The sequence below is a fragment of the Cuculus canorus genome, chromosome 5 (assembly GCF_017976375.1).
Source record: "Cuculus canorus isolate bCucCan1 chromosome 5, bCucCan1.pri, whole genome shotgun sequence".
Taxonomy (NCBI): Eukaryota; Metazoa; Chordata; class Aves; order Cuculiformes; family Cuculidae; genus Cuculus; species Cuculus canorus.
The window spans coordinates 19,305,710-19,558,500 of record NC_071405.1 but is presented as its reverse complement, the minus strand read 5'-3'; the positions used below and the strand labels follow the sequence as shown (position 1 = coordinate 19,558,500).

Here is a 252,791-nt window from a genome sequence, read left to right as displayed (position 1 = left end):
TCATTTCGATTCAATCTCTTCAATTTGTAAAAGCTCCTTTAAAAATAGTAAAGCCCCCAAAACTTCCCCCAAAGCAAAAGCTTCCTTAATAGAATGCAATAAGATGTCTGGGAAGTGAACAGTGGTTTTTAGGATAACGCACGCTGGATTGATACTGGGCTGCCTTACACAGCATCATGGGGTTTGTTGTGTCTCACCCCACCCGCACACCCCCAACTGAAATTAGATTTCTTTTCAGACTTCAAGACTAGTGACTATACGAGATGAAGAAACTTGCACATTGTTATGTATTGGTGCCTGGCATTTAAAGTCTCGTTTTCCATTACTGTGATTGGTTGGGAAATGTGTAAAAACCAATTCATCGGTTTCCCTGTTGTCTACTTTTTTCAGGCAGTTAATGCAGTGTGTCTTTTAATTATTATTTGGTGGATTAGACATTGTGGAACAAAAGGAGCTTTTTCAATGGGAAGAACGACCTTGGGTTAACTATATGTACAGTAATCCAATGAGATGTGTTCCAGAGTACATAGGGTACCAATAGATTATGGAGTGGGGGAATATCCTTTTTTGCTGTTCTGAGCTACTATTGTCAACTGCTGTTGTACATATACTGTTATGTGTAAGGGGGTAAATATATTTATTATGTTTGTAAAATTCATTCTGTACAATTGCAGATCAAGGTTGCTCCTCTGTGATATACAGGATATTATGTTTCAAAGGCCATGCTTGGAATACAATTAGAGAACTTAGTATTTTGATGTACTAAGACCTATTTTAAGTTTAATATTTTGCCTTTGCAAAAACTTTAATTAAAGATGTTATTTAAAAATGTTTGCCACTTCATTTACTATCTCGCATGTGCATTTGTTTAATGTAGAAGGGTTAATGACTTCCATAGTAACACTGAAGAATCTGAATTAATTTTCATCACATTCAGGTAACTTCAGTGTCACCTGCTTGTTGAGTTTGCCTTGCAGACTTTATCATCACAATGTTATGAAAAACAAAACAAAAAACCACATTTTTTTTTAATCTTGAGATTAGACTTTCATATATATTTAAGAATTTTTTCCGTAGGGTAACTTGAGACAAGATTGGTTGAATAACTTGGTGTGCCATCTGGATGTTAGTCCTATAATTGGAAACGCAAGATAATATCAAGAACTAAAACACAACAGTTCTTAGGTGGAGCTGGCTGATCATATTTTATCTTCATCAATGAAATGAATTTGGCAGAATTGCTTTCTGGTGTGAGCAGGTGACGTCTCTTTAGTTCCTGGCTAAAAGCAGTATTTGACATGACTTGTACTTTATTTTTAAACGTAAATTTTGAACTTGAAGTTCTACATATCATTAGAAAGAATGTAAGCTATATGCTATACTGCCTGTATGGGGGTTTGTCATCTTGAAGATGATTTGGAGATGATTCTGGATAAATAACTATCAGAAATTATTATCTTTTATTGTAAAAAATCATTACTGTTTGAGCTTGCATACTGTGTAAGAAAAAAGCAGCTTGGAAAAGTGGCCTGTTGTTCTGACCAAAATATTTTCAAAAGGACTCTGAAAAGATGAGGGAAATTGGAATGCTGACAAATTCAGTAGCGAATTTAGTAACAAGCTAAAGTTAAAACACAAAAAAGATGGATTTTATCCCTGTAAGGAAAGACGAGGACATTATAATTGTGAATGTTAATTGTGCTTTCCCGGCTGTGCATGAGCAAAGTATTCCAAGGATATTTTTGGGCAAAATCAAATATATTTTTAAAATACCTGATTTTTTTTTCTATCAGTTTGATTTCTTTATGGCTTTATTATTTTAATTGCAGAGATATGAGGATAAGAATCTTGGACTGTTAGCATAGCTTTCAGTATATCCCCATTTAGTTTACTCATCATTCCTTACAACTTGTCTTAAACTGTATCAGCTTTGGAGTTTGTGGGTTTGTGCTTTTGGGTTTTTTTCATCAAGAAATTTATTTTTTGTGAAAAATCTTTTAACACTGAAGGTCTTGCTGCTTGTCATCAGAGCAGACTCTGTCACTTTTTTTTTTCCCAAACTAGTTTTTTCACCATTAATGGGATTATGCCTAAACGACTCTAATCCTTTCAGATGAATGACATCTATAGTACAGTCAAATGAATTGCAGTTGAACTACTTTTGACCTTCAGTGTGGATAGAGAATATTCAGAAAAGTGGGATTATGTTTTTGTTTGGTTTATTTTTATTTAGAGTGAAAACATTTCTCGTTATTTTTGTGTGAAATACCTGTGTAATTACATATTTATGTGTAGTATAAATATACCTGCCCTTGTGGGACCTAAAAGAGGGTTGCCGGAAATAATAAGGCAATATATATAGAGAATAATAAATAACTGAAAATAATTCTTTATGTTACAAATAATACTGAGTTGCCTATTCGTGTCCATAGGTCAAAACCCCCTCTCTGAAGATGGAAACAGGTGAGCTGATATTTTAAAATGCTTTTTAGAGATAACTGTTTTTAAAAGTACATAGCTGGGTGTATTTGGTTTACACATGGTAGGCTTTGTTTTTATTTTTAGTTCAGTTTTGTAAACACAAAGTTATTGGATTTGAAAACAGCAAGTGTTCAATTTGGATAAGTATGTACCAGTAGCATCAAAAACACTGTCATTAAATTTAGAAATCAAAAAATCTTGTAACACATGTGGATGTGTCATTCTGTCAAGATAGGAAAGTTTTTCCTTTGGTAGAGGTGCCAAATGCAGCGTAACTGTACTGCAGTGAAGCCCTCTCTAGATGTCTTCTGCTCCAGACAGGTTTGAATTCCTAGAGGATTGGGATACTCCTTGAGCAGGTTCAGGAGCTGGTGGCATTTAATACCACAATAAATAAAAATCCTTCCTAGCTAGTGATGGAGAAAACAGTTTGACCTAGCAAAATTAGGAAGGCAATCTTTTCTGCCAAACTACAGTTTCCTGTTTTTTCCAAAGGCTCATGCCCATTTCTCCTAGGGTTCCTGCTGCAAGGTCCCCACAGATAGGGCTCCTTGTCTGTCCTGCTGTACCAATTTCTGAGGATTTTGTACAGACCTTTCCCCTCAGCGGAACAAAGCCAGATGAGCTGTTTGGATGGAACAGGTAATGTGTTCTGGGAAGTGGTGTTCTGGGGAGCACAGCATTTCTGAAATAGAAGTATCACAGAAATCACCTGGTGGAAATGGTGCTTGCACGTTTTTGTTTGTCTTGGGTTGCCTTTTAAGAAAATTCAGAATTTTCCAGGATGGAAGCTTTTTATTCTGAGCTTACCTTGTTGAAGCTTTTATCAATGACAAAGTGCTGGCACTTTCTGACGCTTCTTTTGTGGGCCCAATCTGTCTGGTTTTAATAGTGGTTTTAATCTTAAAACATTAAAGCAGCATCTAGTAAAATTCTGTGTGACTGCAGAGTTGACAAATTGCTGGATGAGTATGGCAATGACAGTGATGTTAAAACATGGTTAGCTAAAGAAGGAAGTTTTATGTTTCAGACACTTTTGCATGTATCACTGAAGTTGGTTTTAGAGGGTGCAGAAGGAAAGTGGAGCAGTTCTTAAGCAGTTCTTCATTCTTGATCAAGTTGCTGTTATAGTTTATTCAGAATAAATAGAAGAAAGTAGTCAGAATATTTGGAAAAATTCAAATATAGACTGTAATCATACACTTGTCTTTCAACACCCACGTCTATAATGAATACAAAAAAATTTGCTTGCCTGGGCTTTTCATGGGAAGGTGCATCTGACAGTGTGTCAGCCACCCTTCCTACATGCCTTTTATCAAAATATGCCTCTTGCTGCATTATTACCAACATATCAAAGAATCATAATTGTTTAGGTTGGAAAAGACCTTTAAGGTCAAGTCCAACTGTTAACCCAATGCTGCCAAGTCCCACTAAGCACCACATCTACACCTTAAACACCATTAGGTAAGGTGACTCAACCGCTTTCCTGGACAGCCTATTCCAATGCTTGACAATCCTTTTGGTGAAGAATTTTTTCCTAGTATCCAATCTAAAACTCCCCTGGTGGAACTTGAGGCCATTTCCTCTCACTGTATCTCTTAGCACTTGGGAGAAGAGACCAACACCCACCTCGCTACATACTCCTTTCAGGTAGTTTTAGAGAGTGATAAAGTCAGACGTCAGCCTCCTTTTCTCCAGACTAAACAGCTGCAATTCCTTCAGCTGCTTCTCATAAGACTGTGCTCCAGACCCTTCCTGAGCTTCATTGCACTCCCCTGGATGTGCTCCAGTAGCAAAATGTCTTGTACTGGGGGACCAAAAACTCAACACATCATTCAAGGTGTTGCTTCCCCAGTGTTGAGTGTGGGGGGATGGTCACTTCCCTAGCCCTGCTGGCCATGCTATTTCTGATACAAGCCAGGATGCTGTGGGCCTTCATTGCTGGGTTGAATTGGAAATCTGTAGCAGGCTAAAAAAGACTGGATCTGTTGTATCCACAGCTCCCTCTAGGCAGCAGCAGTAACCCACGTATGATTTCACTGCAGTCAAACAGCATTGTACACGCAGCACAAACACAGCCTTCACGCTGCTTGGTATTTCAGTGGTATTGTGCACATGCCAGTCAGCAACAACCATGGAGAAGACAGGCATTCAGATAGTGCCTCAGAGTTTGCACTGAGAGGTTTTTTGTTACAACGCGAGTTACCGCTTGGATTTGATTTGTTGCAGATATGCCTTCAGACAAGACAGGGAATGCTGTCATTTTTTTTTTACTTTTCAAAGAAAAGCTGCTGTCATTTCAGATGAAACTGTTCAGCTCTAAGCCAGCCAGCATGAGTTTGGCAGTTTAGCCAGTTACCCGTCTCCGTGTTTGTAACAGGGAGGGTCTTCTTGGCAGCAAAGTCAGCCTTATAAAAGGTATCATAGTATATATGCAAGTAACAAACCAACAATCCCCATTACTTTGTAATGACTGTTCAGTGAGCTTTTACATGTGTTGTGAACAAAGCTGAAATTCACAACAGATTTAATTCCTTAAAAGAGAGAAGAAAAATAGGCAGCCTAGAGGAGATTTCTCATCACAGCTGCTAAGTGAATAGCTGAAAACCAAAATGAGTGTGCTTCTTTTCCTCTAACTCATTAACAAAGCTTCATGACCCTCGATTGCACTGCACGAATGTGCAGCAGTAAGGATATGACTTCACGTGACCACACATACAAGGCTTAGCACTGCATATCATCAGGGCAGCTCAGAAACCTCCTACCCAAAAAGCAATGTAAAATTTAAGTTGATTTGTATTAATTCTGCAGAAGATAAGCTCTCGGAAGCAGCAAGTCCAGAGTAGTCCCAATGAGGTCCAAGTCCTGTGCTACAGTTGATGTGACTTTTCCATGTTTTGGAATAGTTACCCCATATTCACAGAGTGGGAAAATAAGGGCAGGTAGTCACAAAACCAATGAATTCTCGTGAGAGTGGTATCTTTCTAAACAGAGAACCTGACAATTTGAGGTACTGTGGCGATTTATACCTATATGTGTGCATTGGTGGCAGATGTAGGATGGAGATAGGAGGTTGGAACTGATGGGTTCTGCCGATTAAACACTGCATACTGGCCTCAAAGCCCCCATTACTTCACCTTCGCATTATGATTTCTAGTTGCACAAAAAAAAGTTTGGTCAGATGGAAATTACTAAACAAAACAAAAGTTTTTTGGCTTTATGCAGATGTATTATTGAACTAGTGTGAATTCTAGGTTGACGATGCTGTCAGAATCTCTTGGTGTGCGTCACTAAAACCTCTTAACCGTCTTCTGTTCCAGGGCATGATGATGACCCTTCAATGCTTTATGCCTTAGCCAATAAAGCCTGCATCAAAGTACAGTATAATTCCATATGTTTTCAGAACCCTTGTCAAGGAGAGAGGGAGTGCATAGTGGAAAGGCAAGGTATTCAACTAATTTGTGCCTCACCCTTGTTTAATTTTAACTGCAACTCAGAAAACATTTAATTAGAGTGGCTTTAGTGTGAGGGTGCCTGGTGTCTGTTAGGGTTTGGTTCATTTTAACACTTCACTTTTTAAGGAGTTTTTTGGTGCAGTTTTTCCAAAAACTGTACTGTGAGCATTAATATTAAAATTTTCCAGCAAGAAAGGAAACAGACCTGCATTTAATTTAATAAACCAAAATGCTATGGTAGTGATTTGAAATTTACATTTTATTGCTTATGCTGTTTCCATATTCCAGGATACCACAGCAAAGTGTGGTTTCCTTTGACTGTAGCAGGCCGGTTGCATATGGTGTCACCTAGAACAGATGCCTACTTAATCAAAAAAACAGATTGCTTTACAGTTGGAGTCTATACAGGAGATGAGCAGAGGTCAGCTATAGCCACTTTAAATTAAATTCCTCAGGGAAGTTTCCAAGTGCTCATAAACTAAAGCTCCAGCTCAACTTCACAGCTTTTTTTTCTACAGTGTCTGAGAATGAAGAAATCTTTTGTTGTCTATATAGTACCACCAAATTATATAAATGTAATCACAAAATTTTATGTAGAGAAAATCATGGCATTCTCTGCCACACCAGAACAGGAGCTTTCTGTTCTCCAGTCTGAAATCTCAGAGCCGGCAGAAGCCTTGAAGACTGGTAAAATTGATTCTTCCCATTTCTGTGCAGGATTTTGAGCGAGGGCAGCTAATGTCTGCCCTTTCACCTCAGCCATGAAGCCAAATACTTTGAGGCAGTGCTGGGGATATACTTTTCGTCACTTAGCTGGATTTTTTTTATCTACTTAGAGTCTGTAGTAAGGCCTACTGAAAGAACAGGCAGTTGAAGCTGTCTTTGCAGTCTGAATAGGGGAACTGTTTGAATACAAGAAAAGCAGTTGTCATGGAACAAACAAAAGTCCATCTATGACAGAATCCCAACTGTGATAGCTGCTAATGGTGTGTGGCAAGCAAGGCATGAAAGAATAGACGAGCACGTATATGCACTCCTTAAGTAATCCCTTTCATCTGCCACATATTCACAGTGCAGAAGCTTCCTGAGACAGACAGATTTTGTGGTTTCAGTGTCTTTCCACAGATTTCTCTTCTGTGAATTCTCAGTCTCTACATAAACCCATGTAAACTTTAGCACCCATAGCAGACTTTGGCAAAAAGTTCAGTAACTCCACTGCTCCTGCCTGGTCATGTCATCTACTGAGCTTTGTCATTTCCCTTCTAGTCCAAGAGGTCCTACTTAGTGATTCCTTAGCTACAAGCTCTAAGTCCTACACCTGGGTTGGGGCTATCCATGGTTTCAATACAGGATGGGGCATGATGTGATTGAGAGCAGCCCTGCAGAGAAGGACTTGGGGGTGCCGGTTGGTAAGAAGCTCAACATGAGCCGGCAATGTGCACTCACAGCCCAGAAGGCCAACTGTACAGTGGGCTGCATCAAAAGAAGCGTGGCCAGCAGGGCGAGGAAGGTGATTCTTACCCTCTACTCCGGTCTCATAAGACCTCACCGCGTGTACTGTGTCCAGTTCTGGAATCCTCGATGTAAGAAGGATATGGAACTGTTGGAACAGGTCCAGAGGAGGGCTACAAGGATGATCAGAGGGCTGGAGCACCTCCCATACGAGGACAGGCTGAGAGAGTTAGGGTTGTTCAGCCTGAAAAAGAGAATGCTCCGAGGAGATCTTATAGCAACCTTTCAGTACCTAAATGGGGCCTACAGGAAAGCAGACATGTTGTGATAGGACGTGAGGCAATGGGTATAAACTGGAGAGCGGCAGATTTATACTAGACGTAAGGAGGAAATTCTTTACAATGAGGGTGTTGAGGCACTGGCACAGGTTGCCCAGGGAAGTTGTGGCTGCCCCATCCCTGGACGTGTTCAAGGCCAGGTTGGATGGGGCCTTGGGCAGCCTGATCTGGTGGGAGGTGTCCCTGCCCATGGCAGGGGAGATGGAACTGGATGATCTTTAAGGTCTCTTCCAACTGAAACCATTCTATGATTCAACATGTAGGTTTATACAGTGATAAAATAATTACTGGTTTTATGTTCTGCTCCTTTCCCAATAATATAAATTTGATTTGCTTTTTTGATCTCCAGGAAGCATAACCCAGTATTCTTCATGGACTTATCTATCGTACTCCCAAGATCTCATTCCTGAATGGTAGTTGTCACCTAGAGCACATCATTTAAGCTGTCAATTTGACTATTTTTACCACATCTATGTTGAATTCCTCTTGCCAGTCATTCAGTCTTAAGAAGTCTTGCTACAGTTCTTCATAGCAATCTGTTTTTCTTATTGTTCTGAATATCTTAATATGAAAAACTTTGTTATCTTATTGTTCTCTCCTTTTTCCAGGTCTGTTATGCACATACTGAATGGCATAAGCTAGAAAGAGCTACTTATTCCTTGTCCTTTTTCCACCTGTTGGACTCTGTTCTTACCTATACGCTTAATTGTCCTTGCTCATTTGAGTTAGCATCTACGATTGGGACAAAGCTTTCCCCGCACCCTAACGCTTCACGTAGGAGGGAAGCACAGTTGCAGGCAGTGGCAAGGTGTGCAGATATTGAAGTCAGCTGCATATTTTGGGTCAGAGATGATAAATCAAGAGTTGACTGGTATTTGAGTACTTTGACAGTTTTCAGCAGTAGGAATTCTCTCATGTTTTTCTTCCAGATAATACAAGAATCCGCATAGCAAAGATAATCACTTTTTCCCCCCCACTGATGAGAATTACTGAACATAAAATTTGACAGCATAAATTTTGGCAAATATGGGACAAGGCATGTTTGCTCTGAAGTAAGACCTAGTGGGAAGGAGGGATCTCTCTAAGGTTACATACAGGTAGATTCATTTAGTTATTCTGAAAATTCTTGCAGTTGAGTCTTTTCACCACACAAACTTCTTACTATGCAAGTGTTTCCTCATGAAGTGCCCAATCCTTAGTCACTGTGGCAGTCACATACTATGGTTAGAAAGGAGAATGGGAAAGATTGGATTCCAGATTTAGAATCACAGAATCACTAGGTTGGAAAGGACCCACTGGATCATGGAGTCCAACCATTCCTAACAATCCCTAAACCATGCCCCTCAGCACCTCATCCACCTGCCCTTTAAACACTCCCAGGGAAGGTGACTCAACCACCTCCCTGGGCAGCCTGTTCCATGAACAGTGAATTGACTCTTTTAAAGAGCGCCTTGTGGCTGTTAGATGAGTCTTGGATTATTTAGGATGTAATTAATTGATGGGTTTGGAACCTCAGAGCTCAGCAGTACTTCTACTTTCCTTCCCTGCTGTACTGTCTGAAATGGCCATTTAAGACATCTATTTCTGAGCCAGCAGTGGGGACAAAACCTCTGTTAGTGTGTCATGTGGTCAGTCTTTTTGGCTGGAGGCCAATCAACGAGAAAAATCAAGTTGAGTGCAAGAGAATTAGCATTAACTTCTTTTATAAGAAAGATATTTTAAAACCTTCATAAAAGCTTACTGAGTCTCTTATAATTTCAATCAAAACATTTTATTCCAATGCTCTGCATTGCTTCTAAATTATTCTAGAGAAAATATGTACAAGTCTGACATCTTGCTGAGACAGACTTAAAATAGCAAGTATTACATATGGGTATACAGAAAACCAAAAATGGTTGAAGGGACTGAGCAGAGCAGAAATGGAAGAGAATATAGGATAAAAGCATTCACAAAAAAAAGTCTGGCAAATAAATTATTCAAAGTCTATTGTCTAGATCTTTCCAATAGCTTTTAAAATATTTTTACCAAGTTAAACACAAGAAGGAATACGCAAGACAAACCAGAAATATCAAACTTTGTTTATAAAGGAAATATCACAGAATTCTTTTAATAGACAAAAACACATGCAACGATGGGAGATAAAGAAGTTCAATAAAGTGTAAATACATCTGTCATTCATTAGTAACAGCAAACAGCTGTACTAATGCAAAAGCATACTGCAATCAGTGCAACATACCACATCTTTCCAATGTCTTACTAGTTTCCGAGGAAGAAATATTCTAGTTTGTTTTAAGCTTAAAAGAGGTTTGAAATAAGTGATCCATGCTACTTTTAAAAGCACTTTTAAAATAAATGTTGATTTAGTCTTTTCTCTCTTTCTGAATAATAATATGACCCAAGCTTGGGTTTTCTTTTCCATTGGTACGCTGGTATCTATGAAGTCTGTAGCATAAATGTACAGTTTGTGCACTAGAACTTGATTTTCTTAGCTGCTGACAAGGTACTAAATAAAGGCACTCAGGACTAACATTTTATTTCTTTAATGATTATTCCACTATCAGAAGGGTGACAGAACCCGGGGCAGGGGTTGCATCTGAAGATAACACATTTGTGTGGGACTCTCAGACACAGCTACAGCATTCCAAATTGCTGACCTGCACATTTAAGAAGCTACCTTTAGGTTTCTAATTAACACAGGTTGAGTCCACATCACAGAAGAGGTTATAAATGATTATTTGTATGGTTTTCAGCAGTTTTGATTTGAAAGTTTGCTGAGAATCAACCAAGACTGGAAGCATGCCCCTCCCCAAAATAATCAGCTAAATGAATCTAACATGCAATATTGTAGATTTTTAATGACGTTAACAATGACAGTTTTTTGGTTTTTTTTAATTGAGATGACATCACAGAGTTGGTAAATCTGGGCCGTTGTTTCTGCTCACTGAAGCAGCCTTCATTGATAATCGGGAATATGGAATCAAGTTGAGTTTCAAATATATCCACATTTGCAGTCATGCAATTTCCAACTGTAGTAGGGAACAGTTTGAAGGCCTCTACTATTACCTTTTTGTGGATACCACCAACCCACGTTATAAAAGATCTGGCTATTGTCTTTTCAGTTTAATTACGGTTCCTCAAATACTATCATTCCATTCAAAACAGTATAGATATTACAAAATTAACTTTAAAATACTTGCCTCAAGGCAAATATTCTCCCAATATTTTCTCTTCCCATGGTAAGCCTTCCAAATGGATGAGTGAAATCATCAATGGCAATCTTGGCAGCAGTCTTACAGAGCTAGTCTCTGCAGTTGGCTCAGAACAGGTCTGATCCTGCTGTCAAAACCAGGCACTCGGGCCACACAAGTGTCATCAAGCAAGCTGGGGCAGAGCAGCTGAATCCTGATGTCTACAGGAGATGTAGAAAGCCAGGCCCTGCTTCATTTGTTTGTGGTACATGTATGAACTGAGCACATCCAAGCTTGATCTTGGTCTGGCCCCACCTAGCAGTAAGTATGGCAGAAGAATACTTTAGTGCTTTGCTGGTGAAAAAGACCGTGGGTTGTTCCTTGTATTTGAGCTTGAATTTCTTTAAGCGCAGTATGGAGAGTATGTCTCTAAGCTACAGATGGTCTGTGACCACCCAGAAGCTCGTTTATGTAGTTGTACTGCAGACATTACAAAAGCAGGTAACAGATCTCACTAAAAGATGGTGAGATGCTCTTAAAACATGTTGGTTTAAGGAACAGGTGGTTAGCCTTCAATTCAGTAACCGAAGGGCTTGAAGTGACCTGAAAGCACAATCTGCTCCCTTTTTGTAAGTGTAGATTTGAGGCTAATCAACATAGCAAGTGCTAAAAGGAAAGTCATTCTAGACCTGTAAGGGAGGAGTAAGTAGGGATAGCAGTAGTGGTGAGAAAACAATAGGTATAGGGTGTTCAAAATGATAAACATGCCCAGGTTAAACAGTACTGGGATCAGGTAAGGAATGGATAATTATGAGAAAATTTAGTACAATCAAGTTGAAGTTTTCAACAAAATACAATCATTAACTTGTGTGGGTGGACTGGTCTTCAAAACAAGTTCAAACTAACCCATGTCCTAAATAGGTTTGTCAAAAAGTGAGAGTGGCCTTGGGATGAGGCCGTCAGCCTGACCTCAGTGATAAGGGAGCTTATGGAGCAGATCATCTTGAATGCCATCACATGGCATGTACAGGACAACCAGGTGATCATGCCCAGTCAACATGAGTTTAGGAAAGACAGGTCCTGCATGATAAATCTGATCTCCTATGACAAAGTGACCTGTTCAGTGGATAAGGGAAAGGCTGTGGATGTCCTTGCACTTCAGTAAAGCCTTTGACACAATTTTTCCAGGGCGTTCTACTGGATAAACCGGCAGTTTATGACTTGGATGGATGTGCTCTTTAGGGAAAAAGCTGTCTGGATGGCCAGGCCCAAAGAATTGTGGTGAATGGAGTTAAATGTAGTCAGTGGCTGGTCACAAGTGATCTCCAAGTCTTAGTATGGGGATGGTTCTGCTTAACATCTTTATCAACAATCTGAATGAGGGGATTGAGTGCAGCCTCCTTGAGTTTGCAGGTGACACAAAGTTGGATGGGAGTGTTGATCCACTTGAGGGAAGGAAAGCTCTACAGAGTCCAGAGATCTGGATACAGCCAATTGTATGAGGTTCAACAAGGCTAAGTGTTGGGTCCTGTGCTTGGGCCACAACTCTATGCAATGCTACAGGCTTGGGAAGAGTGACTGGAAAGCTACTTGGTGGAAAAGGACCTGGAGGTTAAAAGCTAACTGAATGTGAGCCAGCAGTGTGTCCAGGTGGCCAAGAAAGCCAACAGTATCTTCGATTGTATGAGAAATGGTGTAGCCAGCAAGGCTAGGGAAAGTATCATCACCCTGTACTCAGCACTTGTGAGGCCATACCGTGAATAACACATTTAATTTTGGGCCTCTCCCTCCAAGACACTGAGGTGCTGGAGTGTATGTAAACTGGTGAAGGTTCTGGAGCACAAGTCTTACAAGGAACCACTGAGGGAATACTGGCTGTTTAGTCTGGAGAAAAGGAGGCTGAGGGGAGATCTACAACTACCTGAAAGGAGGCTGGAGCGAAGTGGGTGTCTTTTCTCCCAAATAACTATTGACAGGACAAGACGAAATGGCCTCAAGTTGTGCCAGGAAAGTTTGGGATCAGATATTAAGAAAAACTTCACCAAAAGGGTTGTCAAGCATTGGAACAGGCTACCCAGAGAAGTGGCTGAGTCACTATCCTTGGAGGTATTTAAAAGTGGTGTAGATGTGGTGCTTAGGGACATGGTTTAGTGGTGGACTTGGCAGTGCTAGATTAACAATTGGACTTAATGATCTTAAAGATTTTTTCCAACCGAAATGATTCCATGATTCTATCATAGTAAGGGAATTTTTACAGCATATAAAGACAAATGCCTTAATATTTCTTACCTATTATTTTATGAACCATGTCAGAATCAATGACATTTGCCTTTTACTACTATAAAGGCAACATGAAGAGGGTTCTTTTCCCACTTAACACAACTAAACCAAGAACTGCAAACAAAACTAGCTTTGTTTTAGGTCAGGATGGCAGAAGCAGAAGGAATTTGTCCTATTTTAGGCCCTGGTGGAAGCTTTACAAATTTGCTATTAGAAAACAAATTGAACCTTTTGACAAATAGGCAGTCGGCATTTGACAACTTCAACCTTTTTTTTTTTTTAATCTCCTTTTAATTATAAAACTTTGCCTTTTTTTCAGTCATACGAGTACCCTCGAGTTTTATGCTTGCCCTCCTTCCTTGAATTTTTTAGGCGGGGGTATATTTACAATTGCTGAGTTTATATATAGATTGAGTTTCCTATTTAGCATCTACTTCCAGTATCATCATTAGAATAGTATCTTTTGACTTGCACTGATATCAGTGTGAGAAAAGAGGTTCAAATAAGTGACATCAGACCACTCTAAAGGTACTTTCAGACATGACAAAGGATAGGCTAGGGAAAAAGGAAATGGAGAATATATTATCTCTCAATTGATTCGCTGTATGCAAACCCACGTCCTTACCAGATTGTGTCTATGATGCTTTGAGATATTATAGCTCAGTTTGCTTGCATTCTTCTGCAAGAATTTGGTTCTGCGTTGTCATGGCAGGTACGTAATCATTAACTGGATCCTGAATGCTTGTAAGAATCTGACCCATCCCTCGGCTGATTCTCGGTCCATAATAGTCGCTGCTGTTTTTCACTGAGATTGTCTGACCTCTGTATACTTGAGCCTGATGCTCACATACACCAAACTTACTTAGCAAGATAAACACATCTCTTCGGAAAGCTTTGGTGAAAATAGCGTAAAGAAAGGGGTTGGCACAAGAATTGAGTGGGTAGAAGAGTACAAGCAAAATCTTGGAATTGGTGACAGTTATCAATGGTTTGTTCATAATGGCAGATAAAGCATGGAAAGAAATGGGAGCCATGCACAGAAAGTCAGTGAAAATCAACACAGCCATTCGCTTTGCAATTTTGGTGTCTTTGTCCCCTGACTTGTACTGAGGGTTTCGCACAGTTACATAGATTTTTATGTAGCAGGCACAAATGATGACAAAAGCAAGAATGTTACATATTAAAACGAAGACAACATAAGCTTCAGCCACTGGTGTTTCAGTGTCCATAGGCAAGCAGATGCTGACCTTGCTATAGCTACTGACTCCAACCAGTGGCAAAAGGGCAAGAAGAAAGCATGAGAGCCACCCTCCCAGCATGATAACCAAGGCATGTCGGAGGCGAATCTTTCGATCTGGGCGCATGGCGAAAGTAATGGCATACCAGCGCTCCAGGGTGATCACAGTCAGTGTGTATACGGAAAGCTCACTAGCAAATACCGTGAAAAAGCCAGCTGTGTTACAACCAGGCCCAGTCTGCCACTCTATAGCATGGTTATAATATTCTGACCTGGTGTGGAGATCCACTGAAGCAATCAGAAGGAGGTATAATCCCATGCAAAAATCGGCGAAAGCCAAGTTACACATCAGAAAACGTGGTACAGTCAATTTATAATGGCTGGTGAGAAGGATGAAAAGGACAAAAACGTTACCTAAGATGGCCAGCAGATTCACAAACCACACCACAATCCTCAGAAATTGATATCCCATTATATCCTCACAGGGATTAAACTCATCAGGCTCTGGTGTGCATATTACATCTTCATTGGCTCCACAGACAGGATAGTCATAATGACTGTCAAAGGTCTGGGTGTCTTGCATTTGAGGGTTCTTGAGCTCTTGGCCAAACCCAAGATTTCCTTCTCCGTGCTCTTCAAAAAAAAAGGAATAATGGGAATTTTCATGAAAATTTGTGAACTTGGTGTTTTTGTCATACACAGTATCGGTGTGGTCTGTGTATTCTTCTGCATAATCTTTATAAAATGGACCTTCAAGAGCTCCGACTGATCTTCTCTTACGAAAGATGTGACTGCCACTCTGGTTACATATCAGGTACTCCAGGATTCTGAAAGAGTAGAGGGGGAAATGACTGCTGGCATTTGCAGTCTGACAGGAGTACAGTGAGTAAACAAAGAGAACACTTCAAAAGCAAATCACCATGAATGAAAACGTAGCTATGAAAATGTAATCAGATATATTTTGTTAACAGAATGTGTAGTGAACAATAAGCTTGAATATTTCCAGGTTTTTAAACTATATTTTTCCTTTCTCTATTGCAGTTGGCTATCCCCAGTAGTAATTTGGATAGTTCAGCATCTATAAGCCCTCTTCCTTCTTGGGATCTCAGTAGGTAACAAGGCTTTTATCTACTGTTTATACCTTCTTAAATAATACACACAGTATTACTTTCCTTTTTTTTTCATTTTTGCTCACAAATCAATTTCTCCCAGAAGTTCTATAATTTTAACTTCTGCACTGTGTGTTTTCTGTAGGTGCTTTACAGCTAATTAGCAGTGTAGTAGTTGGGACTCCTGCCATCTGTATTTGTAGTCAAAAATTGTTCATACTTTTTACTAGAAAAAAAATTACAATTTGGCATCAAAATTTTTATCACTGTCATCCACTGTCACAACCTTCAGCATTTCTTAATTCTAGGTGTGTAGAATTTGAGATTACTTACAGTTTGATGTTGCATACAATTCAGTGAGAAATTTTTCACCTTGAGACATGCAAATATGTGTTTCTTTCAGTCATTAGAATGTGCTGAGTTCTTTCTGCGCATTCTTCCTGTCCAGGTTTCGAACCTCTTCACTGCTGCTTTATTTCAGTCCTCACTTACCCAGTCCATTGTAATTGTGAATATTATTGTTTTGTGAGTTTGATATTGAATATAACTTATATACTTATCTCTGCATATTTTTAACATAATATGCAAACCAGCCACAAATGCTGCAGTACTGAAGACTGGGGCTGTCTTCCTACATCAGGCGCTAGCGTGGATAAGAATCCTCTAAATCTTATAAAACTTTGGTGACATTTACAATGGATTTGCATTCTGCAGTGAAATTCTGCTGCTAATCACAGTAAGTCATCCCCCTTCCCTCCCTTCTCCCAGCAGATGAGTTGTTGTGTTGTATTAGTACATACATATTTTTTTTCTTTCCAAAAGCTCTCCACACCTGTTCTGATGAAAGGCTATAAATCCTGCCAAAATGGAATTTGAAATAATCTGTCTACAAGGTTATTACAGAATAATTTGTTATAAGCTCTTCAGTCAGAAAATATGAGACATGAGGCTATAACCCTTCCAAAGCGTCTTTTTCCATGCCTTCCTACAGCACGTTCAGTGTTAAAGCATGTTACTGTTTTAATTTTTTTCCCCTTTATTTCTGAGCTCAATAGAAGAAGGAGCTGTTGGAAAAAGTTCTACAAATTGTTATATTAGAATTTTTTCTTCTGTCAGTTTGAAATTGTAATCTGTTTCAAATAACGTTCTCTGTACCTAGAAAAAATGGTCACAAAAGTGCCAATAGATGTAATTTTATATTAACACTAAAACATTGTCTTCACTTACATACTTTAAAATTGAATGTAAATTGGTGAAACTCACCCTCTGGATTTTTTCCAGCTCTTGAAAGCACAGCAATGACTTGGATAAGATAGGTCAGCTCGCATTAGCTGAAGAAATATCTTTACAGATGGTAATTTCTTCAAAGTCCATGTATGTTTGGCCATTAGTTCTTTAAGATTTTCCAGTCCCTTGGCTGGGAGGTTAACAATGGCTGTTCTGGAGACATCCCTAGGTAAAGGAAGACAAAGACAAACGTCAGAATATCCAGCGACTGGATGAGATTTTTTTCCAGATTCTCACAGGAACTTAAGAGTTTCATAGAATTCTACAGCAAAAATCAAATCCAAAGGAGGTGGGGACTTCAAATCACTTTGCGAGGTTCTGATACCATTCAAATTGAAGCAGGATATGAATTCCTCCTGTGATTTTTCTGTGCTTTAAAACTCTTGTCTTTAATGTCTTATAGTACAGAATATGGATGATAAAGAAATACCAGGACTTCTGAAATTACACCTTTTAAAGACAAACAGATACAAATGCATCCGCAAAAAGAAAGTTTTTAAAGTTCCTTAAAGAAATCACATCTTCCATTGGAAGAGCTGTATTCCTTTAGCCCTCTTTAGACTAATTTTAAAATACTGGGGTACTTTAATAGAAAGCATTGTGATTACTAAAACAATGGTCTTTGTAAGTTGAAATTAAAATCTTCTGTCTCAGCCCATAGTGAAACTCTGAGAAAATTAGTATTGTTTGCTGCTTTCTGTTTCTCTGGCACTGAGTCCATCTCAGTAGATCACGGAGGGGGTAGATTTTCTTTAGAACTACCAAGTGAACGTCTTCTGGTCCTGCTAGTGTTTTCTACACATTTTTTTCCTTTGTCTCAAAACCTCTTATGCTGACACCTGACATCACATATTTTCTCGGAGTTATACTCTTTAAAGAAGTAAACTTGTAAAAAAGGCTCTAGCGTAGGAACATTGTTTGAGCATTTTCATCACAAACACTAATAATAAATAATTCACCTTTTTTCTATGCATTATTCCCCAGGAGTACAGTTCTTATACCTCTAGAAGTCTTCCCCCTGGCTGGTTTCTTGCACACAAGAAAATGATTACTAATTTTATGCTTTAAACAAATTGCTTTTAAAACACTTGGGTTTGGTCTGCTTTATTTTTTTTCTTTTGATTTGCTTGTATTTGTGTTTAAATTGAGTTAGAAATTGCTTACCCTTTGTGTAGGAGGTTTAGGGTTTTTTTACTTCTAATAACTTCTTTATTATACATATTTGAATATGTCACAACTAGTGATTTGAATCACAGACTTTTTTATTCTTCTGAAGTCCTTTTTGATACCAACTATGTGTTTCTACTGAGCCCCTGAATTGGGTCTTAGGAGATTCCGGATGCTGCCTGCTATAATTTTATCTTTTAAAGAATCACAGCTTAGTCCAGCTTCCAGATCATTAAGTTTGACCTTCCTGCTTAAAGCAAGGTCACCTACAGCAGGTTGCTCAGAGCTGTGTCCTGTTGACTTCTTAATATCTCCAGGACTGGAGAGTTCAAAGCCCCTGCAGACGTGTTCCAGCATTTGACCACCCTCACAGCAAAGGAGCTTTTTCATACGTTCAAATGAACTTTCATTTCAGTTTGTGACTGTGGCCTCTTGTCACGTCAGTAGACACTTCTGAGCAGACCCTGGATTTGTTTTGCGGAATCAAACCCTATAACCCAAAATGAGTTATAAAGCAGGTATGTTTATTGCCAGTGCTTGGGTGGAAGGAGGTTCTCCTCCTAGCTTGCACACCGTATAATTTAACAAGCAGCTACTTATGGTGTAAAGACATGCATAGTTATAAGTGCCTACTACATATTCATAACCTTTCTCTGCTTCGTATTATAATTAGTGCTGGAAAGTTCGCTCCAGTCTTGTGCCTGCATAGTGCCTCCTGGTGGTCGTGGGCCGGGGTCTTAAGGATGAAGTAAGAAGTCTCCCTCAGGATGAGGAGAAGTTTTTCCCTTAAATTGTGTACAAGCACAGTCTCTTCTGGTTGTTTTCCAGCTTTCTGCATTCCAACGCCCACTTATCAGTAAACTTCTGCTAGCTGGCTCCTTTATTATCAATTTCCAAGGTCTTCAAGGCGCCAAGCTCTAATGAATACTCCCAGCCCCCCTTGTCTGCTTTCGCTCATCAGATTCCCTTGACTCTTCTGCAGACTAACCGATTTCCACCTATCTCAGCCTATTATTGTATCACAGAAGCTCCTGTCCCTTAATTAACTCAGTGGCCAGCTCCTAATTGTTTTTCACAAATTTCCTCATTTTACAGAGCTGTCCTTCTGAAGCAAAACATCTTGGTAATCTAGATCTTGGACTAGATCTTACCAAGACAAGGCTGGCCTTTCAGCAACCCCCATTGGTCTCCATCAGGTCCTCATGGTGGTGGCAGCTGCCTACAGGAAGGGAACATGGTTAAATGCTGTGTGAAGGGAGGTGTTATGGTTTTTTTGGAAGGGAAGTGACACTTCTCAAACTCCTGTGAGTTCTTTGAAGATGTTCTGGCACAAGGATGATCCTGTTTGTACAGAGAATTAGGATTTCTGAAAAGCCATAACAAAATCAGATACCAAAGGCTGTTGAGGTAACTCGGCTGTTATGTCACAAAGGGAATGGCTTTTCTAGATTAATTAAAAAAAAAAAAAGAGTGAGGGAAATGCGGGAGAACAGATGCCCGGGAAAAGCTTTCCTACATCAATTTAAAAAAAAATAAGAGGGTGAGGGGAAAGTCTGAAAGAAAGATATTTTCACCATCAGAGTGGTGAGGCACTGGCACAGGTTGCCCAGGGAGGTTGTGGATGCCCCATCCCTGGAGGTGTTCAAGGCCAGGTTGGATGGGGCCTTGGGCAGCCTGATCTAGTGGGATGTCCCTGCCCATGGCAGGGGGGTTGGAACTGGATGATCTTTAAAGTCCCTTCCAACCCAAACTATACTATGATACTATGATATCTTCAGTGAGAAGGAAGAGCTTGGAAGAATTAGTTATAAGACTATGTAATTTCTGTTCTATCTTACTCAATCCTTTGAAGTCTCTTATGTATGTGTATTTGGGATGTATTTAGGCAGTTAGGTGCCGCAGTTTTTATTTTCGGAACCTCTGTTCATCCATGGGCCATATTAAGCAACACAGCTTTGAAGTTTGAAAGTTCCCGAAATCTGCAGTTTCTGAAGTCCCTAAACTGATGGTATGGTGTCTGCCACCGAGAGGTCTTGTGACCTCTCTGTACCACTGCTACTGCAAATGGAAAAGCCTCCTGGGGGTCTGATGGTGATTTGTTTTCCCATAGAAGATAACTTCTTAGTTACCCTATCTAGGCCCACACATTGTTGGCAGCAAAATGTGTGTCAACCAACCAGAGGAAAGTGTGGGATTGATAGGGATTTGTTTTTACTTGACATATCCAGTTTTGACAATTATTTATTCAGATTCACAATCTACTTCAAGCAGCACAGCAGCTGTCTTCAAACTAGAATGCATGGGATTGAAAAGGTTTTAAATAATAATTACTGGTCTTCAGAGCAACATGAATCCCCAGGCAGCTGGAGTTTGCCAGCCTATAGTATCTGTATCTGCTCATACAGAAGATACATTTTCCTAAATTTCTGTTCTGTATCATTGTGTGATCAGTCTTGATTTTGGGCTGCTCAGAAAAATGGGAACTGAGTGCACTTAAATCACTCTCATTAATATCCAATAATATTGATAACATAAGATGTTATTTAAACACAGTGATGTTTACATTGCACAGAAGAGTGTGTTGCTACTACTGCTAAGCTATAGCTGGCTCACTTAGACAAACACCAGAGGATGGGTAAGGGGTCTGATAGATTTGTCAAGAGGATCTGTCTCAAATTGAACTGACTATAAAAAAGGTTCCTCAAAGACTTCCTTGTGCCTACTGAGCCTGGCAGGAACAGAACTGAACCTTTTAAGGTAGAACCCCTTCTTAGATCAGGAAATGATGCTGTAGAGAGCACTTCTGCTTTCTGAAGATATTTAATTACATATATCTTGTGCAACCGTTAGTAATGTTTTGAATTTGGATTGTATGTTTTGCAAAACTAACTGAACAACAAACCTGATTATATTTTTGTTGAACTGCAATGAACATGTGTTCTAGATGGCAGCTCTTGATGCAGTTGGTAAATTGGGTCCACTGAATTCTACTCAAGATTTCATTTTCAGGTGTAGAGCAGTGTACTGTCATTGTACCATTAAAATAGTTTTCTAACGGGAGCGATCTAGATATACATCCACAAACAAGTCAGTATAAAGCAGTGACAAAGGAATTAGAATTACTGGCACCACTTCGCCTCTATTCAGTGATCACCCTCCCTGCTCCCTCCGCTATTGTAAACTGCAATTTTTTTTAAAAAAAATGCCTAACCTTTTAACACCTACTTAAATATACCATCTAATTAGATTGTCTGAGAGCATGGCCAAACTCTCACAACATACATATAGCCAGGCACAATTCTTTATAGTTAAATTTTCCTCACTGATTTTGTTTAAAGCCAAAATGGAAGGAAATTAACCCTATAGGGTAGATTCAAGGTCAATGTTTCAACCTTTACGTTGCTGATGAAAATCCTGATCAGAAAATAAAACCATAAATGCAAAAAAACCTGTAAATGCTAGAACTGTGAGGCAGACATTCCATCAACTATAAATTCTTATCTCACTTCAAGAGTGCATAAAGTGTTCTCCAGAGACTGTTAGTTCTGCCAGCTTGGTGGGGAGGCAAGACACAGTCACTTTGAGCTCTGTAAATGTTGTTCTTTTTTTTTTTTTTCTCTCCGTACTGCTCCCAAGGTAAGCAATGCCATTTATCATCTAGCAATCATTTTTCATAGAGTTAATTTTCAGTATTTTAAGTGGAACTTTCTTTTTGAGGAAGAGCCAATATCCACAAATTCCCATGCCAGCTAACAACAACTTGATGCCTGAAACAAAAATGACTTCACAAATTATTTATTAAGATAAGCCAAGTAATTTACACTGCCCAGGAGGAATATAAAAAGGCCGTATTGGTCAGACTTCTCAAGCTTTTATGCAAGTTAACAAGTCTCTAGTCCCTATGTAATGACCTCATTAATACTAGTCTTGATGGTATAGTGGGAGGTATGTGACAAAGCACCAATTGCAAGCACATTTCTGTTTCCTGTGGGAGATGTTATTGGCCACTGAGATGACACAACAATAAATAGTAGGGTTCTACTCAATTTTCATTCATTTTGACTTCAGCCTTCTTAAGGCAGTGCATATGTACAATTTTCAGAAACTGTTTTGTTCCTTTTAAAATAGAGCTGCCAGACTTGAAGCAAGAAGGCTGTGAAGCCAAATTTACATGAGAAAGAAGAAAAGACAGCACCAGAAGTAACTTTATTCTATATAAAATTATGCTTTCATCTCTGTTTCAATTTCTATTTTCTTTTCAGGTGTGCTACTAGAGTCCTTAATTTGTATTACAATTGTACTACAATTGCACAGTCATATGACAGATTGTAGCACAGAGTCTTTCAGAAGAAAAATTAATAGGAACAGTATTTCTGATGTAAGATACAAGCATTTCTTATATCAGCACAGTTTTTGTTGCTGATATTCTTTTTGTAAACATGCCATTCCCATCCCTGCTGCTAATAATGGTTGGGAAAAAAGTGCAACCTAAAATAGTATTATTTTCAAAGCTTTCTCTGCTTCATTTTCTCCTACTCACAATAGAGTTGGTCCACTGTGTACTCCAAGAAACGCATCGTCACTGATAACTTCCAGGTATTTGTTCTTGTGCAGATAGCTGCAGAAACAAACAAAACACAGTGATTCAGAAATAGTTATCCCTAGGTTAAAGATCTTCCGTTTACTTGCCTAAACACATTTACAGAAAAAATACATATAAGGGCCACCCTATCCCAACAACATATAGAAGCATAATGTTACTTCATTTTCTATGTACCCAAGGAACAAAATACAAGTTTGCCATTTTTAAAATAAATTAAATTCCTTACCAAATAATGAATAAATTAGTAAAATAAATTAACTTGTCTCCAAATTATTTTTCTCTCTCTGTCATACACACACTGACACATGCAAATGCATGTAAATGTAAATAGATTGTTTTGCTTTCATCAGAATGAGGGAAGGAGAATTACATGGCACTTACTGGAACACATCATAAACAAACATGAAAATAATTCCCTCCTTACTTTGAGTTTGATAATAAAAGTTTTAAATGGATTAAAATCTCTATAGCCTAGTAGAGGCTCCCATATGCAGGTCAACAGTTAAGAATTAAGTTTTATTATAAGAAGAGCAAGAGAGGGAGTGAGGAGGAAGATAAATTTGAAGAAAAAAATATAAAACTTACATTAAAAAAAAAATCTAAAGTCTTGGGAAATGTGAATGTTTTCCTGAGTAGCCAACACTTTCCTGAAATATGGAACGCTGCAAATTTCTCCTATCACTACATGATTGATGTAATCAAGGATAAATATTAATTACCATCCCTCTGGAAACTGGCATGTAAGAATCTGTGCATTCAGGAAGAAGAAGATTTTCAGAGTTGAGTTAAAGGTGCATATTAAAGACAGGCACCACAAGGCAACTGAACACTCAAAAAAATGAACATAACCCAAGTAACCAATGTTAAATTCAGTTCTGTATTTTTAGATTTAAGAGTGACTGATCTAGAATGAATCTTGATTATTTTTTTTAGTTGGATTCCAGTTTACAGTGGTCTGAAACAGCGGTTTTAGAAACTTATAAATGCATAGATTATAATTGCAGGTAATTCAGTGAAGTTCCAAATTGCTTTAGAGAGGCTATGCGTTTCTGTCTAAGACTTTTGTTCTCAATGTCCCAATGGAATTTATGGGTTTTGTGGAAAGATTTGGGAGAAATAATGGGCTTCCATAGTTCCACAGTTGCAGGTGTACAAAGAGAAAGTATAAATTGAAAAACCTGCAGGAACAGCAGAAGCACAGGCATCCTGCTTTTTGGCCAGAGTCACAGTGGACGTTTGTCACTGAGCACATTTTATGACATTCTGTGAAGAGCTGATATATACAGAACATGATGAAATACAAAAATAAGTGTTATTTTTATACATTCAGCACAAGATTGTGTGTATTAATTAGGTATATTTAACACAGAGTTAGATTTAAAATGTGGGTTTGGAACAATTATCCAGCTAAAAAGCAATTCACGCAATGAGAACGTTCATTTCCTTGATGAGATGGTTCCTCCCGGTTAGCCAGGAGGGAGCAGGACTGCAGTTGCAAGAAGCTAGAGCTCCTGAACACACAGACAGGAATATGCTGAACTATCTGAGCAATGAAAAGAGACTGAAGATTAGATTGTGATATAGATATACGCATATGTACATGTGTGTGTGCGTACATGTCAATGTTATTATGATAATTCTTTCCCTAAGACACCAATTAAAACCTAGGTGATGTTTTTACTCAGTTCAATCAACATCTGTCACAATGTTTACAAAAAAAGAGCTTGCAGGCATTGAACCTAATCATGCTTTTTAATTTAATTTAGATGGAAATTAAAATCTTGTGATGAGATTTATCAAATATTGTAGTCCCTGGAGGAGGATGGTGGAGCATCTAACTGTCTTGACTGAGGGGCACTACATAAGAAAGGAGATAAAACAGTTCAAGCATTTTGTTTTTGTAGTCTGATGAGAAAGGACCTGTAGGAGACATTTGAACAAAGGCAGCAAAGGGAATGGTACAGCTGCAGGGCTGTGCTTTGGGGAAGAAAAGCAATGAATCCATTAAGAAGGAGAACACAGAAAAATGCCAAGGAAAGCTGTCAGTGGGAACGTATGTTCTCCTTGACAAAATGATAGCAAAACTATCAATGGAATAAAGGCCCTGAAGGATCATTGTGCCTAGGCAGAAGATACTATAGGACCTGTGACTACTCCATTTATAAATTTTATCAGTTTTCTGTTTAGTGGGAAAGGTAAAGTCTAATGGCTCCAGTAGCAAACCACAGATTAAAGCATGAGGCTGCAGTCCAGGAACAACCAAGGGTCCACAGACTGCAATATTATAGGTAGCTCAGGTCAGGCAGAAGCAGGAAGAAGAACTCAAAGTTATATGACAGCAGTGGGTTACCCAGGCCCAACAACTCCAAGTGTCAGGACTGCTTGACGTTTCACCAACAAGAGCACAAGGCTAGCAGAAGTATTGTAATGCAAGAACAAAGAAAAAGAACGAAGAAAAATGACTGCAGATGATGACCATAAAGTGTTGCTCAAGAGAAGATGATGTGGTCCTCAGTCCAACTAAAGGACAGAAATTTTGCAAGGATTGCAGACACACACTGCCCTGTGGAGATCATGTTTCACAGGGTCAATAAAAGCAGAGAAAATTCCCAATGATGAGATCAGCAGCAAAAGAGAAACAGGAGAAAACCAATGATATTGCCCAAGTGAAGCCACGTGACATTGCTCAGAATTTAGCCATAATTATCTTAAAAAGAGGAATTTCACAAAATGTCAGTAATGGTAAGATGCCAAGACCAGATACATTAAAGAAATTAAATTAAATTAAAGCAGAAAGAATTTGATACTACTGATGCGGGCAGTAATACCTTAAGCAGGGAAGGACATTTGATACTGTAACTATTACAAACATTTTAAAGGTAGCTTCTGATGTAGCTAGGAGGCAAAAATACAACAGAAAGGCTGTCACAAAAGATTTCAGAATGTCCACGAAGCTGCTGCAAGCTGTGCCCATTGTGCCAATTAGTGGCAAGGATACAAACATCAAACCTTTCCTAACTCTAAGTTGTGTAACAAAACCACCAGATGGTGGCTGTGAGATAACTGAATTGACTCAGAAAAGTGCAGATGACCACTATTTTATCTTTATGCTGGAAGAGCATTGCAGATAGCTGAACTAGGGTTTAGCTGTAAAAGTAATAAAACCAGAGCAATTGTTTCTTGGTGTGGAAAAAATTCAAGTAAAGATTTTAATCCTGTCCTGGTTGAAGTCATGGTCAAATTTTCCAACATTCACTGGATATAAGCTTATATTAATCATCATAGTGAGAAATGAGAAGTAAAGGCACATCGGCTGGGTTACACAACACAAAGTTTTAGGGAGCCAAGCCAGAGTAACGCTTCTGGCATGTTATTCATTGGACATTACCAATGCCTTAAGCCTTTTTTCTTACAGTGGAAAATGGCTTACTTCATCTTCTCGGTTATTGTTGTTTGAAATAAGCTTTCATTCTTTATACATATATATGGTATTGCCTGATCTGAGAACTGACTTTCATATTCTGTAAATGACAACTTTTGTTGTGAGTTTTTGCTTCAGTTTGCAAATTCCCTCATGGTTTTGTCTGCAAATCTAATACTAAAATTAAAACCAGAGCAAGACCTAAAAATTAATCCAAGATTTCAACATCTAAGTTGGAGTTGTGAAGGACACAAAAACCTGCTGACATAATAAAACCTGTCTGCTTTAGTAACTGGACATTATTATACAATCACATAACTCCTTGTCCAATTTTAAATATTTTCCCCCAATATTTGAATACCATAGTGAGTGATAAACCTGAAATATAATAGTTTACATAGATGTTAAAAATCTTCAAACTTCAAATACAAATGTTCATATCTTCAAATAGAAACAGCCAGATGGAGACTTTAGGAAGTTCATAAACATGTGTTACCAAGGAGGGGCTGCAGCATTAGTTGCCAGTTTTCACAGAGATGAGTCAGGAGCATCAGAATGTACAATTTCCTGATGCTAATTGGTTTCAGTTGTTAAGCCCTTTTATTTTGGTAGATAACTCTTTTAAATGGAAAGAATAAGACTTTGGCAAATATTAATTTGACAAAGAAAGTATGGCCAGCATAACTTCCCCTGAGAGTGCCTTTAATCCTGCATTACTGACAGCTAAATGGTATAGAATGTCATTTTGGTACACTGCAGAAAAGAAAACATTGGTACGTATGTGTCTAAACAAACGTTGGAAGTCCTAGAAATCACACGGGTGAAATGGAATATTTGTCCTCAGTGGGGACACTATAATAATAATAATTTTGGAAAGTCGGTGGAAAGCAATCAGATAGACATGAATGCCAGTGTGCCAAGTACGCAGGAGATCTGGAGTAGTAAAAGCTGAAAGTGGAGTGGGATATGCTGATGGTTTCACAGTGCTATAAGTAAAAGAAGGGGCTTTGTGTGGTTTTTTTAATTTTTTTTTTTAATCAAATCAGATCAGTGAGCTAATTATGCCAATGACTGAGTCTCTATGGACTCAAGATCCAGGGGTAAATGGGGAAAATACTGCATTAAGACTCAGCCCCATCAGAAAACAACAGGACTGCAGTGTGCTGAGCAGGATCTTCTGAGAATATAAAAGAGCAATAGGGTATTTCAGCTGCTATGTAAGACAGGGCAATGCCATGTCAGGGTATGACAGAGATACTGAGCATTCAGACATTATTAATATTGCTTCATAAAGCAACAGGTTAGAGAGTCGGCAGGAGGTAAAGCAGCTTTTAATTTCAGCTTCAGCAGCATGCATTCTCTGTTTCAAAATGTTACAGTCTGATCTCTGTTTTATAAGAGCTACCACCAAGTATTGATATTCAGTAAACCTGTGGGACCAAAAAGGTTGAAGTTACCTTAGCTTACCATAGCTGTAGTTTCCAAAAAGGAGAAAAAAAAAATATATATGAGAAAAAATCATTACAAAATAAAACCATGAAAGTTAAATTATTGAGGGCATTCTGTTATTTCTTTAGGGATACCATTTTGGAGATACAGAGGAAATGTGAAAAGCATGAGATCATAAAAAAAAGAACCCTGAACATTCAAAATATTAAAAAATCTTCAACTGAAATGAAAAACTGAAAAATGCTGAAAGGTCTGAAGATATTTTTATAAAGTATCTTCTTTTTAACAAAAGCGTATTTCCTTCTGCGGGTAAAGGATATGAATGAAAAATGCTGACAATCTACTTCAGCTAACTAACATACAGTTCTAACTACCTTTCTTTTTTCAGTGCAAAAGATTTCTATTTCTCCTCTTCTACAGCCCAAGGTCATTCATGCCATCACCCATAGTGTAGCTGGAGATGCCTTTCTTAGTGTTTTTTTTTTTTAAGCTGGATTATTTCACTGATTAGGTTTTATTGCAGTTCCACAATCTTAGCAGCACAAGGAGTGAGGGAATAAGATAGGAGGAAAAGGAAGGTTTTGCAAATTTTCGTCCAAAGGATCACTTGGATAAAAAACAAGTAAAGTTATCAAAGTTCTTAGTTGGCTTATGGAATTATGTACTATTTGGTAGTATCTGCTTTCTTTCAGCTTCTCATTTTAAAATAAGGCAGCAGAGCTTAACAAACAGGGAGGAAAAAATATTGCTGCTATAGTATTAAATGGTGTCTGGACATGGAACATGTTAACATATATGTCAGTGTGTTCCAAAGTATATTTATCCTTTCAGAGTTTATTTTTGTACTTAGATTTTGAGATTGCACACTTCCATTTCAGTAATTTAAACAGCTCTGTATAATCTCATTACAAATATATTTTGCCACTCACTGGAAATATGTTTTTTAAAAAAACTTCTTTCCTCATCATTTTCCTTACAGAAATAAACACTGGTGCAGAAGTACCAATTTGCAGAAGTCTGCAGTAGTGACGCAGTTCATGGACCTTAATGATGTATTAGAATGAGGGATTCAAGTTTCAGATGAATGCTGTTCAGTAAAAGTGCCATTTGGCCCTTCATTCCTGATTTGTTACTTCCCTACCTTTATAAAACATATTCAGCAATACTTTGCTATAAAACACAGATTCTTCTTGGAGAAGATTTTTTAGGTAGGGCCATCATTCAGTATGATAATGGAAACCATTGATGCACAGTTCCACACCTAAATATGCATCAGTTGTTTTGACCTCCTTGAATTACATCAGTCTTTCAGTACTGTAGGAATGGTAGAAAGGCACACTGCATGGTAGAAAATAGCCTCCGAGACTCCCAAAATGTCTTCTGGCTTATGGACGAACATGGAGTCTTTGATTGATTTGTCAAAAATGAGATAGTTTTTGATTGTTTTCCCTTTTTTATTTGCTTTCCTCCTTGCGGTCATCATTCAAAACCCATTAAAATTTCTTTCTCTCACTCTTTTTCTTAGTTTCTTTTCACTTCTAGTTTCCTCAAGTCTAAAAGGTCTCAGATCAGACCCAGAGGAAAGCAGATACTTTCTGCAGTGTACAGTGGTAGATAAGCAGGAGTTTCCTCATATCCTATTGGTAGCCACTAAAGAGAGAAGAGCAGCACCTCCCACGCCGCTGGCCCCCCCCGGAGGAATTTGTAGACTGCGGTGAGGTCAACCCTCAGTATTTTCTTCTCTAAACTGAACAAACCAAGTGATGTCAGCTACTCCTTATAAGTTAAGGCATTTCACCATCTTGATTGCCCTCCTCCGGACACACTCTTGATAGTTCGATGTCCTCTTGATATTGATGCATCCAAAATGGCACACAGTACTTAGGGTGGGTCCATACCAGCGCAGTGTTGACAGGGACAAGCACCTCCCTCAGCAGGCTAGCTATGCTGTGCTTGATGCACCCCAGGACACGGCTGACCCTTTTGTCTGCCAGGGCATGCTGTTGACTCATACTCAACTTGCCATCAACCGAAATCCCCAGGTCCCTTTCCACAGGATTGCTCTCCAGACCCTTATCTCCCAGTTTGTATGTATAACCAGGATTACCCTCTTCCAGGTGTAGAATATAGCACTTGCTCTTGCTAAATGTCTTACAGTTGGTGATTTCCCAGTTTTTTAGTCTATCCAGATCTCTCTGTAAAGGACGCTACCCTCAAGGCCTTAAAGAATACTGAAATACCCTTAAAGAACAACAATGACAAACTTTTTCTGTAGGTAAGCAAGCAATATCTGCAGAACCTTGTGTGTCTTTCTGTTTCTCTACTTTCACCCAGTCCAATAAAGCAGATGTTTAAGACTCCTGATCTTCTAAAACTCCCGATCTTCTAAAACTATCTTATTCACTTAATTTTTAATTATAAGGAAAATTTCAAAGAGGCCAGAAACAATAGTACGTGCACACTATCAGAGAAGCAAAAATAAAAATTCCTACAAAATCATCTCCAAACTGTGTTTCATCAAAATGTAAGGAATGGAAGAGCCAAGCAGTTCATATATTGGCTAAGGCTTAGAAAGGTTTTAAGTACTGCATATAGCTTAGAGGGATTCAGTTAAGACACCGGATTAATTCTGCCATATTTTACATCTTGTAGTTTCTTTGAGCACTAGTACAAACATGATGTCATCATGAAAAATTTCCTTTCTCATATGAAAGTTCAAAGTAACTGATGTAATAGTAATATGAGCAAAGTAAGACCTATTCCAGATCTTAAGTTTAACTCAAACATTTTCAAAATATAAGAAGTCTAGCTAGCTGTTAAGCAATGAAAGGCAGTTTGGAAAGATTAAGATGATGTGAAGGGTGCCTTTATAGAATTCTTATAGAATTCTTATAGAATTCTGTAAGAATTTAAAATACTGAAAATAATCATATCTATCCCTCTACCTTCTGATTAGTTTAAGAACTCACCATGAAGACATCTCTTTACTCATAAGATTGTAGCTAGACTCTTCAGTCAAGCTTCTACAGGACTAGAGTAAGCTCTACCAAAGGGAATGGAGCCTCTGGAATTGAGATTTGTTATGTGTTAATGATTGCAACAGAAGATTTTGGGTATGGTGTAAAAAGGATATTCACTCACGAAGTATTAGTCTTCCAGAAACTAGAGTAAGAAGGGAAAGCTGAAATGGTTGCTTCATGCTTTTGAGATGTCCATCTCTCATTTCTAGTGCAACTGACTGGTTCCTCTGAATTGTTTCTGACACCTTACACAACTCTTTTTTTTGGCAGAGAAGAGATCTCTGTGAAAGGTGTGCTACCATTACCAGTACTACACTTACTTACTCAACTAAACTGTCTTGTAAGCAAAACAGCATACTTATCTTCCAAATTGTCTTAGACATTTACTGATCAAAAGAAATTTTATGTAGCTTCAAACCAGAACAAAATTCACATTGGAATTATCTCACACCAATATCTTTATTGCTGGCTGAAATTAATATACTTTATTTTTTTTATCCTCTAATAATTAGAATAAGATATGTATTTGAGACTCTCTAACACGAAGAGAATTGTTATGTAATCTTTTTTCCGAAATAAGAGAATGATCTGCTACTTACATAGCATCCAGATTTGTCCCATTGAAAGCATGGCCTTGGATGCTGGTAAAACCATTATTGTAGAGCTTGCTGCAAGAAAAAAAAAAAAAAAAGAGTGTATTTTGGATTGCTTCAATACCTGAATACCTAACATCTTAGGTATATTTTTTCTTGGCAACAGCACATTGATGGATGGGTTATTTTCAATCTCTTGAAGAGGCAGCAATTACAGTGCAAGGTCAAACAAATGCCCATCAGCATTCTTGAATGTAGCTAAATCAAGAATACTACATGGCAGGTTTTCCATCTTTTACTTCTTTTTGTACTAGAGTTAGAACCAGACTAAAACACTTTACAATAACTTTTGAAACCCTCAAACTAAAAACAAGGGAACAAAATTCCTCTAATACTTATCAAGGAAGGCTAAAGTAAAAATACCTAGCAAAATAGGTATGATTTTATTATCAATAGAATTAATTCTTTTGATCCCTTAGAGCAAAAGGATTTTTTTTAGAATGTGTTTAGAACTCCTTCTTTTGCATTCTAGGGCTCTTCCCCCTAGTTCAGGTCATAACTCATTACCCCTTGTATTTTCTATATTATTTTTTCCATTAGGATCATATAAAAGCAAAATCCCTTTGGCCAAGCCAGTTAAAAGAAAAGCGACCGGCCTGATTCAAATTCCTGTCAAAGTAAAGGATTTATGCAAACTAGATTATGGATACTACCTGTCTATACTGTTGCAAACAACTACAGAGTAGGACAGGGATTTTTTTTAAACGTTATACCATATGCCTGAGAGAGTTAATAGCCTTGTGACATAAACTGGAAGAACTTACAGAGTTAGAGATTCATTACAAAGCCCATGGAAAGCATTTGCAGGCACTGAAGTCATTAAAGGATTATCTGCAATTTCACTGAAAAAGGAGACAAAACATCACAATCAAAATTTGCCCAACAGAGCTTCTCCAGAGTAGTTTTATGATTAATAATTCTCTGCCTTGATAATAAATAAAAGTGTAGAATAACTTGTTTAGTTGCATCTAAGGCCAGAAGATACATGTGGGATGTTTAAAAATAGTGCATGTTCCATCATCCAGTAAGTGAGCTTGTGAGGTAGATGGGCTTTATAGTTCTGGTGAAGTGTGCCAATCTGTGTTATTACAGTAATTAACAGCACAGACAGGTCTCTTGTCTCATAATCCAGAGGATTAGCGAAGTAAATAATATTGCAATGTAACTTCAGCCAGTCCAAGTGATTTTAGTGATCTAACCTACTGATCTAACCTTCTTCTCAATTCTTGTCCAAATGAGTGTTTCATTGTCTGTCATTTCCTTTCGTTGCTTCCACTCTGTAGTCTTGAAAAATATTATGTATTTTCAGTCACTCTGCTGTGACTAAAAGGGCAAAGAAAAACTAAGGAGATTTACTAAACTGGAAAAAGGAGAGAAGGAAAAAACTGCTAGGAACAAATGGCAGAACAAAGTGTCTGATCATCTTCTTCCAGCTTTTTCCTGAACTCTGTCAGGGTCTGGAAACCAAAATATTCTGTAAATTTTTATTTTCTTCAGTCTGTGGATTCGCTGTGGTCTAATAAGGTCAGATCCTAATGTCCATGGGTCTAGAAGTCCTAACAATTGCCTACGTGACAGGAACAATTTCATTGATTTTCTGTGTTATATCTGTGCATATATATATATGCTAACACTGAATGGTACTACAACCATTTTAATTCCAAGTGATTTTCACCAATAGGTCGTTTCCACCGTGTTATTTTTGTTTGACGTTTTTCAAATTGGTTCACTTTTGTAAACAAAAGTTTACTTGTAAGTTGTTTGACTTCAAAGGCCAACAGAGATATAATGAATGTTTTTTTCTCCAGCTATACCTTAGTCATCTTCTAGAAAGCAGTTATTCTTCAAGAGCAGGTATTTATCATGATGAAAGAAACATAAAGGCTACGTTTCATTCAAAAACAATGTTTAGAAATACCTTTCTTGAAAGTGCAGGTCATCTCTTTAAAAAAAATGTTTAGTCTATAAGACCCAAATTTATTTTTTGTTAGTCATCTTTATAAAAATTTTCAAGGTATAAGTAAAATAGTATTTTGCTATCTGTCACTTGGAATGTCATTGAGTTGGTTAGAAGCAAGGACATAGATTGGTGTATAAACTGCCTTTGTTTCATTTTTGGTTCTTTCTACTCAGTAAGTACAGTGTTTAATTGGCAATCTAGCAGAGCTTAATCTAAGCTGAAATCCTGAAAGTTCCTGAAATCCTTTAAAGATAATAGTGGGAGATGTCCCTGCCCTCATTTATATTTATATTCTTTTTCTCCAAGAAATTATTCTGTGTGGGGTCCACAGCGGGCTGAGGACCCCTGATTAATGCACCCGGAAGGAGATCATGGGACGGGAAGTGGGCAGACAATATAGGACCATGCATGAAAGTAGCACTATCCATTCACAGATTGTTTATGTATAAGCTAATCCAATCATGCGGAGACGCGTGTGTTAATCAAGGGTATAAGAGGCGCGCGTAAGATCAAGCACCGGCCGGTCAGCCCTGTAACATCAATAAAGAAACTTGCTTCCACATCACCGTGTCGTGTCTCAACAGTGACAATTCTGTAGTTTGCTTCAAGCCATATTAAAATTAGAGGGGGAAGAGGGTGTCTTTAAATCAGTCAAAGTAAATGGGTTCTAAGGTGTGAGAAAGGAAGAGGGTCTTAGTGTTATCTAGGAACGTCTAATGTGAACAACCTCAACTAAACTAGTAAAGCTTGCTAGTAGGAAAAGTCTTTCCAGCTGAGCACTTTAGTTAAGGAGAGATGGCTCCATGTAGGAAGTATAGCTTAGAAGTAGGCAATTGTCAGTCCTGGTGCTTTGGTCTTTCAGTGGAACTATATACTTAATGTGACCCTACAAGTAAGGCAGGGGAAGGGCATTCAGGCAAAGTGTGTGTTCATAGAAGCTTCTGTTGTCAATCTAAGAAAGCATACATTTTGTTCAGTTACTGCAAAAAAAGGCTGAGTGAGAGAAGGGAGATCAGCTGTCCTCTCTCTTCAAGACACGTTGTCCCAACCTGAGCTGACCTCACTTCTAAATCTGTCACGAAACCAAGACGCTCCTGGTCTAGTGACTTAAAAGATCTACTTTATTTCTCAGCTTTGGTGATTTGCTTTTAAGCTCATTCTCTATTTTCTTTCTTTCTATTAAAATATTAATTGTGTGAAGCAACATAACTTGGATAAAATCAGTCTTCAACAAAATTTTCCTGAAAATGTGAGCCCAGCCAACACTGAGCTTTTTAAATGTGTAATGATAAAAAACTGCTCTCAAGACTGTTCAGTTCTCCTGCTCTTGAGTGTTCTTCACTCAGTGTGGGGGGTCAGAAGAAAGAAGGCAGATGGCCAGTGAAGGTTTCAACAACACAGGAACTTAATGAAGAGCAGTATCAGAAAATGTGCTCACCATGCCAGTACAAATTTGTGAGAAGAATGTTGACAGGATGAAGTCATGTTAGCAGGTTTATGTTAGATCATGCCCTGTGTGTCACGCTATTCTGACTTCAGATTAATTCAGGTATTGCATAGCCATTACAAACACAAAACCGAAATAAAATTAAAAGGCTTATATAAGTTGTGTATCATGTGCTTTATCTAATTCAAGAGAAATGTGCTGGTCTTTCATACCTCTCATCCAGGTCACATATATAGTGCTAGGTGACCTGGCATTTTCCAGATTTGGGACTAATGATCATTGAAATATAGATTGAGAAAAAAATGCCTTGTCTGACTTGTTTGGTATTTTTCTCCAAAACATAAAAATTCACTGTATGATTTCTTGGCATCTGAGGATGTCAGTATTCCAACCAGCTGTGAAGACAGGTACTTACAGTAAAAAGTTCACATCAGATGAGTAAATTTTGGTGAGGTCTGGAAATGTTTTGAGTCCAGTATTAAAAATACCACTGAAAGAGAGAAGAAACAGAAAGGATTACATGTATGGGATCACTGAAAAACAACAAACAATGAATTTAAAGCATTCAACAGTGCAGGACAGTTATTTCATCCTCTCTATAGTCAATCAATTAACTTATAATCAACTGTCCAAAACATAAGGATGCAAGAACAATTTAAATAAAAACAAAATACTACATATATGATAAATTATAGAATCTAAAAAATGGGAACATAGAAAAATAAGACAGCTAAGCAGATCTGCAGAGGGAAGTAGCCTATGAGGTGGATGGTTAGAAAAGAAATTATAACTCTGGATTCACTTGAGAGATTAAGGCTGCTTCAAACAATAGTCTGGACCTCCAAACCCTCTGTCTCTCATTGAGACTAAGAGCTGTTGAAATAGCTCTAAAAATGGAAACTGTGAATATAGTTAATGTCCCTTATTTATGATATCCCATAGATTGGAAATAACTCAAGGAAACAGATTTATCAGTTTTTAATACTATTCTTCTGAAACAAAATTATTTTGACTATTTCCTTTTAATTGCTTTCAGATCTATAGGAAATATGTGGAAACATCTTTGCTCCTCGCTGCTACCCCCATCACGCATGCCCCTCCTCCTCTTAAAGTCTTCCAATGGCAAAATTACTGATGAATTTGTGAACACATTTTCCTTCCTCACAAAACCAGCCAAAGTTCCAACTCCTGCCCTAGCTGGCTTTCTGTCATTAAAATAAAACAACAGCGAAAGCATTGTGATCATTTCCAAAATTAAAAAGAAAAAAAAACTGCTATAGTATAAAAAGTCATCTGTGACGCTTAAGTGCCAGCTTGCTACAGGTGCTAAATACTTACAGGTATTTCAGTAGTGGGAGGTTCTTAAAGGCATCTGGATCTATGTAATCCAAGTTTCTAAGATTTCGAATTTCACTGTAAAAACATTGATCATTAATATTTAATTAGTTATGATAACAGAAATCAGCAATGTTAAAATGACATTTCAGGGACCTCATTCCTGCAATGAGCTTTTGTATTGGCCAGCACTGGCTCAAGAACACTATGCATTCTGAGCAATCTTACAATGATGAATTATCAACCGGAGAATGAATGAATTATCAACCGGAGAATGAAGTCCTAGAGACTGGCTAGTTTACACAAGGAGGGAAGAAATGCCTGAGATTTGATTATGGTTCTTCAGTCTGCATTGTCTTACAGTCAAAGCAATTACCTGTGGTAATGGCTATTACTTTGAACAAGGTGGCAATTTTGTCTCTGTAATGTTAAGTAAAAAGAAGAAAAGTTAAGCAAAACTTTCGGTATTGATGTTTAACAATAATCCTATCAACTTGCAGCTATCTGTTTAGCTTATAATTTTATGTCCTATTTTTCTGATTACTTCCTTCACAGCCCCAACAGTGTTTTGTATCATTTTTTCTGTCTCTTTTACAGAACTCATCAGTGGATCCAAAAGATGGCTCAGGTCACATAAATTAATTCTTAAATTAATTCTGAGACTTGAAATGGACACACCATTCATATATAGTCATGTACAGCAGCAGGAGGATAGTGTCCCTTTTTGCTTTATACAGATGCAAAATGTGATATAGACTTCATTCCTTACACCTTCTGCAGTTATGTCTTTAAATATTTCTACACAGGTGACAGCCTGGTCTGCAGATGGGTTTTCAGGCTACACGTGTTAAAGAACTACACTTGAAATTCAGTCTGACACTGATCATGCCTATGGCCACGCTCAGTGTTTTCAGTAGGTGTATGTGGTGCAGCTGCTGCCCCTCCAGCTATCGTAATCATTACCCGGCATCAGGACTCCTCCTCATTTTTCTGAAATATTTGTCTCTGACCTTAATGCAAATTTCCTCAATCTTTCTCATTCCTCTCTCTTTCAGCAGATTTCTTCCTTTTCTATCTATGATGACAGTCAGCAGTTTGGCTGCACCACCTGTGCCCACCCCTATCACATGCACCCCTTTCCTCTCCTGGCCCCTTTACTGTCTCCAGAAGGGGACAGCTCTCTTTTTGGTACGTTTGCTTCAATTTCTATACCTTAAACCAGCTCTGGACACTGGTCTTACAACTTTACCGGAACAAGCCCCAGCCTTTCTTAACAGAGAAACCATATAGAAAGAACAGTGCTAGCCTTCCTCCTGAGACTAGCTGGGGACTAGGCGGGTGACAGAGGCACTTCTTGCTACTTCTATAGAGAAATTTGATGAAGACAAGTATAGCCAGCATGGTGTTGCAGGTTGTGTATGTAACGTGCCAAGCCCTAAGAGTGCCAAGCGACTATATAGTCACTATAGGTATCAGGAAGTTAAGTTGAAAGGATACCTCTGCCAATGGAATTATTTTTAAAGGATAAATATAATCCAGACAAGTTGTCTAAGAAATAAAAGTGGGAGAAAAGACGTGACAGTAGATGAATCAGTAAGTAGATACAGGTAACAAGGCTTCAGCCTCTCTATATACCCTCGTGCTGAGAACACAATTCTGTTAAACCTCTCAGATATTCTACTTTTATTCTGTTTACTCCAGCATTGCAGGGACACAAGGATTTACCTTTTACTTGCATGTCAAACTGATGTAATTCGTAGCTATACTATTGCTGTTACAGTGCTGTATTCAAATATACTTCATCTCTCTTAGCTACTTTGAACAATATTGTTTACTTAAAAGAAATCTTCTCAGTGTCAGTCTCTTGCTTCTCTCAACTTATTTTATTAGTTACATAGCAGTCACTCTCCCAACAGTGGAATTTGCTCCATAAACCTTAACTGACATGTTTTTTCCATCACTGACTACATTTAAAATGCAGGAGTCATGAGCATCCTGGCCAGATATTCTTTTGTTGTGGACCAAACGTACTCCAGGGAAAGACAGTCTTCAGAAAAACCTTCAGCCTGGAAATGGATAATGGATTGGAGTACCATAGAGCACCATGGCTTCTTGCTATTCATATTATTCTGTGTAAATGATTTGGATCAGGGTACTGAAAGTAAGAATTTCAAATCTGCAGATGGTACTAAAATTGGAAGCACAAAATAATGCAATCAGATTCCATCTAATCTTGATTTTTTTAGTAACTGGGCCATGAGATAGCATGTGCTGTTTAATAAAGGCAAATGAAAAACTAATTAATCTGGGAATAAAAGATTTAAAGCTGCCAGATGAGACCATTGGCACACTAATCAAGGAAAAACTTAAATAATGTGAGTAAGGAAATCAATATGATTCAACGGAAAGTTGGGGAAAGGTTTATGTCCCTGCTGTTTTATTTCCTTGAATTAGTAATGCTGGGATTAGGAAGGAAGTATGCTTTAATATATAATATATTTATATTTGCATTTCATCCTACACTTTGTATTACAGATGTTTCGTAAAGCCCAAAAGAAGAAAATGGCCCTGTGTGGTAGGCACCTCATAATTCAACAGCAGACAGCCAGTTGCTTAGAAGTCTCTAGTCAAAGTAGATCAGAAAGGGAACGAGAAGATTATGAAGATGTAAAAGGTGATCTGATCAAAGTGAATGTTATGCTTAGGAAAATAGCAGAAGAAAAATCCAATTTTCCCTATTTGTATCACAGTCAAACGTGTCTGTTGCACTTTATGGGCTGAATATGTGGCCTCTCATCTCATATGCATGAAAAAGAGAAGGATCTTCAAATTCAGTTCCATTCATGAAATGTGCTGCTCTTCTTTTTTTGCACACTAAATATCTTTAATCTCAGAGTACTAGAAGGAATCCTCCCCTAAAATCACAGTTTTAAAGGATATCTATAGCTCCATCAATATGGGAACCTATGAAGTTAAGTCCATAAGGAGAAAAGATATTTGAATAATTCTGATCTCATCAGTTAACAGGATAGTGAGACACAAAGTGGATTTCACAATTTCCGTTACATTAATCAGTCATAAGAAATATACTCAAAGGTGCATAAATGTTATATAATAGCAGTTTTCAAATTCTAATCAAAAGACTGCTATGGTGTAAGGATTATTTCCAAAGGAGTCAAAAAACTATGAAAAGCAAGTTCGTTATCAGTAGATACTTTAGGCAGAGTTTGCACTTTTATCAGCAAGCTTTTCCCAATTGGTGAATTGAAAAGTTTGAAACACTCTGATTTAGAAATTTAAAGTTCCTTTGAAAAGCAGCTCTAGGAAAGCTATTAGCAGTTTTAGCTGCCTAAAATGCAGATAAAGCCAAAGAGTACACTTGAAAATGTCTAGTAGGCTAGCTCCCAGGTATCTAAGTGTCTATGAGAGCTGATTTTAAGTGACTTCTGAAATGGAACTTTGACACACTCAATAAATATAACTTAATAGCATACAGTGCTTAAATTCTGCATCCAACAGCAATGTAACAATTCTGAGTCCTTCTGGGAATGACATGTTTTGAAGATATAATAAAACCTAAGATTGCTAATAGGCATCTTTGTTGACCATTGATGCAGAGAGGCAAAAGGTGCCCTGAACAAAAACTTCACTTTGTAGTGCTAACTAAATTTTATTAGAGATGTTCATAGGAAAGAAGGACGCTTGGCCACCTTTGTGCCCAGGTGGCCAAGAAGGCCAATGGCATCTTGCCTTGTATCAGAAATGGCATGGCCAGCAGGTCCAGGGAGATTATTCTGTCCCTGTACTTGACACTGTTGAGACCACACCTTGAATTCTGTGTTCAGTTCTGGGCCCCTCGCTACAAGAAGGATGTTGAGGCTCTGGAGCGTGTCCAGAGAAGAGAAACAAAGCTGCTGAAGGGGTTGGAGAACAAGTCTTACGAGGAGAGGCTGAGGGAACTGGGGTTGTTTACCTTGAGAGGAGGAGGCTGAGGGGAGACCTTATTGCTCTCTACAACTACCTGAAAAGAGGTTGTAGAGAGGAGGGAGCTGGCCTCTTCTCCCAAGTGACAGGGGACAGGACAAGGGAGAATGGCCTCAAGCTCCACCAGGAGAGGTTCAGACTGGACATCAGAAAAAAAAATTTCACAGAAAGGGTCATCAGGCACTGGCAGAGGCTGCCCAGGGTGGTGGTGGAGTCACCATCCCTGGAAGTATTTAAAAGACAGGTAGATGAGGGGCTCAGGGACATGGTTTAGTGGCAGATAGCAACGGTTGGACTCGATGACCCAAGAGGTCTTTTCCAACCTGGTGATTCTATGATTCTGTGCTGCTACATACCTACAAGACAGCAGAATAATTTGTGGTATATTTACTTTACGAACTATTTAGCTTCTGCTTTATTTTTGAAAGTATATAAAACAATTAAGAATTGGCTTATTTGTGCTTTAAGGACAATTGTTTTAAATTTTGTTTCTGGCCCTCAGACTACTAATTAGAAATGTACTAGGTTCCCAACAAAACCACCACCTGACTGTCCATGAACAGCAACTCAGTTTTGCTTTTTGAAGAAAATATTTTTTAAAAAATAACACCTCAAGTTCAGTTGTGCAGAGAGAGTCAATTGATGATATAGGGTCCTGTGTCAAGACCTACAAATAACTATGAACTTATGTCTGGTTACAAAGATATCCAGGTCAGCAACTTGAGTCTTTGAGTTTTAAATCAGCCTTTTTTTTTTTTTTTTCTTGTAATGACTTGGGACTCCTCTCTATCTTCTTAGACTTTACTTGCCTATAGTTTCCTTGTCTTCGCTCATTTTTATATATACTACCATATTTTATTCTCTCCCTGCAGCCAAACTATCCACGCTATTTCATCTGCATGTACCTGTCAAGCCTTGCATTGTTAGCACTATAAAACTATCTTGAACTCCCAACAGCCTACTCCCTACCTACAGACTGTAGCTTTTAACAAGATTTTTCTACACTGCACTTGTCTCAGTGTCCTGGAATACCCAACAGGTATACAGCAGTCCCCCCAAATCTCTTCAGCCTCCCTCTTCAGTTGCTTCTCAGACATTTCCATTAAATCCCCTTTCCTTTCTGCAGCACCATATCCCACGACCTGGCTCCACGAGCTGTCCGAGAAGAGAAGCGCAGACCTGGCCCAGAGGCTGGTGGAGCTGCCCTACTCCTTGGGAGGCCACCTCTCCAGCTCACTGCAGAGATGAGGAGCAGTAACCAACCAGTTATCCAAATGATGTTCCATACTTGAGAGAAAGCCACTTGAACCTCTGGCTCTATTCCCAAATGCTGAGAGGGCTTTTCATGTGGTTGTATAAGAGGAAGAGCTTTTGGAGTGAGGTGAAAGGGAGAAGGAAGAGATCAGAGGAGAGTGAGCAGAGACACAGAGAAGGGCAAAAAAAAAAGAGTGATTTTTTTTCTGGGGTTCCTTCCACAGGAATGTGTCCTGAGAAACAATGACCTAATTATAAAAGCTCTGCATTTAGTGTAAGGCTATGAAGTCACAGCTCTACAGGTAAGACAGTTGTAACACAGGGACACTGACTACTAATTGGATGCTTTCACAGTTATATCTAGAAAAGATACATACTTACCACATTGCATGGGAGAGACGGTTCTGAATTTGGAAACATGTTAAGTTTGTCTCGCAGACATACATTAAAAAGGTGAAGACAAAAAGAAGGAACAAGAAATGATTGTGACACAAATTTAACTCAAGTGGAGGAAAAACATCATACAAAGTCTTAGCCCCTGATTTTTATCTTCATAGAGAGGGAATTTTGCCACTAATTGCAACCTAAGTGAGATCTAACCCATTAAGATACAGTAGGTGATCAGTATCCTTAGTTTGCAGGAGCAACTCAGCAACTTAAAGCCACATAGGCTCATAAAAATATGACCCGCACTTAAAGAGAGATGAGGTCTGGAAGGAACATAAAGCCAGCACAGAGGAACAAGAACTGAATAAGAAGCAAAAAACCGGAGCATTGAAGATCAAAGACGAAACACACTAATAGCTTTGGCAGACAGGGATGATGACAAATGTAGGATCCCTATTCACATGACACTTGACTCAAGCCCAAGTAATTCCTCCCTTTCACAAACATTAAATTTCCTCCTAAAAAGTGCTTATGTTTAAAACCAAATGTTTATGAAATGAAACTGTGTGTATAAACTTAAACTAGAGTTAAAATATTATTTACATAAAACTACACTTAGTGAAAATTCCATGAAAAAACACCTGTGAAGATGAAACCCTGTGAAATTACTTATTTTTGAAACTCCTAAAGTAACCTCCACCTCCTCTGAAATACTCAGTGTATTTACCCATTTGTATTTTAGCAATAATACTTTGAAAATACTGTGCAAGATGTTCTTCAGAAAGTCAATCAAACCCAACAATGAGAAGTGTTAACAAATCAAGGAATTATGGAAGCAACTGAGAAAAAAAGGTCATATTTATAAATTGCTTTTTTTTACAGCTTACAAGCAACTGCCTGATTTGCCAGATACCTGGATATTCCCTGATTAAATAATTCATGTTCCAAATCCAAACGATTTTTTAAAATCTTGTAAGCTATTTTGAGTGGTAGAGGTAGCCCTTCCTTGTGGGCTATCTGCAAAGGTTTGAAGTTGGCCTATAGCTTTTGCAAGGACCATTCTGGTGCCTTGTCCTGAATAGTACTTTTGGGTCTTGCACAGAGGAAAAAAAAAAGTATATCTTGTATGCTTGCATACAGTTTCTTTTTAGGCCACGCTTTGTGAGAAACAGAAGGGGTCTCACATTACCATAAGCCTCATATACACAAATCAGGAAACCTCCTCTCCACCTTGTCCTCCCCGCAGCCTCTGCCATAGGTGATGTGAATGTAGGTGCCCATGAGCTGAGATGCCCTGACTCTTGCCTGGGCCTGCAGTTTCCCTGTCATGGACAGTTCATCCAGACCTGGGATCTGGCAGGGTGTGATAATGCGACTATTTTGGACCTTGCTGCTGTGCTCTTTCCTGACTTTATGGGAGCTGTGACAGAGGCATGCTTATGTCCAGGGATGCTGCCTGTCCTCCCAGGCAAGAATATAAACGTCCTTTGGGGGTGGTTAGAGATTGGAACAGGACAAGAGAAAAGCCACCTTATTATATTCCTTAATAACCCTAAATGTAGTATTAAGTAATGCAAATTAGAGAGTGCTACAGAGCACATCACAAGAATGAAGTACACATTTATAAGTGTACACTTTGTGAGTTCTTTATATTCAAAGGCTTACATTACCTTACCCTTTGAAGGATAGCAGTTTTGTGTTATTAATTACTATCCTGAGGGAGATGTTTATAGTCCATTTTCCACTTTGAATCCAATATAGAAACAATACAAACCAGCTATTTAGCAAACTGGATCCTTTTCCTCAAGCTGTCCTCAAGAAGACTTTATATCCATATAAAATAGACAATGCTAAAATGTATATTGCATAGAAGAATCTTGCAATGAATTGCAATGAATTGCAATGGCCCAGGAATATTTTTTCTTTAACTTATAATAGCACAAACCACAAAAGAAGTACCAAATGCATAGTGACAAATGCTTTATTCATTGCTTATAAAATGTGCTGCCAGAAAATGCTTCATTAAATGTTCCTTTGTGTTAAATAAGAGATCCTAAAGACACAACAACTGTGAAATATAAAGGAAGAATATGAAGATGACAACTCTGGAAAAAAACATCAATAAAATACAGAACAGTGTTATAACCCTAGATAAATGCTGTTATCACACCAAAACCTTCCTGTAAAACATTTTGAGAAATATTACAGGAGCAAGTTATTGGACTAAACTAGGTCTCAGGATCCTGGGCTCTACTTCTAGCTCTACCTAGGTACCCTTAGGGGAAGCACACTCTGTAAAGGGAAAATCATTACAGAAAACAGAGCAGTGTTAAGAGATCTAGCTCAATCTCTTTCTCTGAGTGAAGATTAAACAGACCTAAGGAGTTTTTGATTACACAGGCCTTCAGTGACAAGGACAATCTCCCCAGGAAAATAATTCTAGAGTTTAATTGTTCCAGACATATTTCCTGGAGTCTAACATGAATCATGCCTAATCCAATTCAATGTTATTATGTGTGGAAATTTGGTTTTAGCTTTCACCCCTTGCAACATCCTTAAAAGAAATATCCACCTCTGGCATGTTTTCTTTCTGGACACTGAAGTCTTTCCTCTCTGACAATATTTTCTGGATCCATGAAGACAGATGGTGCTCTCCCATGGAACACCGGCAAACACAAATCTTCTCTGAAATATGCCAAAATGAAACTCATCTGAGCTTTATAACACTGACACGCTTTCCACTCCCTCATTTGAATCAGTAATGGGAACATGGAAGAATACCAAATGCAGGATGGATCCTATGAAGCTCTGTTCAACACATTACCTTCTCATTTTGACAGGGTACTGCAAAATGACAGGAACTCCATGGATGCAGATGTCCTACCACTTCTGTAACTGCCTTAGACGATCATTTGGTGAGGACTGATCAGAACAAAAAGGTATAGAAACACTTCCCAGAAGGCTTTGTCCATAGTATTCCCATATCACTTAATGACCAGATAAACACTGTTCATTTTACTAGTGGACTCCCAGAATGATTACTTATCATTCTTCGTATTGCCAGCTAATGCCATTTTGCTCTGTGCTTTGGCCCTTCTGATTTTAGTGCTGTTGCTTATATCACTGTTTTACACACGCCCTCAGAAATTTGACAGAAGTAATTCTTAGTTGTCAGTTTATTTCAACTTGCCATCAAGCTCATAATGTAGTCCCACATATTTCTCACTATGCTTTCTTACACTTCCATGGGAGGATACAGAAAAATAAGGGAACCAAAAAGATATAGGGAAAGAAAGCAAAAATCAAAAAACAGACTGACGTGACATTACAGAGAAAGAAAAACTTAGTTACAAAGGAAACAAGAATAACAACTCAAACATCAACATGTATGTTATTTCCACATATCCTCAAATTTATTTTATCACTGTATTCATTTATTTAAATACAGTACTTACATATGAGTGACTTTACTTAAACTGTTGAAGGAATAGGCCTCCAGACTCTGAAGTGTTTCATCTATGGAGATGTAACTAAACACCAGCAAACAGAAAAAGAAACAAGTCAGACCTTGGAAAGCCATGCCTAGTGCCCATCATGCCACTTTATTTTTCCTGTCATTCTTTTTCACATCCAACAGCCATGACACTGCCAGACACATAGAGAGTGTCTGAAGGAAAAACTTTTAAAAAGATTTTGATTTTGACTTGATGCCTTAGATGTACACTATACTGCAGAACACAATTAAATAAAAAAAAAACCCAACACAGCAGTGCTACCAAGCAAAAGCGAACACCCAGATCTAAGGGGATCTAATCCCAATTTGGCATATTTCTCTATATCAAAGAATTAAAAAGGAAAGAAAGAAACAAATATGGTCTTTGGGCCATAACTGCAACAACTGTCACAATTTCTCTAGAAAGGAACAGACCATCAGGGCAATCAATGCTTTGATATTGCTGAGGAAAAAATGTACTCTAGCATGAATTTGGACAGAAACTCCAGCTGCACAGCGAATGTCATAAAAGATGTAAGGACTAATGTGGCTCATAAGCAAAGACAGACAGCAAGCTTAAGAAATATGCATTTGCATACAGTTTAAACTGAGTAGCATTTGTACTGCTGGTATCTACTGAATATAATAAGAAAATAGCTCTGCAGTCTCTCCACCATCACTAAGAGCACGGCAATACTGGAACTACTGTTAAAGGCTTTGAAATGTGACTGAAGTTGCAATACAACTAATTAGTGTTGATTTAAAAAAATATTAATGCTGAAATAGCATTTTAAAAATGTATTCCTATATTTTATTTACTTTTTAAATCATATTTTATATCATATTTCTAATCTATAGAACTTTTTAAATAATTGAGATGCCTTGTATATTGTATTTCTTATTACTATTAAAATATTTAAGTACTGTGTTTTGATATCTTGATTGAAGTTACTCACTCAGTTTTTAATATTTTGCATGGTTACACATACCCTGAACAACTCAATCATTACTTTAAATGCACAAAATTAAATTGACTAGAGGAGTCTTAGATGTCAATTTTAGATGTCAAAATCAAATAAAATGTAATAATAAAGAGACTGCAAAAACATTTACTTCCAAGTGTTCAGAGTTCCTCCAGAAACCTTTGGGCTCTGGTTAATGGACACGTACTACAACACATCATTAAATCCAAGAAATAAAAATCATAGCAATGACAACCGGGAGTTACACTAGAAAAAGTGGGAAAACATACTTAAATTCCCATGTTGAAGGCACATTGCAATTTAGCACCTCCTCTACCTACCAGCTGTGTTTAATTTGTAGGATTTCAAAATGCTTTTAACTCCCATTTGTTGTATAACATGTTTATTAGGCCCTGTGAATGGCAACATAAGCTTGTTTTTTACAGAAGAGAGCTGTTGGCAAAAGGGGCTGCATCTGGACAACTGCATCTGGTAAAACAGATAGACTGGGTGGTAGTCTTACATTCATAGCAACTAAGTGACACCTGGGCTGAGCCGGGAGACCTCACAGCCTAGTGTTACTTCAGATAAAAAAACAAAGACACCCCCAAAAGCAGGTACTGAGCTCCCCGCCTCAAAGACATGGTGAACAGCCAGTCCCTGCTTCTGAGGACACAAGCAGCCCTGCCAAGGGCCAATCAATGCATTCTCATTGACTTAGTCTCAACTCGCCAAGAGGTGCCAAAGTTTTGAAAAGGTGTAAAACTGATACCTAAAACCCCTTTTCTTTGGGGAAGATAAAAAATTACCACCTCACCGGACAGGACAGGCGGGCCTGGACCTCTCTTCCTCCAGCAAGAAGAAATGTCTTGGTAAGAACTGCATGCCCCTGACTCTGTCAGATGTTTTCCCAGGAAAATCACTACTAACTTGAGCTTTTATTGTTACTTGCTTTATATCTAAGTGTTAACTGGTTACAAATGTTTAAGCGCTAATGCAGCAGTGAATTTATCAAGGCAATCCCGAAACTGTTTTAATCTGTCATTTGAATTAAACTGCTTACTGCTTCCAGCACTGCAAAATGGTCTCTCTGATGAGCTTTGCTGCAAGCGTCTGCTGGCCATACCATTTGGGCCATAAACCACACATATTAACCCGGCGTGCACCAGTCTCTAAGGAGACCCTCACAGGCAACCGGATTCTGCCTTGTGGCAAAAACATGTATAAGTGCACACACATAACCCTTTAATCATAAACCGTTGACCGAGTCCAGGATTTTCAATCTTGTGACTTGATGGAAGGGCACCCTTAGCCACCTGTCAGAATCTGACCTGTTTAAATGTGACACCGTCACAAATGCAGTCATAGCTTAAACACCAAATGCACAGTTTCAAAGAACGTCTGTTTGTAGATAACACTTTAATCACCCTTGCCCATTCAGAAAAAGCCTGAGAACACAGGATTTAAAGCAGATTAGCACGTGGCAGTAGCTAAAAGGCTCTTTGTCTACCCTTATTTTCTTCCATCTCCTTCCCTTCACCTTTCTTTGCTTTTTTTCCAGCCTCAGCATCCCCTGCGTTGCTCCCACCAGCTGTCCCTGTTCTCCTTGGCTGTTGATGGAGGGTGCCTTGGTGGAGTATGTCACAAGTGGACAACCAGGAGCAACTAAGGGAATCGAAGCCCTGAGATGGGGCTGTTTTTCATGGGCCAGCACTGGGGAGCAGGGGAGGTGTGGGAGCCCTGCGGTACAGATGCATGCTAGGTGTGGAGAACTGTGTGGTGGCACTAGCTGTGAGACAGCAGTGTGCATGGGACATGAAAAGGCACTGTATTGCACAGAGGAAAACAGTGCAAAAGAGAAAAGTTTTGCTTTGTATGGGGCTGCTGGCAGAGAGCTCTGTGCAACGTCGGGGTGCTACTTTGCATGGAGAAGCTGTGGAGAAAACTGCTCAGGTCAGGTGTCTTTGAGGTACTCCTGAATGTGACCCCAAAGCATCATCCTAAGCCCAGAAAAATAGTTCTTTATCATTGACCTTAAAAATAATGAATGTTCAACCTGGCCTAAGTCAGTAGAAAATACCAGAAGAAACCCTTCTATCAAGATTTAATTTGCAGCATTAAGGATGTAAACCAGAAATTTCTCTAGCATCTCAATACCTTCTAAAAACTTCTTTGTTTTTCAGTGCACTGATGCATTTCTGACAGGAAATGGCTTTACCTTTCAGCATTTCATTGAAATACTTTTTTGTGTTTCATTCTTGTGGCAAAGCAGTACAAAGAAACAATCTCTACTTCTGGCTAACAAGAGTACATAGATATGCATGCATTTAAGATAAATGGTAGCTCTAAAATTTTTTCATTAAACAAGGTTCATAAAGAGGACAACTGAATTTTCTATTCAGTACAGAGAAAAAAGAGGTTTATTTGTGGAAGTTATATAGTAGAAAACATATAGCAAAACACAATGTTACATTGGGAACAGTAAACACAGCCTCTATCACCCTAGTGAAACTTCAGAACATTTTCTACATGAGTTTACAAAATAAAGCATGACCTGGTAATTTTTATTACTGCCGGAAATTACAGGCTGGGAGAGGCAAATGAGATATGTAGTACATTAGAGGCCCAGACATGCAGATAAAGCTAGGTGCTAGTGCCTTAACCCAAAGTTTACATCAAGAAGGTTCATGATTTGTAGTAGTAGTAATGCTACAAGAAAAATCCAGAAGGGCATTGACACCATATAAATTTAAAACTCTGTTTATTCTTCATAAGCTTTTTAAAATTAACAAGAGAAATAGAAATGCAGGAATCCAGAAGGCATTGCTCGGCAAGAGGGAACGTAACACTGCCACAACAGAAATGTGGAGTAGCAGGACAGTAAAACTCCATATTCAGATACTCCCTTTAGAGAATAATTTGGGGAAGTTGTTGACATTTGTTTTCCCAGGTAGCCTTGAAATCACAAACCAAATAAACTGGCATGGATGCAAACACATTATTTTAAGATGTGCAAAAACACCTATTTAGTCTCCTTCAAGGCCATAAGGTCTTTGTAATTTTGACTTTCTTGTTCCACACAAATGTGATCAAAGCATGCAACAGAGTGGTTATCTGTTACCACATTACTATCAAACAGCCCATGGAGAGAGATTAGGTGGCTAAGTGTCCTTAGCCTACAAGGATGCTAAGTGATCTAGAGAGAGGCAGTGTGAATACCCCTTCCCCAGCTTTGGTGCCATGAAGGTTAGGAAGATTTGGTGCAATAGCTTTTTGCCACTGGATTTTTTTGGTCAGAGAAGGGTTTACAGAATTCTTCAGATGAACACCTGTGCATTTACACATTCATAAATATTACAATTTGAGATTTTTAAAATCTGAAAAATGTCTAAGCAATGGGTTATGTGTCACTGAAACCCAAAGAAGAGTTGACATTCTTTTATATTTGATAAGACTCTGTTTTGAATAAAGTTTATCAGATTTATAAATGATACTATATGCCATATGAGGGACATTCCCAACTCCCCAAAATTCTGAAACGATGCAACATCTATCTGATTAAACTGAAATGGTAAATGAGACTGCAGATATCCACAAACAATTACTCACAAGGATTTTAGAAGGTCATTACTTCAATGCACCTGGATGAAACTATAAAATATAATTAGGTAGACCTACATGTCCCCCTAAGTCCTGTTTCATGAATTCTTAAATAGTAGCCCATCTCAGTCATTCAGCCAAAGCTCAGCTGGAGTTGAGACTTGTAAGGAATGTCTTATTGCTACATTAGTAACAAAAGGCCGAACAATAAAAATGCGAGGCTCTTGCTGAATGAGGTGATTTATCCAGTAAACGCTGGACACAGACAAAGCTGAGAAAACCTTGAACAATTTGATTGCACCTTATAGTTGGCCCAACTTTCAGCAGGTTGTCCCTTCTAAATTACAAGACTAGGGAGTGAATTGGGAGATGGCAGAGAAATTTCTTTCATCAGCCAGCCATGCATAGGATGATAAGTTACGGCCACCAAGCAGAAGAAACAAAAGTTGGACAACTGCTGACAGCAATGAGCACTGCAGGTCAAGGGTAGCCACTTTCAATAGGACAAACGTTGACATGAGGCAAATAGGTAGAGGCTGTTGGCTGTGCATTTATGGATCGTATCCTTGTGCGTGTTTACATACGAAACAAGTGACACAATGGAAGTTCCTCCCACAACACACAAATACTAGTGTTTTGGTGAAAGTCCATCCCTATTCTAGAAATGTCACAGGGTCTTCAATGAAATGAGTTACAAATCATACTGGGAGCTGGAAACAAACTTTTAGCCAAGACAAGCAACAGAATATGTTAATTTGTTACGAATTAAATAATTTCTCATATTTTGCAAACTGAAAAAAAAAATTAACACCCTCATTTGTCAGATCTACTTCAAGAAAGGTGTGCTCTTATCCAAAAATGCCTAGTATGCCTCACTATTGTTGGTTCATGTTATAGGCAATAGGATAATGACCTGCAATTGTGCAATCCAAGCGGAGAGACAGCAAAGGTGCAAGAATATTTTCATTTCAGATTTTATACACAAAACCAGAATTTTGGAGAAGTAAAGTGATTTTTAATAAAAAAGCTAAAAGAATAATATTAGAAACAGAACTTACATCCTAGAGATGTTGGGGAGATTGGAAAAAGCGTCACCTGGAATTGTTCTTAGATGAGTCTCCATAAACCTCCTATAGAAATAAAAGTTTGGCAGTTATTATAATATCCTTTGGTAGGTACAACTTAACATTAAAAAAAGTCCTACACAACTCCAGCTCTGCTTCAAGTATTTCTATTCTTATTTTCACTTTTCCCAGTTTCCATCTTTGCCCGATTTCTGTTCCTGTTTGATTATGTGGATAGATTTGCGTGGTGTGCTTTCTCAATCTCAATTACAACTTTCAGCATTGTCTCTCCTAGGAACTCAGCATTCAGTGGTAATCACAGACCTTCCAAAACTCCAGAGCATGACCAGCAAACATATTTTCCCATTGAAGTAAATGAAGTAATAACAGCATAAGCATTCTTTTAATCATTTCAGGCTTCACCAAGATATCCCATTCCTCATTCTGAGCATGAAATTCAGGTATAGCAAACAAAATTGAATTAGAGCAATTGCATATTACCTCCACAGAATACTCCATATATTTCTTAATAAATATAACATTCTTTCTCTCTAAACCTCTAATGTGGGGATGGCATGTTATATTTCAGGTTAAGCCCAGTTAAAGATGTACTTCAGGAGAGAACAGAATTAAGTCTCTTACTCATCTGCAGGAGGTTTCAGAAAACCAGACAATATATAAGGGAGATATTTATTATACTTATCAACAGCAAAGTTCTTAACAGAATGAATTGCTATCAGACTGACTTATCCAACAAAATGTCTATTAAACTTACAGTTACAACATATCATTGCTGGATGAGGTAATCTTTGGTTTTCCAGTACATTTGGGAATATACTTACATAATCGATAGTCAATGAACAGTTTGAACAATAATCAAGAACAAATGCTAATTTTTTCCAGTAGCTGCTGTTGAAGAATAGTTCAGAAGAAAAATATTAAACAAACTAGGATGATTTCCTAATTCTATTTTCTCTTTCATAATGTGAGGCATCTGATTATATTGATTATATTTTATTTACACAGACAAAACTGTTATTATTGTAAGATTTATCAAGCTCCTGAAACTTGTATATAAGAAATAAAAATGTGTGTAGAAATTCTTAAAACTTCCATTTTGAGTAAAAATATAAATTAAGATAATATACACTCCTACCATTCTAAGGAAAGGCTCTGTCTACTTCCGAAGCATACCTCCCTTACTCCATATCCTTGTTACAAGAATGAGCAAGGAGAACCTAAAGAGTTCTATTTTTCCAACTCTAGGCTGATGTTTCTCTCAGCATCAACCCATCCCTGCCTGGGGCCAGGGACAAACTTTTAAGCCAGCTGTTCTGTACAACCACCTGCAAAGCTCCACTTTTCTCTGAGTTTCAAAAACCTGTCTGCTGATACATTACTTATAATTTTAAGATACCTGCTAAAGTAATTTAAAACTTTGCAGGAACATTAGGAAAAAATTCTTCACCAAAAGGGTTATCAAGCACTGGAACAGGCTGCCCAAGGAGGTGGTTGACACACCATCCCTGGAAGTGCTTAAAAGGCAGGTAGATGAGGTGCTTAAGGATATGATTTAGTAGTGGACAGATATGGTTGGAGTTGATGATCTCAAAGGTCTTTTCCAACTTAAAGATTAATTATTAGCTGGGGACCACCAGGCATCAGTGGTGTGTAGAAAGCTGTAGGATGGACAGAAATTCTTAGGAGTGGTAAGAAGATAGGCTGAGAAAATTCTCAAATAGGACAGTCCATGATGGATTAAAAAATTAGAATAATTTAAATAGACTAGCTTTAGTTAGCTCACTTTAACTGCATACAAATATCACAAGCTTACCAACTGTGTTAATATCCTCTTCAGGTTGGGAAAGGAAGTTTGGGAACTCAAAGCCCAAAGACAGAAACAAGAAAGTCAAAACAGATCAGGACTTCCAGCCTGCCAATCATAACAAACAGTGTGAAATTATGAATAATTGAGAATTCATTATATTAATGGACTGTGATTCTTTGTGTCTTGCATGCATTAGAAATTTTCTTTAAACCTACATGTTCCAATTTGAAATTTTGCAAGTGAGTTCACTGTCCAGCCAGCCACAGTATCTTCATGAAGAAAGTAAGCTTTTTCAGAATAAAGGAAAAAATGCATTGGTTTTCTAAGTGATAAAAACTGTAGTTAAAATTTCCTTTCTGTACTAAGGCAAAGACAACATACACCATGATGTCCAACACCATTTTATGAAGAAAATTGCTAACTTGATCACTACTACTGTTTATTTCTACCTTTATTTTCTCATTCAGATTAAAAGCCTTGATAAATAATTAAAAAAAAAGCCTTTAATCTTTATTCCATAAAATCATTCAAAAGGAAGAACCCAAAGGCTGAGGTAATTTTCATTACAAATATACTATCAATATTCGAAAAGATACAAAAGCACACAAATCACATTTTTGCTAAATGACTTGTTTTAAAAATGGCAAGAAAATGTTTCAGAAAAACATTTTAAGTTTTACAGAACATTTGCACTTCTTAGTTTCATAAGCCAGAAAGTCAGTCCGAAGCTTTTACAATTTTCTTTCTCCTTTGATATTAACACCAAAACTTTAGCCTGTTTGTTCCTGAAAGTCTTTACAGTACATATATAAAGAAAATGAAACCTGAACAACTGATAAGAAATATATTAGGCTACTTGTGTAGAACTTTGCATTTCCACTTTTCTGTGCCCCAAACATTTGTCAACCTGGAATGTAAAGAATTTCTTTGTCAAAAATTAAGTACCATAGATATTCAGCTAACAAATTAAATACTCCCACTTTGACTCCCTTCTGATATTCCCAAACAATCTATAGCAAAGACTGATTTTCAAAATTAGCATAGCTAGTTTAATAAATATTTGATATAGAAACAACATAGAAATAACCCTGGTTTGAGTAACTTAGAAATACAGGTATACATAAGTGGAGATTGTCAAGTATTCAAACTTAAACCTATTTGCTTTCTTTTAATGATTATACAGTATCACTACACAGAACATCACTTAGCCTTGAGAAGAGGAGGCTCATTGCTCTCTACAACTACCTGAAAGATGGTTGTAGGGAGGAGGGAGATGGCCTCTTCTCCCAAGCGACAGGGGACAGGACAAGGCGGAATGTCCTCAGGCTACACAAAGGGAGGTTCAGGCTGGACATCAGAAAAAAATTTTTCACAGCAAGGGTCATTGGGCACTGGAAGAGGCTGCCCAGGGAGGTGGTTGAGTCACCATCCCTGGAGGTATTTAAAAGACAGGTGGATGAGATACTCAGGGGCATGGTTTAGTGGTTAATAGGAATGGTTGGACTCAATGATCCAGGAGGTCTTTTCCAACCTAGTGATTCTGTGATCACCCAAGCATCTAGAAGATAATTATCTTGCCTCTCCCTTAAGTACTGTATTTCTAGCACTGCTAAGCGCCGATTCATTATGTATGCTTTGCCGTTCTATCACAGTTCATCTGTTGTCCTATTTCACAAAGCACGAAGGAACTCAGTCCTCAGGGTAGCTGCTGCCTACACTTTCATTAGTTAGGAGTTACCTAACTATGAACGAACATTTTGTTGTTTTCAGTACTAAGTAGTCCTGTCACTTAAAAGCTATTAGAGTAGGCAGCTTAATCTAATCATAAGAAAATTTAACTAAACTCATCTCTGTGAACTAAGCGAATGGCATTAATTGCAATGTAATTGATGATATTAATTGCCTTCAGTATATGCTGTTGTGTCACAGTATTTTTTTTTTTTATTTTAGACTGCACTTTAAAAAAATCACTAAATAGTAATCCATTTCAGAAAACGCATGAACCACGAACCACAGACTGGAAGAGTATTCCAGGACAGTGTCACTGCACGTTTGTCTTATTCATCTACTGCTCACGGGGCATATTTCAACGGTCACAGCTGCAGGCAGGAGGCAAGGAGAGACGGAGCTTCAGCATGATCCTACACAGCCCCTCCTCTGTACTTACTGGCCAAACAATGGAGCACAGGGAGCCCTGTCAGCCTTGCAGGGTTCAGTATTAAAGAACCCTTATTCCAGCATATTCTTAATTAATCCTGTGAAATGTACAGGTGTTAGGTATCAAACATTTCAAAACAGACACACTGTAATGATTACTTGTGAGAGTTTTCCTATTCTTCCCTTTTTGGTTTTTCACCTTCTTAACAGCAGCAGTTTTACACAGTTTTGATTCAAGTACACATTGATTCCAGTAAAGTAAACCTTTCATTTGCTATCTTCCTTCTCCCCCTTTGATTTGATCTATACTTTATTTTCATTAAGGTTGAGACCATATATAAATATGACCTTCATATTATGCAAATGTTATGATTCGGCAAAATCTCATATGTCAACTGTGACTACACATAATAGATAATGTTATGAGGATTTAGTAAGAAGATATGACTGACTGCAGTGATCAGGCACAGTGCCTGACCAACCTTATTTCATGTGTAACTGACCCCTTTTATATTCTTTTCTGTTTATTCTTCCTTTGTTCCCCATGATTCCCTTCACCTGCACAATGCCTCATTAGTTTGTGCAACAAACACCCAGGACCCCCAGGTTTGCATCCTTATCAGTTGTGAAGTCCAGATTGGCCCCACGCTGAAGTGATACCTACAGTTTCCTGATGGCCCATCAATTAGTGAGACTGACCAGACTGGTTTCTTATCCTTATTTTGTCATTCTTCTTGTTATTGTTTCTCTGTGAGGTCTGTGTCTCAATACCTTTTGTTTATTGCCTCCCTTTTCCTTAGCACCCCATTTGACAAAGTCCTTGATCAGATAATCCTTGGGGGAGGAGAGACACTCTTTTTTTCCCCACATACTCTGACAGGTAACTTGTGTGATGCTCTGCATAATGTAACAACACAGAATTATTTTTCAGTACTTTTAAACTTTACATGTCTGAATCCCTCAAACAAAAGCAACCTCTGGTTTTCAACCTCCTTCATTTAATGAAGGAATTAACCCCTACCCATGAGAAAACACATACTGCAATGCAACTAGAAACATTTGCCTAACTATAAATATCAAACTGTTCATGTAAATTATTTATTCCAATGTCTATTAGATTAATCTAACACTCATGCTGCATTAGATTTCCCAAATCTGCTCTGGGAAGAAAGCTGTACGATGTAGTACTTAGTTTAAAGTACTATTCATTATATAGACTAGAAACAAGTGTCCTCTTAGATGACTTCAAGACTTGATGGCTCATTCTTCGCTTTTATTATCTCCTGGACTTTGAACGTACTCCCTGGGTCTCGATAGTTGCTCTCAGGGACCACTGCTGCACCCAGACTTACAGAAATTGTCTGTAAGGAGGGATCTCGCCTCATGCTCCAGTAAACAGCAGAGGAGAAAACCCTTTTCCCTCAGTTGCAGCCTGCCTGAAGCTACTTCAAAGCCCTAAATAATGAAGAAAAAACATCTAGTTGGCCACGCCAGAGGATGTTATCTTTTAGCAGGAGTTGAAGACAAATAGTGACAATCCAATTCAAACCAGCATTCTCCTTAAATATAAATGGTTTCCTATTTTCTGTATTAAGAAATATATAAGCATATGCCTAACCATCTATACGTGATTTTAACAGTATCGGTGATATTACTTCAGAAAGGTTTATCAGGGAAGTAAATATACATTTTACATACTTAGCCTCTTCATTTTAAAACATTTTTTTAAATGCTTGTCCACAAAACATAATAAATAAGTAGGGACCATGCAAAGAATTTCAGATAAGAATTACATGACTTACAATTTATATCATGGCAACAACAGCTACAAGTATTTTAATGAAATATTCTCTACAAAGACAGGAAAAAAAACCCCTGATCATATATGAAACAAAGTAAGAAATTTAATGTTCGAATCTCATACTTCTGAGAAAATTGCAACAAACAATAATTTCCCAACTTTTATATAGTAGAAATAACTATGACAGCTAAGATAATGGCTAGATAAACAATTACTGGCATATTAATTTCTAGGTTTTTATATTCAGCTAAACCCAACACAAACCAAACAAACTTAAAAATATTATTTTTTAAAATTATTATTCTGAAATAAATGCACCATGTCTTTCAGTGGTGCAGAAACAGCTATAAAAAGGCATTTCACAGAGTGAAATGCATGCTGTGCTAACCAGAAGATGATTACCCCCTAGTGCCTAATGCTAGTACGAGCAACGTGATAGGAATGAGCAAATCACTTGCACAGCAAAGTAATTCTAAAGTGGAAAACTACTTCTGAATTTGCTAGAAGACTACATACGTACTTCCCCACAATCAACTAGCAATCCAAAAGAATAACATAAACTATATGTCAAAACTGGCCCAGCCCTAAGAAATTAAACAAATACTGGAGCCTTTCAGAATGAATGTGTGCAGATCAGCATTTGGGACAATTCTGTATTGAAAGTAACTTCTTGGCACTAACATATCACCTCTTAACTGCACACTGAACTGCATATGGACAATGTCAGACTGACAAGCAAGGATTCAGGTTGGTTACATGTTAATATATAGCAAACAGAAAACACCAATCCATAATGTCAGACCTTCTACTTGCTCCATTCGTGATTGCCCATAGCTTCTTACTAATTTCCAGTAAAAAATTAAAACTTTAGAGGAGACCTTACTCTACTGAATGTTACCTTCCACTTACCAGCTAAACTGTATGTTGCTAATGTCATTTAATAGATATCAGAACTGTTAGTGCTGAACAAAGTATGCTATTTAAATCCCTACAAAGCAGAGATCATTAATCCAAAACAGCTGAGATACTGTGAACTGAAAAAAATGTGGTAAGGAATCCTATAAGGAACTGCACTAACACAGAGAACTGCTGAAAGACGCTGGCTGAGCAGGTAAAAACATAATCAGTACCACTAAAAGCTGAAGAAAAACCAAATAGGAAACTACACAGTCACTTAATGTTATGCTTAGTACAACAAAATGCCATTCAAAATGCAAACAACAGAAGTTGTTCTAGGATGTCATAGTCAGATGCTTACAGTGTAGATAACATTTCAATATGAATTTGTAAATTGCTGTGGAAGATTTAATTAAAGTAACATACTTGCAGTGATACAATTTTATATCCTAAGAAATGGCAACTGATAACTGCTAATTTTAAAATTGTAGCTTAAGTATGTGACTCAGTAAAATAGTGAAAGGGATGTATGATTAAGTCACTTGCCCTCTTTTCCCAGATTTGTTTTTCAAATACAAATACAAAATCCTCTCTCAGAAAAAGGTGCAAAGGCCAATACAATTTAAAGACTCTAAAGAAAAATACTGGGATTTAAAATGACAAGTCACACTTGAACTGCCAAATTAAGACTGTTTTTTTAAAAAAATCATACACAAATGCCCTGCATAGTGGTAAGGTCTTTGCAAGGCCTTTGTGTTTAACATTTGAAGGGATACAAATTATTTTCTCCATTAATGTTTGCCTTTATTTATAAACACTAAGACTATTGGTCAACTGTTTCAAATATTTCCTCCTTACTCAAGGCATAATTGAGTAACATAAACAATAAAGTTGAAAAGAGAATAAATTTCTAAGTGAAATATTGAACTAAAGAAAAACACCTCTAAAAATACATAACTGCTTTGTTTTGAGAAATATGTTTCCAAGCCTTACAAAATACCCATAAAATGAGTTTTGAACAAAATTTGGAGCTACCTTTGAAATTTTCCAATCATATCAATTTAAGATATTGCTCACATTCTTCAAAAGAAATTGTTAATACACTTCATGGTTCACAGGGTACCTGTAAACTGTTGTTTCTACATCAAATGAATAAAGTAGAAGCCAAGTTAAGTACATGGCAAGACATCACATGTAAATATCAAATACAGACATGCAGCCTATTCATTGGCCACACTCTGCATAACCTGACATTTGGTAGTATCTGGATGTTCTGTAGGTTATCAAAAGAAACATACACTTTTTTTAAAAAAAAAAAGTTTAGTTGCAATTAGTTCATTTTCTAAACACTGAGTTGGTTTTATTTGTAAAAATATTTAAATATTTCTGAAGCCAAAACCAGATTTGAGCTTTTTTAAAATAACTAATTACTTTTCTACCAAACACCATTATACTTACCAAATCATTAAAATATATTATCAATTGTCTTTCAGGTAATCTTCTAAATGTTATGCACATGCTGCAATATAAAATGCTTTATTATATTTACCTATATATTTTGCTTAAAAAGGCATGGTATTACTCTATGGAACTCCCGCTATTGACAAACAAAAATCCTGTAGGTTGACATACACTAGATCAAAAAAATAGGTATATATACTCTTCTCAGCTAAAATGAAATGTTCAAGTGAAATTATTTGTTCATAACCCCAATGATAAGTGACACAAAAAACATTTCTAGGGGTTCTTGAAGTTATTAATAAATTATGCATTGCTTTACTGTGTACACACACCCCCCAACCCCATTAAGTGACCAGATGAAGACTAGGAATGAGCGATAATAGGGGACCGGAGATATTACTGAAGATCAGAATAATATTTTTTGAACACTGAATACAATATTTTTCATTGCTTATCAGTCATTGTAGTGGTAGCATTTCTTGTACGTTTGTAACATTTAAACTTCCAGTGCTGGGAACTGTACAAGTGCAAAACAAATATCCATTCCCAGCAGAGGCATGCATTACTTCAATATGCTGTAACTACACACATAGCCCGCACAACCGAAAAGCAGAAGAACTGCAAATAGTTCTTTTGTAGATGATAAGAAGAGGTTCACTTTAAATGAGAATGCCACCCATTGTCACAAAAGACAAGGGTGATGACTAGTGTTGATCAACCTAATAGCAAAAAAGTAATTTACACTAGAGTTTTAAAAACTCTTTTAGGAGAGGATTTCAACAGTCCTTAATTAACAGACTGATTTTCTAAGTGTTACAGTCTATTGAATCTTGAATTGCTACTGCAGTCAGTTTTCATTACATTGTTATCTTTTGACAATAAATTTCCAACCCATTACACTTCAGAAGCACACAACAGCCCTCTCCTGAACTGAGACAGAACCTACTGATATACCTGCAAAACATGCTTAAATGTTACAAAATATTGTAACTACCATAACTATTAAGAAATTTTTACAGAATATTTTGCAAAAAGCTAATAATAGTATATTTTCTGTTAGTATCAGTTAGAAGGCAACTTCTCACAAATCTGATTCATATAGGCTTATTATATATTTGCAAAATCAGTAAATGTTTTATATTTTCCATAACATAGGTTTACAGAACCTCAACACAGTCTATAAAACATGACTATATTTTGAAAACTGGAACATTTCAGGAAGCGATTTGAAAAAAATCTCCATAATCTGCCTTCACCACCAATTGTGGTAATTTCCCATGTAGTATAAAATAGACTACAGTCAAATGCTGATCTGCCAAAACTGGGATGGGTAGTATACAGAATAATCTCAGTTTCTTGAAAACTTCTAATGTGCTTTTGTACTCTCCTGGGCTTAGCCCTTACACATCCTGATATTCACAGGAACACAAGCCCTCACATCAAAATGCCTCAAAAGACCTAACAAATTCAGTCGTGAAACTGTATAGCAGCTTGTTAGCCACACCTGGCTGTCTCTTAAACAGCAGCTAAAATTTTAGAGAGTAGAAAATGTATTTTGTTTTACTCAAGAATTAAAAATGGTCCCATGTGCAAAAAGCCCATTTTTAGTTCCTATTCTATTCAAGATTCTGCAACACAGACAATGCCCTAATACCCTACGGAAGTCTATGGGAAAGAATTATATTCAGCACTTTGGAAAATCCAATGCTATTGATGCTAGTAGCAATGGTAGCACCTCCATAAATTCATTACAATTTAAACCTCAACACAGATAATGAGCTGCTAACACATGCTAAAATAAGGCTAATTCTCTCTTGATGTCAAGAAAGTCAGTCTGATTTGTCTGGATCTAAAGAAAGAATAATACTGTAATTTTATAGAAATCTTTTCAAACTTGTTTTGAAACAAAAACAAAGGTACCGAAGTACAGAGCAATTACCTCTAATATAGCCCCATTTAATTAAAAAAAACACGTTTTAAGTGGCAGTCTTTTAAGAAGAGAGGTTGAGTCACACAACACAAAGTTTGAGCTGTGTTCTCTCACAGATAAAGACATAGTTAAATGTAGAGATTGAGATAAAAGAGATAGTTAAATGTAGAGATTGAAGAGCCAGTAAAAGTAACCGAAATGAAACTTAACACTATAACCTAGCATACTAAATGTATAATTAGGCAAAATCCAGGGAAAAGGTAATCTACCTCGGTTGCACAATATGAAAACTCTTTTAAGGCTATATTTCAGCCACAGGTAGTAAGATAGACCATAGAAAGACTGTCTCTTCTGACCTCAGAAGACCCACTATCTTGTTGCATCTATGTCGGAGAAATATGTACTCTGAATAAGATAGAGAAGAGCTGTATTTCTGAAGTATCAAGCTAAGAGTCTATGAAATTTCAGAAAACAACAGTTAGAATAAGTTCGCTTCCTACAGGGAAGAAGAGTAATTACAGCCTGTAATTTCCATCTTCCATTGTTTCTAAGCAGAAGACCACTAAGTGCCTATAATTGCTGCCAGATGCTCAGTAGAGGTCAAAAGGGCAAACTGAATGTTACAAATTACTAAAACAGACATATAGAAGAAAATAAACAAAACTGTTTGCCAGTGGTCATATATGTATAGCACTAGCAAAAGGATGTTGAAAGGTACAGAATAACTTGCATGTAAAAGATAATTACATAGCAACCAGTGTTTCCCTAGATCCTGCTTTTTGCCTTAATGGAAGATGTGGATGATGTGATGGTGTTTGCCTTTTTCAGACCTTATCAATCTTCTTCAATTACCACGACCCTTCAAAGATGATCGAATGGCCTCACAATGGCATCTACCATCTCTGCCATCGCCTTCAGGTGCATTCCATCTGGTCCCATAGATTTCTGTATGTCTACTACCCTTCAGTGCTCCTTTAGCCTTTTCTCTACTGCAGGTAATGCTTCATTTCCTTAGGCTGTCCTACTAGGCAAAGGGACCTGGGAGGCCTGGGAGCAGATTAAAAAAACCCAAAAATCAACAGCGCAAGGAAGGCATCGATGCTTTTTCTACATCCTTTATCACTAGGACTCTTGCCTGCTTGAGCAGTGGGCCCACAGTTTTCATGGTTCTTTTGCTGACCGTGCACTTACAGAAGTCCCTCTTGTTACCCTTCACATCCCTTTCTAGTTTCAGGTCCAGCAGAACTTTGGCTCTCCTAATTTGATCCCTGTATATAAGACTACTCACCCCCTGCACTCTGGATATATGGTTTTGGTCAATGTTCGGGGCAGGATCTTGAGTGAGATGGAGCTTTCTTTGTAACTCAGTACAGTAATTGGTGACTTCTTATGTTCCAGTACACTGCAAAGAGTTAGTACACACAGTTGTTCTCCAGGAACCAGTGAAGTAAACTGCTTTCAGCTCGAATCCATTAGTTAGAAAGGAAATGCCCATCAAAGTAGTTTAAAAGACTTGACGTTAAAATATGCATTTTTCTCCTTACACATTTAATTAGTGAGTTTTCAAAAATGGTAATATAATCTGGCACTATATGAGATATAATTTTCCTGCAGAACCTCTCTGAGTGGTGAAATCCCTCTCCTTTCCTCCACAAGAACTGATGTAAGCTGGGAAAAGGGGAAGTTTCTTTTACAGAAAGAGAGTGAACAAAGGTTAAAAAAATTAATGTCTAGGGCTTAACATAGCTATTACAAAAATAATTATATTTCTTCCTGGTGCATAAATTCAGTTACAAAGAAAAAAATTATCCAAGGACTTGTTCAGAAGCTATCTCCATTACAATGTTTTGTCATACCTGAACAAGAAACCATGCATTCAACTGAAGCCCAGTCCTGATAGCAATTTTGAAATTTGCATAGCCCAGCACAAAAGGTTTGCTTTTTATCTACACTGTGTACCTATACTGATTGCAAAATCACAATTCTGAGCAACAGCATTATCTTTTTTCTGGTGGTCAGGAAGAAAAATTGGTACCATAGATCCACGAGAGGAGAAACTTCACCCTTTCTTGAACCATGCACCTTTAAAGAAATCCTTTGATATTTATCTGGGAATAAGGAGGGAATTTGATTGGAATCTGACTATCTAAGCAGGGATTATAGATCAGGATGCTTTAGTTCATAATTTTCTTTACGTTTCAAATGTAAATTAAGAAATTTCCCGCTATTCCATTTCAACTAAAAAGCAACATCTGTTTTTGTGAGACAAAGAAAGTCCAAGATCATATGTGACAGAAATGAAACAGGCTTTAAAAACCTCAGATGCCTTTATAAATAATCAGAGATACTTTAAAATTCAGAAAGACCTCTGCACCCTAATTTTTTTCTACATATGACAAACATTAAAAGTACATTGGGAAATGTAAAGAAACATTCATCATAATACTGTTAAGGCTCACCAAAGGACTCTTACAAATAGAACTACACAGGCAGATACCTAAAAATTGCTTGAATTTCTACTGAAAACACAAACATTAATTTTGGTTTCATGTTCACATACTTTAAATATCTTTCAGATATAAAGTACAATAGTGGCAGAGCTTTCCCTTAGGGAAAAAACCACAATCTTAAATGTGCATATACTATATTTTTAAGTATACAGATTTCTACTGCTTTACAGATGCCCATGCTTGCCTATGCCTACCTGCAGTCTTACATTACTTTTGGAGGCAAGAACTGCCTCTGTCCTCTCCTTGTACAACACCCACAGGTACAGGGTTTTGGTACACAAATGACAGCAATATAGGCAACGTACGAAATTACGAATGTGATTTGTTTGATTTTTTTGGCTTGCAGTGATGGTAATGCATGTTAAATACAGATAAGTATGAGAAGAACAACAGGTATGCAAACAGATGTTCAAAATGTAACGTATTTTAAAAAGGGATCCAGACTAGTACTAAAAATCCAGTAGTAGCCTTTTGAAAACATTTTTGCCTGTCGGATTGTCTAAAATCCTCAGTGAAGGACAAAGGAAACTAACATATGCAGGCAAGGAAAACTGGTCAGCATTCACGACATTTTTATTAACAGTAAGAAAAGCAATGGTGCACCAGCTGGTATTTTAGACTACACAACACTCCAGGTTTAGAATCTTAGATAATCTGCCAAAGACATCAAACATGGCACTGCAATACTATGATAAGCGTGATAACATAAAAGTAAATAGATCTAAGTTTTGAGACTGATCAGAGACCACATTCAGTAGTGTCCAAGGTAATACACTATATTTTCCTTAAGAAATAGTTAACACTTTTATTTTCTAGGACATAGAAATGTTTATGTAAGGATTTTACATATTGAAAATAGTTTATTAAATTATCTCCTCCTGAGGGAGACACTTCAATATACAAGGAAAATGTAGTTCTTCCTTAGGGGAAAACAAACAAACAAAAAAGTCTAGTTAATTTCTGGCCATGGTTCATAGTCTGATCACAAGCGGTGTTCCCCAGTGCTCAGTGCTGGGTCCGGTTCTGTTCAATATCTTTATCAATGATCTGGACGATGGGATTGAATGCAGTAAATTAGTAAGTTCATGGATGACACTAAGCTGGGAGGAAGCGTCAACCTGCTTGAAGGTAGGAAGGCCCTACAGATGGATCTGAAGCTGGATCGATGGGCTGAGACCAGTGGAATGAGGTTCAACAAGACCAAGTGCCGAGTCCTGCACTTGGGACTCAACAACTCCATGCAACGCTACAGCTTGGGGAAGAGCAGCTAGAAAGCTGCCTGGTAGAGAAGGACCTGGTGTGTTTGTTGACAGCTGGCTGAGTATGAGTCAGCAGTGTGCCCAGGTGGCCAAGAAGGCCAACAGCATCCTGGCTTCTATCAGAAATGGTGTGGCCAGCAGGACCAAGAAAGTGAATGTGCCCCTGTACTCAGCACTGTTGAGGCCACATTTCAAAAGATGTATTCAGTTTTAGGCTCCTCACTACAAGAAAGACATTGAGGTCCTCAAGCATGTCCAGAGAACAGCAATGAAGCTGGTGAAGGGGCTGGAGAACAAGTCGTATGAGGAGGAGCTGAAGGAACTCTGGTTGTTTAGACTAGAGAAAAGGAGGGTGAGGGGAGACCTTATCACTGTCTACAACCACCCCAAAAGAGATTGTAGTGAGGTTGGTGTTGTTCTGTTACACCCCAACACAAGGGGATGCAGTACTGGACCTGACGGTCACTAATACAAGTGAACTCACCAGTGACATTATCATCAGAGGCAGCCTGGGCTGCAGTGATCATGTGCTGGTGGAGTTCAAGGTCCAGAGGAATATGAGACAGGTGAGGAGTATAGTCAGGACCCTGAATTTCAGGAAAGCAGACTTCCAGCTCTTCAGGAAGTTAGTTGGTAGGACCCCCTGGGACATGGTCCTTGGGAACAAGGGAGCAGAACAGAGCTGGCAAATATTTAAGGATGATTTCCATTAAGTGCAAGAGCCCTCAGTCCCTGTAAGTAGCAAATCAGGCAGGAAAGGGAAGAGAGCAGCGTGGCTGAGTTGACACCTGCTGGTCAAACTCAAGAACAAGAGGAAACTGCACAGGCAGTGCAAGCAAGGACAGGGAACCTGGGAAGCATATAGGGAAGCTGCCCAGCTGTGTAGGGATGGTGTCAGGAAGGCCAAGGCATAGCTGGAGCTGAACTTGAAAAGGGAAGTGAAGACCAACAAGAAGGGCTTCTACAGGTACGTCAATCAGAAGAGGAAGGTTAAAGAAAGTGTACCCCCACTGATGGTTGAAAATGGTGACCTCATATCAACAGACGAGGAGAGGGCTGAGGTACTTAAATTTTTTTGCCTCAATCTTCACCGATAACCGCTCTCCTCACCCCTCCTGGGTCATGGGACAGCAACATGGTGACCCGGGGGTATAGCCCCTCCCACAGTAGAGGAGGATCAGATTCGTGATCACCTGAGGAACATGAACATTTACAAGTCTATGGGACTTGATAAGATGCATGCCAGAGTCCTGAGGGAATTGGCAGATGTGTCTGCCAAGCCACTCTCCATGATATTTCAAAACTCATGTCAATCAGGAGAAGTCCCTGGCGACTGGAAGAAGAGCAACATTGTGCCCGTTTTTAAAAAGGGTAGAAAAGATGATCCTGGGAACTACCGACCTATCAGCCTCACCTCTGTGCCTGGGAAGATCATGGAACAGATCCTCCTAGAAGCTATGCTAAAGCCCATGAAGGATGGGGAGGTGATTAATGGCAGCCAGCATGGCTTCACCAGGGGCACATTCTGTATGACCAACTTAGTGGCTTTCTATGATGGGGTAACCACAGCAGTGTACATGGGTAAACCGACGGATGCGATCTATCTAGACTGCTGTAAAGCCTTTGACACAGTCCCCTACAACATCCTTCTCTCTGAACTGGAGAGATACGGATTTGATGGGTGGACAGTACGGTGGATAAGAATATGTTGGATGGTCATATTCAGAGAGTAGTGGTCAATAGCTTGAAGTCCAGATGGAAATCCGTGACGAGTGGTGTCACTCAGGGATCCATACAGGGACCAGTGCTGTTTTATATCTTCATCAATGGTACGGACAGTGAGATTGAGTGCACCCTCAGCAAGTTTGCAGATGACACCAAGCTGAGTGGTACGGTTGCCACAGTGGAAGGATGGGATGTCATCCAGAGGGACCTGGACAGGCTGGAGAAGTGGGGCTGTGAGAACCTCATGAAGTTCAACAAGGCCAAGTATAAGGTCCTACACCTGGGTTGTGGCAATCCTCAATTTCAGTACATGATGGGGGATGACATGGTTGAGAGCAGCCCTGCAGAGAAGGACTTGCGGGTACTGTTTGATGAGAAGCTCAACATGAGCTAGCAGTGTGCGCTCGCAGCCCAGAAGGCCAACTGTATCCTGGGCTGCATCAAAAGAAGCGTGGCCAGCAGGTCGAGGGAAGTGATTCTGCCCCTCTATTCCCCTCCTGTGAGACCTCATCTAGTGTATTGTGTCCAGTTCTGGAATCCTCAACATATGAAGGATATGGAACTGTTGGAACTTCTCTCAGCACCTGTTCATGGAATCTACCAAAAACAGGATAGTGGACTAGTGAACCTATGGTCTGACCAAGTACAACGGTTCCTCTGATCTTAACAGGATTTCTTTTTTAGATATTTTTTGATAATATTTTTCCAAGGATTAGTGATGTCATAGGCTACATTTAAAATAATTTAGTTAGGAGAGGAAGGTGGACCTGGAAATGAGAAAATGTGGGGAGAGAGAAAAAGGAAAATTGCTATACTGAATAAACTCTTACATGAAAATACCCTTCAGTGACAATGTAATTTTACTGATCTTCTATTTTTGCAATGATGAGAATAGTTACATTTGTAAGATGAAAAAATATTCCAAAGGTAGAAGGATTATAAAATTTCAGCAAATTTAGTCCTCCACTGATTATTAGACCTTTATGTGAAAGCTTCTGTTTTAAAAGGAATATTCAGATTCAGACTTTGTTGTTTAAGTCCAGAATTATTAACTTAATTCTATTCAATTTTTCAATTTGTTTCAGACAAGCTTTATACTGACACTTCAGTTTGACAGAAATTTTCCAGATTTACCCTCCTTTGTGTTTTAAAGCCTATACAGAGTTTTTATGATACAAGTTTCTCCCGAAAATAATTTTGTGCTGCATTACTTCATGTTTCCAAAGACTTCCTCATTTAGGCATGACTTCAATTTTCTGAAAGATGTCCTAATAGCTTCCTTCAGTTGTCTGTTTAACCATGTCATTTTTTTCCCTGTTCTTTAGACTCTTGGTACTTCAACATTAAAATAGGGATAGTAATTACGTGCTTATGTTGGAAGGTTATTTATGAAAATTTGTGAGGCCCCATACTTAATTCTGAAGTAATGAAGTCTATAAAAAGATCTCCATAGAATTACCTGAAGTCAGAATATCTCTGAATTTCAGACAACTCCTAAGACTAAGATTTAGGGGAAAATATTTTAAATATGTTTAATTTATTTTCAGTATTAAGTAGAAACATCATCTCCTTCAGTTTGACTTGTAGATTCTGTGAACTCAAAATGCTGTAAAATACTCATTAAGCTTATAAAAAATGTGGATGCCAGTGCTGCAATTATTACAGGTAAAACTGTTAAATCTCTTAAGTATTTTGTTTTTCAGTTCAAAAAAACATTTTTATCAATGTGTTGATCAATATTCAACATATCATTGCTAATTCTAAATATCACATTGTAATTGTGTAAAATATTCTTAAAGACAGGTTTATACATCTCCTGGAACAATATCTGTGCACTAAACCATTTTGGACAAGCAGCTGCACTAACTATATTTGGACAAATACATAAAAACCTGTTTCAAACAAACACACTTTCTTGGCTGAAGTTCATGACACTTTTCCACTTGAAAGAAACATTTTTTGCAATTTCTTATAAGCATGGCTTGTTAAGAAAAGGCTTACACCACTCTCTTAAAGTAGGGCAGAGAAATAAGAATGGTTTCAACAGAATAATCGGAATGAAACTTTAATTGGAGTTTCAAGATACTGTGCACTGAAAAGAGCTGATCTTTTCCAAAAGCTGCCAAATTGTACCTAGACTCACCAGTCTCTTTGCTTTACAAACCCCCAAACACTGTAAAGCCACATAAGAAAGTTTTAAAATCGGCAATTTTGAGGTTCACACAAAACCACCAAAAAGCAAAGTTACTTTATCTAAAGTAACAAAGTTGCTGGATCTAGGGGAAATTGTAGAAGGTTTCTGAATTTAATGTGCAGATATTCACATCTACATACTTCACTTCAAAAGAAGTGTTCATTTGTTCTTATGGGTAACAGAAAGTTTAATTATTTTTGAATCTTATGTCTTTAATGCAGAATTTTTGCCAGGTGTAAAGCAAAAGGATACAAAACATGACAGAAGCAGGGACATACAACCTTCAGTCTCTCAGGAAAACTCTGTGTTATTTTATCCTCCATCTGCAAGTTAAGTCTGAAGCATCTGAAAGCAGTCTGAATGAAAAACAGACACAAGTAACTGTTATGACTCCCCTTTTAACATATGGGAAGAAAGAAAGATTAAGTCATTTGCCTACAGCAAGGGACTACAGATTGAGACACAATCCACCAGACTTCAGCAATTCAATTAATAATACTGAAAGAAAATATACACACCTTCTCCAGAGAGAAAACTGCAAACTAAAGTAAGAAATGCTATTGTTTTTTCTTGTGAAAAGAGCTCTGTTTTCCTTATTTCCTTAGAGAATTTTTCCATTTATTTTCAAATCAAATAGACTATGCAGTGCATGCTCTTCCTTTTCTACCACTCATTATAAAATCACAATTATCATTACTTGGATTTTTTCTTGTCTTATAATATCTATGGAGGGAGTACACTTCTTCAGAAGTTTGCAAGAGTCATCTCAATTGGTACACACGGCTAAAATACACCTGAAATAAATATAAAAATATTTCTCAATTGTTTTTATTAATTACTTTTTCCATGGAAATAAGATTTTCACTGGGTGTTTTTGTCTTTTACAAACAGTGGCTTGTAATCGTAAAGCCATTACAACAGATGTGTAAAACACTGGAAATCCAGCAGCTGAAATGCTTTTTTTGTGAAGCTGTACATGGAGAGGTACTTCTGAGCCATCATACTAGCATTTTTCAAGGAAAATATCCAGTTCCGCTATGTGATTTCATTGTTTCTATTAACTACTTTAAATGCCTGTACAAAGGCATATTTCTCCTACAAACTAAAACTGCTTTATATTCTAGCTTGCCTTGGTAGATTTCAAAGAACATACTAAATGTCACTCACAGTAACATTACTGCAATTTGAAACTAAATTAACCACATATATAAAAGTATAACAACCAAACCAAATCCCTTAAATTTTAAAATCCTATCAACTGAAGTACTGCAGTCTAATCATTAAAAAAGCATGCATAAATAACAGAAATAACATAAACAACTTTGTCTATTCAGGCAAGTGATCAGACCTTTACTTTCAGGTGTTAAAAAAATCCTGAGAAGTATGTTCAGATAAGTTCATGGCTTATATTTTCAAATAAAGTCACAAGAATCAAGACATAAACCAATCAACCCGTTATCGTTTAATCTTTTAATTAAATCAACCGAGTTTTGTTTATTTTATCAGAAAGTAATTACTTACAAATGAGCCCTCCTTTGGAGACTAGAAACATTTTGTGCCTTATGAGACAAAGTAAAAGGAGTGATTCAGCTGCTTAGTTATATTTTACTGGTGTAATTTCTGTTTCCCTAGAGTATTTCTCTGATATGTCTCTATGGGGCTGACAAATATGGCACAGGACGCTCTTCTGTTCTGGCAGCAGGAAACCAGGCAAGCTGTTCTACGTTACTTATACTGGTACTAAACACTTAGGTTTAGACACTTGAATTGCTCCATCACTTTGGCAACCTCCAAATGTACTCCTCTATGCCATACTCCATGCTTTTGTTTCTCTGAAGAACTTCGTCTCCCAGGTGGTATATTGGGATTCTCAGTTCCCATGGATTCTTTTTGTTGGGCTTTGGCAAAGAAACTGAAAGTGCACAGAAGCTACTGTGGAACTATTTGCTATACCCAATTGCTATTCTTTTTTTTTTTTTAATTACAAAACTGTGTTTTATCTATGCTTCCTTCCCCTCACTGCCCCTGCCACACAGAAACCAGCCTTCCCCTGCTTGCCAACAAAAAGCCCAGGGACCGATTTTCCCACATGCTACCCAGAACTTTTAAGGCCCAAGGAACAACCACATTTTCACATCTCTATAGCATTTGAGCGTTGCTTTTTGCACGTCTGCCTCAACATAGACAGTCCATGCAGGGCTCTTCCTTTGCCCAAGGAAACCACAGCACCTGCCCCTTCCCCGCTTTCATTGAATCAGAGAATCACAGAATGACCAGGTTGGAAAAGACCTCTAGGATCGAGTCCAACCATCCCTATCAACCACTCAACCATGTCCCTGAGCACCGCGTCCCTTAAACACCTCCAGGGATGATGACTCAACCACCTCCCTGGGCAGCCTCTGCCAGTGCCCCATGACCACTTCTGGGAATTTTTTTTTTTCTGATATCCAGTCTGACCCCCCCCCCCCTCCCCCCGGCAGAGCTTGAGGCCATTCCCCATTATGCTGTCCCCTGTCACTTGGGAGAAGAGCCCAGCTCCCTCCTCTCTACAACCTCGTTTCAGGTAGTTGTAGAGAGCAATAAGGTCTCCCCTCAGCCTCTTCTTCTCCAGGCTAAACAACCCCAGTTCCCTCAGCTGCTCCTCCTAAGACTTGTTCTCCAGCCCCCTCACCAGGTTCGTTGCTCTTCTCTGGACACGCTCCAGAGCCTCAACATCCTTCTTGTAGCGAGGGGCCCAGAACTGAACACAGGATTCGAGGTGCGGTCTCACCAGTGCTTTCCTCCCTCATCTCGCAGATCATTGTTCAGAGCATCCCCCGCTCGCAAAATGTGAATACTCCCAACAAGCTAGCGTCCCCCCTAAACCATCCCAGCGTACTCACAGGGTTTGGGTGTCCTCTGGAAGGCTGGGAATGAAGTGGATGTTCCTGCAAGTGATTTTGTACTCATCCCAGTCGGAACACTCGCAGAGGGCTGAGGGGCACCTCTCTGTGCCCTGGCTGCACAGCACCAGCAGCAGCTGGAAGGCTACTGGGAAGCACAGCATCTTCAGTCGCCCTCCCTGCACCTCGCCGGGCGGGAGGAGGCGCCGCAGCCGCAGCCTCGCCGGGAGATGCCGCAGCCTTCGCTGGCCGGGAGATGCCTTCGCTGGCCGGGAGATGCCGCCTCCCCCCCCGAGCGGGGGCAGGAAAGGTCTCGACGAATCCTGCGCGCCCTCCCCATCGCTCCCTGCCTGCCCCCCTGCGCCTCGGTGGCCCCGGGTCTGACCCGGCGGGGCTCCCCGTGCCCGGCAGAGCTGCGAGCCCGGCTCGGGCTCCGCGCCGGCAGCGGGACGAGCCCGCAGAGCCGCTCCGAACCGCCGCGTCTCACCCCGAGCATCCCTTCCATGAGGAGGGAGAGGGCAGAGAAAGCCAACGCTGTGTAAGAGCGGAGAAGTTAAACCAAGCCTTTACACGGAGTGAAAAAGCACTAACCGAAAAGTAAATACACACTAAGTGTGAACCAGTTTAAAAAAAAGCACTGAAAATTCAAAGAGTGATTTTGAAAATCACATTATAAAAGAGAGCAAAACGAAGAATAGACAGGAACGTTTTCCACATTGTCAGAAAAGATAAAAGCCTTTCACCAAAGAAAACAAATGGAGAAAAAAAAAAATGTAACCTTGAGAGAAATCAGGTGGAATTACTGCCACTTGTAACCTACCGTTTGGGACACAGCTTTACAAGGAACATGGCACAGAGTCTTCCGTGCTGAAGCAGTCCTATCTGTTGCGGACAGAGACACCAAAAGATGAAAATAAATGGCTAATACTCATTTAATTCTGGGCTTCTTCATAAACAAGAGATATTGTTGTTAAAAACAAATATTTAAAAGTAGTGAGAGGAAAAAAGATACATTATTGTTTAATTCAATGAAGTAGCAGAGAAGTTTTTTAATATTTTGCCTTAAATTCTTTAACTTTTTTTTTCTGAAGTAAATGCAAGTGTTTTCTCCTTCATGTAGATTTTGTGTGTGTGCAAGTACACAACAAGAAAAATGTCAACAAACTGTCAACAAAAATGTTTGTAACCTTAGGAGGAGGAAACCTGAAAAAAGAACCTACTCATGGTAAAAAATCAGACCACAGTCTTCTTGGACAAATAGTTCCCCTCCAGCTAAATCAGAGTTATCCAAAAGTTAGAAGTACAGCAGATCAGATATTATTTTGATAAAACTATTTAAAAGTAACTTAAGTCAGTTCATTAGAATGGTTTTCTTAAATATAATTAATGCCCTCAAAGTATCTTTTTAGGATGAACAAATAGCAGTATGACCATTGAGAAACACAGTATATAAATCCAGACCTTGCAGATAAACGTTAGTGCTTAAATCTTGTGTAATTGAGGAATCCTGTAAGACACATTTATGCTGTTTAGGATAAGGGTATCCGTAGGGGTATCCCAGTGAGGAGACAAGCTGAAGTACTCACCATGCAGTGCCTTAGAAAAATTCTTATTGCACTGCATGGAATTCCTTTGGGAATGCTAGCTGTTGTATGACTCAGTCATGTCCCTCTGGCACACTGTTGGCATCTGCAACTCACCCTGCAGCTCTTACCATCACTTTTTGGTGTCCATACAAATCTGAGTAAATAAAAATAAAGCCAACAGGCACACTCCACTGGGGCACAGGCAACGGAAAAGGTATGACTCGGTGTTGTCAATTCAGACATGGAGGTCTGCAACTGTCCAGCACTTTGGCCAGTGCTAACAGACTCCAATACAGTGTAAGCTGGACCAAGTTCCTAGAGGACACTACCAAGGAGTTCAGGCTTGCCATCTCTTAGCAGTGGTGTCATGTTCTTTCTCAGTCAAAGGCTGATGACAAATTTAATGAAGAAAAAGCCACAACCCAGTACAGGTTCTGAAATAGGTGGAAGCACATCTATTTCTGGGCTGCTATCCCATCCCATCCATCCCATCCTGTCCAATCCATCCTGTGGAAGCGAGCCACACCATATCCTGTGTGGTATACTAATTCAGGGTCAAAAATTGCAACATTACCACAACTGCTACAATCTGCAAAACAACCTACTGATTAATTTACCCCTTCATTGTTGTCCAGTACATCCAGGGTGTTATTGCCTGGCATGCATGAGGCATGGCCTTTCTTTCCATTTTGGGGACCATAGACAAGACACACAACCTGCTCCAAAGTCTTACTACTCTCTGAGGGAGACCCATAAGAATGGGGGCCAAGGCTATGGTGTATGCTCAGGGTTCCTTATTGTGTGCCCTACACAATCCCACCGATCATTCCCAGATCTGAAAACAATCTCTTGGCGTCCACCCACCCTGTAGGGGAGGCACTTGCCAGGATCTTCAGAACTTGCCTCCTTAGTTCCTCTCATGCTGTTGTTGTTTTCATTATTTAAACTGCTGTAGCCACATGGCCATAACTCTTAAAAATGAAATGTAGATACAACAGAGACCAAACAAAATGAGAAGTTTAGTGGAGTTAGGCTTGCCTTGCGTCCTCTACCCAAAGGGAGTAATTAGCCTCTTAATGAACTTCACCTAGTGTGCTACGTGTTACAAAATTCAGACAGTGCTACAGCTGCCTACAGGGTTTTCCAAGGATATCAAAATTCTGTGCTGGCTTTCTTGTTGTTACTGCCAAAGTATCCTGCTTGTCCTGGAGAAACTGTATGCTGTATTAACAATAGGAAATCAAAATACCAGTTCCTTTTGGCTTTGGAAAGAAATATTTCGGTTGGCACAGGCTGACACAGAGGTGTGCAAAGCCATCTAGCAATAGAGACTGACACAGAAGTCTATAAAGACATCCAGCAAAAAAAAATGCATCACCAAAGGAATCTCTGCCTTCTTTTGGACTAAAACTCTTAGCTGTCATGAGTTTATTCTACATGTTTTCCAGGCGGTGGGTACAAGCCATAGTTTTTTCATCCAGAAAGAAACATTGCCTGACACTGTCCAGAGCAGCTTGTGAACCTTGAGCAGCAGCAGCACAAAAATCCTCTTCTAATTCCTGTTTTCTCACAATCAGTCATGATGACTTCATAGAACTTGGACCACAACACAGGAGTCCTTATTTTTCACAATATGGACTGGTTAGCAGAAAGAGGCTAGGGATATGTATCCCCTCTTTAATGACAGTACTGCTGAGGTGATTTGTTGCAACCTCTTGTGCGTACTCTGTACCATTATTTTATACGTCATTATGTGTGAATTAAGCAAAAGAATAATAGTTTCACTGTTGGTCAGTTAAGTAGTCCCAAGATTTGGACCATTTCAGTGGGTTTTCATAAACCAAATAATACTTATTCATTTGGTGTACTTGAGGTACCCTTATGCTGCTTACCTCTACTAACAGGCTACCCTGCATTAGCTACTCCATAATAATTGTGTTTCAGGCTTTTAAAGTAGAGAAAGGGTAATTTGTTTCACTGCTCTTTGACTGAGGGCAAAGTAATCTGAATTACCTTTTATTTAGTAGGAAAAAGAACATGCATGTAAATATTGGCATGAGAGGCTTTGGTGTGGCAGCATGAGAAGCAATGCTAGTCCAGAAATTGTTAATGGAAGGAATAAATATCTTCCAGCTATTCCTAAGGGATCAAAAATGGCAGCTATAACAGACTGCAAAACAAAGAAACTGCAAGGCTGACACTGAAGTTGTAGATATTCTAAGCAGATTTCAAAATAAATAAGAACTGCTTAATTTATGGGCTTTGGGCTTAAAACCTGAATGAGAGAAGCAAGACACTCCTCTCATTCAAGGCTGATAGCCTCGAAGAAAACAGAACACAACATACAACTTCAGCCTGTGAAGAGCGTCAGGTTTGGATGCACTGCCTCCTGGGCTTCGAGACTTGGCTTGCATGTTCTGAGCCAGGAACATCAACAGTAAGAGTTTGGGGATAAAAAAGACTGTTGATAATCACACGGTCCTTCTACAGGCACTGGCTTTACTCTGAAAAGTTACACTCCAGGCAAGATGACATTGTTTACATTGTAGTTTCCAGCATGTTTAAGGAATTGGATGACTAGAAGTCAGCAATCACAGTTTAGCTGTTTCACTGTGTCAAGGTTCTGCCCTGGCCAACCAGCCCACCCCAGCACCACACACCCTCTGTGACAACTCCAGGGTGTCGGGTCAGCTCAGGCCTGGACACTCAAACTTGTTCTGAGCTGCCTAAAAGTTGAACCTGTCCCCAGTCCAATTCCTTCAGCCCTGTCTTGCTGACTGGTTTTCCTGAGTAGACTGTGGACCTATGTGGAAGGTAGCACTGTCTCTGGTCTTCTCTCCTGTCCTGTCTCCTTGATAGACCTTGGACCTACATTCTAGTCTTGTCTCCAGGTGTTTCTTGCTTTTCCTGATTTGACCCTAAACCCGATTTGATTCCTTGGCTTGCTGGGAGTATCAATGCTACCAACCCAATCCTGCTGAGACGCTGCAGGACTGTGTCCTGTTGGTAAGGTCACTGTCTGGGCTGTGGCCACGCTTGGCTCCCAGCTTGCTGTTCCTCCTAGAATAGCCTGTTAGGGCTGAGGGTACTGATGGACCTGCCTGCCCCTGCCTGCCCTCCCCTATGACCTCCTTCCACCCTACCCACAGCCCAGGCCCCCATGTCAGCCCCCAGAGCCATGAGGCCTTGTCCTGACACCACCACACTAGGGCTGGTCTCCAGCTCCCCCCAGCCCTTCTCAGCCCCCAGGGGGGTGCCTAGCGTCTGGAGTCGGAGCTGCCTCAGAGCCCCCTGGCTTACCAGCTCCTGGCTTGGCTGGCAGGGTGGGATGGCCTGCAGGGCTTTGCCTGCTGCCCTGTGGGGGATCCCCTGTGGCTCCTGATGCCTGGCCCTGACGGAGCTGTTAGCCTTGTGATGCCACACTCGGGCTTCTCCTAGACAATTTCTGGTCCTTCTGTTCAACATTGTCCTGAACAAACAGGCAGATGGTGGAACAAAAAGTAATCTGTAAAAGCTACGGATAACCACAGGCTAGGGATGTTGGTGAACTCTAGATCAGAATTCAAATTCAGTAAACCACAAGTGGCTACATGCAATAAAACACACCACACATAGCAGAAAAGTGGGAACACTATGCAATTATTCCACTTTATGTTGCATTTACACAGTTGTCTGGAATACTTTATCTGTAAAGAAATACACAAACTAAGGATTATTGACAGGATAGTAAGGAAATCGGGAGGTTTACAAACATGATCTCTGCTGAAGGAATGATGGAACAGAGTTGCTCAGCTTAGTCAAGACAGCAAGTAGTTTAGGCTATAAAAAAGGACCACATCAGTTCTGAAAAGTGATGGCATCTAGCAGGTTAGAGTGATTGGCAACTTGCCACTTCCTGTAGAATATTAGTAAATGTTCCTTTTTTTATGTACTAAAAAATGTTAATGTATTGAAAGTATCACCTACAGGTGTACATCCACAATCATAAACATGCAGAACAGACATTCAAAATCCTGTATGACCTGAGGACAGAGAAATGAAGCAGTTTTAAACAATCCAAATAAACAAATAAGGAAGAAAAATAACTTGTAAATCTGAAATTATATAACAATTTTTTTCCATAATGCTTTTTCAAAGCTCTCTGCAGATTCTTATTAATTTAAACATGGCAAAAATTGACAAGCATATTTTCCCACTGTTATGGACACTCCCTCTAGTGACAGCCACAGTCTCTCATTTAGTACCTGTCATCTTAAGCACTGCAAGGCTCAGAATTCCATTGTTTTGGGGGGTGATTTAAAAAAAGTAACATTATTTTCATCTGCCAGATTTGATATATCACAGGTATCTTTGCACTGTTTATATGATTTACATACTAATCAGATAAACCACAACAGTTTCTAACAAAGAAGCAATTAGCTTTAATTGCTGTTCCACATAAATGCCTCAAGGGACTACTAGATATCAACAATTAAATCTTGTAATATCTCTATGAAAAAGTGTTCAACAGTAAAGAGTAGAATAAAGACTGGGGGTATTTTTTCTGATCAATCAACATGTTTAGTATTCTAGACACTTGTAAGATGTGCCAGTTCCTACCTCTTTCTGTTTCAGTATCTGAAATAATTCCTGGCCTGTCAGAAAAAATTACATTAGACACGCTGCTTCGACACAAGACCAGTAACTGGACCAAGTGTTTGAATAGGAACATTAAAAAATGGTGTTCAAGGTTGTTGAAGACTCATGTTTATATAACCAATTTATCTTTGACTTCAAGAACAAGTAGTTACAGAGTTTTAAAGTTATGGGATCTTAAGGAAATCTTGTACTTCTTTTTGCTTTATTTCACGAAAATGTCATGAAAAAGCTGTGAAAATGGAAATACTCAGCTGGCTGAATACTAAACAGGAGCTACTACTGTGTAAAACCTTGTAAAGCCTGAGGTTGTCAGTCCTAAACGTGTTCAGAGAGAAAAATAAGATGAAACTATCCCTTGGACTTAAGCAATCAGTTAAGGTAGGTGAGAACTATGAAAGCTGTTTTCAGGCAGGTATGTCTGCACGGAGAAAAGATTACAGATGTCATGCTTTGATATGGAGACCAGCATGTTTAATAGAGGAGCTTGACTGTTTCTTACAACAACCATAAATCACAACTGGCTTTTAAGCTTATTGACTTAGGTTACAATTCATCTAGCTCACAGTGCTTCTCTTCCTTGTGTGTCAGTGATAGCCGTTCATAGAATAACTTATTTTCTTAGCCTGGTAAATAATAAAACTTTAAACCAGTTATTTATTTGTTTAGGGTTGTCTTATCTTTTCTTTTTGACAGCCTACTGAAAGAGATATCTAAACAGTCTCCTGATAGCCACAGGAATGGATGTCATAGAATAACATGAAAGTGTTCTGTGCTTGTAAAGTTAAACAACTTCCTTAGAAGTATGTCTCGTACAGTAGTCTACTATGCACAGCTAAATCATTGATTTCTCATGCACACTCATTCCAAACTGAAGAAATGTTCTGTAGCAATCCCTATGCACTGTATTTAATATCCTTGTGACAAAAGTAAGCAAACAAAATTGCACTGTTCAGCTTCAAAGAAGAGAATTACAGAAATATGAAGATACTTATTAAAAATGTTAAAAGGGGCAGACAAGGGAATTATCTTGCATGCCTCATGTCTTTAAGGACACCAGACTGCAAGTGCATACCTATTAAATTAAAGCTTCACGGATGGCACAAGAAAGCCAGTGTTGTTAACACTAGGACAAGGACAGTTATTAAAAGCAAGAAATCATCCTTCAAACAGTAAAGTCAAATTGTAGGGTAGAACACAAAATTTTCTTTCAAATGCCAGCAGGCTAAATGTAAAATACAGCAAAAGGAGCTTAAAAGCAGCTGAGGAACAACCTGACAGCCTGTGAAAACCAGAAACTTTTATCCTTTTTCAAATAAAACAAAACAAGGAATGCTGCCAGAGTCTATAAGGCTGGTAGATTAATTATTATATAAAAAGAAGCATGTAGAAGAGATCAAGCCACAACTCAAAACTGAAAGATGTTTTGTTTCTATGCTCACCATAGAGGAGCTCAGAGAGATTCTCCGACTGATATTTCTTTGCGGACAGATAAATTCAACAAAGAAAAATAATGAGTCAAAATCTTATTTACTTGGAGATAGAAATAGCAGAACTACTGACTGTAGTGTACCTTCAATTAACATCCTCTTTGTCCCAGAGGACTAATTAATATTATGCTAAGAAAAATAAAGGAATTTTACATTCAGAGAATACAGGTTACAGAATCTAGAATACAGAATAACAGAATCAAAAAACCAGTTCCAGCTCTGGCAGCCGCAGTGGGAACATTAGTGGAAAGAATCATAAAGAATAAAATCAATGGATGCATGTATAAATAAGATCTTTGGAGGAAAAGTCAAAACAGCTTTTTTGAAGGACAGGTGTTTCTCATATATTTTTGAAGGCTTCTGAAGTTGTCAACGGAACTTTAGATACAGCTTACTTAGATTTTCAAACAGCCTTTAGCACAGCCTTCAGCAAAGGCCCTTAAATTATGCAGCCATAGAACAGAAAGAAAGCACATATCCAGAAGTAAACTTCTAGAAATAATTTCCAGGAGGCTGGGGATACAGACAAGATTATACAAATGATGTACAAATACCAAAGGAAATTATTCTCTTACAAATGTCCTTTGACATGACAAATGTGGATGCTGAAGGAAACTACAGAGAGGGTGAGATCACAGAAAGTAGCCAGGTTCACGTGGTCTCTCTAAATACCATCTCCTGCTGTCACTGTTGAACACAGTATGCTGGCCCAAATGGAGCAGCAGGGCATTTTTTATGTTCCCATCTGGACATGGTAACAAATACATGCACACAAATCTTAAATCTCTCCCTACTGTAAGGAAAGGTGCAGCAAAAAAACCCTAATGCATCCACCTGGTCTAGAAATCAACACGTACAGGTACCATGAAAAGACTTTACTGAGCCAACAGTTCATCACAATGGTAAATTAGCAAGCCTCATCAACAACCCTATCACACTTACCTGTTCCCTTTCTCATTCCTTGAATTTTGAAGGGAACAAAGGACTCTAGAAGTTTACGCTAAATATGCTGTGCAAAAACCACAGTGAGCTTCAAGCAGTTTGCTACCCTGCACTGGTGTTCACTGGATCATCTGAGTCTGAAAAACACCATTAGCCTGCTGCTTACTTCTCTGATGGTTTGGATCTTTTTCAGCCAAGATAAACATAGTTGAATAGTCTTGGCATACGTCTGCTTCCATGTTTTCTATAACAGTGTTCAGTATTTCACTTTTTATATCAAGCAAGCCTCAGCTTGATGAGGTTGGGAAAATTCTGTATTAGTCAGCGGCATAAGCCTTATTTCATACGCATATGCAGAGGAGTTACAATGTTTGTGATAATGCTTCAGCTGACAGTGTAGCTGTGTGCAAAAAACCAGCTGTCTGAGGCACTGGAAGCATCTGCTTCCTTCTGTTACAACATTAGACCAACATATGCATAGATAGCAAGTGCTGTTTGCTGACCAGTTATATTCACAACTGGTTAGTGTGGTCTTTAGGGACAGTGGCTGTGCCCACTTTGGCAGTCTCAGGCGTCACTGGATTGTATTGATGGCAAGTCAGATACATTCACAATCAGCATAGATGCAAATACACTTCTCATATATGCATCCTGCACATCCAGGACACACTTCTTACCACTTCATCCTCTCTATGAGGCCTGAGAGAGGCTATGAGGGCAGGAAAAGAAATCTGCTCATGGATCAGTTCCGGAAGTCTATAAAGGAACAAGCTCACTGTCAATTGCAAAACTAGGAGGAGAGGAAACCCTTCACTGAGTTCAGGAAGCATCAGGGTGTGCCTCCCAGAGACCACCATAATCACCCTTATGAGATGAGACTAAGCAGAAGCCCTGACTCTCATCCTGCATTTAGACCTGCCAGCACAATCCGACAGTGCTAGTTTGCAGAGGAAAGGCCAGGTCAATGGTCATGCATTGAAAACCAGGGAAGACTCAGTTCACTTATTATTCACTAATGCTTCAGCTCACAATGAAGTAAATTACATCATTACATTCCTGTTCTGTGTCTCACCTGACTTCAGGTCAGACGAGGCAGCGCTGCAGCCATTGCCTGGGCTGTTGGTAGATGCTGCCAGTGTTGGGTCCTGTCTTACTCCTGTAGTGTGTTGTAATCACACAGCATGCAAGTGTGCTTGCTACATGAGACACTTGTGGGTGAGTAAATTAAACAGTCCCGCAGGACAAGAATGAAGATAGGCACATAGATTGTCAGCCATGCTTTACTACTGTGCTCAAAGGCCAATGGTCACTCCTTGGAATAGATTCCAGAGGCAATACAGACATACCTATTTTAAAAATAATAATCCACTGCATTTAGCTGGGGCTTGAGTACTACCTGCAGGTGATTTTAGGACTATTGCAAGTTCTGTCCAAGTTTCAGAGGCCTAGGTGATGTTTCCTGTAATTACAGCACTCTTCAGCCTGTTCTTCTCTTCAGCCTGTTCTTCTCTTCACAGCTAGTCAGCATGGCTGTCTTAGTATTCAGTCATTTTTTCTGCACACAAGGGGGATGCAGGCAGCATCATGAATAGGAATGTGAGAATTACTTGATAAATTTTGCTGCAGCTGGTTTCTAATTATCTTGTCATATAAATCTGTCTTGTATCAAGAGCTAACATGCAGACAATCTCCAGGCATAGATGAATAACCTGAAAGAATAAACACTCTCTTGCAGTTGCAAGAATTTATTAATATGCTTAATTGTCTCGTAAGATGTAGTTGTCTTACGTCAGGAGATAAGCTGAAGGGAATCCCCAGAAATGGTTGGATAACCAAAGGAAATAAAACATTATTTGAGGACTTACATTATTCTTTGTCTAAAACTAGTATAGGTACCTACTGCTTTGTATGACGGTATGCCTTTTTTAGAATGACATCCGATTCAGTGCTGAATTGTAAAATAAATATCATAGAATCATAGAATCACCATGTTGGAAAGGACCCACTACTGGATCATCGAGTCTGTGAAATGTGTTCACCTGATTCGCGTCAGTGTGGAGCAACGCTGGGGCCACAGGGTGACATGTAATCTTTAGCCATTCTGTTTGTCCTTGTACAACCACAGGCTTAGGGGAAGCAGGATGGTATGTATATAGTTCCTATTTTGGGCAAAAAGGGTCTGCTGTGTTTTTCTGTTGAACCTGTTTGTGTTGCATAAAATTACTGTTACTGCGCATGGGTAGTAAGGGACTTAATCATTATATAGAAGATCTCTCAATCACTGGAGAAGTTTCTATAAGAACTACTAAACCTGCGCAACCCAGGGGTGGAAAGTTTGTAGAGGGAACACACCCATTTTGAATATGTAACTAAAGCTAAGTTGTAAAAGAAGTTGCCTTGTTTTGCACGGGATGCATCTTGGTGGAGCAGACTCCTAGCGCACCCAGCGCTGTTTGCTTGCCTCTACTTATTTAATAAATTGTGGACTTTGATTGGAATCCTGTTTAGGTCTAAATTATTTATCACAAGTCCAACCATCCCTAACACTCCCTTAAACCATGTCCCTAAGCACTTCATCTACCCGTTCCTTAAACACTTCCAGGGAAGGCGACTCAACCACCCCCCTGGGCAGCCTGTTCCAATGCCCAATGACTCTTTCCATGAAAAATTTTTTTCTGATATCCAGTCTGAACCTCCCCTGGCAGAGCTTGAGGCCATTCCCCCTTGTCCTGTCCTCTGTCACTTGGGAGAAGAGGCCAGCTCCCTCCTCTCCACAACCTCCTTTCAAGTAATTGTAGAGAGTAATAAGGTCTCCCCTCAGCCTCCTCTTCTCCAGGCTAAACAACCCCAGCTCTCTCAGCTGCTCCTCGTTAGACTTGTTCTCCAGCCTCGTTGCTCTTCTTTGGACACGCTTTGCTTCAAAGACTTTGTCCTTTGCAATGTTTTATCAGTGAATAAGTGTTTCTCCCAGGGAGATGCCTGCAAAAGGCCCGAGGCAACGGAGAGGTCTCCGCTCTGCGAAACAAGCGTTCCAAGCAGCAAAGTCCGTCCTTTTCTTCCACGGATCAGCCACGTGCCCGGGCTCCTCACAGGCGGAATACATACATACACCTGCCGCGCCAAGACAACAGCTTTTGTTTCAGCTCCTCGTGTTTATTTAGCTGTACCGTTTGTAAACGCCGATATCTACTTTGTCAAGGTTCACCTCCCTAAACACACGAGCCCCCACCCCCTCCCCCCGCAGGGCCGGCCTGGCCTGCCCTTCCCGCTCCCGCGGGCGCAGGGCGTCGCAAAGTCTCATGGGAGCTGAAGTCCGCCATGGCCTCTGGGACGCGGGCGAATTGTTCCGCAAAGCCTCCTGGGAGTTGAAGTTCATTGCGGCCTGTGCGCTGTGGTTGCCGGTGGCTCCCGGACTACTCGTCCCACAAGGCCGTGCGGGAGCGGCGGTCCCGGAAGGCGGCTCCGGCAGCAGGCGGCAGGGCGGCCAGTTCAAGTTGCCATAGCGGCGGCGTGGGGAGGTGTGTGAGGCTGCGGGGCGCGCCCGGCGGAGGGAGGCGGCCCCTTCCCGCTGCGGTGAGGGCGGGGGGCGCCGGCGAGTCGTTATTTCGCGGTCCTATCCCGGGCGGAGGGTCCAGGAAGCCCTCAGAGGCGAGGTCGGGCGTCAGTGAGGTTCTGTAGGTGTCGGCGGAGCTGCAGAGGGTGTTAGGTGAGGTTGTTTTTTTTGCGAGCAGATTGAAGGACCCTTGTTCCGTGTGGAGATGCTGAAGAGTGCTGAGCACGCGGTGTCACAAGTTAGCGACGCGATGTAATACCGGTGGCTGGAAGCACGGTGGTGGAATGTCACCGTGTTGGATTCATGCGATACGTGGAGTATTTCCAAGTGGAATGTTTCGATTTAAGCTAAAGTACAGTTACGTTTTGTCTAAGCGGTTGTGGTTTTTGAAAGTTAGACAGAATGTCCCTCTGGTAGCAGGTTTTCTTTACGACGGTGTTTTCTAGACGTTGTTCCTTGAAAATGATAACGTATTGTATGAGGAACAATTTGGGCTAAATGGATGTCTCTTCTTCTTAATCACTTCTGTTTGGAATCCTAACTAATCTGAAAGGCAAGGTCAGGCAGAGAGCCAGAGCCAGCTTCAGATTGAGTTTTGACTGTTGCAAAGTTTCATAACATTGAAATTAGACCTTGGAAAGTAATAGAATATGCATAAAATTTCTGGGAAAATTTATACATGTGCATGTAAGTGGGAAATATATTCTGTAACTAGCCTTTGTCTCATTGCACGTGATTGATGGCAATCACTCCTGCGTGTTCCCCAGGTCTGATAAAGGATGCTTGCTTTCTAAAACTCCAAAATCAGTTTTAGAGAGTTTTATTTGCCAACGTTTTCGGTATCAGGATCACCTTCCTGGCTCAGTTAGAAGCACTCAAGGAAAGGGCCTTTCAGGTGTCATGTTCCCCTATTCTGGAAGGTCTATTGATTATTTTTTTTTTTTACTTTTTTTTTTTTTTTTTAATGGTACTCAGCCTTAACTATAAGGCTTGAAATATGCCTTTAACCTAAAGATAGTTACCTGGTGATAGAGGAGTCTGCATGGAGCTAAACAAATAAAAACGCTTGAGAAGTAATCAAATTGCATGTACCAAGTTCACCTTTTGCTTACTTGAGCTGGAGAACTTGCTGTTGAGACTGTCAGCTGTATTTCACGTATGCTTTTCCCTGCAGATCTCTTCAGAAGAGAGTCACCAGTAAAACTGAAGCTTGCTGTTTTCTGCAGAGCAGCAAAAAAACACTGAGTATTGATGTTTTTACTTAGGGCAGGAAAGGTTATAATATGTTTGGGTAGACTGAAAGCCAGTAAAAGACAAATGATTCTCACTTTCAAGTAGGTTGTATCATCATGATAATAAGGCTTTGGTTTAAATTAATAGGCAAATATGCATGCAGCGTATTTGTACATATTTGTAATTTTTTAAAAATCTAGAATGAAACTTCTGTCATTTCTTTAAAAATGAGATTGTTGCTTTATATGAAACAAAACTTCTTCAACTTAAAAGTACTTGCAGTTCCTCTTAGGTTGCTCATGAGGGCAAAGAGGAATGCTACTTAACTATAAATAGAAACTTTTCTTCAGACAAAATGTTCTTCTGTGCCTAGCATTTTCTTTTATGTTTACCTTGTTTACTTGCTTTTCTTCAGTGCTTTAGCCAGTAAGTATCTCAATGACCCTATTTTTGGACAGCTGGAAACAAACCAATTAATCTTTTCCTGCTGTAAATCTTAGTTTCCCTTTTGATTTCTCTAGTGTCATAGCTTTTCAGTAGTTGGGGCACTTATGGTTGAGACAGTTCTCCGACTGATGTTTTCAGCAAATAAGTCAACTGTTGTTTTTCGTTAGTTTCTATCGGTGCCTATCTCTTTTCTGACAAGTTGCCATACTTGTCTGACTGGAGGTACATGTAGGACCATGTTCAGAGGCCTGCTATCAAAAGAGTTAGAAATTTTTAAGAATTTAGTTCCCGCCAGCGGGGAAGCAATAACTAACCTTTGGAATTCTGCTGATTTATGCTATTTCATCTGGAAATGAGTTAAAACGTATTCTAACATTTGAGTGTTCTTGCATATGTCAGTGTTCTTAATATCTCTGTCTACTCAGTTATCCTTAAAAAGCCCTCTTTCATTAATGTGAATGTGATAGTGTCGTAAGTGATTATTTTAGGGATTTTAGCTCCTAGAAAGAAATGTGACATGGTGGAATTAAACATTAAGCCTAATCTTTCACTTGGAGCTGTTTGACTCACAGGCAAGCTATGTGAATTAAATAATGTAAGGTTAGTTTCTCTAGCTGTCTTCTGTGCAATACTCATTACATACAGAATAAATCCAACATGCTTTTCTGCCCCATTTGGGAGAAAAAAAAAGAATTTTCTTCCTGTGATACTGTGAAGGGAGTACTGAAGCATGTAAGTTGCCAAAACAACATTTACTATGACTTTGTTGTTGAGATAATCTATGACAGATTCAGAACATCAATCATTTGCAATGCCCATTAAAATTAAATTTGTTGTGACTAAAAATGATAACATTCAGGCAAAATATGCTGGTATGTAGGTCCTCGAGTAGATGAAGACTAGATCTCTGTGGATTAATATCTCGGGGTTGAGTTTCTGATCCCTAATAAGGCTAATCTTATTCTTTATTCTTACTGTGACCATTAATAGAGTCTTCCCTTTACTTGCTTTCTTAAAGGTATTTTCACAAAATGCTTCGAAACTGAAAACTTTTGTTAAGCTTGGTGGAAATTGATCACTGAGTCAGTTGCTTATTGGGTTTTGAGTGATTGTGCCACTTATCATGATTGGTATGATCAGAAAGAGATGTGTTTGGCCCAAAGAACTGACACTGCAGTCATAGGAGGTATTAAAAACTAATCTTGAACAGATGATGCCAAACTTGTTTGAGAGAAGTCTCATTTCATGCTTATTCGTGATACCTGTGGTCTGTGTGCTGCAATATGGATCTTACTGATGCCCATATGAGGTTCTAGTAAAGATTGAGGGGGAAATACAGCTTGATGTAGTAATGTGTAGGACAGAGTAAGTTGTTTGGGTTTGTGGTTTTTGTTTTTTTTTTTTTTTTTACTGAATTATGGTAAAAATGAATAGTATACCATGTTATTTCTGCCAGTGCTTTAATTTTTTTATTTTTCTCTGTCTTTGAAAATATTCTGTATTTTCTCTTTCCCAGTGCACTCACTGTTTATGCTTTCTCAGCTTCATTTAATCTTCATTTCAGCTGACTAGAGTGAGAGTACTGGAATGGTGAATTCTGATACTGGCAGTGAAAATGTGCTTTAGTGAGATAAGGGGAGGGAAGATGAGATAAAACCATCACTTCAGAAAATGTAAGGAGTATTAATGTACTTGAGCACAGACTGATCATGTTGATTTACTCTCCTTACATATTTGAAAAGTTTCTATCCAAGTCTGGAGGACACAAATGTACAATCTTTTAAAAATTATATGTAAGGCTTTGGAAAAACATCAAGTTACATCTAAATAAAAGACAAGAATTGGATCTCATTCATTTTTTTTTTTGAGGAACTTTGGCTCCAGTGGCGGGAAGAATGACACCTTTGCTGTGGCTTTTTTTTTGTGTTGACTACAGGTTCAAGAGTTTACCAGTTTATTTATTTTTCCCCAAAGTACAGTCATACAGCCTCTCTCAACAACTGATGTTAGTGCAGGTCTTATGATAGTGTTTCTGTGATCCTTAGGCAAACTGCTGTGCTGTGAAAGAATATTTTTGCTAAGCAAAAAAATTCTATTTAACTTACCTTTTGAGGGCTGTAATTTTAATCAGTCACAATGTGACTTTTATGTGACACAACGGTCATAGCTGTTGGTAGCTTTTAATAATGTCTTTTACTTTGTCTGCTGATTGTTGTCCTATTTTCCCTCCTCTGCCTTGCCATTAAGATTTAGCAATCCCCGTTTTATCCTCACAAGCCGTATTTCCTCTGCCTCAAGTAATTTTTGAGTTTTAGTCAACTGAATTGCCCCAGCATCAACATAATGATCTAGATTATGTCAAATTAATGTTGGATAAAAGAAGTATTTCACAAATTAAAAAATTACTTGTATGGTGTTAGCGTTTTCTTTCTCGAACGTGACATTGTGGATACATATACAACTTGAAGTACTAAAGCTCTTGAATAGTTATTCTTTTTACCTGTCTTTCTCCTACCAACTTCTGTTTTCCTTGCTGTATTTGTCTAGCTGTGCAAATAGTGCCAGCTACAAACTTAACGTACTGTATTACTTCATTAGGTCATTTAGTGAAACTGTATAATGAATTCACTCTAGGTTCTTACTTGATACCTCTCTCCAATTTGACCGTTTCTGTAAACTGACCTGTGAGTTCTGATACTCACCCAATTTCCCTTACATTTTAGGAAAGCTTAATTTAGTTTGTTTCTCTATCTTACTTCAGTGAATGTTGTGTGTCCAAGATTTAAATAAAAAAAAAAGTGACCTCTACTGCTTCTTTCCTGTTTAATAAATTTAATTATGCATTATTTAATTTTGCATTGCCAGTTCAATTAATTTGATATAAATGGATACATTGCATTTTTGGTTTTTTTTTTTTTTGGTGTTTTTTTTTGTTTTTAGAATAGATGTTTTGTTGGGAACTTAAAATAGTCTGGTTTAATTTTTCCCACGTATTTTAATGGCGTTGATCAATCTATATATTCTTGGCCACAGTTCTCTTCTTTCCCTTGTTCTTTAAGACATTTCCCTTCTTCCATAGTATCTCTAATTCTCCTTAAGTAATTGAGATACCAGTTCTTAGACTTGCTTCAGATAGTTATTTATTTGGAGTTATTTGTCTTAATTAGCACTGGCCAAGATGAATAAAGCTTAGCAAGTAGTGTAATGCAAAGGGGAATGGTTCTGCAGGCCAGACCAGTGGGGGAATAATTTGCTTTGGTCTATGGTCTTACACTGGGTACTGAACACTCAGAAGTAGTGAGAATACATATTTTGATTTTTCTCTTTGATTGAACCCTGCCTGTTGGGCACTGCTTCATGGTGTGAACAAACGTAATGACTGAGTAGCAGTTGGAACATCTGCTTCAAAAGTACATCTTGCTTACCTGAACTAAGAAAGCTAATGTAAATGTAATCTGAATCTATGAAGTTGCTTTGGGAACGTTGTGCAAGTCAGAGACTGTTCAGTTACAATCAGGATTTAACATTAATTACTTTTTCTGGTCTTTCTGTCTAGGTTTCAAGATACTAATGGCAGATTCATCCAGTGATTCAGACAGCTTTCTTAGGGGTCGAATAGGAAGGCGGCCACCTTTGAGAGCATCCCACAACAGAGCTTGGAACTATGGTGCTGAAGAAGTTACAGAGAAAATCCATACTTTAGCAAGCACTTTACAGGTTGTTTACAAAATACGATTTTAAAGTGATTTAGAGTCTGCATTTGTGTAAAAAATATTAATTTCTGAAGTTGTGGAAAATATTGTATTGATGGGAAACATTGCTTTCTGTGCGATCCAGAAAGGTTTTGGGAAATTGATTGTATTGCCTTTGGACTGAAAGTATGTGGCTTGTTACCTTTTTATGCAGTTATTTCAGACAGTAATAGAATGTTATTAAAAACAGTTACATATCTGGTAATACTGTTTATAAAGCTAGAAAACTGAGTAATGCCAAATAAACTTTGTCATATTATCATAAGAGGCATTACATTTTGTTGCAGAAAGGTCCAGACCCATCTTTGTTCCCTGGTACTATGTAAAATTTCCTTATTTCTGATAAAGTAAATATGTAGGCAGTCAATTCCCTCATGATACAGCTTATAATTCAAATACAATATTTTCTAGACGTGGAACAGCTTAGTGAGAAGCAGTACTTCTAAACTTGTAATAGATCCATACCCAAGAAGGAAAAAGTGTTCATCTAATTCCTGCTGCTTCAGTGGAGGCAGCAAAGGAAATCTCTGAATCTATTTTGCAGGTGGGAGGAGATATTGAGCTATCTTGACACCTTTATTGCTTGAGAAGTCATTCCCATTCTTATCTAGCTGACAGTTCGGAAGACCTAGTTGGGGGGTTTTATGTATAATCACTTGTGCTGAAGCATTGTTTGACTGGCAGTGTATTTTTTTTCTTTTTAATATTTGAGAAGAGAAAAACTGTATAGAAAACCTTGGAATATCTATCTTAGCTGGAAAATAATCATCAAGCTAGAAAAGAGATGAGTCACCAATGTCATCTGACTATTTTTTAAAAGGGACTCATTGGTCTTATGCTGTTTCTAATTTCTTTCTAGCTGTTCTTCTGAAATTCTGATTTTAATCTAATTGCTTTTTGTGGACTGCTCTTCATCTGGTCAGAGAATGCTCATGCAGAGACCTCACTTGATGTGCTGATCTTCAAAAAGTTGTTATTTCTCAGATAGCGTTACCTGCCTGTAAAACAGAATTGCATTAAGATCTTTGGATTAAAACATTTTTCTACAGAGTGCCTGAAAATTATAAACTTTTTATTTGAAGCAGAGGCCTAACTGTTGTACTGTAAATGATGGTCTATTTTCTTGGTTTCTGTTTTTGTTGGGTTTTTTTTGTGTTTTTCTTTTTTTTGCTTTTAGATGTGCTTTACGTCCTCAGATTCTGGTTACCTGAATAGGATTTTGAATGCTTAAACCCTTTAAAAACACTTGTGTCATCAATTTACTCCGCTAAACCAAGAAGGTTAAAGATAACAGTAATGTCTGATCAGAGGAGATTTCTGTTTTGACTTTTCTTCTTCAACATTGTTTTTAAGGATACGAATAGAAATCTAAGACATGTTGACCATTTACTAGGACAATATAGAGAATACAGCAAGGAACAAACTGAAGCAATAGCAACTGTGAGTAACTTTCAATTTATTTTAACTAATTAAATCTTTTCTCTTAATAGCATTTATAGCTGAAATCTTGGTAGTAATGGACAGAATGCAAGTATATAAAAAGTTAGGTAGATGTAAACAGAAACTTTTCCTGTTTATTTGGGCAATCTAAATCAAACTATAGTGATACATTATAGAATGGAACTCTGGCAGGTTTATTTGCTTCGTTACTTTTCTGATTTTTAAGCACCAAATAGATTGTTATGTTATGATACCATGCCAAGTACAAGGTGCATAGCTGAAATGGAGTATTAGGGAACACATTTCTTTTGCCTGAATAAGTGATAAGATAAAAGATGAATTACAAGAGGGAATGAGATTGTGATCATACTGGTGTAGGTTTTTTCCTGTTGTTCTGCAGCAGCTTCTGAATCTCTTGACCAGCTTTCTCTAAATTGCAGTAGAGGTGAGATTCTCATAAATAACAAACTTCTATAAGTTTTCAAAAACAGGTGTCTGGACAGAAAGTAAAACAACTTAGTGCTAGTAGGGCAGGAGAAGTTTATAACTTTGTTACAAACAAACTACAGCAGATAGTGCCTTAAAACAGATTTGTAGGATCTGTAGGAATATTTTGAATGCGAGGATAGAGAGAAAGAAGAAGCAAATTTTTCTCCAAATGGGATATGTGTTTAGGTTCTGTCATTTATGCTAAATATTCTAATGTCTGACTCTTGAATTCTTTGTGATCTTTTCCTTAAAAAAGACTTTCTTCACAGCATTGTATAGCATATTTGCATTTATGAGTTGGTGACTATTGGGCTGCTGAGGAACTATTTTCCATTCTAATTTATAAATTAGTCTCACTTACTCACTTTGAGGGGCCCAGTGTCTGCTGGTTAATCAATGCAGAATGTGCAATTTAAGTTAGAGGATTAGGAAGTTTTGCTGCTTAGGACTTTATTTCATTGTTGCTGATGTTGATTCTCTAGTGGGGGGAACATTGTACTCTACCTATGTGCTCTGTTCCACAGCAGTGTTAGTGTCCTGCTGATGTCACTGTTCAGCTGTGATTTTGCTATATCCCCAGAGATCAATAATAGTAGACAAAAAGTTCTGTTCCCCTCTTTGGAGAGGGAAGGAGGAAGAGAAAGAGGGAGAAGAGAATGTTTTAGGGTGGGTCTTTTTGCTCATGTGATGCTTTGTAGAGATTTAAAAGTAATTAACCTTTGAAGGAGATCTGTTTTTGTGGTGATTTTTTTTTTTCTTTTAGGTTTTAGTATTTTACTGATGGCAGTGATATTTGCCTCTTTCAATCAATGAAAAAAAAAAAGAAAAGAAATGGGAAAGGTCTAAAATGTTACGCACTGTTCATGGGATTTCAGCAGCTTATAAATGAGATACTGAGGAATGCAATTCAGATTGGTGAATATTAAGGATATTCTATTCAAATTTGTGGGTTTTATTATCTCTGTTCTACTGTCACTATCCTCTCTTTGTTCTTTTAAAACTGAAGTTATTTTTTAAAAACACAAATAACTTAAACCGTAACTATGTTGATAATGTAAATTATCACTCAATTTTTCAACAATTTTTTTGCCATTGTTCTGTTCTAAAGAAACAGACTGAAGAATAAAGTTTGTTAATTCTGGACACCGTAATATTTCTTTGTTTTAAAAAAATAAAAATAACTTAAAAATCCAACTGTCTGGTTTCGTGTAGAAAGGATTAAAATGGGTGCTATTAAGCTAAAGCATGTTAGCTGAGCACCTGTAACTTAATTCAGAGTTTTTACTGCCCTGTTAAAGATGTGAGGTAAGTCTTTGACAGAGTCTAGTTAGATTTGCAGACTGGTTTATTGCTATGCCTCTGGCCTTTTCGTAATTTTTTTTTTTTAATGTTTAGCTTTTTGAATACAGAAATTATCTTTTGTTACATATGTGCACTGTTGTATCATTTTCCCTTAAGCAGTCTCCTTTTTGAGAAAGCATTGGAATATACTTAAGTTTTTTTTTAATTTTCTTATGTGGTATTGTTATAACAACTTCAATATCACTAATGAAAACGTAATACTTGAAAAAGAGTGTAAACAAACTTTGAAAGATTCAGAAAAGATTTGAAGTAGTATTTTAGACTTTGGGAAAAAAGTGTTGCCCAGAGAGGGATCCAATGCGGTGTCTGTAATTCTGCAAGAATAAAGCAGCAATTTAACCATTGTGTGCAAGCACCTGTTATGGAGAAGAAAGGTGAACCTTTAGAAATCGATGTGTTATGGATTATCAAATAAAGGTATGACAAAAGCAAGTAGCTGAGAACCACAGTTAGCCAATGCAGAAAATAAGATGCAAGTTTGAAAAATGAGGAACTTATTTGGGAATGTAGTTAGTTTTGAACTCAAGCAGGGAATGGCTAACTTTTTTTCTGGAAGTGTAACTGCTAAAAGTTAGGGCTTGATATAAAGCTGCACAGGGCAATTTTATAGCCATATGTTAAATTGCTTCCAAGTAGAGCTGGTAGAAAAAATCCAATTAAAAAAAATTGTTTGAAGTTGTTTTCTGGATTTTGCAGGACTGCTGTTGAGTATCGCTGGCAAACAGGTCATATTTTGGTTGTAGGAGACATAATTTTCTTTTGAGTTTTCCTGGTGTGTTGCACCACTGTTTTAAGGAACTTGATGTTTGAAGCTGCCAGTTTTGGAAACATGTTTTGCTGTAGTTACGGGAATATGAAATATGAGATATTGAAGAAAAGCTGTTATTAATTAATAGCTATACTTGGCTTAAAAGTAGTTTTGATTCCCTTAATAACTTCTTTGAAAAATAATATTTTACATACATGCTTTTTTTTTTTTAATCAGTCTGTGTTTGTGTTTCAGTAAACTGTAATTTCTCTGCAGTTAAAAGACACAATGGAAGAGTCTATAGGTCTGTTAAGGAGACAACGATTAACCCGAAACTCTGGAATGAGAAGTGCTTCTCTCTCAAGCTTATACCCTAGTGATCTGGATGGAGAAGGAGTGTCAGGTAAAATACTTAAGGTACTTGATTATACTTAAATAATGTCACATAGCTGCTGTATGGAAAGAAAAAATAAAGAAGAAAGCTGTGTAAAGATAGTGATGTCAAAAATTGTCATTGATTACTTAAAACAAAGTCAGTTTAAAAATTTGGGAGACCTGCATTAAGTTGTGCAGTTGTTATTAACTTCTTATAGCTTTCTGCTGCAGTCTTTTCTGTTGATACCCTTAGAGATCTAAACAAAACTTTGATTCTTTCAGTACAGAAAATTCTTTGTCCGCTGTGTGAGCTGTAGGTAGATACAAGTTAAAAGTAGTTGGAAAGGATATTGCAGCTTCTGAAGCTTCCTTCACAGCAAAAAAGAAAGTTACATTTTGAAAGTATAGGATTACAAATGTGTGAAACAATAGGTAAGGCTTAGTGGAAAAGGAAAAACTAAAGCTACAGAAAAGTATTGGTTTTGTTGTACATCTCTCTGAAAATTCATTATATTTTAGGAAAAGGTGTATTTGGGAGGTGTATTCCTTCCAGAAGTAGCATTTAATGTATTTTAGTAGGAGACTATAGAACTTTGATTTTTATAATGTAAAAGCTGTATATTACTGTAGGTTGAAGTGAAAATAGATCGAGATGGAGGAAAAGCTGTTGCTTGGGCAAGTAAAATTTGAGGAAAAAGCTGCTTATTCTTTGGAGGAACAAAGGAAATGTCTTTCTCATCCATCACACATATGCATTTCATAAATACTTAAATTGAAGAATCCTGGGAAGAAGTATGTCTGTGCACATTATTTAACTTTAGTAGTTGTGTTGTCTGTAATGTGGCCTATAAGGATATTGGCAAGATTAAATGCACATTTTTTGTGAAACAAAACTAAAAATTTCCCGGATGAAGTTTTGTCTTCCTATTTATTTTTTTTATCTCTTATCTCATAAAGGGAACCGCCACTTCTTGCCTACTTCTCCTCTCAGGGATTATGGAGACTCGCAGGGCAATAAACATCGAAGGCCTAGATCTGCAAGTGTTCGATTTGTCAATGAGGCGGATAATTTGGACCAGGTACAGATCACTAATGGGAGTTGCTTCCCAAATAGGCAATATGTAGTTGCCAGGCTTTTTGCTTTTACGTCAAATGAGGTGGTTCTAATGGTGCAGCTAAGACTGTTTCAGCTATGAGGTGTGCTTTCCACGTTACATGCCATTTTCTGTTAGTCAGTCACCTCTTGTGTCTGTCAATGTCGTGAAACTTCATAAGAGAGAAAATAATGCAGATAGTTAGTTGTAATGTATGAAAATAATCTCTGTACTTTTTACACCATGTAGGATAAAGAAGAGTAATCTCTGAATATGTGATTAATGTTCACCTACATGCTAAAATCCAGTGTGGCTATAAAAGGAGTTTTTCTACTTTGGTGAATGCCCCAGGATCTTAGGGCCTTTGCTGTTTACTTCAGTGTAGCCTGGATTGATTTTGAGTCAGCTAGTTCTCCATCTTAATTCTAGGTCTGACCTGTGAGTGGGATAATTTGACCCTGTACTTCAGGCAGATGATGTGAGGAGGAGAGGATATGTATGGCACTGGTAATTTTCATACCCCTCAACTTGTGTCCACCTGCAGATTCTTAAGAAAAAATAATTACTTTAATGGATAAGATTATAGGCTTGCTGTATCGTATAGATAGACAGATTTCAGTACCTGTTCTTGCTCTTTCAGACAGAGTGGCTAGACCTGCTTGAGAGCATCCCTCTGTGTGGACTAATTTGCTATGTATACATAATTTGTGTGGACTAATTTGCTAATGTATACAGGAGAAATGTATTATGACTAACATTAAAGCAGTTGATTGTGAGTGTTTGCAACGACTTTGTTACATCCATCTCAACTTCCAAGTAATTAATTTTAAACTTAACCACAATACACTCTCTCAGTTGACTTTTGGGGAAGTCTTGAGTGTTACAGAAATTTCTAGACTTCTCTTTAACCCCTTTTCATTGTCGTTTCAGTCTACTTCTCCCTCCATTCCCTCCTCTCCCAGGGTTAGTGTGGAACATAATCTTTGGAAGGAAATACTGTAATATGGAAATATTTCCTCCTAAGCTTCCAGAAAGCTTAGTACTATTTTAGACTACTTCTGAATTTTCTGTAGATATCTTAGAAGTTTTATTCAAGGGAATTTCTGCAATATGGACACAAAATTCCTAGTTTATCTCAAAAAACTATGTAAGCAAATAGCTTTTTTTCTGTTTTGATGATAACTGCTGGATTATTTCTTACTTTTTAGTGAGTAAATAGGAGTTTGCTTAATCAATAACTATTTTGTTAGAAGAGTATAGTACTTTGACAAATAATGAACTAGAAGTAGTTATTGCTCATGACAGGTAGAAATTGGGACAGAGATAAAGCAGTACTGCTTAAATAAAGCTCTGCCTTTTTCTTCTTTCTGTAATGGCAATCCCTTTATTCCCATTCTGACTGCGTCTAGTTAAGGTAATTTTCCAGCTCAATGGGCTTTTAACACATTTGAGCCTCTCCCATAGATTGATACATTCTGAAAATAGGCTGCTTTTTCAAAGTCTCTTGGGTCAGGTTGAAATTTTGGTTAGTCACACAGTGGAGATGGTAGTGCCTGTGTTTGAATGTTGAGGGCAGTCAGCTGGGCTGTGGAAGATCCGAGTTTATGTCCTGGGTGTAGAAAAAGGGGGTATTGTAAACCGGGCTTTTAATAATGATTGTTCTGGCCACTGATCTGTTGATAGCAGTACATTGGACTATGATGGATTAACTGTCACTTTTTATCCCACGAAGGCTAGATGACCTATTACAGTTTTTTATTTGCTCCCTTAACTTTGATTATAAATTAGTGACCCTGCTGAAACAGGGAAATGGGAGATTTTACAGATGAAAATAGATGTGTGGTTTTGTTTTTTTTCTTAAGCTCTGAAAAAAAGCATTCTAGTAGATTATGTAAAGTCTTAGGCAAGGTAAAATACCGTTCCTCAGTGCTTTGGTGGTTCCTGAATACACCATAGTGTTCTTCTCTGTCACTTCCAATTTCATGTGCCATCTTTTTATAATAATATATATAGCTGGACAGAACTCTGTTTCAGTTATACTAGCACTTAGACTAGGAATTGTCTGTCCTGACTTTACCTGCTCAGATATTTAAACTTGCTTTGCATTAGGTCAGTAAAGTGGTGCAGTATTGGGTAAGTGAAATGAAAAACCTTTCAACCACCGGGGATAAAAAAAAATTGAACATAGTTGGGATACTTGGTTTAGCAAATAATGTACTGAAAATTGAACTTCAGCGAGCAAGTGTTACGAAGGGTTGATTGAAATAGAAGCATGCAAGCCTTATTCACTCATCTGGGCTCACCTGTAATTTGTGGAGTTTGTAGGTTATTTTTATCTGCTTTATTTTAAGTAGTGTGTGTATATATATATGTCTTAATATAAGAGTTCCTAGGCATTGGCTTAATTTTTGTCCTTCAATTTACAGCTGCATTCATTCCACCAGTCTCTTCGAGATCTTGGTAGTGAACAAATTCGCCTAGGAGATGACATCAGTCGGGAGCTTTCAAGAAGAAATCGGTATAAATAGAGTATAGCTCTGTAATATTTGTTATGCTTCTAAATAATAATTAAACTGCTTTGTTCTTTTGAATTAAAAGAAGTAATCTGGGGGGAGAGTGATGAGTTACATAACATGTAATCTAAGCAGTATTATGAAATGTTTGTTCTGTGTCATCATTTACAAATGTAAATAACACCCTCAAAAATTCTGATTCTTATAGTATATGTGGCTTTTCCCCCTTTTTTAGTATATTGACAAAACAACGAGGACTTGGGAATTTGTTATTACAACTGACTTGGGAATTTCTTTGCTCCTTATTCGTTCGTGGTACCGGAGTCTCCTGAGGGCAAGCTCTCATGTAGGCCATAATGTATTTTTAAAGTACACACAGTCTCAACATATGGTGCTTTGCTTAAGAGCAATAACAGGAGCTACTGCTGTTCAAAAGGACGGTCTAGATATGTTCATAATTGTGTACTTGTTGACCTAATACCTAGCCTTTCAAACTCCATGCTTAGTTTTCTTCCCTTGAGGAATGGAAATGCTTTTTGTGGTGAATTTCCCGCTTAAGACTGGTCTGTAGTGATGCTAGGAATTTAGAGGCTATAGAACAAATTGAAGTGACATAAATTTAAGCATCAATCTCCTGGAATTTTATCACAGTTGATATTTAATTTTTGCACTGTAGAATATTGTCTTACCTATATTTTTCTGTGAAGGACTGATGCTGAATTAAGAAAGACTCTAGAAGAACTGTCTGAAAAGCTCACTGGGTCCCAAAAACAAGAAACGGTGAGTGTGAGTAACATGAAAGAAGAGATTTAAATTTGTGTTTAGTATTCTAAGCAGGATGTGATCTTAGAGTTTAATTTGTGTGTGTTGTTAAAATGTTACCCTTCCATAATGAAATCAGCAAGACAAGCTTTATATTTCAGGTACTGTTTAAAGTAAAAGTGAGCATTTTACAAGTGTGTATGTAATGAATTTTACTGCTTCAAAATTATGCTCTCGGGGAAGGCTGCTTTTTAACTTTGAACATTGATTTGAATGTTATCCTTCTTGTTGAAAATAACTTTTGAAAGATAGAAGCTTTGCCGTGTTATGATGATGAATAGTCATGTTTTCTTGCCTGATTCCCTCCCCGTCCTTTTCAGTCCTGATTATCTGTCCAGAGTAATGTGAAGAATCTCTTTGGGCTACATTCTTCTCTGTAGACTTTGTGACAAATGTGACAAAAGAGGCAGGACAGCAATGATAGTCTCTTCTGCCTCCTGTATGTGCTGGAAGCATATGAACTGCAGTCCGTATCACTCAAATATGAAGGAGATCTACTGTTGAGATGGAAGTCGAACAACATACTGCTGTAGGAATCGGGGAAGTTTGGAATCTCCCCAGTAGATAAGGGGTGAAAATCCTGTAGGTAGTTCTCAATGACTTTAGTGTATGCCTTATGTAAGTATTAATGTGGTATCAGTAGCAATGAGGGCTTTTCAGAGCGTTTTGTCCTTATGTTCCCATAAGCGATTGTCTTGTCCTAAAATTGCATAAATTGGTACTAAATGCTCTATCAAGAACTTTAGAGATGTGTTTGTCACTTATAAGATGACTATAATAAATCAGTACCGGTTATATGGTTGGTATGATAGAATCCATCAGTGGAGGAAGACTTGCATTGTAAGCCTTCTTAAAAATATAGCAAGCTGTCTTTGTTATATTGTTAGCTCTGCTCTTTCCAAATAGCCTAATAGTATGAAATGAGTTTATCTTATAAAGTATTCTTAATGCTTACAAAACTTTTGGGTTTTTTTTTGCTGTGGCCTACTTCTCGATATACTTTTTTTTTTTCTCCCTCTCTGTGATGTACTAGGAAATTAGCAAACTCAGTAACTTTTAACTAACATGGTTCTTGAGAAAACAGCTGCTAGAGCTGGCTATGCTGCAGCTGGCTATGCTATAGCTGTTCAGTGCCTTCAAATGAGAGAAACAAACCTTCCTCCTCAATCTCTGGAATGCTGACAACCACTGTCTTTTCATTAATAAAAGAAATAATTAGCTCTTTGACCTCCAACAGTAGGATTTCAAGATTTGAAATTGAATGTTACAACTTCTGACCTGACAGAAACAAAAAATGAGAGATATGAAATATAACAAGAGAGCCTTCTCTATAGTTTGTTAGTAGTAAGGGAAATGCCAGAAGAGTAAGTCTCTTAGTTGGAAGGCAACATTATCATCCAATAAAGCTATGAAAGTTGGAGTGTTTAATGACATTCTTTCAGGGAAGAAATAAATGCTGGGGTTCAATTTGCAGAAGAAATAGGTAGTTAGGAAAGATCTATCCATGTGTGATGAATGCTAAAAAAGTGGACAATATTAGAATAAAAAGGCATGTAGTGATAATCCTGCACAGTAGTTGTCTAATTGCTTGGGAGCTTGTCAATCTGGAATTGATCTCTGTGATTTCTGTACCTCATAATCCCTCTGTGGATTTCTTTTTTTGGAATTTGTCCAGCTTCTGCTGTAACTTCTGTATCTTTACCATATTACTTGTCCTATAACAAGGAATTCTTCAGGTAGGTTACATATTGTTACATATTGTAACCTACCTGAAGAGCTGCGACTTTTGTGGTGGTTTGGGTTTCTTTGGTTGTTTTTTGATGCTGTGTTTGTTTTGGTTCCTTGTTTTTTGGCTTTTTTGGTGGGTTTTTTTTTTTTTTTTTTTTTTTTAATCTTAACTGCTTTTTCATTCCTAACTTTCATTGGAGGATGTTTTTCAGTATCTTCAGAGGCTATTCAGAAGATTCCCTTTCTTTTCAGGTTGAAGAATTCTGACATGCTTAATCACTCGCTGTAGGCGGGCAATTCCACACCACTGAGAGAGCCTGAAAACACTGCACTGCTTCTTTACCCATGCTCTCTGCTACTAGGTGTGGATACATTGCCCTTGTTCAAAGGTTACTGTTATACTGGTGAAGCTGGCAGATTGGGTGACATGAGGTAAATGCAGAAGAGGGGAATTTAGTCTGTATGGACTGCAAGAGTAAAAATAACTCTAATGGTGAGTACAGCAAAGCACAAGAATAAGATGGATGTAGAAACTGTGCTCTGCTATTGTAGATTTTTGAGATCCTTTAATACTCTTCTATGTTTAGGAGTTCCTCTAGTGAGATTATTTAATTCTGAATTAATTTCTCATTGGTGAAAGTGAGTTTGGTAGGAGGAAATAGTTTTTTCCTCATAAATTCCTTATGCAAAATTGTGCGGGAGGTTTTGTCTTTGGTGCCTTTATCACTTCACTTTGAAATGTTTATCGTGTCCAACGTTACCATCCCTGCATTTGTATTTTACTGTATGGTTCTTGGCAATTTTCAACTTGAAATCTTGATAATTTGACAGCATGAGATCACGGTAAAAACAGTCTTTTCAGTTAGTTGTCCTTAAGCCTTAATTTCTGTGGGGGCGTAGATCTAAATTCTTCCCACTGTACTGTTCAGAGTATTAAATGCTGTTTGAAAATTGCCTGTATATAGATGTATGGGTATGAAGGTCTAGTCACTACAGGTTTTTTTAGGCACAGAATTTAGGTTTTTTTTTAGTTCAGAATTTATTTTTATTAGAGGTTATGATTCTTAGCCTTCTTGATGCGCCAAAATGGAGAAAGTAAATTTACTGCATTCCGGGAAGTTGTACTGCTAAATACAGCTAGCACATGAATGTGACATAGCAGCTTTTCCAGGGAATGCGGAGGAAACCACAAGTGATGATCCTTGGTTCTCTGTACTGTTGCAAGTTGCAACATAATAAAGCCTATTTTACGATGAACTTGGGTGCTCTCTGCCTTCTTTTCCCAGTTTCCTGCCTTACCACTTGAACAATTTTTGGGTTTGTGTCACCCTACAAAAACTTACATTGTATCCCGGTTATCCAAGTCCTGATACAAAAACTTCCATGTTCTTCTCATATTATGCTTCCTTACCATGATACACCTCCAAAGCCCCATGACACTTTCTTTGCATCTTTCTGACTTTACTGCTGGCTTTATTTTCATATATGTACAACCTAATATTTTTTTTTTTAGAATGCTAAGTAGTCTAATACCTAATTTTGGACTAAATGCATGTACTTGGCTAACAACTAAAAGAAAGGAATAAAGGCTGAGTTCTCCCTGTTCCCCTAAATGCAGTAGTTATGAGATCTCCGCTATCAATGGTCTTATTTTCTTGAAACCTCTCACAAAATCTAAATATATTTGACAGCTTTGTACCACTGGTCATTTGAGTCTATTGGCCAATTTCAACTGCATTTTGGGTAGGCTAGGGAGTGAGGAACACAAATGAAAGACCATAGTCTCTGAAGTATTGTTCTTGATAAAGTAGGTCAAAAGTAGTGTTTATGAGGCTGCCTTCATTTAATCCTCTTTTTCAGGATGAATGATAATTTAATGTTCCATAGTAAGCATTTTGTCTACCAGAAAATACCTTTTCTTCTAAAGGAATGTTAACCAATGTGGTACCTATTCTTTTATCCTAAAACAATTTTCTTTGACTCTTCTGTATGCCAAGCTCTATCTTACCAAAAAACATTCAACAAATTTGATGAAAAAAATGATTGTTTTAACAAATCAATTTACTCATAGTCTAAGGCTTGTTTCTTGTTTACTATGTCTTTATTTCATTCACATTTGGAATAGTTTGAGGTTGCAAATCTTTTATTTATGAAATGACTGATTACATGCAGAGAAAACTTAAGTTTCTGGAGGAAATGAGAGTTGGGCAAATACTCAGACATGTTCTATGGAAATTCCCTTAAAAAAAGGAAAAGTTGACAAAAAAGTGTAGGAAATATAGCAATATATCTGTTTAGCAGAATTAGAAGCTTCAGACAGAAAGAGAAAAAAATGCAGAAAATAGCAACTAAATTAGATTAATAAGAACAGCCATAAAAAAATAGTGCAACTATATGGGAGTGGAAAGGCCATGGTGGTAGATAATAGGGTGCACCAACAAAGACATCAGGAGTGATGATGATTCTCGTTAAATACATCACCATTTCTCAGGAAGACCAAAGTTATTGGCCTGTTCTTTGCAGAAGAGGGGAAACTACTGACACAGTGTGCCAAGAAAGTCGTTTCCTGTTTAACATCTTTTTAACATTCGTACTTGCAAACAAATTAAGCTGCAACTTAGTGACCAGCAATGGAGATGTAAGACTTTAGCTTAAAATACTTGGGGAGGAAGGCAGGTGTGTAAAACATTTTTAAATAACCTGGTGCAGATTAGGTAAAAAATTCAAATAACTGTCTGAAGTAATCTTAAAACCACTGTTTTGGAGTATTCATGGACACTATGGGGGTGAGTTACCATAAAATGTATTTTTTGAATATTGAAAAAGGGCAGATCATGAAAAAGAGAAAATAGACTGATTGTTTTTCTAGGATTTGTAACCATCCAAGAGCAAATAAGAAACTTCATTAACAGACAAAACAGATTTGTCAAGAAAAATTATACCTTATAAATTCCTTTTATGATATAAAGGATGAAGCAGTAGTTTTCTATATCTTGATGCAATTTTTTAAAGTTTTTTGTTTAGGCAGAATTTCATATACTAATGAATATACTAATGTTCTAATAAGCTTTTTTTTTTTTTTTTTTTAATATGGTAAAACTGAATATAGTCTAGAATAAACACACAGTGTCCAGGTACCTGTGTAGCTAGTAAACTGTTCACTGTTAAAATTAGAGGAGTTAGTGAAGTGAATTTTATGAGTTGGTATTTTTGATCTTATTTTCTCTGAAGTTTTTATTAATAGTCTAGATGATGCAATGTAGAAAAGCTTGTTATATTTGCAGATGGACTTCAGATATGTTGGAAAACAACTCAAATCCAGTATTCAATCTTGGATGTGGCTTGGAGGATAGAACAAGGCTAATAGGTGTAAAATTCAGCAAGCAAGACTAAAATTGTACTTTAGGAAAACCAGATCATCTTAGAAGCCGTGGAATGAATTGTCTAGAGAGGCTGTAAAAATTGTCTGTGAAACTTTTTGAGCAGGTTAAATAGACTTGCAAAAAATGATATAGATATAAAAGGCTGTGTGTTTAGCCAAACTGTAAGTTTGCTAGCCTTTGAAGTCCTTTCCAGCCACCTCTTTCTCTGTTCTCTGCACAGAGAATATGATCTAATGATATGCTATGTGTCCTAACTATAGTTTCTTGATAGTATTTTTTTTCCAGTGAGTTATAAGTAGCATAAAAATGTTAAGTGATTTTATGCCTTTTTCTTTTTTTAAGAGGATTAAATGTAACTCTGAAATGCCTATATGCCTGACAAATATGATGAATGCATCTTTCTCAGTACCTTGTTAGAATTAAGATTAACAGTTGTACTCTGCAGGGAGTTGAAAGAAGTCAGAGGCAAGGCAAATCACTGGACATTGTATAGTTAGTAAAAAGTTACTTTCTTATATTTCATTAGTGATAATTTGCAGTGAAATCTGGAAGTTTACAGGAGTCTGAAGCTTGCATACTACTGCCTTGTGTTATGCCATCCGCTGTGCACGCTGTGAACTAGACCCCTGTCAGTGAGGAAGAGAGTGACCTCTCTTTTTGAAGTCTGGATCTTTTGTCAAGTCTAAATTAGACATTTTCTTTCTTATTAGCTTTAGTGTTCTCTTAAGTTTAACTTCACTTGATAAAGATCTGTGAGAGAGCTGAGAAATCATCTGCCTTCAGAAACATGTAGCCAAGATTTTTTTTAAAATGTAAAAAAAAATTATTTTGTTCCATTTGTTTACTTTAGATCTACTGTATGGAGAACAGATGATACGTTTCCCAGTTTCCAGCAAAAAATTACAAGTTTAATGGCAAGGTGTTATTTTCTGTTCCTGCTAGTATCATTGTTTCTGTTAGTTGGAGTATTTTGTGAATTATTAGATTTAAATGAATTAGTAGTTGTAAAAACAAATACATTGTGATGTGGTCCTTAGTTTTTATGCACTAGTTTTTACTGTTATGAGAGTTCTGCAGTCATAATCCAGAATTTATATGAAAGAGCGTGGTTGGATGTGTTATGTTTTTTGAGCATCTCCTGATGGCTTTAAGAGAAAATACATAATTCCAAATTGTAAGCAGACTGTACATCTGGCTCTGCAAATGTGAAATGGTTTCACATTGATGTGTTCTGTTGTAAAGAAAGACTTTCATTCTTTTAACCTGATGTACTTGTCAAGTCCAGAATGTTAGATGTAACCTTGATTATTTTACTGTTGCTACACAGCTGTGTTGCCCACGTTAAAATTTTTTGTCCGCACATAAGCCTAGGCCTAGTAGAAGCATGCTTAATGGCGAAAGTATGGATAAATGTTTGTTCCTCTCCACATACATCAGAAACTAGTAGTTGAATGATGTTTTAAGCCTTCCTGGTTTTATCTAAATACTATTCAGTAATATATGTATTACTTTCTAATGATTGTATAAAATTGTTAGTTTTAAGGTAAGCAGGAAACGATACATAAATATTTTTTCTTGCTGATCTTTAACTTTACAATATAAATTTAATTTGCTGCCCACAAGAGGGTGCTGTCTGCTAGCAGCTTGAAATAAAGTATTTCTGGTATTGTAGTTTAAGGTTGAATTACTATGTTTATAATCTAGATTGCTTGAACAAATAACTAGTGTTTTTTGTGTTAGTTTGTGTTTGATTTCACAAAATATTAGGGAAAGTCTTAAAGTGATGTAATTATTTTGTGCTGTTACAGTCATTCTTATGTACTTAGCTCTTGTTTACTACTTTTCACTCAGATTTCAGACTGTGAGTGGCAAACATTGGTCTGTCTTACAGGCTGGAGATGTGAAAGAAATGGCTATCTAAAGGTTAATCAGGCCTGTGATAAAGAAGCTAAGATATTCTGTATTGCAGTTTTGGCTTAGGCTGCACCAAACTTGATATTTAGCACTTGAGTAGAACCCCTACTGTAGAGAAAAATATGTCTGTGCCTAAAGGAGGGTATTACTAGCAAGATAGCATGTCAGTTTCCTGCTTGAGTACTTCTAGAGTATTCATCGTTACAATTCCAGTGATTTTCTATTCCATTGTAAATCTTACTAAAATAAAATAAAAGTTGTTTTCTTCTTTCTGTCCCGTACTGTTATTTACTTTTTTGCTATTATTATCTTAATAGATTGTAAATGATGCACTCATTTTTTCCTTTTGAAGGTATCAGAACGAGTAGAGAGAAGACTTCAGGAGATAGAACAAGAAATGCGTGCTGAAAGACAGCTTGTAGAAAGGCGCCAGGACCAACTGGGACAAATGTCTCTTCAATTACAAGAGGTATGCCAGTGCAAACTTGCTGTGTATTCAATATTAAGAACTTGTCGCTTTGGTGAGCCTGCACCTGTCAAACTGGCAAAAGAGCTCATATCTTTGATGCATTCTTTTAACTGTTTCAGTCCAACTCTCTTTTGGTGCAGCATGATGCTAACAAGTACAGTCTCTGCTCTTCATTATAATGTCTTGTCTATGTTTAGACCTTTTGGTAATTGGCACAAATATTCTTTAAAAGAACCCACCTCCTTCTCCCTTAAACTCCAGATAAAACCAGGCAAATCATTAGCTGAGTTTTCTCAATTAAAACATTTTGTTTCCTAAAATATAAACTTTGCTTGCAGTGAGCAGTTTATTTTTTATTTCTTTCAACAAGCAATCAAATAAAGTGTAGTGGCCAGACAGCTTTTCATTGCTTTTCAAATAGTTTCATTCAGCAGTATCTGATGAAATACAAAATGTTGTTTAGGAAACAAATACAAATGTTTGTATTATGAATTAAAATTGGAGACAGCTAGTAACTTTTTTTCTGCTTGTTTTAGGAAGTGGACAAAAAATACATCTTACGATTTTAATGCTGTTTGGAAAGTCTGTGTCTTTAGGGTAACTTTATTTCACTCCCCTTTAGGATATCATCTGCCATGTCATCTTCATGCAATGGAATACTGTAGTTAAGAAGAAATGTGCAATTCCTTGGTTTTCACTTTAAATATTAGTAGCAGTATGCGTGCTTCTTCAAAGGCAGTTGTTTTACACTGTGCAGTGATGTGGAGAAACCTTAATTTAGATTGACATTTCGTATTTCATGTAAGGCTAGGGACTCCTTAAAGAGGTGGTGTTTAAGAAGATAAGATGTTCTTTTGATATAAAGTAATGTTTGTCAGAATGTTTGTAGTGCTTCTGCTGGTATCTCAGAAAGCATTACTGTTTTATTTTTTCCCCCCGTTGATGTCCTACTGGGTGAAAAGAACTAGAGTGCTTTATTACAGTTTTCATTGCTGTTTAATATACCTACGTCCATTTCTGGATTCTTTGGTTGTGCCTTCAGTCCAGTAGGGGGATGCTTAATGAAATGAGCTGCCGTCATTTAATGGTGTTATCTGCAGGTTGGAACAACCATTTTTTTATCTTTTTAAAGGGATAATAACTTGTGTCTGTAAAGATTCATTGACACTGACATGGTTTTCTTATTAAAACTTGAATTCAAGTGAAAAAATTCAAATGTATTTCAAAGACTTACATATCATTGACTATGGGATCATGAGTCCTGAAGCTGGATACCTTGTTTCCTAGGAGCTTAGCTTTTGAATTTCATGCAAAATAAATACCAAATATTGAGTACATACTTGATCTTCCATTCCTCTAAGCTGTCCAGCTGTAGATGAAGATGTCTTAATCCTTTCTCCTTCAAATTCTATTTTGTTCTGTGTGTATTTTTGTAAATTTTTTTCCCAAGGGACCCTTTTCTATTTATAAGATTTTTTTTTTTTTTTACCACTGTTCAAGACGTTGATGTCTAGTCTTCATTCTCAGTTTACAGGAAAGGTCAACACCTGCTAGGCTGCTTGGTGAACATTTAATATTAGGAATTTCCCCGGCCCTAGATTCAGAGCCAATCCTGACTGGAAATAGGCTTATTCTGCACACCATATATTCATAGCTGCTACTTGCAGGAGAGTCACATTCTTGGCAATTGTCTTCACTCCCTCAGGCAGGTGTTTGTATCTCCAAATCATCCTTCTGGTCCTTCTGAGTGGCTGATCTTGGTCATGACTCTGGATTTCTTGGAATAGACATTGCTGCATTTGGGAATCCTAATAAAACATAGATTACCCCTGTTGCAATGAATTGTGGGTATTTCAGGAGCTTCTAACCCTTGTGCGAAATAGAACTTGGTGGTGTCAGGTAACAAGTGCAGAAGAGAGCTTCTTTCAATAGCTCTTAGGCAATCTTTTTTTGACAGATTACAGAGGAATACGGAGACAGTATCGTCCTTCAAACACTGACTTCCATTATACTGCCAGTAGCACTCATCTTCCTGCTGCTACTTCTCTCATAGCTGTCTTAGTAGCTTGGAGAACATCTTTGTGACAGAGTTACGACTTCCTACATGGCAGATGTCTTTATACTTGTAACATTGCTAAGCTACTTAGATATCGGACCCAGCTTACATCTAGCTGTCCCATCTTCCCCATTGAACATTCATGTTGATTTCTTGTTCTCCTAGTAGAAAATTGTTCATGCTCCTGGATGGTGTTTGTTTGATTTATCAGAAAAGGTTCAACATCTTTTTGAACATTTGGCTGAGCTCTTTTGGTCTTAAGAGTGGCAAACTGGGCCATCTTGTGCTTTACTTCTTGAAAAACACTTGGTTTTGAGAGCAAAATAGTCTGTGATCCTGTATGTGCTGCCTCTCATGTGTGCTATTGTCCCAAGAGGTTTCTGTGTGGGAAAGCTTTTTGAAGAAAATTACTTTGTTATGGAATATAAATTATAGAAGAAATAGGAATACGAGAATATCTAAAGAGGCAAAAGGTTTAGAACTGATCTAATATCAAATTAAAAAACAAACAGGACAAAATGCCAACACCAAAACAGCTTGAGAATTGGGTGTAGCGGTTGTTTAGTTTTGAGCCTCTGGTTTTAGATTTTTCAAAACTTTTTTCTTGGTATGTGGTATTACAGCATGAATAGACTCAGCATGCAAGCCAAGTAGAATATATAACATAATTCAATGAAGTGTTTAAATTTGCTGAATATGAATAATTTAAACAGGTGTATTCTAAGCTGAGGAGTAGTTGAGTTTCATGTTGATTTGTATGTTACTTGCATTAATGTAATTTGATGTATTTTGCTACAATTTTTTTTTTTTTTTTACTTTTTTCTGTCCTATAGACAAAATTAAATTTGGCTTTAAAGATCCTGGTCAAAGTTGTTAAAAAAAACCTCAATAGTTTATACCGTTTATTATTTTTTTTAGCATCCTAAATTTTAAGTAGACAATTTCAGCAAGCCTACAACATAATTATTTTTTTTTAAAAATATCCAGATAAGAATATTTGGATTTTGAGTAAATCTCTGCTGCTCATTTACCGTTTTTCTTACTGTTCATACATTACGTGGTGTTAGTGTTTGTCATAAAGATGGCTTAATAGGTGAAAGAATGTTTGAGAACAGGGATTGAGGGACACTCTAGTGTGGAAGCTTACTTATTTCGTTGGCTGCCTTACAATGTAAGTGTGACTACAGTGTGCCTTAGGAACAGCGCTTCTTAACACAGTAATATGACATTGATTGTTTTTCTTCCTTATTGTAAAATATATTTCTTTCATGCTGCTTTGATACTCGGCTATTGCAGATGTAATTCTTAAGTCTGCAACAGTCTTGTCGTTGTACTCCTCTGATCTCTCATGGGATATACAGAAAGATGCTGAGGACCAGCCCTTCATTAAGTACATCCATACAAGTCTGTTCTTACTCAAAGTTGTAGAAGGAAATGCTTTGTAATGAACACTGCACAGGGATGAGGCTAGTTGCTTTTTTCGCAGCTTGGGCTTTTTGATCAGCTGTTCCTTTTTGGTGGTGGCTTGTGTTTGGCCTGAAGTATCAGAAGAAGCAGCTAAGCTGCCTTCCAGTAAATGAGGTGTCCTCTGCTGGTAAAGCATGAACACGTACGGGGGTAAACCTGTGCTAGGAAACTCTAATAAATACCTGTGCTGGTTCTCTGCAAGAAAGCTTGGAGGTGACAGTATCAATTTAGGTTTCATTTTTCTAATTTTCTTTAATGACACTTGTCTGCAATAAAAATACTAACTTGGGTAGTGACGGTTTTGGAATTTTTTGGTCCCTACTCCATTTGGGGTTCATTCATGTAAATATGCTTATGGGCAGTCCCTTAAGAACAGAATGTTGCTTATCTCTAACCTGAGTTTCTTTGAGGAGTGACAGCCTTTTGCCCAGTTACCCTTTGTCTTCCATTGCCCATTATCTTCTGTTGCCCTCTTTTAATTACTCAGGTATGGAGGACTGTGAGGACTTTGTCTTCCATTTACACAAATACAATGTGTTGGAGGAGAGGGAAGGGAATAGACATGCCTCGTACAGATACTGATTAGGAGAGAAAGCTTTCCAACTGAGAGCTTGGAGTGCACATGCATTATGTAGTACAGACATTATGTACTGTGGAATGTATTAAGAAGTAGTCTTTATAACATAGAAATGTTCCTGTGGCATGGTGTGTTTTCTCTGTAGCTTAAATTGCTGTATCTCGGGAAGAATGCACTTGAGTTGCTTTGTGTACTTTTACATACCCTAGTAAGAATAAAGTAAATAACTAAATATTTTGTTGCAGTTGTTATTTGGATGAAACATGTTTCTACACAATTTTAAAGAACTTTTTATTTTGTTTTTCTATTTCTTGTATATTCAAATTTTTGTAATTTGAATTATGAGTTAGGTGGACTCTTAGCTCTGTCAGTGTCCTCAGTCTTGTAGTGATCATTATGTGGATGTAATGTTCTGTTGAAGTCTTTTTCTGTCCTCTTTTATTTCTCCAAGATGCTTGTCAAGTAATGGTACTGGAAGACAGGGTATAGTTTGGACGGAGTTCTGAAATACCATGTTAGCATGGCCTGAATGATTTATAAAGAAATGCTATTTAAAGCATTTGTAGCTATTTTAAGAAGTACTTTTTTTCATTAGTTTGCCTATAATACATTTTAAAATAAACAAAATCAAATTTGACTTTGGTATTTGAACAGTAGTTGCTTTAATAAGAAATCTTGATGCTTAAATGCTAGTAGTTATCATTTTTAAGGAAAGTGCACTGCCATAACTGACCATGTTTGTCACTATTTCACTGTCTTAAAAGAGTTATCTTCCTAAGTCTCAATTATTAATATAATATATTTTCAGTGTCTGAACTGAACATGGAAAGATATTTGTTTTGGTCTTTCTCTTGTGTGTCTTGTTTCCATCTGTCTTTTGTATGATGCACAAACTTTCTATTTGTATTGCACTATTATAATCATTGATTATTAATAGAGGTGATATGTCATTATATACTGAACATAAAGAAAGCTTGACCATAAAATTTTGCATCTTTAACATGTAAAGTGCATTATTACTTTGAATCTGTATGTGCTGCATTTAGATGGATAAAATTTTCTCTACATTTTTATGTATCTTTTAACTTGATGTGTATCAGTGTGTTTAAACACTGTTTAAACACCAATTACAGCAAATGAGAAAGTTGTAATTAGCAAACAAATTCATGCAAATCATACGTCTTCACTTTATTCTAAATTCCTGATACAAATATGTTTTTGATTAGGAAGAACAAATATGTCTATCTTGCCAGTGCTACTGACATGTATATATGGATTGCTTTAACAGAATACATTTCTTATGTAAACAAACTATTTTGAGATTCTTCAGTGCTTTATTTTGAACAGGAGGATACCTTCACCTTATACTCTGTTTGCATTTATGCATCTATTTTCTAAAACGAGATCAAGTATCATTCTTAAAAATGGGTGTTAAATAAATTTTATAGGCATTGGATGCACTGGATGGCTTACCAATTCCTGTGGCTTGGCTTCCGAATTCTGGTTGAAATGAGTCCGTGTTCCACATCCTTGCATGCTTTAGGTGAACAGAATCACCTTTATAATTAATTTTAAGCACACTGACTATGGTAAGCAATGACCAGAGTTGTCTTAAAGCTAATCATATTGGATAGGCCATGAAATAATTTTTTATTTTTGTTTTTCAATGCAACTGGATATCTATATTCGTTTTGCCTTCCACTACATATAAAGTGACGTACAAGAGGCTGGTGGACTTTCAGCAGAGTGGGGTAGACTGATGGTCAAAAGCATTATTGAAAATTATCTTTTTGCACGTCTTTATCTTGGATCCTTTTAGGCAACAAATTTGATCTGTGCTCTGAGCCATCTTGATGCTTTAATGCCTCATTGACATTTGCTCCTTGGCTCTATGCTATGCCACCTGTGGCTTATGTTTTCTGTTTTGATTGTAGTTTGAATGAGTCTGTCTTGGGAACATGAACAAGTCTCTCACGTATCTGTCTCTGAAATATCTGTCTTTAAGTACCTGTTTGGATATGTTTAGGTAAGTATACTGGGTAGTATATTAGTAGTTGCTAATATAGGAAGTAAGGGAAAGAATTCTCATCCAGATTAGGACATGGTACGTTTTTGCCCTTATTTTAAAATACAGCATGAGGCTGGTCTATTTCTGCTAATATGAATGTAATTCTGTGATCAATCTCACTTTAAAAAAGCAAGTTAAGTTTGTTGTCGCTGTATTACTTCCAAATATTATTTTAGAAAGCCAAAACCAAATAAAACTGAAAAGCCAACTCTTAAGACAAGTCAGTAGGCTTAAATTGCAGTTAAGGTTATGATTTTCTACTGGAAGATTTTCATAAGTTGGAAAGACTGAGAACTGTTGTTAGAGAGACCTCCATGTAGTTTTCCCCATGCATTAGAAAAATCTGTCTAGCAAGGTATAAATTATTTTTTTCTGTTTGTAGTTTTGGAGTTCAGTATGCTGTATATAGATGAGGTGTGTTGGCTGGTGTGTTGTATATAGATCAGGTATGTCAGTATTCTAATACAGTTGTATACTAGTGAACTTTTTAAAAAGATTTGAAAGAATTGCTCTGCTGGGTCAAATCAAAAATTCATCTAGCCTGTCAGGAACAAGACTCTGTTTCTGACCAGCTAGGTAGGCAGTGTGACATTGAGCTGTTCCCATCCCAAAACCATGCTGTTGAAGAGTTCTTTATGTGGAAGTTTTTCCTTGTGGGTTCCTCCATGCCTGCCCTCTCCAGGGCCTCATCAACCTCCTTGTTGGCTTCCTCCTGGCCAAACCTGGATGTTAATGTATTCAAGAGGAGGATCTTGGTGGGGGCAATCCTAATGACTGTAGGCCTGTTGCCATTCCTTGGTGCTTCAGCATCTGCCTAGCTACTTGGGAAGCCATCAGACAGGAGCATGTGTTTTGAATTGTTGTCCTCAGGCATGCCCTTCCTAGTTCCTATTTTTGATTGACTTACCCAGTGCCTTCTTTGGAGACAAGTGAAATCAAAGAATAAGTTGGATCTTTACCTGTGTGTGTGTGTGGTTTTTTTTTTTTTCTTCTTTTCCTTAAATCCTTAATTTCCCAAGAGAAACCGTACATAGAGAAACCTTTAATAGGAAAAAAAAAAACCCAAGAGTGCCACAAACAGTGACAAGAGAATTATTTAAAAAGGAGTACAAGAAGGAGGGAAAACAATTAAATTTCCCTATGCAGTTTTCTGAGTCATCAGTAACAGTTGGTACTTGTCTGGCTGTTCGTGACCAGATGTTTCCATTTCTTAATGACATTTTGATTGGTTAACTGATTGCCTGCCTAGCACCCACTGGAAAAATGCATGTTCCACAGCTGAAGCAATGCACGTGTGGTATGTAATTTATTGAAACATCAGATTTTTCTGTAGTATTTTAATTCTTCATCATAGTATATATGCACTATTCTTTTCTTAGAAAGGAAATAGTTATGGGCCATTTTTACAATGTATAGAAATAAAACTCACAATTGTATTTGTAGCATTGGTGATAGGAACAGACTGCCTTTTTTATTTGAAATTATTCCTACTTAATAGCCTAAATATAATTTAGTGATCCTGATAATTTGGAAATTGACATTAATTTCTATGGTTGCTATCTGGAATTAGAATGTACTACTGATGCAGATACATACTGTTTGCCTTCAGCAGTACTTTAGCAGTATTTTCTAATTCTAGCCTAGCTTTAATGCTTTCTTTATGATGCTGACATCTCTAGCAACATCTGCATATGAAAACATGCATTTTTGGTCCTATATTAATTATTAATTTTGTGTCAAAAATAAAGTTGCCATACAGTTGACTGTATGTAATGGAGCGTCTGGTTTTGCTAGTAAAAATGAAGCTCAGCTGCAGTTAATACACGTCATATATCCCTAGTAGACTGTTCTGAACTGGTACTTCTAGTCATTAAAAAAAATCCCCTTGTGCCATCTTCTGAGTAAAATGAAGTGTGTCAGGTCTTTTTGCAGTGTTGGGTTTTATAGTTAACTGGAATGATAGATTTGAATCTGTAGTGCGTACTTAGAGAAAAGTCTTAAATATGTTACAGTCTTACAGTACGTGATTATGAATCAGTAAGAATAGAAGTATAATTCTTTATGTAGCTTATGAAGTTCAACAAGACCAAGTGTAAGGTCCTGCACCTGGGTCGGGGCAATTCCAACCACAGATACAGGCTGGGTGGAGAATGGGTTGGAAGTAGCCCTAAAGAGAAAGACTTTGGGGTGCTGGTGGATGAGAAGCTCAACATGAGCTGGGAATGTGTGCTTGCAGCCCAGAAGGCCAACTGTATCCTGGGCTGCGTCAGAAGTGTGACCAGCAGGTCAAGGGAGGTAATCCTGCCCCTCTACTCTGCTCTTGCGTGACCTCACCTGGATTACTGTGTTCAGTTTTGGAGTCCTTCAGCCACAGGAAGGACCATGGATCTGTTAAACCAAGTCCAGAGGAGGGCTACAAAGATGATCAAAGGCTGGAGCACCTCCGGTACGAGTGTAGGCTGAGAGACTTCCAGCTCAAACCATTCTGTGATAGAATAATATTTTCAGTGGCATAGTTATGATAAATATCTTCCACAATCTCAATTTTTAGTGTAAACAGCTCAAGCATAAGAGTAGTCCAAGCTATACTGAAACCCTTATGTTTCCTGAGGTGAGGATATAAGGCTGAGATAGATGTATAAATCCATTTATTTTTCTTCACAAAAGCTGCTGTTAAAAGCAAAACTTCTAAAGCTGAGTATGTCTGGCTTAATGTGAGGTTGACTAGTATCTTGCCTTTGGTTTTAATCGAATGAAATCTTTTCCCAGTGTTCAGTGAAGAGAAACTGTTCAAAAAGGGAATGAAATTGCACTGGACTGCAGGCAAATTTCAAGGATATTTGTTTAAGGTGGTTTCCTTTAAAACATAGAATAAACGTGCTGCTTGGGAGCAGACTGGTAAAAAGACATTTCTTTCAGGACAGGCTGTGTTTTTCTGTGTAGTTTTTAGCAAGTAATGGTGGAAGGAATAGAAGTACTTACGCTTGATGATACTGGATGTAAATGAACAGGTATAATCTACAGTCTGTAATTGATTTGTGGCTTGTTTGAAAACTTTGGTCATGTGTAGCAAAGAAACAAGTTATTAACACTGTTGCTCAAATTTAAAGCAAGTTCTATTGATAACAGCTAGTGATTTCAGCTGATGTTTCTAAATTATATTTAAGATGAGCCAATGATGTTGTTAGGGCTTGAATTATCAAAACTTGGATTGCATATGTTGCAAATTGTATGTATCGTTAATGCCTATGATGTTTAATGCATTCCTGTTGCAGTTAGCGGGAGGGACAGGAAAAGCCCCTGTGGATTTCTTCCCCCCCCCAAAGTAGAGCATGCCAGTCTCAATAACTGTTGATCAGGAAAGTTTTAGTTGAGTCTGTCTTAATTCTGCAATTCTAAGCATGTGTCTACGTTTGGATAAAATAGTGTTTTCCTTACTACAGTTCATTGTATTTCATGTCATGCTTACTTTATATTAGAGAATATATGCTTGTCATCTGATATGTTCACAGCTTATCTGTAGAGGATCTCTTGAGTCTCTTAAACTTTCATCTTGAAGTGTTTTGGGTCCTCCTTGAGTGTCTGCAGCTATATGCATCGGAAAGATGCTAGTGCGTGTTTTGACTTTGTGTTTGTTCCAGTTCTGTGCATGGGTGTGTTTATGTATGCATGAACTATATTTGTTTTTTTTCATAACAATGTACATTGCCTCAATAGGAAAGTATTAGACAGACAGAAAATCATTTGTCTAGATGTTCTTTCTAAATATATCAGGGGATTCTTCATTTTAACAAACTTACAAAGAAGACTTCTTTAAACATTTACAATGAAGTTCACAATATACTTTTTCCCTTTTAAAGGCTTTAAGGAAGCAAGATGCTAAAGCAGATGAAACAGAAGAACTCATGAAAAATAAACTTATGAAGTATGAAAGAGAAAAGAACCAAGTAAGCCTTAATTTTCTCTTCTCTTGTTTGGCTTTAAATTAGTCTATAGAGTGATGTGTTACAGTATATGCTTCTATATAGGAAAAACAGCAGGAGAAAACTTCTTTTACCCTTTAAGATAACAAGGATTTGGTGGTTTTGTTTTTTTGTGGTTTTTTTTTTTTTTTTTTTTTTTTTTTGCATCAGAGGCACTGAATGTAACTCTGCTGAACTTCTGTCTCTTCTTTTGAAAGCTCTTTAGTTATAGTGGTGTACTTCGAACAACTCTTCCATCCTGCCAGGTAGGACGAGTTTATAACTTGGGATATCCTTGATTTCTTTCTTGTATTTGTCTCTAAATTTATACATAGTCCACTTTTTGCTTATTGCAGCAGTGCAAAGATGCAGCTTTTATCCCTGCCAACTAATGAATGCTGGTATTTTACACCATGGTTATTAATTACTGATATAGCGCTGGACTTGGCAGTGCTAGGTTTATGAATGGGCTCTATGATCTTAAAGGTATTTTCCAACCTAAATGATTCCATGATTTTGTGATATTGCTCTCTTCCTGTTCACAGAAAACTACATTTCTTATATTTCTGTTCAGACAGGGTCCTAGGGCCATATTACACTATTCTAGCTTTTTTCCTTGTACATTGAGTTTAGCCTTTTTGTCAATACTTTGAAAGTTATGCCCCTTGCTAAACCGTCTATGTAGCGCTTTATATTATGTTAGTCTCTCCATACTACTGGTCTTATTTACTTTGCCCGCTTGCCAGCATCTCAGCATCCTCTTTGAGGTTTATATCTCTGCAATAACAGTTTCCGCTGTCAAAACCTGTATTTATTTCCATGTGGATCTTTGTGCTCTTTGAACTATTTATGGTAGAAGTCAGAAAACATTTTTTAACTTTTGTTTTCTGGGTTTTTTTTTCTATGTGATCATCAGTTCGATTATTTCTGATTAAATATCTAAAAATTCCCTTAATATATTTTTAAAAAAAATTGTGAAATTTGCTTTAAAGTTTTAGACAAATAAAAATATATATGTTATACCTTTGTTTTAAGTAGATGCTTATATAGATTGATTTAATGTGCCAGAATTACATAGCTAAAATATTATTTTTGTAATATGATGCATACATGGCTTTTCTTTCTTCATAATCTTCTATAATTAAAGCTTGAGCAGGAATTGGAGCAGTCCCAGAAAAAGTTGAATGAATCGGAAGGCAGTAGGGAAGCTCTTTTGCATCAGGTAACTCCTTCAGTTTGGTGAAAATCCTAAAGTTTTCATATTAGACTGTGTCTGAGTCTCTTTGCTTATCTTCCTGTCTCATACTCTGATAACTTTGTTTTGGGAAGGGAAGGGAAGAAGGAAATAGACAGATTGAAGAGTCTAAGAGGACTGACCTTTTGTTACGCTTTTTCTGCCTTCCAAAGTCTTATGTATATATGTTCATATATAATAATTATGGTAGTAGTTATGGTACTTTTAAAATACATAAACATATTATTTGTAACTGCCCTTCATTGTATGCTTTAGAACAACTCCTTTATTTGTGATTACTGTTATGCAAAGCGTATGCTGCAGTTGGTGAATTCAGATAAACCAGTGACCTAGAATACAGCAAATACTTCTGTACTAACATGTGATAAAAGTATATAACAAACACCTGAAAAAATGTCAAAGCATGGAAATACGATTAGGTATAGAAGTTGCAGGAACCTGGATTTAGAAAACTTCAGCAAATGTCCTTTCTTCTAAACATTTCTAGTAATTCTGTATTTCAGAGGAGCTGGGACAAAAGATTGAAATAGGGAGGGGGCAATTGACATATCAGTTAGATTACACAAGTCAAACAACTAATACTAACAGAAGTTTAAGTTGGCTGTATTACTGGTTTGAATTTAACTCAGTGCATGGAATATGGTGCTGTATCACATAAGGGTAATATCAGTTAAAGCTATTATAATTCAGTTCAATTTTAGCATGTGTTTTTTTTATTTTCATCTACACAGTGTCATCTTTTTAAGTGCTAGACTGTATATGATAGAAAGGAAAAATGTAAAAAGCCCCTATATTTCTTAAGAATAACTACGTTGTGTTCATAATGAGTAGAATTTACATAGAATATATGGCTTTTTAAATTTGTATAGATATTTTCACTAGCAATGTAAAAAGACAATTGCAACTTATAAAATGGTAGTATTTTGTTTGGTCTAGAGAAATTAAAGTTCAATTATGATCAATGTAACAAATTAAAATGTTTCCTTTAATTTTCAATAATCATTTTTTGGCCTATAATTAGGAAGTAATTTGTCTTTTGTTTGCTATCTACAGTACTTTTATTTATAAATATTACTTCTGTATAGTCTTTTTGTGTTTTCTAAAGTGTTTAATAAAAGTATGCTATTGAGTCTTTCATTTTGTTTTTCACTAAACATTTGATACTTTTACCTGCTTTTTAGGTTGAGGATCTTCGTTCTCAACTTTTGAGAGCAGAACAAGACCGTGTAGAGTTGCAACATCAAATTTCACATGTTGCTATGCCCTGCCAGACCTACCAAGATGTACAAGATGTTGACAGGAGAATTAGAACAGGTACAACTTTCAAATTTTGCACTAGAGGCCTGCAAGTTAGTTAGTTAGCCTGGATATTAATTTTATCTTTGAGTTGCAGTCTAATTCTTCTACTGTTTCAACAAAACCAGCCATTTAACTCCTCAGCTTTAAGTTAATAAGTACCGGCACCTGAATATTGACAGAGAGCAATGAAGTTAAAACTTAGGATAAAATATCATGATTTGCACAGTTAATAGAAATGAACATCACTGGCGACAATTTTGGTGAAGTGGTTAGTGTTTTTGCAGAAGAAAACCATTGGAATTATTTTTAAGTAATAATTTTTCTGAAATATTACATTTTAGTCCATTAGCAGTTTAAATTCTGCCCTCTTGAAAATCGTAACAAAAGTCATTTACATAGCTGGTTAATAACACTGATAAATTTCTGGTAGAATTTCTAAGGGGCAATACCACACTCCACAGAGGTTAAGAAAGTTTTTGAGTATGATGCAGTCAGGGCTTCTGTTTGCAGCATGTTAGAATTTTAGAGATGGAACCATGCTGCTTAGAAGAAAAATATTTTAAATGATTTCAAGATGTATTGCATATTAAATTACAATTATATCAAGGTCTTTGGTACATTCTTAGTTATCTAGCAGTATTTAGACTTTTCAAACATAATCAAAAAGGCATTAGAGAGAGTCTTTATCTTTCACTTTATTAACATAGAAATGTATTACTCAAGATAATAGAGGAATAGTTACTCCAATTCTCATGTCTCTGTGAATGTTTAATTGGTTTGGTTAATGGCATCTTTTTTGACTACAGCTACTGAATTATCTTGGTGATTGAAATAGGACTCTGACTCCCTGTTTTATAAATCTCATACAAAGCACTGGAAAATGGCTAGATTTTGTACATGGCTTAGCTGTAGAAGTGTCACACAATAGTAATTTTAATAGTTTTTCTCCAGTCATGCTAATGTATCTACTTAGAAGAGAATTTATTTGAAAATAAGCCTTTCATGTTAATGGAAGTGTATTTTAATTTTTCCATTTGTTTTATAATTATAAATCAAAACTGTTGTAAAAATATGAAGGAAGTAAAAAAAAAAAAGTACTGGAGCTATTAAGTTAAACACATATAATTACTTATGTATGCAGTTGTGTTTCTCCTTACTGTGTTATTACTGTTTCTTCAAAGATGCATGGGAAGAATAGAAAGGGAGATTTTCTTTGCCTCTATTAGTTGTTTATGACTATAAAACTTTGTTTCCTCAACCAGAAATTCGTCCTGCTGTCATCATAAATTTCTATCGTAGTTGTAGGATTCAGAGATCAAACACACAGATATTAACCTCTAAATCAGAAGGTATTACTCTAGCAGGATAAATCTTGGCCTTGAAGTTTGTGGCTGAGTTTCGTTTACACCACGGCTTCCCCACTGTTTCTTCTGTCCTATTTTATTTTATTGAGGCTTTTTTTTCTTTCTGTTGTTTGTGTGTGGGGATGTGGGGACCCCCCCCATAAAATAATGGGATAAATGGAGAAATACTGTCTCATTCAGTAAAGGGTTATGATATAGGTATGACCGTTTTTCGCACATACTTGGATTAAAATCAATAGTTGTAGAATGGTCTCAAGTGGAGAAGAAAATTGCTAAAAGAGAGAAAAATAATTTTCCACAAGTTGGTTCTTCTGCTGGACCTATTGGTCTGTTCTTACTATTTTATAGTAGCTGAAAGATATGAGAGAGAGAAGCAAGAACTGGAGAAACATGTTTCGGAACTTAAAGCAAAGTTGAGTCATAATGTTGTAATGTCAGAGGTAGAAGAACTGAAAAGATGCGTAGAACGTAAGGACAAGGAGAAAGCACAGCTTCTAATGCATATACAGGTAAGTTGTTCTTGTTTTGTTCTTTTAATAATTTCATATATGTCTAAGGTAGGTGATGTGCCAGATGAGAGAGTAATCTTTAAAACTAAGTAACTATCATGCTTTTGTTAGTTTGTTCTATAAATTACTTTAAAAGGTGATCTGAATTTGTAGAGGTTTTTCTGTCCCATCTTGTTAATAAACCAAAAAAGGTATTTGCTACTGCCCATGAATTTAATGATTTTGATTATTTTTCTTTCCCATGTGCAAAGAAAAGGTGATCCAATGTTTTCAGCAGTTACAATTAGTAATGGTTTCTGGAATTACTTTTATAAGTTAGTATTTACTTCCTTATTCCCCATTTTTTAACAATTAAATGCTATGTAATAACACAAGTGTTTATTATATTAATAGTAGTATTCTTATTTATGGTTAACAGGTACTATTTAAAGCGATTCTCTGTGAAAAGAATAACAGCAGTCTCTGACCCTGGTATTTCAGTTAGAAGACTTACCTTGAACACAAAATGGGATATCAGGAGGCAGTACCCTTTTTACTTAAGACAAGAGTTTTTCTGTAGTTTTGGATCTGTCTAGATTTGTCACTGGTAGGCAAGATCTGTCAACAGTAACTGTTTTCTGCTGTATTTCATGACTGTCAGGAGAGATGAGGATATTTTCAAAACTGTAAGGGATTTCAGTACTGAAATACGTATTTCTTGTACTTGTATTGGGGAATTCGGTAAGCTAAGAGTTTTGTATTTTGTGTTTTATTTTTCTAATCATGGTACTTTCCTTTGAAATGATGCTCTTTTGTTTTGGAAATTCAAAAGTAGTAATTTTTTAAAATATTTTCATAGATTTACAGGCCTGTACTGTTCAGTTTACTTATGCTGTTTTCTGTTCTGTGCTGGCTTGAATAAAACTGATATCGTTACATTTGCAAGAAATTGAAGACTCAAAATAAGTTCCTACATGCATTATGAAAATAGGTCATTGAAGAGGTCTAAAAAAGACTTAGGGTGCTCCAATAGATTATATAGGCAAACAGAACTAATTTCCTGATGCCCCTCAGCATTTGTGTTCTAGGTGGCCAATACAACTCCAGACTAACCTGAAAACATGCTTATTTTTGTTTTTGTGGGACCTGAGAATTCCAGACATTTGGTAGCAGGAATTAATGGATAAAAACCCCATAGAAAACACTTTTTTAAGGCTTCTGCTTGTAGAACTTGCTTTCTTGAGGGTCAGAATAATGTTCTAGTACTGATTTCCTGCTCTGTGAAAATACTGAAGGACCAGTGCTGAGCCAGGGTCATTGTCATTGCTCTAAGTTAGAAGTCTGTGACGTCCCTGATTATCTCAACAGAAAATACTTTGTACTTCTTATCTGCTTCCCACTGCCATTCTCCTACAGAGGCAGTAGTAACAGGAAATAGCTAGTATGTTTTCTTTTAATAAGACATCAAGGAATGCAAGGATGTGAATTTCTAAACTTACGTACTAACAAAGCATTTTGTCAACCCTATACTAACAGCTGCTCCTATCAGATAGTCTGATTCCCAGTTGGAAGTGACCAGTCATGTTTGACTTGACTGTAATTTGTCTTTCGTTAGTGGGAAGGATTTAATTGTACTTGCTGCTGATGTACATGTGATATTAGAAATTTCTTTTAATTTATTTAAATGTCATTGTTTTCAGCAATTTAAGTTGTGTTGTACATTTAGTCTTTGACAATTGTCGTAAACTCACAATATGACATAAAATGGATAGGATGAAAAAGATTATAATCACATTCGTAAACTCATGAGTAGAAGTGAGTTCAATCTTAAACTAATTTTTAAATTTAATAATTTCAGTTGCTGTAGTGTACCTGACACTGCTCTGTAAGATCTTGGAAGTGGGTACAGCTATCTTAAATATATTTTTCTGCATGGAACTGTAGTGACATGGAACTGTTATGGCTATCACGACCTAGATATGTCTTTTATGATTATTATGACCTAACTATTACGGCAAACAAATAAGCGAATTATAAAGATGCAATACCCTAGTTTCTCCATAGACTTATTCTTGTGAAATTATTTGATTTACTAATTACTTCTCATTCTGGTTAGGTCATAGTAGTCTTATGGCATTGTCCAGTAAAGTGTTACAGCAGACAATCAGTTTCTTAAAATATTTCAAATTGTCCGAAGGAAATTTATAGATTTGTTTATTTAAGATTAGAATTGATTTGTTTGTTTAAGATTAAAATTGTTCGGTAATGTAAGTCTTTCAGTCTTAAGAAGACTGAAGTACTTAATCATAGAATCATAGAATCCCTAGGTTAGAAAAGACCTCTTGGATCATCCAGTCCAACTGTTCCTATCTGCCACTAAACCAAGTCTCTGAGCACCTCGTCTACCCGCCTTTTAAATCTCTCCAGGGATGGGGGACTCCAACCGCCTCCCTGCGCAGTGTCTGCCAGTGCCCCATGACCCTTTCTGTGCATAATTTTTTCCTGATATCCAGTCTGGTGCAGCTTGAGGCCATTCCTCTTTGTCTCTGTCCCCTGTCACTTGGGAGAAGAGGCCAGCTCCCTCCTCTCTACAACCTCCTCTCAGGTAGTTGTAGAGAGCAGTAAGGTCTCCCCTCAGCCTGCTGAAGGTAACTAGCAGAGGATGGTTCCATCTGTGACTTCAGTGCCTGCTCAGCACAGGAAAGTATTGAAGAGGACTTGGAAGGCTTTACAAGAAGTGCACCTAAATGCACCAAGAGCTAGGCTTCTTCCATGCAGCCCAGCTGTGCTCCAGAGCCAAGGCCAGTTGGATCCTGCAGGAGCTGATGCCCTCCCCCCCTGGAAGGCCCAGTTTGTTCAAGCAGCTCCCTGGCCCTGCTGCTGCCCTTCAGGTGTTTCTTAAACTGCAGAGAGCCAGAGCCTATGCGTGTGTGCCGTCATCGGGGCCGGGGGTGTCAGGGCCTCATTTAAAATTAATCCTCATTAAAATTAATTTTATGTTTTTTTTTCATCCTCCTAAAGATGAAGCTGTTAGCCAGTTATTTTCTTTTAAAGATCCAATTAAGATATCTGAAAATCAATAAGCAACACTTTTCTAAATTTAAGGAAATATTCTCACAAAATAAAGTAAATTAATACCTTTGTAGATCAGCTAGTTTCACAATGTCGGTGATGTTCAAATGCAGGAGTAGTGCTACAGATAGATTTAAAATATACAGATGCTGTTCACTTTGATACAAGTTTCTATGTAAAATAACATATCAACCTGGAAAGGTATTTTAGCTGTATCTTATATTTACATAAACTATTCCCTGTTAGGACAACTACAGTTCCTGCTTTGGGAAAAAATAGAGGAGGCATGACTTTAAGAAATTGATTTTGTACAATGTACATTTTACTGAACAAATACATTTATTGACTGTTGGGGTGTATTCATCTTTGATTATTCGATTCACAGCATTTATGCTTGCATGAAAAATATAAACCTCGTGGATTAACAGTTCTGTTTAGATACAATGTGATTATTAAGAGATTCAGATCAGATTGTGATGATTAATATTTGAGCTCTGCAATCAGGAAAAATTAGTAAGAATAATAATTAGGTCTATGATTTGGATAGCACTGCTGAAAACAGTATCCATGAAAAACATTACAATTACAAAGCATTAGAATCTGGTGACTGCTCTGCTCAAAGACAGGGCAGAAAAGAGAGGAGGAAGAAAAAAAAAAATAGATTTACTTTAGGTGACTGATGTAATTAGTGTGGTGGAATGAAATTTAGCTTTCTGTATTCTTGCCAGTATAGAATGTTTGCACATAACTGTGATATAAGACATTAGTTCTGTAAATTGCGATTGAGTGATCCTTGCTTGCATTTTAAATTTTCATAAAAGTTTTAAGGAAGGTCCCACTCTGTTCTGCTTTCTAGATCTAGAAAAGTTTGTGGTGATTTTGTTTTTAAATTAGATGTTGAAAATGCAGGTCAAAAGTATATATGTAGTCAAGCCAGGGACTAGAAGTCCAAACTACACAAGTTACCAGAATGTGGCAATCACATAATTAGTGCCTGTGGTGATGCACTAGATGCAGTAGAGGCATGGTAATTTTGCCTTGAAACTTACTTGAACTTGAGTGTGCATATTTAAATAACAGTGAAGTAGAATATATGTGTTTTCTAACGCATACAACTGTGAATCTAGAAAGACTTTCCTGTTTTTATTTTGCCACCTGTGGAAGACTTACTCCTGACTGTTCTGTAATGTGTTTACCTGTTGTTTTGTTATATATGTTTCAGTTGTGTCTGAAGCAAGAATAATCATTGTGTAGATAAGCAACTGTTTGTCCAGGGGGTAATTCTGCTCCTCTTTTGCATCATGGGTATAAGTAGCAACCTGTTCTTGTCTGTAGTGTCAGTCCATTCCTATTTGCTCTGTTTTCTGGCAGTACCATGGTCTGTCACATACAAGAGTATACATGCAGTCTTTTTTCCAGCCCAGTAAATGCTGTCTTGAAAAAACTGGCGCAATTTACTGCCTCCTGGAGGTAATGGCCAATTTTAAGGGGGAGAAAAAACCAAAAGTCCTGAAAAGCCCGACCACCAAATCCATGCCATGCCCCTATTCCCCCAAGAAGGACCTTTTGTCTAAATAGTAATTCTATGTGCATTTGTAAAGTTGCTTATCCTTCCCTGGGCAAAGTGTTAATATTTTTACCTTGTCTCTTCTGAATTGCACCCTGTTTATTTCAGACTACATTTCTAATTTGCTTCAGTCATTCGAAAATCTAATCCTCTTCTCTAAAGTATTAAGATTCCTTGAAGCTTGATAATATCTTTGACTACAGAGTAGGTCTGTTAAATGCATCTAAATCATTAATGAAAATGCTGAATAGTATGAAAGCATTCAAAATTGGCCTGAAATACGGAATACTAATGTGAAATTCTACATCATTATTTTAGTAAAATTAACTTTTGATAGTGAAGCTACAGTAATTGGTTTCTGAATATGCCCTTGCAGAATATTTTTCTGACTTGCTTATGAGACTGTCCTGAGAAATATCATCCGATAGGCAGTGCTTGTTGTTTTTAAAATATGTGGTTTCATTCTTTCCTTTTTCATTCTGCATGGATCATACTTCATTATTGAAAGGTCAACAGAAGTTATCTCTAATATGCTTGCTACATTTTCAAACACCTTTGCATTTTGTTCTAGAAACTTCTACCAAGCTGTGCTTTCCCAAGTACCCTTATTGAGCATGTTGCTTCCATAAAAGCAACCAATGTAAAACTAGGTAACAACTAGCTCATACGCTATAGATCATTTTTGTTGTGGTGAATACTGTTCTGTTCTTAGCAATATTCTTTTTCCTCTCGTCTCCTTTCATCTTACTATTTGCTTTCTTCCATATTTGTCTGGTGTGTAACATGAGTATTCTAGTCAATGATTCCTTCTCTAACTTAAAATATGCGTAATAACAAGAACAACCAGGAGAGGAACAAATGCAGAAAGTAAAATATGTAGATAAAGCAACCATGTATTTTATATCTGTGTTGAAATTCTTTACCATTGTAGAAGGGGATATTCTTTGGGCTAACAGGGCTTTCCCTGGTAATCGGAGATCTTTTATGCTATTCGTATTTTGGATAGAAATGTGATTTAATGTTGCTGTATGTTGGTTGATAAGGTTTCGTATTGTATACCTTTAGAGTTGGTATTTTTATATTTTGCTATGATGATTCCAGGTGTTAACATCTGACCTGGAAAACAGGGAGAAGCAGCAGGAAAAAATGCTGGACCAGCTAAAGGAGATGCAGAGTTGCTACAAGGCTAGTGAGAATGGACGTAGACAAACTGAACTTCACTCTGCTGAGTTAGCTCAACAGATTGAAGACAGTACAAAGGAAGCAGAACGGTACCTCACTGAATTCAAGCATTCAGAGGCACTCAGGCTGGAGATTGAGAAAAAAAGAGAAGATTTGAAGGTGAGAGCACAAGAAACTATCCGCCAATGGAAGTTGAAATGTAAGAAACTGGATCGTGAGTTGGAAAAACAAAATGAAACTATCAGCCAGCTGATGGACAAGAACAGTCAGGTAGGATTGACTGGCCTTTTTTTTGTGTCCTTTCTGTTTATTTTAGAAATGAAGATAAGGAGTTTGTTTATGCAAACTGTAACTTAAACCACATGCTGCCTTAAGTTTTGGACAGAATTTTCTGGTGAACTGCAAAATAGCTAATAGGTGGCGATATTTTATATAGATATTTTAGCTGTTACGAAGTTCTATGTTCTCTTCTTTATCCAGTGTTTATTCCAGTCTCTTCAGTTAATCAAAACTTTCTTCTTGTAAAGAAGAGTTTCTGTATTAATGTTGCTTTTATTTTGTCTTTCCAGTTAACTGTTAACTTAGCTTATTTTTAATTAATTTTAAAGGAGAAAAACATGATGTTATTTTTTTGTAAAAAAAATTTAATCATATTAAGCAATAACCCATGTTCAACTTATGTATTGTCTCATGTTGTGGACATCTTTGAAAGTAGTTGTTTACTTTCACCATGTATGTCAGATTGCTAGCAGACTGTAATGCTATATGGACTTGAGCACAGCTAGCGTATTTTGAATTCAATTCTGTATTTAAGCTTTTCTCAGACTCTAGGCTTAGTAACGACCACTTTTTTTGTCAATAAAACTACATGTTCTGAAATATGGTAAGGACTGCAAATCAGTTTGGATTTGACATTTGGACGCAGAAAAGGAGTGATTTTTTGTTTAAGAATGTGCAGAAATATTAGCAAAAAAGCAGTCTTACCTGCATTGGGGATGAACATGCTGCTAACAACTACCAGGCAGTTCCTAGGTTTTTCCATTTAATCTGGATAGAGTCTGTTTCTTATATTTTTGTAACTTCTTGTTTTTATGCTTTTCATGTATGTTTTGTTTCAGCCTCTTCCTTATACTTTTTGAGAACTTTTGAAAAAATCAATTTGAAATAGGATCGTGTAACACTTCTGGGCTTTTGATTTATCTTTGTTCAGTGTGCAAACCACTTTTTCTTCTCTTCCTATGAAATTTCTCATGAAAAAAACATTGGGTTGTTTTTTTGGTTTTTTTCGACTTAAAGAATTCCTTGATTACTTCTAGTCCTGACACTGCTTTAAAGCATTAGCACAGACATGAGTGCTTCGAATAATAGTAGAATTGCCTGTCAAACCAGTAGAATTGCCTGTCTTCGAATAATAGTAGAAACTATCATTCTGTTTGTAATTTTATATTCTCAATATGAAGTTGTAGACTGTTTCCATATGAGGATATAAGCAATCTACATGCAGCATTTGTGATAAGCTTCAGGGAACTAGATGAACATAATTTAACCACCTTTGAAATATACAGACAATTAACCTCCAAGAAAAAATTCTATAAAAGTAAATAATACAGATAAAGGAGAAATGGGAGACCGTCTTTACTTTCTGTTTTAGGACTTCAAAGGGTTAATGGCAAATTTTCACGACGGGGTTGCAGTCATAGATTTCAATTTTATCAGATGTTCCTTATACTATATAGGTGTTCCATATACTGTAATAGGGGTACTGTAGAAAGATTGCTAAAATTTCATGCTTTTGGAGTTACTGAGATAATTTGGTTAAAATCTTGCCTACGTGGTTATGCTTGAAATTGGTTGACGGTGCAATCTCTAGCACCTTTTTTCTTTTGGCATGTATTTTCTTCTAAGTGAGGGATGTAGAAAACATACTTACACTCAAAGAAATTTACTTGTGGGCTTCTTTTGAAATTTTACTGGGTTTTTTTAGCCAAATCATTCAACTGGAGTTGCAAAACAGTTTTAGGAAGATTGAAATACTGATGTTTTTTTCAGAAAAGAAGCATGGTAGTAACTACCCTGTATTCTTGATTTATTATTTCTGTATTTTGTTTCGCATTGCTGACTTTTGATGTAATAACAAAATTTAATTGCCTTTTTGTTCTGGATTATTTCAAGTAATTTTTCTGTAAGAAGTGTACAGTTTGTGTAATTAGTGGAAATAGTAGAATTCAGTATAAAACTGATTTAAGCCAGTTTAAAGATTCCACTAGTTTGTGATACATCAGAAAAATGTTGTGTTATCCCTTTATCATTCTTTTTTTTCCTGTAGTAGAAGCTGTGTGGCTTATGCTAGATGAACTGTAAAATCCTCCTTATTTTAAGTAGAATATTAAAAAATAATAATAACTTGAGATAAATAAGCATCGGGTATGATGTTTGTGACATGAGTTTAATGAAATGTGGTATTTAGTTACATACATGTACTTGTAGTGCATTTTTTTTCCCTGTCATTCAGTGCTTTTCAAGGATTTTTTTAACCCAATATATATCAGTCTTGGAAAAAAACCCTCACTCTCTGTCTTTGAGCTCCATAGGAAAACAGTGGAATTTTTATTCAATTTGAATGATTTTTTTTGGAGATGAAGTCTTCATTTCTTGTTTTTGATCCCTGGGTGAACTAGTCTTGTAACTACTGTTTATTAATCTACTGCATGTAGCTTCAGAAATATTTTGAAGTTGGTATACTTCATATGTAATATTTTAGAAAAAACAACAGACCTATGAAATGGACCCACAGGTAAGATGTGTATGAACAATAGTCCTCCCTGTATTCTACAGTGCTACTGTATTGCCTTGTTTCCATTATCTTATTATTTGGTGGAACCAGCAAAGAAACCTATCTTAGTCTACAAAGAGAGTGAGAAAAGCAGGACATTAACCAAAACTATGCCTATCCCTCTACTTAGAAGGGTAGATCATTTAAGGACAGGTACATGTTTGAGATCATAAATATATTTTCACAGAACAAGGTAGAATTAGGAATGTCCGAGAACATCTTTCCAACAATTTTCTTTAATGACTTTAGGTTGTACTGGGTTTCTTTTTCTTTTTCTTTCTTTTTCTAGGCCCTTAAAGAAAAGGATAACCTCAGAAGTCAACTTCTCTCTGCTGTACACCAAATAGAAAACCTTCGGAAAGAGCTGAGTGAGGTGCTTACAAAGAGGGCCCAACAGGAAGAACTTCTCCACTGCAAAGATGTGAAACTGAATGAAATGAAGTCTCACCAGGTATCTCTTGAAGAAGAGCTCAAAGACATCCAGGGTACTGTAAATAAATTGGACGATGAGTTGAAAAAGCAAGTCTTTCTACAAAATCAAGTTCAAGCTGAAAAGGAACACTTGGAGACAGAACTTGCAACTAGTAGCTTGATCCATAAAAAAGACCAAGAAAGACTCATAGAAATGCAAGCAGATGTAAAAAACTTGAGCTCTGTACGTGTGGAACTAACAAACAGAATAGCAGAAGAGGAAAAAGTAAAAAATGAATTACGTAAGAGACTCTCAGATCTCCAGGAACAACAGGAATCTAAGCATGAAGAGATGACTTCTGCTAACAGGAAGCTGAAGATGGAAAGGGAAGTTCACCAACAGGAGCTGACAGATCTCAGATCCGAGTTACAAAATGTTAAAATCAAACATGAACAAAATATTCAAGAGCTTAATAAACTCCTTAAACAAGAAAAGGATGATGCGGAGGCTCAGATTAGAATGCTAAAGGTACTTACCCTGAAGAATTCCAATGTTAGACTTGATCTCCCCCATCCCGTTGAGTGATGAAGGAAATAAAGCATGAGCTTTCAAACATTTAACATATTTTATTGCGGATCTTCATAAAAATGTAATGTTCAGGCAAAAAAAAAAAAGTAACGGTAACAGTTCTAGGTCAAAAGCTTTACTTAGTTAAAAAACTAGTGAAAAAGGTGTATCTGTGACCAGAACAGGAATAGCTATGTGAGGCTGTAGTGTTTTAAAATTATTTGATCGTTTCTTTTTCAGCTTTTATTTTTACAGTTATTGTCATGACCCTCTTACAGAACTTGCAGTATTTCAGGGATGATGTATTTTTTAAAGTGTTTCAACAGCATGATGCAGTAATACTGTCATTGTGTCTTTGAGTGCTTTCAGAATGTGGATAGTGGTAGTGTATAACACTTGTAAGGTTAATTTTGATAGTTCTTTCTATTTGAAAGAATATTTAGAATTTCTAATTTTTATACAATTTATCAGAAAAGTGACTATGTTCATATAGTAAGTGATGATGAAATACAGCATTATATTAATGAAGAAAAGTTAATATCTAGTTTGCATCATTTGCTTCTAATGCAGGGCTGTTGCATTGGAAAGACAAGCATTTTGGTTGCTTTAGGTGGTCTGAATAAAATTGAAATGTTGAAGTCTTCTAAACTGCACGATTAGCTGTGAACAGTTCTGTAAATGACGCGTTGCTCTTTCATTGAAGCAAATTTGATTACATGATTAAATATATAAGATAGTATTTTGTATGGCCTAATAATAATGATGATGATGATTAACTATTCTATTCTATTCTATTCTATTCTATTCTATTCTATTCTATTCTATTCTATTCTATTCTATTCTATTCTATTCTATTCTATTCTATTCTATTCTATTCTATTCTATTAACACTAATACAGGCAGTACTTTTCCGGAAAAGTTGTAAAATACCAAAGTATTTTGAGTGCACTTCTGAGGCACGATAAATATGGTTTCCACCTCAGTCCCGTCAAATTAAAAAATTACTCATGTAATTAAATCCTACCAATTTAACCATAAAACGTTATAAAGTCCTTAATCAAATTTGTGATCCATGATCATCTTCATCATAAGTAATATAAGCATGTTTCTTTCTCACAAATATGCAACTAGTTAAAAATGCATGTATTCAACATTTTTGCAGTTTGGAACTGCTGTTACTTAGAACAGGATGGTTAGTTATTTAATGTATCATTCATGACATGAGATTGGCAATAATTCTTAAGCACTCGGTAGCAAAGAAAGCATTTAGTGAAGATAGCAATAAAAACAATCTATATGGTTATTAGAGAAAGGATCATTAAAATAAAAACATCTTGACAGCTGTGCTTAACATTGGGGACTTAATTTGTAGTGTGTCTAACATTATTTAAATGATCTGTCCAAATGTGTGTTTTTTTCTTTGATATTGAAATTAAGACTGTATGTTTAACATCAAGAGGAGAGAAGGAAATTGTGTTCTGGATGGTAATAATCCAGAAATTAGTTGACTGTGACTGTGTTCTTCTATGGATAGATCAGTCTTACAGAAAGGGCATTGATATTGATGTTGATATTTCTGGCTTGTCCTTTCCTTCTAGCTGGTGAAAAAAAAAAAAAAAGCCTCTTTGCTTCCTTTCCTTATTTCTTACATGTAGGGATTGAGAGCTCCTGCACTCTATGCAAACAATCCTTAAAAATCTGCCAGCTCTATCCCTTTTTTCTGAGGGCAGTTTCCTAGGGCATCCTATTGACTAACTCTTCGAAGAACTGGAAGTTTGCTTTCCTAAAATTCAGGGTCCTGACTCTACTCTTTGCCTGACCCATATCGCTCAGGACTGCAAACTCCACCAGTGCATGATCACTGCGGCCCAGGCTGCCTCCAATCTAGATATCACTAATTAGCTTACTTGTGTTGGTGACCATCAGGTCCAGTATCACATCTCCTATGGTAGTAGGGCTGTCTGTTACATCGCTTAACAAGTTATCCTCAATATACTCCAAAAGTCTCCTGGATTGCCTACAGCTTACGGTGCTACTTTTCCAGCAGATGTTGGAGTGGTTGAGATTCCCCAGCAATATGAGAGCCTGTAAGCGTGATGCCTTCTGTAGCTGGAATAAGATTTTATCAACAGGCTCTCATTGATCACGCAGCCTATTGTGGACACCAGCCACAAGGTTCCCTTTGTTACCTTGGTCTTTGATTCTTACCGTTAAGAATATGTATCTGTATATATAAAATTGTGTATATATGTATTTAATTTTTAAATAATTTTCTGTACATATATCAAATGGGCATAGCTCTTTTTCTTCCAGAAGAATATCAGATATGGAAAAGTGGGTTTAATGCAGATCAATTTATAGTCATGTCTGCCTTGTCCATACTGGAAATTAATAAAAATTAACTTTCTCCATTGTGTCTCAAAGGTAGTATAAGTGAGGAATTTGGTTCTCTGTCTCTGTCTGCATAGAGACAGTTCAATATCTTTATTAACTGCTTGGATAAGGAAGTAGAATGCACTCTCAGCAAGTTTGCAGATGACACTAGACTGGGAGGAAGTGGTGTTCTCTTGGAGGGTAGGGAGCCTCTGCAAAGGGATCTGGACAGGCTGGATGGATGGGCTGAGGCTAGTGGGATGAGTTTTAACAAGGCCAAGTGCAGAGTCCTGCACAAGGGACACAAAAACCCCATGTAGCAATACAGGCTTGGAGAAGAGTGGCTAGAAAGCTGCCTGGCAGAGGGAGAGGTCTGGGGATGTTGGTTGACAACGGACTGGTGGCCAAGAAGGCTAACGGCATTTTGACTCATATGAAAAATGATGTGGCCAGCAGGACAAGGGAAGTAATTCTCCCCCTGTATTCTGTGCTGGTGAGACCACACCTTGAGTACTGTGTTCAGTTTTGGGCTCCTCACTATAAGAAAGACATTGAGGCCCTGGAGTGTATCCAGAGAACAGCAACGAAACTGGTAAAGGGGTTGGAGAAAGTCTTATGAGGAGCGGCTGAGGGAACTGTGGTTGTTTAGCCTGGAAGAGGCTGAGGGGAGACCTTATTGCTCTCTACAACTGCTTAAAAGGAGGTTGCAGAAGTGGATGTTGGTCTCCTCTCACTTGGGACAAGAAGGAATGGTGTTAAGCTGCATCAGGGGAAGTTTAGATTGGACATTAGGAAGAATTTCTTCATAGCAAGGGTTATTAAGCACTAGCACAGGCTGACCAGGAAGGTGGTTGAGTCTCCATCCCTGGAGATGTTTAAAAGGCGGGTAGGTGAGGTGCTTGGAGACATGATTTAGTAGTAGACTGGTATGGTTGGGTCTGATGATCTCAAAGATCTTTTCCAACCTAATGATTCTGTGATTCTGTGACATTATACTACAATTACCTTTAGTGGAAAACGAAAAATTTATTTTCAAAGTATACTCATATAAAATGTTTTGGGCATTGCAGGCTTGTCTTTGTGGACTTAAGACACTGAAGTTTGTTCTCGGAATTGTCCTTCACAGGAGCTTTTATAGTCTGTTAGCTCTGGTGTCTAAATTAATTTGTAAAACTTCTTACGATTCTGCCCTATAAAAGTTATATTTATAGTGTAGTTGGGAGAACAGATTTTTTTGCCTTTCCTCTGTAAGGAATTAACTTCGTACGTTTATTTTTATGTTCAACTGCATCTCACAATTAATCTGATAGGAAGCTGTTTTTAAGTAACATATAGGTAATTTCCTTCTCTCTTTTTATTTATTTTTATTAATTTTCTGGAGAATTTACCAAATCCTGTAGTTATCTTTTACACTGCAAAATATAGTTTATTCAGTTAGTTATTTAGGGCTTTCAAGGCCCTTAAAAGTTTTCTTAATTTTTCTCTGCAGTGTTTCCATGAATAAAATTAAACCCATACTCTTCTAGAAATTATAGAGAGATGAAATTATAGTTTTAGACTTTCTGATTCCAAATTATTTCAGTAATGGAAGAGTTGCATAAATACTGGGCTTCATGTAAGCTGATGAATGTAGCAGTTGAAATGCAGGATCTGAGACTTCTATTTACTGCTTATAAAACATTGTATGATTCTACACTGCGATATAAATTTTTCATATTCAGGTAAGTAATTGCACTTTAATATAAAGTAGAACTATCCTTCTGTAATAGCGTTACATAGATTTGAAGCTACAGTCTGTGAATGTTTTAGAATAACACATACAGCTACTTTGTAATCTATTTTCCCATTGCTATCAGATGGAACTTGTAGAAGAGAAAAACATAGTAAAGACCCAGCGTCGACAACTGGAGAAGATAAAAATTGAGTGTGATAAGTTGACAGAAGAATTAACCCAGAATGAAGAAGAAAATATAAAACTCAGACGGAAATGTGAGTTTTTAAAACAAGAACTGGAGAAAAAGGTAAACTCTATCTGGTTTTAACCATAATTCCTCAGTCTCTCTGCTGATAAAATACATAAAATAAATGATGAACTATAGAAATAGATGGTAAACTTAAATTACAAAAATCCCACATATGTATGAAAAAATACATGCAGTCATACTGTAGTATGCAGTTTCTTTATTAAATCAAAGAAGGTAAAAGTGCTTTGACTGAGTCGTGAATTGCATCCCTTCAAAGATTTGCTAGTAATGTTTAGGAGTAGAAATACGAGTCCTGTTGCCTGCCTTATTTCTAATATTTCTAAATATTAACAAATATTTAACCAAACACCTCTAGTTTTCTTCACACTTTCTTAAAGTTGCTGTGCAGTTATGAATAATTCAGAACTAATTTGAAGTAGATAAACAATGTAAGCATGCTACAAGAAATTCTAAATAACTTGATAAAAATTATTTTCTGCTTTAATATTTAAAACATGGTGAGTTTGTAAAGAAATTCATGTGTCTTTCTTGTACTGGCATTGTAGTTCTGAGAGGTGAGTTCTGTCTGTCATTCTTGTTGCTTAGTGTTCTTGTTATTAATATTTACCATCAAATATTAATTTACAGTCTCACAGCCTGTAGTTGTTAGACTTTCTTTTTGAAAATTTAGTGATAAATGCAGAGTTGCTGAAGAATTTTATTGTGTAAGTCCTCTTTCTGCTTTCTTCAGTTTTATTTTTTTTTCTTTTTCTCGTGACTGGTTCCACAGCATTACTTTTTAATATGTTCTTCTTCAATGTATTTTACATTGTGCTGGTTTTATATCTTCAGTTTCTCTTTCTGCAACATGTTATTTCAGATAAGTGTTTTGTTACATGGATGAAGTTTTACTTTCTTCTCCAGTGTGAAGCACATGCCTGTCAGTTTTTGATTAGTGCATATTAAGACAACATTAAAAGTGTTTGTTTCTAGTCTTTGAAAAATGTAATTTCCTATTATAAATTTTTCATGATATCCTCGTCTTTAAGAAATGGATATTTTTAGCCTTTATCTGGAAAGTTCTTCTATGTCAATTTTGTAATTTCTCATCTTTGTGAAAGAAAAAAAAAAGAATTGCTAGACATTTATTTTAACATGGCACGAGAAATTTGTTTATTCATTTCATGTGCACCGCTGAGTACTCGTCAGTTAATTCTTTGTTAGCTCCATTGTTTCAAACTATTTAAACCCATTAAGAGGCCTGTAGATCTTGTAGATCCTCTGTGGCTTTTCAGATTATTCAATTTAGTTTTCAACTTGTATTATAAATATATATGCAACATCACTTAATTGTTGAGCTTAAAATTTAATGGGCTTATTTTGAATGTAGGTAAAGTGATTGGTTTTAGACTGAGATGATATTTTATCTCTAAGCTAATAAAGAATGGAGAAACTTTTAAGCATGCAATCCTGTGGCCTCAGCCTTTGAAGGTAAATGCAGATGGAGAGTTCCACTTGATTGTGTTAATCGGTTAACTTAAGATAATATTTACTAGTTTGGTTTTATCGTGGATTGTGAGAAGGGGTGTTGTGATGCGGCAAAAGATATTACCTCTTGAAATATCCCATATTGTGGTATTGCAGAGCCTATTGTATGTTAGAAAAGAATTATCCCTTTTCCACACTTATGTCATTCTGTCATTAGTGCACATACTAATTCAAAAAAACATAAGTATTATCAATAGCTTGGATATTTTGTTCCATGAATGGTGAAGAGGCTGAGAATGATAAGATTTTCTGTTTCTTTTATTTTCATTCTTTTCACTTCTGCGTTATAGCTCTGAAAGTAGAATGTTGGGGAATGTTGGCACACTCAGAAAATCAAGCAGTTGAAAAATAAAGGAGTATAGTGAGTTTTTTTCTACCCTCGTTTAGTTATAGTTTTTGAGAGGAAGTTTGGTTTGTGATGGACTGTCTTTAGTGAATAATGAGATAGCATAGGATACTGACACTGGAAGCATATATGAAGCACTATTATTACCTTGAGAATACTGATCTAGATCATTACTGCCGTTTCAGGTCCTATATGGGTTGTGCAGGAATACTGCGTGTATTTTAAATTCTTGTGATTCCTTCAGTTTGAAGTAGCTACTGTCTAATTTGAGTATTTCTGTATGAATTAAAAGAAAAAACCAAACTGCTTATCACGAATGGCTTTTTCACATCTGAAGAACATCTATGTTAAACCCCTCATATTTTACTAATAGATGTAACACCTACATATGTATATGTACCCAGCCTTCTGAACAGAGGTTGTGGTGAGGTAGGTGTCTGTCTCTTTTCCTAGGTAACAAGTGATAGGACCAGAGGGAATGGCCTCTTGTTGAGCCAGAGGAGGTTTAGATCAGTTATTAGGAAAAAATACTTCACTGAAAGGGTTACCCAGTGCTGGATGTGGGAAGTTTTTGAGTCACCATCCCTGAAGACTGTTAACAGATATGTAGATGTGGTGCTTAGGGACATAGATTAGTGGTTGACTTGGCAGTATTAGGTTTACTGTTGGACTCAATCTTAAGGGTCTTTGCCAACCTAAATGATTCTGATTCCATATGTAACCAATTCACAGAAGTCATTATGTTAGAAACTATCTAGCTCCACAGTGGTGTCTCATGAGAGCAGTGTATAAAATTTTCCAATCAATATAATTCAAACAGTTGCACCTTGCCATTGTGAAGGTCCATAATTAATACACTTTTTTAAATTATTCTTGCTTTTCTCACCATTCTCAGTACACATATGAAGTGTGCCTCTTAAAGTGTTTACCTTTTGCTGCATTACATCCTCCTAACCTCAGCAGCAGACAGTTGGGAACCAATTTCACTTCTTACAAGACAGTTTTGTTGTATTCATTACAATGCATAATTCAATATATTGTATAACAAAACTGCTGCTAGGTTGAATTTTACATGGTAGCTCTATCATAGATATAAAAGAAGAAATCTGAATTTTTAAAAAGATATCTAACATGTTTAATGATCTTTCTGAGATTAGATGGTAATATAAAATGCTTTCCTTGGTGCCAGTCACTGTCCTATGAGATATTCTTTGAATACTTTTCCTTTAAGAATACACTGACTCCCAATACAGGTTTCCTTCAGAAATCTCCTTTACGATAGCAGAGATTAGATGTGATTTGGGGAAAAGGATTATAAGGAGAGCATTTGTTTTGGGCTGTCTTTCTGCTTGTGAAAAAGAGATTTATAATTAAATGTCTGATTTTGACTCTGACAATAGGCTCTGTGATTGTTGGGTTTGGATTTGCCACCAGTTTCTTCATAACAGATTATTGATAGATAGAAAGATATATTGTGAATGGTGTATACTATATTATTACTGCAATAATTTTTGTTTTGTTTTTCCTCTTTCAATTCAGGATAAACATATCAGCAATGAAGATCATTTGAGAAGGATGGATGAGGCCAGACTGCAGTTTAAGGATCAGTTGCATCACTTAGAAATGGAACAGGAATCCATTCTCACCATGATAGGAAGTGAAATTGATGCTGCTTGTGAAATTTTTGCTCGGGACTCCATGGAGAAATTCAAAGTAATTCTAAGATTTAAGTATGCTGCAGACTTAGTTACTTTCTTAATGAAAGTTTGCAGCAGAATTTGTATGCTGTGTTGTCGCCTGTCATTTAATTGATATACATAATTTATGGACTAATAGAATTATGGATATTTAACTGGCACAGATGCCCATTGCTAGTATTAAAATGGAATTCTGTGAAGATCTGCTCATATGTTTAATAGTTAATGCTTTCTTTTGCTGATTTTTTTTTTTAATAAAATAGTTCTCCTTTTGTTTGCTTGTGAAAGGACCTTACATCAACTAGAATTTTGAAGCAAGTTTTCCTAGGCCACCTCCCTAGAAGTGGGAAGTTACCAAGAAAGACCTAAAAGGCTTTTAAAATTGGGGAAAAGATAAAAGTTTTATTAAAAAAAAATCATGTAGATGCTTTGTTTGCAGTTTCCTGCAATACTTTTTTTTTTTTTTTTTGTCTCCCATTAGCTTTTTCCTGAGCATTCTCATTTGCTCTCCAGGGACAGAATCCTCTCTTCCTTCCTCCAGATGATTCTACATGACTAATCCTCTTAAATTGATGTTGTGCACAGCTGGGATAAAAAGCAGACAGACAGTCCAACTCAGCTTGTTGCTATACTCACTGGCATTATGGGTACTTATATCAGAAGTGCTTGACCTGGTGGCTTTTTAACTGTAGCTGTAACCACGGACTACACTCAGATTATGCTGGCTTTGTCTTGCTATTGAAACAGAGCAAGCTTTCTACTCTGCAGTCCATGGTCAGTTGACAGGGCTGGGCTGCTTTTGAAATAGAAATTTTTCAGTATTGACGCTGAAAATACATTGTATTTTAAATATTTTTTCTTTATTTTCTACTTTAGCCTTATATCCTTACCTGTTTTGTTTGAAGGTGTGGAGAGAATTTGCTTTGTTTTAGCCTTGTGTGTTTGTGCCTTTTTCTCTCCACAATACTTGTGGTGTTGCACTATTGCAGAACACAAACAAATGAGAATTCTAAGAAAATGTATTTGACAAACAAGCTTTCTCCTCTTTATCCTTATGGATAAGGGTTTTTTTTTTTTAATTCAGTCTTTGATCTGGTATAGTTGCCAGATTCTTGATGCCTCCTTGGACTTTCTTATCACCTCCTGCAGAGTGTTTTGTCTTCTGAATCAAGTTTTGCTGATTCCTGTTTTTACAATTCTTCTTATTTATCCTCTTTAACGATTTATCACTGCCAAACTTAAAACAGATTTAAATCTGATTTTTTGACTAGACAGCTACTGTGAATACAAATATTACACAGTTTTTTGGTGCCTGGTTTGAGTTTTTTAAAAAAAAGCTAAGGAGTTCCCTTTGTTATATTGTTCCTCTGCCCAATACTTTGAGTATTGCCAAGATTTCCAAAAGGTTTCAGACAAGTTCTTTAATTCAAAAAGAAGTTGCCACTGCAACTAAGGTGAGCAATGATGAGTTTAATGGACAAATACTTGTATTCAGAGAACTTAAACACCAGGCTTTATCTTCCCTAATGAAAAGTGTACTGGATTTTTTATGCTCACCACATATTACTGTTATGAGCAGAGAATTCCACGTGCGTCGTTCCTGTTTATTTGCCCAATCAGTCTTTAGTGATAAGAAATCTTATGCTTGCAATAGCTACACCAGTCAAGCTTAAACTATAAACCAAATGCTGCCTTCTTTGAATATGGTTACATAGAATATGGTTACATATGGTTTTCTGTCATGGAAGTCACGACTTTCGGGTATGCATTGCTTTGTAGAAGTCCAGGTCAACATGCCTACAGAAGCATTTCTTTTCAGCTGTGTCCTTATGTGATGATAACTGCCATGTAAAACATACAAAAGTACACAATGAGATGGTGCTGTTTAGGCACCTTTGTTCTCAGTGTAGTTAATAAAGCCAATATAAATATCTCTTCAAGATGTAGCCTAGTTAAAAAATTATTAGACCAGGACTAAAAGTACGTAAACACTTGATGAATTGCAAAATGTGGTAGATTAAAAACCAGACAGACCTCTCCCTGACCCCCCTCCTTTAAATTAAAGACACAATGTAGTAATTATGGGACAGGACCACATGAGATAAAGGATGAGGCGCACATAAGGTTAATAGTTTACTTGATTTCAAGTGAGAGAGCTGTGTATGAGACTTTTTTTTTCTCTTCCCCTTGTGTATCAACTTATAAAATGGAAAAAAATTCCATTATCACCACCTCTTTAATAAGTAATATAGAAAACATATGTAGAAGTACCTATAAAACAAATTTAACACAGTTCAGTTTGAAGGCAGAAAAATGTTATATCACATTTTCTCATTTGTATGAAGTTTTAATGAAGCTTTCTAGCACAAGTCTATCCTCTTTTTATCCACTTAGTGAAGATTACAGTTTTATTTTTATACCTATCAAATATTGAAAATAAGTGATCTGTTGTTTTATAAGAACACCAAGACCATCATCATTAAGCATGATTTAAAGATTTTTTTTTTAGGGGTTGTCCTTTTCTACGTTTTGATAAGACATTTAGCTTGTTGCACATAGCATTTCTGTAAAGATACTGACTGTAGTTTAGTGGCTAACAACAGCCGGCTATGCTACTTGTGGTTTATGTGCAGCCATTACTGTCTTGCAGGATGGAGAGAAAAAAACAGTGGAATGACTTTGAAATTGGCCTTTTCTTAAGAGATGGTCATTTTAAAATAGAGGCCAATTGTATTATTTTGAAAAAATGTGATATTTTCAAAAAAGGACACAGTTTCAAACTGAATATATACCTTGATAGAGAGCTATGTTCTTGTGATGGTCAAAATGCATCTTGGTAGTGGTTCTTTAGAGAAAACTATACAGATTCAGAATATGATGACTTGGTTTTGTTGCAACCTAAGCTGCACATTTAAACAAAATTTGGATCAGTATGTTTGCATAATTTGTTTTTAAATACACCTGATTTATAGCTAAATAATTGATTGAATTACAGATATGATTTCCAAGCTGGATTTTTAGCAAATAATATTTATTTAATGATTTTCCATGAAGTGGTAAAGGCTCTTTCTCCTTTCTGTGTAATTTTTATGTCTGTTTCTTTCTCCCCTGCTGTTACATAGGCAGTATCACTGACACCGACAGTGTTGAATGATCCTCATCGCTGGTTAGCAGAAACAAAGGTAATAGTCAAACCTCCTCAACTTTTACTGAGTAAGTGAATATCCAGCACTTGTAATCATTCATTTGAATGTGTGTTGGAAAAGGCATTTTTTTTCAGTTGATGGAATAATTTTCCAGATTTTACTGTCTGTAAGAAGTAGCTGTTTCTATAGCAAAATAAATAGAAACTTTTTTTAAAAGAATTTTTTTTAAAAAAATGCATCAAAGTGACAGCTGTGATAGCCTTTAGAACTGGCTCAATTATTTTCAGACAAGTAAACCATGAGGATGTAGTCAGCAGGTTGTTTCTCTTACAGAATTATAACAATGTAAGACTTTTTTAAAATAAGACTACTATTTACTAAATCCAAAGGGTGTTAGGTTGAATTCTTAGGAAGTGAGCTATTTTCTTTCCTCTGTTGTTTGAAGCTTTTGAATCTTTTTAGTCTGGAGAAAAGCAGGCTGAGGGAAGACCTTTTCACTCTCTGCAACTACCTGAAAGGAAGTTGTAGTGACATGAGTGTTGGTCTCTTCTCCCAAGTAACTAATGATAAGACAAGAGGAAATAGCCTCAAATTGCATCAGAGGAGGTTTAGATTGGATATTGGGAACAATTTCTTCACTGAAAGACTGGTCAAGCATCTGAACAAGCTGCCCAGGGAAAAGTCACCATCCCTGGAAGCATTCAAATATTGTGTAGATATGGCACTTAGGGACATGGTTTAGTAGGCCTGACGGTGTTGGGCTGACGGTTGGACTTGATTATTTTAAAGGTCTTTTCCAACCTAAATGATTCTATAAGTCCTGTAATGCGGATGCACACATGCTTCTTCAAAGTTATGACTAGTAACTTACAACCCTTGCCTTTCATTTTGCAACTTTCTTCCAGCTCCCCCAACTCACACACAAAAATGGATTTCTTAACCAATATCTTTTCAAAGGAGTAAGTTTCTCATGATTAAAATGGATCCTGAGAAACTGTAAAACACATGCTTCCCCTCCCCCCTGTAAAAAGGTCAAAACCAGAATTGACTTGGAAAAATAGTAACTGTTTGAGTGTACTATAATTTAAGGTTATTGATTCCATCAACACAGAATAGAGAAAAGCATCTGAAAGGAAGGAGTGTGTCTATGTGTACATTAATTCAATGTGAATTTCCTTACCTATCCTAGCAAAGTCATACTCCTGATTAAAAAACAAAACAAAACAAAAAAAAACCCCCAAAACCCCAAACCAACCAACCACCCACAGAAATGGTATATTGCTCTTCACATACAATTATCAACCAAAACCTACCTGTCTCAAGACTCTTTGAAGGTCAACATGTATCCGCTTAATATATCTGAATGTCCCCATTTATTATTGTTATTTAGTAATCGGTACAAATGAGTAATCTGTGAGTACAAAGATAAATTTGATCAGTTAATATTTATGTCATATTATTTTCATTAGAATTCTTTACTTTTTATTACTCTATTTTTTTTTAATGTAGACTAAGCTTCAGTGGCTATGTGAGGAGGTAAAGGAGAGAGACAGTAAAGAAAAAAAGTTGCGACGCTGCTTACTTCAGAGCCGGGAACAGCTCAAGCACTTAACACAAACGAAGGAGGCTGAACATCGGTCTCTCTTTAAACAGATAAAAAACCAAGAAAAACTTCTGGAGGAAGTTCACAGAGAAAGAAGAGGTATGTTGCTGATTCCACTTTTGTTAATAAAAGTGAGAAAAAATTTCAAAGTTCTAGTAATTATAATTCCCGTGGCACATTAAGATGTATTTTATTAACTTTGTCCCTGAGTATCATTGTCTAAAGGCATAATGGTAGAATAAAAAACCTAATATAATTGATGTTGAGAATTTTATAACCAAAGGAACTGGAGCCAGAAAGTTTGTTATGAGAAGAGAGGAGGGAGGAAATGTCATATGAGCTTAATGGCATTAAGGCTTAACATTCTCAAAAAATTCAATGCAGGTCTTGAGATAATGACTTCCCTAGTGCTTGCTTGCACTCTCCCTCTAAGGTACTGTCCCAAGTGAAGAGCAAGTTTCTGAACACATCAGGAAAATGGGGATAGTTTGGAGTCTTACAGGGGGAGCTAGAAGGAATGTGATCAAAGGAAAAAGAAATTAGGCTACGCCATGAAAACAATCACTGAGAAAACAGGCCAATTGGCATAGCATCTAGAGATCAGAGTTTACATATTGAAATAGAATCTTTGGTTCCAAATCTTTCATATAAAATTTTGTTGGAGGATCTAAATAAGCCTGAAAAAATGGAAGGCTTACATGGTGAGGAGGCTGTATTTTGACATCTGTGAATGACTAGTGCTAACCTGACCTATGGAGGAGAATAAAGTACTTCTTCTGAAAGTCTGCATGTAGGTAAATGTTGATTTTATAACATGCCCTATGGGTTGACATAGTCTATAAATAAAGCTAACTTTTCATCTATATAATATGTTGGACTACTATTTGCATACCTTATTACATCATGGTACAATCTTTAATTGTATTCTTTTGTCTCAGTTTCTGAAAGAAGACATCACCTCTCAGTTTGGTTTTTTTTTTTCTGTTTTCTTTAAAAACTTCATTCTGGCCTTCGTTCAGGATTCAATACTTATAACGCCTGCCTAATTTTTTTGTCATGCAGAGTAAATGCTCTTTGTAGTTGTTTTGTATTTAGATTGATTGTAGACTTGGGTTAGATGAGAGTAAACTTAAATATGTAGTTATACCTTCTGGTAGCTGACTTAATTATTATTGAAAATATTTTGTGAAATATTTTAACAAAAGTAAAACAATAGCAGAACAGCAATAGCAATAACAACTGAAAACATTCTTGTAAATATTTTATAGAACAATGCAGGTTATTTTGCTTTACAAGAATAGTAAGATCCTGTAAAGATTTTCTTCCTCCACTTACAAAGAACTTTGAAAGAAAACATGCTTTGATCTTTTGGATTTGAATGTTTCTATTAATACTGTTCATTTGTTTAAAATGATAGTGCCAAGATCCTGATATAATATTAATAGTGTCTTAGTGTTCTTTGATTGATAATTATCTACTAAGATGATCTCCCTAAGGCCTTATTTGCCTTTTTAAATATTAAGTGCATAGGAAATAAAACAAACATTATTTATGTTTTAATTCTACTGTACCTAATTTGATTTAGGCATTGTGGAAAAATTCACAGCCTGCATTTAGATTTCAAACTATAGGCAAAGTTGTCATGGGAAGTTATTAAACTGAAGAGTGATAAAAAGTAATGCTGTTCACTCAGCACAAAAAATAGTATTTGATCTCATAACTTCTATTTATAAGGGCCAATCCTTTGTTCCTTCCAAATATGCCTAGTTCCATTTGTTAGTTGACCTGTTACAATTTCTGTGATTCTAAGTAAATCTTCTCATATGTCTATGTCTAGAAGGAGATGCTGGTTAAAAGTAGGTAAGGAAAAGGAAATAACAGTTACATAGTCGTTGAACTTTTCTATGTTACACAGCATGTTTTAAAATTCCACCAAATACTGGATGAGAAATGGGACTTACAGAAAGATAAGATGCCACCCGTGCAGGCCAGTTTAAGGCCTGGGGTGAGGATACATGCTGAGGGTGCAGAGTCACATAGGTGTGAAGATAGCAGCAGATGAAGGCAGGTAACTTTGCTCTTGACGGATTTTCCCAAAACAGACATCTTACCGTCTTCACTTAAAAGTATCTGTAAAAGATTATTATTTTTTTAATATTTCTAATTTAAACAATTAATGGTAATGGTGTTTAGGGTGATAGAATTGTTCAGTTTAGTTTTATAGGGAGTCAGGAGTGTTTGTAGGTAACTATCAAGCACCTTTTTACACTCCATCTCTTTTTAATGAGATATAATTTGAAACCTGGTCATGTAAGGTGGTGAAGATTTTTGGCTGCTTTTTTTTCCCTTTTTTTTTGATTGGACACTGCCGCAAAAACTGTTGGAGGAGGCAAGCAGGTACTTCAGTTGACAAAGCCAATTAATTATGTACTCAATTAAGCATAATCTTCATGTGTGCAACTTTGGTTCACTTAATTACATTCTAATTTAAGTAGATCTGATAGTGAACAGGTTTTGTGTGTACAGATGAAGTTATCATGATTTCGCCTAGTAGCAGCGTATTTATTTAGCTTTAGCTGCTGTGGTTTCACAGGTCTTCCAGTGGTAGGTCCTCTACTCTTTAATAGTATTCAAGACTTCAGAACAAATATTTACTGAATAAATAATTAGAGAAAGGAAAATAAAAAACAACTGAGATTTACTGTAGGTAATCTGAGCCTGATTTCCTGGTATTTCATTCATTTGATAAGATAGCTAGTAATTACCAAATAACTGATAGAAATAACAGAGGACATAGCATGTCTGTCATCTGTATAACGTTTAACATCGGACTGTGTAGGAAATTACTAATGTAAACATGACGATTAGGAATAATAACTTAAAGTAAGGAATGTGCTACTCTGACAAAGAGGTAGTTATTGAAAGGGATAGTTAGTACTATTTCATTGATGATGATCTTGCTTCATGAGTAAGCTTAGTATGAAGAGTAGGAATACCATAATAATACTTGGATCATTAGAAAATTTGGTGGCTTTGTTGGTACAAAGAGGAAGTGGAATAGACTAGAGACCATTCGATTTCATTTGCCTCATGCCAAAGAAAGATATTTCATGTTTTGGTTTCTTTTTACCATTTTTCATACCAATTTTGAATTTGAAGCTGAAATAAGAAATTTGTTATAATGTTCACACATTGAACATTGCACAAAGTTTTGAGATCCTTTTATTAATGCACTAAGAAATAGGTAGATTGACTTAGTATGCAATAAGATTTTCCTGTTTGAATTAAATGGCAGTTCATGTGACACTGTATGCAAGAATAACAAGCTTACAGTCTATCTGTGAATTTAATTAGCTTGTTTCACAGTCATGTCAACATAGATTGTTCTTTTCAGTTTGAAAACTACGTCCTTCATTACACCAAATCAATTATTTTTTGTGAGTTGGTAGATGGTGGGGGAATAATAGAATGCATGTCTGTTCACATGAGTTTTGAGTACTGTTATTCATTGATACATTGAAATATTTGTGAAGTATAATTTTTTTTTTATTTTTTTAAAAAAAATTGCAAGGCAAAATATTGCTATTTACATTTCTTGGACAAATACTCCCACACACTGAATGAAAAACTTAGGTTTGATTAAGATTCTACTAGTATAATGTAAGCATAAATAGTTTGATATATAAATGACTTGGACATGAAAATTGGAAAAGCTACTTTCCACCCCAAAAAAGACAAAACATGTCTAATAGCAAAAAAAAAAAAAGTGTTAAGCTGAAAGGAGAAAACAGTGTATTGAATGGATACAAAATTTAAGTTAAGGAGGCAGAAAGGCAGCTGGCTTTTGTTACTTAAAGATAAAAATGAAAGAAGTACTTAAAGAATACTAAGACACAGGGATAAAGCAAATGAAGGCCGAATGGATTTACTCTAATGGATAAAAAGATCCTTGACTCATCCTTGACTTATTTTTTAACACTGAAGTATACTTGGCAGTATTGCTTAATAAAATGGATTTTCAGTCAAGTTTGGTGCGAATGGATGAGAATATTTTCTACTGCATTTAAAATTATAGAGATTTGAGATGGAATATTTTATCAGAAAGACTTATTCTATGAATATCTATGGATGTGGTTGACTATCCCCACCAACACAAACTACTTAGCTGAGTACTTAACGTAGTCTAAAAATTCTCCATTAATTTAAAATTGCATAAATGAGAAGTTATAACAGCAATTGTATTCTCAAGACGTTAAATTTTTATTTCCGTTCCTAGGATCTGATATTATATTTTATCTTATTTTTTGGAGGGAAGGAATCAAAATAGGTATTTATTGTGGACATACTGAAAGTAGGTAGGATGAATATTTAATCTGCTTCATTGACATACATATTTCAGGAATTTATCCAAGCTTCAATGCATGTACTAAAACATTAACTACATCTTTTTCTGCCTTTCCCCTTCAACACCAAAGATATTGTAGGCTTTTGGATCCTCCTCATGAATTCCTTTAGAAGTGTTAACGTTACCACAGTCCTACTTGTGGTGGTAAATTGACTGTCTATGTGGTACAATCCTGACAAGTAGAAGTAAACTGACATCAAGCTTACTAATAACATTGGTCCTTGATGTCACTTCCAACCTGATATTCTACAGTTCTGTGATTCTGTGATACAAGATTCATGAATGAGGGAATAGTGAGTGAAGGAAAATACGGTAGTATAGTGCAGAATTTCAGGATGGTGTACAGAGTAGCAGAAGTTTCATAGCTATCTGGTGATACATCAAAATTTGCTGCAGTTTTCTTCCCTTCTTGATAAGCATACCATTCTGGAGAGCTGAGAGATTCACAAGGCTAGCGATATTTTTAAATGCCTAAGAATTGAAGAGAGTGTGGGTTCTGATTTCAAGCTTGCAGATTTGTGTTTTGCATACAGTTGACTGCTTAACAAGTTATTTTTCTAGCATACCACTCAATGGAATATTTCAGTAAGTAGCAACATGGATGATAATTTCTCCTTTTGAAGTGATATTGATCTTATAATCAAACTGATTTGAATAGCATTGCAGTAAGTATTCAATATTTTAACAAAGGGGACAAGGTCTGAGGAAATAAAAGGTATAAATTTGATTTTCTTAACTGAGTTTGTTTTTTTATTGCATTCTGTCATCACTGAGCATGCAGAGGTGTTCTCACAGATTTGTTTCAGAAGTCACAAAGATGTTGTTGTTGTTATTATTATTATTATTATTATATTGAAGGTAGGAAAAATCCCATCATCCAGAATGGCACCCAAGACCTGGCCCAATTTATGATTTACTTGATTTTACATGATCTAGCTAGATTGGGTAGTCTGAAAAGCTCATCATACAGATCAATGAAAGTCTGTATTTCATAGAATCATAGAATAGTTTGGGTTGGAAGGGACCTTAAAGATCATCTAGTGCCATCCCCTCTGCCATGGGCAGGGACACCTCCCACTAGATCAGGCTGCCCAAGGCCCCATCCAACCTGGCCCTGAGCACCTCCAGGGATGGGGCATCCACAACTTCTCTGGGCAACGTGTGCCAGTGCCTCACCACCCTCATGGTGAAGAATTTCTTCCTAACGTCTAATCTAAATCCTTCCCCTTCCAATCTGAATCCATTAACCCTCATCCTATCACCACATGGCCTTGCAAGAAGTCCCAGTTTTCCTGTAGCCCCCTTCAGGTACACGAAAGTTGCTATAAGGTCTCCCAGGAGCCTTCTCTTCTCTAGGCTGAACAACCCAAACTCTCTCAGCCCATCCTCATAGCAGAGGTGTTCCAGCCCTCTGATCATCTTCATTGTGGTCCTCTGGACCCATTCCAACAGTTCTATATCCTTCTTATGTTCCAGAACTGGACATAACACTCTGGGGGGGAAGTGTGTGTCTCAATTTAGTAAAAGAGGAATAACAGCCTATAAGCAATATTTGATTCTAGGAGCGCTCATTGGTCTTACAGATTAGCTTTAGCTGCTAGTTGGTTTAGTAGAAATAACATATCAGCTCTGTCTCTTCACCAGGAGTGGAACATCAGCATTTCTGGAAAACGTAATCAAGATGCTTACTGCAATCTTATTTTTATTTTCCACAAGGAAAAAAATTCTATTCATACCAAACCCCTTAAATCTTTTGCTGTGTCCATTCCCTTTAAATTTTGTAATCAAACAGCATTTCATGCATAAATACTAGTAATTTATGTTCTTTTTGGTTAATGTCTGGATTCTTTATTTCTGATCATGAATATTTTTGGCATTTTATTTTGCTAGCCTTAGCTCAGAAGGATGGACTCAACTGCTTGAGAGCTATTACGTTGGGGCATATGTTTATTTAAAAAAAAAAAAAAATATATATATCAACTACGTGAATAGCATTGACTGAGCTCAGGCTATGGCCTCATTTGCCTATGTGTGCACCTTTCTTGGTCTTTCGATCATTATATGTGTGAGATTTCGCTAGCTTTGACCATGTTTGTCAGTGTGTCAGACTGTAACTTTGTCATAATGTTTTAATCAAAGCTTTTAAGAATATGTGGTTTTAGGTAACAATTATTAAATGCTTTAATAAATATTTACCTTCTATACAAAAGTATAAATTTTTCCGTTAAGTCTCACTTATGCTCTGGGAATGAGTTCAGAGAGGAAACTTAGTGTAAATGATCCTAGAACAGAAGTCTTCCAAGAAAATTTTTCTTGGAATATATTGAAATGTATAGAAGGTAGCAATGGTGTGATATAACAGTGTGACGTGGAGACCACACAGTTCTTTAGTTTCAGGATAATATACCGCTACTTCAGAGAAAACAGTGGATAGTCAACAAAGAAATGTTGTTTAGCACAGTAATGCTTGATGTATTTGACAAGGCCACATCCATTTTTTTTTTATATAAAGGGGTGTTAGTAAGGATACAGTCATGTAAGAAGAGCAGCTGTCTTACTTTGATTAACATGAAGACCATATTCTATATCGCTTCTCAGCATCTACACTCTATAATGACACTTAAATTATTACATTTCTAGAACTGCTCTGGTGTAGATTATATTGGTAAGTAAGGCTTAAAAAGGTAATTATTCTAGTGCTGAGCTAGGTTAATTTGATGTTAGGTGCTTTTCTCACAAGCACAAACCTATGCTGGGCAAGTCTGTGGTGTTATGCTTTATGAATTAAGTTTATCATTCATTCTGTTCATATTATAATTATTCATTGCAATCAGGAGTCAAAAGAAAAAATATTTTTTGTGTCTGTTGTCTTAGATTTGAGGATACAGAATGGAATTTTAGGTGGTTTCAGTGATGCTGTAATCTCTGCTAATCATACACCCAGCTACTAGTTTTATCCCTTGTGAAGATATATCGGCTGTATTTTACAAAGATTTCGATAAGTGATTTCTGAAGCAAGATATCATTTATTTTAATTTTGGGGAACTATTTTTTATTTTGGCTAGGTTCAGTCAGGATTATTTTTTATTTAACTACTGTAGAAAATGTAGGTTCAAAGAGCCTGTTAGATCAAATCAGATTTGAAATGTAGACAAAATTTTGCTTTGACAAAGTCTTATCTTCCAAATTATATTTCCCTTTTTTTTTTTAAAGCCAATAAGTCTAATTTTTGTTTGAGCCAGGAACACTAAAGGTAGTATACTGAGTGCAAGTAATACTGTCACTAAGCAAAACTAAGAAAAAGAAAAGTAGAAAAGTTTGAACCAGTGAAAATCAAAATATTGCAAAAATCTTTCTATTATGAACTATTGTGTTTAATAGTGAAGTAAATATGCTATTTTGAGTAAAATTTTAAGCCTTGTTTTGCCCTTTCAGTGTTGTTTCTTACTTCCCCCCCCTTTCTTTTTCATGTATTAGCTCATATTGTCTTTGTATGACAACACAGCTCTTTCTGTGGCAGCAAGAAACATCATAAGGTATTTTAAAGTCATATTTTATTAAACACCACATAGGAACATGAGGTAGAGAATATTCTTTTTTTAAGCACACATAGAGGAAGGAATCTGAAGGCTTTCAGAGAAACTCTCCATTATACACATTTTTGATGGTGAGCTTCATAATGCATAAAGTTGAAATATTACTATTCCAATAATTAATTTCTTCTTAATAGTGTTCTTGCCCTTTAAATAGTGTTAGATATTTTTTTTTTAATGTGATGAGGGAAGGAGGAGGGAGGGCTTCTAAGTTTTTTTAAACTTTGCCAAAATGAACCTGCATTCAGAGTCTTAGAGGAATGGAAACAAGTCCAAAACATTTGGAAATCTGCCCTATGTTTTTTTGTATTGGAAAACCAGAAATATCAATCTGGAGATCATTGCTCTAATTATCTAGTATTTTATGCAACTGTCTTTGCCATTATCTTTTTATCCACTCATAAAAATATGGCTGCCATTGTGAAAAAGTGAAGGTAAGAGATGGGATCAAAATGTTGCTAAAATGTTTTTAAGACTTCCTTTGGTATTTTATTCTTTCTTTCTGAATCACATGCTTTAAATGCTTATTGTGTAGAGATTTATAGTTTAGAAAGTGTGATGTGTCCTTTAAAAATACATTGCTGAGTTTGTAAGTTTGTAGTGCACACTAACAGTAAGAAACTGATTTTGAGTTTTACCTCTTGGTTTACATGAAAACTAAAACAAAATTAACAGAAGTAACCTGGGGAATGGGGATTTAATGTATATTAAATGGGTAGGACCTATTATTTAATCTTTTCTTCCTATTTTGAATTGCAACTTTTTTTCCCTAAACCAAGACTAAGACCTGGTGTTTTAAGAAGTATCAGGGTTTACAGTTGTTGAAATGATGGCAGAGGAGTGTACATATCACATTTATACTGTAACGCTGCTTTAGCATTACATAATAAAGAGACTCTCGTAAGCATCTGTACAACTTTATCAGAATTCCTTGGCTTAGCAGGGAAGGCATTGTCACGCTTTCAGGTTATCTAGTGTTTCCATGCCAAATTGGTATTACTGCTCTACAACTACGTAAAACAAAACAAAACAGCCCCAAACAATCAACACAGGCACTTTCAAGCTTGCGTCTTAAATTTAGTGTTCTCTTGAGAAGTATGTAACAGAAACATGCTATCTCTCACTCAGTCTTCATTAGGTAGAAATAGGATTCCCAGGAAACTCTTAGTATCTTACAAGATGTCTGAATAATTAAATATTATGTTGTCTTACAGGAAATGAAACAGAACCAAGGGGTTTATAGTCATCCCATCCATTGCCATAGTCAAAATAATTTTATTCTAAAATACAGATGAATCATGTTGGAAATTTGAACAGAAATTAAAAGAAACTTGATATCTGAGATTTTTTTTAACATAATAAAGCTCTTGAAATTAAAGAAGTATTTGAAATCTTTTATATTGCTATGTTATGTGTTCAAAATATCTTAAAATTAGAGGCAATGTTATGGTTTTGCCTAGGATTTGTCAGGCTGCAATAGAATACGTATTTCAATGTAATTCATTGATATCTTAACAGCTTTTATATCCTTTCAGCTGACATGCTTTTTAAACCCTCTTTTTTTTTTCCCCCTAAAGTGAGTGCGAATGCTATTGTGTATTTGGAGCATTGAAATTTCACTTCTATTTCACTACCAAAAAATTTCTCACTTTGAGAAGAGCTTCAGTCGCCAGTAAAACCAGCTCTTAATGTTAACTGTAGACAATAAAATAGTTTTAGTTAAGGAATCGACATCACAAGTGAATCCTTGAGAAAAGGAGAACAATTTGGTGGGGTTTTATCTAAATAAAGATTAAATTAATGGAGTGGTTAATTAATCTGTTTGCATTCTTATCCTTCTAGTGGTTTAAATACAAAAAATTGCTAATCAATTTTATTAACATATGACTGATTAGCATCTTTAAGGTAATAACTGGCTGTATCCAAAATTCGGCTCTTGTTTCCTTCACTGTTTTGCCTTAATTTCCTTAACTTTGGTTTTAGAAAATGAGAACTGTTGTTGGTACTTTTAAATGCTTTACAGATTTTATAATTAAAAACATCTGTAAGAATTTTTTTTTGAGTCAAGGCAGGCAAATTATATAGTTCATATATTATTAATGGTTAGAACAATAAGCTAGAACATGTTTTTTCCAAATTAGAAGTCTTGTTTTTTCCAAATTAGAAATCTCTCTGTAATTTATTAAAAATCCACTTGTAATAACAGCCACTTATATTTGAATTGTCTTTATTGTAGGTAAAGAGTGCTGCATTATTTTTCTTGTCTGTGTCTATTATGACTTTAGGATAAGGTCATAACATAGTCTTGGGCACAATTTGCACACTTTTACCTATTTTACAAAGAACTCAAGTTGCAGGTTATTAAGCACTGTTATTAAACATTGCTGCTATAAAATATTGTACTTATGTACTTCAAGAATATATGCATACTAATAATAATTATATAATCTATGTTGTACATACTTAAACTGCCTAGACAAAAAGTTTGCCTTCCTGATTTTAATTCCTATTGATGATCTGGCCATAACACATTACTTTCTTGATTAGTTTGAAGCTGTAGGAACAGTATTTTCTGAAAAAAAGTGTTTGAATGTCGTCTGTATTGAAAAACATGAAAAAACATTGCAATTTGCGAAGTCAACTGACCAGTATGCCATTTCTTGCAATTCTCTACATCAAATGAAAAATACTAATGAAAGCATTTTATTCTAGTGCAATGTGCTTAGAGTCCATTTTTATTAATGAAGAATTCAGAAGACAGAATTAATGTTTCTTCAAGCTTGAGTATAATTGTATACAAACTTTGCATAATTTGCGAAGATTGTAAAGTTGCCAAAATGTCATTTTATAATTTCAGGATCAGAAAGTGAATAAGTTACTGTTGTAAAAGAATATAATTGAAACTTTTTATACCTTAATATTAGTGTATGCAATGAAAAGCAGTAGCACTCTTTGTACAGTTGTTGTAGTTATGCCTTTGAAACATATTCTTCAGAAGAAAATTTTGGCTCCCATTACCTCATTAAGAAATGCTGTGACTTTCAAGGGGGGTGAGTTTAGAATGTTTGTCCTATTTCCATCCTGAGGTGGGACAATGCCAAGGAGGCAGTATCATGGACTGTCAACTATATAGTTTGTGAATAACAGAAAACCTAAATCTTGGTTTGCTTTCTGGGGGAAGGCACGTTGGTGGCTTTGAACTTGAATAATAATGTTTTCCAGAAAACCTGAGTAGAAGCACCTTCCCCCAGAGTACTTCACTCCTAGGATACTGTCAATGGAAATGTGCTTTAAAATTTTTAGCTAGTGCTTACTGAGGAGATGTCTGAAGTAGTATCAAATAAAGGTGAAACCTTAAGATCCAAAGACTGTACTGCTTGGTTTGAATAGAATTCAATAGAATAGAGTCACTATTCTGAATTTTACCCATCTTTCATTTTCTCTGAGGTTGATTTTTCTTTCATTTTCTTTATGCATACATAAAGATTTAATCCATGCTGAAAAGTGAGATTATCAATTTAATGAGTTTGTACCCGGCTTTACCACTTTACATCCTCATTCCATATTAATTTCTCCTGTTAAGAGATTGTTAAGAACTAGAAATAATCTGAAAGAGTAGTTTTAAAATTCAGAAAATTTTGAAGGAGAAAATCTGGCTACTTTTTTGCTTACAGAGCAATGCAGCAAGCTTAATGCTCAGTTTACAACAAAGTATGTAGGTAATACTTCACTTCAAAGCTGATGCTTTTCAAGTGTACTAAAGGGATTATAAATATGTTGGGCTGTGTTTTTTCATTAAAAAGGCTTCTTAAGTGAGAGTGGGATGTATATATTCTGCTGTATGCATGCTCATTCTTCTTAAAAGCCGGAAGAGTAGTAATACTTTTTTTTTTTGAAAATAAGGCACATATAGAGACTGGTTTAATGTTGTTGTACTGTGGACTTTTGATGTATTACACTGAAACATATGCTGCTAGGAAACAAGCAACTGAGTGGGATTAAGATGTGACCTTTAAAGCTGGAATGTTTCTAATTTATTGTGAAGTATTTCAAATTTGAAAACATCAGAATATTTTATCCTTTATGATACTGGTATTTTATATGTAGTATGTATAGAGCATAACATCTCCAGACAGACCTCTGACATTGTGGGATATTTAATTGAGGAGAATAATCACTGGAAGTCTTCTAAGATTTCTTTTTTTTGGCTGTTTTAAAAATGACTGTGTTTTAAAGTCTCATATGATTACTCTACACTGCAAGCAGAACTCTTAATTTAATCAGATATTAAGACACCTCAGATTCTGATTTCTAAAATAGCTTGATTAAATAACAGTTCTTTTGTAGTCTTGCTGTAATCAACAGATTGGACTTGTTACATGGAAGGAAATTTTGATTTCCAATAAATTATTTATAATAAAGCCAGTATTATTAATACTAATTGATGAAAATTTTCAACATTACTGTGATTGACAATCAATGGTATGACTATACAGGTCATTCAACTATATGATTATGCATTTTTCATATGCTGGCCTGTTACTAGCTTAAGAATGGGGTTTAATGTAAAATATTTTTGGTTCACAAAGTTATTACTTATTATTTCCATAAAGAGTATGCTACAGAGTAAGTATGGTTCAATTTGAGCATTTTATTTGCTGTGACTGATATAGTTTTTAAAATTAACCTCTTTTTTTGATTAGATATTAAATACTGCAAGTTGGTGATGATTTGCTATCTTATAAATAATCTAACTTACATGAGTATTATCATTCAATATTGGACAGATCCAGGAATCACTCATGCTGCATCTGGGTTTGAGGAAACATGGGTAATCATAGTATCAGTTCACTGGTGTAGGTACCAGCTACAATCAGGGAGATTTTGTATAAGAAGTATGTGGTCATCAGACTTTGTTCCTTTTTTCTGAGCCTTGCTCTTAATCTGAGGCTTGTAAGAGACAGCTTTGTTTTCTTGAATTAAGTAAAGTGTTTTAAAGACTTTGCACTGTCTTGGCAGAGTAAACAGGATAAAACAGAAACAAGAGTCTATTTCAGAAGTTCTAATACTGTTGTCCTTCAGCCTAAGTATACCAGTTGGCTACTATATAAAATAAATGCCAAAACAGCAGCAGGACAGACATTTACAAGTTACAATAGAAGTTCTTATTCAATGGGGAAAAAACCCTCAATAAATGATAAAGTTAGTCCTTTGGGAGGATTAAATGTGTATAGGAGAAGCACAGTTGCCTGTTGCACTGTGACATTATCCTATGTGTAATGAACAGGGTTGGAAAAGATGCTGTCAGAAGGCTTGATAGAGAAACGTAGCAACATTAATTTCAGAGATTGTTTTGAAACTCAGTTGTCGATGATTTATATTTTAATTTCATTGTTAATTTTGTAGAATGTCATACAGAAAAAACCTCTAGTCCTTATGTTGATTAAAAGACCTTTCAAAATAAGTATGCTGGCAGCAAAAAAGGCAATGTTGCAGCAAAGTGAAATTCTCCTAGACAAAGCGGATAAAAATTATGGAATCCACAGAGAAGGATACAATCTTTTAGCTAAGACACATATAACGGTTTCTGAAAAGTGAATCAAACTTTTCCTTTTGGTTATTTTCTTGTTTTCTGAAAAAAGTTTAGACCTGTATTTTCACAGTGCAAAACATGATTTTATAGCTAGGGCTTAAGCCCGAACTTCTCAGCTCAGGGGCTTTAATATGCTGTCATTGCTGCATAAAACAAAACACATAAACACAAGGGAAGAAAAATTTAGCCATGTAAGATTGCTAAGGATATAAAAATCTTAAGTAGATAGTTATGAACTTTCAACACTGGGCACATGTTCTGGGACGCTAGTTTTCTGTAGAGTTTCAAGAATCATGAGCAGATCAATGCACTCTTTAACCTATGTCTCATAACAGTTAAATGCTTCAGGGACATATCCAGTAAAGCACGTTTACTCTTTCCTTGATATCTCTCTTTCCATTCCTGACACTGTTGAGAATTAATTCCTAACCTAGGAGAGTTAAGAGCACTTTCTAGGTTTCTGTTTATTAATATACTTCATAAACTGTGCTACAAGACACTTTAATCATAAATATATCATACATTTCATCAGCTTTGCCAGCTTCAGTTCGTTCCCAGCACTTTGTTGAGACTAAACAGACCTGCAGCTATGATGTTGATGGCTACAAGAATTAGGTGTGTAAGATAGACAATGTGTTCTCCCCTTTACAGTGGCATTTTTGTGGGATTCTGACAGAGTCATTTAGCTTCTACTTTGCTAAATGTTAATTGAATGTTTCTACATGTAGAAATTGCATAATGTTGGGACAATGGGATAAGCAATTCTATAATAAACATAACTCATTTGCAGCTCTTGTCAAACTCGTAATAAGATACTGCTCACACTGCATAGTAATTTCTCCATGTAATCTTCATTCTGAGACTAATACCCTTTTTACTCAGTGAAAACAGCAGTGTAAATTTGGTTTTGTTGTTATCAGTCTCTAGGAATTTGATCAGAAAAAAAGTCGTGTCAGTTGCAAATGGTATGTGTTCCACTGCACAAGAGAAAAACAAAGCTCAGGTGTTGCTATTAAGTTTGTTAAACTGGGGAAAAAATGCAGTTTTTGTTTATATCACTTGTCTGTGAGAAGCAACAGCTAACTTAAATGTTTAATGTCATTCTCCTCTTAATATTCTTTTCTCTTTTAAAATGTATGAGGCTTTTTTCCTTAAACCTATATATTAAATGTTTTTCTCTGAAGAAATTACTAGGATGGAGATGAGCTGGGGACTCCTGAGGTAGTAGGAGCCACAAGGAAGCTTCCGTGGAACACTTTAAAGGGAAATAAAGGAGTTTTCTGCTAAGAAGGTGATAAGACCAACAGCCCAGATGAAGTGCCTCTATACAACTGCATGCAGCTTGGGGAGCAAGCAGGAGGAGTTGGAAGCTACTGTGCTGCTAGAAAGCTATGACCTGGTTGTCTTTACTGAAACTTGGTGGGACAAATCCCACGACTGGAGCATGGCTGTCGATGGCTACAAGCTGTTCAGAAGGGATAAACCGTGAAGGAGGGGTGGAGGCGTTGCCCTCTGTATCAGGAAGTGGACAGTGAGAAGAGCTGTCTCTGAAGAATAGCCAAGAAAAGGTCGGAAGGTTATGGGTGAGAATGAAAGACTGAGGCAACAAAAGGAACCTTGAGGTTGGTGTATATTACAGGCCAGCTGATCAAGGAGAGCCTGTTGATGAAGCCTTCCTCCAGCTACAGGATGCTTCAGGCTTGCTGTTGTCCTACGGGGGGGCTTCAACCACCCTGACATAGGCTGGAAAAGTTGCACAGCAAGCTTTAGGCAATCCAGGAGGCTCATAAAGTGCATTGAAGACAATTTCTTAACCCAGGTAATAGGCACCCGTGTCTGAGGGGATGCAGTACTGGATGTGATTATCAGCAGTGCAAGTGAGCTCTGCAAGATGGGGACCGAGGGAGGGTATAGCCCTCAGGATAGGTGTGCTTTAGAGAGATAACATTTCCTTCCTGTGTATATCAAATTCTTTACCAATGAGAAATTGCTTTGCTGCACACCCAATTGCCTTTGAGTTCAATTCATAATTCTTTCAAGTCCTTACAATACTTGAAGGCAGATTTTCCTGCATAATTGCTGAGGCTTTTTTATCTCTTTGGCCATATTGTCTATGGAATATTTATATATACACTTAAGGTTTTAACTAATGTAGATTTTGCGTATGATACCTGTGCACACCATTCTACAATTACACATGCGTAATAGTAGAACCACACATACTTGTTATATAACTTCAGTTGCCACTTTTCGATCAATACACGTACAGAGTAACTACACAAATACATCAGTAATCTTTTATAAAGTTCTTCTCTCTCAATCGGCCAAATATTTAGGTATTTTTGATGTCTGTGACTGGCTGATTCACAAATATACTGATAGCCAGTGCCTTGTTAAAATTTTGGAGGGTCATCCCTCTATATTTTTATAGAGCCAATTTGAGTCTTCCCCAGTAATCACTGGGGTTGTTCATCCAGTCTCTGCCTGCATTCCTGCTTTTTTGCTCAATTAACCCTGGTCTCAGCACACTTGGATTGCTTCTATTAAATTTCATATAGCTTGTCCGTATGCTGTTTTACCATTTACATTATTGAAAATCCCTGTGTGGTTGTTCAACGGCCAGATCGTTCATCCTTTTGTAAGGTCTTTTCCCACTCATCTACTTTAAACAACTGTCAAAAATTTGTAGGTATTCCCCAGTTTGGTTTTTATTATGTTGACATACTTGAAGGAAGTTGCATGTAGCATTGGCTTATAGAATCACCTGCAAAGATACAGGGTTAATATTTGTGGTTTGCTTGTGGTGGAGGGAGGCAGTAAATAGAGGAAAAGCAGATGAGGTGAAGAGGAAGAAGGAAAAAAAAAAAAATCCTTGCTGTTCGCAAAGGTATCAGGAGACACCTCCCTCCCACAGCCCCACCCTCACCCCCAGCTGCTTCTGGATGCTTCCAGAGAGATAACAGAGCAAATAAGCAATACAGAAGATGAGCAAGGCAAGGGGATGTGGCACCTTAATCAATTTACTTGGAATTGCAGCAGCTAAAGGTTTATATTTTCTAGATAATGTTGCTAAAAGGTGCATGCTTTGAACAGACAATATCTTGTAATTGCTTATCGCACACTGAGTAGAAAACATCTGTGATATTTTGTCAAAGTCCCATTGTATAGCTTAGTCCTTGGGACAGGGAGTTTGCATGGGTTTTCTTCTTTGCCAGGTAGTTAGATCTTGTGACTGGGCCAAGGGCAAGATGCTGTGGGAAAAAGATTCTGGGAGGAGGTCAGAAATTTCCACCCGATCATCAATTATCGTGCCAGATGTCTCAGTCCTATATTTTCAGATCTGAATTTATTTGACCAAGACGGAGGAAGGCATTTGGCTTAGTAAAAGATCTGAGTTGCTTGCAGCTGTTTGGTTTTGTTATTTTTTTTTTTTTTTTGCTTCCTAAGGCTTTCAGCAATTTGAGTTCTCTCCTTTTCAGAGGCTAATGATACTTTTAACACCTCAGTCTCTGATTTTGAAGAAGTTCTGCATCTGCTTTTTTTGGGGGAGGGAGAGAGCAGTCAGCAGTAGTTAGTTGTGTTAGTTTCCTTTCACATGCCAGATAAGTTTTTCTCTTTTGTGTTATGTGCTCTGTAGTCTCTGTGTCAGAGATGCACTACAGAGGAGCTGTGTTAGCTTACGTGTCCGTGAACTGAGCCACTTGTGAGATTAGAAATTGCCTTTAGATAGATGGACTCTCTTATGAGCCTTATCAAAGGCAGTCCAACTCGATATGCTGAACCTACTGGAAGAGAGGTTGTGGGACGGTATGTTAGTAGCTGTCCACCCACTACTTATTCTAAAATACATTGGAACTTATTCTATTAAGGAGGGAGAGTGCACACGTATTTAGGCAGCAATTTAGCCATTGGCAACCCTGCTTGCTACGCCAATTTTCTGTCGTGTTAAACAGGTAAGATTCTGACGGGTAGCTAAGGAGGCCTTCCCATTGAGTCATGAAGTTCAAAATGGACCCACTTGCCTTCTCAGCATCCCCTGAGGGAGGAGCCTGGGTGTGCCTGGATCAATTTCTAGTCTCAGACTTGGTCAGTGGTTTATGACTAAAGGGTTATGTGTATATGCTTATACGTGTTTTTGCCACAAGTCAGAATCCAGTTACATGTGAGAGTTTCCTCAGGGATTTGTGGTCTGAATGGGACAGCCAGCAGCCACTTGCAGCAATACCATCAGCAACGCTGGAGGCAGTAAGTAGTTTAATTGGAGTGACAGATTAAAACAATATCAGGATTGCCTTGATAAATTTGCTGCTGTTTAAACACTTATAACTGGTTAACAATGAGCATATATACCTATATATAAAACAAGTAACAGTAAAACTCAAGTTAGTAGTTATTTTTCTGAGGAAACATCTGGCAGCGTCAGAGGCATGCAGTTATCAAGATGTGATCTTATCAAGGCATTTCTTCTTGGTGGAGGAAGAGAGGTCCAGACCTGTTAACCCATCCATCAGGTAAGGTAGTAAACTTTTCACCAGACTGTGAGGCCTCTGGCTCACCCCAGGTGTCACTTAGTTGATATGGATGTGAGACCATGACCCAGTCCATCTGTCTTACCAGATGCAGTTGTCTGTTGCCGGCTGCTCCCTTTGCCAGCAGCTCTCTTTTGTGGAAAAACAAGTTTATTTTGCCATTCACAGGGCCTAATAAATATATTATACCACATATGGGGTAACTACATCAATGCACATGGGGAAAGCAATAGATGTAATCTATCTGGACTTTTGTAAAGCCTTTGACATGGTCCCCCACAACATCGTTCTCTTGAAATTGGAAAGAGATGGATTTGATGGCTGGACTGTTCGGTAGATAAGAAATTGGTTGGATGGTCGCATTCAGAGAGTATTGGTCAACAGCTCGAAGTCCACATGGAGATCTGTGACAAGTGGTGTCCCTCAAGGGTCCATACTGCGACCAGTGTTGTTTAATATTATCCTTGATAATACAGACAGCAAGATCGAGTGCACCCTCAGCAAGTTTGCAGATGTCATCATGCTGAGTGGTGCAGTTGTCACACCGGAAGGACCGGATGTCATCCAGAGGGACCTGGGTGCTGGAGAAGTGGGGCTGTGTGAACCTCATGAGGTTCAACAAGGCCTAGTGTAAGGTCCTACACCTGGTTCAGGGGAATCCCTGACTTCAATACAGGATGGGAGATGATGTGATTGAGAGCAGCCCTGTGGAGGATCTGTGGATGGTCATTGATGAGAAGCTCGACATGAGTTGGCAGTGGGTGCTTGCAGCCCAGAAGGCCAACCACATCTTGGGCTGCATCAAAAAAAGCATGGCCAGCAGGTTGAGGAAGGTGATCCTCTGCTCTTGTGAGGCCCCAACTGGAGTATTGTGTCGAGTTCTGGAATCCTCAACGTAAGAAGGATATGGAGCTGTTGGGACATGTCCAGAGGAGGGCTACAAAGACAATCAGAGGGCTGGAGCACCTGTTCTGTGAGGACAGGCTGAGAGAGTTGGGCTTCTTCAGCCTGGAGAAGAGAAGGCACAAAGGAGTACCTGAAGGGGGCCTACAAGAAAGCTGGGGAGGGACTTTTTACAAGGGCATGTAAGGATAGGATAAAGGGGAATGGCTTTAAATTGGATGGAGGAGAATGTCAGTTAGACATTAGGAAGAAACTCTTCATGATAAGGGTGGTGAGGCACTGGCACAGGTTGCCCAGGGAAGTTGTGGATGCTCCATCCCTGGAAGAGTTCAGGGCCAGGCTGGATGGGGCCTTGGGCAGCCTTACAACTACCTGAAAGGAGGTTGTGGAGAGGAAGGAGCTGGCCTCTTCTCCCAAGTGACTGAGGACGGGATAAGGGGGAATGGCCTGAAGCTCCGCCAGGGGAGGTTCAGGCTGGATATCAGAAAAAAATTCTTTACGGAAAGAGTCATCGGGCACTGGCAGAGGCTGCCCAGGGAGGTGGTCGAGTCGCCTTCCCTGGAGGTGTTTAAGGAACGGGTGGATGAAGTGCTTAGGGACATGGTTTAAGGGAGTGTTAGGAATGGTTGGACTCGATGACCCAGTGGGTCCTTTCCAACCTGGTGATTCTATGATTCTATGATCTAGTGGGAGGTATCCCTGCCCATGGCAGGGCGTTGGAGCTCAATGATCTTGAAGGTCCCTTCCAACTCAAACTATTCTATGATTCTGTGATTGTTATACTGTAGACTTTCGCATATAGCTACAAGGAGGAAATAAGTTATTGCACTTAGATATTATAACTGTCAAAACAGGGCTTTAGATGTTAAGTGAAATGTTGCCAGTCACAAAAAGTTAAAAATGTTTACCAGCTGAGTTGGTAAGTCTCATTTGTATATCACCAGTTTCCATGGGACAGTACAAGAGGATTGCCACACCAAGGAAGAATCTGAAAGCCTAATTGCAGTTGAGGAAATTAGAAATAAGAGCTTAGAGTTTTTAGCGTATTCTTCTAAAGCATGTGTGGGAGATGAGGTGTTCTGTAACTGCTAATTGCATTATATTGTTGTTTCTAATACCTGTCTTATTACAAAGAAGGAACTTCTGTGATTTTGAGGAAGTTTTCTGTTTTGCAGTGAGGTACGCTGACCTCTATGTGTGTATGCTTACTTCAAGTAAACATTTTTTAGAAGCTATTTGGGCCTTAGTGATACATAGGGCCACCTACTAGAATTAAAAGCTTTCTTACAGTATTTTTGAAGCACTGAATCCCACAGAGCTATAACTTTTTTGTGTACTTTGCTCTTTTGGCAGTTTATTAAAATACCCAAGCTGCTAAAAGATCCTTTTTTTTCCCCCTGAGATTGGTAGGGAAACTTGATTTTGGAACCAATATCTTTCAGCTTCCTATGTTATCTTCTGTCTTTTGGTGCAAAAATTGCAAATGGATTGTTTAGCTCTGAACTTCAAATAGCTCAATTGAGAAATATGCTTCTAAGCTCCAAAAAATTACTCATCTCAAGTAGCAAGTGTCCTTAGCTAGAATAGCTTTCTGTTTTGCAGCTGACAGCCTCCTTCATTTTGTTCAGTTACTTCAGTTTGAATGGGTTGTACTGACTGCTTCAAAAAACTTGATACCCTTAATCTTTGACCCTTCCTTAGCTGCTAGGTCCCAGATAGTTCTGTGTATTTTTACATTAAAATACACAGCTGCCTTTCACATGTAGGCAAAAGGAAATTTTCTGATATGCATAAATATGGTTTGGATGATAAACATCAAAAAAAGAAAAGCCTAGGATATTAAGACAGAGAACTCGATGAAGAAAGTGGCATTCAATTTCCTTTTTTATTGTTTATATTTGCCATATCATGATTTTTATGTAGCTGCTATGCCCTAAAACATATCAACATAATTTTCTAAAACAAGAAATGACAAATTATGTTTTAGAGCTTGCACTTGGTGAATGAAAACAAATTAAGTTTCAATTTCTTTCTGTGTACTCCTAGATTTTATTCATCATTACAAAGGAAATGTTTCTCCATTCAGGAGAGAATTGTAACAATTATGGATTGTATGCAGTGACAAAACGCAATGTTCAACTATATTGTCTTTTTAAAATGTCCCCGGTTCTGAAGTCCTCACTTTGAGAACATTTCTTATTATATTCTTTTTTATATGATGCTTGCTTGCTTTCCTTCTTGCTTGCTTTCCTTCTTGCTTGCTTTCCTTCTTGCTTGCTTTCCTTCTTGCTTGCTTTCCTTCTTGCTTGCTTTCCTTCTTGCTTGCTTTCCTTCTTGCTTGCTTTCCTTCCTGCTTGCTTTCCTTGTCAAAACTATGCAAGAAAAAGCCATTGGTTGTTTAGCTTGGGTAGATCTGTGGTACAGACAGATCTGATTACAGCTTATAGAAATCCAAGATAGTAATGAATTAGTGTAGCAGACTGCATTTTCCGAATCAACTGTGCCATTTAATATCTCACTGCAGACGATGGACTAAGTTCTTGCTTCTATTTCTCCTGCTCCCATCTGTGCTACTTGCTTCTTCTCTGATTTCAGGTGTGCTTCTCATTGATCCCTTCTATAACCATAATCTACTCGCTAATAACCATGTAGGACTATCTGTGGTTTTTACCAGTATCGACTGTTCTCACTGCAATGAACTAGTTTGCCCTTGTGAAGGTCTAGGTCCAGTGTTTTTGCAGGGACAAAGTAAGCAAGAGCAATGCAGTGCCCAAGGCAGAGAGCAAAGAGATTTCCTTGCCTTTTAGCAAACGCAATCTGCAAATGCAATCTGTGATGTCATCTGACCATATCTAGTGGAACAGGAGCACTTTGTGCTGGCATCATTTCAGCTGGGATTGCAGTAGCTTCCGTGGGACGTAAAGTAGGAGTAATTACACGAGTATTAGCACCCAAACTAGCTTATTTTAAGCTAAGTCTTTTAAATAAAGCACTTCAGTGTAGTATAAACACGCTATTAGTCTGTTAGGGTAAAAGTTTGCTGGCTTCTCATCCTCTTGTAAAATTGAAGTATTTATTCACTAGCATTGTGCGTTAGTTTAAAAAATATTATAATAATTTATTTATACAACAATTTATTTACAATAGGAACATTTTCACCTGCATTCTGGTACTAGTTAGCATGTTACTTCTACATGAGTAATCAACACCTGTATACATGACAACTCACGAGGTTCAACAAGGCCAAGTGCAAGGTCCTACACCTGGGCTGGGGCAGTCCCCAATTTCAGTACAGGATGAGGGATGACATGATTGAAAGCAGTCCTGCAGAGAAGGACTTGAGGTTACTGATTGATGAGAAGCTTGACATGAGCTGGCAATGTGCGCTTGAAGCCCAGAAGCATTGATAATACAAAAAGAAGTTACTTATCAGACTCTTTTAGAGATGATATTGTTAGTATCATTTCTAACAACTATTTACTAACTTGGTTTACAGCATCTTCAGCTAGCACACCTTTGAAACAATGAAAATATCCATTTTAAACCTTTGTGGATACTTAAACTTTCTCACTCAAGTGAAAAGTGTTATCTTTAAAAAAACTTGAAAAAGCCATAGACTCCAGAATGACCAGTAACTGCAGTTACTGTTCCAAGTTACTATCCTTCTTACCTATACACTAAAGCTGGTAGATCAAAAAGGGGCTCCTTTTGTCACACTGTGTTTTATTTATACTTTTGTTTACATACTCCTGCCAGCGACTTATTTGTGCATTTCAGTCACTAAATGCAATGGAGTAGATGCTTGCGAAAAGCCAGTGAATCAGGTTTTTTCCATTCACATCAACTCCATTGTGACTTCTGTTGTCTTTGAGTTTCTTGAGTGTTAAAATAATTTCTAAATTCAGTGAATCTCAGTGATCTCCTCAATTATCGTATTCTTTCATCATAAGAAACAATGCTTAGTTATAACTAAAAAGAGACTTCTATGATTGTAGTCAAGCCATGCCAGTCTAAGGAGAATATGAAAGAAGAGTAAGAATCTTTGTATTTTGGTAGATATTTTAGTAAACAGTAAAAAAAAAGAAAAGCATTTCAACATACTCCAATTTAAGTGTTTCTTTTCAAATACCAAGTGTATGTATATTTTTGATAATAAGCAAGATGAAGTTTGTAATTCCTTTCTCTGGTAGGGAAATTCAAATAATAATTTGATGGTACTTAGTATTTTGCTTGCTATGAAGAATGTTCATTTTGCACTTAAAAACATTCTGTCTTTTACCTGCAAGTAGAAGACAGCTCAGAACCTACAATGACTTAAAGAATTTCATGGTTGTTCTTATTTGAGGTTTGGATTTTGTTGATTGGAAGTGTTGAAGTTGCAGGACAAAGTTCTCTAGCTCACATAAGAGGAGAGCGTAGGCAGTAACAATGCTGTTTTTTCCTGCTACATCCTATCAGTTTTTCATTCTTAACTTGAGCATGTTAAATGGAAAAAAATGTGATATTAACACTGTAGCCTTCTGGTTTGTTTAATCACTGGTACCTTAGTGTAAAAGATTACTATGATGACTGACAGATATAATTTTACACAGGGATTTTTTTGTATTGTTTAAATCATTGATTTGAGGATAGATTCACCTAATAACTATCATTTGTTTTTCATCTTCATAGCAACCTTCTGATTACTGCAGATTTATGGATGTAGTTTTAATAACTATATATTTAATTTGTAACCAGATAGTGGCAGCATCCTGAAACTCCAAACTGTTTTCAAAACAGCCAACCAAGTTACTTGTTAAAAAGGAATGAAAAAAAATATTAAAATTTGATGACTGCTTTCTTGGTGTCTTGTGTGCCCTGTTTTAATTTTCATGGCAGAAGCCATGCCTTTCAGCTAAGGGTTTGTTTATACTGGATCAGATTTCCTTGTGTTTTTTCGGTGTTTTTTTTGTCATTATACCGTTCTTGACATCTGCAGTTTTTTGTTTCAGACAAGAAAATTCTTTTTTCTATTTAAATCATTAATTTATTGAGAAATATATATCCAAACTTGAAGAAGTCATTACATAGAGGCTTAAAGAGAACTTCAGCCCATTGTGATTTTATCTGTCAGTAGAATCACCATTTAGTTAAAGGCTTCAAACAAGAAAAGCTATGGTGGTGTCATCGTACAGCAGATGAAACAGATTAAACTCCATAGTACAAGAATGCTATTTCGCAGGGGAAATGTAGTTCTTGCCAAGAAAATGTGGCTATTTGGGACCAAGACAAGTTGATTGATTAATGAGTCTGCCAAAATCTGCAATATAGGTGGTCTGATTTTGTATGCTTTTACATCTCTCTAGGGAAAAGTTGAGCAAATCACATTTTCCACACAGATGTTCTATATCTCTACAGTTGTGGCTCACCAATTTCTCGGTGTTCATCTTAGTTAATAGCCATATGCTGCTTTGTTGATTTTGGTGTACTATCTTGTAGGATTCTAGAGGAGACCCTTTATTCTGTTCTGGAGTTCAGTTTACTTACTTGGACACTACTACAGAGAACAAACGATATGTGGGAGACCAGCTCTGAATTTATAATAGTGGTAGCTGTCTAGAGAAACATTCATAGCTCTAGATGACAGATCTCTATAAAGATTTGCATTGACATGTGGACAGATCCTCTTTCATTTAGAAAGAAGTGTTTGGCACACCTCTAAGGTTATTTGGTACACATCGCTAATGACTGAAGTGCCACAGTACGGTCTCTAGATATGATCCACTGCACCTAGGAGAGCTTCTCTTGGAATAATATGCCACATATACTTGTTCTGTGTCTCTACTGTAAATAGATAATTAAGAAGAAATAGTGGTGTGCAACCTAAGGAAGAATTATTGAAGGAAATAAATTTGAAGCAAGATTTATACATGTAACAAAGTCTTTGATAGTCCAGGCATCAAGTTCAAAGTAAAAGGAAGCATTATTTTTCTTTTTTTAAATGCTACATTCTTCAATTATAGAAAATCATTGTTGCAAAATGTTCTGATATCCAAAACAACAAATAGGTTCAATGAAAAAATATTCAAGTTCATGAAGATCAGATAGATTGTGGATATTCCCAAAGCAGTCATTTTGCTTAGGAATTCTCATACTTGATGGAAGGTGTCATTAAAGTAAATAATACTATTTTGTTTTTAATGCATCTGTATTAATGCTCATTAGTGCTTACTGCCTGAAGTGGAATGGATGTAGGTTGGGTGATTTTAGGCCTGACTCAGTAAGATACCTCAGATTCCTAAAATTTTCATGGAGTGATGAGCACAGACATGACTGGAATAGAAAAATATTCTTAAGTTGCACTTCTTTGTTGTCCCTGCAACCTCCAAAATGATTGTATTTCCCTTCGATATGTTATCCCTTTCTTTTTTTCAAAAGGGATTAACTTCTTTGCAAATGAGGAGATGCAGAGCAGGCCAGCACTGGAGATGTGAACATATAAAAGTTGTGCTAAAAATATCAAACCTGCCTAAGCCTCGGGGAATAGAAAGAAAACACAGTATATTCTGTTTCCTGCATAGCAATAAGTCTCTTGGGGAATCTAAACAGTGAACTGTTTCCTTTTCTCTCGGCTTCAGATGCCTTTTTTCTGTTCTCTGTTATGATTGTTGGTGCTGCTTCAGGTTAATGCAAATATACCACTTTAGGTTTAAGTTCCATAGCAAAAATAAAACTATTTCTAAGAGTTATATTCTTTTTGAAATGTTGACCGAAGACTAAAGTAGCAAATAAATTGCTAGAATTTATAAAGGGAAAGGATATGGCAGAGAGGCATCCCTTTTTCTAAATGGTATTCCTTTGAATTTGGAGGTCTTTTTATACATGGTTAAGAAAACTATTGATTTAAATACAGATAAACTGATCTTTCATTGTTATTGGTGATGAGCACTACATTGATGACCGTGGTGGTAAATGAATTATAATCTTCAAAGCTAGTGGAATGAACTCGATCTTAATGTAATAGTTTGTTAATAGACTAGAAAGCTCCTTTCAGTATTAAAATGAATATTAAGACCTTTTTGGAAAATACAAATAAAAAAAATAAATAATGTAGTGAGTATTGAGTTTGACCATGAAAACTGTTAAATGAAAACTATTAAGCATCTAAATAGAATTCTGAAGAAAATAATAACTTAAGAGATTTATTCCTCCTTCATCTTTATTTATGAAACCTGTGAATATGGTGGGGGTGAAACTAGTAGGACAGAGTTGTTCTGTATCTTAGAGGTATTGTATGCTGTATTCAAGTAAAAAAGCATCACCTTTGACTTCAGAGATGTATTTACTTTTATAAATTGTGCTTGGGATTATATAAACACATCCTGAAATGCTCAATTTATGGGTCTTTTTCTGCTCTAGGAAAACTTAAGGTTCAAAGAAATGCCTGTTTCTGTAGAGCTCTTTCAAGATAACAACACAGATGTAGACATTCCCTTAATGGCTTATGTGCATGGCAGTACTGTTTCAATTAGGGTAGTTTGAAGCAAGTCCCAGTACTGTTTTACATCACAGTTGTTTTAGTGCCAGGGTGATTTGTGGTGTCTGGCCTGACTGTACAAAGGTCCAGCCTCGTGGAAACAGCTTTTGGTATTGTTTCTGGACCTTTGTCACGATATTGTGAGGCCATTCACCAGATTCATACTAAAACAGGTACAGGGTGAAATTGCAGTTATTCTGTCTCTACTTGCCATTAATGTATCTGTTCTGAAACATTTGTTTAAACTGGTTCAGCTAGAAACAGCTTAATTCACCCCTAAAAGTAGAGAGTCAAGTCAGACTCGATGTGTAAAGTGAAAAAACTTGAAAGCTATATGATATGTGATTAATCTTTGCTGTACAGACGTGCAAGATAAGTAATTTCTAGCTGTGAGAAACTGGTTTATTCTGCTGCTGAAAATTCCCTCAGACTTGATGGAAACCTGCTTGGCTGCCTTGTTCACAGGAATGCCGCAGTATCTGTTTGGCAGCTTTGTGCGAAACGTATCCAAACAATGATTAAAAGCCATGGGATGTTTATTTGAAAGGTAAATGATAGCTGCAAGTTTTGATCAAAGCAAATTTAACGATAAAATGAACAAGGTGTTTAGTGAAGTGATTTCTCGCTTTTTGCTCTCTAATTAGTTATCTGTGATTAAGAACTAGTTTTGTGTACAGTTCTGTATTTAGCATTCTCCTTTGCTAGAACAAGTTGTGTATTAGCAGGTACCAGATTTAAATTCTTAACAATGATCATACAAATCTCATATTGATCCAATACATCTTTTCTCTGGCACTTCAGTCTTCACAGAGAAAGTGAAGCAGATTGTGGTCTATCACTATGTTCAGTTTCTTAAAAAGGGAGGCCATGCAGTGTTTAAAAATCCAATTCCCTCTTAAAAATAAATGAAAGCTCTTCAGTTCTTTCTTAAATATGTCTGTGAATTTTAAATCAACTTATCAGGATTTATGTAAAGGTTATGTAAAATCAAATTCCCATTTCATGTCATTGTTCTTCCCAACAGAGCGTTAAGGGAGTTGAACTGCTTTTTAACATTTTAGAGTTAGTTATTGGCACAATAATGGATCAGCTAAGTTAAATAAGATAATACACTTGTATTTTACTAATTCCAGTCAGTAAATAATATCTGCTCCTAAATCTATTTTTCGATACTTTTTACCAGCAGTGAAAATTACAACTGGGGAGTCTGTGTTGCACGTGTGAAAAGTTTGTCTGAATAATTTCATATCTTTTTTCCTCATTTATCTGAGAGTTATGATGGAATATTAAATCTTTGTCTCCAGGCTAATATTTCCAATATATTGCTGCATACTATGTTGTTTCAGTGTCAGGCAAACTGCAAAAGATAATGATTCTTATGGATTGTTTTAAACAACTTGTGCATTTCCTGGAAGTTTGATCAGATAAATCTAAGCCACAGTTGTATAGCTGCAAGGACACTCCGTTGGTATTCACTGATACAGAGCTAAATGAGGTACAAGCCTTTGATCGCCTGGAGTTTAACCGCTGTCAGTAAATTACTTTCGCAAAACCACATAGAAATATGATCCCTAATTTTGCAGACAATATCCTGATCTTGCTGTAGATTTTCAGCAGTATCAAGCAACTGAAACATATTTGGTATTTTGAATAGTTTTTGGTTATAACTCATTCTAGGATTGTGACCTTCATATTGAGCTAAAAATAAAAAAAAAAAATGTTGATGAATATATTTCTAAAAGTCATTTGTTTTGTTGTCTTTTTTGATGTATTGTTCATTTTTTGGGAAGAACTTTCAATGCCCTACAGTGCCTTTGTAACACTTTTTCATTAATGGTGATCCTTCTAGACAATCTATACATTGATGTCTTCTGCACCCCAAGAGAGTAATGATATATTGCTTTGAAAAAAAATAAGAACCCTATGATTACATTAGGCCTGGCCTTGAAAGACGGAAATGTTCACAGATGTAGAAACTCATGACACTGTGCAACTTTCTTTGGAAAATAAAGTCATAGTTAGAGAAACTTAGAGGCTGTTCACAGGATGACTGAAAGGAGCCTTCAGTAGAGCTAGTGACCATCTTTGCTATATTACATTTCTGGCATTGAGTATATAAAACAAGTTTGCACAAGGGCTTAATTGTGGAAAGCATTTTACAAATTATAAAGCAAATCAACAGAAGTTTTCCAAGCAAGTAAGCAAAGAGATTCTGTTGTTATAGATAGCAGTGTTTTAAAGAATGAGATAATGTGCTTTATTTATATAGGACTTTTTGTAAAGCTTTTTAATATGTATTGATTTTTCTTATTTAGCTTTGGAGAAAACATTCTATAATTTTAGAAGGAGTACTACATGGAATCATCAGTTTTAATGTAGGACTTGGTTCTTAAATATAAGGTCATAAAGGGCAACGTCAAGTTGCTATATATTGTCAGTTAAATAACACCGCTTGCCCTTTTGGGGACAGAATTTTATGAAGCATCCTGCAGGACAGCCAGTTTAGGCAGTGGTATAAAAAAGTAAATAGATTCTAGATATTCCTAATTTCAGATGCAGAACTTTCAAATTTAGAGACCGTTAGCAGAAATTAGCTCAACTTACTTTACATTTATAAAAGGGCTTTGAGAAGAACTGTGCAATATTATCCTTCTCACTTAAAATAATCCTGTCTGTACAACAGATGCTCAAGTATTGCATTAGAATGAAAATAAAGCAAAATAAAGTAAAAGAATCTTTTTTTGGTCAGATGGAACATGGGGAAGCATCTTTCATTTCTCATCCCTTGCTCATGGGTTTATTTCTCCCTCCTAAATTTTTTTTTTCTTAAAGCTTGTATTACAATACTGATTTCTACCAACTTAGTTACAATACTGGAATATACCCAAGGAAAGCATACAGGACAGACACTTTCCAAACCCAAATTCTTGAAATAACTAATGTTGATGGCAGCACATTTAGCTACAGTATTTTATATGGCAGTTGAGTCACTGTACGGAAAAGCATACCAAACACTAATCCAGATAAACATGAATCTGCCAAAGGAAAATTAAGAAACAGTCATTTTACTAATTTTAGGAAAGTATTTGAAAAAAAACTGTATAGAAGCTTGGAAGAAAGAAGAGTAAGTCAATCTCTCTGCTTGTGAAAGAAATTTTGTGCATGTTATCTACATTCCTTTAAAGGACTAGTGCCTGAAAATAAGTCTCAAATAATCTGTGTGCAATCAGAAATGGATAATAAATAATGAGAAAAAAAAGCAACAGGTTAGGGTGTTTCACAAGGAGGCTTTGTAATGAAAGAAAAGAGAAAGAAAAGTGAAAGATTAGACAAAGTAAGGCAAATTCATGTTGCTTGACTGTTTTAGCTAGTTTTTATCGTAAATCACTTTAGCGAATCTTGGATAACTTAACTATAGATTTATCAGTAAGCTTTAGTGGTTAAGGAAGCAAGTAAAGGTACTTTCAGTTAGCTGTTTTGTACTTGGATGCTGGGGGAACTAACAGAATTCAGTCCTATGTGGTTGTCAAGACGGTTTCATAATCTCATAATTGCAAGCAAACTGGGGCATATCTTGACTCAAAGTCGGTCTCTAGCTTAGTTAGAGTAGTGCTCTTCTCATGCAAAACTCATGAGTGAACCTCTGGTAGTTCAAACAGTATTAAGCCCTAGAATGCTTTTTGTTTTTCCTACTCTCCATGAAGTTATAATTTTAAGGTTTCCCGTAATTCTAAACACACGCTTAATCAAAACCATAATTTTAATTGTAAAAATATGCAAATTAAATAAAATAGAAAAGCAACTAATGTGACACATCCCACAGAACTCAAACAGAAAGTAATTCCTAATGTGAAATGTTACATATGTGCATGTATGGGACAATGTGTGTAAATGTCACACAAGTAAATACAGATAAAAGAATTTTATGGTGTAAAGACTATTAAATTTTTTTCTGATGTTTGTTACAGTGAACTGGCTATTGCTCATATGAAAACTTCTATTTTAGTGAAAGAAAGTAGTTATTTTGATAGTAGTCAAAATTGTCTGCACATGATTCTTCAGGAAATGTTACTTGCTTGTTAAACTAACCTGGAGTAACTTTTCACACTTTATTGCCTAGCATTGATGATCTGCTTCTGGTTTACTCAATTTTCAGAGAGGATCTCTGATTTTATTATTCAATTCTAAGAGTAAATCAAAAGATTGATTTAAATATAGGCTAGCTTTTCAAACTTTCTTGTGGCTGTTTTTTACTCACCTCAACAGGCCATACTTAGAAACCGTCCTATCACTGACACATCCAATAAATTAGTTTAATCAGATGAAAAGGAATGTTGTGAAAAATGTAGAACAAAAAATTCACTGACTGTTTTACACGATACTTTTTCTGTCAGGTCATGAGATGGGAAGTTGAATTTACAGGTTCCATTTTTCGTTTTACAGAGCTACTAGAGAAGACCCTCAGAAGAGAGGAAGAAATGGGAACTCTCCAGGTATACTTTTTATTGAATTAACTAGCTGCATTTTCTGTTACCCTTAAAATTACTAAATTTTATTACAACATTAGGATTTTCTGAACTCCCTTGTATCTTAAATTTGGCTTTAGAAACACATGCAGCCAAATACCAACCTCATAGCTAGCAATACTCACTGCTGAGAGTTTGCCACCAATTAAGTTGTACATTAGACAAGATTAAAGTAGTCAGCATTCTCCTATCAGTCAATAAATCCAGTCCATCAGCGAAAAAATTGCTGCTTTTAAGTCACCCTGTATACTGAAGTTCTTCTGTTATGTTATATACTGCTGGTTTGCACTGAAACAGTGCAAATCTGCATTCAAAACTGAAAAATGAATCACAGAATCGTAGAATGGGTTGGGTTAGAAAGGACCTTAAGGCCCATCCAGTTCCAACTCCCCTGCCACGGGCAGGGACACCTCCCACTACCCCATATTGCTCAAGGCCCCATCCAAACTGTCCTTGAACACTTCCAGGGAGGGGTGTTTCCACAGCTTCCCTGGGCAACCTGTTCCAGTGCCTCACCACCCTCATTGTGAAGAATTTCTTCCTAATGTCTAACTGAAATCTTCCCCCTTTCAATTTAGAGCCATTCCCCTTCGTCCTGTCACTACATGCCCTTGTAAAAAGTCCCTCCCTAGCTTTCTTGTATGACCCCTTCAGGTACTGGAAGGTCACTATAAGGTCTTCCTGGAGCTTTCTCTTCTTCAGGCTGAACATCTCCAACTCTCTCAGCCTGTCCTCATAGCAGAGGTGCTCCAGCCCTCTGACCATCTTTGTGGCTCTCCTATGGATCCACTCCAAGAGTTCCATATCCTTCTTATGTTAGGGATTCCAGAACTGGACGCAATACTCCAGGCGGGGTCTCGTAAGTGTGGAGTAGAGGGTAAGAATCGGCTCCCTTGACCACAAGGTATTGAGTCCCTGGCCACCAGGGACTTCCCGTGCTTTCAAATATCATGGAGAGTGGCTTGGCAAACATATCAGCCAATCCCCTCAGGAGTCAAGGATGTGTCTCATCAGCTCCCATATTCTTATATATGTTCAGGTCCCTCAGGTGGTCATGTACCTGCCTCATCTTCTCCTACAGTGGGAGGAGCTTTACTCCTCTGGTCCCCATCTTTTTGTCCATTGACCCAGGAGGGAGGAGGAGGTTGTCAGTGAAGACTGAGGCAAAAAAGTTGTTGAGTACATCAGCCTTTTCCTCGTCTGTTGATAGAAGGTCACCATTTTCATTCCTCAGTAGGGGTATGCTTTCTTGAACCTTCCTTTTCTGATTGACATATCTATAGAAGCCCTTCTTGTTATTCTTTGCTTCCCTTGCCAAGTTCACCTCCCGCTGTGCCTTGGCCTTCCTGACCCCATCCCTGCAAAACCAGGCAACATCCCTATACTCTTTCCGGGTTCCCTGTCACTGCTTGCACTGCCTGTGCAGTTTCCTCTTGGTCTTCAGTTTTACCAATAGGTCTCGACTCAGCCATGCTGGTCTCTTCCATTCACTGCCTGATTTCCTACATATGGGGACTGAGTACTTTCGCATCCTGTGAAAAGCATCCTAAAATATTTGCCAGCTCTGTTCTCACTTGTCCCCGGTTTCCCAGAGGGTTCTAGTGACAGACTTCTGGAAGAGCTACAAGTTTCATTTCCTAAAATGTAGGGTTCTGACTGTACTCCTCACCTGCTGCATATCTCTCAGGACCTTGAACTCCATTAGTTAGATTTTCTGGTCTGTGTTGCTTTCTTCTGTATCTCTGAATAAAACTTAAAGTAAAGGATTTTAAGTAAGTATTTTAAATCTCTGAAACATTAAATATCCATAATCACCTTCCTGAGGAAGAAGGGACCAGTTGATATATGCTAGTGTTTGATACCATATAGTAAATCTTTGTTGTATAGCATCTAGCAGTAAAGCTGCTTGTGCTAAGCACTTCAGATTTGTGCTCAGAAAGTAAGATTTACTATAGGATCAGCTTTAGAATAGTATTTAAGCATTATAGTCCAAGACAACATACTCCTTTGAAATGACAATGGCCAGAAAAGCAAAGCTCAGGGGGTTTTAGGGAGGGTAGTGTATGCATTCTTCAAAATACAGAGTGAAAATAGTTAGCCATAAATGAGAGCTAACAATACCCAGCATAAATATGAAAAAGTATAAGTACAATATGAAGAGTGCTTCAGTGAAGCACTATTCTTTAAGTGTACTGGAAGCAGGATATTTATGAGGGAATTAATGAAGATAAGGCGGTTAAGAAAAATCAAACTATGTATTAACCTGTTTTCACCATAGGAGTTTGTTTGAACATAAGCCTTCTCTTCTCATATAATAAATAGAAGGTATTTTGAGGGCTAGAGGTATCAAAGACTTAGTGTAGAAAGGGTTTGATCAAGTAAGAAGAAACAAGTTTCAAGACCCAAAAGTTACACAACACGCCAATACAGCTGTTTCCTGTTCAAACAAAAATCTTGGCCTAGCTTTCTGGCAGCTCAAGTTCAACAAGACTGAGAGCTTGTCTGCGCAAGCAGTTTACACAGGTGGTGTATCTAGCTACTTCCATGTAAAAAGATCTCCTTTCATGTGAAGCAATTCTGCATCTGCTTTCACGTGAAGCTCTATAGTTGACAGATTGTTCTAAAGATGTTACTTGTGACTGAGCGAGGAGTAATTTTATACAGCAGAAAGTTGCATCATAATAGTGCTTGTGTGCATATATGTGCTTGCCTGTATTCCTGATGGTCTGTCAGGTTCCTGATCAAATACCCTTATGCCCTTCCCTGACAGGTCTGGTTAAGTGTGTGACTTGTACTGCTGTGACTGCTATTTTTGTATTCAAATGCTTGATAGCAAGATGCCCGTGGTTTAACAGTCAAAGTACTTAGCAAAAGCATCTATTATTTTTCTAGATAACATTATGTTTAGCTTAGTCAATATGTTTCAAAATGTTCCCAGTCTGGCATCCTTTATTCTTGTAATATTCAAATCACTTGAAGTGAGTGAACATGTAGAAATTTGCTAGCAAATGGTTATAAAACCCAACTCATTTCATCATGGCTGAATCTCCTCAAGCTGTTTCACTTCAGTATGTAAAGCATAGGAAGTAAGAGGAAAGTGAGTTTCTTTAAACATGCCATTTCCAGAACCTGAAACCGGTACTCTTATCCTTTTGTTAACCAGGTAACAAGGAATGTTTGTCTTTTCTGAGCCCCAGTTCAGCAAAATATGTGTATAGTTGGTTAATATGTGAATGCTTGCATTGAAGTAGGTTGTTAGAAGGTAATTGTTTGTGAAATTGAGCAAATTTCTTAAATACTAGCAAATACAAAATAGTACTCCTTGTCCCCAAGGCCTACGGTCCTTGGACAGGATTCCCCTGATATTAGGTCCTACTCAGTTAGTCCTTAGTTCAGTAGACAATAGGTTACGTTGGTGGTTGTTATGTTATTGTCTACAATTCTTAGGTTCCTGTTTTGGTAAGTATCTTACTTATAAAGAGAATGATACGTACTAAGTTGTTCCTTGATTCATTTTGTTTGTGGCCTGAACAGCCATATGTGTGAAGCACATTCAGGAAATGAGTAAACAGAAAGACTATCTTTTAGACTATGGACAACACAGCAGTCAGATTATCTTGGCTGAAGGAGTTATTTCTTGTTATGTGAGCTGCAAACGCTGACCATAGTCTTAGAAAGTTACAGACGTGAGGAAATCTGTCAGAAATCAGTGTCTTGCTGTGGGCAAATAATGACTGAAGTTCTTTGCCATGTCTCTGTGTCAGGTAACCAGAATATTCCTCGCAGCTAAGGATGTATGTTTTATTATGCTTTTAGTTTGCTCATTTTTTGAGGGGAGCTAAAGAGCATTTTTTGTTCAAAATAATTGAATGAATTGCAATTACTGCTTCTATAGTACCATCAGCTGAAAACCCATAAAGGACAGAAGAAAAGAGGAAAAAAAAATTGAGAGTTGTTCCTGGAAATATCGGGCAAGGAGTTTTCCTGTGTTCTTCTAGTCAAGGAAGTGTGTTGAACTGCAACTAGTACAACAAAGACAAAATCATATTTCATTAAGTAGACAGTGGAAATCTTTATAACTACATCTTTCTATGATAACCTGTCTTGTATTCTGTGTCAAGATGGAAACTATGTAATATGTGCAGTTCTTTGAAAAAGAGTGGTTTGGGCACTAAGAGGCTAATGCTTGGCATGACATTGCTGTGTTTCTGTTTTTTCAGTTCAAATATGTTGCATACTTTTGGCTAGAGCTTCTATGTTGTACAAAAATATGTATTTATATATGAGTTTATATAGTTATATGTGAGAGTTAGTCTATGTTCTTTATAAAATCTATGCTCCCATGGCACACATGCTTGCTCTCTGTTGTTATATGTGTGCTCATATGCATCATAATACAATTTTTAGCTTATGAGGAGATTACATCACTTTCTACATTCTCTTTGATAGCCAACCCAAGAATATAACCTTTCTTATTTTCTTATTTCATTGGGAAAAAAAAAAAGGCTCTGCTTATAAGCTTTTGCCTTCCTTTTTGTGAAAACTGTTCCATTTTACAAAAGATTGCATTCAGTAAAATAATATTCTATGCATGATAATTACAATATTCAGCTGCGTGGATGTTCTCTGGCAAAACATTTGCAAGCCATTTTCATTTACTTTGGAATTAGTGAAATAAAAAAATAAAATAAAATACAGACTCTTAATTTGAAAATATAAATACATTGATAATGTACAAATTATCCGTGTTAAATTTCCTAATACATTACATGTTAGTCTTGAGAAAATTGTCTGCTGAGATTGTAAGAGTTTATTCAGTTTTGAGAATTTGGGAGCTAGACCATGTGCCTTCTTTAATACGTGAGTGATTTTGAAAACAGTACCACTGAAATCATCCTACTAATACAGTCATTCAAAGAATTTTATTTTTTTCTAAGCAGTCCTTTTTAAGTGAAGAAATTTATATATGGATTGCTGTTCACCATCACCACAAATTTATGAGATCTATAAATACTACATTTTTGATAGTAATGAGTTTGCTTTTGTTGCAGCCACAGTTTTGTAACAGCCACTGCAATTTTGTGGAGGAACAAGAATCTCAAATATTTTTGAGTTTTTCCCACAGTATTTTTTGTCTTAATTTTGTTCTCATGTGATAAGAGGAGTGCATTTTTTTTCCTTTCTTTATGTTTGTTTTATTATCATTGGTTTATGCACAGGGAGTTTCAAACCACTGCATATGCACTTCCAGTGTGAGCCAGTTTAGTGGTATCCACTACTGGCAAAATGTTAGCATTTTTTTTTTTTAAACAGTTGAATTTTGATAGGGTACTAGAATTTCATCAAACTTGTTTATGTGAGCATTCCTGTTTTCCCTTTAGATATTTCCTTCTACTTACTTTCCTGAACAGTCTTGTTGGTTTTTTTTGTACATCTTCAAACGAGTTAGTCTTTTCCAGATGCTATTTTTTTTTCAGCCTCACTTGTTGCAGTTATTTTTCCCTACAATAAATTGTCTCACTTTCTGCCTATGATTTAGAATTGTAATCAAAGGCAGAACTATTGTAAACAGCTAAGGAAAACTAATATAATTTTCATCCCAAACATAATTCACTGAATAAGCTTTAATCATTTCCCTAGGGTGGACTATATCTTTTATTTAAAAGATTATTTGAATAAAGGGTCTTTAATCATCCATGATTTTACACATATGTATATCTACACAATATGTAAATACTAGTTTTACACAAGTACATAGACCTGTGTTATTTTGAAGTTTAAGAAAGGAGTAACTCCAGAAGAGTCTTTGTAACTGATTCCAGCTTAGTCTTGGAAAAAAAAAAAAAAGAAAAAAAATTTTGCATTCTTGTAAATGGCAAGAACTGTTTCTGGCTCCCAAGTACTTCCATTGGTCTAAGAAATTTTTGTTGTAACCGTTGCTTCCAAAATAGTCAAGTCAGTTCAGACATGTCTGTCTGTCTTTAGATGGTGCAGGTATAAATCCAGTTTGTTACAATCATTTTTACCTGTTAGGGAGGGGTAGAACAGGAAAAAGTATAAGGCTTCTTAGCCTAATCCACTCAGGAAAGGGAAAAAAATCCTCTTCCATTTTTTCAAAAAGGTAATATTTTAGCCAGGTAACAGTTCCTGTAATGTCTTAATGGTCAGGTATTCTAAGCGTGCACATAACTAAACACTTGAATGTATGTTTTCTCGATTAATTAAAAATCATACCTGGGCAGAATATAGTGCCGGAGTACATTATCTTGATATTAGATAGCTTCTTTTTTTTTGTTAAAAGTACTTCTAAATGCAATGTTGAAATATCTACAGTGAATTTATGGTTTCTCTGTTCTCTGTATTTTGTGCTGGATTAAAAGTAACTCAAGCTTATTTTATTTGCATTTTATTTTTGTCTGACAATAATCTTCAACTAATGTCATCTTGTTATTAATAAAACATTATTCAGAGCTATATCTGGATAACAGAATAATGAAATGGAGTTTACTTTTTAGTTTTCTAAGGAAATGCCTAAAAGAAAACTAAACCAGATGCTGCTGTGACGTGAACTCCAAAGTATGCTAGATTACAAGTAATAGATGACCAAAAAAAAGAAATAAAACTTTGGGATACATAAGGGTAAAATCAACAGTATTTAAAATCTAATAGTAATAGTTGAAAAAATATATCATGGAGTAATTTTTTTTTTAATTCTTTCTTAATTCGTTTCTTTTCTTTGGAACAAATTTCTAAGTGAGATAGTGTAATAAATGAGTCAGTGTTCCAATTAAGTACAGCAAATCCTATTCAGTGAGATTTTTACAAAATACCATACATATGTCCAGCAAAAAAAAAAAATGAAAAGGATAAATCCTTTTCATCATTGTTCAACTTGTATTGCATTTATATTCTTTACTTTCTAATGGCTTCTTATACTTTATTTCTAGGAACGTATGATGGCCTTAGAAGTGGTAAGTTTCTTAGATTCATTTCCAAACCAATCAAAATGACATTTTTGGTAATTTTTTCCAAATTATGAAAAATATTATCTTTATTTGAAAAAAAAAGTTGCAGTTCTGGGTTTTTAACTCACTTTACTTTTAAGAGAAGATGTGATAATTTTACACTGCGTGTTTCTGTGTGGGCTTTTACTACATTACTTTGAGTGCTCGTTACGTAAAATGCAGTGTAGTGTAGTTTTTCTGTACAGTTCAGTCCTTATTCCATCTCTGGGAAGAGAAATCTCATAGATTTGAGCCATAGAAAAGACGTTATTTTTCTGCTGCTAATACTTCTAAATGGTTGAGGTCCATGTAATAGATCCGATACTTTCAGTGATTATGTGTGCTTTTTACATGTTTACATTGGGACGTTGTCATGGTTTAACCCTGGCTGGCAACTGAGTGGCACAGCACGCACAGCTGCTGCTCACCTCTGCTGCCCCGGTAGGATCGGGGAGAGAACTGGAGGGGCAAAAGTGAGAAAACTAGTGGCTTGAGGTAACATTTTAGTGATTGAAATAAAATAAAACATCATTATAATAATACTAATACTACTAGTAATTAAAAAAATTGTAATTAAAAGGAAAATAACAAAAGAGAGAAATAAATCCCAAGTGATGCAAATGAAGAACAATTACTCACCACACACTGACTGATGCCCACCACATCCTGAAGCAGCAGTTGTCAACGCCCTGCCAACTCCTCCCAGTTTATATACTAGGCTTGATGTGATATGGTGTGGAATGTCCCTTTGACCAGTTTGGGGTCAGCTGGCCCCTCATCAGCTTCTTGTGCACATCCCTTCTCACTGGCAGGTCAGAAGTTGAAAGTCTTTCACTTAGTTTAAGCAATACTTAGCAACGAGTAAAACATCAGCACATCATCAACATTATTCTTATATTAAATCCAAAACACTGCACTGTACCAGCTACTAAGAAAAAAACTATCACAGCTGAAGCCAGGATAGAGGTGCATGCAGAATCAGTTCATCTGCCTGCACCAACACTGTAATGTAAAATATGAAGGAATACCGTTCATGCATGTACATGGCATGAATGGAGCTGGATTATCTGAATGTCCCAAGCTAGTAAGCCTTATCAAGTCAAATAGCTGGGATAGGTCTCTGGTGTTTCTGAACCATGCTTCTCTCTGTTTATATAGGAATGTCCGATGAGACATTACACATTATGTATCAGACTCATAGTTTCTTATCACTGGAAATCTGGAAAATTTAATCTAAGAAAACAAGTACTGAGAAGACATCAAGGCTGCAAATATAAACTTTTAAAATTTGCCTGTGCAAATTATTGTTTTATCATTCCTGTTTGTCTGTGCACCTCTGAAAACAGCTCCCAATTTAAAAATTATATTTACAATATATTCAATATGTTACAAAAAGCATGCATTCACACATAAAAGGCCCATTGTATATCAGAGTGCAGTGTTCGAACTCCTGCCTTGTCGGAGTAGTAAATTAATGCTCGAATTCAGTGTCTTGGTGCTTCAATGGTGCTGTGTGAGTGTAAAGTGTTGACAGGTCATTAGTTCTCTTCAGAAGCGTCTCTTAATTATGGTTTGCTTACATGACAAGCAGTCAGGCAGGTATCCACTACCATCTATTTTTCATGAACCATGAGTTGAACTGCCTGCAAATGCCTTATCCTTTCTGCTCCCAGTGCCATTTTGGCACAGGCAGAGGGTAATTGCTTCAGGATAACATGATGTCATGCAAATTCAATCCGTATTGTGGGACAATGTTTGGTTTTATTTTTTTCTGGAGCCTTTCTGTATTTTATATTTTTAATTTCTTTTACTTTAAGAATGAAGAGTTGTAAGTTATTCAGATAGAAGTGGAAGAGGATTATTATCATCAGTAAAATATAATTTAGTTTCTTAATGCAAGTTGGAATGTAACATTTGAATGCAAATTTGTGATGCTAAATCCTAGAGCTTGAAATCAATCACTGCTTTCGTTATTGCTGATATGAGAACAGCTATAGTGTTAAACCCTGAGTCTGCAGGCAAGAAAGGTATGGTTATCACTAAGGCTGTCAAGTGCTCCCAAGGCACTCATTTTGCTTTTGCCCTTAAGTTCCTTTATGATGCCAGGCAAATAATTTAAACTAATTTTTTCACAGACTGTTATTTACTACGTGTTCCTCATTTTCTGGGTATCTGACTGTGACTTTTGAGGCCTGTTTTTCAGAAATGCAAAGTTTTAGTAATAGCTAAATCCAGTGGGAGCTTCAGATATGTATATAGCTGAGTATACTCAAAAGTCAGCTGTTAGACTGCTGATAGTGAATGCTGTAAAATAATAAGTGGTTTTGACCTTTATGTCTCTGCTTCAGTTCTGAGGATGATAGTGCTCTTTTCCCCCCCTTCACTGAATTTGAGAAAATACACACAGAATAATACTTATACCATCTGAATGTGTCAGGATGAGCTATAATAGAAAAGCCTTTGAGCAAAAGAATAAATAGATCTTGCTGTTTCAGGAATCCTTAAGAATACTTATATCTATAGTATGTCTGTCTGCATAGCTGTATATCTATGCAGCATTTATAACAATAAGTACATAATAGCTATGGTACTTATATATTTGTATAATTTTCTTATCATCCATTATTTGAGTGCTCAGAGCATGACATCAAAAAAGTAGCACCAGTCACATATTTTGTGGTTTGATTCTGGTTATAGAGAATGAAAATGGAATAGAGACATAAGATATTAAATTCAAATTCAAACAGATTCCTTGGAGGAAAAATAATGTTTAAGTCTTGTAGAAAAAGAATTTTCTTAGGAGATTTATGACTGAATGTTGGCAGTTCATGAGATTCACAAAATGCATGAAAAAAGGGCAAGAGAGGTGAAAGGCAGAACACACTCATAAACAAGCTATACAAAACACATAGGAAAGCATTGACACTCCAGAGCTGTTTTTAAACTGTGAGACCATGGGATGGCTGGGTTAGGAATCTCATCTGCATTTTCTTCCACAGCATTCTTAGTCTGCCTAAGACTGGGAAGAAATTGCTCAGCACAGGAATAGATGAAGTTTAGTGCAGAACTGTCTGAGGTTTACCACTAGTGCGAAGCCTCTTGCAGCCACTTTTTAAATTGTTTCTACCCTGAACATACTTTTTTAAGCAACAGAAAAGACACGTACATCTAAGAGTAAATGCATTTTTAAGTCTTTAAATGATGATTTTAAACTAAACAAACTCTCTGGTTTACGCAATGACCTGAAAACTGTGTACGTGTACATATTTTGAGAGGTATGTTTGGCAAACTGCTCTCTTCCCTTTCTCTACAGCTGCTCATTTCTGCCTCCTGTGTTTGCCATTGAAGCTGTTGTAGTAGCCATGTGCTGAACTCCGCAAGTTGGGCAAAAAAAAAAAAAAAAAGGGAAAGAAATGTTACGAGAATGCAGCAGATTCTTTTTAGAGCTTTGGGTGAATAAACCTTCCAGGCCTAGTTTGATGAAACTCAGTGATTTTGTGAGTTGCAGCAAACCAGGAGGGTTCCTTGCACCATCTCTGAGCCCTGTCAGCTGCTTGTGATTTTAGTGGGTTTCTGTAAAATAGGTTATGTTCTGTGTGAGTGTAAGCTGCAAGTCAGATTCCTCTGCCTTAATAGTATTAGTTTGACTTAAAAGACTGGGAAATTTAATTTGAAATCAACAATGTCCTGAACCTATTCCCGTGAACATATGCATTATATAAGGCAGCTTGCTGCTTTCAGTAGAGAGCCCAGAAGTGAGGTTACCACTGGTTTCGAATACTTGGGTCAGACTTTTCTGGATATGATTCAGCTTTCTGTTAGAATGCCGTAAATCTAGGTTAAGTCCAGTAATGCTGTAATTATTCTGCAGAATTGTTATTTAATATGAATTTCCTTTTCAGTATGAACATTTATGTATTTTGTTGTAACTCATCTTTTTGTTCATGAGAGCAAGGTTTTTAATATCCATAAAACAAATTTCTGTTTGACTACACTCAGCAATGTAGAAGCTGTTGGATTCTTCTGCTGTATTAGCAGGCTTAAATTTGCATATTTTCTGATTTATCACCTATTTTAAAAGAAGAATTGGAAAGGTAATGATGCCCAGTGCTTTTCACAGAGTGATTATGGGACTGCTGACCCTATCCATCTTAGGGCACGCTCTCTGTCACTCAATGTGCTTTCTATCAATAAGTAAATCTTGCTATTATCTCATGTGATTATTTCATGATTGTTGTACTTTATAGGTATGAATGTTTAGGAAATCTTAAATCTAAAGGTTAATATATTCTCCCCTTGGCTTACTTCTGTAGTGTCTTGCCAAAACTACCATTACATCAAAGGTCTTTTGGTCCTCCCAGAACGCAGATATTCTTTAATCTTATAAAAATGACTGGGAGAAGGGCAGCAATCTGAAATTTCAGTAAATTCATTAAACAACTAAAAATCCATGAAATACTTTCCTAATATTTTTTCCTATAAACTATTCCCATAGTTACCTTAGGGATGTTATGTGCTCGTGAATGAGAGAAGAGGTGGTCTTGCAAACAGGAAAGGAATCATCCATGAAGCTCTTTTGATTAAAATGTGGTTCCCTCCTTGCATAAACATCTGGAGTCTAAATTAAAAGTTGTTTGACATTTGCAATACTTTGTTAACAAAGGTCTTGTATTTTCCATTACTATAAGTGTAGTTTTTGATTTAAAAAAATCTTACTCATTAAAACTTTGATGAAACAATGTAGTATAAAAAAAAAAAGCCAGTTGAACTTGTATGTTGAGTAACTTGATAAATTTACATGCACTGCCTATCTTTGTAAAGGTAAATTGATTTCTTAATGTACTGAAATCATCAAAACAATGGTATAATTGGAGTAATGGTATATAGGAAATATAAAGATACAAAATACATTTTTTATTTTCTCTTAAAGTTGGTTCTATACATATGATGTACTAGGTCACAGAATGTTTCAGCTATCATGGAATTTTCCTGACGTATCAAAGTCAACAGAGAACCTCAGGCCTCTTAAGTAGAAGCATACCCTGTACAAAAGAGGAGTGTTTGATATATCAGTCTGGTGTTGGAGACTGAGTTTGGCAATGCGTAGTTTTACTGATGTTAACAGGGAAAGCCAAGAATACCTTTATACATGCTGAGTGCATCCTATTCTTGTTGTTTAAGTATTCAACATGCTAAAGCCATTTAAAAATAAGTGTTTGTAGGTCACCTTTAGCATTACACCTTTCATCTGAATTGTGAGTAACTGCCTGCTGACATGCATTGCAGTCAGTTAAAATCACAGCCACATTTAATCTTTTTATGGGTATTCTTTGGGGATTAGCTAACCGGTACTTAAGTCAGCTCTAATCTTCAAAAATATCTGTGCTATACAGATAGCCATTTGTTTTTACCTACCTCTGAAAAGAAAGTGTCACTGTACTTGAAAGTCAATGAAGTTTGGTTTCTGTTTTATGTTTATGTATTTTCAATATATCAACTATAAAGGCAAACTTTAGCAGGACTATATACAAACTGGCTTTGATTTATTTGCATCTAGCATTACAGCTTTGAAACTAAAAATAAAATGTGTATCTGATTTCAGTTTAGATCTGTCCTTTGAGACAGTGTGAAACTACCTGTCACCGAGAATACACCCGTACAGAAGGATTAACTGTTCACGTGCAGTTTAAACATCAAAGTGTTTGTATGAAGTCATGGAAAATGAATAATTTGTTCTATCATTCCCTGTGAAAACATAAAATGCCCCTTTTCAAAGTAAGTAATCTTTCTTTTAAAAACAGAAAGATTAACAGCACTCACTCTGTGGCAGAAACTGCTGTTAAGTAAAACACCATTAATACTTCAGTCAGTGCAATTGGTTTTTCTTCCTCTTATCGGTACCATCAGTGCACTCTATGAGTGCTTTCTGTTCCCTGTTAAACAATGAGCAGACAGATGTGATTGCTCTCTTTAGGATTATTTGTATGAATTATGGCATACAGCTTTCCGATTTCTTGGAAAAAAGTTAGCAGTGCTTAATTGCCCTCATATCAGGTGCTTCTAATATCCTTTTTCACATTTTATCTGTGTTGCCAAATACGTCTTTTAACAGAATAAAGTGTAGTCATTAATGATGCAAGTATGGCATTTGATCCACAGTAAGGAGGTTACTATACATCTCATTAAATTACCAGATTAATTCTGTGGCCAGCTAAAAACTCTTTCATCACCTTTCCCTCACATTCTTCAACATATTCTTTTGTTGCTGCCATCTTTATTGAATTTCCCCTAACAATGTTGGCTTTTTTCTTTTTCTGTATTTGTTTGCATAGCACTACCGTTCTTTTCATTGGTTTTACGAAAAGGGCACACATTTCTGTCCCTGAAAATCTTAGCATGTGAGTTATCCTATTCAAATAGCTTCACAAACTGTTCAGAAGACTGTGAGAATTTTAGAATATGAAAGGAACCATGCTGGTCTTAAAACCAAAGGTCAGCCTGGCTCAGCTATGGACATCACAACAATGGCCAAAATAAAATGCTGAGGGAATGAATATGATCAAGACTGACATACATTTTGTTTCCCACTTGTTCATTCTGATACCACCCATTTTGAATGCCCAGTGTTGATTTTGCTTTTCTGATTGATACTGAGCACCAAGTTAGAAAGTTCTTGGAAGCATGTCTTGTTACCCCAAGGTGTGCTTCCTGAGCAGTAATGGTTGGCTCGTAGGCCATCATTTTGTGTGTTTAGTTAGGTTTAAATTTAAGGAATCTAAAAAAACTTTCAGAAATCCAAGTAGCCTGTAACACCTTTTATTCACAGCATTCTTAATGAAGCCAGAAAATGAAGGATTAAGTATATATATAACCTGAAGGCTGGTCTTCTGTTTTCGATTATGTTTTATAATACATATAAATATTATTTGAAGTAGAGAGGATATATATTGAGGACACTTGGGGAGAACAGGTGATTAGCATCTTCCTTGACTTCATTTATAGACAGTGTTGACATGAAGTCTTGGGACAGCACCAAATTAAACCATAATATTTTAAGCTTATGGTATATACTACTTAACATGTTTTGGGGTTATTTCCTATGAGGAAGGATTTTATTTCTTAAGGGATGGGGAGTTGTTGGTGTTCAAAGAAAAAAATTTTGTAGGCATTAGATCTGGGTGATACTGGGATGACTGCTGAACACTAGGATTCGGTATTTTGTTTTACATACTGCTAAGTTTGGATTGCTTAGTGTCGATTGTCTCTCATATATTTCCCTGCCTTAGAAACACATGTGCAGACTGGGAGCTACTCTGAAAAGAAGCAGTAAATATTGCATCTTATCGTAAATTAATGGAGTGGAAAATCAGTGCTTTGATGAACATAAGGTCACTATAAATGAAGCATGAAATATGAATGAATACTGCTTTACTGTGGAAAAAGTGAAATGATTGATTCTTATAAGAGGGAAACATTAGTGATTGATAGACACCTCTAGGCCAGTTTACTTTGAAGTGGAGATGTGTAGTAGCATTCGATAAAAGAAGTATTCTATAGCTATAAAAACATTCTACACTATAATCTGGGAAAAACACTTTAAACAAAATATCTAGGCTTCCTGCTTGATTGCATCCTGAAAATATGGAGAATCCATTTTCTACATTCATTATTAATATGTAACTGCAGATTCTGTGATTCGTTTCTGGTAAAGAAGCAGATATGTTGCAGGAAAAGTAATTGTTTTCTCCTGATAAAATCTTATCTCCACCTTATTTTCCCTGTCTGATTTCTATTTTCTTGCTCTCATTAAATAACTAATAAATCTTTGTTTTACTCTTTTTCACTTTTGACAGTTTTTCCTGTACTGTTGAAATCTAAAATATCCTTCCTTGCTGGTTAATCCATTTACCCATTTAGTAGGAATCTTACTCTTCCTGTTGTTCTTGAAGCAACAATTAATCCAACTCACTTGTAAAATTCTTTCCCCTTACCTGTGATAATGGAGTTATTGTTCCAGCACCTTTGACTGTAATGTATTCTTGTTCTCTTCTGTGCTGTGTGAAAAGTACAAATTATCCTGGTTTAGGAATTTCTGAATATTTTTCTCCTACTACGTCTTGCATTCCTACTATGAAGGTAACAATGGGATAAGAGGGTCCTTTTTGTAGCTAAGCATACAATCTAAGGGTAACAGTTTATTCCTAGAAGGTAGGAGATAATGTTCGAACCTCATTAACCTCAGAAGGAAAAAGAACCCAAATATCTGGAAAAGTGATTTAACCAAGTGGTTGTTTCATAGAAGTAGTTCCTAATATTGTCAGCATGTTAACTGCCAGTACAAATTTTTCATAATTACAGAAAATTAGAGAAATACTTTACATACATAGTATTTTTGAATACATATAGTTCTAGAAATGGAAAAAACTCTCTCTATGTGCACTAGCTAATTTATTTTATTGGGACTGAACATTGGTTAGAAGTTTAGTACTGTGTAATGCAAATGAATCCCATTGTTTATGGAATTTGACCTTTATTTGTTATGGAAAGCATATTTCATACAATCTTACAAACTGAATATTTGGAACAGTTAGGAAAGACGTAGACAACGAGACTTCATTGCTTCGAAACTGATGGTTCGCCTGTACTTAGGTTACTCTATTCGATTCTGATTCTCCACTCCTCACTTTCCCTCTCCATTTTAAAGAAGATAGAACTAGAGAAACTACAGAGGAATGATCAGTGGCAGGACATTTCTTCCGTGTGGAGAACAACTAAGTACACCAGCCTGAAAAACATATGATAGGGAAAGATTGGAAGAACGAGGAGCGTGTAATTAAGCTAGCAAGTGGTTCATGGTGGATTTTCATATATTATGTCATTGTAATCTTTTTATATATTACGTAATTATAATTTCATTGTGCAGGTAACTGCTTGTCTGTATAATTAATAGTAGCATGTAGGAAAAAGATCTGTGGTTACTTGACAGTTATGGTAGCAGTACAAATATTACTTAATAATGCTGTCATTAATGCATGGTAATATATAAATATATACATATATAATGAAGCCCATTATTGGTAGATTGTACAACAGGTTAACAGAACCTTATCCAAAGAAGTGTGATACATAGAATTGTGGAGGAAATATTGAGTGTTGTTCAGAAAGTACAACCAGTATTGTTTCTACTTTCTCTTCAGTATATAATAGGTCAGCCTTCGAGAATCTCCAGAGGCACCTGGATTATGGGATATGACTACTCTTTGTGCATCGCCAAACAACTTTACCTGTGCATAAACCCCAAAACATGATACTCACTTTCTCCCGTTCTTTGTGTCTTGCTATAGACTAGATTTTTTGTTGCTGTTGTGGAAGCGAAATTTTGTTGAGTCCAACCCTAGCTCTCCCTAGAGTGGTAATTAATCTCTCAGCAGTATATACCGTATTTCTAAACAAAAAATATGATGTTTGATTGTTCTATAGTAAGCTAAGTGCTAACTACAAATAATTATATTTGGCAAAAAAACCCCCAAAACCGAAACCCCAACCACACAGTAGAAACATATCCTGCAAGGATATAAACATTGTGAACATAGATTTATATTTTTGTTAAATGTACTTTACTTGCTGAAGAAAATTTCATTCTGAAGGCTACATAAACTCAAAAATTGTAAATAGGTATTATTCTGCTCAGTAAACTGGTAACTAGTAATGGAGATTCAAATTAAGGAAACTGGTTTTTTTATTGTTGTCTTTTACCTTAACAGCCTGTTTATTGTTGACCGGTTTAATTTACAGAAACATCTATACCTGCAAAATATTTTCCATAGATGTAATAGGGTTTTAATCTTTGAGATGGCCAAAAGAATTGATTAATTTTTTTTTGGTTTTTATCTTGTCTTCTGTTCTTTAGAGTACTCGAGTAGCTTTAGATCATCTGGAGTCTGTTCCTGAGAAACTGAGCCTGTTAGAAGATTTAAAAGATACTAGAGTGAGAAAGATTTTATTTGACTCTTTCAATAGTTCTAAAAGATTTGGTTAACTAATATCCTCTCCAAATGTATTGATAAATTTGTTAATAAGATATTTTAAATTACTTGTGTACATACTATGTACACAAAAACATAGAGAAATTTATTTTCATTTTTATACATCTTTTCTTGAGGCTGTTAATTTAGTCCTAAGGAGTAGCTGTGCTGAAGTCCTCCATAATGTAAGCAAACATCAATAACTGGGCATAAGTAGTCAACTGCTAATTACTGGTTCAGAATATTTATATTGAGTTGTGAAATCTGATATTACTTGTTAATAAATGAAATTTTTGGAATGAGTGAAAATAGGTTAGATTTACAGTTTTGTTTTGTCATAATGCCAATAGTTGTCACTAGTTTTCCTAGTATCACTATCAAGTCAAAGTGTGTTTTTTGTACACTGTAGGACATATTGATAGTAGTGGTGCAGTACTGTCAAGAGTGATAAGCCTGAAATTAGATCTTCAGTGGCTAGGAGGCTAAACCACTGTACTATTATTACTTTCTGTACGTCAAGTTGGTGGTTTACTAAAAAAGAATTTGGATCCTTATTGCACAATATAGATTTTAAGTGAGTATTAAATCACAGATCAACAAATACATAATAATTTGCATTATATTTGCTCTATGGAATTTCTCATCCCAAGGTAGTCATAAGCATTTCAAAACATACTTGTTTGGAACATTATTTATTCTAGATCTTCTTCTATGAGTTCATGTGTTAATGATTGTACGCTATTTTATTGTTGTCAACAGAGTTAGGAACACAAATACTGATTGAAATGTTTGAGGTTTTTTTAAGAAAAATATTGTTGAGAAGTAGTTTTAGTTTGACATTACATGTAATCCCAGAAGGGCTTTTTGCTCTGACAGAGGTTGACTTTTGCCTTCTGTTTCTGATGGTTCCACAATGCTAATGGAAAAATTTTGCTCTCAGCTAGGCCAACTAGAAGCTTGAGTGTGGATTTTCTACATTCTCCACACTTGCACTGTCTTGCTTGACGTTACTGTGAAATTACATTGTCATTTTCTGGTTTGCTGTAGTTATCACTTAGCCAGCATTCATGAGATTTGAACCCAAATTCTTTGGTTTAATTTGAGCTTTGCCTTCTCCCTGATGCTTAGCTTTTTAATGACTGTTTTCTTAAGATGTGTCCTTACCATCAATTATGCATTATTTAATAAATAATTAATGATTTATATTTACCGTTCAAGAGAGCTAAGCTTTGTACCTTGGCTGTGAGAATGATGTCAGTTTGGAGTTTAATTCTTCTATTTGAAAATAATGCATTTGATTTTTTCTGTACAATAGCATATTTTACTCACAAGTGGTATGCTTGAATGACATATTTCAAAGTCATTTGTTTCTTTACACTGCTAGAAAATTCTTCCTTCAATATTTTTGTAGGAAGAGAGAAGGAAAGAGGAAGTAAATCTTTCATAATGCCTTACATCTTGCCTGGTAGTTGTAGTCATTCAAGTAATCATTAGCCAGTTCAGTGAGAAGTATTGTATTTTCTTATTTGAAAATACTGTTTAGTCCCTATCCTGAGAATAATTTTTTCTTCAAGTTTTTGTTTACTCAGTAGTGTAATAAATTTTTCACCATTACAGAACTGCTTTGGGTAATGATATTACCCATTTTTGGGAAGGGTTACAAGAAGTCATTCAGTTAAGGAAGAGGCTGTTCACATTTTAACTTATTTTCATTTTAACATTACTTCTCCATGCAGAACATTATGCATACGTATGACTCCTGTATTTCGGCCTCTGAAAGTTAGTGATTAATTCATTCTTGGTATACTGAAAAACCTTGGTGATACTTGTCTTTGCAATAGTTAGCCAACATCTATCAATTGCTTTTCGCATTACAAAATCATTTAGATCTTTCAATGCATTTCTAGGAGTCCCATAGTCAAAGGGAGATGATTGAAGAAAGGTATACAAAGTATAAAGAAATAGTGAGTTCTCTACAGAAACAGCTGGAAGATTCAAAACAAAGAGTCCAACAATTCAAGGTATGTGTAAGTACTCCACTTTTGTTTCCCAATTCCTTTCAATCAGCAATGTAAGTTTATTTAATGTATATTAACTCCTAGTAAAACCAGACTAAAATAACACATGGGTGGGGTTTTTTTATGTAGTTGCTATGGCTGATGTAAAATTTGATAAAAGAAGTTTTGTCTGCATTTGTTATGGTTTGAATGCTGTGGATACTTTCAAAAAAATGTTTAAAATTTTACGGAAAAGTGTCTTACTGAGTCTTACTACTCTCGAGTGTTTACCTGCTCTGTCAAATTGCTGTCTGCAGCAATAATTTGATTGGGTTGTTTGGTTTTCCTTTGTCTTTTCATGTAAAAGATTAATATAGAAACCTATATTATGATTAATTTGTAGATCATGTATAGTGATTTTTCAGTAGCTGACCTTTTACTTCTTTACAAAAGATACTCTATGATGTACATTTCATCCATAACCAAAATCCAGGCAAACAGGGCAAATCCAGGTAAATCACGGAAGTGATTTGCTACAGGTCAGTAGCAGGGCTAAGCATAATTTCCTAACTCCCTGCCATACAAATCCAGTGTTCTTGTTTAGAAACATTGCCTGTAAAGAGTTCACCTTTCCAATTGTTAACACGCTTTCTTTTTCTTTGTGTTAACTTGTTCATTGTCATATCACTTCTCAATACATGTCATTGTGATAGCAGCTTACTTTGGCAGAAATGCAGTTTCTTATGGACATGGTTGAAATAAGTGACCAGAACTAATGAATCATGCTAGTATTTCTGCTGCTTATCACAAGCAAATCATGATTCATTGGCAGTTAGTCTTACCAATGTCTCTAAGCAGTTCAACTCAAAATCGAGGATCACACACCATCTATCAAAAAACTTCAGTTTGTGTTCCTCACTTCCTCCATAGTGGTCCTCCTTCTATAAAATGAAGACATAATTTCAGTAGGTCTTTTTAAAAGTGGAAAAAGTAAAATAAATACTGAATATTTAACTTAGTGAGTTGCTGTCATAAGAAAAAAGTATTAAGCTACTTTAAAAAGACATCTTGCTCTTCTCTAAGAATGAACTAAAGAAACAGGACAGATTCACTTTCAGTCTTTTGCTAATGATAATCTTCCATTTCTTGAATTTCTCTTGCCTTCACACAGGGATTACTAATTCAGCAGCTGCTGAAATTTGAAAGATATTGAAAAGCTAAGAGGAATGCAATCAGCTGATAGTAGAATGTAATGTTACACTGAGCTGACTGAGATTACTGACCTTGCGTGATTTGGACTCTGCATTCAGAATCCAGTATAAAGCTGATTCTGAAACAATATTTCTTCATTCTTCATACAACAGGGAACATTTAATGGCTTCCATTTAGTCAGGCCTAATTGGGTTTTTGCATGACATACAGTACTGTCTGCTGTCACGGCTGTTACAAATAGAACAGAATGTTCAGAAACAAGTAACAGACGGGTGCTAATCTGATTTCAGTGATCAGGCTAGCTTAGGCTAAAAAAGCCCTTTTTAATGCTTGCCTTTCTTCCTTGGAATGAGCTCAACTGTATTATTGTTTAATTTTTTTTTGTTTCATTTTACTATTTATCCATTGGGAATCTCTGAAATTTATTAGCGGAAGAGTGTAGACTTGAGGACATCAAAGTTCATTCTGATAGCTTTGATTCATGCTCTGTACACAATGTAGTGCTCCTGCTATCCAAAGTAAACGAGTATTTGGTAGATAAGAAGATGCATGTTTAAAGAAAGAAATTTTTGTATTGACCATTTTAGATAAAATTACTTGTAAAATTAATCTTTATACTCTCTTATGATCTCCTTTCTAGCCTTTCTTGTAGTACGCTATATTCAGCTCGCTGGCCAACATTATTCTCAGACAGGCAGTGTCCTCTTCTCATTTGCAGCAGCAAAATGAAACCAAAGTTCAATCTTCCCCTGAAAGCACTTTTTTTATTCCCCTTTTCTTACAATTTCATTTGTCCGCACTCACTCTTCCTACTCCACTGTAGTCTTGTCAGATGGATTGTAAAATACCTGTTGCTTAGAAGCCCAGGAAAATCATAATTGCTATTTGTATATGTTAAAATGTAAGAATTCCAGTAATAAAAGAGGCCAGAGGCTGGCAGAATATCATCAAGTGTAACAACAGTGATTTTTCAACTAAAAAAGGGGTGAGTAATAGTATATAAAGAAGAAATTGAGGGGGAAAAAAGGTAAATATAAAGTGTAAAAATAATATAATTAATAAAACGAAAATCGAAGGAGAAAAACTTGAGGAAAGCTAAATATAAATGTTATGATGGATAGATGCAAATACTTTAGGACAGTTTCCTTGACACAAACAACTGACTGCCTAGTAAGCACAGTGTACAGGTGTAGTTGTAAATGAAGCACATGAGAAAAGGTTAAAATTTCTGTAAAGAGAAAGCCATTTTGTAGTGCAGATGCTGGTAGAAGCACATTGCTTGTTCCAAAGCTCTGTTCCAAGATAGAATTTCTGGAAGCAGAATGAAAGGACAACTTTTTTTATTCTTTAAAATTTATTATTGTGCTATGTACACTTTAGTCTCCCATCAGTATGTAAGGAGATTTAGCATGTATTAATCCTCATTAGTCTTAATAGTAGTAAATCCCTCTTCAGCGGTGGGACAAAAGCTCATTGTATCTCTAAATTGATGTTGAATTTAATTTTGTTTTCTGTTAAGTTTTCAAATTTTAGTATCAGCATGAATGATGAATTGCAAGATGTTTTCACAGAATTCCCTGAGGCTGTATATGATAAGAATTCAGTAGCAAAATTGAGTGTTTTATGAAATGATGCATTTGTGCATTAGTGTCTCTTCTCATTCCAAGAAACAGTAATTTGGATATCAAGGCAAGCTTTTAATTTATTTTGCAATGTATAGCAACTAGAGGCTACTTGCTGCAATGCTAATGAAGATTTACAGAGATTTTTATTTAAATGTCCTTTTTAAAATGATCGTCTTTTTTTTAACTTGTAGACTGAATAACCTTACTCAAAGCTGTGCTCTATGGGTCTAGCCATAAATAGTAACATTGTACTTCAGATGTTATTTAATGATTTAACCAAAAAATTGAAAAGAACAGAAACTTTGGGTATTTTGATATGAGAAATCAATGCAGTTTAAGTTTCCTCAGCAGCAGGGGAAATCGATTTAATTTTTATTACTACTTATTTGTGGAACTTCAGTGAATTAACATGGACCAGTCACTGATGAGAAATTCATCTTTCACTGATGTCTGTCCTGCTGCTATGCTTTGTCCTGAGCTATGAGTGTGATACAAACAGGAGAGAGAGCATTTTTACAATTTATTCTAGTGACAAAATCTTGCAATGCTCCCAATGCTTTTCTCGAAGCAAAGCAGATTTTTTGCAGAGATTTTGTGCTGATCAAACGGCCATGACATTCGTAAGCAAATTAATTTGAACGTAACTGCAATACTGAGAATTACGAGAACTCAAATCAGTATTTTCCAACATGTGTGAAATCACAACATATATTTATATGTGTGTTTTGTACATTTTTTGTTAAAGATTATGGCTACTTGATATTAACAGATAAAAATTATTTATGTTTGGTTACCATAGGATGTGAAAATGGATGCTGAAATTTCTAATATAGAAGTGGCTGCTCCCTCTTACAGCTGGCAAACTCAAAACAGCTTTTTGTCCAGCTCACTGCTCTCAGATTCAAATTGTAAGTACTGTTTCACAGAAAAAAATAATCCACAAGTAATGCACTTTTCTTTTTTAAAGCTGTTTTACTTGAGAGAGTAAGACACTCTACTTTCTGACAAAAAAAAAATCCTAGAACCACCTGAAATGTCCTCCTGTGTTTTAGCTTTAGGTGCTGTGTGGATGCCATTGTCTAGGAAGTACTTCATTACATTCCACTGCTGGTTTTTTTTTTTTTGGGGGGGGGGTGTTTGTTTTTTTGATTTTTTGGGTTTTTTTTCAACTGGGAAATACAATATGTCTTCCTTGTCATCCAAACCTATGGCGAATAAGAGAAAAAAAAAAAAAAAAAGAGCTACACATGTAGCTGAATCTGCATCAAGTATCATACCCGGTAATCTGTCTGAGAGATCCTTGGTCAACAGTTGCTGTTAGTCTCATGCTTGTGTGGCAGTTTAACAGTGAAAGTTGAATTGACAGACTGACTAATTCTCCTCCTACTTCAAAAGTTGTTTTTAACTATTCTTTCTACCCCCTAGTGCGTATACAAGTTGTGGTCATGAAAGGTCATGGGATCTCTGATACAGCTAGAGACTGTCAGTAGAAGATAGGATGTGTTAGATCTTTATCTGGTACAGTTTTGGAACTCTTTACACGAGTTCCAAAACTAACTTAAAAAAATATAAGGGTACTTTCTTCAGAAGGATATCGCCTTCTGTTTCTTTTCAATAGAACCAGATTGTGTACTGGGAACCTATTAGTTACGTTGCATTCTATGTAATGGAAAGTCCTAGTTCAGGCTTCATTGCGCTTTCAAACCTTTGCATCTTAGAATGAGTACTGAAGTACATTACTGTTTATCATCAGTAAGTCCTCAGTTGATCTGATGACATTAAAGATAATTGGTTTCCTTTCCTTTCAGAATCTGGATTGTGATTAGTATCTTTCTGCAGAGCGTACTGAGTGACAATAATGGGAACAAAACGTAAAAGCAAAGACCTCCATCTTATCTGTACTTTAGGAACAGTTTCCCCTGACTCAGAGGTGATTTTCTATTTTCCCCAACCTCATCTCTGTCAAAGTCTTGCAAGTCAAAGTGCAGCTCAGCCTTGTTGGGGTGTACAAAAGCTACAACACGTACCTTGCAAACAGGTTGAACTAGGTGACCTCCAATGGTTCCTTCCACCTCAACAACTCTGCAATTCCACTGCAAAAACTTGCTGAAATTTAAAGATGCAGCATAAATGTTCCTAAAATATTATTTTATATTTTTATTGCTTAATTTGAAAGAAACTTGCTAAGACTTTGTTACTTTAGTACTTTTAAATCAATTTTAGGTAGTTGTCAGCAAAAGAGGATCTATCCGTCTTCACTTTTTCCTATAACTTATAGAGAAAATTTCAGTTAAAACTGACAGAAGAATTGAGTTCTCAAAGACAAATAAATTATTACAGATTTCATGAAAATCAACAGTAGCTTTAGGAGAAAGATCCAATTAGTTACCCTAACAGAAGAAAAGTTCCACTGTGAGCTCAAATCTCTCTCTATTTGGTCTGCTAGCTCTCCAGGTAGTTACTTGTGTATTTACCAGCTCATAAGTAGAACTTGCAAACAGCTACGCTTTTAGTCTTCTACTTAGGGGAGGAAGAAGATGTTGCAGAATGCGTGCTTTACCTTCACTAAGCTTTGTGGAGGGGAGAAAGGACATGGTGAATGAATGAGAGTAGTGATTCAATGTTGATCATTGTGAGATATATGCAAAGTCTTCAGCATTTGAGAAAGGCTCCTTTTGACACAATGTTGAGGCATGGCGAAGGGACTATTTTTTTCTTGGTTAAAACTTTAAGGAAGGTATTTTTCATGTAATTAATTAAACTGATCTTCATATTTCATAGTTTCCAAATCTCAGAACGGTCCAGAGAGTATTTTTAGTTTTGTTCTTTTGCCCAGATTTTAAAGAGCTACTCTAAAAAAATAATAATTGTGGGGTTTTTACAACTCAAAAAAGCCAGTAAACAGTGAATGCGTTTATCTTTTTCCTGTTCGTTATTAAGGGGAAGGAATTGAATGCAAAAATCTTTTTAGTTTCTTCCTTGTATTTTATAAAAATCCGTTAGTCAAATGTTCTGAGACTAAACTAGAGAAGTAGGCACAGAATACTTTTCCTGTCTCTGATATTATTTGACTTTGGTAGAATGAAGGTGGTTTTCTTAATTTCTCACTGCTGATTCTTTCCTCCTAAGAGTTAATGCAATTATGTTCTTTATACTTAGTAAGTATGGAAGCAAGTCAGGTGCCTGTTGAAGACGCCTGATGTCATTTTGGGTGTCCTAGAGTATGCTTCTAGCTGTCATTCCAGGAAGGCATAGGTGTCTTGTAGATCCCATCATCTTTTGCAACCCGTGCTGGATGCCTGTAATACCTTATGGCACTAAGGTATTTGAATTACTTCATGGACTTTGTTTAGTGACTGAATGTTTTATCTTTATGCTGAGCCTGATCTCCAGCAGTCAAATGTGTATTTTGGAGTTGTTGCTATAGTTCTTGACAACAGTGAAAATATTGCAATGGTTTTAACATTAAAGAGCTTTTCTTGTAATTGCCAGGAAAATGGTAAAATCAGTGACTTCAGTCATGTTGGTCATATAAGTGCCATGAACTTTTAATTTCAGTAATGATATTAATTAGGTATAATTTAAGACTTTGACAGCAAAGTACAATTTGAGTTATTTTGCTCACAAACCTCTTGTAGCTTTTCATAAATCTACCTATAAATGTCATCACCTATTTTCTGTGACTAATTAATCTCCTTACTTCTACAGAAACAGAAGTATGAACTTTTTTAATTTAGCTTTTGGAGCAGTTTGGAAGTCTTTGTGATTTAATGCTTCCCCACTCCATCTCTCTTAAGTTCCTGAAAGCTTATAGACTATAAAGTCAATGAGCAACACTAGAAGCTTCCCTCCCAATGTGAATCTCTTGTGACTTGTAGAGGTCACCAGGGAGGAGAGCAGACATATTTGATATAATAATTTAATTTATCTGCAAGGAGAATCCTGGGATTTAAGTTTAAAATCAGTTGAAGAAAGAGAGACAAAGTATGAAAAAAATAGCTAAGGGAACAACAATCTGCTTCCACATATATTTAATAAAAATTGGCAATGCAGCAAGCAGTTAAAAGGAAAAGTAATAAACAGTTACTGTTTTATGTCTAGTCTTTATGTTTTGGCTATAATTTCTACAATTATGACTTCATATACAACTTTTCCATAACAAATTATTTTAAAGATTCTGTGGGAATGAGCTTTTATTTCTATGCCCATTTTCTTAGAAAGGAAGTAGTTTAACTGAGAAAATAATTCATACAAGGAAGCATTTATTAGCCATAGTTTGCAGTCTGCATTGCTGTCAGACCAAAATGTTTGGTCTAAAAAGTCACTACTAGTTGTTATCTAAAGAATAATCCTCTGAAATTGCTTCTCATGGCCACTATATTTTTCTTAAATTTTATATTACAGATGTCCCTAGAATTACACATACTTTGTAAAGTGGATCTTGCCATTCTCTTTGTACAGTTCATCACTTCAAGGTTTTAACCTGGATGGTTTCCTAGAAGCCATGTAGCTTTCAGGGTTTCTGTTTTCTTTGGGATTTTATGTTCCAGGGCTTCATAATCTGTGACTTTACAGAGAAGAAAATAGCCACCAGTGTTCTCTGGCTTCTGTAGCTGTGACCACAGTCTTCTCTATTTCTTTGGCTCTGGTGATACACTCTTGTGTTGACATGGTGTATGGTAGGAATGATATCATGGTTGAATAAAAACAAGTTGACAAGTTTTGTTGTCATAACAGTTAACTTCTGCAATGTATGCTGATTTATGTCTTTGTCCATCTAGGTATATTTTTCATAAGTTCTTAAGACAATTTATATTGGCATTTATAAATAAGTAAATTAAAAGTAAAAAGATATTGTAATATCATGATGCAATTGGACAGCATTCTAGAACAAAACCTTCCAAGGCTGCTCAAGCATAAGAACCTGGAACATTTGGAAACTTGACAGCATCACTTTTAAAAATGCAAATTTGATTTAACAATGAATTTTCTTTATGATATTTCACTTCACTTTGAATATCGACTGCAGGAGGCACTGTTGAAAGAGCATACAGTAGCATAGTTCTGAACAAATGCTGAGAACTTCATGCTGAAAAATGATATCTCACTCTTTTACTAATGTCCCAAGTATGGTGATTTCATTCTCTTCCTCAAAGTGGAAACATCTCACTCCGCCTAATCAAACTGTGAAGATTTGCTGCCTCTTAAATAACTGCTGATTATATACTGCTACAATTTAACTGATCTATTAAAAAATTCACTTTGAGTATTACAATCAGGAAGGACCACTTCTGTTGTGTGCTTAGGATGTCAGGAAGGCCCTTAGAAGAAGGCTGTGTTGTATAAGTCACTTTCTTCCCCTTAATTTCTGCCTTTTGTTAAATTATTGCTAAATGTTTGTGTATTTGGACTTTTTTCCTCCAGCTCTTTATCATAAGATGTTCTGTCAATTTGTATTGTCTTCATTTTGATGTGTTATCATGTATTTAGAAATAAGCATTATGCATGCATCCTGCTGTGAAGGTGTATACACAGCATGACATCCTATGAACATCTGTTCAGTGCCACTTGTTGCCGTGAGTCAATGGTATTGGTACAGATATTCCTTTGTGAACTTTGAGTGGTTTGATTTGTCTTACTTAAAAAAATGCTGGAAAATTAAAAAGAAGTGTTAGTTGAATTTTCAAATATAAAAAAGTGCAGTTTACATTTCTTCTGTTTAAGCTCTTCCGTATGCTTGTATTATATAGCATTAAAATTATTTCTCTAGGAAAAGAAGTCAGCTTCTCAATTTGTAGTGTTTATATTGCATATTTGTTAGCACATAGTACTTACTGTGAAAATGATAATATTGTATAATGAAATATGTGTTTCATATAAACACTGATTTGTCAGCCTGCAAAATGGATGTATTTCTCTGAAGATGTTGAATTAATTCTTTTGCCTGATTTATTTCTAGCACTTCGGAGAAGAATCGTTCCTTTTGATACAAGTGCCATTGAGGAAGATTCCATTAATATTGCTGTCAGTGAAATGAAGCAGCAAGCAGAAAGAGGGAACCAGTAGAACATTTTAGAAAAGCACACCACCTTTCTCTGTGGTAAATTCTGTTGCACTCTTTTTTGGATTTGAACAGTAGTAATTCTATCTGCTATAGGAGCGATGCACCCTTAATGATTCAGCTGTTGCCAAACACTTAAATGGAAGAGCACCAAGAGTGAGTCTAATGTACTCTTGTGATAATTTATGTAATTTAGTTTTCTAGGTTGTTTGCTCTTCTCTTGTATTTGTTTCTACAGTACTCCTAAACTAAACGTATTGTATTCCTGAAATTTTATGAAATGAAAGATCTGTGATATTAATCTTTGCTATGAGGTTATTTATCCCTGTACAGAACTACTTCTGACATTTGTTTTTTATCAATTTTCATAACATTATTAATAATGAAAAAATGTTCAAAAATTACCTTTGTCCTAATATTTATTTATGAGAGTCATTATATAGTGTTGTGCAGACACATTTGTGATTTTTAGTTTTTTCAGTTTGCAACAGTCATTAAAGAAAGAAGTGACAAATATTACACAAAACCGATTTTCCTCAAAATTAATGGAAATATATGCCGTGGTTTCAGGTGCAGCATATATCTGTTATAAGCTGTTTAGAATTATAATTCTGACCAGAACAGTTTTGTGAGATGACCTCTGGTAAAGCATTTAAGAGCACCTAAATCTCAATCATTTGTAATAAGCATGTGGAAGGGCTGCTACGTGGCTGTGAAAATTTTAATAGCAAGGTTTAATGATAATTTATTTGTTTTGTTTTGTTCTCTATTAGAAGTGTCATATTGATTTAAAAATGTTACAGAAATACAGTATTGCACATTTGTATTTCTTCAGATATCTCTATTCTAAACAAATTGGATACAATTCTGTTATTGTGGTCTCAAACAGCACTTCACAGCAGAATTGTCTGCTGTCAAAAGAAATGCAAGTATTTCTGATGGTCCCCCCTCTAGTGCTTCTTGCTGAATCGCTGCTCCTGTGCCTTAAAAAATTTTCCAGATCTGTTAGAGTACTGTTGCAACATGAACACCATTGAAACCATTTTAGTTTGTTGGCTTCTTTCATATTTAAGAAGGCTACTTCTTCTCTGAAACAGTCTTGTTTTAGCATGTAGGTGTCTCAGACATAATTTGCAGGCTCTATGTGCCACCTGAAACCATATTTTTTTTTTTTGTCTCAATTTTCTGAAGTGTTCTGCAGTCCTGGTGGGTTCTCTGGACAGTATGCTTGAAAATTGCCTTGTATTCAGCCCATTTCAAACACAACTTCATGCTGCGAACATCAAAATCAGACAAGGAAATAAAAAAAAAAGGAAATTTATTTCCCTTTCATCTTCTATAACTAAACTTACCTAATATAAAAAACATCTAAGTTGGTTTTAAAAGTTTGGTTTTCCTTTTGTAAAGTGCCGTCATTTGCTTTTTGCTGACTTCTAGCTCATCTTTTCATTCAGAAGGTCAAGAAATCAAAATAGGCACATCCATCTCTTCTGATCTCAACAGCAATGACAGGGCCAACACAAAAACATAAACAAATAAACTTTGCTCTGAAGAAGGCAGGACAAATAGAAACATGTTTGTGTCATGGTCTGCAAAGATTGTGGATGCCATGAAGCAGTTTTTAGCTCAAGTCACAGTTACCATAAACTAAACCTATTTTAAATGCATCCAACATTTGTAATTTTTTTTATTTAGATCAGAGCACAGCTGGGAATATGTTTATAAAAAATATTTTAGCTGATTTGTCCAGAAAAGCGTTAAAAGCCTGCAAAATGAAATGCCACATTTTATGGTACCTTCAAATCATGGCTAAAAATATAGAAAGGTTGTTTAAGAAAATATCATAAAACAATAAATCATGCTCTCAAAATACCTTATCTTGTAATAAGGTCTGATGCGTGGATTGCTGATGGATAAATGTATCTCAATCTCACTTTACTAAAGTTGAAATGATTTTTGAGGTAAGTTGCCTGTTGGTAAATGAATAGGGTTTGAAGAGTCTGAACTGAAAAGTAATACACAGAAAAATGATGCCCTCTCTTCTTCCTAAAGAATTTGTAAAAATCTGGAAATTGCTTGCTCTTACTATTTTAAGTATTTACAATGTTTTTTTCCTCACCTGTAACTCAGAAATTTGAAGAATGTTTCCGGAAAACAGTATCACTACTACTTTATAGTGTTAAAAAACTATGGATATACAGTCTGGACTCCCTCATTATTGCATCAAGCATTGAATTGATTTTTGTACAATGCAGGAAGGAAGTGACTACTAGGTGAAAAATTTTGACTTTAAGACTTTAAATATGCTCAGTGCTTAGTATGTTTGCCTTTGGCTGTGTGACTGGGTTTATAGCAGTTTTTTATCCCTTTTTTAAATTTTCTAAAAGGGCTGGGAGAAAAGAAATAAAGACGTCAAACCACCAAAAAGAAAAAGTGTGAGGGGAATTCTTAATGAGTAGACTTATAGACACCAAAACCAGGAAACTCTTCTTAAATTTACCCTTTTGGCCTGGCAGTCCAGATAGCATGTAATAGTCATCTCTTTTCTACCTTTGATAGAGGTTGAAATTACAAAGTGAGTTTTGTTTCCTTTTTATTCCTTTTTATTGAAGGCTAGAGTTCCGTTCATGACATTATGTGAAACTGTCCCTTTCTGGTTTAAGAAATAATATTTTTTCCATATTGGCCTGAAATAATATTCTTCTGACCAGTTTCAGTTTTTAAAGTAGAAAAACAGATATTTTTTAATAAAACATTTTATATATTTCAGATTTTTTTCTAGGCTTTAACACTTTATTGACCTGTTCCTCAATTCTTGCCCAATAACCAAAAAATGTGGTATCACACCTAAAAATGGTAGTTTGTTTCTTTGTTCTGTTCAACATTTGGTAAATGTGGCAACTTTGTAGGTATAGACTAAGTACATAGAGACTGCACATTATCTCTGGCTTTCAAGGCATAGTCTCTGCACTGTAGCACTGAATGGATTTTTCATGAATGAAAATGCCAGTATTATCTTGCAAGTAATAACAAGTAGGCTTTTTTGTAACACTGATACCATATTTATGGCCAAAAAATAGTAGTATGAAGCCTGGATACATTCTCATATCTAGCATATGCAGAGGAATTAATTAATAAATTTATGTGGGACTGCTAGTTACAGTCAAATTTTACTGCGGCTTTGTTAATCTCTTCATGTTTGAAGTGTTTTAGTAATACATTTATCTGTCTGTAAGCCTTGCCTTCACCTCACAGAAGTTATTGATATTGAAGTTAATGTGAGCACCAGGCCAACATCTGGGGATGCAGCCTTGTCAAAAATGGATGTGCAGGAGGACATCACATAAATTCCTGTGTTTTTGATCTAGTTGTAGAATTTAGAAGCAGATGCAGAGGAAAACTAGTAGTAGAAGGAATGGAAAACAGCTAATGATTAAATTTAAATTTCAGAGTACTTTTCTTCTTGGTGCCTTAATTTAAAAAAAGAAAAGCCCTTTAGAGCTAGTATTTACATCTAAATAAGATTCCATCTTGGATAAATTATTCTTTTCGTGTACTAAAGCTGAAATTGCACCTCTGCCATTTCTCAGGCTGTAAGGACGAGATTTTGCTTTCTCTTGCCTTAATAGTGGCAAAATCTGTAATATCATGAGCTTTGAGAAAATATGCAATGACTATTTTTAAAATTTCTACGATTTTATTCAGGTACTTACTTGTTTCTATTTGGAACTAAAATTTTTTTAACCTAATTGTTAATATGTTTTTGTTAAAATATTGCATTTAAGTACAAGAACGGCATAAAATACTTGTTTTGGCATAATTCTGCTATCTTTGTTCAGGAACATGTCTCCTTAATAGGTGTTTTGCTTGAATTGTTCCTGAGTTGTCATTTTAATCTGTCTTCAGAGAAACCAAAGTTGTTTTGATCTTAGAATGCTTTTTTCATCTGCCATCTACAGTGCACTACTATGTCAGAAGACCTACCATTTCTTCACTTACCCCATGATAATAATTTTAGTAGTTCATATGCCTGGGGAATTATATTAATTTTGAAGATAGTTGTTTCTTATAATCTATTTTCATATGAATTCTGACACTCTTATTTGTTTACTAAAATAAAACCTACTTGTTAAACTGACTAACATCAGGTCAAAAACCTTAAAGATTATCCCACAGGCAAAAGTACATGTGTCTTACTACATTTGTTTATATTTTCTAAATGCTACCATTCATTCTACTGTCAGTTTCTAAAGGAAAATAGTAAAGGATAGACTTTTAAATAGTAAAGGATAGGCTACAATAGCCCTTAAATATTACTGATTCCTGGCAGAAAGAAAGGCCAGAAGCAATTTAGGAGATCTGCCTAGATGTCTAGAACCTCAAAACCCTGATATTACAAAGTATATTTCTTCAGTATGTAAATATCAAACGTCACCCAGTAGAAACAGTTGCTAACATCCAAAATATTTCTGAGGAGTGATACTAAAATTTGCTAGAGGTGATCACCCAGTATCATTCTGCAAATGTGGATTTCTGTGTCACTCACATTGTTAAACAAACATTGAACTGGGAAGCCAGCCGAATTTACGTTCTGGCATTAGGCTCTTCACGAAAACCACCAGTGACCCAGTTTTGTACTTTGTGAAAAAAGATAAAGATGAGCTGTGTTTCACTGCTGGCCAAGCGAACAGTTTGCATCTGTGGCGTAACTTATTTTGTATATGGAGCTCAATGAGTGCACCATCTTTAATGGGGCTTTCACTGCCGGGTGCAGCCCTGAAAATACAATTTCATCCAAACAGCTGCAACCATGAAGAAATAATGTAGCTGACAGAATTTTTGTTACATTCTGACTAACAGAATGTCAATAAGTCTGTCAGAAACTATGGAGTTGTTTGTTTAGTCTTCACTGGATAGCTCTCCAGTGCAGTCATAAAGCTAGAAAATGCAGAAACCTTAGTCAATGTGAGCTCCATCCTTGGTGAGGCTCCCTAGCCATGGAATGTGAATCAGTTAGCACATTGTCCATTGATTGATTAGAGGTCTGTAAATTAGCAAAAGTCTAATCATCAAAATTTTTAAAAAGTGGAACAAATTATTTTTAATTGCTAAATAAAAAAAATCCTGTGAAAATGGAAAAATCAAGTACTAAAGTAAAGAAACATTTAATTTTTCCAGAATATGAGTAATTTCTTAAACTTCACTAGAGTGACAGCCTTTTATAGAATTGAGCAGTCTTTTTATTTTCTTCATTCAATATGCAAACCTTATATCCTCTAGTTTCATTTCAGGAATTTGCTAGAAATACCTTGGTTACATTTTCTCAGGGGAAAGAAAAGGATCACGTGTGATAAAGGCACCTGAACAGTCTGCAAATCATGACCTTCATCCACACATGTGCAGTTATAGCAATTAAGGACACACAGCTCACACTGCAAAGGATGTTCTGTTAGAAAACACAGCTCCTGAATATATTAATCAGCAGACTTCAATCCCACTTTGTGTCATCTCTTATTGCAAGAGACTTCCTCACTTTGATTTAGACTTAACTATATTCCATACTTTGGGAAGTTCTGTTGTGTGCATGTGCACGGAATACCAGACTTGAGATACCTCCCTTGGAGACAGCTGATGTGCTGTGTATGAAGTGCTGAACGGTGCAATGGATTCTAACAAAGATCAGATGTTCAAATTTCAGCCTTAGCATTAAATTACCAGGAGAAAGTGATAAATAGATAAATAGTTAGACTGTAGGTAAGAGTGCCCATTTAGTGCATTCTGAAGGTGAATCACTTTGGGGGCTGGCATTTCTTTGTGTACTTATTAGCAAATACTTATTTTTTAATTGTTTTGGGTTTGCTTGGAGAGCATGAGAAAAAAATGTTAGTCACTTTTGAGTTCTGGAACATGTTTTGTCCTTTTATGCTCCCAGTTTATATTTAATTTGGGGATAACTAAAAAAGCAGCTAATTCTGATACCTCATTACAAGCACTCCTAATTAAGTGACTTGATGCATGAGTCGTTTTCCTCCAGATCTTTTGTTTTCTTTTAATTTGAGTGAAGTAGAGTGGATTTTACGTTTGGTATTCTAAAACTGGAACAAAATTACTCTTTTGATCTGTCATTTAGTTTGGGAACTTCTAAAACTAAGATTACTCTGGTGTCTTATACGTGCGACACTGAACATATAACATCACATTTCCCAATCAACAACTCAACAACTGCAGTACGCTGTAAGGTGACCTTAAAGAATATATAGAATTACAAGAAATTACATGGAAGCAGGATGTCTCTGTACAAGTGTGAAGTCAGAAAGCTCAATTTAATGCCTCTAAACCTTGTTGTACTTGTTAGTGTAATGGAGATAGGCGTAGTAGAATGAAATACCTCAACATGCAATTATTTCCTGACATAAAGTCCTTGAAAGATCTTTGCCAGTGGTTAAGCAAGGAGTCCAGCTTCTGATTCAATATAACGGGCTCCTTGACTGTGTTCCACAGAAGCTCAATTCTCAGCACGGTGTTAGGGGCGTCTGTGTGAAAAAAATCTGTATCTGTGTTTTCTTTATTAAATATTCATTTTATTTTTTCTTTCCCATAAATTTAGTTCTGTGTGTACATATAAACATCCTGCTGTTTTTCATTCCTATAAAATGCACCAGAGAAGGCAGCATGTTGAAACAGACTTGCTGTATTAACCAGAACTGTTAATTTTGCAATTTTGCAATAATATTGCAGTTTCCTTCAAACTTGATTTCTGAAACGTAAAAGTATGTTCAAAATTTTAATAGCTATTTAGACATCATCTCTAGTCCTGTTCACATCATTACATATCTTTCTATAGACACAAATGTGCATAAACACGTTCATACAATGTAAAACTTCGCTGATCAAAAAGATTTGATTTTGCTTGGAAATTTGATTATGCTAATTCTAGCAGAGGCCTTGTCTGTCATATCAGTGGAGTTATGATTTCATGTGGGGAGAAATATTTTCCCAACCTACTTTTGCTTTGCATTTTGGAGGTCTGTAAGTCTACAATGTGTATTGGTCTGGTAAGCAACAAAATACTTACTGGAAAATCAGTGATTTTGTAAAAATAATTTCATAGCAAGCTGTAAACATTTGGAATAATTTGGCACTATCTTATTTTTCAATTTTAGGTTTCAAAATCTGAGAGGTGGGATTTTGAGTTTCTTTGTATAAGAGCTTGTGTAAGTTCTATGTATAGAACTCTTGTATAACTGCTTTTATTTTTCAAGAAGACTAAACCAAACAGTTAAATAATGAAAACATCTGTACTGCTAAATGACATCAATACAAGATTTTGCAAAATAACAGCTCTTTTTTCTGTTCTAATGTGGGCTACTACAACTTTTTCAAAATAATGAAACCTTCATCTATTAAGATGTATCAATTTTATTTCACACTCACCACTAAATGTTTTATTTCACATCAGGTTTTCAACAAGATCTAGTATTTCATTGAGTACCTAAAATGGGAATTTTCATATGTGTATAACTATATCTTATATCTAGATACTATCATTATTGATAGACTTTTTTTTAAAAAAAAGATTCATAAAATAAAACCAATTTTGATTATTTGCTAGGCATTCTCTAACAAGTACGTATTTTGTGTGTGTGTGTCCCCTATGATATTTTTGTTCCAAGATGTTTGCATTTCAATTTTTCCATTATCTGCCATTTTAAGGATGGCAGAGAGGCTGACAAATTACCTGCCTTGAGAATTAAATAATGGGAAAAAAAAAATAGAATCATAGAATCATTTATGTTGGAAAAGACCCTTCGGATTACTAAGTCCAACTAAACTGTTGTTACTACTGTTACTTTTCTGTGAATTGTGTGGATGCACGTAAAACTAAGTCTGCAGTTTGCATTCTCAGGACACCTCTTGCAGGTTTAGGAACAAAGCATTGTAGAGGTATAAAAGGAGAAGCTTGTTGCCATGTTACTCCAAGGCAATCCAGGAGACTCCTGGAGTGCATCGAAGATAATTTCTTAGTCCAGCTGATAGAGACCCCCATCCGAGGAGATGCAATACTGGATCTTATGGTCACCAATACAAGTGAACTCATCAGTGACATTAGGATCGGAGGCAGCCTGGGCTGTAGTGATCATGCACTGGTGGAGTTCAGGGTCCAGAGGGATATGGGACAGGTGAAGAGTATAGTCAGGACACTAAATTTCAGGAAAGCAGACTTCCAGCTCTTCAAGGAATTACTTAGTAGGGCCCCTTGGGATGTGGTCCTCCAAGACAAGGGAGCAGAACAGAGCTGGAAAATATTTAAAGAAGCTTTCCACAGGGCACAAGAGCACTCAGTCCTGTATGTAGAAAATCAGGCAGGAAAGGGAAGAGACTGGCATGGCTGAGTCGAGATCTGCTGGTTAAACTAAAAAAGAAAAGGGAACTGCCCAGGCAGTGCAAGCAGGGACAGGGAATCTGGGACGTGTATAGAGACGCTGCCCAGTTGTGTAGGGATGAAGTCAGGAAGGCCAAGGCACAGCTGGAGCTGAACTTGGAAATTGAAGTGAAGATCAACAAGAAGGGCTTTTACAGGTACATCCATCAAAAGAGGAATATCAAAGAGAACGTACCCCACTGATGGCTGGAAATGGGGATCACGTATCGACAGATAAGGAAAAGGCTGAGGTACTCAACAACATTTTTGCCTCAGCCTTCACCAATAACTGCTCTCATCGCCCCTCCTGGGTCATGGGACAGCAAGATGGTGACCAGAGGGGTGGACACCCTCCCACAGTAGAGGAGGATCAGGTTCATGAACACCTGAGGAACCTGAACATATATAAGTCTCTATGACCCAATGAGATGCATCCCAGAGTCCTGAGGGAATTGGCAGATGTGGTTGCCAGCCTGATCTGGTGGGATGTCCCTGCCCATGGAAGGGGGTTTGGAGCTAGATGATCTTTAATGTCCCTTCCAGCCCTAATCATACTATGATACTATGATCAGCCTGTGATGTTTGTGGTAGTTGGTTAAATGCATGAGGTCTGACTTGTATCACACCAGCACACCAGTTTTATTGTGGTGTGGCTGCATTGAGTTCAGTCGGCCTATGTGTGATTTATAAAAAAATGAAGCCAGAATCAAATTTTTGGTAAAAAGCATAAGTACCAAGCAGAACACTACATGCCGAGATAGTGTCAAGTGGTTAGTATGAGGTATATGAAAGCTGTCTATTATTCTATGAGTATGTTACTGCAAACTGACAGCTTGACACAGAGTCTACAGGTATATTTAAGTTTGGTTAAAGCTCTAGCTGGAAAGTTTATATGTTAATTTAATGTCAACATTTGTGCCTACTTTTTGCAATCGGAATATAAAATGTTAGCCAATGAGGCAGTAACAAAAATAGCAACATTCATTTCTTTTTGCTGACTTGGGACTTACTCCAAGCTATTACTGAAACCGAAGTTGCAAGTGTTTATTGCATTTCAGGCAGTAGTTAGTACCTCTGCAGGATCAATGTTGCTAGCTGTACTCATAATGTAAAGTGTAACATGACATGTCATTTTTATAAGTTAACAAAATCATTTTTCCAAGCAGTGTATGGCATCTCTTGGTTTGCCTAACACTGCAAGATTTTTTTATAGACCTGTTTTATGTAACTGATCTTTTTTTGTTTTGCATGGAATACTGATGTGTGATGTGGATTTATGTTGTCTGATTTTGCTTTTTGACTTGCCTCTGAGGACAGTAATATGCTCTTAATTATTTTGTTTTGTTTTGTTTTCTTGTTCTACTATAAAATTTGTTTAGAATCTAAGAAGGTGGTTTTGAGGTGAGACTCAGTAGTTTTCTTCAAAAACTGGTGTTTAAAACAATTATTTAGGTAAAAAATAGATCTGGCTATATATTGTAGTGTTAGAATAGGGTTGTGTTTTTATATTGGCCATAAATCACTGAGTGTTCCCAGAGGTTGTCCTTGAATGAGACAAGGGTGTTGTGCCTGTAACCTCTTTCAGAGACTGAACGAGAGTAATTGGGCTGAATAGGGTCAACAGTGTACCTGGGATTTATGTCATCATGCATCTCACCGGAAAATAAACCCCCAGGGTTTGATCAAATTCATTGCAGTGAACTTCTCTAACTGTATTGACTAGATCTCCAAAAGGGAAACCAGGCAGCTACCTTAGGTGCATATGCCTGCATTATAGGTACAAGTCAGGTGGGGTTTACCGTGTCCACCCACAGGTCTATCTGTGCATGCTTGATATGGAATCCAGGGTAAGTTTTTTATTACCTTAAATAAAAGACACCACTGGAGTCAGGGGAATGGGATACAGTTAAACATGCAAAGAGATTGATCCATTGCAGTATTTAATGGAACAAGAATCACTGTTTCTGGAACGTTCCACAGCTGAATTTCTGTGGAAGCATTTAATGGAAAAGCAAAGCCTTGCATTGTATTTTAAAATACAAAGAAAAATAAAAAATAAAATAATATGCATGCATCATTTCATATTAAAAAGTTTTTTATTTTGGTTTCTCATGATGGCAGTGGCCAAAATACAGTTTCTTTATATCCTGAGAAATCAGTCATTGAGAGCCCATAATTATTTTACTAATTCCATTCTCCTCAATTACTTATTCCCCTGCATTTTGGATTAAAGAGATTTTGCCTGTCTCTTACATAGTTTTGTGATCTGCAGTTGTTTTAAGGCAAACATATCTTCCCATTCTCAGAGCATTTTTTCACTGACCTTGAGGTCTGCAGAGTTTTTCTCTCACATATTCTCACTCCCCTCTTTTGGCTGCTATTGCACAGCAAGTTTTCCACCTTCTTAAATACGGTATTACTGAGGTGGTGCCACTGTTGCTGATGGGCTCAGCCTTGGCCAGTAGTGGGTCTGTCTTGGAGCCGGCCGGCATTGGCTCTGTCAGGCACAGGGGAGACTTCTAGCAGCTGCTCACAGAAGCCACCCCTGTAACCACCGCTCTGCCGCTACCACAACCTTACCATGCAAGCTCCGTATGCATAAGTTTGTTTGTTCTAATTTTATCTGTAAAACTAAGGTCTGTAAGGTTGTAAAAGCAGCAGATACTTGACATTATCCTGAAGCTATATCAATAGAAATCAAGAACTTACAAGGTTTGTACGTACAAGCAGTGCACAAATAGAAGTAGTCACTGATGCCACAGAAACAGCATCGTGGACAAATTTTACTGTGAATGTTTTATAGTTTGTTGGGGCAGACAGATGCTGTTTTACAGAAATATATTTTTAATACATTCTTGCATTAAAAATAAGATGTTTGAAAGGAACATTTATTAACTGACGTTAGCTAATGTCATTTAACTGGATGTAAAAAAGTGATCTTTGGCTCCAGCTACTGCTAGCCCACTGGTAATTCCATTTTCTGGGATTCTAGGGTGAGTTGGCCTAAAATGAATTAAGTTGGAATAGCTCTCAGCTGAGATTATGTTAAAAAGATGCATAAGGATTTTGGCCATTGCTTTTCTAGATAGACTTCTCAATTGGTTTTGACAGCATCCATGATTTAACCAGGAAATTCTGGCCAAATTCCAATTTAATTTGTAACATCCACTTTTTCTGCCCTCTGGCATTTCACTGGGATATGCAATTCTTTCTTCATGTCAGTGTTACATTTTTTGCACTGCTCTTCTCTGTGGAAGGAAGGATAGATTAGTTCAAAAGTGTTCAGGGCAGGGAAATCTGACAGAGAACCACAGGGACATGAACTTAGAGCTGTCCTACACTCTACAGAAATGACAGAGGTATGCAACTTTCCTGTCTCTGACAAAATTGATTTCTAAAGCTTAGAACCATTGATTTGGTTAAAAATCTATAATATAAATATCTAATAAACACAATCTGTAAAATAAAATCTATAGTAACTGTTACTCCACAATTTTTAATCACATTGCTTATATAAAAATTATCATAGAATTATAGAATGGTTTGGGTTGGAAGGGACATTAAAGATCATCCAGTTCCAACCCCCCTGCCTGTGGCAGGGACATCCCACTAGATCAGGCTGCTCAAGACCCCATCCAACCTGGCCTTGAACAATTCCAGGGATGGGGCATCCACAACTTCCCTGGGCAACCTGTGCCTGTGTCTCAGTACCTTCATGGTGAAGAATTTCTTCCTTAATGTCTAGTCTAAATTTTCCCTCATCCAATTTATAGCAGTTCCTACTTGTCCTGCCCTTACATGCCCTTGTAAATAGTCCTTCTGCAGCTGGCTGTATGTAGGTAGTGTGGACCTCATCTTATGCTTGTTTTATAAAGCAGAAACCCACTGAGCTACATGAAGTGGTGTTTCTTCCTGGTCTGGCCATGTGTACCTCTAGATGACTCAAACTCAGAACTAAACCAGAGTACAAGATTTGGTCTACAAAAGATTCCTGAGAACTGTGGAATAAGAACAACAGGCAGTGCTGAAAAATAAAATTGGATTTTTTTTCCCCTCAGGAGTTAAGAATTCTGAAACTGTCTGTCCATAGCAACGTGCAAGCCAATTAGTAGTCAATTTTGTGATAACTTCCAGACGATATATATGACACTAAATCTAGCACAGACCGTTGCCCCCAACAACAGTGGTAGAGGTGAGTGCTGCTTATGTTCCCTTGGAACAAACTATACTATGACTTTGCTAAGAGACAGTTACAAAAATTGTCCCCACATCTACCCTGTCTAGAAAAGCACTGTTATTTCTCGTAGTTTGTTGTAATCTCCATTTTGTGGTAGAAATATGACAAACTCAACCTTTAGCACATCCACTGAATACAGACATAACAAAATTAACTGGCATAAATCAGGTTAGAATAAGTTTTCAGATTTTATGGCCAGGTTTTTGGTCATGTTTTCAGAGTTCCTGACGACTTCTCTCTTGGTGTCTCATCTATTGATGCCCTCAGGCACATTCAACTTCCCGTTTTCCAAATCCTTTTGTCTTGTAATCCTCACACAATGGGACACATTTGCTTTATTTGTTTGAGTTTATAGAGCATATTTCTTTAAAAAGAGATTGATGGGATCAGGAACCTTTGGAGAAAGGCATGAAGAGACTTTGCCCCAAGAAGTAACTGAATGTGCTTGGGCAGATAATTTTTCAGTGTTTGTGGTGGGGTACTCAGAGACAGTGAGCTCAACAAGAGGTGAAAATATGACATTGAAGAGAGAAGGAGGGAACACACAGCTAAGTCTGAGAGGTGATGGAAATAAACATTCCTGGGTTCTTAAGAGGGACTGTGCATCATTTGCTGCATCTCAGGAAACCATCGTGTTGCTGGTCTAAGACCAAGCCTGAAAGAAAGGACTCATTTGTGGGCAGGAGGAAATTTGTTTAGAGATGCTTTTAATCTTACTTTCTTTTGCTTAAACATTTTAAGATTTTTTTTTTTAATTTTTTTTTTAGCAAGCATTCTAACCTGTACAGCACCTCCTTTTTCCTGCTTAAAATATTTGAAGTATTTGGAGTAAAATATTTTAGTATTTATTGGAGTAAAATATTTTAGTCTTGAAGGGAGAATTTGGTCTAGATTGATTACCATGATCCACCCTCCATCCTTGGTTGACTCAAGGCCCAATCATACCAAGTTTTCAAGCTCTTTCTTTTTCAGAATTTAGTCTTTTCAGAGCAGGCCAAACGCTGGAGCTGTACAGCTCTTTACCCATTATCTCGGGGTTTCAGTACATAAGCCTCCTACTCAGCAGGATTATTTACATGCACCTGTCCATGTTCAGATGTTTATATGTTCCTGTTTGTTCTCTGCTTGCCATTCTAATCTGTTCTCTAATTCTTCTTCCTACCTCCTGTTCTCTGCTCCAGCCTCTGTCATTGGAGGAGCCAGCTACTTCTTTTCCACCAAAGGGTAATCAACTAGTCACAAGTTAATTAGAGATTTTTTTATTCTTGATATCACATAATCCTGTCAATAAGGAAGCTTCTTGATAATTCAGGGAAAATTACATATTCCAGAGCCTTTGGTATCTTTCTGGTTAGATTCATGAAGGAAACCTCTCTCGCTCAGTTCCAGCTATTCCACATGTTCCATTACAGCTTGCTTGATGTATCTTGTTGCTATGGCTACTGGTTGGCAGTGACCTCTGATTTAGTCAACTTTCATCATATGTTTATTGGCAAGAATTGAGCTCAGAGCAAACTGCTCAACGTTCAAATGTTCTGTTGTAATTTTCTTTATAACAGAGTACCTGAATACAAAGTAAAGCAATACTTTTTTGGGGAACATAAACACCAAGGACAGTGGTACCGTTTCAAACAAAAGTTTCGTCTAATCTAGAAACCTATCTCCAGATATCAAGAACAGTATCGAGAACTTTGCAAATATATTATGTGGGTTTTTTAAGGATACTTTCCTAGTATCTAATAATATTTTTGTTTCATGGAGTTCCTGAACCTGTGATGGTAATCTCATATTAATAATAGCCTCCAAGTTTCTTCTAAGTTCCATTAATTCATGATGATGCTTTTTGAACCTGTATGGACTTCTAGCATGCATAAGATCCTTCAGCAAAGAGTTCTGCTACTTAACCATGCGTTGTGGGTGTAGCCACCTTTTTGAGTATGCCTCCTGCAAGTTTCTAGTTCAAGTGACTTAATTCTTATTATAGTAAAAGAGAATTTATCTCCTGAAGACCTTCTTTTATCATAAAATATGTTCTTCTAAAATGAATGTAGAAAAAAAAGAGTCACCTTGTTTCTTTCCTGGTCAGTTTCTGCTGTGTCTGCGTGATATGTTGCAACTGCTTCAGCAATAAGGATCCCATCTGGATGGGAATCAACAAGGAAGAAAGATTTATTGGAGTTGTTAGTCACTGGAGAGAGTTTGGATCTATTTGGCTTTATTCCGTGGCACTAGGAAGACAACATGTTAACCAGAGATCCCATGACCTCTGACAGAGGATCTGTCCCATAGACATATCCTAGTCTCAAGAAAACACCTTTTTTTTTCCTGAGGAACAAGAGCTGTCCTGCTGAACAGATAAGATCAGCTAATCAAATAAATGAGACTGACTAATTCAGATGCTTAAAGTAAATTAATGGAAAGAAGACACCTGGGGCATAGCAAAACAGTTTCAAAGTTTATGAATGGTGATGGGGAGGAATCGTGTGCCATGTTCCGTCAAGGAGCCCAGACTGATCAAGTATGTAACTGCAACTGTAGATTTTTATTGACAAGAGAAGATCGCTGTTTCATATTGGATTGGTTTTATACTGTAATACAAAGCCCATGTAATCTTTGTTGGATCTCAATAGACTGCTCTAACATGGAAAGAATTACCCTTTGTCAGATACTACAGTATAAACAGCAAACCTACAATACATCCACAGTTGTTTTCTAGTATACACAAAATTTAGCCTGCAGAATATCAGCTGCTGCTGCACACGACTCTTAAATCAGCTCACATCTCTGCCTATCTGGAAGTGTTTTCATCCTTATGTGATCCTAAAGAGTCCAAGTTTTTTCAAACTTAGCAATTCTGGGGGAAATCCATTGTTTTGTATATATAGGAGTGTTTTTCCTTAACAATTCCTATGACCACTGGAGTCTTGGCCTATTGCTAGCAGTGTCTGTGCCACAGGCAGTAGAGTGGGCATTGCAAGGAGGGGCTGTTCTTCGTTAAAGTCAGCGCTGACAGCAGTATCCTCCATGGTGCCAGGAGGACTGGTGTGGGTGGCTTAAGAGGGTTTGTTCTTCCATCTGTTTCAGTACTGAAACAATGTCCCAGCAGGATGCTGGAAGCTATAGGGGGGGTGAGATGTAAAAGCCTACTTTTCAATGCTCCATAACTCTGTTTAGTGTTTACTGCTCTTCTCTATTGTGCATTGGATGAAGTTTTAATTATTATTTATTGTATTTTTAATGCTGCATGCCAAATACTGTTGATGGAATGAAGATGGGTGATCAATAATCAGTACTATGCATGAGAATAATTTTGTAAAAACTGGCCCATTGCATAGTGAGTAACCTCAGTAAGGTGGTACTTCTGTGAAAGGTTTTACCACTCAAACTATTTCTGCATCTTTTCTTTCTAAGTGCCAAATTTGTAATTAAATCTTCCCTCTTGTTTCTCATGGTTAGTGTATCTACTTTTACTTTTGTCTTAATTTCCAAGTATGTAAAGTGCCTTGATGAAAGTAAAGCTGCAAGCTTGTAGCTAAACCAGGAAGAGTCCTGGTCTCAAGTCTCCTTGCTTTAACTGCAAGAACCTGCAGTAATCTGCTTAAGGTATTTATGGGTAAAGTTCTTTATCTGCACAAAAAATGACATTAAACAGTCTAAAAAGATGCTTTTGTTAGTAGGCTAAGCAGAAAGAAAGAGCGCAGTGGCACTTTTTAAAATCAAAAAATGTAAGATAACTTTCTACTGTGCAATTAGAATTTTTTAAAGACAACTGGCAAGAGGTTTGAATTACCTCTGTAGATTTTGCATTGCTAATTTTAAGTCTGTGTGAGTGAGCAATTGGGGACACAGCCATGCCAACCACAGGGGAGAGTTAGGTATCAGTTAGGGGAATTGGGAGTAAATCAGCACAGGAAGAACTTGAAAGAAAACACACAAGTCATGAAAGAAAAAAATTACTTCAAAAGGCAGGAGTCTGAGACTGGTTACAGCTGTCAGGAAACATCAATCCTGCTCCCAATCTTCTTTGCTATTTAAGGAAAGAAAAAACATCTGATGAATTTAATTTTAATTATAAAAAATAACATGCTGGGAAAGTTCAGCATGCCAGGACCTACCCTGCGTCTAACGTTTCAAATAATTTGCCTGCTGCCCTGGCTGGGAGTTCCTATACATGCCCATCATGTGCACTGCTGTTCCCCAAGGCTTTGGGATTAATCTAGTTTTGTGCCATAACACTTTGTTCCTGTTGCTTTAAACCTGATTAATGAATTGGAAGTTGGGTTGATTTAGTATCAGGTACCAGCATAAAATTAATGGCTGTTGGAACTTTCTCAGATTTATTGTCTTTTCCTCCCTGTTATTTTTGAAGAACGGAAGAGAAGAACAGTAGGTTGAATTTCAACATACCTTTGATTCATTAAGCTCTGGAAACTCAGATGCAAACGGGGGGGATGGAATTTGAGTGTAAGTTATCCCTCCCAACAAAGTTTTTAGGCAGTATTAGAGCTGTTTGGCTGTAAAGACATGCAAAATAATTTCTAAGTTTTGTTCACCTTCTGGCTAGGAAAAGGTTCTCTCCCTCTTAACAACAGCAATAACAAGCAAACAAACAAAGTAACTACCAAGATCTGCTCAAGTAAGAGCAACTACCTTTGTTATCCTCCTTGGGGCTGCCTGGCATTACTGTAGTCGGATGTCCTGCTACCCTGGAGAGAGTTCAGAGCATAATCTGCAATACGGCCTGGGAACAGGAATGGGACCTGGGGAGGCACCACACCCCTGCTGCTATGCCAAAGTGCCCTAGAGCCCTACTGTGTTTGCTGGGCCCCCAGCTCAAAGAGAAACATTTGTTTCATCTGTTCTATTCATCTTCACAATTGTCCTCAGCCCCTCAAACTGAGCTGTAGTTGTGTCACGTGAGACGCACACAGCAGAAACCTGGGTTGGAATCAATGGCAAAAAAATCCTAAAACACAAGTGAAACTAAAGCACTACTGGGTGCTTAAATCCTGCCCTTTGCACGGGAGCAGCAGACAAAATCACTGATCAGAGAAGAAAAGCTGCTGAGAGCACCAAAAATGTCCCATTGGGATAGATTACCAAGAAGCTCATCTGCCTTCTCTTGGGAGAGCAATCCATGCCTAAATTTACCCTAAAATAAGGATGCAAGGGCAAGAAAGTACCAAGCTACTTCCTCTGGAAATCAAGCACGCTTTTCTAAACCTTTCCACTCCTGACACTCCCTGCTGATAAAAGGAAAAGGCAACAGATTGCTCAGTTCGTTGTTGTGGAAACTGATAAACTGTCTATATACATAATGATAGGTATTTTGAATTTTCAAGAGGAGTACTATGGATTTTAGAGTCTCAGGTTACTGACAGCACAGTATTAATATGTTCTAAATCCTGGGTTTGTCACACAGATTTAGTACATCCACTGAAAGGAAATCACACTAACTAAACAAACCCAAATAATCCCAGGGGTTTATGTTAGACGCTGTCTCAGCTTCAGATGTTTCAAACTTTGGGTGTTCATTTCCTCTGGTGATAGTCTCCAAAGGTCTGCAGTTCAAAGGCGAAAAAAAGCTGAGCATTTGTGCTTAAATAACACTTTGTACTGTTTATTCTATTAGTGATGGTGATCCAAGTGGTTGTATCATTCTTTGTATCAGACTATGACACTTGGATGTCTATCACTGGATTGGCTCTTAGTTACAAACGGCTGTTGCTTCAGTCATTGCTTGAAACACTGGAATGAAGCCTGGGCCTCCTGGACATTTTAAGTAGCTGGTGTATTTTTCTTTCCAAAGCAATTTATCTAAACAGGCCAACATAATCAAATTATATGGGATTCAAAATACATGCCAATGCCCAGTCTGACATCTTAATTAGAACTTTTAAAAAATAATGATTACCTTTCAGCTCCCAAAATTTCACAAAACTTTCTTAAAAACTGGCCAGTGAATCTCACTAACAGCCGCATAAAGTTATTTGCTTTTTAAAGTTAATCAGACTTTCCATTGGCACATATCCTGGCAAAAAAAAAAAAAAAAAAGCTTTGAGGAAGAATACAATTTATGCTGGTTCAAAAACACAAAAGCAGAGAATCACTATAGTTCCAGTTATGATTTTTATCTTGCATAAAATCTTTCTTATCTATCTTTGTCTAAAATAAGGCCTTACAAAAACAATTCTTTTTTGCAGTATAGTATAACCTAATTGATTTACACAATACTGTGAATAATTTAAAATACTATGATAATTGCATTGCCTTTTCCACACTTCTTCCAGATGAACTTTCTTTCCGCAGGGATTGTGTAAGTGGAGCTATTGCTGCCAAGCATCACATTGATTTTCTATGTATTTATGTGTAAATTGTCTCATGTGCCTCAAAGTGGATGATCATGTGTGAATGAATGAGGATAAATATGCCATGCTACTCAGAAACAGCAGACTTTGCAGTGTGTGAAAGACAAACAGCATTTAACAAGATGCTGTAATGCTAACATTACAATCCCCTTGCTTTTCTGTGGGCTCTTACAGTGAAACTGAATAAGTTTTAGACACTTTAAAAGTCTTTCAGATATATAGCCAGTGGATTTGCGCCAATCTTTAAAAATTAAAACCTTGGAATTTCTGTATAGTTGTCAGAGTTGCAAAGGGTTCCTTTAGTATTCTGTTTCAGATGTGCTTGCTTGAGGGTCTAGATACTGAGCTTTAATGATGGACATTTTCTTTTACGATAATTGTGTCTGACCACAATTTATATCAAAACTCCATTGCTGAAAGTCAAGTGAATACAATTTGCTAGAGATTAAAATTTGTTAAATATTAGTTCATTTAGCAGTTTTGGTGAATAAGAACAAGGCTCTATTCAGTGGAAATTAAAGTAGAAATTTCACTCCAGCATGCCAAATGCACAACAGTCCCTAAGAGATACCAACACCAAGAGCTGGTCCTTCAGACAGCTTCAAAGTGTATTCATGACTGCTGTCATTCTAGGTGACAAAAAAGATCTTAGTCTGGTTCCCCTAAAAGCAGATGGCTGAAATGTAGGGGTCTCAAAACCAACTGCTTTGATCTACAGATTCTCTTATATTGCCTGCTAATGTAGGCATAGCCTTTGTGACTTTGGGATGTTTCAGCTGCTCTTTTAGCAGTTCTTCATTTAAAGTAGTTGACAATACTTACCTTTTTCTTGAATACTACTTTCACCTTCACAGATACTTGGTACTGTTCCATTGCAGACTGTCTGAATGAAAATAATGAGTATCAGAAGTTTGATGTGGAGACCATAACACAAATCAGTTCTTGCATTCCTTATCTGCTTATTGCAATTCTGCAGTCATACTTCTTTTATTGCACCAAAGATTCATATTCAGTTTTTATTATTGCACCTAGAGTTATGCCCAGTATTTTCCATTAAAGTTTCAGATTGTTTTACAGCATTAGACAGTATCATTTGGATCTTATGACAAACTAAACAATATAGAGAAGAAGGAAGTATAGTGTCATATTTCTGGGATTTCTGCCTTGCAGTTTAGCGGTCCCTAAGGAAATGTTAAGAGACGTGGGGCTGGAGAACAAGTCTTACGAGGAGCGGCTAAGAGAGCTGGGGTTGTTTACCCTGGAGAAGAGGAGGCTGAGGGGAGACCTTATTACTCTCTACAACTACCTAAAAGGAGGTTGTGGAGAGGAGGGAGCTGGCCTCTTCTCCCAAGTGACAGGGGACAGGACTAGAGGGAATGGCCTGAAGCTCCGTCAGGGGAGGTTCAGGTTGGATATCAGAAAAAAATTCTTGACAGTAAGAGTCATTGGGTACTGGAACAGGCTGCCCAGGGAGGTGGTCGAGTCGCCTTCCCTGGAGGTGTTTAAGGAACGGGTGGATGAAGTCCTGAGGGACATGGTTTAGGGAGTGCTAGGAATGGTTGGACTCGATGATCCAATGGGTCCTTTCCAACCTGGTGATTCTGTGATTCTGTGAGACAGCTTCATAAGCGTAGCTGTCACTGCTTTTGCCAGTTTTGGAACATACTCTCTTCCTACCTTAATGCAGTCAGTCTCATCTGCATTTCTGTGACTGGAGAGAGTGGAGGGCTGCTGCCAAAACTAAGGGGATCTGCCATCCTCAAGCCATTGCTGGTAAAGCGTGAGCAAAAATTGAGAGTGGGAAGAAGAGGTGAATGGGTCGGTGAGTGAGTGGGTGGATGGATGGATGGATGTGTGGTAAAGAGGATAAAAGCTGTCAAACACTTAGGAATGCATATAGGAACCTCTATAAAACAGAACAGAAAGAATGAGGAGAGTCAGATTTGTGAGCAGCGGAACTGTTGGAGAGGTGACTGCAAAAGACTGGTTCAGGAGACTATGAAAGTAGAATTCATCAAATGCAAAGTGAGAAAATGATGCTAAGTGAGAGAAGACAGAGAATCACAGAATGGTTTCAGTTGGAGAAGATCTTTAAGATCATCAAGTTCAACTGTCAATCCAGCACTGCTAAGTCCAACACTAGACCATGTTCCTAAGTAGGACATCTACTCATCTTTTAAACACCTCCAGGTATGGTGACTCAACCACCTCCCTGGGCAGCCTATTCCAATGCTTGACAACCCCTTCAGTAAAGAAAGTCCTCCTAATATCCAACCTAATCTCCCTCAGCACCTCTTAAGACCATTTCCCTTTGTCCTGTCACTAGCTACCAGGGAGAACAGACCAACGCCGACCTTGCTACCACCTCCTTTTAGGTGGTTGTAGAGAGCCTTAAGGTCTCCCCATGGTTTCCTTTTCTTTCTCCGACCAAGCAGCCCTAGCCCTCTTGGCTGCTAAACCCTTCACCAGCTTTGTTATGCTTATCTTGATAAGCTCCATCATCTCTATGCCCTTCTTGTATTGAAGGGCCCCAAACTGAACACTGTATTTGAGCTGCAGCCTCATCAGCACCAAGTACAAGGGAAGGATCACTTCCCTAGTCCTGCTGGCCATACTGTTCCTGATGCAGGCCCGGGTGCCATTGGCCTTCTTAGCCACCTAAGCACACTGCTGTCTCTTCCCACATTTATGGAGCAGATCATCTTGAGTGCCATCATCAGACAAGGTGAATGCTGAGGTACTCAACAACATTTTTGCCTCAGTCTTCACTGATAACCGCTCTCCTCACCCCTCCTGGGTCATGGGACAATGAGATGGTGACCCGGGGGATATAGCCCCTCCGTCTGTGGGGAAAGGTCAGGTTCGTGACCACCCAAGGAAGCTGAACATATATAAGTCCATGGGACCCAATGAGATGCATCCCAGAGTCCTGAGGGAACTGGCAGGTGTGGTGGCCAAGCCACTCTCCATGATATTTGAAAAGTCATGGCAATCAGGAGAAGTCCCTGGTGACTGGAAGAAGGGTAATGTTGTGCCCATTTTTAAATAGGGTAGAAAAGATGACCCTGAGAACTACCGGCCTGTCAGACTTGCCTGTACCTGGAAAGATCATGGAACAGATCCTCCTAGAAGTTATGCTAAAGCACATGGAGGACAGGGAGGTGATTAACGGCAGCCAGCATGGCTTCACCGGGAGCAAATCCTGTATGACCAACTTAGTGGCTTTCTATGATGGGGTAACCACAGCAGTGGACTTGGGTAAAGCGATGGATGTGATCTATCTGGATTTCTGTAAAGCCTTTGACACGGTCCCCCACAACATCCCTCTCTCTAAATTGGAGAGATATGGATTTGATGGGTGGACGGTAAGGTGGATAAGAAACTGGTTGGATGATTTTATTCAAAGAGTAATGGTCAATGGCTCAAAGTCCAGATGGAGATCGGTGATGAGTTGTGTCCCTCAGAGGTCTCTACTGGGACCGATGCTGTTTAATATCTTTATCAATGATATTGACAGCGAGATTGAGTGCACCCTCAGCAAGTTTGTGGATGACACCAAGCTGAATGATGTAGTTGCCACACCGGAAGGACAGAATGTCATCCAGAGGGACCTGGACAGACTGGAGAAGTGGGCCTGTGAGAACCTCATGAGGTTCAACAAGGCCAAGTGTAACGTCCTGCACCTGGGTAGGGGCAATCCCCTTTTTCAGTACACGATGGGAGAGATTCGAGAGCAGCCCTGCAGAGAAGGACTTGGGGGTGCTGATTGATAGGAAGCTCAACATGAGCCGGCAATGTGTGCTCGCAGCCCAGAAGGCCAACCGTATCCTGGGCTGCATCAAAAGAAGCGTGGCCAGCAGGGCGAGGGAAGTGATTCTGCCTCTCTATTCCTCTCTTGTGAGACCTCATCTGGAATACTGTGTCCAGTTCTGGAATCCTTAAGGTGAGAAGGCTATGGAGCTGTTGGAACAGGTCCAGAGGAGGGCTACAAAGATGATCGGAGGGCTGGAGCACCTTCCCATATGAGGACAGGCTGAGAGAGTTGAGCTTGTTCAGCCTGCAGAAGGGAAGGCTCAGAGGAGGTCGTATACCGACCTTCCAGTACCTGAAAGGGGCTACAGGAAAGCTGGAGAGGGACTATTCATAAAGTCTTGTGGTGATAGGATGAGAGGGAACAGGTATAAACCAGAGAGGGGCAGATTTAGACTGGACATTAGGAAGAATTTGTTCCCCGAGAGAGTGGTGACACACTGGCACAGGTTGCCCATGGAAGTTGTGGATGCCTCATCCCTGGAGGGGTTCAAGGCCAGGCTGGATGGGGCCTTGAGCAGCCTGATCTAGTGGGATGTCCCTGTCTATGGCGGAGGGGTTGGAACTAGATGATCTTTAAGGTCCCCACAACCCTAACTAGTCTATGATTCTATGATTCTATGATTCTATGATTCTCATCAACGAGCACCCCCAAGTCCTTCCCTCCAGGGCTGCTCTCAATCACATCATCCCCTATTCTGTATTGAAACCTTGGATTGCCCTGACCCAGGTGTAGGACCTTATACTTGGCCTTGTTGAACCTCATGAGGTTCACGCAGGCCCACTTGTCCAGCGCTTGTTGGATGATGTCCCATCCTTCTGATGTGACAGCTGCACCACTCAGCACAGTGGCATCTGCAGACTTGCTGAGGGTGATCTTTCTGTCTATATCATCAAGGGTAATATTAAACAGGATTGGTCCCAGTACAGGCCCCTGAGGGACACCACTTGTCACAGATCTCCATCTGGACATCGAGCCTTTGACCACTACTTTCTGAATGTGACCATCCAACCAATTCCATATTCACCAAACAGTCCAGCCATATCTCCAATTTAGAGATAAGGATGTTGTAGGGGACTGTGTCGAAGGCTTTACAGAAGTCCAGATAGATCACATCCGTTGTTTTTCCCATGTCCACTGATGTGGTTCCTCCATCATACAAAGCCATAGGCTTGGTCAGGCAGCACTTGCCCTTGCTGAAACTGTGCTGGCAGTCTTGAATCACACCTGCCAGTTCCCTCAGGACTCTGGGATGCATCTCATCGGGTCCCATGGGCTTATATATGTTCAGCTTCCTTGGGTGGTCACGAACCTGACCTTTCCCCACAGACGGAGGAGCTATACCCCCATCCCCCGGTCACCATCTCATTGTCCCATGACCCAGGAGGGGTGAGGAGAGTGGTTATCAGTGAATGCTGAGGCAAAATGTTGTTGAGTACCTCAGCATTCACCTTGTCTGATGATGGCACTCAAGGTGATCTGCTCCATAAATGTGGGAAGATACAGTTACCACTACAGAAATTCAGATTGGTCACCTAAGAACAATGGCTGTTCTCCATTATCCTGTATTTGTGTGTTAGATCTAGTAGTTCTGCTGTTTACTAAGGAAATAATAGCCAGTTGGCAGCCCTCAGAGGGGAATTTAGAAGTGGAAACAATGATATCAAAGTGAGAAGAACTTGCTAGTGCCAAGAACAAATATGTGAAACAACAGGTAGGAAGAAATTTCACATTATCAGTAATGGAAGAAGGGAGTAAGAGTATCAGAGCTGAGAAAAATACCACTGAAAACTGGAGGTGAATAAGGCACAGGGAAAAGAGAAGGAAGAAGGTTGACATATAATATAATACATGATCCAAGACAACATTATCTTGGAGAAAAAACAAACAGACCATTCTGAAAACACTGAGGTGACTTAAAGAAGAAATACAGATTTGATTAGGAAGAAGAAAAAGAACAATTAGATTCTTATTTGCCTTCCTGAAAGCATGAAAGGATAAGTAGATTGAGATATAAAGAAACACTTCAAATGTGATTTTCTTTACTGGCAAATGGGTAAATGATAATGCAAGTTTATGACTAATAGTTCAAAATGGTTTACAGGCTGTTCGTAGAAAGCTTTGTGAGAAGAAACCAAAGTTGTCCCTGGAAATTAAAACTTCACTGTTGTGCATATTAAAATACCTTCTCTCGTGCTCCTGAAATAAGCCAGTCTTCTCCAGATCTATTTGCAATAAAAGAAAGAGGCAATTCTTTGCTAGCCTACGTAATATGACTTTCAATTTATCCAGGATATATAGCCTGTCAAGATCTGGACTTCCACAGCAGGACTGCCTCCCAAGAAGGCTGGTTTAAAGCTTGTCTGAGTTTCCTTTGTGAGCAGGATAGCCTTGCCCACAGCTATTGGGTTGCTGACGAAAGAAGTGCAATTTTTGTTAATTGAATTTCTCATCTTACATGGTGCGCACAAAGAAAAAACAAGGCTGGGTCAAAACTTCATTGACAACAGAAGTGTACCAATTTCCACAGCTGAGGATCTGAAACAGAAGAAAACAGAATCCTCCCAAGCATTAAAGATACCTTTTTCTAACATTTTCTTTGGGAATGCCAAATCTCAGCTTAATCTAACCAAGCAGTGGGTGCTTGCACAGGTACTGAACAAACACTGTTCTGCAGAGATCTGTACATTACGTTCAGAAACTGGTAAACAGAAAGAGTTGCAAGCTGAGCAAATGTTAGTGTTCCCGTTGAGTGGACAAAACCTGATATGCTTGATTCAAACTGATTAGGTAGTACTTGAGCTTGTACTTTTATGTAATTTCCTTATTAAGGTGTTCCTGTTAGCAAACCTTTAAAATACCAACTAATTTGTTTCTGAGATGCTGGAAGATAATTGACATTTGAAAAGAAGAAACAGAAGTCTAACAAATCTATAAAAGAAGCAGAAATTTCACTCTTCAGCACAATTATTAGAAAGTGACATCACCTAACTTAATGCTCTGCAATCAAGAGACAGGCAAGACATCAGGTCTTCAAAGTTCAGTTTCTGGATGCTGTATATAGACCATGGATGAAATCTTGTCTCTGTCAAGTACATTGCAAAATTACCATTGGTTTCAGGAAGGACAATCAACTAGGATTCTCTTTTTTTTATCTTGACTATATCCCCTTTTCTTGTGCCTTTGAGGAGCCTTTCAGTCTTCAGTCTTTTGACTCCTGTAAGTCAGTATATTGAACCCGGACAGCTGTCAAGTGCAGGATCTAGTGCACAGGGCTCCATTTTAGATCTCGCAGATGGGATTTTGGAAGTTCAACAACAGTAACATAAAATTCCATATTCCATACTACAGCCTAGAAGGTATAGTCAAATTATAGACTTTCAGCTCTTTTCAAATTTTAATTTTGGCTTTCTTAAAACTTCTCAATTCCTGAACTTATTAAATTCAGACATATCACAGTTCCAATTCTTGCAAGTTGCTCTGTAGTATTAATATATGTATTGATTTTATGTTTGTAGAAAAAAAAAAAAGGCCCTATGAAAAAATTCACAGCTCTAAGGACCTCATGTCTATAGTGGACTGGATAACCCATTAGGATGAATGACTCAGTTTGCAGAGCTTATACAGTTGACTTTAGATGCCTTCACATAAGAGTATCAAAACTTCTATGTGTTATTTATAGCTAGAGGTATTCTGAATATTGTTATCAATTCTGTTTACATTTGTAGTATAGAATAAATGCTAGGGGGGTTTTGTATTATGAAGTGGTTAGTTTTGAGGATGAACCTGAAGATTGTTGAAAAAATGGCTACATATTGTTTAAATCAGAAACAGCAATATGAAGGGAGAAGTAATAAGCCAATCAGCCAGCCAGCTAAACAACAGAATACAATTCCTGCTAAATCTTTGGCACAGAATTGCCTTCCCAGTGCCCCAAAGCATCTGGGAAATGAGTGTGGCATTCAAAGCTTGACAGATGGTGAGAGCATCCTCCCTGTGCTCAGGCCCTGCCAGCTGAAGATACCTGGCCTTTAATGGTCAGAACTGCATTTGAACACAAAGATCTTTTCCATAATTGCAATATTGAGAACATCTAGATGAGCACAATGCCTAGTAAATCTAGATTTGCTGGTTTTGATGAGAAACAGAACAATGGTTCTGGTATTAGAGCAGAACACCAGAGCCTCCAGGGTGGTTACTGAGCAACAGCTCAAGGACTACTTCTGTCATGGCATCCCTAATCACTGATGCCATTAACCGTTTGCTGATTGTATGTCAAAACATAGGACTAGTGTCAGAACTCAGTGTAATATCTGTTCTATATACCTGGAGAGGGTTGAAATCTAGAGTTGGCTCTTGCAAACACAATGAATCATTACTATTGAGACAGCTGACATATTTACTTCTTTCAAAGAGATGAATTGTCATTTACATTTAATAAGAATGATGCCACTTCATGTTTATAGAAAACATAGAAAGCTTTATTTGTAGATACAGAAATGAGAGGCTTCTAATATTTCTTTAGCCTTGAACAATTTTGTAATTCAAAATGAATTCAAAATCCCTTCTAACCTCACTGCTGATGTCTAATATCAAACATGATTTAGTTTATAATGTTTGTGAATACTCTGTCCAATATGTAGTTAATGAAAACTGGAAGAAGGATACTTTTTTTAGGTCTTTACTTAGTGAGGTATTTTTGCCAGGGACTGAGAGAACTTGATCAAGCTGTCATGAGTTTGAGAAAAAGTTTCTACAGAACAAACTGGTATTAGGGTTTTTGGTCTCCAGCTGTACTATTTTTGAGCTACAAGAGTCTGGAGACCAGTCTTTCCTCTTCATTGTCTTTGTGTGGAGTAGCTTTAAATGAATTTACTTTTTGGATTCTAAAACTTTTAGGCCAACCTCCACTACCTTATATACTACCTAAGCTCACATCTGAAACAATAGTTGAAATGAAACTCAGAAGCTGAAAATAGCTTCTTTTTGTGTAGTTGCTAGAACACATCCTGCTTATGAACATTGTGTTTAATTTGCATTGTTTTATGCCCTGGAATGGAAAGGAGTCCATATGATATTGGAATCTGGACCACAGTGTCTGCTTCCATTGTTGCAGAATCCAGTCCTGCAGAGACAAATGCAGTTGTAATCTTTCCTTTAGTATTAGCCAGTGCTCCATCATGACATTTTAGAGCTGCAGGCAGTTTTGAGCTGTGACTGCAAATCGTTACTTGGCTGGTAAAAATCACAAGGGAGGTGTTAGAGCCATTGTCTGAAGTTTGAATGCCTTCCATCTAAAAGGCAAGATGCCAGTTTCCTTTGGGTTCTTTTTTCTGGGTTTCTTCTGGCTTCCCTAATGGAGAATCATCTTCTGATGCTGTCAAAAATCTTCAGTATATGTCCCTGTTCTGAAGTTTTCAGTCTCATTTAAGACACAGCATAGGTTCTCCACTGACATGAAGAACCTATGCTGAATACCTCAGATTTAGCATATACCTTTATTAGTACTTACACAAGGTGCTATTGATGTTTACCCAGACCTTGACAGGACTGATAAAAGTCCATTCTTGAATATAATTTCTTCCTGAATATTCACAGGGAGAAATAGTGCACAGCTGCCCCAGTGTGAGTAAATGACTGTTTAAATATGAGCCTCTCAAAAATATTTTGTCTGGCTGCTTCTTTGTCTTCTTATCTCCAGTGAACTGCATGCCTTCCTAGGCTGTAAACTTTGTAGTGCAATACTACCCTTGCAAAGATATGTGTGATTGTTCTGGTTTGACCTAAAGCAGAATCAGTTTTCTAAATTTTCAACTAAGCCTCATCTAAGTAACTTCATGTTCGGAAAGTTAACTGAATGTTTTTCAGAGAGTGTTTCTCTCTAGAAGTGATAACACAGGGCACTGGTATGCAGAAAGGCCATTGCTTATACTTATTTCTGTAGAAACCAGGACCATTCCTGAGTCGGTGCAGTGCTGTAAGTGAAAGGGACGAAGAGGTCACACCTGCAGGAGGCACCAGACAGATCAGGTGACACAAAACTGATCAACAGGGTATTCCATTCCATATATGTCATACTTGGTATAAAACTGTGGGATCATGTGGACCAGCTCTCTTCTTTGCTGGCCAGCATCTAATACAGACCTTGTCTGTCTTTTTGCCCCTCATCTCATATCCACACATTCCTGGCTCTTGATTCCAGCTCCCTTCTGTTGCTGAGTCCAGCCTGGGACCTTCTCCCCATGCTTCTTCTGTAGCATCTGTGGTGACATAGTCACTGGGGGGGAAAATTAACATGACAATTTCATATATTTGTAAATAATAATAATAATAGTTGTTGTTGTGTCATTAAAGCTGTTTTAATTAGTATGCTTTTAAACAGTAGGAAAATAAGTATAGATAACATGTACATATTTGGAACTTCTAGGTCTTCTCACCAGAAAACAACTTGACTTACTAATGTAATCAAATTGTTTGCTAAAGTAATACTAGCTTCCTTGTTTTCACCTTCACATTGCAGATATTACAGGTTCAATATGAATCTATGAGCTTAACTGCTCTACATGCTAGGAATAGCCAGTGTAATAAAAGATTAATGGCTGACATTTATATTGGCATCCAAGCCATTCAGACTGTGTCCTACTAAAGGTTACTCTACTAGCCAATCCTTCTTTCATCTCCTTTTCCCCTTGACAAGATGTTAAAAGAAATCAATCAGTTACAGAAATGCTAGTGTAAGAACATATGAACAACATTCAGTGTCTGGACGGTGATCCATTTAGCTTACTAGCCTGCCTGTGACACTGTCCCGCAGAAAATTCTTCAAGAGGAATGTATTGAGTGAACTCTGTATTCAGTTTCCCTCAAGCAGAAACTACATCCAGAGCACTTTTAGCCATGGTAACAGACCTATATTCCATTCATTATTTAAAGCTCACATCATGTAGCAATAAATTCCCCACTCAACATGTGTTGAGTGAAAAATTCTTCCTTGTTTTTGCCTTAGGCCTGCTGCTGGATAACTCATTTTGCTTCCCCAGCCCAGAAGGTTATGAAGAACAGCGGAACAGGATCTGAAGTATCCTACCCAGATTCGATTAGTAGAAGGACAGACAATCAAGACTGAGAATAGCCATGACTACCAAAATTCATTTTTATTGCAACACCACTTGCCAATGTCAAGACCCTTTTGTGCTAGCAGTGTTACGGAGTTCTGAGAGAGTCTGATGCAAAGAATTGATAGTCTAAGCAGAAGAACTGGTCAAAGTGGAGTAACAAAAAGTCAGGAGTCTAATGCTTTCTACTGCTTTGAAAAGAGATAAAAAAATCACAATTACTGCCACTGCTGCCCAGAGAGTAAGCTGGGAAATATCATAATGCACTGTGTCCTCCCACTTCTACTCACAACTTTCTTCAGCTATTTTTAGGTATTTCTGCTTGCAGAGTCATGGGTAGAGTATGGTAAAGCACAGCAGCAACTCTAGGAAGCAGTGAGAAATAAGGCTTAAGGGAAGAGGATGATCAAGAGAGTGGAATTAGGGAAGCGGATATAAAAGTCATGCCAAGTCAGATTGAAGATCCATCTGTGGCAGGATTTATATCAGGAAAAGAAGCAGAAATTATGTACTGGAGTCATAAGATGAATGGTCAGTGCAGCAGTGGTTCCCTCACACAGCCTGAGCCTTACTGCAGCAGGATCTTTGAGGCAAGGATGTCTGTGAAACCAGCTGCTGCTCCCTGCATAGGGCTATGATAGTGGAGAACATAGACACCAAGGTGACAAGTATGGGTTGCATCCCATGGAAGCAAGCAGATGCAATGGGCAGGAGAAGGTAGAAAAGACATTCCATATGAAGCGTTCTATAAAGATTTATAATTACACATACCTGGTGCCCACAGCTGTTCTGTTGCTATCCTTTTGCACAAAACTTCTGTCAATAAGGGTGCTCAGGCACTGAGTGCTAACATGTGAAGCCAAGTATGAAGCTGAGGTAAAATTCAAGAAAAGACTCAAGACTATAAGAATAAGCATTTCTTCCAGAATTTTCTGTTCTAAATTTGTAGTATAGCTGCTTCAATAAATGTCTCAAAACCAAACCAGACATAGCAGTTAGTGGAACTGTATAATGTGGCAGGAGAAGACAATAAGTACAGGCAAGTGTATACCGATATTTCCCCAAAATGCTTTCCCAGCAGCCAGTAATCTACACATCCCTTTAAGATGTTGATGTATTTTCCTCCTGTGGGTTTGTTCGTTAGCTTTTTGAATCTGCATACCTTTAGTGTCCACAACTTTCTACGGCCAGGAGTTCCATAACTGAAAGAGTGGAGCAGTCAAGAAGTATTTCCTTCTGTCACTATTGAATCACCTTGCTTGCTGTTCTCTAGTTATTATATTGAAGAAAACACTGAACAATCTTTCAGCTTCCATTCTTTATCTTTTAAACCGACAGTATATTTCAAATTAAATGGTCTTTATTCTGGATCATATTATCTTAGTTATTTTTTATGGTTTGCACTATCTACCTCCAGTAATACTACTTGTCCTTTCTTGATATCATTTCTAATTCTACCTTATTTCTTCTAGGAAAGAGGAACCAGACTTGCAATTTTCACAATACCAATGTATTAGGGAGTTATACAGTGGAATAGTCCTGTCCTCCTGATTCCTAATAGTCTACAGACTTTTTTAAATAGTTTTTAATTTTTTTTATCAAACAGTTTATTAAAACCTCAAGATTTTAACAGCCTTCCAGTACCTGAAAGGGGCCTACAAGAAAGATGGAGACAGACTATTCATAAAGGTTTGTGGTAATAGGATGAGGGGGAATGGGTATAAACTGGAGAGGGGCAGGTTTAGGCTTGATATAAGGAAGAATTTCTTCACCATGAGAGTGATGAGACACTGGCACAGATTGCCCAGGGAGGTTGTGGCTGCCCCGTCTCTGGAGCTGTTCAAGGCCATGTTGGATGGGGTTTTGGGCAGTCTGATCTAGTGGGAGACGTCCCTGCCCCTGGAAGCGGAGTTGGAACTAGGTGATCTTTAACGTCCCTTCCAACTCTAACTATTCTATGATTCTATGATTTCCATCCTGTCTGGTAATAGTCAGCCCAGAGTAACAGTTTGTATGTAAAGCTTGGGTTGGTTTTCCCCACATGCATTTTTTATGAGATGAATGTATTCTGCCAAGATTAAATTGATTTGCAAAGTCGCTCATTATCGTGAGCCTTTTCTGAAATTGTTTCTCTTCTTTATTGCCTTGAATGGTTTATTGTCATCACCATTCTTTGTCACCTCATTATTCTCTTCCCTTTAATTCATTTATGAATGCACTGAGGACCTCAGGTCCCAGCACAGAACCCTATGGGACTCCACTAGCTTTTTCTTCTTAGACTTTCTGATCTTCTAAGCAGTTTTTATACATCCAAGGATGTCCCCATATTGTTTAGTTGATTTAAGGTCTTTGGGTAAGGAAAATTGCTAAATGCCTTTTGAAAATACAAGTAGACCATATCAAAGGGATACTCCTTGTCCACATTCTTGATTAATTCTTTAGAGGAATTAAATTAATTTGTGAAGCAAAATTTTTCTTTTAAAAAAAAACCCCACAACAAATGAATAATGTTTACTTTTCCCTATTCATATTTATCCATATGTTCATTAATTTTATTATGTAAAATACTTCCACTAACTTGCCCTGAGTGCTGTGTAGTTAATTTGTTTAGTTCTTCCTTGAGTGTCTCTGAAACTTCTGAAAAAAATTTACCATCTTCTAGAACCAGAGCAATTTTAGGCAAGAGGCAGTGGACCACAATTTGTGCTTCCCTATTTCATCCTGAGTTCCCTTAGAACTCTAGGGTGAATAATAGTTGCTGATGGCTTAGTATTAGATTCTGATGTCTTTTGCAAGCTTATTCCCATGCCTTTTATTTTTATTTTTTCAATTGTTCTTTTTGGCTTGCCTTACTATACTTTTTCTTACTTAACATGCCAGCACTTGAGTTTTCTGAAGGGTGCTTTCTCACTTTAGAAACTGACTTTATCCTGCTTTTTAGTCATGCTGGCTTCTTCTGGACCTTCTTAAGTCTTTATGTGTGTACTAGTTTGTCTTGAGAATCCAGTAAACGATGGTGATCCCAAGCTGTGGGAAGGAGCTGCCGGTAGGGAGGGTGGCTGTGGAACACGATAAAACAAAAAGAAAGAAAGGACGCAGAGAAAGGGAGTGTAGTTCTAGTGACCAACCGCCCTAGTGTGGCTCTACAGGAGAGCAAGAAAATGTTACCTATACTACACCAATGCAGTTGGGATGGACTAAGGGTCATGGTATTTTGCTATAAGCCATACAGGATATTTGCTGTAGAGTAGAAAATTGAACTCACATCTTTCAGGACTGTCACACAGCCAAAGCACCAGATGGATCTTTCTTAGTCTTATAGTAAGTGCTATTGCTTGGATGATTTTATTCCCCTTAGCAAGTCACCATTTTCACTAGCACAGTGGCTTAAATAATATTAAAAACGAACTCTAAAGAAAGGAAAATAAAACCAGAGACATCAGTGCCAATGGTGTTCAAGGCCAGGTTGAATGGGGCCTTGGGCAGCCTGGTCTAGTGGAAGGTGTCCCTGCCCATGGCAGGGATCTTGGAACTGGATGATCTTTAAGGTCCCTTCCAACTATTCTATGATTCTATGTTTCTCAAGGACCATGCTTCCTTCTGAAACAGTTGACTTGTTGCTTCACAAGACAGCTGTGGGAAAAGAAGGTTAAATATAGGAAATATGAACGATGCAGCTGGGATATATATGGCTCTTCTTAAGAAAGAAAATGATAAAATTTGTGGAAGCGTATGAAAAAGAAGCAGATTATTCTCTAGCTTAAAGAAGAAAGATTCATGTCAATATTTTTCTTTATTCTGAGTATTTCATTTTGCTAAATGCAAGTAGCGGACAGGCAGACATAGAATGAAGGGAAGAAAATATCAACATGCTCACCTAATGAATGACTTTTAAAGTTTTTAATAGAACTGAAGAACACTACTTTTATGTATTAAATGATGGTGCATTAAAAAGTCAACCAATGAAAAATTTTCATCTGGAGATGTATTTATACAGAACTGGTTCTTAAATATGTTTAAGCTCTCTAGTGATTAAAAAGGGGGATGCAGAATTGAATATTTTTCTTCTGCTCTTAGATTAGGGAGAACCTAAGCTCTGCCATGTTACTTTGCATTTTCTAGCTGTACGAATAATCAGAAATGATAATACATCAGGAAATATTTTTACAGTAAGTGCCTATAACAAACTGACCTTTAGATTATTGATGTCATAATTCCTCAGCATATTTAGTTCTCAATATATGTGGCTTCTTTTTACTTTTTAGTTTCCTCCTTTTCAGTAGTAAATCTTTATACAATAAAAAGTTATCTGGACCAACTTTGACTGTCATAGTCTGTTTCTCCAGGAAGTGGATATTGCTATTTATTTTTTTGGATTCACAATGTTTTCTTGTGTACACTTCTGTTCATGCTGGTATAAATTCTCTGTGATGTGTGCCTACTTTTAAAAATATTACATTCAAAATAAGTAAAGGGATTTAGAGTTGTGTGCTATTATAAATGTCGTGAAGTTTAATATATTAATATTCAGTTTTATTAGAGAACTTTTTAAAATGCCTTGGATTAATTTTTCAATTTTGGATTCTACATTTCTTTGCCTTGAGCCCCACTGAATATTAGGGAGCTCAAAGTACAGTGCTGGATCAAATAGAAAGCTTTGATATAACTCTCTGAGATACAGAATAATCTTTAAACCCTTTCTGCTTTTGCCATCTGCACCTCTGCACAGCACTGTAGTGTAGAAATGAAATTATTTCAGGTAGAATGGAGCATATTGAACATTTATTTCTTAGTTCTAATTTTCAAATTAAAATACATGGCACTTTTGAACTACACCTCTGAATACTGATTTTTAATTGTACAGTAACTTTAAAATTATTAGTCAGTTGTGAAACACCATTTATTTTGTAATGAAGCCAGGTGAGCTAGTTGATTTTTTTTTTGCAGTTTCGAGTACATATCTTAGAAACTCTTTTGTTTCTTTTTATTAGTTTATTCCTGATTTTGTAGACTTATTGCACCGTTTTATGTGCTACCAACTTTAATGTTATGAATTTGTAGTTGTATTACACTTTAAAAGCTGCCAATCTTCAAGCCATTGGAAGCACAGAAAATAATTTTTGCAGTATTCAGCAACATAGCTTCACATATTCAGTTTTGTTTCCATAATTTCCTTGTCCTGTACGTTGTATCTTTCTCTACTGCTTACTCTATGGTGATTTCATACTAGGCTTCACCTTTTTCAAATACGGCCCTGGCCTCATGAAAGTGATAAGCAAGTACTGTGAAATGTTGGGAAGTTACAGCTTTTCCTAGATAAAATATAAGACCTTCACCTTTTTCAATGTTCAGAACGAGAGTCTCTTGAATCTATTCCAGTAATGTAAAAATAAATAAAAAATCAATACTTCCTGGAACCTAGTACAAAGTTGGAAGAGCAGTAGAGATAAGATAAGCTTCCTGTGCGTGAAATTCTTTCACCTTTGAAAAGGCTTTCCTGTGTTATGAATTTCCAGTGAAATTAGCAGGAATTGATGCAATGTTCTGAATGAAATGGAATAGATTCTTTCCCTATCCTCATTTCGCAAACCACAAAAATGGACTATTCAATAATGTTATTCTGCATTCTGAAGACCATTGATAATAGGGAGTTTGGAGGCAGGGGAAGGACAGTTGCTTAGGATCAAAACTCTGGGAGACTACCTACTGCTTCTGACAGGTAAAACACAAGGGTGTTATTTTTTTAGCACAGCTTCTTACGAGTCTCTTAGATTAGGTAGACAGTGGACCTATTATGATGTTGAAGCTCTTAAATGGAAGAAAAGGGATGCTATTGAAACAAATGAAGATGTAGAACAAAATATCTAACGTAATGACCATAAGTTGAAAGGGGCTTGCTACTTGCTCTTTGGATGAGCTCCCAACAGAAAAAAACCTAACATTTAGTTTTGTCTATGGCTACCTATCAGGCAAAAGTGTTGCATCATTTGTCTGCTGCTTCCAGGTGCTTAAAAAAGCTCAGTGGTTGCTCCCACTGAAACTTGGGTGCTGTCCAAATATTAAAATAAGTTTCTAATAAGCTTGGGTCATTCTAGAAGGCCATGCCCTGTGGGACAAAACCCAAAGCACCCAATGCCCTACTTTGTCGCTATCATTGGCACTTCTCTCTGATTTTTGCTGGCACCGGTCTTTGTGGGACCACATAGTAAACTGGATCAAGGCCTGAAAAACACCTTTCTTTTCTGCTGGCTTATTTTGAAACAGGTTCATTTCCCTAATTCAGTTCAAAACATGATACCACGAATAAAAAAGTTGTGCCAACAGCAGTGAAGGGATACTACATCGCCGTCTATAAACGCATAGTGGAGATGGGAATATCTTAGGCACCAGAAATTTCTGAATGGAAGACTTTATCCGAACTAGTCCACCTGATCAACTGTTTAGATAAAGCTACTGTACTACCAAAAGATCTCAGGGGCATATGCACACCAACATCCCACATGTGTTGAAGTTCATAACCTAGAAAATTTCTAGAGCAAAAGGAGGCACTGTGATATCTTTAGAAAAGCTGTACGCATTTGTGAATAGCCTATATTTGATTTCATTCCATTCCTTTCAGTTTTTCTTCTTCTCACAGGCTTAATTTCACTTAATTATTTTTTTTTAATTATACAAATAAGACAATTTGATTAAATGCTGGAAAAGTATAAAATATGTGTTTTAGTTATGAAAACTACATATAATCTACAGACATGTAAATAGTGATCCCTTCTTTAAAAACTTAACAATACACTTGAAAGAAGGCAAAATGAATCCAAGAGTAAGAAAGAAGAGCACAAAGAAGGGATAGTTTTCTGATGGGATTCTGGTAAAATGTATCAGATTACCATATGCATAATCCATCAAAGAAGTAATTCCAAGTGAAAGAGTAGCTCGGAGCTACATACCATGTAAGTGACTGTGAACTTGTTAACGAGTCATTCTCTTTTGTGTGTTGGTTGTGAGCAGCCACAAGTTTAACCATCATCTGACATTGCTGGGAAATTAAGTGGTGACTATACTGGATTTCTGGTTGGTAGCAGTCCATCTTTCATGATCACAGTACAGTTACCATTGGGTCAGCAGAATCAAAAGGCAAAAGGACAAGACTCCTGTTCCATGTAATACAGTATCTTGTCTTAAAGAGAGAAAATAACACCAGTACTCTGAAAAATAGGTGCAAATCCCAATCCAGGCCACATGATGATGATTCTTGCTCAATTTTGAGAGTTGATGGTGAAGATATGTGCCAAAAGTCTGTATCTCCCTTATATTTCTTGTCATGGTTCTTATTTCTCAAAATATTCAGCACTCTCCATATCAGGGAGCAAGCCTGCCAGCGAGAGGCTGTGGAAGAAGCTTTCAGTTCATCTTCCCACGCTATGCATGTTCTGTGAGTAAGACTTCACTTCTTCAGGGTAACAACTTTTGCTGCGTGAATTTATTTGAGACTGCCGCTAGTGTTTTTTTCTAAGATCTGTAGAGCAGATGATGTTGGAGGTAAGTATTATGAAACAGAACCTGGACTCGTCTTGTGAGAGTTGGTCTTTCCCACCTTATCCTCACTTCAATTAGCACAGATAGGGTGTGGCACTAAGCAGATAATCCCCCCTCTGGCAGTACAGATGAATGCTGCTAATCTTTCAAGTTGTCTATATTTTGTAATCCTCATTCTTTAGCTTTGTCTATGCTTCATTAGAAAATTAAGCACATTACTAGTGAAAGGAAAGAGTGGTTTTCCTTGCTAAACTGAGAGAATTGATCCTGGAGAAAAATGTGAAGTTGTGACAATACTGATTCATGTACCAGCAAGAAACTTGTTGGAATATATTTTTTTCTTCCTTAGTAACCCTTTAAGAAGCATTAGGAGCTAACTCAAATTACTGTGGTTTAAGACTATCGAATGTGCTAAAATTTTAAACTATCTAGGTTTCATTTATGGTTTGGCTGTTACTACGTGTGTAGCAGCTGGAGGAACCAGTCTTGTGTACCCATGTGTAATAGAAAAGTCCCTTTTGCATGCAGGCACACATGCATCTTTAGCAGGGAAATGGCTCTGAACAATAAGGGTAGAGTAGATGTAGTGAAGTGAAAACTGCTTCAGAATATTTTTTCCTTCTCATTCAGCTTTGTCCTTTTCTTCTTTCCCCTTTTCATATGTTGTACAGTATTTGAGCCAAATCTAAAATTCAGTAAATGCTCTGATATACCTCAGTGTTGATAATATATTAAGAATTAAATCTGTAAACTGTAAACGTGGCCTGCTTGTGCAATGTGTAAGCCAGTAGTGTTCAGTTCTGACAGATTTCTGAATGTACAATAAGAGCTAGTTATTTTTGCAGAATAGTTCATTACACTGATTTTCCTCAAGGTCTTTTTTGTTTTCTTTATTTTGCTCAAGTTCATCTATGCTGAGGTTGGTTCAAGGAGGCAAACTTGGCCAATGTTAAAAATCAACTTTTAAGATGAAAAGCTCTTAGTCAGAAAGTTCCCAAATCTGAGGTCTTTACCACAGCCATTCTGCAAAACTTGGGACTAATTTCCTTGTACAATAAAACCTTTCTATATCCCTTTGACATTTTTGTGAGACTTTAAATGTGAACAAACAGAATTCCTCTCCATGGTCTCTTATTTACTTGAATGGCATGGTTAGCCTTGTATTCAGTGAAAGCTTAAACCTTTATTTATTTTATAGTACGCACTAAGAGACTAGGATTATATTAAAATTTTCACCAAAAATGGAAACAAGAATAGAAAATAACAGAGATGCAAATGTAACTAACCTTTCCATTGGAATTTCCTGATTTGGAAAGTGGTTTACCAGACTTGGATCAGATTTTGAAATATTTATGCCTCTATATAACTTTGTATGTACACGGATAGCATTAGTCATTAGATAAATGTCTGCAGGAACATAACAGTGCATTTACTTTATTTTTTCATTTAATTTTCTAGATTCTTTTTTTTTTTTTCTTAAGGAGAAAGAAGTTCTTGAAATGTCTCATAAAAATGTTCTAAGTAGTACTGCCAAGGATGAGGAGGTCAGTAAATGGGAACTTCCCTGAGACCCATTAATCATTAGAAGCCCCAAAAATATCATGGACTGGTGGCACCTAATTGTCTTGGTTTTGCCTTGCCCCTCACTCAGGATTTCTCAACAAGCACTGCATAGTAGGATATGGGAGACTATGAGTCCACAGAAAGCTATGAAGAGAGGAGAGGACTTGGGTCACTGAGAGTGTTAAGTGAAAATGTGTTTGTCCACAGCTTGGTGGTTGTTTAGCATGAGAAGATGAAAAGCTCATAGTATTGTAACTGAGAGAGCTGGATTGTTTGGGAAAAGGATTCTCTTTGCTTCTCTTCTGAGGAGAACAAAACTCAAGTACCTTTTCTCAAATTACCTTATGAATTTCATTTACAGTAAGAATGGCATAGGAAAATCCAGTCCCACTTCCTTTACAATGGCTGAAGCAAGAAAAACTGCCTTATTCTTTGCTTGGAGATCCTCAGAGGTCAGACTGACCCTTTGGAACCATTAGTAGTAGGTGTTAATTGGAACAATCTTTTGGCTGCTCTGATGTACTCTAGGGGCAATCCAGGGTTTTAAAGCCATATGTACGCATTCACTCCAGTCCCCTGTTCTGAGTAGTAAAAAATCCTGCTTGGCCACAGCCCAGGATTCAGATCTGAACAGTTAAAGGAGAAAGTTTGATGTTTCACATTTCAGGCTTTATTATTTCTTTCTCTTGCACTGATTTTTAAATATGTGAATGGAGTTTGTGTTAACAGTCAGGGATCTTGGCCAGGAGTCATGGTGTTCAATTGCTTCAGGCTACTGCTGATAAGGAACGAGGATTGGTTTATTTTTCTCCTTTAAGTAAGTTTCCTTAAAACTGCTCAAAAACTAAAGTCATGCTAATATATTTATAATCCACCTGTATTTGTGTCTTTTCAGTATAGTTTGCATAAAATAGGATTCATTTTGGCACTTACTTTTTCAAAGGTGTGACTTATTCCTCAGTCATTGTGGTTGCCTTATTGTGTTTGTTATTATGCAGATATTTCAAAAAAATCATCCTAATTTCAGTATATTTCATCATGCTTTCAGAACCTCCCTACTTGATTCTACTCTCTGACCTTGGATAATCAAAACTGTATACCTGTATATGGCCATCAAAAGACATGAAAGGATGTGTCTTGTTCTCCATCCTATAAAGACTGGTGTTTGACTTATTTTTGGACTATGGCAGTAGGTCTTCTGAGAGAATGAACGATGTTTAAATATGAAAGTGTAGGCTAGCTTCTTCTAACACTTAGCTGAAAGTTTTAGAAGAAATGTTGCTGTGTTTAGGAGAAAGGAGACCTATGCGATGGGCCACAAGACAGTTGGTGCAGGAGACTCTTACCTGCACTCCCTTGATCCCCCTGAGGATTTCTAAATATAAGCCTAGGAATCTGATAAGAACACGATACTGCTCTAAGGCACAACTGTGTGCACAGAGGAGGTGTAAAGGGTGCATTCCCTTTTGACCAAACCCAGAAAATGCCCTAAAATAGTTGTTCAGTGACAGTACATTACATTTCTAATCTTAAAAACCACAGTCATGTATTAAATCCAGTCAGAAAATTTTCAAGTTTTGTGCATGTTTTTTCAGAGTAATAAGAGAAAGACAAGTAGTATTTTTTTATCTACTACCTCACATTTTATCCATGAGTAAAGGAACATAAAGTGCTTCTATATGATTCAAAACCATCTGGTAGAGTCTGCAGATGTAATTACAGGAATGCCATTGCACCTTGTAGGCAATGCATTGGGAATAAAATAACACTGGCAGGTATTTAGGTGAGGTTATGTTGGCAATGCTCTAACATTAAAGTAAAATACATCTTAATGCTAGATATCAAAGACATGAGAAATGTGGTAACATAAATACAGTGGGATGCTTGGCAGCTGGGTGGCTGCTTCTTGCTCCTGGTGCTGCGTTCCGACTGGGGAATGGTGCAGGGAAGTTCTCATGCTGTGGGATGTTTTTCGACTTCACCGAACACACAGAGCCCATTGACATACTCTTTGGCCAGCAAAACAATGGAACAGTTTGTGAACATATTTTAAGACAGAGATTTCACTGAAATGCCACTCCTATTGTAGAATAGAATTTGCAGAAGAAAAATTGAACTAAAAAGGCTGAACTGTTAAGACTTCTATAAATACATGTAGTTAAGGTGCAGAATTGGTATTTAAGTACCAAATAGTTCCTTTCCCATGCACCACCTCAAGTAAGAAGGGATGATGTGGAAAGCAATATTGGGCATTGGCGTTCCCATCATGACTCTGCGGCAAATTTAACATAATTTAACCATTTAATGCTGTAAATGGTTAAATTCCCTCTGTTTCCGTTTCTTACTCTGTAAAGAAAGAAGGTGGGAAGACTATTTGCCCTTAAGGGAGTTTATAAATGGCAATTCCATTATAATAATGATATTAAAAGATGTTATTTTTTCATTTACTATGAAAATGGTCTCTAAAAGCAAAACTAAAGAAATGTTAAAAGTCAAGTTTGAATTTTAAAATAATTTTGCCATGTTTTTAAAGATTCGATAATGAACAATTTTTCACCAGAATGCTCTATGGCAATTCTTAGGTTTGTGTTTGTGAGTTTTCTTGTTGGTTTTGGGGTGGGTTTTTTTGAGCAAAACAAAGAAAATACTGACAAAAAAGACTGCATTTTATTAAAATTTAATATCAGTGCAAAAAATATTTTTTCAATAAGAATGTGGCCATTTCTCTTCTAATCAGGATTTGCTGTAAGCATAAATTCACTACTTTGGACAGGTTTTTTTCACAGTTATAAACTATTAAGAGCAAGAACTGGTTTCTTCTAGAATATAGTATTGGTATTTTCCTTCTTTTTGAAAAAACAACATTCTTCTACTGCATACTTCAGTAAAAGGATATCAAGCTGTATTGGAGACCAACAGCATACCCAGTAAGCAGCAGATAGCAAAAAAGCAATAAATTTCTCTAGCTGTCAAATGACCTCAATCTTAACCCTCCCTTACCTTTTGTTTTTCTTTTTTCCTGTGACTGTCTATCATTGATGCCAAATTTTCTGGTGGATTTTATATGGATGAACACTCTAAAGAAGATCTGACAATGAACCACAAGCCTTTTTCTAAGCCCTTGTAATGTCCTCAAACTTTAATAAGCAGTTGTGACCATTTGATGATAAATCACTTACTGGCCTGGAAGGATCTGCTCTGCTTTGCTCTCACTCATGGTGTCTTTCAACTTCAGAAACTTTCTGAACAGAAATATTTCCTTCTAACTAAAAGTTCAGCCTCTGTGGTGGCTTTTTTTTTTTTTTTTTCCTTTTTGTAACAAATATGCTGCTGAGTTGATGTTGTAAAATGCAGGGACAGTGAGATATAAATCCTGAATGCAGTGTGGATTTGCAGGCTCTAGTCTACAAGCAGACAACAATTGCTTTACTACCACTGGGTTTACAAAATCTTGGCACCTGTCTACAAGAGGAAGACTTTGCCCGTCCCTCTCTATCCCCCATTTTCAAGGTGATTTTTGGTTTGCAGATCTGGAGTCTCTCACAGCTGCAGTCCAAAATCAGCTTTGAAATACACTCAACCATTTACATTTAGTTAAGTTGTGTTAAGATAGCAAATGGCTTTTCAAAATTTTAAGTCACACTGTGAACTCATGACTCTCCTAAGTCCTTAGATCCTCAGGAGCTTAAATCCTGAAAGCACAGTGGTCTCCTAAGATTTATGATTACTTTATGTGGGACATTTTCTTGTTAACCCTGAGGAGGCCATTTCTATGTATTTCTGAAGAACACTGTGAACTAGAGCCATGGGTAACAATAAATACATCTGATATGAATAGAGACTCAGGATTGGTCTCCCTTTCATTCACTTTTCACTGTGGCATGGTTAGGAGGAGGGCAGGAAGCAGCCGGGTTTCACTGACAGTGATCCTTTTTGTGCCAAGCTCCCTGTTACATGTCATGTTTCTGCACATGTGCTCTTGCAACCTTACGCATGGGGATTACTGCTGGGAAGAGAGAGAAGGGAACCTGGCTGGGTTGTGCTGCAGCAATACCTAATCAACACTGGGCTTTGGCAAAGCAGCTGGTATAGATTAGAGCAGCTCTTGGATTGCTTTCATCTGTGGAAGGGCTGGGCTGGCAAAGAACTGGCCTCCGGATAAGAGAAATGCATTGGCTTTTTACGAACCTCAGCCTCCTCCTTGGTCACATCTAACCAACAATGGCACAGCTGAGAATAAGGCCACACACAGTCTGGATAGGGTTTATTTTGTAACTAGATCTTGGGAAAGATTTTTCCTCCAATATGGAATTTCATGGATTTCCTTTGTGAGACTCATGAAAGTAAACAAATAAACCTAGTCTTGCAGCTGGAACGTTCCTGGCACTCTGAAATGAATTTGATTTCCCCGTGTGGTGCTATCCCAGAGGCACCACTCCTTTTAGAGAGCCTTCTTACAGATACCATTATGATATATGAGCCCATTTAGGTGCAGTTCTTCCAATCAAGTGTCAACCATCTGTAATGAAAGTTACACTAAAGATGAGAATTTGTGTGCGTGCATGCATGTGTGTGTGTGTGCGTGCGTGTTGGATTAATAGGAATTTGGCCACCAGAGCTGCTATGTTAGTGCTTTGTGGAATCTGTCTTTGGAAGATTACTAGCTATGTATCATGTATTGTCTACAATAACTGCAATTAGTCAGACCTCAGCTTTCCTGAGCTAGCTGAGCCAGTTGTGCAATATTGAAGTGACACTGACAAATGTTATTACTTGATTATTACACTTTGCTCAGACATAGCAGGTTTTCATATATGTATTTTTTCTGTATTAGCAAGAATTTATTTATGATAATTTTGTTTGGTGTTAATCTCTTAATTTTCGCTATTAATTTGCTAGCTGGTCTGGCACCAGAAAGGTAGTGTTTTCTTTAGTATGTGTCGCATAGAATTGCATGCCTCCATTCTTAGAAGTGACAAAATACTGATCCTCAGAGAAGATGCACAAAACACTACAGTGTTTTGAATTTACTAAGTATGAATAAATGCCAAACATAACTCCATCTTTTGCAGTCATGAAGATTATTTTAGTCCAATAAATTATCATTAGCAAATAAGAAGAAAAAAGAGAAAGACAGAGATGTGTATGCAGAGAGGTTAGGAATAAGAATCTATGAGATTGGCTCTCAGCTTTGCCCCAAGGCCCTTCAGCTTCATATGTTATAGTTTTCCCTCTGTCAAACTGGCAGACAGGGATTTTATGTAACTTGTCTATAACCAGCAGCAGGGATATGAAGCAGAAAATGTTAAAGAGAATCACAGGATGGTTTTATTTGAAAAAAAAAAAAAAAGGACCCAAAAAGGGAAGGACCCAAGCAAAAGGGTGGAAAAGTGAAAACACACACACACACACACCCCGGTTTTGAAATTCACAGAATGGAACATCTCTGTGAAACCTCAGACAAGCTCCAGAAAAGAGACAAGGGAATGGGTGGCACCATGAAGGCGGCAGTAGGGAGTAAAAGGTAGGATAGCTTCTTTCAGCACATGTTCCATAAGAACATTCTTATTAAGAACTGCTTATGTATCTAGTGAAATCCCAAGTAAAAGCGTGTGAACGCATCACAAATGACTGAATGCCAGTGCAGAGCTCTATTCCTTTTCCTGTCGATGTATACCCAGGTCTGGTCACATCTCTTTCCAGAGTGAAAAAACAGCCAGAAACCACAGCTTTTAATCATGTAATGCCTTTGCAGGATGTCTGAAAGAATTTCCAGCCATGATAGCTGTGATTTGACCTTCATCTGTTTTCCATGGCTTGGTAAAAAGCATGATTTTCCGATGCTTTCTCATTTTTATTTGTAGTCAGGCCAGCAAAAAGATTGCACCTTCAACTTCCTGTTTTAAAATTATTATTTTTAAATGTTTGGAAAGTGATGTAATGTAGTGAACTGAAGCAATGCATTTTTCTTAAGAGCTTGCAGACTGTATTGGCTACCAAGAATACAATGTGTAAATGAAATAGCATTTTCAGCAGCCAATAGGGAATACTAGACAATAAAAAAGGATTAGGTTGTTAATTTGCAAACGCATGCATATACACTAGCACAAAACATGAACTTAATATTCTTATATACAGTGTAAAAATTAATCCCATATCTATACATAACCATAGATAAATCAAATATGCTGTAATTCTTCTGTTGCTGCACCTAGTTGCTTGACTGGTGGCTGAGGGATCCCTCTCTAAATTTTTAGATGACATAGTAGGGATAGTAGCATCTCCCTGACAATTTCACCATTGTTTATTACTGCATTAGAACTGTTTTTAGTTACTGGTCAACAAAAAGGCAGCCTTCAATAAAGACTGTCTGACTCCATTGCTGTTTTAGCAGTTAATGTCACACCTGAGTGAAAGGCTGAAAGGGGAAGACAGTCATGAAGTTGTATTCTTCTCTTCTAGTTCTTACTACTTGCCACCCCTTTGAGCCCCCACAAAAATGTATCATCAGTATAAATGAATAAGTCCGTTCAACAGCCCCGTGAAGTACCCGGTAACACTGCCTCCACATTTCTGTTGGAGACTGAAACACTGAGAAGCAAATGGCTTCCTAAATGTTATCTGAAATGCAGACCCTCTCCTTGATTCTTCTCCTGTGGTTTAACCTTTGGGCCTGCATCTGCTTTCCCAGTGTGATAGTTGTTACAGGTTTGAGGCAAATCCCATTAAAATCAGCATGAGTTGTTCTGCTAGCTCTTATCAGGCTCTTTGTTCTTTGGTGTTATGGTAACAGTATGACCCATGGTTGACTTGTAATTATATACTTGGGGAGCAAAGATGGTGATAGAATGAAGCTGATGTTTTATTCCAGTAATGAGCTGACTGAATAAGGCAGAATTTACAGCAGCTGGCCAGGACCAATGGCTGTGAGTATTGTGGTGGCTGTGAGTTTGCTCTCTCTCATCTGTGTGGAAATTCTGAGGAAAAACTGACTCCACCAAGACCGAAACATACTTACTAGTGGGAATAAAAGGGACCACGTGATATGGGGATGTCTGTCTCCAGGCTGGGAATGCTTCCAAGCAAGAAATGAGGAGCCAGCTTATTGGAAGTTTGGGTGAGGACACACAAGCTGCTGAAAGGGCCTGTCTACAGTCCACTTCTGCACATTGAAACAGGGAATCTCCTCAAGGGGGAGAGAGTTTTTTTCCCCAGACTGTTTTCCCACTGGTAGTTTTCCAGTTCTTTGATTAAAAGAGCAAAATATGGACCTATTTACATGCAATGGTGGTTCTAATCCTTTTTAGGTGGTGAGGATCCCCACTGAAAGCTCCCTGCAGCGCATGTGCTGTGTCCTTCCTCTCCCAGCACTCAGTGATGCAGGGCTGGCTGCTGATGTGCACCATCTACACTTGGCCCAGGGAGGAAATTAAATACAAATATTTTTACTGAGATTTATGAAGTCCTCATGTGGATGGATCCCACTTTCCTCAGTGTAAAAGCTGTCTTTGCTTAAATGCTAGGTGGAGTTCCTTTTGTATGAGAGGCTTGAGTAACTTAAAATCTGCCTTGAAACTTAATAAAACGTCGTTAAATGCATAAGCCTCTGGTCTTTACCTTTGCCCACTCTATGTCCTCAATAACAAACAGGTTATGTAGTTATGTCCGAATTTCTAGCACTGTTTGTTTTTTTTTTTTTTCCTATAGGTGAAAATATTAACTGTACTAAGGCTGTAAACTTTCCTTGTAGATTTTCAGGTAAATTGATGTGTTTCATGTATCTATCCAGTTCTACTTATATTACAGTACCTCCTAGTAGTGCCAGATCTTGTTGTCTGAAGTAGTGTACCAAAACAAAAGAGAAAGTCTGAGTGCTTACATACTTACAAACCCTATGACTATAAATGTATAAACTTATATGTTTACAGTAGTTTTGCTTGTATTATGTTTCAGCTGAAAAAGTAGCTTCATGTTAAAATAGAAGCATCACTCTATTCGTCTCATTTGTCAGGGGTGGAGAAGTAAGAGACAGAAAAGTACACATGTGCACATATATAAACATATAGGGATAAACACTCAAGTACATTGATAGACAAATATTTTGGAAGTATAGCTGTCTAACAACACCAAATAATTTAGAAAACATTTCTATTCTCTATGCAGAACTATACATAGGAGGCACATGAGTATTTGAAGTATAGAAATCTCCTCTGGGTATCTTGGTGATCCTGTGGTACTTTTACATATACAAATAGCTCAGTGATCGTGTAGGTGGGCGTATCCTTTGCTATAAAAAGGAATAGATTATTTTACTGCCTGTATCCAACAAAAATGAATATTTGGATGAAGATAGCTTGTATGATTCTGATAGCGTTCTGAACTCCCACTTTGATTTTTGAATGATGTTACTCTTCACTGAAAATGGTAGTGTTATAATTCTTTCCCATGATCTGAATTCCCCATAAATAAGAATCCCACTTAAAGCCAAATTCAACACTCATGAAACTTCAGAAATGAATGTGGCTCATCATACTACAGGCAATTTTTGTCATATGGACTTTTAATCTGGTTTCTTTCTCTACAGTATTTTTCTGATTGGGCTTCATTTTTAGACACACTCTGCTTTATTATTCCATTGTTACAATTCAGCTCCAGTCACCCTCTTAGAACTGCTCTTGTTTCTGATTCTCATGGATGTAATTCAGCAAAAAATGCAGCTGGTATATTACTATGACTTTTGTCACTAGACCTATTAGATATTAATTCATGCATGCCAGTAATGTCATGAAATAACTTATAAAAATTGTTATATGTAATATCAAAATTGACTTCAGAACCAAGTAAAAACAATATCTATTGTCTTATAACCGCAGATGCTTTTTCATTTAGAAAGACCAATGCGAAATCTGGCTTTAATTTTGACTTATGTTTTTTATTGAGGCTTGTTAACTTTATTAATCTTTCTTTTTACCCATGCAGTGCTGCCTCATTTTTATATTTAATATTAATACTTTAATTGCCATACCTGAATGACAAATAGCCATTGCAGTATGAGTGTTCCAGTTAGGATTTCTCTTCTCTATAGTAATCTATTCAATTTTAACCAGAAAAAAAAGAATCCAAAAATATCATAGAGGGGTAGCACACTTCTTTTTTAGATTTCAGTAAGGTAATTTCTTTCTTTTTAAAGAAAATCATCTGATTGGTAAAGCTACCAAAGGAGAAACAAATGTCTCTTTCAAAGTCATTCTTAGGATGCTCTGCCTTCCTCAGTGGTTGCCATCTGTTTTGAGGAAAAGACATTTTGGCACTTATTTTGATTTACTTTTTAATTTGGAGCAAGGACGCTCTGTTGGTGAAACAATTACAGTAAACATTTTATCATCCCAGCGGACTGTCTTTCACATTGTCTAATCTACTGGTGTTACTTCAGTTTTTCACGGAATACACTTGGAAATTTCAAGGTATGTAATTTTGTTTCCCATTTTGCTGCTAATGGCTTTAGAATTGATATACTGTACTTTCTCACAGAAACTATTTACTTTTTTTTTTATCAGATCAATGAAAAAAGAATTGATTATTTTTTACACTGAAAGTGAATTGAAAGTTTAACCGCTTAGATAAAACAGCATCTTGTTTTCTGTTTGGTAATTCTTGGTTAGTCCATTTCTGTGTAATTTCCATTCCCCAAATCCTGAGCAAACACACACCATATCCTACAGCACTAGGTATTTTCCTTGGGACTTACCTTGCACATATTTTTAACTTCCTTTTTATGTTTTGTAATACACACTCCCTTCTGTGCAGGGACATCTATGGTGCAAAGGTAATAACTTGTACAGGAGAGTAAAGTCTTCCTCCCGAGATATCAATAATGTTTGGAATAACATAGTCTAAATATATTTTTATCGCTTCAACCTTCCTCCAAAGGTAGAACACTTTCTCCAATCAGCTAGGAGAAACTGATTAGCTCTATCTGCTCCTAATCATGCAGGCTGTAAAGGTTCTGCAGTTGCATAGTAGTTTCTCTTTCTTTTCATTTTGCAATGGTGCTTGACACTGTTTGAAACAAAGGTCTTCAGAGATGCGATGTAACTTGAGTTTGATGTTCTTGTAGTACTTCATAACAGAAGTTACGAACAGTTCATAACAGAATCTAAATTAGCAGTTTATCTGAGAATGTGCTAGGAGGATGTATAAAGCTGAACAAGGACCTGATAATTATTAAATTATACCTTCTAAAGTATTCTGGTCTCTCCTCTTAATGCTACATGAGTGCTATTAATTGCAGATGGTTAAGTAGATTGCACTTGACATATCATTACAATCTCAAAATGGTAGATAAGAGGTCAGTTTGATGATACTCCTGGTTATGCAGGGGCTATGTTACTGTGTTGCTGAACTAAAGCTCCACTCGGGGCTTTGTTTGGTTTGGAAAAACTAGGTCAGAAATGTGCACCTATTTAGGGGATGTCTTTGTACCGACAAACTGAAGTGAAGAAAGAGAAAAGTGTACATCAATTTACACCTCCCCAGAACTCCTTGGAAATGCTTCTTGACCCAAGCTGTCACACTAAATATGTGAAGATTAATTAAGTTTTCCAGCATGCATTCCATATAACTACACTGAAGCCAGTTGCACTAAACTTTCAAGAATGGACATAAGGAGAAATCTGGGTTGTTTGTTATAATTTGAAAATACTCTGAGAGTGGATCTTTAATGTCATTTATCTACTATGCTCCTCAAACAGCAGCAGTAAAGAGTCAATTATTTTAATGGTGAAATATCATCATTCCTTGCATTGTATTCTCTGGACCTGGCTCATTGTCTTTACAGCTAGCACATTTTTGCAGTGATACAGAAGGTAAAACTTGTCCTAAAGTGTTTACAGAACAAACGACAAAGATGTTATTTTTGTAGATCTTTATACTTAAACTTTTTCAGACTGATGCAAGTGCTGGAGTTCAGAATCACTGACTGTTTAATGCAGTCTAATACTTTTAAATTCAGTATTTGTCTAAGGGCACATTACGGAATTGTTGCATAATTTTACTTATTCATAATGAAAATATGTTGATTCTGAAACTTTTTACCATCAAGGAAAATCCTGCTGTTTATCCTTCTTTTCAAAACACATGCAATATGATCCTCCCTCCAACGCTTACATGCTGGAAAAGATGTAAATGCCCTTGCTAAATGGCATCCTATAGGGAATAGAATAGAACCCATCATCTTTATGGGTTATGCCTTAAAGAGGCAGGTAAGTTTGCAGTAGTGAGAATTATATGGCAGGAAGGTTTACCTAAAATCATCAGTGAAAATCTCTGGTGTCAGTTAATTTTGGGAAACTTCTCACTTGTTAAGGGAAGTCTTACTTGTTAAGACATCCTGCCTGCCCTGATTTCTGTCTGCCTCCGGAGAGCCCTATCCCAGGGGAACATCTCTCACTACTTCTGGACAAGCCTGTGGTACCTGCTCTCTCTGATCTATGTCTCAGTCTAGCCTTTTTGATCTTCCTATGAGCAGAGGGTCTACTAAGTTTCCTCAGTAGTGCTATGTGCCTGAAAAACTCTAGCAAGCACAGGGAAAGGCTTAGCACAAAAACAAAACTCCCCAAACAGCCATTTGCTTCTCTTAAGTCTCCACAAAAAAGAAGACAAGAGTTTCAGGTCCCACCCTTAAACAAGATCCAGGCCTCACTAGCAGAGCCAGGCCTCGTTTTAAAGATGATTTGGCAAAAGAAACAGAGACAGGAAAGTTTCCTGCAGCTAGTTTGTTAGAGTGGTGATCTTTATCTTTCTCCAAATGAAAAGGAAAACTCTTCCTACGCTGCATGACCTCTGGTGAGGTTTAGTCAGTTGAATCATGATGAGACAATGTTATATATCAACATCTGTTTTTACTGTGTCCGTTTCCCATATGTGCCTTTCCATGTTATGAACTTTTCCTCTTTTTGTCTTCCTCACTCCCATTTTCACTCCTTCTTAATCCTTTTTTTTGTTTAATTATACCTCATCTGTCCTTCTCTCACTCAGTAGTGTGGCTGTGAGAAGGAAGCTGTATGCATGAGAGAGGAATGAAGACATTTGCTTTTGCCTTTTCCCCATTTTCAGAGACTTTTGCAGTTTAACTAGTTGGCTCTGCTGGGAGGGATCTCTGTGATGACTTTGCCAGATTGCAAGTGTTATAATGGACTCCAAATAAAATGAATTTAAATGTTGGCGGAGAAAGCATAGATTTACATGTGTTCCTGATAGCAACGGGTCAGGGAAGGACTTTTCAGGCACACTTGGTGAGAATGTTGGCTGGGAAAGCATTAACTCTCCATTGAGAATGAATAAACTTTTAGTATAAAGTAGAATGCCAAATTCAAGTCAGAAATTTGATCTTTTCTCCTGCATTCTCTCTCTTAACGTAGTTCTTTAGTTAATTCTTCTTTCCAGTAGCTGTTTCCCTTGGAAAATGTTGTGCTTGCAAAGGCTCTTTTTGTGTAAAGAGTTCTGATTTCAGCTATTATTTCTCTGATAGCTGACTGGATATAAAATCATTGAAGTTAAGAATACTATGCAGAATAGAAGCACAGCATGTATAATTTGAAACCAAATAATAAAAATACAACTCATGGCAAACATGTTTAATGATGCTATCGTTGTCACCT

General features: G+C 37.0%; 2 protein-coding genes across 9 annotated transcripts; one reads left to right on the top strand and one right to left on the bottom strand.

The window, feature by feature from the left end:
• Positions 1-13,847: 13,847 nt before the first annotated feature.
• Positions 13,848-71,434, bottom strand: TSHR (thyroid stimulating hormone receptor). 3 transcript variants are annotated; one of them, XM_009561311.2, is made up of 10 exons: positions 71,271-71,434; positions 50,621-50,692; positions 44,963-45,037; positions 35,886-35,960; positions 34,963-35,037; positions 31,905-31,982; positions 31,087-31,155; positions 22,535-22,612; positions 16,804-16,992; positions 13,848-15,258 (listed from the first exon to the last, which is right to left on the bottom strand). In XM_009561311.2, the coding sequence occupies exons 1-10, from the start codon at positions 71,432-71,434 to the stop codon at positions 13,848-13,850; spliced, it is 2,286 nt and encodes a 761-aa protein (XP_009559606.1). The 3 variants fall into 3 exon arrangements, with proteins under 3 accessions (XP_009559606.1, XP_009559607.1, XP_009559608.1); XM_009561312.2 differs by lacking the exon at positions 44,963-45,037; XM_009561313.2 differs by lacking the exons at positions 44,963-45,037; positions 50,621-50,692.
• Positions 71,435-83,379: 11,945 nt separating this feature from the next.
• On the top strand, positions 83,380-216,641 carry CEP128 (centrosomal protein 128). 6 transcript variants are annotated; one of them, XM_009561329.2, is made up of 25 exons: positions 83,392-83,496; positions 88,713-88,873; positions 90,262-90,348; positions 93,224-93,350; positions 94,280-94,401; positions 96,843-96,934; positions 97,637-97,709; positions 105,129-105,245; positions 115,274-115,360; positions 116,523-116,597; positions 117,812-117,944; positions 119,642-119,802; positions 125,522-125,872; positions 128,725-129,375; positions 133,644-133,808; positions 137,185-137,358; positions 140,465-140,524; positions 141,998-142,190; positions 173,074-173,123; positions 180,104-180,127; positions 190,071-190,148; positions 192,093-192,206; positions 195,819-195,927; positions 200,979-201,119; positions 215,826-216,641. In XM_009561329.2, the coding sequence occupies exons 2-24, from the start codon at positions 88,727-88,729 to the stop codon at positions 201,083-201,085; spliced, it is 3,297 nt and encodes a 1,098-aa protein (XP_009559624.2). In that variant the 5' UTR covers positions 83,392-83,496; positions 88,713-88,726; the 3' UTR covers positions 201,086-201,119; positions 215,826-216,641. The 6 variants fall into 6 exon arrangements, with proteins under 6 accessions (XP_053924787.1, XP_009559624.2, XP_053924786.1 ...); XM_054068812.1 differs by lacking the exon at positions 215,826-216,641 and having other exon boundaries at positions 83,380-83,441; positions 200,979-202,321; XM_054068811.1 differs by lacking the exon at positions 215,826-216,641 and having other exon boundaries at positions 200,979-202,321.
• Positions 216,642-252,791: the final 36,150 nt, after the last annotated feature.

Bases quoted from the DNA above. Each gene is read 5' to 3' on its own strand.
- TSHR (XM_009561311.2), bottom strand. From the start codon at position 71,434: ATGCTGTGCTTCCCAGTAGCCTTCCAGCTGCTGCTGGTGCTGTGCAGC. The intron at 50,693-71,270 runs GTGAGTACGCTG...TTATTTCTATAG, and splicing joins CCAGAGGACACCCAAACCCT to GAGGTTTATGGAGACTCATC. The intron at 35,038-35,885 runs GTAAGTATTTAG...TCTCTCTTTCAG, and splicing joins CTCCCACTACTGAAATACCT to TGGTATTTTTAATACTGGAC.
- CEP128 (XM_009561329.2), top strand. From the start codon at position 88,727: ATGGCAGATTCATCCAGTGATTCAGACAGCTTTCTTAGGGGTCGAATA. The intron at 137,359-140,464 runs GTAATTCTAAGA...GCTGTTACATAG, and splicing joins ACTCCATGGAGAAATTCAAA to GCAGTATCACTGACACCGAC. The intron at 190,149-192,092 runs GTGAGAAAGATT...ATGCATTTCTAG, and splicing joins AAGATTTAAAAGATACTAGA to GAGTCCCATAGTCAAAGGGA.